At 36.9% G+C, this 288,358-nt stretch overlaps 1 protein-coding gene and 1 long non-coding RNA gene across 2 annotated transcripts; both read right to left on the bottom strand.

Moving 5' to 3' along the window:
* Positions 1 to 25,416: 25,416 nt before the first annotated feature.
* LOC122148210 lies at positions 25,417 to 26,811 on the bottom strand. The gene is made up of 3 exons (XR_006162191.1): positions 26,734 to 26,811; positions 25,794 to 25,886; positions 25,417 to 25,519 (listed from the first exon to the last, which is right to left on the bottom strand). It is a non-coding gene; the product is annotated as an uncharacterized LOC122148210 (long non-coding RNA).
* Positions 26,812 to 91,829: 65,018 nt separating this feature from the next.
* LOC122148208 (ALK tyrosine kinase receptor-like) lies at positions 91,830 to 275,216 on the bottom strand. Its single transcript, XM_042774434.1, has 3 exons — positions 273,398 to 275,216; positions 104,847 to 104,960; positions 91,830 to 92,114 (listed from the first exon to the last, which is right to left on the bottom strand). The coding sequence occupies exons 1-3, from the start codon at positions 274,116 to 274,118 to the stop codon at positions 91,915 to 91,917; spliced, it is 1,035 nt and encodes a 344-aa protein (XP_042630368.1). The 5' UTR covers positions 274,119 to 275,216; the 3' UTR covers positions 91,830 to 91,914.
* Positions 275,217 to 288,358: the final 13,142 nt, after the last annotated feature.

Raw genomic sequence — 288,358 nt, 5'->3', positions numbered from 1 at the left:
GATCTGGAAGTTCTGAAAGAGCTCCGATCCGCAACTGACCTCACGCTCCGACTGACAAAGGTCACTGCGAGTTCTCTGGGTTTAGCGATGTGGCTCCCTGGCTGTGTCTGTTCGACATGAGGGATGCTGACAAGTCCAGCGTTCCTAAAGGTCCAGTTTGCCGGTGTCTGGGTGCCTGGCTGTCCAACTTATCAGCTAGCTCCCTGGGCGGACTATCGCCTGCTCTGGCGATCCAGTTCACCCGCGCTCCCACAAGTTCAACAGCATCCGCCTCGCTATCGGTGAAGGTGGCCAACGCTTCGGTCTTGCACGTGGAGATCACACCTCAATGGGCAAAGGATGCGATGAGCTAGTCCCTCCACGCTGATATGAAGATGGCCAGCCCCTACTTCATTGCAACAACAACACCCAAGAAAGGCAGTGGGTTATGATCGCATCTTGGACCTGGCGCGGTTTGAACCTGGCTGACCCGGTTACCTGCTCAGGGCGTTGGACACGAGAAGCGCGATGTTTGGGTGTGCATCCATCCCCGAGACCGGTTTGCAGCGAATCACTTTGAAGGACACATACTTTCGTAGTAATGCGATCCTCCTGCACCACAGACCACCGCTGTAGTTTTGCGCTCAAAGGATGAGCAGATCAGGCACAAGGTCCTGCCCTCTGGGCCGCCCCTCGTCACCCGCGGCAGGTCTTCTTCCACGAAAGTTGTGGAGAGCAGCCCTTGTTCCCCTGGAAAAGGTGGGGCATTTACATTCTCAACTACCTGGAAGCTTGACCGGCTCCTTACCAGCTCAGTCTCAGGATTCCTCACAGCAAACACAAGGGACTTTGCGCTCTCGCACCTCAGCCAGGTGGGCCTTCGCTGAGACTGACTGACTGAAATGTATCTTGTTGATGATGTAACCCTCATTCCTGAAGGAGGAACACAGATGTCAAGTCCCAGCTACCGCTGTTGTGTCACCGAGACGTCGTCAAGCCAGCCCAGCTCCCTGTAGAGAGAAAAACCTGATGGGTGCACCTGCTGCCTTTTATGCTCACACTCGTGATCAGCTGCAGCTGGATGCAATCATTGTACGCCAATGTGCAGTGGCTCTGTCCAGTTAAGACTCAAAGTGATTGGTCTTTCTGCTTGGTGATCCCACTCATATCATTACTGATGACGCCTCTGTTACCTCCTCAAACAAGGGTTACATACGAACCGAGACATTTTGGATTCTTGCCATGAAAAGTTAAATCTCAGTGAATCCCTAAATTTATGAATGCGTTCGAAATGAGGAAATTAAGATTTAAATGTTAGTATTAGTAAATGCTCAGTGGATGATAATGCCTCTAATTTAAATAGTTAGAGGAGCATAATGCCAGTTTATTTATTTATTTTGTGTGACCATCTTATTTATTTCATATGTATTTTTTTTTTTTTTTTTTTTATGTCATAAAGCTATGCAGCTTCTGTAAGAATGATCGGTGGTGGAATTGGCTGCGATGCATGGGGCACCAGCTAAAATCTTGCCTAGGACACCAAATTGTTCAGAGCCAGCCCTGATGGTAATACCATGAAATTTGCATGGTACTTTAAGGAACAACAAAAAATGTTCTGCACACTCTTATGAAAAAAAAAAAAAAAAAAAAACATTACAAAATACGTCACTTGGGCAGTAAACTTTTAAAAGGTACAGTAGAGGAACCAATATGCACGCTTTAACAGCACACATGTACTTTTGAAAAGACACCACACAACTTCTTTTTCTTTTTATTTTTATTTGCTTCTTTCTCTCTCTGAGGAGTGTATTTTCATATGATATATATTAAATCCAAATTATTATTCATAATAAGAAGAATGCACAATACAATAATAATAACATAAAATGGTAATATATTTGTATACAGTGAGTAGTTATTATTTTCAGAACTAACAGTTACAGATTGTACAGCATATGTTTCCTATTAAGGATGAAGGATCACAACAAAAATCCATTTTAAAGACAGATAACAGAGTTTTGCCTTCATCTATTTACACCTGTAATCATCCTCTTACTTCCCAAGAGACTATATAAAATATTCAAACTGAATAAAACCATGTTTAATTTATTTATTTATTTACTTTTTGTCTAGCACATTCTGGGAATTTCTAGTATAAACATTTCAGTGCAGTGGAATAACAGATGTCATGGCTTCAGTGACTAAAGAACTGAATAAAGCTTTGGGTGGTTCTTCAAATTTTCAATTAAAGTGTAACTCTTAGCACTTTCCCCATTATTTATTAATAATAATGTAATCATCAGCAATAGACAGCATATAAATGAAAACTGCATAATGTTATGGAGTAAAATGATGATCCAGGAAGTGGTATATGGCTGTGCAAGCTTTGGAGGTGTTGATGGAAGCGATTTACTGGATTTATGCTTTGATGATCATACTGAACATCGTCCAGATGTAGTTTTTGTTAAAAATGTGATTTTCTCACCTTTTGTGCTCAAAATTATATATATTCATTTGTTTATGAAATCTACCTGTATTCAAGTATTGGCTTTGATCTTTATGTTGGTGTATTGCTTATTCAAATATTCATACAGCAAAATATACTGTAGGCCATCAAATTTTAGTGAAAATCATCAAAATCAACTTGCTGGCGGGGAAAGAGTTAAATATATTGTTGACAAATGTAATGGTCATTGGCTAAATATACATGTATAATAATAATAATAATAATAATAATAATAATAATAATAATAATAAAAATAAAAAAAAAACTTCTGGCTGAGGTTCTTTATTTCCTCAGGGACTTTCTTTAGGACTTGATGGCTTGGCTCGGCTCACACACCCGCAGCAGTGAATCAGTCTCAGTTCAGTGCACACATCTGGAGTATGGAGGGCATGTATGAGGAGCTGAATGCTTTTTATTTTTTATTTTTTTATTTTTTTTGAGCGTGCACTCATGGCACATTTTCATAATTGTTCATTTAGGCACACTCTAGGAAAAATGTATAATGCATCTCTGCATCAGAAATCATTTGCACCACTTGATCTAGTGTTTGACATAATAATAATAATAAGAAGAAGAAGAAGAAGAAGAAGAAGAAAAGAAGAAGAAGAACTGGAATTGGAATTAATTATAATTATAATTATAATATTATAATTATTATCATTATTAATTATTTAATAAAAACATATTTTAATACAAAAATATATGTTTATTAACCTTTAAGCCTTTTCTTTTTGTTTTTGTTTGTTTGTTTATTTTTTTATGTATTTTTCGCTCTCTATTTAACAGCATTAACTTACAATGAAATAAGTCTACCTTAAGGTAGACTGATTGTTTTCCTGCTTTGCTAAATGTTGGGCTCATGATAAATAAGTGGCATTCGCCCAAACTGGTTTTGTAAAATCAAAACTTGAGGACTTTGAACCTGGGTACAGTTAGCGAGATTCGCGCGTGCTGTGAAGTGGGAGCAGCTGGCAGAGGATTCCGCTTGGTCTTAAAGCCTTCCTCAAATGCCTATTTTCACAAATAACAATGATTTTTGCAAAAAGAATGATAAATTATCAACTGAGAATTTGTAGAAGGTGGTCTGGTGAAAATAATAATATGGGCTGTGAGAAAATAATAAAAAGTGCAGGTCTGCTGTGAGTATATATATATATATATATATATATATATATATATATAGAGAGAGAGAGAGAGAGAGAGAGAGAGAGAGAGAGAGAGAGAGAGAGTGTGCTGGAATTCTATGCAGACCATGGAAAATACATTTTAATCCTCCTCTCCCTGCCATCTTGTTAGCCAACATACAGTCTCTGGATAACAAACTTGATGAACTTAATGTGAGAATCACATACCAGCGGGACATTCGAAACTGCTGCGTTCAGCCTTTCTGTGAGACGTGGTTACACAGAGAAATACTGGATACGGCCATTACACCGCCTGGATTCTCAGTTTTTCGTCATGACGGATCACTAAACTTCGGTAAGAGCAGAGGTGGAGGCATGTGCTTTATGATTAACACTCGCTGGGGCACGGATGTTACAGTTTTATCTACACGCTGCTCCCCTGAGATCGAATTGCTCTCCATTAAAGTGTGTCCCTTCTACCTCCCGCGGGAGTTTAATTCAATCATTCTCACAGTTGTTTACATCCCGTCACGTGGACAAAACAAAAGCATTGGACGAACTCTACAGCACCATAAATGGATTAGAAATTGCTCATCCTGAGGCTGCTTTCATTGTTGTTGGGGATTTTAACAGGGTGAATATGAGGAAAGTTCTTTCCAAATTCCACCAGCACATAAATTTCCCCACACATGGTGATCAGACAATAGATCACTCCTATTCAACACTAAAGGACAGTTACAAACCCCTCCCCCGACCAGCATTTGGCAAAGGTGACCATATTAGCATACTGCTGTTACCAGCCTACAGACAATGCCCCAAACAGGAAAAACCGGTTTCTAAAACAGTTCACAAATGGAGTGAAGATGCCATCTCCACACTGCAGTGCTGCTTTGAATCCACAGACTGGCAGATGTTTAAAGATGCAGCAGGAGACAACATACATGAATACACAGATTCTGTGATATGCTACAATAACAAATGCAAAGAGGATGTTGTCCCATCCATTAATGTTAAGTCATTTCCAAACCAGAAACCATGGGTCAACGGTGAGGTGCATGCCAGATTAAGAGCACAAATTGCTGCCTTCAGTTCTGAGGAATCGGGATCTAACTGCTTACAAGAAGTCCAGGTATGACCTTGAAAGAACCATCAAATCAGCCAAAAGAGAATTTAGGAACAGAGTGGAGTGATAATATCATTGCTCTGACCCCCAATGCATGTGGAGCAGTTTGCGCTATATCACTGACTACAAAGGAAGGAAAAGCAGTGTTGGGTCTTTGTCTGCCTCCTTACCGGATGAGCTCAATACGTTCTATGCTCGCTTTGAGACAGGTGTTGGGGCAAACTTAAATCAACTCTCATCAGCATAAGAGACATGCTCACTCTCAAATTTATAATTAAAAAGAAAGCTTTTATTCTTTGCAAAGAAGGTCAGACAGTCATACAGAAACACAGGTCGCTGCAGAGTGTGACAAGGAAGTGAGGGCAGTCCTCCGCTTTATATCTCTTTTGCCCAGTCAAGGTTATAAACTCTTAACAGCTGTACTTTTCCATAGATAACCAAAACGTCAGAAACACACTACTATATCATTCTTCTAAAGGTTGGTTCCCCCCATGTTTAGGGCTTAGCTAACCTCCTAGGTCATCCTCAGGCATCTGTTTCCCCCATTTCTATGGCCCAGTTGACCTCTCAGGTCATCCTCAGACATCTGTTTCCCCCAGGTGTCTCCTTTCTGCACCCAACATGGCTCCGTGGACCACCTGTTGCCCATACATTTTACTCTTAGGCCCTAAACCCATCTCTCACTGTGTCCACACAGTAGTTCTAAGAAAACACAGGCGTATATGTTCATGCAGAAGCAATCTAAATGATTTTTTCCACTACACAGGCAACACATACCCTGCTGTGAAAATACCTGCTGACCTTGACACCTGCCCTCTGGTTCTAACCACACTCGAAATGAGTAAGGCCTTCAAGAGAGTCAATGGCAGGAAAGCTCCAGGTCCAGATGGCATACACGGACATGTCCTGAGGGCCTGCACTGTCCAGTTAGCAGATGACTTTACCAACATCTTCAACCTCTCCTTGAGACTAACAGTGATCCCCACATGCTTCAAGCAAACCACCATCATCCCTGTTCCCAAAAAAACAACTGTCTCTGCCTGAATGACTACCACCCTGTAGCACTGACATCAGTCATCATGAAGTGCTTCGAACGTCTAGTCAAATCCCACATCTGCTCCTCTCTACCTGACACCTTGGACCCATTCCAATTTGCTTACCACTCAAATAGATCCACTGATGACGCCATTGCAATGGCCATACACTCTGCCCTGGAACACTTGGAGGGAAGAGACACCTATGTGCAGATTGTGTTCGTTGATTACAGCTCTGCATTTAACACCATCATACCTACCAAACTGAAAGATCTGGGTCTTAACAGACACTTATGTAACTGGGTCCTGGACTTCCTGACCAGCAGACCCCAGGTGGTTAGAACTGGCAATCACAGATCCTCCTCACTCACACTCAGCACTGGTTTGGCATCTCCAATAACATTGTGTCAAATTTCTACCGCTGCACTATAAAGAGCATTCTGACTGGCTGCATCACTGTATGGTATGGCAACTGCTTTTCTTCTGACCGCAAAGCTCTTCAGCGAGTGGTGAGAACAGCAGAGCTCATCATTGGACATAAACTCTAAGCCTTACAGGACATCTATCAGACTCGCTGCTTGAGGAAGGCTCACAGCATCATCAAGGACTGCACTCAACCTGCTCATCACCTGCTTGCCACACTGCCAACTGGCAGACGCTTACGATCCAGCCGATCATGGACAACCAGACTGAAGAACAGCTTCTATCTTCAAGCCATCAGACTGCTTAACAACCAGCTATCCTCCATCTATCATCTATAACAAAAAAACAGCTTCTATCCTCAAGCCATCAGACTGCTTAACAATCCAGCTATACTTCATCTAAAACCAAAATACTGTGGTTTCTGAGAGACACCCTACAATGAAATTTAATACAACTCCCTAAACAACTGCTTTTAAGTTTACTTTTATTGTACTTGCACTGCCACATTTTTAATATTCCTTCATGTAGCTCTGTGACACCCTACAATGACATTTTAGACACTGCTCTACCCCAATAATCTATATTAGTACCTCAGGACTACTTATAACTCTTAACACATTCTACCCTTATTGTATCAGTTACTGCCACTTATTTGTATATAATGCTCTGTCTGTGTCTGTTCTGCCTATGGTCACTGAAGTCACTCAAAATCTTAGTGCCCTCCACGTACGTCTATGTCTGTTTATGTCCTGTAATTGTCACTGTATGTCTGAGCCTTGTCACAAGCATTTCAATGTCCAGTTTCCCCCAGTGTAAACTATGCAAATGATAAATAAATGCCTCTTGACTCTTGATATATATATATATATATATAACTATATATATATATATATATATATATATATATATATATATATGTGACACGTGTCCCGAGCTCTCGTCAGCGTCGCCCTGGAAAAAGAGCAGGCACACCTGCACCTGCTCATCACGGGCTGAGTGGCCACACCTGCGCCCCATCAGATGCTGCTCTATTAAACCCACAGCAACGCCTATCACCACCCTTCCTTTTAATAAAATCCACCCTTCGGTGAACTTACCCTCATCCTCGAGTCGTGTCCTCCTTCACCCCGCCACAATATATATATAAAGTTCAGCATTTAAACACTATAATAAACTGGTATTATCATGATTATTTTTATTATTGCAAAGTGAGATGAATGAAGAGCGTGTCTGGAGAAGGGAAGTTTTGTTTATCAAGTTAGTGATTTTAGCAACACAGGTTCAAATCCCGGGTTGTGGTGTTTTTTTTTTTTTTTAATTTTCAATTTATATATAATAAAATAATATATAAACTGATTCATACAAATGTGTTCTGCAGTTCGCTGGTTTATGTTACACCTTTTTTTTTTTTTTTTTTTAGATAGAGCGTGTCCAATTTACACTTAGCAACCAATAGCGACTGAATTCAGTCCAGCTGGAGGGGGTTGGGGTAGTTCTGAATAGCTTGTGGGGGTTGAAAAATAAAGGTGAGAATCTCTTGCTCTTTCATATGGACAGTGCCTGATGAGGGTTTCAAACTTGCAGAGCAGGTTTAGATAAAGTGATGAGGCGCTTCTGAGAGAGAGACAAAGAAACTGAGACAAAACTTTTGTTCTTAATGTAGGCCTATGGCCTATGCTGCTTTGTACTATTTGCAGTTTTAATAGCCAAATGGTCAAGTAGTCAATCATTTAAGTCATTAATCAACTAATCGAACGTTTATATTATATTAACACAGTCTAATCAATAATAAGCCTAAATATATTCCACACTCAAGCACACACATTAAGTTTGCCACAAAGCACAGGCAGAAGTAGCCTAATAATTGTGAAAAAGGAGACATTTTAATTATTTATTAATAAACGTATGTGTTCTTTTCGGCTGCAAGATAAAATTCACATTGCTGACTCTCATCTCCACAGAATGCGCATAATCAGGGAGTATTTGCTTTCGTTTTGAATTGGTTCATTTAAAAGTAGACATTTCAAGATTTCTGTAGATATATTTCTCATGTATGTAAGGCCCCCCAGTTTTAAGTTATTTAATTATCAGGAAAAAAAGGGGGGGGGGGAAGAAGAAAAAAAAAGATCTCGAGGGCGCCTCGCTGTCATGCATGCACATGAATAATTTTCCACAGTAACACTTGAATATGAATAGTAAAAGGGCACATTTCTTTTAGGTTACAGTATGGGATCCCCATTAAAAATAAATCTCCACAAGTCTACAGCCGAGACAGATGCAGTTATAACCTGTAAAATAAAGGCTATTCGACATTTTTAAATGATCTAACGGCTGATGCCGCTCCAGTTCGTTGATTTTGATTGTTTTAATAAATCTTTTTTACAATAATTAATAAAGATAAAAAAGCAGGTTAAGTTAGATATTATTGTACAAATAATTATACAATGCTGTAGACTGCAAATAAGATTGCAGTTTCACATTTTGCATATGCATTACAAAGTTAATTATTTTTACATGCAATGATACAAAATAAAACCAAAAAAGATTTGTAATGAAGAAAAAATATGTAGACAAATAAGAATAAATGTTGTGCGTCGCACTCAGCTTCATGCTCGTCGCGCATATCTTGCACTCTGAAATTTTAAGGAATAGAATACACTCCTGCATTTAAATGCGACTAATTTTTTTTTTATTATTAAATTGTATGAAAGCAAATAAAGAAGGCTCCCTTTAAAATCACTGAAGTGGTCAATTAATGAAGCTCTTTTTTTACATCATGTGCAATTTGTTGATTATAATGAGAGAACTTGAGTTTAAACGTGAGGACATTTTATTAATCCGTCCATTCTTTTCAGTTTCAATGATTTAGCTAAATTGTGGCCAGGTTAAATTTATTTGTTTCTTGTTTTAGTTTGGCCTAAATAATGGGAGCGAAATTATTCAGTGCCTCATGTTTTACTAAAATAATGGAAGTAATTTATAAAACAGGCAACAATTTTTTAATCAGTGTACAGACAGATATCTTTTCCCCAAGTAGTTATCTGTCAAAATAAATTATAGGTAACGAATAACAAAGTACTTGAGTGTTTTATTCTGTTTTATTCGTTCTAAGAAACGAACATAGCTTATTAAGTAGGCTACTAAAGTTTCATCTGTGAATATTAAATATTTTAACTACAGTGTTTTTCTTTCATTTTCCTCTGACTGCAGCCGTCAAATGTAACACATCAGTGAGGCACAGCTGATGGCTATTCGTGAAAATGTGCTTTGATGCCTTTGTTTGATAACTTGTGGTTAAAGCGCCACTCAGCTGTCAAAAGCTGCAAATGCACTTTGCAGACGTGGCGGCGGTGCTCGTGGCGGTAGAAAGCACACACTGGTTGGCCACCTACTGTACACCCCACAAATTTATTTTAATGAAAACAACCAAAACAAATGACACACAGTACTTCACTCTGAAACATGCAGCGCATTTATTTATTTGCTGGCAAACCACCAAAATAAAAGCAGTTAATATTTAAATTTGAGCAGAGATGCACCGATCAACCATCGGCCATATATCGGAACCAGTGTTTTTTTGTTTTATTTCAGAGTCCACAAACAGCATTAACAGAGGTCAGAGATGCAAAGAGGAGAAAATACATTAACAGGCAGAGCAAGCTCACCTATTCACAATGTGCAAAGTACGAATGTATATCTGAAGGGAACTGTCTTAAGAAAAAGTTTAGATGGCATTTTCCTTTCAACTTGCCTTTGTATAATGCATTTATTTAGTGTTTACAGTGTTAATCAAGTAAACAGTGTATCACTGCAGTTCCTTAAGCACCACCTGCTGACAGAGAGGGAATTTGCATTTTCATTCAGCCCTTGTGTTGTTTGGTATGTTTTATGTAGCCTAATTTCACAAAGCTAAAGTCAGACCATTCTGATTTTGCTTCCGGTTTTGAAATTATACAGTCAAAATATAGGCTAATAAAGCAGCTAACCATCTTCATGCACTATAGTTTTCATTCTTTCTTGTCTTTTGCTTATATAAAATACATTAAAAATTAGTTCCCTTTCAGTTGGTCACTCATGACGTCACATCAGTTGACCATCTCTAAGTTGCGGGCCAAGCTTTGTTGTGTCAAAAGGGGCGGAGGTCCGTTGCCTCTACCTCGATCTAATTCTCATCATGGCGGCAGTCAGGCGGGGGCAACTTCAGGCAGTAGCACAGGTGGTCTAGGGGGTTATGGGAAGCAGTGATGGGAAAACCCTCCAGGGAACCAACCCTCGGGGGAACATTGCTCTTCTTGCACTCCGCAACCAGTTGAGCTGCCAAAAGGAACTTGTTGGGCCCTCTACAAGGAGCGTACCATCAGTATCCTTCAGCATTCCTCCCGACAATCTGATGTCAATCGCTGCATTGGAGGGAGAGCCAGAGCTTTCTGGAGAGGAAGATTTGGCTGCGCTGCTGCCCTCCAAGACTGTAGCAATGCCTGAATCGGATGCAGAAATGAAGGATATGCTTCCTGGGCCACCGTGAGGGTAGGGCTCGAGTGGAGATCTCCACTGTGTATCAAGCCCTCAAGGTTGGTCTTCCCGGGGGTGCATGAGGAGCTTACGGAAGGCACCTTTTTCTGCCGGAAACCAACCTGCTAACTCCTCTTCCCTTACCACTCTTGATGGTGGTGCAGCAAGGGAGTATACGGGGGTCCCCCTGGTGGAGCGGTCAGTTGCGATGCAGTTGTGTCCTATAACCCCTCCACCTGGCAGGGCAAACCGTGCCTCCCCTCACGGGTTTTTAGGTACTCGCCTGGTCTGTCAGACAATGCTTATATGGCCTGTGGAGAATCTGCCACTGCCATACACCCTACTGCGTTACTACAGGTTCTTTAGGCTAAAGCACTAAGGGACCTGCACAAGGGTGGTCATGATCTGGAAGTTCTGAAAGAGCTCCGATCCGCAACTGACCTCACGCTCCGACTGACAAAGGTCACTGCGAGTTCTCTGGGTTTAGCGATGTGGCTCCCTGGCTGTGTCTGTTCGACATGAGGGATGCTGACAAGTCCAGTTCCTAAAGGTCCAGCTTGTACGGTGTCTGGGTGCCTGGCTACCCAAATTTACTGCTAGCTCCTGCGGACCATCAGCCTTGGCTCTGCGATTCAGTTCACCCGGCGCTCCCACAAGTTCAACAGCATCCGCTTCATATCAGTGAAGGTGGCCAATGCTTCAGTCTTGCATGTGGAGATCACACTCCTACTGGCAAAGGATGCGATAGAGCTAGTCCCTCCCGCTGATATGAAGATGGGGTTTTACAGCCCCTACTTCATTGTACCCAAGAAAGGCAGTGGGTTATGATCGATCTTGGACCTGCGTGTCTTGAACCTACACCGGTTACCGTTCAAGATGTTGACGCAGAAACGCATGTTTGGGTGCATCCATCCCCGAGACTGGTTTGCAGCGACCGACTTGAAGGACACATACTTTCATGTGTCGATCCTCCTGCACCACAGACCATCGCTGTAGTTTGCGTTCAAAGGATGAGCATATCAGTACAAGGTCCTGCCCTCTGGGCCGTCCCTGTCACCCCGTGTCTTCACGAAAGTTGTGGAGGCAGCCCTTGTTCCCCTGAAAAGGTGGGGCATTTGCATTCTCAACTACCTCGACGACTGGCTCATACTAGCTCAGTCTCAGGATCAGTTGTGCAAACACAGGGACTTGGTGCTCTCACACCTCAGCCAGTTGGGCCTTCGAGACTGACTGACTGAAATGTATCATCTTGGTTACGTATGTAACCCTCATTCCCTGAAGGAGGGAACACAGATGTCAAGTCCTGTTACCGCCGCTGCTGTGCCACCGCTGAGCGGCCGGGTTACCAGCTCAGCTCCTCAGAGAAAACCTGATGTGTGTTGCACCTGCTGCCTTTTTATGCTCACACTGTGATCAGCGGCAGCTGGATGCAATCATTGCATGCCAATGTGCAGTGGCTCATTCAGTTACACTCAAAGTGGATTGGTCTTTCTAAGCGAGATCCCAATTCGTTGGTCATTACTGATGTGACGTCTCTGTTACCTCCTTCAAACAAGGGTTACATACGTAACCGAGACATTTTGGATTCTGCCATGAAAAGTTAAATTCAGTGAATCCCTAAATTTATGAATGTCTGAAATGAGGAAATTAAGATTTAAATGTTAGTATTGTAGCTGCCTGTGGATGATAATACTCTCTAATTTAAATAGTTAGAGGAGTTAATGTCAGTTTATTTATTTATTTTGTGTGACCATCTTATTTATTTCATATGTATTTTTTTTTTTTTTTATGTCATAAAGCTATGCAAATTATTTAAGAATGAACTGTCTTCGAAAAGGCAAACAAGCATGGGGCACCAGCTAAAATCTTTCCTAGGACACCAAATTGTTCAGAGCCAGCCCTGATGGTAATACCATGAAATTTGCATGGTACTTTAAGGAACAACAAAAAATGTTCTGGCACACTCTTATGAAAAAGAAAAAAAAAAAAAAAAAAAAAAAAAACATTACAAAATATGTCACTTGGGCAGTAAACTTTTAAAAGGTACAGTAGAGGAACTAACATGCACGCTTTGGGTAAATAAAGTACTAACATGTACTTTTTGAAAAGACACTCCCACACACAACTTTTCTTTATTTTTATTTGCTTCTTCTCTGAGAGTGTATTTTCATATTATGATACAGTATTAAATCCAAATTATTATTCAATAATAATAATAATAACAATAATAATAATAATAACAATGATAAAAATTGCATATATTTGTATACAGTTATAGTTACATTGTGAACTAACAGTTACAGATTGTACAGCATATGTTTCCCATTAAGGATGAAGGATCATTACAAACAAAATCCATTTTAAAGACAGATAACAGAGTTTTGCCTTCATCTATTTACACCTGTAATCATCCTCTTACTTCCCAAGAGACTATATAAAATATTCAAACTGAATAAAACCCATGTTTAATTTTATTTATTTATTTACTTTTTTGTCTAGCACATTCTGGGAATTTCTAGTATAAACATTTCAGTGCAGTGGAATAACAGATGTCATGGCTTCAGTGACTAAAGAACTGAATAAAGCTTTGGGTGGTTTCTTCAAATTTTCAATTAAAGTGTAACTCTTAGCACTTTCCCCATTATTTATTAATAATAATGTAATCATCAGCAATAGACAGCATATAAATGAAAACTGCATAATGTTATGGAGTAAAATGATGATCCAGGAAGTGGTATATGGCTGTGCAAGGAGGTGTTGATGGAAGCGATTTACTGGATTTATGCTTTGATGATCATACTGAACATCGTCCAGATGTAGTTTTTGTTAAAAATGTGATTTTCTCACCTTTTGTGCTCAAAATTATATATATTCATTTGTTTATGAAATCTACCTGTATTCAAGTATTGGCTTCATACAGCAAAATATACTGTAGGCCATCAAATTTTAGTGAAAATCATCAAAATCAACTTGCTGGCGGGGAAAGAGTTAAATATATTGTTGACAAATGTAATGGTCATTGGAAGAAATATATTATTAGTTAAGACAAATGTAAAGTGGATATGTCATTGGCTAAATATTTTTGACAAATGTATAATAATAATAATATATAATAATAATAATAATAATATAATAATAAAAATAAAAAAAAAAAAAAAACTTCTGGCTGAGGTTCTTTATTTCCTCAGGGACTTTCTTTAGGACTTGATGGCTTGGCTCGGCTCACACACCCCGCAGCAGTGAATCAGTCTCAGTTCAGTGCACACATCTGGAGTATGGAGGGCATGTATGAGGAGCTGAATGCTTTTTATTTTTTATTTTTTATTTTTTTTTTGAGCGTGCACTCATGGCACATTTTCATAATTGTTCATTTAGGCACACTCTAGGAAAAATGTATAATGCATCTCTGCATCAGAAATCATTTGCACCACTTGATCTAGTGTTTGACATAATAATAATAATAATAAGAAGAAGAAGAAGAAGAAGAAGAAGAAGAAGAAGAACTGGAATTGGAATAATTATAATTATAATTATAATTATAATTATTATCATTATTAATTATTTAATAAAAACATATTTTAATACAAAATATATGTTTATTAACCTTTAAGCCTTTTCTTGGAGTTAAGTGCAAATGTTATTATGCTCTAAATATAATCTTGTTTTAATGATTAAATGTATTCATATTATTGTAACAAAAACAGTTCATTAATTCATTCAAAGCTGTTGAGTCACCTAGGAGAATGATCCTGAATGTGTTAAACATTTTATGTGATAATTAAAACGTTTTTTTTTTTTTTTTTCAGACAAGATGAAAAAAATACATCATGATATTATGTTGTATATAGCTTCCTATATTTCCAATATTCCAATGTTTAAAATATAGGAAGTATTTATGTAGCATATCATATAGTTTACATTTTTCAACTGCACATCTGTTTGAATAAATGTCAAAAGAGACTTTTAAAAGATACAGAAATACACAATATCAACAATGCAGTGATTTTTGACAAATGTACAAAGATATTTCTAGTAAAACACTGAGTGGAATTAGACTAAGCATTAGTTATGCATAGCTTATCAAATTGCATTACTACAATTTGCATGCATTTCTTTAAAATGTAAACTTGCACATAATGAACTCACAAGGCTCTGAGACGTGTATAATTTGCAAATGCTTTGTACTACTTGCGTAATAATGCTTTTGGGAAACATACCATTGAGATACCTACACCTTTTGCATTATAAAATATTCTACTTAGTTCTTTGGGAAACCCTGCCCACATCTTTTAACCAATAACTAGGTTAAACCCACAAAAGTGGTACTTTTATGGTTTTGGAACACAGTTTGTGCCTAGACCTACATTTACTTTTCACTGGCTTTTGGGAGGTTAACCAAATTAAGTGCTAGAACTGAGAAACATATGAAATCCAAAGACAGGGATGAATTGAAACACTGTCACTGATGTTAAAGCCGCTGTATAAAAACAGCTTGGTCAAGCCCATGACCCAGTCCTATTTGCATGATTCAAAAATACTGTTGAGACGGTCCACCACCCAGAACAGCCGTAATTCTAGCACATTCCTGCAGCACACACACACACTTTCAGGCACTCTGGGTTAAACATGAAATATATCTCTAAAACTGAGAAGAACAGACCATTAATGTATTTGAGGTAAATCAGTCACTGAGGACTGAGCACTTTAAAGTTCATAAAAAAAATAAAAAAAAAACATTCTGCACTATTAGAGAAATTCTAACATTGGAAGCATTTACTGCACTGAATAACAACCCAGTCACTTTCTTCAATCCTAGTGAACAGCAGGTAAAGCAGTAACATTTTTTCTTCTTCATGATTCCAACACAGAAACCTATGTCAGGAATATTAGAACTGGAACAGTCATGAAAATTAACTGAAATGGTGGTCACACTTTATTTTGTTAGTCCACTTCATACATTCTAGTAACTTTAAGTAACTACATATTACTAACTCTCATTAATTTTCAGCTACGTCAGCTAACAATATTAGACTGTGTTCATGTACAGAATGTAAAGTTTCAGGAATGACAACAGCATTTAAATAAACCACCATGGACAGAGCCATCGTGTTTTGTTTATTAGAAGGTTACTTTGCAACGTATGCTCTTTAATTGTTGCCAAGTCTTTGGGTGTGTTGCTTGGTCTTGGCTTGGCTCATAACTCTTTATGGAATTAATAAAGTAGGCAGGTGCAGGTCAAGATGTTTTGGTATTTGGCTTGTTATTCGGTACTAAAAGGTGAACTGCCATCTGAATTTAGCTGCAGTGTGTAAGTTGCCTGTTGGATTAAGTTTAGAGTTAGTATAATATGGGACATGTATTTGTTTCCGCAGAGGCTAACAACCCATGCTAACCAGCCAAGACATTTAACTAAACTACCCATACTAACCAGCTAAGACAATTTTTGTACACAAACAGACGTACACAAACAAACGGCAATGGCTAAATTATTGAAGAAAGCTGGCAAGTCCCCCTACACCAGTTGGGGCGGATGATAGGTCAGGGCTTAGGCAGAGGAATCCGCCACTACAGTTCCACAAGGTGGGATATTTGATAACACTGGGAAAGCATACCCTAGTAGGGGAACCCTACATAAGCCACATCCTGTGTATAGGAGGTATCATGTGGAAGTTACACATATGGACTGGCCATGAGGGCTGCCTCCACAACTTTGGTGAAGACATGAGGCAAAAGGGATAGCCCAAAGGGGAGGACCTTGTACTGAATTTTTTTTTTAGCCTATCCTTGATAAATATTGCTGCCTGAAGCATTTCAGCCTTTGCTACATCAAGGACAAGGTCTCAAATTCAATAAGCTGTTCTGTCATTAGATGGTTGTGGAAACCCTACACCAAAAAAGAAAAAAAAAGAAAAATAAATAACATATTATAATATATGTATAATAAATAACATATTATAATAAATAACATTTTATATATTATATATATATATATATATATATATATATATATATATATATATATATATATATATACAGTATATATCATAATTAAGTCTGATGCCAATCTGTTTATATTGTTTACAGCAGAAATTAATACAATTGTTTACAGGGGAATTGTTAATTAAGCATCTGTTTCAAGTCCATAGCATCATTTCGGCTACATAGCATTAATCAATAGAATATTTGAAGCCCATATGAATCCAGATCACATTGACAGCAACCAGAACTGTTGTCAATGATTTGATGTTTCACAGCAGGACTACCCAGAATGCACTGCAAAACTAGTGCTGATCAATAAAAACTGTTCTCGGTGCAATTCTCCCTCTCACTCAAAACAAAAACACACACATAAGCGCATATAAACAAAATTATCAGGCACCTGAAAAGTAAATATAGCAAAGTAATATCCTGAACAATAGAGCTTCAAAGATTCATCACTGCACTGTCTACAGAAATACAGCTCTCTGAAGTCAATTACTGTGAGTTCATTTGAAACCAGACCACATGTTCAACAAATATATATATGTATAAGACAAATCATACAAAGGTCACAAAGAATGTCAAAGTTGTAAATGAGTGAAAAGTAAAGGGTCAAGAAAACAAACTGCAGCAGGACAGAAAAAATAAATAAAATAAAAACAGTTTGATGACTTCATTGATATCTCATGAAAAAAATAATAATAATAATAATAATAAAATCAAAACACGTCCTCCATACAGTATGCCTGTGTAAAGCAGCTGTGTAGGTAATGTGACACGCAAGCTCAGCATTTAAAGTGAACACATAGCCATGGGAAAATTTTTAAAGGCAGATTAAAAGAAAGCAGGGGCAAATTAAAGCAATCAGTGAGACAGCATTGCTTTTGGTTTTCAGGAAGTAAAAGATTTAGCCTACCTTGGTGATCATGATGAGCCACCTTTCCACCAATATTTGGAAAATAAAATACCACCATAGAGTCACCCATTAACTTTAGTTTATGTGGTTTCTTGTAGAAATTGTAGATATAGAAAGGAAAAAAAAAACAGTGTGTCTTTCCACCTTTCTTGGATGAGAAATAAAATCAATAGGTAATATGCCTTCTTTGTTAGATTTCTGTGATATTATACAATGATGCGGATTTAAGAGAGGGGCCAAAGTTCTGCTCCACATTGATCGGCAGTGAGAAATTGAGAATAAAGACCTTTCTTCAACTGAATGACTGTGGATGGAAAATTTGCTTTAATAAAATATTGTGTTTAATGTTCCGCTCCTTTGCCCAGACGTCTTTTGTCTTTTCAGTTGCCGGACAATTTTATTAATACAATTACAAACAAAAACAAACATCAAACATATACATACAAAAGAAAAATAAAAATACCCAATCTCCAAAATCAAAATCAAATCCAAAAAAAAAAAAAAAAAACAAATAAATAAATAAAATCTGTAAATTGACTGAATGAGCGTAAACTTTTGTGTTTTTGGCAGGTTGTCAAATATGAGTGTAAATGGTCACAGCGGGCAGAATAAAGAACATGAAAGTGGTGGTGGCAGGTAGTTCTGACCTGAAACCGCTTTGATAAACAGGCAGAAAGAGACCTGTTGGCTGTAAAATTATATAAACAATTCACTGGCTGTCTCTGTAGAGGAGAAGAAAAGGAATTAATCCATAAATTAGTGAGACCCCCCTCCGGCACAAACACCTTTGGCATCCGCTAGTTTCCCGGCGGTGACAGATCTGTAACCAGCTAAAAGTCCTGTTTAGCCCATTTATCCAGCTACAGAACCACAGAGCTGCAAAATAAATATGACTGGAGACCTGTACCCTGGCTGAGTGGTGTTATTACCTGATTAGGTTACATTAAAAGCATGTAATAACTCCATTTGTGTCAAAAGACCCAACTTTTCTGTTCTGCTTTGAGATTATTTTACAAATGCTCCATCCAGGGAGTTGAGAAGCGAATGAATATTAATAAAATGCTAGAGCTAGAGCTTACAAAACAGAATGAATTAACAAATTCACTAGTTTGAAGTCAAAAGCTCTAGCCTTTACTAATTTGACACTGGCTAATGTTGTTTACACACAGAACACAATATGTCCGCTGCTGTGATTCCGCTGTGGGCGAAAATGACAATATGAGTGATTTATTGGAATATACTGTATTTATATTAAAGCATGGATCATAAATAGTCATGCAAATAATGACATTTGCAAGTCAAAGTGATGGGTGGGAGGATATACCTTGATGAGATTACGTTTTAGAAAGCTTGAAAGACTGACAGAAATATGGTATAAGGTTAGACAGAAGTTCGCCATGAGGAATATACTAAGAGAGGACAAATGAAATAAGTCAAATGTGATGGGGTAATGACATGATATTTTTTTGTTTTTTTAAAGCATTACTTATGATGAAGAGAAATTAAAATAATAATGATGATAATAATAATCTTGAAAAGAAGGAAATACGCCCGAAGCGCAATGGAATTGCAGCTGACCGGAGCTTTAATTTTAAAGTGCCTGCTGTATACTAATTTCTAGGGGTGTGACGAGACACTTATCCCATGAGACGAGACGAGACACGACTCGAGACATGACTGGGCTCACGAGAACGAGACGAGACGAGATTTTTTAACTTTTTAAAAGAAGTCCTCATTGATGAAATATATAGGCAAAAAAATTATTTTATTCAACTGAAAAACACAAAATACAGGTCCTTCTCAAAAAATTAGCATATTGTGATAAAAGTTCATTATTTTCCATAATGTAATGATAAAAATTAAACTTTAATATATTTTAGATTCATTGCACACCAATTGAAATATTTCAGGTCTTTTATTGTTTTAATACTGATGAGTTTGGCATACAGCTCATGAAAACCCAAAATTCCTATCTCAAAAAAATTAGCATATTTCATCCCGACCAATAAAAGAAAAGGATATACAAAAAAAGTAAACCTTCAAATAATTATGTTCAGTTATGCACTCAATACTTGGTCGGGAATCCTTTTGCAGAAATGACTGCTTCAATGCGGCGTGGCATGGAGGCAATCAGCCTGTGGCACTGCTGAGGTGTTATGGAGGCCCAGGATGCTTCGATAGCGGCCTTATGCTCATCCAGAAGTGTTGGGTCTTGCGTCTCTCAACTTGCTCTTCACAATATCCCACAGATTCTTATGGGGTTCAGGTCAGGAGAGTTGGCAGGCCAATTGAGCCATAGTAATACCATGGTCAGTAAACCATTTACCAGTGTTTTGGCACTGTGAGCAGGTTATCCAGGTCGTGCTGAAAAATGAAATCTTCATCTCCAAAAAGCTTTTCAGCAGATGAAGCATGAAGTGCTCCCAAAATCTCCTGATAGCTAGCTGCATTGACCCTGCCCTTGATAAAACACAGTGGACCAAAACCACCAGCAGCTGACATGGCACCCCAGACCATCACTGACTGTGGGTACTTGACACTGGAATTTCAGGCATTTTGGCATTTCTTCTCCCCAGTCTTCCTCCAGACTCTGGCAAACCTTTGATTTCCGAATGACATGCAAAAAGAGCTTTCATCCGAAAAAAAAAAAGTACTTTGGACCACTGAGCAAACAGTCCAGTGCTGCTTTCTCTGTAGCCCAGGTCAGGCGCTTCTGCCGCTTAGTTTCTGGTTCAAAAAGCACACACCTGTGCACGGCTAGTGGCTCTGGATGTTTCTACTCCAGACTCAGTGCACTGCTTTCCGCAGGTAAAAAAGGTCTGGAATCGGTCCTCCAGCTCCACAATCTTCCTCAGGGTCCGGTCACCTCTTCTCGTTGTGCAGCCTTTTTTGCCACACTTTTTCCTTCCCACAGACTTCCCACTGAGGTGCCTTGATACAGCACTCTGGGAACAGCCTATTCGTTAAGAAATTTCTTTCTGTGTCTTACCCTCTCGTTTGAGGGTGTCAATGATGGCCTTCTGGACAGCAGTCAGGTCGGCAGTCTTACCCATGATTGTGGTTTTGAGTAATAAACGATGGGAGTTTTTAAAAGCCTCAGGAATCTTTTGCAGGTGTTTAGAGTTAATTAGTTGTAGGTTAATAGCTCGTTTAGAGAATCTTTTCATGATATGCTAATTTTTTGAGATAGGAATTTTGGGTTTTCATGAGCTGTATGCCAAAATCATCAGTATTAAAACAATAAAAGACCTGAAATATTTCCAGTTGATGTGCAATGAATCTAAAATATATGAAAGTTTAATTTTTATCATTACATTATGGAAAATAATGAACTTTTATCACAATATGCTAATTTTTTGAAAAGGACCTGTATATATAGGTGCATTTTGAAATCAAATTGTACTTTATGTACTTTAAACAATCAAATTGAATTAAATCAAATTAAATATCTATTTTAATAAATTTTATGCAGCTATAAACAATGTAAACACTGAAAAATGTTTTGCCACAAACTCAACCGACCTGCAAGTAATTGCACAAAATTACAGTATATAGTATACATAAAAATAAATAATAAACAACACAAATAATATCCCTTTAAAGTAGCTGTCAGTCAAGTTTATTATTTAGTAAACTGATTTCCACTTTAATAAAAAAGTTTTTTTTTTTTTTTTTTTTTTTTTTTAATTTTTCTCAACTCCTTTTTAATAGCATATACGTTTTCACATCAATTTATTCAAAGTTTAACAAAAAATACATTTAGGGCCCTATGAAATGTTTTATTTTTTCTCACCATATTATTTATATTTTTATTGTTACCAAATTCTATGTTTTAGCATGGCTAACTATTTGAATGCATAACACAACTTAATTTATTCATTTTATTTTTTCTTAAAGTAGCCTTAATTATTTTATTCCCTCAGAAATTCTGTGTTGTGTATTTACATTTTTCTGGTTATCAAATCAAGGCATAAAACATTAATTTCATCATTTATCATTTAATTATTGAAAATTAAGCAAACTTATTTTTTTGACAAACAAAGGGGATTTACTATCAAAATTAAAACATGGAAGAAATGTTGTGTGATTATTCCTTTAAAATAATGTTTGTTTCATTTTAGTAGTAGTAATAGTAGGCTGTATAAATTCTATTGTCGTGATTTCAAACCGGACTTTTATTACTACAATTAAACATTAAAACCTTCACAAATCTACTCACATAACATTACTCTAGTTTCACTCAAATCAAATGGTAAAATGCTCATAAAGTGACTCTCAGAGCAGTTCTGGAGATGTTGTTCATGTGTTTACGTCCTCATTTAGTGAGACGGCAGACACTGAAATCACCGCGAGTGTCACACGTGCTTCAGTGTGTGTGTGTAAACCACGCGTCTGCGCAATTCATTAAAAGAGACATGCAGGATTCATATTTGAATTGACTTTTGCAGCTTTATATTTACAGATACTAGTCAATATCATGATTTGATTTAAGTGTAATAACCTTAAGTGTAATTCCGTGACATTCCGCGTTAAACTGTGAAGTTTTTATGACTGGAAAAAGACTTCACTGCTTAATTTTCTAGCTTATTATGTGGCCACTTGCCTTATGTGGACATAATATCTTACATACCTTACATTACATACCACTGGTGAAAGGGCCAGTGTAATGCAAATATATCTGAAAGGTCTGCATGAGGATATCGTCACCTTCTCAAGAGACCAGTCAGATCTCGCGAGACCAGTCAGATCTCGAAAACACCCTTACTAATTTCAGATTCTATCATATCTTTAGAGACACTTCAAATGCAGTTTGTGCATGCATGTTGTATCATGGTGGCCAACATTGGTCCTGGGGAGCCAACGTCCTGCAGAGTTTTGCTCCAACCTTTATAAAAACTTATCTGCCTGTAGCTTTCTAGTAACCCTTAGACCTTGATTAGCTTGTTCAGGTGTGATTGATTAGTGTTGAAGTTGAACTCTGCAGGACTGTGGCTCTACAGGACTGACGTTGGCCACCCCTGTTCTGTATGATGATTGAGTTTAGCAGTGCACAAATAAAGTCTATTAGTATTAGTAAATCCAGACCTCAGCATGCAGGTATGACACTAAATTGAGTAGTTATGTTTTTGTTTAAATGTCAGATTAGAATAACTAAATAGCAGTTCTGTTGAAGTGCATTTCAGGAATGTTCAACTCAGCAGGGTACTAAGGAAATCTTGAAGCATGGTTTTCCACTGATTGGAAATCATTATCGCCACATTCAGTCATGCTCAACAAGTTTCCCTCTTGATTTCAGATGCCAGTTTCTTGTAGGCACAGCTACATACACACAAACACACTTAAATGCAGACTATTGTGATTATGCAGACACGGTTAGCGACAGCTTAAGTCCATGCCGTCCAGATGTGCAATATTCAAATAAGTGAACAGATTAATTAGGGTGGTGTTTATTATTCACCATCCCTACTTCATAGCTCCAGCTCCCTCCTCCGAGGCTGCAACAGACACCTCGTCTCATCCCATACACAACGGTGGATTTAATTAGCCAGCTGACTGAGCCAGAAGTTTAATTATTCACCAGTGTAGCAAGAGGCTATGAGGAGACAGATGAACCACTCTTAAGTGGAGCCAGTTGCCCAACTGTAGAAATACATTGGTAATGGTGCAGATCAGGGGTTAGCTACACATGCAGATGCTCCAAAGCCACATAACAGTGGCCAATTGAGGTTTGCAGGAGGCGAAACTGGGACCTTTCAGCCTCTTTCTGCAGTGTTATATTTCTTCTCTTTCTAGCAAACGTTCTAAAAAGCCCAGTTACAGGCATGCCACTTTAAGCCTTATTTAGTTTAAACACAAAACAGGGTAAATATTGTGAAATTGGTCAAGAATAAAATATGCCCCAATCTTATTTCACCTCATAATCAAAGGGTAGTAAAATAAATTTTGAAATGACCATGCCATTAATTTAAAGTACACTTTTATACTGGTACAATTGTAAAAATCATAGTTTCCGATTCAGTGAAAATTCTACGTCAACATTTGCCTTTTTGTTTATGGTGAAATTAAGTAGTAAAAACCTATATAGGTTAAAAATAGAAAGAAAGAAAGAAAGAAAGAAAGAAAGAAAGAAAGAAAAAAAAAAAAAAAAAGAAAGAAAGAAAGAAAGAAAGAAAGAAAGAAAATATTTGACAGGTATTCAATATCAGTGTCATGAAATAATTCATAAGTCTATAAAGGATTTAAGTGACGCCATTTTCGTAACACAAACAATCTGTTCCTGCACTATTTATGGGCTTCAGCACTACTCTAAAGATTTGTCCTTGATTCAGCACTGGACAGCTCCTCTGCTGCTCTTTTCTAATGAACACTCTCTGCTGCTTCGGGAAAACAGCTCTATAATGAACAAGTTATGATGATCCTGAGTGCATTAATAGCAGTATTATCCAGCTCCAGAGCCCATTATCTCCACGTTATAGATCCTGGAGCCATAGACTTATTGAATGACAGATCATTAATACAATACTTCTTGTTGTAGTGAATGCATTAATATACGTGTATACTGTACACTGTGTAAAAAGTTAATTTTTTTAACAAAATACATTTACAGTATGAATGACTATTAGCTCACAGAGCTGCTGTCTTATGTTCAACATGCTCATTACTTTTATTTTCTAAATAATAATAATAATAAAACAAACAGTAATACTGTGTATTTTTTAAAATTTTGTAATATATATAATATTTTCACCTATTTTAATATATTTTAAGAAAAAAAAATAACCTTTACAATAAGGTTCCATTAGTTAATGTATTAACTAATATGAACAAACAATGAACAATACATTTATTAAAGTTTTTATTAATCTGTGTTAATGTTAGTTAATGAAAATGCAGTTGTTCATTCATGTTAATTCACAGTGCATTAACTAATGTAAACATGCACAACTTTTGATTTTAATAATGCATTATTAAATGCTGGAATTAAAATTAACTACACTGGTAAAAATGATGTGTTGGATTTACTTAAAATATATATGCACCATTTTTGCAACACACTTTTTAAGTAAACCCAACTTGGAACAATTTTACTTAAAATAAACAAGATAATCTTTGTTATATGAACTTAAATATTTGAGCTCACTCAACCCTTCTTTTCTTAAAATATTCAACATTATATAATCTACAAAGTAATTTCAAGTTGTGTTAACCTTAACATTTAAGCTCCTTTATATTTTAAAAATTCAGTTGAAAACCAACTTAACATTTTTAACTGATTTTAGATCTTCAGTATTGGTCTGCTTACAGTACATTTAATATCTTAAATAAATTAAACAAGAAAAATTACACAAAATAAAGCATTTCTGTTTATTTTTTTTTTGACAGGCTGCAAAGCAACGGTGAAGCCTAAAACAACACATCATGAATGTACAACACAATGTGACAAATATACAAATGGAAGTTCACTTCTAACAAGTTAATTCCTTGATTTTTAACCCTTTGCAACACTTCTCAAAGGATTTACATTATTCCAGCATTTAATTTTGTACAGAAAAGCATTTTCTTTTTGTTTTGTTTTTAAGACACAATAGGTCACTTTTTTTTCCCCCCTTTGCAACAATTTTTCTAACATTTACTTTTGGAACACCCAAAAAACATCCTAAGAATAAAACAAGAATGTAATCAAACAGTTGCAGACAAACATTGATTGTTCATTGAGCTACTTTTTGGGTAACTCAGATTAATTGCTTAAATGTAGGTGCCAAGCAGAAAAACACAAGCCTTCGCAAAACACTAAGTGTGAGCAGTTCCAACCTCTATGCCTTCCAGCACTATCCCAGTCTGTAATGGATCATCTGTTGAGCCACCTTTCTTGATGATTTTAAGTGTGAGCAGTTCCAGTTCCTCCTTCATCCCATGAGTATCCTATAAAAAAATAAAACAAAAAAACAAAAGCAATACGCATTTACTTATAACAAACACTTGATATTTTTTTCAGATTGTTTCTTAGTGCAAAAAAAATACATTGCAATTAAATAACACAAAAAAATAAGATTTTGAAATAGACATTTATATTTTAAAATAAAATAAGTGACTTACAGCTATTCATTTTATTTCTAAGTTGGTTGAATTTAACTGTCTTTATAAAAGTTGTTTATTTAGGTTTGGAGAGTAACTTGGATCAATTTCAGATGCTCACCTGATGGTGCTTGATGAGATTCTCAGGATTTTCAGAGAGGCAGACAATTAAGCATAGAATTACAACTTCTCTATGTTGTTCCACAGGGCTGGTCTGAAAAGTAAAAACAAAATGCAGCTTGTTATGATGCATACACACAAAATCACAACTATACAGTGACTCCATAGAGTTTGTGAATGAAGGCATTATTTGACCAACTCATCTATAATGACAGTGAAAACTGCTGATGGAAAATGAAGTTGAAAAAAAAAAAAAAAAATTTTGAAAGAGAAAATAAAAAAATCTATACACCACAACAATGATCTGAAATTTATACGGTGACAAGAGTGTTTTAAAGCTAATTGGAGAACGTCAGTCAGAAGTCAATCAGCTGATCCACCCAAAATGTTTTCATCATTTACTCACCCTCACACTGTACCTGATTAATGACTTTCTTTAGATAAACAGAAAGTGATTTTCAATCCTGGTCCTGAACAGCCACCGCTATGCACATTTTCTATCTACCTTATCCGTTAATGGTGCTCTCTTCGGATCAGCGGCAGAGGGAACGCAGGTTTAAATTTACAGTTGTGATCATAATTTTGAAGGTTTACTAGACAGAGGAATCATTGTCATTTAGAAAAAAATTTGCGTGTGTCTGAATCGAGTCACCATTACTTAATTATCATGCATACATATTGACATGTAGCATATATTTTTAGAATATAAATATAAACCAAAACCTCAAAATTAACCTGCGCCCTGACCTGGACTGCCACTTATAGAGAACCGAACTTTCTTATTATTATTATCCTGGAATGGGTTTACACGTACAAACTCAAATGTTTTTCATACTGAAGCATTATTCCTAAGCGGCATTCAGAAATTCAGTTTAAAAAGTTCGATCACGCAATAAAACGGGTAAACGTTATACGTTAAGAGACAAATTAAGTAAGCTTACCTCTTTTCAGCATCTACATCACGTTGCGTTTCAGAAATGCGTTTCTTCACCCCCTAAGACACACACACACACACACACACACAAACACACCACACACACACCACACACACACACACACACCACAACAGGGGTTCACTGATGGTTAAAATCGCCAAAATCTGATATCATACTTGGTTTTTAAAAAAAGTTAGCTTACCCCTTCCCTCATTCGTCTTCACATGTGCTTCACAAAATGGCTCTTTGCAGGAAACAGCACATCACATGGGCTCACAGTCAAATACTTAAAATTTTTGCTAGATTTACTTAATTTAACATAATTGTACTAGTAGTTGTCCCATGACTCTACTTTCTTTCATTTTATTTATGCATACATTTAAGTTCACTTTGTAAGTTATATTTTTGCGTTACATGAACTATATATGTTAAGTAGACATTGAAATGTTATAAATACTCAGTTTTTTGTGTTTAATATATTTACTTTTATAAGTAATGGTTGTTCAGACAACGAATCGTTTTTTTCAGTGTAAGATTAATGAATGCTGTAGAAGTATTGTTCATTCTTAGTTCATGTTAACTAAAGTAGTTAACTAATGTTAACTATTGAATCTTATTGTAAAGTGTTACCATGATAATACTAATACTAATACTAATATTAATACTAATACTAATAATAATAATAGTGTTCGTACTTGTGAATTATATATATATATATATATATACTTTGAACTACAAATGCTATGATCTATAATTTCACTCCATTAAACCTAAATAATCTAAAACTAAAATCTTCATTCATTTCAAGGAGAAGAGAAGTGAGACAAATGCAGCTGGTGAACCACACCACACCAAAGGGACACGCTACTATTCACGCCTCAAATTTTTCAAGTGGAAGTAAACAGGAGCTCTGAGGAATGATTCTTGGATGCCAGACCCAATTCTCTTTCCGGAGTCTTCCGTATTTTACACAATCATAAAACAGAAGCAAATACTAACAACACATGCATCATGTGCCCTTTGAGTCGAGCACACAGATCATGCAATAGGTTAGCTGAAGGAAGACAAATGATATCTTATATAGAGCGATTCCCTAACCTAGTAAATAAAATGGAAATACCTGCAGGGTTTGATCAGTGGGCTTTCTTAACAACCCAGCAAAACCTTAGGGACAAATGTCCCAGCCCAGTCATTTCTCAACAAAAGGAAAAGGATGTTCATTTATTTGAATAATTACAGCACAAGGAGCTTAACCATAAGGAAAGCAAAAGTGTAATGCAAACGGGACAGTGTCATCCTGTGTAGATGAGGAAAGACAAAGAAAAAGGGGGTGAGAGAGAATTTATCACAGGAGGCTTAAAGGAGACACACTGCCCCATAAATCAGGGCATACACTAACATTTAAAAGTTTGGAGTTTGGTGAGATCTTTTAAGGTTTTTGCCTCTTGTGTGTGTGTGTGTGTGTGTGTGTGTGTGTGTGTGTTTATATATATATATATATATATATATCTATATATATATATATATATATATATATATATATTTCTTAGTATTGGTCTTAATTTATATTCTTATTTTCTGAGATACTGAATTTGGTATTTTCCTTAGTTGTCAGTTATAATCATGAAACTTAAAAGAAATAAACATTTGAAATATATCAGTCTGTGTGTAATGAATGAATATAATATACAAGTTTCACTTTTTGAGTGGAATTAGTGAAATAGGTCAACTTTTTGATGATATTCTAATTATATGACCAGCACCTGTATGTATGTATATATATATATATATATATATATATATATATATATATATATATACATATACATATATATATATATATATACACACACACACACGCCACGCGCGCGCACACACACACACACACACACACACACACACACACACACACACACACACACACTGTCTTTTGAAAGAGTTCATTTTGAGTGCATTGTTTTATTTGTAATAACATTAACAACATTGGATGAGCCACATTCAAAGTTGATGTTAAATCTGTTGACTTAAGCACACAGCAGTTAAATGCAAGTTGCCATTTTGCTTGTCTTAATTAAACAACATTTAAGTAAATATTAGCATCTTCATTTGTATTACACTCTTGAAAATAAAAGTGCTTCACGATACCATTGAAGATCCTCTTTGTCTAAATGGTTCCATAAAGAACCTTTAACATCTGAAGAACCTTTCTGTTTCACAAAATGCTCTTTGTGGCGAAAGAAGGTTCTTCAGATTACAAAAAGGTAAGAAAGCGATGATTCTTTAAAGAACTTTTGACTGAATAGTTCTTTGTGGAACCAAAAATGGTTCTTCTATGGCATTGCTTGAAGAACCTTTTGAAGCACCTTTATTAGAGTGTATGCAGTGATTATACTGTAAAAGCAATAAGGTAAACAAAGCTGTGTTAAATATATTGTGAAAATGTCGTGGTTGAAGGGGTTGCAGACACTTGTTTTGTCCCTAGCAACACCCTATTGCTGAAACTACCGTACCTTATTTCTAAAATATGGAGCACTTGACCAACAAAACACTGTGGGCAAGTGCAGAACATTGTATTCAGGAAAAATAAATAAATAAATAAATAAATAAATAAATAAAATAAACCAAAAAGCTAGATCTGACTAGCAGGGTGAGATATCAACTGGGATCATGACACCCTTTTTGGCAGCTGGATGCTGTACAGCCCAAATTGTAGAGCTGAAACTCAGAGAAACAAAACAGCACAAAGGAGCTGGGAGAAAATTTCTGGTCTTATTCTTAAAGTAAAATACTGTGGGCTCTATGAAAAGTTGATTTTCCATCATTCTCTAGTACATCTGAGGCAATAATGGTGCTCTCCAAATCGATCGTAATTATACTCACTGAACAGAGTCTGCAATATCCTGCTCCTCCTCCATGGAAATTGAAAATATGGAAAAATCACAACCTGGTCTCATAAAAATACGTACCTTTGTGCACTTTTTGTGCAACACTTTTTTTGCGTATATTCCTGCACGTTTCGCCGCAGGTTCAAAGAGACATGTCCACTGAGTGGTGTTAAAACACTGGTTCAATTCGTAACCCTGGCATTATTTTATTATGTTGTTATAGGAATGTATTGCTGTGTTTTTATTATATTGCTTCTGGTACGTATTACAGCGGTTCAGAATTCAAATATCCGGGTACTGTCGCTAAAAGTTAATGCTCTATTGTGTTGGAAATATGCCCTATACCAAACCCAACCCTAAACCATACCCGAAAGTGTTAACAAATGCAAAACTGATATAAAAACTCATTTGTTGATGAAACCGTGCCATTTGAACTTACTTATATGCAGGTTTGAACCACAGTTTTACAGGATTTGAACCCGAGGTCCTCACCTTTCAAGTACATCTCTATACTCCGTGAGCTACCAAACAAACCTACCATCAATGAAAACCCATAGATATGAAGCAATGCTAACGTTCAAAAGCATCAGTTTTCAAATCTCCCAGCATATTAATATTGTTTTTAAGTCATAACATGATATTCTTCAAGTAATTGTGCGAATTAATTACGCTTTATTAATCGAAACTCTGTAAATTTGTGTGAAAAGGAATAAAAGGTGTCTGAGTTTTTCTGCCTCTAGTGTTCATTTATTTTGGATACTTCAGTGATATGTAATTATTGGTACGTATTTCGTCTCTCCCTAAAAAGTGCACCCAGGTACGTTTATGCCATGAGACCAGTTAGAAAAATCAGCATCTCATCCAAAGACCTCGATCATGTTTGGAATAATGGCATAACAGTCAGTCAGTCCCTGCAACAATTACCAGATCTATGAAAAGCTATAAAAGTAGACCAGAAACAACAATGAGGAAAATAGTGTGGTTTTGTATCTTCTGAATGAAAACCCAATAGATTTTTTCCAAGACCTAGTAAGCTGGCACCACAAACATCATTTTAAGGCAACCTATGCAACCCTAATCTTCCTAAGATACCTTCTTTTGGCCAAAACCTAAGGCAGAATCACAAGCATCAATTCCAAAGTATGCATGCAATACGTTACAAGTACAGTGAAAACAAAGCAAATCCAAGATGACGACAGATGCAAGAGAAATGTTGATTATACATATATAAATGATCTGCTGCCTGGACATAACCAATGAAAAATTCACACACACACACACACACACACACACACACACACACACACACACACACGCACGCACGCACGCACGCACACACACACACACACACAAAACGGCAGAGCACAATTTCAGCTGCTATAAATAAATTCAGCTGAACTGATTTGAACTAATTATTTTTTTTTTTTTAATCAACTCAATTGCAGAACAACTCAATCTTCATGACATATTCATTCATATATACACATATATAATTAACAGTAAATATGCATCCCTCCGGTGTATTTATAGCTAATTAACTGATCAACCAACTGTAAACAATGGATAACTTTCCTGAGGTGATTGCAACATTAAGTGAAATAGTGACAAGCTATTGACGTCTTTCAGCGGTTGATAAAGTAGTTGAGTGAGACATTCTTTTCATTAAGCTTTCAGCTTCTGATGTTCATGCATGTTCATTTCACGCTATAACTTGTATTAAAGTGGAAGTGATTACTCAACAACCTCCGTGCTGCTCAGGCACATGCATACATAGACATCAAAGGGGGCTTAAACACCTGCCCTTTTTCTTCCTCGAGAGAAAGTCTCCTTTTCTGGGGAGTGATTTTTTTTTTTTAATAAACGAATATATGTATATATGTGCATGTGTGTGTGTGTGTTTCTGTTTGCGCACAGCTTTCCCTGTCAAACTAATAAAAAAAATCGAAATATCAGTTCGAGTTGGGAAATGTTCCGATGCCTTTCTCCCTCCGCGTCTCTGCAGCACAGCAGTGTAGCACACATTGATTGGCACAAGCACATCACAGAGCAAAGAGCCACAAAAGTAAACCCCTCCCTCCCTTTCCAGTGTGTGTTTTTTTGGTGTGGAGGTGAGTGATGATGAACCAAAGACTAAGGTAAATGTGCCTCGAATTTACAGCTAATGATCCAAAAGACAAATATCGAAGGCAATTATAAGTTAATTTGTCTCGCTAACATCCATGGCTCATGAGAGCTACGATGTAAGTTAGGCAATAGGAAAGTCTAGTAGGTTAGGCACCAGTGCACATTCTTTTACTGCATGATTCAGTTTATTAAAATGCATTTAGAATAATCACAAAAATTCAAGATATTGGGCCAGAAGTGTGTGTGTGTGTGTGTATATATATATATATATCTATATATATATATATATATATATATATTATATATATATATATATATGCGCATATAATTTTATCAGTATCACGCGAAGACAGACGTTTTTTCTAAAAAGCAGCATGGTTACAAATGTGCTATTGATTTTATAAAGCAGTTCAATAAACAAGAATTTAATATTAACATACTTACATTTTAGACACAATATTGACTGTTTTTTGCTCTATTTTGCCAACAAATATAATCCCGATTTGCATCTCTGAGCAACATGACAGTGTTTCGTTCCTGAATGAATCAGCTGTTTAAATGATTTGGTTCAATCGCAAGGACTCATTTATTAACTACTGATTTAGTTTACTTGCTGCCACCTACTGACAGTTTTAATTTCACTTTTAAAGTATATTTTCATTTAAAAAAATAAATAAATAAACCATTTCAAATATGAGTATTCAAAGTTTTATGTTTAAAATATCAAAACATTTTTTTTAAGTATTAATGCATTTGTAACTACTGGTTAAATGCATTCATGTCCTGCTTAATCATTGTAAATGCATCTACTGTAAATGCCCCTTCTAATGCAGCTTCTGTGTTTTCTCTGCATTATTATTCTAACTGACTAATTCAATTTAAGAATTTGACTGAAAAGATGGTTCACACTTTAGAAATGGCTTTAGAAATGTAAAAATGGCATAAAATGTAAAAATCAATTTAAACTTATTGGAAAAGATTACTTTCTATCAATGCTGTGAATATGAAGAATATCAAAAACTTTAGAAGTCAGCTGTCCATGGTAGTCCATAACATATCAGCATAATGCATTGAGCAAAATATAAATCTAATTATCGATAAAATCCCAGAAAATATTGAGGTATATTTTTTGGCAATATCGCACACCCCTAATATATTTAACGTTTTGAATTAGAACAAAATTAAAATAAATATGAGAAGTGCCCTATTTTTTTGCACTTGAGACCCTGCCCCTACATCTAAGAGTGTCATAATGGTTGCTGCCGCTTAAACTGAGGCAGATACAGCAATCTGTCAGACCACATCTAAGAGTGTCATAATGGTATTCATTATTATTTGTGATTAAATGGGCAGAATTTGACAGCCAATGCTTATACAAATGCATCTCAATAAATTAGAATGTCATGGAAAAGTGAATTGTTGGCCTTCTGGAAAGTATGTTTGTTTACTGTACATGTACTCAATACTTGGTAGGGGCTCCTTTTGCTTTAATTACTGCTTCAATTCGGCGTGGCATAGAGGTGATCAGTTTGTGGCACTGCTGAGGTGGTATGGAGGCCCAGGTTTCTTTGACAGTGGCCTTCAGCTCATCTGCATTTTTTGGTCTCGTTTCTCATTTTCCTCTTGACAATACCCCATAGATTCTCTATGGCAGGGGTCTCCAACACATCACTCGCGAGCTACCAGTAGCCCGCAGCCTGATTGGAGGTAGCTTGCCAAGACATATTGACATATCGGCCATGAGATTATTTTAATGATCCCATTATGTATTTAGTTATCATTAAACCCATATCTCAACAAATTATCGCAATTTGAAAAACTCACAGTAAATACAGTTCAGCTTTAATCAAAGTTATTAAGAGTCTCACGCAGGCGCAACACGTAGAGTAGTTACGTTTTGTGTGAAAAATGTACTGAAGGCAGACTGCTGAGGGAAATTATATGAAAGAATTTATGATATATGAGGAAACCGAATGTCTTCAGAAAAGTTTTGATTGCATTTGCTTTCCATCTTCCCTCTGTGTAATGCATAATAAAGCAATGTTTAGCAGCAGCTTTGTTTACAGAGGTTACCATGGAAACAGCTCTGTTCTGCAGTTCATAAGCACCCTCTGCTGTTAAACTGTGGATTTACAAATTCATTCAATCTGCCATATTTTTGTTCAGACCAATGCAAAATCAGACCAGATTTTTGTTGCAAATCTTAACCAGTCGATGGAAAATAGGCTACCTTGTTATCAGAAGTGTTGAGATTTTTAAAATGCACATTAGCTTATGTAGAACTGTTTATGGAGCAGATACAATTTAATTTATCATTCTGACTCATCCTTTTTTTTTAATAAATAAATAAAGGCTGACATGTTATAATTTTATTTTTAAAAATGGTCAAACTTTATTTGAACATGTAGTAAATGTCAGTAGATAACATGTTGTGAATATTTTGTTGTTGTTGTTGTTAGTTTAAAATCTGGCCATGATTTTTTAAATGTTTTATTTCACTGTTTAGGCAAATAAAAAGTGCTGCTAATTTATATTGTTGGCTTTTGTCATGAAACTTGGTCAAATTATTTCAGTAATTATATCAGTACTTTTTTTATATTTCCAGCACATTTTAACAACGCTGTGTATAACAGTTTGAATTGATACAATATTTAAGAAATTTAAGTACTGTATAACATTGGTAGCCCTCAGCCATTTAATTTTTAAAAAGTAGCTCCTGAATGAAATAAGGTTGGAGACCCCTGCTCTATAGGGTTCAGGTCTGGTGAGTTTGCTGGCCAATCAAGCACACAAACACCATGGTCATTTAACCAACTTTTAGTGCTTTTGGCAGTGTGGGCAGGTGCCAAATCCTGCTGGAAAATGAAATCAGCATCTTCAAAAAGCTGGTCAGCAGAAGGAAGCATGAAGTGCTCCAAAATTTCTTGGTAAACGAGTGCAGTGACTTTTCAAAAAACACAATGGACCAACACCAGCAGATGACATTGCACCCCAAATCTTTTCAGACTGTGGAAACTTAACACTGGACTTCAAGCAACTTGGGCTATGAGCTTCTCCACCCTTCCTTCAGACTCTGGGACCTTGGTTTCCAAATGAAATACAAAACTTGCTCTCATCTGAAAAGAGGACTTTGGACCACTGGGCAACAGTCCAGTTTCTTCTTCTCCTTAGAAATTCCTTGACACGTCTGTGTGTGGTGGCTCTTGATGCCTTGAAAATACGACAACTGTAGCCAAATTCCTTGACACGTCTGTGTGTGGTGGCTCTTTATTCCTTGACCCCAGCTTCAGTCCATTCTTTTGAAGTTCACACGAGTCGGTTGGGTGTTGAATCGATTTTGCTTGGCAATCCTCATAAGGCTGCGGTTCTCTCGGTTGGGTGTGCATCTTTTTCTTCCACACTTTTTCCTTCCACTCAACTTTCTGTTAACATGCTTGGATACAGCACTTTGTGAACAGCCAGCTTCTCTGGCAATGAATGTTTGTGGCTTACCCTCCTTGTGAAGGGTGTTAATGATTGTCTTCTGGACAACTGTCAGATCAGCAGTCTTCCCCATGATTGTGTAGCCTAGTGAACCAAACTGAGAGACGATTCTGAAGGCTCAGGAAACCTTTTCAGGTGTTTTGAGTTGATTAGCTGACTCGCATTTCCCCATATTCTAATTTTTTGAGATTGGTGTGTGAATTGGTTGTTTTTTGTTAAATGTTAGCCAAAATCATCACAATTAAGAGAGCCTAAGACTTAAACTACTTCAGTCTGTATGCATTGAATTTATTTAATACACGAGTTTCACAATTTGAGTTGAATTACTGAAATAAATGAACTTTTCCACAACACTTTAATTTATTGAGATGCACCTATATAATGTTATTTTGTCATGATGTGTCCAACATGGCATACTTTTTTTTTTTTTGGTGAATCATCTGGGTCTTTAAAGTTCACCTTTTCTTTTTTTTTTTTTTGGGGGGGGGGGGGGGGGGGTTCAGTGTGAACACACTACTCACACTATTTATACTACAAACCATCACAGAATAGTGCATAAGTACGCAATTTGGGACGCACCCAATGTTAGCTGGAGGGAAACACTGCATACTTGGCAACCCTGGCTTGGACTACGGGTGATTCTTAAGGACAAATTGAACCTATGTTAATTCCTTCCTTCCTCCCTTACTTTTTTTTAACCTACAGTATATAGCTTTTAGCACTTAATTTCACCATTTCTTTTTTCTTTGAGATTGCGTTTATTTGATAGGTTATCATATATATTTAGGTTTGGGTTAAACTTTAACCCAAATGTATTGGTACAAAAAAACAAAAAACCTATACATTACTCAAATATTGTATTACGTTGCTTCTTGGACTTTCAAGTCGCAAAGTGAAATATCAAGGAAACTGCACTAAAAGCATGTTCAGTAATGTTATTTGAAACAGATGAATGTGAACTCTGGTTTGTTATTATGTTGATTTTCATACGTATTGTAGCAGTTTAGAAATGAAATATTTGTCCCACTTTATATTAGGTGTCTTTTAATGCTATGTACTAAATAATAAAATAATTAATTGTTAGGTACAACGTACTTATTGTGTTCATGTTGACGACACTGCTGTTATTGAGGTGGGATACAGGTAAGGTTAGTGGCAGATTCGGTGGTATCATAGGCGCCAATCCCGTGGCTCCAGGGGTTGAGCACTCACGGAAAAATTCAAGATACACACTATTAATTTGAACCCAGCTAATTATTATTATGTGTGCATAATATTTCTTATAACAGCTGTTGATATACTTTATGTTAACTTCTTATGTTTAAGCTCTGTTTTTGTAACTGAAGATCATGAGAAATGTGAATTATTTGTTGAATTTTTACTAATCGTTAAGTAAGAATGTCAAAAAGTTTTAAGTTATTATTTATGTAGAGCTATTTTTTTAAGTGTGCTCTCTATAGCCAATCATAATTTAAAACTTTTTCTTAGAAGCTGTCAATATGTTTTATAATTATTTTTTTTATTTTTTTTTTTTTTGTCAATCTTGTGTTCATCTTTGTAACTTGTGTCCTTTTATCCGTTTTCGTAACTGAGAATCTGGAGCAATATAATTATTTGTTCTATTTTAGCTAATTGTTAATTGAGAATATTATTTTTAAGTCATTATTTATTTATGTAGAGATTCATTAAAAAAAAATAAAAGGTGCATGTGTTTCTAACCAAACCGTAGGTGAACAAGCTGAGCATTCATAATATTTTTATTAGGTCGCCTATTGAAGATGTCAGTATGTTTCTTGTGAATTTATTGTGTCTAGCTCTGTTTCTGTAACTGAAGAACTGAAAACACACAAAACCCATAAGATTGTTACATCAATCTTAAGTACGGAGCCTACATGGCATGCAGGAAAAAATAGTAGGTTAAATTGTGTGCACGATTTACTAATTTATTCCCTCGATTTATAAATTGTGCGCACGATTTACTAATTCATTCTTTCGATTTCACACGATTTATAAATCGAGAGAAAGAATTAGTAAATTGTGCACACGGTTTAGTAAAATCGAGGGAAAACGAAATAGTAATCGTGTGCACGATTTTTTTTTTTTTCTTGCATGTCATGTGCGGGGCTCCGTACTTAAGATTAATTTAAATGCGAGTATATTAATACATTTAATATAAAGTGGCTCCGGAATGTTTTATTTGAAACAGATGAAAGTGAATTTGGCAACATTTTATTGTGCTGGTTGAGACAATTCAGAAATGAAAAGTCAAGTGAGAGATGATGACTTTGTATTTTAGCTTGCTTCAAATAGTAATCTTTTAACGTGAGTCTTATTAAATGGAATGCTGTACAAATGAATCATCAAGCAAGCTGTATATGTCAGAAAAAAGCCAGACATATGAAGCTATGTGGTGCAAATGTCAAATTGTATTAGTTTGTAATAATCTGCCTCTATAATCAGAATTTGTGTGAAAATCAATTAAAGTCAGGGCTCGAATTGAGGGGGGATGCGGGGGGATGGCATCCCCTGGTTGAAAAAAAAAAAAGGAAGCCAAGGACAAAAAGCATCCCCTGGGTAAAACCACCATCCCCCCCTTACCAGTCCCTTTAGATTAATAATGTGTATTATGTAAAAAACGTATCATGCAAATTAAATGTTAAAATTCTCTACTTATGATAATTCACAAACTAGATAGCAGCAATTGGCCAATCAGAACCCGGTACTGTAAGAAGCTGCTCACAAGCGGAAGCAAGTTTTCATCATTTTTCATGCAAAATGGTTCTATAAAAGTAAAGAAGTAAAAAAAAGCAATTGTTTTTTTTTTAAAAAAAGAAGACAACAGAAAAGGTATTCCTTGATTATAATTTAAAGACATTCCCCAACATTATGTTATTGTGCTGTATGTGTGACTGTGAGGGATTGAGAGACAATAGTAGAGCTGGCATTATTGAGTCACCGACTTTGCAAAAATCAAACAAAAACTCGGCTTGAGGGTCCAAAAGCATTCACTGTGCAATGAAGCCTGTTAGAATACAGTTAGAATGCCCTTATAATTCAAGCAATGGAAGAAAAAAATACCCATGTATGAGTTTTTAAGTTTTTATATTCATTGCACAAGCAATGTACTTTTCTGAATATCAGCACATGTCCGTGAGCACAAATGTGCTATTAATTTTATACTACACAACACAGCAAACACTGTGTTTCTTTCCTTGAATTAATAAGATTTTGAATGAATCGAGTGAGCCAATGATTCAACAGTCCATTTAGAGGGACTCATTTTGTTTTGTGTTTCTAGTTGAATCAGCCGTTTTGAACGAATCGTTTGATTTGAATGATTCAATAATCATTTATTAAAACATGGACTTGCTGCCACGTACTGGTGGTTTTATTGTCATCATTATTTATCCATGACAGCCGTAAACCAGTCAAGGTGCCAGCACTACCAGCACAAAAACACATTTAGCAAAATATTGACCAAAATTCCTCCATTTCAGGCACCAGAAGGAAAAAACTTATAAATAATAGTTCATTTAATAAGGCTAAAAAAAAAAATGAAATAAAAACTTAAAAAAAAAAAAAAAAAAAAATACATAAATTTTGTAATCATTATGTAAAAATTATAATTGTATTTTTTATATATATTTATATATATATATATATATATATATATATAGATATATATATATATATATATATATATATATATATATATATATTTTTTTTTTTTTTTTTTTACAATTCGGCCACTGATTAAAGTTGTTGGTGTTCTACAGTCAGTGATCATTTCAGCTGGAGACCGCAGTCAATACTATGCATAGTTGCTCCAACGGGAAAAAGAAAAAAACTAAAGTACTCACATTCCTGCAACTTTCCAAAAAGTTTCCAATTGCAGAGAGATGGATTATGGCAGTTAGAAGAGAGAAAGATTTTAAATTGTCAGCCACTCCCTCAGAAACTATCATTTTATACATATAAAGTATAGCCTTTGAAAAAAAAAAAAAAAAAAAAAAAACTGAAATGTAAAGTAAAAACTTACATTACAAAGCTAATTATTGCAGAAAGCTGTCATTACATTTTGTGAAAAAGATTCAAATCAACTGTGTGTCAAGGCTTTTGTGCACTTCCTGGCACTCAGATGCATATGTAGGCAGTAGACAGCTCATTAGGCTTTGTAACAGTTTATGTGTCCCATCACTGTCAAGAGGATAGAAGTTAAACTGTTGGTAACATCATCACTTTGATGGATAGAGTTATTAGTTTCGGTATATTCATGTTTTCATGTTACATCTGTATGCATATCTGCATGGGTACCCAGTGAACGGACAACACGATTGCATCATGCAGTTGTTGAGTCACAGTATGTATATTCAACTTTTGAACTTCTTAACTTCAGGGTCTTGTGGCTCAAAGTGGATCAAATGCAGATCAGTTCTGTCAAGGAATTTTTTTTTTTTTTTTGTATGTGGTGTTCTTTTTCTCTCTGTCCTTATCCAATACATGATTCTTCAAACTGTATTTTTGTCAGTGTCAGTCCATTCTTATTGTCTCTTTCTCTCTCTGTGTCTCATTCAATATTTCTGCCATTAATATCTCATATTGCTATTCCTTGGTATTCTCCCTTGGTCTCAGCTCTTAAATATGTCTGTCATAGCCTCTGCTACGACTGTGTCTTTGAAGGGGCTTAAAGAAAAAGCCCTCACTGATATCTGCCAGATTTCTTTCTTCTCATGTCAAGAGCTACTCTCTGTGCTGCTGGCACTCACTATATTATTTCAAAAGTCTGAGGCAGCCCAATAATAAACCACAGATAAAAGTACAGTGGTGTGACACTCAAACAACATGCAAGCATCCATAGTTGCAAACACGGAGATGTAAAACCTGAGAGTTGGTTTTCTGTGCTTTCATTTATGGCTAGAAAGATCAGAAAGTACTGAGATAAACCTGTGACCTTAGTGATGATGAACAAGGCACTAATTCTTGAGTGCTGAAGTTCAAAACTTCAAGTTATATTAGTTAAGAAACATTTGAGTCAGAGCCGTGATCTTGCAGTTAATATATTCAAAAACATGGAGCTGAAGTGCTTTTGTGATCAGTGATTTTTGTCATTTATTTTCATCTGAAAATCATGAACATCATCTCATTTGCACTGTATTTCAAATTTGTTTGCTTGTTTTTTTTTATTTATTTATTTATTTATTTTTTTTGTTTTTTTTTATTTATTTATTTATTTATTTTTTTGTAATTGGACAACCCTTTTATGTTGTTAAAGCTAATTTTCATAGTAATTTTCATAGTATTTTATGCAACCAAAATGCACACTCATAACATTTTTCCAATTTGAATAATTTGACAAAATTACAGGTTTATTGGAAATGATCGCATGTGATGAGGTGCACCTGGAAGAAAGGGACAGTTAATCCAAAAATCACAAATCTGCCATTATTTTCTCACCTTAATGTCATTACAAACCTGTATACTGTTTTTGTTCTGCTGTGCAACACAAAATATTTTTTTTTCAGCTTCTTTCCATACAAAACTAATTCATAACAATCAGTTTAAGCAAAAAAAAAAAAAATCCACATGACTTTTGAATTCTATGTATTTTTATCAGTTTTTTTCTATTTAAAATCTTTCTTTTTTTCCCCCTTGAAAACCAAGTAAATTGCAGAACCCCTGAAGGGACCTTAGCGAAAATCAAAAATACACTTTCGCATGTGCACAAGAAACATTTTGCGTGCTCACAAGAAACTATCAATTTCAAGTGTAGGTATAACACATTAGCATTATTTTACTGACAAATGTGACAAACAGTGCACTGTTAAGCCATATTAATATGATGCGCGATCACAAATCTCTTAATTAATTGTTAGGTACAACGTACTTATTGTGTTCATGTTGACGACACTGCTGTTATTGAGGTGGGATACAGGTAAGGTTAGTGGCAGATTCGGTGGTATCATAGGCCCCAATCCCGTGGCTCCAGGGGTTGAGCACTCACGGAAAAATTCAAGATACACACTATTAATTTGAACCCAGCTAATTATTATTATGTGTGCATAAATATTTCTTATAACAGCTGTTGATAGTACTTTATGTTAACTTCTTGAATGTTTAAGCTCTGTTTTTGTAACTGAAGATCATGAGAAATGTGAATTATTTGTTGAATTTTTACTAATCGTTAAGTAAGAATGTCAAAAAGTTTTAAGTTATTATTATTTATGTAGAGCTATTTTTTTAAGTGTGCTCTCTATAGCCAATCATAATTTAAAACTTTTTCTTAGAAGCTGTCAATATGTTTTATATGATGATTTTTTTTTTTTTTTTTGTCAATCTTGTGTTCGTCTTTGTTACTTGTGTCCTTTATCCATTTTCGGAACTGAGAATCTGGAGCAATATAATTATTTGTTCTATTTTAGCTAATTGTTAATTGAGAATATTATTTTTAAGTCATTATTTATTTATGTAGAGATTCATTAAAAAAAAATAAAAGGTGCATGTGTTTCTAACCAACCGTAGGTGAACAAGCTGAGCATTCATAATATTTTTTATTTAGGTCGCCTATTGAAGATGTCAGTATGTTTCTTGTGAATTTATTGTGTCTAGCTCTGTTTCTGTAACTGAAGAACTGAAAACACACAAAACCCATACGATTGTTACATCAGTCTTAAGTAAGGAGCCCCGCACATGGCATGCAGGAAAAAATAGTAGACTAAATCGTGCGCACGATTTACTAATTCATTTCCTCGATTTCCTAAATCGTGCACACAATTTATAAATCGAGAGAAAGAATTAATAAATTGTGCACACGATTTAGCAAATCGAGGGAACAAAATAGTAATTGTGTGCACGATTTATTTATTTTTTTCTTGCATGTCATGTGCGGGGCTCCGTACTTAAGATTAATTTAAATGCGAGTATATTAATACATTTAATATAAAGTGGCTCCGGAATGTTTTATTTGAAACAGATGAAAGTGAATTTGGCAACATTTTATTGTGCTGGTTGAGACAATTCAGAAATGAAAAGTCAAGTGAGAGATGATGACTTTGTATTTTAGCTTGCTTCAAATAGTTTGAACTCTTTTAACGTGAGTCTTATTATATGGGATGCTGTACCAAATGAATCATCAAGCAAGCTGTATATGTCAGAAAAGCCAGACATATGGAGCTATGTGGTGCAAATGTCAAAATGTATTAGTTTGTAATAATCTGCCTCTATAATCAGAATTTGTGTGAAAATCAATTAAAGTCAGGGCTTGAATTGAGGGGGGATACGGGGGGATGGCATCCCCCTGGTTGAAAAAAAAAAAAGACAAAAAGCATCCCCTTGGTAAAACCACAATCGCCCCTTACCATCCCCTTAGGATTAATAATGTGTATTATGTAAAATGTATCATGCAAATTAAATGTTAAAATTCTCTACTTATGATAATTCACAAACTAAATAGCGGCAATTGGCCAATCAGAACTCAGTACTGTAACAAGCTGCTCACAAGCGGAAGCAAGTTTTCGTCATTTTTCATGCAAAATGGTTCTTTAAAAGTAAAGATGTAAAAAAAGCTAAATGTTTTTTTTTTTTTAAAAAAAGAAGACAACAGAAAAGGTATTCCTTGATTATAATTTAATGACATTCCCCGACATTATGTTATTGTGCTGTATGTTTGACTGTGAGGGATTGAGAGACAATAGGAGAGCTGACATTATTGGGTCACCGACTTTGCAAAAACCAAACAAAAACACGTCTTGAGAGTCCAAAAGCATTAACTGTGCGATGAAGGCTGTTAGAATACAGTTAGAATGCCCTTATAATTCAAGCAATGAATGACAAAAATACCCATTTATGAGTTTTTACATTTTTATATTCATTGCACTAGCAATGTACTTTTCTGAATATCAGCACATGTGCACGAGCACAAATGTGCTATTAATTTTATATTACAGTGAATAACAACACAGTGTTTCTTTCCTTGAATGAATAAGATTTTGAATGAATCGAGTGAGCCAATGATTCAACAGTCCATTTAGATGGACTCATTTGTTTTGTTTCTAGTTGAATCAGCCGTTTTGAACGAATCGTTTGATTTGAATGATTCAGTAAATCATTTATTAAAACATGTACTTGCTGCCACTTACTGGCGGTTTTATTGTCATCATTATTTATCCATGACAGACCTAAACCAGACAACTACCAACAAAAAAAAACACAAAAAAAAATATTGACCAAAATTCCTCCATTTCAGGCACCAGAAGGAAAAAACTTATAAATAATAGTTCATTTAATAAGGCTAATTTTTGATTAAATAAAAACTTTTTTAAAAATTTTTTTTTTTTTTTTTTTAATTACACAAATTTTGTAATCATTATGTAAAATTATATAATTGTATTTTTTTTTTTTTTTTTTTTTTTTTTACAATTCGGCCACTGATTAAAGTTGTTGGTGTTCTACAGTCAGTGATCATTTCAGCTGGAGACCGCAGTCAATACTATGCATAGTTGCTCCAACGGGAAAAAGAAAAAAACTAAAGTACTCACATTCCTGCAACTTTCCAAAAAGTTTCCAATTGCAGAGAGATGGATTATGGCAGTTAGAAGAGAGAAAGATTTTAAATTGTCAGCCACTCCCTCAGCAAAACTATCATTTTATACATATAAAGTATAGCCTTTGAAAAAAAAAAAAAAAAAAAAAAAAAAAAAAAAAAAAACTGAAATGTAAAGTAAAAACTTACATTACAAAGCTAAGCTAATTATTGCAGAAAGCTGTCATTACATTTTGTGAAAAAGATTCAAATCAACTGTGTGTCAAGGCTTTTGTGCACTTCCTGGCACTCAGATGCATATGTAGGCAGTAGACAGCTCATTAGGCTTTGTAACAGTTTATGTGTCCCATCACTGTCAAGAGGATAGAAGTTTAAACTGTTGGTAAACATCATCACTTTGATGGATAGAGTTATTAGTTTCGGTATATTCATGTTTTTCATGTTACATCTGTATGCATATCTGCATGGGTACCCCAGTGAACGGACAACACGATTGCATCATGCAGTTTTGTTGAGCTCACAGTATGTATATTCAACTTTTGAACTTCTTAACTTCAGGGTCTTGTGGCTCAAAGTGGATCAAATGCAGATCAGTTCTGTCAAGGAATTTTTTTTTTTTTTTTGTATGTGGTGTTCTTTTTCTCTCTGTCCTTATCCAATACATGATTCTTCAAACTGTATTTTTGCCAGTGTCAATCCATTCCTTATTGTCTCTTTCTCTCTGTGTCTCATTCAATATTTCTGCCATTAATATCTCATATTGCTATTCCTTGGTATTCTCCCTTGGTCTCAGCTCTTAAATATGTCTGTCATAGCCTCTGCTACGACTGTGTCTTTGAAGGGGCTTAAAGAAAAAGCCCTCACTGATATCTGCCAGATTTCTTTCTTCTCATGTCAAGAGCTACTCTCTGTGCTGCTGGCACTCAATATATTATTTCAAAGTCTGAGGCAACCCAATAATAAACCACAGATAAAAGTACAGTGGTGTGACACTCAAACACATGCAAGCATCCATAGTTGCAAACACGGAGATGTAAAACCTGAGAGTTGGTTTTCTGTGCTTTCAGTTATGGCTAGAAAGATCAGAAGTACTGAGATAACCCTGTGACCTTAGTGATGATGAACAAGGCACTAATTCTTGAGTGCTGAAGTTCAAACTTCAAGTTATATTAGTTAAGAAACATTTGAGTCAGAGCCGTGATCTTGCAGCTAATATATTCAAAAACAGTGAGCTGAAATCAGTGATTTTTGTCATTTATTTTCATCTGAAAATCATGAACATCATCTCATTTGCACTGTATTTCAAATTACTGTGCTGCATTTAATAGTGGGGCTATATGTGGTGAAATTACTGGTTTTTTAAATTTTTTTTTAATTTTTTTTTATAATTGGACAACCCTTTATGTTGTTAAAGCTAATTTTCATAGTAAATTTCATAGTATTTTATGCAACCAAAATGCACACTCATAACATTTTTCCAATTTGAATAATTTGACAAAATTACAGGTTTATTGGAAATGATCGCATGTGATGAGGTGCACCTGGAAGAAAGGGACAGTTAATCCAAAAATCACAAATCTTGCCATTATTTTTCTCACCTTAATGTCATTACAAACCTGTATACTGTTTTTGTTCTGCTGTGCAACACAAAATATAAAATCTTTTTTTCAGCTTCTTTCCATACAAAACTAATTCATAACAATCAGTTTAAGCAAAAAAAAAAAAATCCACATGACTTTTGAATTCTATGTATTTTTATCAGTTTTTTTCTATTTAAAATCTTTCTTTTTTTCCCCCTTGAAAACCAAGTAAATTGCAGAACCCCTGAAGGGACGCATGTGCACAAGAAACATTTTGCGTGCTCACAAGAAACTATCAATTTCAAGTGTAGGTATTTTACATTAGCATTATTTTACTGACAAATGTGACAAACAGTGCACTGTTAAGCCATATTAATATGATGCGCGATCACAAATCTCTCTGCTCGCACAAGGATTCCTTTTTGAAAGGGAACTCCACGCTGTGTCCTCTAGAGGGCGTTAAGGCAAGCACCCCATTCTTAGCCATTTCTAATATACTTTCGATTAATATGGCTAAATACTATTAAATTGTAAAGAAATTGCAGATCCATCTATAATTGTCAAAAGAATTCCAGGTGCATTTCCCTCTCAGCCAATTAGATTTCACATAGGATTTTCATTGGACATTCGTGGAAGTCTGATTGGTTGATAACCTTTGACAACATTTAGTCCAGGTGCGAAAATAATTAATTTCTAGCAGAAAGGAGAGATTTGCGAGTGCACAGATTGCAGTTTAAGCATGCACACATGCACACTTTAAATGTGAGAGGAGAGTTTCCCGTGCGCACGCAAAAGTTATCTCATGAGCATGCGATAGTTTCTCGTACGCACATAAAAGTTTTTCGTGAGCATGCAAAAGTCTGTGTATTTTTTGTTTTTGCATAGGTCCCTTTAGGGGTTCCGTAGTAAATACATTTAAATGTACTATTTACTGAATCAGAAAGATTCATTCACAAGTTCATCTCAGTGATTCAGTAACAGCAGTTCTTCTGTTAACAGTTGGAATGGAAGATTATCAGTGAATAATGACATAATTTCAGTCTACTCATTACATAAAGCTATCAGCTAGCCTTGGAAGGTTTAAAAAAAAAATAATAATATTAATAAAAAATAAATAAATAAATAAATAAATAACAACTGTATCATGTATTTAAATTGGATTTTAATATTGGCCTAATCGAAAATCATTGTTTTCACAGATGGAAGAAATTACATGAGGGTGTGTTAATCTTGACAGAATTGTCATTGTTGGGCGAACTACTCTTTTAAAAATCACTACTAGCATAAAGAGGCCACCCAGGGCATCCATTTTCCACAAGTCAATGGTTGATTCGCTCCAATTTGTGTGAGAGATGGACATGTTTTCAAGAGGAGTTAGGAGGATTTTTATTCTCATTGCTTTATTGATTGCTATGAAAACACCAACTTAAAACTAGGCCAGAAATTACAATCCATCCTCCAAGCCTTCACTTCACCATACCCATGATTCTTCAAACCAGGTGATTTAGTTCACCCGTTATGTCCTGCAGTCATTCTTCATTATCTCAACTGACCTCATCAGACCCCAGTGAAGCCTCATCCTTCTAAAGAGTCTTGAACACTTCACCCTTTTCCTCTATTGAGCCAGATGATGCTCTGATGGATCCAGAAAAAAAAATGTTCTTTTTCATGTCTTTTCACAGACATCATTTAGCGGAAAAGCAAATAATGCAGAGAGATTTTATTATGAGGATAAATTCAACCTCAGCCTTTATTGGTCTCAATGGAAATACAAACATAAGCAAGACTTGCTACCTTCAGCTCCTCCTCAGCAGCATTGGAAGCTTGTGCATAAACAGAAAGAGATGTTGGTAGAGTAATTACTGTCTGAGTTGAATTCCTCCATTCTCCCTCACACCATCTAAGCCCTTGACTCAATTAACCAGCGTAAGTGGATCTCCTGAAGAGGGAAATTTGCCCAGGCGCCATCTTTTGAAGTGCAAAAATCGAGCATAGCAAGCAGCGCTCAGCATTGCCAGATTTGTCGGCTTTAGCAACAAGGATGCAACAGTGAGCTGTGCTATTGCTCTGCAAATAGCAGGAACTGAAAGCAAAGGTACTAAATTATCTATCCAGAACCTTCAGAAAGGACAAGTAAGCACAGTTGCCGAGAAGAGAGTGTTTTTGGTTATCATAATTAACACGTGCAAACATCTACTTCTGAGAACTTTAGCCCAGAACTCTCACTTCATAGCACCTGAGGTAAGGAAGGTTTATACTGTACATGATCCTCAAGTGCTGCCAGGAATGGGGAAATAAATGCAATGTTTTGGCTTCAGCTCAATGTGGAGGCTGCATATCAAGATAAGCCATGATAATTATGGCAGAAATCACCCAGGGACAATTCATGGATGTGTGCAGTTCGATAATGTTGTCTTTACGGCAATCAAATGAGAGTTTTGGGGGAGCATTATCTGTGAGACGCAGGCTTTTTGTCCCTTTCCCCAAGTATGTGCCAGTTGTCTGATTACAAAATAAAGCTAGTTAGACCCTTCTGGTTCCAACAGTTCTTCTACACTTGGAGGCAAGCATATTGCAGTTATGGCTCCAAGTACCTGGAAATCTAACAGATGTCCCAAAGCATGAAACACAATAATCTCTGAACAATCTCTGTGATGTGAAAGTATTTGCATGGCTTTCTTTTGGATGGATTATGACTGAAAGATGAATTGAAAACAGAAATAAATAAATAAATAAATAAATAAATAAATAATAATCTTGTTTTTAGCTTCATGGCGTCAATCACAATGAAAGGATTCATGCTATGAAACTAATTGAGTCTGTGGAGGTTTTATATATACATATATATTATTTTATTTATTATTATTATTTTATTTTATTTTTTTCCTGAGCAGGCATGCCAAAATAACAGCTTTTGTTGGATGATACATTGTCCCAGAAATAACTGTGATAAACAATATAATTATTTTCAAGACAATTTTATCCCTCTGATATAATCGCAATATAATAGCATAATAATGCAAGTGCAAGATCCTTTACAAAAACAAGAAACAAACATGTTTATACAGTAGTGGATTATTCCTTAAAGAGCAGGTCATATGGGTTTTCGAAAAATATCTCTTTTGCAGTTTGTAAGGTAGCTATCCTTCAGTGTGAACAGCCTGCAAAGTTGTTAATCAAAAAAGTGCATGATAAATAAAGATATTGTCTCTCTAAAGAAAGAGTCGACTCAGAATTGCCTTAACGAGTCCTTATATTTAAGAATCTTCTACCTGTTACCGGTATACGTCACTGGGTAACACATTAGCATAATCCTCGCCTGCCCACGAAATACGAACAGTCTTCGTGTCGTGAAGATGCTGTGTTCCACGATACCATAGCAATACAATTCAAACCTTTTGTTGTGCTTGTAATTTTACTGAGGACTGCTTCTCTAATCTTGCCTTTTTATCTTTGTATGCTTTTTTATTTGGACCAACAAGCATCTCGGAACCACAACCTGTAAAACTGATTTATACGTTATGTGTACATTTTCAATTGAGTGCTCAAAATATGTAGTTTTTTTTATTATTTTTTTTTGTGCTAACATGATGTATACCTAGTGCAGCTTTAGGTTTCCAGGTAAAGCACGATATTACTGTTTTACTGAAATAGTTCTGATAATTCGCTGTGAACCCACTATTTACTAAGAATGTGTCGATTAATGTAGACTGTCGTTGTTCTAATAACTTTATTTGATAATAAAGAATCTAGTGTAGCGCACAGACTTTATAATCATGGTGTTTGTTACACTGGTGCGCATGTGATACAGGTGTCCTGCATTATAATTAAAGGTTAAGACACAGAGTGTTTCATCAGTTAGTAACGTTAGCACTCTGCTAACGTATCCACCATTATTGTTTTGTTAAGTGTTTACAGTTTAAACTTTAGCTGTGGGCAAAATTCACTTGCATATGTGTTAAACAAAACGTTTTTATGTCATAATTTTAAGAAGTGACTGGAGCACTATATTATTGTTTTATAAAAAGGTGCATGCTAGGGTTGCCAGGTTGTCACAACAAAGCCCGCTTAATTGCTATTCAAAATAGCCCAATCGTGATTCAAGGAGCCTGCACTTCAACAAAAAATGACCATATAGGTCATTTGTGCAAGCACCTTATTACAACCTATATTTACGTTTTAAAGTTAAGCGCCCTCTAGCGGCCGTAAAAATAATAACAGTATCGTGTTGCGTCTGTCGTTATGAAATGATGTATAACATCAAAATGTTCGTTTATTTAAATGCAATGTGTGGACTTTTTACACCGATCTCACAGTAATTCATAATTTACTAGGTGGCTTATTCGTTCGAATGACAACACCTAACCCTGGGGTGTAAAATACATGCTTTCAGTAGGTGTTCTGCTGGTAAATTCACATTCCAGTGCTTAAATATGACGTTGTTGGGGTCACTACAACCCGCAGCATCAAAAACAACCGTGGACTTGGCAACACAGATGTTCGCGTTTGCTAACTTGCTCAAGCGCTCCTCTTTGTGCCAACCACAACAGGCTTGGCCAGCTGACCAGTCAGAGCAGAGTAGGCTTATGGATGGGAGGGGTTTACAGACATTTCGCTCAGAACTGAATTGAACGAACTGTATTGAAATCATGGACAAATAACTCTATGTATAAATGTATCTTCTGGGAAAATTACAGTGTTTTCTGACCTTAGATGCATTTAAACCTGTTGTAGGGGACTCCAACACAATATTAGGAAATTTATATTATAAAAAAAAAAAAAAACACACATATGGCCTGCACTTTAAAACATGTTTAAATAAATTGTATTATTATTATTATTATTGCTTACAACTTACTATACAATAGTAATATTTTTCTACCAAAAATTTGGTAACACTTTAGAGACCAATTCCCACTATTAACTAGATGCTTATTAGCATGCATATTACTAGCACATTGGCTGTATACTAGTACGTAATATTAATATTAATGCCTTATTCTGCATGACCATAATTTAAATCCTTTAATCCACCCTATACCTAAACTTAAAAACTACCTTACTAACTATCAATAAGAAGAAAATTAGTTTATTAAGGGACAAGTGGTAGTTTATATTTAATATTGAGAATCAGTCCCCAAAGGAACTCTTGAGCACTTAAGCCAGACATTAGTTTTAGAATAGTTGTATTGTATTTAAGGCTACCTGGTCTCATGGCAAAAACATACCTGGGGCCGAAATAATACCAATAAGTATATATCACTGCAGTTTCAAAAAAATAAATGAACACTGGAGGCAGTACAACTCTGACGCCTTTTATTCCTTTTCATACAAATTTACAGAGATTTGATTAATAAAGCATAATTTCGCACAATTACTTGAAGAATATTATGTTATGACTTAAAAACAATTTTACTTTGTGTGGAGATTTGATGCTTTTGAATGTTAGCATCTAGGGGTGTCACTATATACCATTATTGACGATAACCGTGATATTCAAAGAAACAGATATCGATATCATGTTAATTTAGTGTGTGACGATATACCAGTATTAGCGATAACCACAATATTTAAAATGAACAGTTCTCTTATGATAACACCACATGTACATACTCCATCGCCAGTACCTGGTTGAGCTCCCAGGTGGCAGTATTGTGCCTTAACACTGACACCTGCCACACAAGAGGAAGACGCAGCAATCGCAGCTACTCTGAGGAGAGCCATGTTTGTCAGAGTAAGTTGCCATTATTTTACTAGTCATAGAATTGGAAACGTTATATTAACCTGTTAACAGCGCTTTTCTGTGTTCATATATTTAAGTAAAGGGTGATTATATTAATAAGTACCGCATTTTCTTTACTCGTCTCATTTTTGTATTTGCAATCAATATGGCCTGTGCATAGTAAAACTTTATTTCTTTGTTCATATCTATTAACAGTTACATGATTAAAACTGGTCTTGAAAAACTGAGCGACCACATTGCAACATTAAACTCTGTAAAATGTCAAGTTGGTCACAGGGCCATGCACTTAATGCCTCATCTGCAGTCATTAGTTAATATTAGTTAACATATATAAATAACATAAATAATGATGAACAATATTTCCACAGCATTTATTATTTTTAGTTCATGTTAATTTCAGCATTTACTAATGCATTATTAAAATCACAAGTTGTGTTTGTAAACATTTATGCACTGCGAACTAACATGAACAACGAATGACTATTTTTATTAACATTAACAAAGATTAATAAATTGTGTAATAAATGTATTGTTCATTGTTCATTCATGTTGACATCTTGAATGACATCTTCAAATGACATCTTATTGTAAAGTGTTACCATTAATATTTATTCATCATACTGTTGAACTTGACAGTTTTTTCTCTCTTGTTATTTTTTATACATATATTTTTTATTTATTTATATAGCGCTTTAAACAAAAAAAGATTGCGTCAAAGCAACTGAACAACATTAATTAGGAAAACAGTGTGTCAATAATGCAAAAAGACAGTTAAAGGCAGTTCATCATTAAATTCAGTGATGTCATCATGCAGTTCAGTTCAGTTTAAATAGTATCTCTGCAATAATTTGCAATCAAGTCAACGATTTGACTCCTATTTCATAGGAGCTTCAAAGAAGACGGAGAAAGCCAGAGTCTTGTTCCCTGTGTTTATCAGTATTCTTATGTTCGTTGGGTGAAAAAGAAAAACTCAATAAACAAAGTAAAATATAATTCGACTGATATATATTTTTCCCCCAAGGTTTTTATAGATATCATGATATATCGATATCGGTAATTCTTATGGCCACAATAACCATGATATGAAAAATCTAATATCGTGATAGCCCTATTAGCATCAAACATATCCAGCTTCATATCTACGTCACAGACGTTAGGTTCGTTCGGTAGCTCACGGAGTACAGAGACATACAGTACTTAAGAGGTGAGGAGCTCCGGTTCAAAACTTGTGTAACTACAGTATGGTTTGACAAAACAGTTCAAATCTGCATGTAAGGAAGTTCAAATGGCACGGTTGCATCAACAAATGTGTTTTTATATCAGTTTTGCATTTGTTAACACTATAGGGTTGGGTTTGGTGTAGAGCATATTTCCAACACGATAGAGCATTAACTTAGAGTGACAGTCCCCAGATATGAATTCTGAACTGCCACAATGCGTACCTGAAGCAACGTAATAAACACACAGCAATACGTAGCTATATCAGTGTAATAAAAACATGCCGGGGTTCCTGAATTGAACCCGTGTTTTAGCGTCACTCGGTGGACATTTCTCTTTGAAACTGTGGTGAAACGTGCAGTAAGGTATATAAAAATGGTGTTGCCAAAAAGTACAGAGAGGTACGTATTTTGATGAGACAAGGTAGATTTTAGGTTAGTGTAGTTGTCACTGATTTTAAGCAAAGTCTACATACTTTATGTAAATAAACAGGCATGTAAACACAATAGGCAATATGAAGGTCCATTTATCATATGCTAATGTAATTATTGTGACAGGTCTACTTCTGCAAGAGCAAATTGGGTCTAAAATCTTAATCAGTTAATACCCATATTCCAAACTTTTGAAACCAATGACCCATAAACCAAAATCATCATATCACCTTCATGGCAACTACTGGTACTCTGCCGACTCATAATAAAACATAAGAACTGAAAAAAAAACAGACAAAGAGAATATTACAGAGCATTGAGGGCACAATATATGTAATACATGTCACATCTCAGGTTCTTTATGGAGAATGTGGATTGGGCGGGTGGGGGGGGGGTTGCTTAATGAATGCAACTCTTGGGCAGCTGGAGCTGTGTTTCATATCTTCCTTCAGTATAAAAATCTCTGAGATAAATCACAATGATCCATACATAAACAAACACACAGATATGTCTCTCAGACCCATGGGGGATAAAATCCTTCCTTAAGTGGTGGCAGCATGCTGTCCCTAAAGACCAGGAGAGGAGCTTAAACTGAACGTGAGGTGGAAATCTGACTCAGTTCTCCCTCTTATGTGATCCAGATTGACATTTTCGTGTTGTTGCTGCTGTCTTGGCACTGAAAAAGAAGCCAGTGTTCTCAGGAGCAGCTTTTCTCTGTGCAGTTAAATCTAGGTTCAGTTGTGGTGTCAGTTTCAAGTTTGTGCCTTGAACCTTGCACACAAGACATGTGTACCTAACAGGCTATTTAAATGAGGACATACAGTAGAATTATATTGGTCTTAGTAAATAATTATTCATAAAAAAATAATTTGGCTTGTTTGAATTAAGTCAGATTTAGCTAGCTTTTGGACACAACTTTGTCCCGAAGGGAAGTAGGCACACACATACAAACAAGGATTGGAAGGAAGATGGTGCTGAGGCCCACCTTCAAAAATCTCCGGTCCTCCTGCTCAGAAAAGACTGGCGGAAATGTAACCTGCTGTGAATGAAATCTGTCACAAGTTCTGATATAAATAAGTTAACTCCCCCACTCCCCCCCCCCCCCCCTTTTTCCTACTTACAGCACGTTAATTATTTTGCAAAATTATAATTTATATGTTATTATTATTATTAATATAATCATATTAATATGATTTGGATTATATTCTATATCTTTCCTAGTCTCTTCCATCCAAAACCTTGTTACATGACCAATTTCTGTCTGATTGATGGCTGTATGTAGGTGAAATAGTGTATGAGAGACAGAGAAAGGCGGTGGAAAAAAAGCTTTGTCAACTTATATAAGACATAAAGGTCACTGGTTGATGTGGGCATAAAAGATAACAACAGCTGAACAGAATTCTGAGTGGAATACACTGCTTGAGCTGCCTTGTTTTACTCAATATTATCCATTTCTGCACATTTGATATTCATCATACGTAATTTACATGTACCATAGACATGTTACATAGGACGTTGTGGGTGGTAGCCAGAGTGTTGTCAGTGCATATGGCATATGGGTAGCTATGGTAGAGCAATGTTTTAGGCCAGACAGGGAAAAATATTTTAATTTTAAAACAAAATTTGCTCTCTATGGCTCTATTCAAGACCTTAACTATGACATTTATTATTATTTTTTACACTTTTATTTAATTATTTAGTGGTTTGGGGTATTTTATTGGTATATTTAAAGATATTTTATTTAAAGTAATTAAATCATTTGAAGGGATTTAAGAGAAAATAGGAAGAAATAAAAGAAAACAAAAAAGTAGAATATATTATAATGCGTTTGAACTATCTGCAAATAATATTTTATTTTAAAATATAATAATAGCATAATAGTCACACAAAAAACACTTACACTTCAGGGAACATAATAAAATAAAATAAATGGAAAAAAAACCAAACAAAAAAAAAAATTGTCATGACCCCTTTAAAACTGAATTGATGCACTTTCCTGTTCAGCTTTTGAGAACAGTAAAGCTCGCTTTAACCTAATGGTTAGAGAGTCGGAATGGTAACCTAAAGGTCGCAGGTTCGAGTCTCAGTGATGGTGCTCTCTTTTACCCTCAATACTAATGGCTGAAGTGCCATCGAGCAAGGCACTGAACCCCCAATTGCTCCATGGGTGCTAGAGCAAAATAGCTGCCCACTGCTCCGGGCATGTGTGCGTGCGTGTGCGTGCGTGTTTTTGTGACATATCAGGACACAACTTTGTATAATGACATGGGTATGACACAGGTATTACAAGGAGAGGGTGACTTATGAGGACATAACCCATGTCCCCATTTTTCAAAACGCTTATAACCATAAAGAATGAGTTTTTTGAGAAAGTAAAAATGCACAAAGTTTCCTGTAAGGTGTAGGGTTGGTGTAGGGCAATAGCACATACAGTTTGTAACGTATAAAAACCATTATGCCTATGGAATGTCCCCACAATTCACAAAAACAAACGTGTGTGTGTGTGTTTGTGCACTTGGATGGGTTAAATGCAGAGCACCAATTCTGAGTATGGGTTATCATACTGGGCAAATGTCATGACTTTCACATCATTTTAGGCAGACTACCCTCAGCAAATACCATTTTATACTATTTGTCATACTAACAACACAGCAGAGAGCAGTGAATCATGGAGTGCAGCTGATCAGAATATCAATTATTGAAGGAAACAATTAGGCCATATCTAAATATTGGTTACGACCCTGGCTATATTGGCTCAACCATCGGTATGGAGTTTCTGGTTTCCAAGCACTAGCAAATGAGGGGAATGTTCTAGAAACCTGTTTGTAAGGTGATAGTAGTGACACAGAACTTACTCACTTAACCTTCAACAGTCACCACTAATCATGTAAACATTTGTCTAGTGTGTTAAATTGGCCTGAAAACAGAAGATTACACAATCTTTGGTTTTGTTAGGGTTATGCATGTCCCATATGGTCTCACTCTATTCCTGTCTATTTCACTGGCACTCTCTCTCTTTCACATGCACTCGCTTGATCAGTGGGAACCGAAGCAGAGGATGAGTAATAGTTGTTGATAATCAACAGAGAGTCTGGTTCTATCAGCTCATTTGAGGCTAATACCATTTGCTGAGATGCATAGCAATGCAATAGCCTTTCTGCTGTGAGCTAAAGCAGCAAGCCCTTAAACAAGCCCAACTGGATTACCGTGAACAGTGCTGACAACCCCATCAGTACACGTCAGGACCCACTGGCCAGAGCCTGGAGAGGAAGATTACACTGCTCTGGGTTTTCCTGCATGTTTATGAGTTGCTACAGCATGCAAACATGGCTGGCCAAACTGGGTGTTAAATGGTCAGCCAAATGATCTTCCTTCCTGGTCCAGGTGGAAAGTACCCAAAACCCCACTAAAACCAGCAAACTATAGAATTTATGTAGCCCCACCCCTTTTTAGCACTTCCGGATTGCATTTCTACAGCATGAAGGTAAGATCTTGCAGATTTATGAATGAAACACTCATTTTAAAATGTTCCCAGTCTACTGACATTTGTTATAACATACGCTTCAAACATTACAATGCTCATAATACATTTTGTTAATTCTACAACAAGTAAATCCACTTCACCAGCTACTATTCAACAGCAACACAATATAAATATACCAACCTGTCCTCCAACTAATACGCTCGTATAGGTCGTTTGTCCAAATCCCTGAAATACGACCCATCAGAGCGTATACTACAATTGCGCCTATTAATGTTAATGTTTTGTACTCTTTTATTTGCACCGTGATTTGCGTTTCGTGTAGCTCAGTTGGTAGATTATTGCGTTACTAATCATGCTATCATGGGTTCGATCCCCGAGAATGGACGTGCAAAAATTATATGCTCAAAAAATCATAATTTAGCATGATAGGGTTAGGTTTAGGGGGGGGGTTAGGTGTGGTCATTCGATAAGCCTCCTAGTAAAATATGTACGAATTACTGTGAGATCGTGTCCACACATTGCATTTAAATAAACGTGCGTTTTGATGGTAATGACGTTACGTCATTTCATGACGACAGACGCAACGCGATACTGTCATTATTTTTACGCCCGCTAGAGGCCGCTTTAACGTTAAAACGTAAAAATAGGTCGTAATAAGGTGCTTGCACAAACGACCTATATGGTCGTTTTTTGTTGGAGGACAGGCTCAAATATACAGAGCTACTGCATAAATAAATAAATAAATAAAGTGGCCTAACTACTATGTACTTAAATTTTAATTGATAATTTGGTACAATGCACTTATTGTGTACATACATGTTTTTACATTGTACTTACATTTTAAAAATACTTGCATGTAATTACATCTGTAACTACACACTTTTCCCTTACACCTTAACCCACCCTAACCTACCCGTCCCACCAAACTTCCCCCTAACCTTATCCGTATCTCACCTCAATAGCAGCAAAACTGTTGTCCATTGCATATAAGTCTGTGTATATATCCCTATGTCAGTAAATTCACATCAGCATTTCACTGTTTAAGTGAATATGTATAGACAACATGCTATTTATTTATTTTTTTTATGGAAAGTAATAAAGAACAAAAAAAAAAAAAAAAAAAAGGCAGACACAACAAATTCATAGTCCAGATGTTCAGTATAAAGTAGTGCCAATGTCACTGGGTGCCCAGCCAAAACAAACATACACAGAAACACACACACACCAATCTGTGTTAATGGGCATACAAATGGCAGACAAATTAGCATTGACAAGCATGAGCAACAAATTGGTAGTAAACAATTACAATTATAGAAAAGTGGCTAAAGGCTAGATGCTGTGTTTTGCTTGGTTCCTGAATGGTTTATCTGTCAGTAATAGCATGCAGATAAATGCATCATGGGACACCAGTCATTTATTGATGTTAAAATAAGGGTTCCTGTGGTGCAGAGTTGATGCTACCTTTTAACCCTCAAGCATCCTTCATGTAGCAGCTCTTAATTGGTTCTTCATGGACATATTTGGGCATGAAAGTAGCAAGTAGCATGTAGCATGTTTCAAACTTGTTTTGTTTGGAATCATCAACAAATATTGCAGTAGGACTTTGATCTGACTTGGGAGTTTGTGTGTGTGTGTGTGTGTGTATGTGTGTGCAGTGGCTGAATGGCACAATAATAATAATAATAATAATAATAATAATAATAAACAAAATGGCTCATTCATTTGCTCATTCAATTCATTGGCTCTTTCAATTCTTTGTTTTTGTATGTGTGAGTGGCTGTTTTTATTCAGCAAAATTCAAAAGAAACAAACAACAAAAATGCTTTGCAATAGGCTCATTCATTGCTTTGTTTGCGGGTGTGTGTCTGTGTGTGTCCCAAAGGATGGTTGAGGGTTAAGTAAAAGGACATGGAGGATACTGTGAAATTGAATAGTAGAGGATAGTATGTTCAGCTGTGATGATATAAACACATACACATCCCTGACATTACAGCTCAACAGGAAGACAAGACAAAAAGATAAAAGTCTCCTCCTTCATTTGCACATTAAGAACCTCAGTAGATGTATTTGGTTTAACATCATACGCCACAAAACTATACTGGTTTTCTTGATTAGGCAGTACTCAGATTCATACGTCCTAGATGAAAGATCACTAACCAGTCTCCACAAAGAAAACCTTTCACACATTATTCCCCTAAAGAAGAAGACACTTAGCCATTCATTTTCAGTGGAAGTCTTCCTAAAAAAAGAAAAGAAGTGTGAAAAGACCCCCCAAAGCATTTCTTAAACCTCAGAAAAGGACTGCCATCCATTTATTTAATTATCTGTCAATGGAAGACTTATCTGTTGCATTAGGGCCTGTATTAAGTTGTAATTATTTGATGTAACACATTGATAGTAGTCTACAGGAAGGCATCTGCAAGGCATCTGGAGGGCCTATAGTTTAAAAAAAAAACAAATTCAGATAAAGGAAGCAAAAGGAACTAGCAGCTCACAGACATTTCACTCCAAATGCTTATTATAACCATAAAAAAAAAAACCACACTCATCAATGGGATTATCACGAAGTGAAAAAAACAACAACAAAACAAAACAAAACAAAAAAACAACAATACGAGAGTAATAAATCAACAATCACAGATAAGAACAATGCCATTAATGTGTATCCAGTTGATAGGGGAGCAAAATAATCAAAAAGCCACAATAACACTGACCAATTAAATAAATATAGCAAACAATAGGATAACAATTACAAATGATTTTCATGTTTTTGCCACACAATTATGTTTTATTATGTATGGAAAGCACATACCCTCTTTTTCTCACTTTCTGCCATACAAATGCATACACATACAGTATAGACACACACGGAAACATATGTACAGAACCATGTTGTCAGTATAGCAAGTTAATAGCTACCTGACATTTCGTAGTAGCGAGGTAAAGACGGTGCTATTCTTGAAGCAGATGAACTTCATGACATGTTTCACTATTAGTAGAGATGTTGCTGCCAAACACTTGAGAAACGAACAGACTCAATTGTCATGATCTCCCCATTCTAGGGTTGGGAATGCCAGTAACAAATAAGAATAATTTAACGACTATGCCCCCTCTCCTGCCCCAGCTCACACACAACATCACGGAGCAACACCAACAACAACAAAAAATCATAATATATATATATATATATATATATATATATATATATATATATATATATATATATATATAAAACACCAACAACAACAAAAAATCATAATAATTTGTATTTGCTAATAACTGCATAACAGGAAGTGTGAATCTTCAGGAAGGGTTATAACCAAAATAATAAACAAAAGATGAATCTAACTAAAAAGGGAATTAAATATTAACTTACATAACAAACCGAAAAAAAGCCCAAATAAAATACAAGAGCCTCCCCTTACTTCCTAGCTGACCAAAACCAGGAGAACACGAGGAGTCATAAAGTAAAGGGCAACCTCCTCCCTATGGCTTCCAAAATTAACATTAATTACATAAATCAGTAACATAGGAAAAACTCACTCAAACGGGAGCACCCTAACAGCTACTGTAATAACAACATAAAAATGATTGTCTGGGGCAGAAGACAGAGGACAGAATGGCAGCGACCAACACCGCAGAGATCTACGATGCGTACACAAAGAGCTCCCTCCACCACCGCCGTCTTTCTCAGCATTTAAGTGCTCCCGCTCCTCTCCTGCAGCTGAGCCGAATTAACATTGCACAGAGGGAAAGGGAAAAATAGAGCAAGAGAGAGAAAACTGCAGACAATAAACAGAACACCTCACCATGCTAAGAAATCAAATAAATGATAATAATAATAATAATAATAATAATAATAATAATAATAATAATAATAATAATAATAATAATAAACAGTTTACGTCCAGGGATGTAACACCGCCACCATTAGCTACAAAACCTGATTTGTAGCACATTAACTGGGTACATCAACATGATCCATACTATTTTCAACAGACAATTTAAGCACTTGACAACGCATCTACCTTTCTTATAGCGAGTGTCTTAGTTAAACTCTTGTAAGATGAGTGCCCATCTCATTAAACACTGGTTAGAGTTAGACATACGAGTTAGAAATATAAGAGGGTTGTGATCTGTATACACCACAATGCGGTCACCGGAGATTAGGTACACCTCAAAGTGTTGAATGGCCACTAACAGTAAGCCAGAGCTTCTTTCTCTATAGTGTTATAGTTCTTTTGACACCTGCTATTTTTTTTTTTTTTTTTTTTTGAGAGAAATAGCTCACTGTATGTTCAATACCAGCGTCATCAGCTTGCATCAGCACCAAAGGTAAAGCAAAATTCGGGGTAGAGAGGACTGGAGCATTACACAATAAATCTTTAGCGGAACAAAAGGCAGATTCATATACTTCGTTCTACACAATTTTTTGTTCAGTACTTAAAAGGCCAGGGAGGGGTGCAACCACTGTGGCAAAATTCCTACAGAATCCTCTGTAGTACCCGGCCAAGAAATGCCGCAACTCACGTTTGTTAGTGGGTGAAGGAAATTTTGCAATGGCTTCAACTTAAGCCCTTACTGGCTTAACCTGACCCTTCCCGACTAGTTTACCAAGGTAAGTCACTACTGCCTTGGCAAGCTCACACTTGCTGAGGTTGAGTGTCATGTTCAATGACTGAACTGAGGTTTCATAAGAGATCTTCCCATGTCATAGAATATTTCACCACATTATCTAGATAGACCTCGCAGTTTTGTACTTCTGATAACACAATCTGCATTAATCGTTGGAATGTAGCAGGTCCGTTGTGCATCCCGAAAACCATTACCGTATATTGCATAAATGCATCAGGTGAGACAAAAGCAGATATTTCAGAAGCAAGCGGTGTCAATGGCACCTGCCAGTATCCTTTTAAGAGATCGAGTTTACTCACATAATGTGATGAACCTACACAATCTACAAGTAATTCACACAAGTTTAATGCACTCCACATAGGGTGTACATAAAATAATTTATTTATTTCTAGTAATTCAGCGGCCTGTTGTCAATTATTTCCTACTTTTACTTTGGAACTGTTGAATGCTTGAATCTGATTGGCTGGATAATGTTCTAATGTGCACAATGTGTGTTTTAATGTGTTATTTTCAGGGAACCACACAGCTAAAGTAGTTACAGGTAAGTCTATTCAAAGTCTTTTTGAAATATTCAAAAATTTGAAATATTCCAAGTGCTGCAAAGCCAAAATATTGCTAATCCTTCTCTGTCCATTCTTGAACACCAAACACTTTCAAAAATTACTTCTAAGAAGCATCAGCTTTGATAAATATTCAATATGCTAAAGTATCCTGGAAAAGATTTTCAGCAAACCTTAAGTTTTACCTTTCTCCTTCCATAACCATATGGCTTCAGAAGACTTGTAATGCACCACAAACCATTTTGTAATGCCTATACTGTTTTTGGTCAGTTATTTAAATCAATGATTATGACTGTACTTTTATACCTGTTACATGTTTTACATAATTGTTAGGTTTGGAGTAGAGTGAGGTAGACAATATATGAAAAAAATAATTCTACTTTTACATGTGAATGCAAATAATTTATTACATAATCAGTTTTACTTTAAAAAATGTATAAAAGTATGGTTTGGACACATTTTAGTAAAAAATATTATAATAATAAGAGATGCAAAAGGCAAGAAAAGCAGTGAAGTTCTTAGTTCATTTATATAGGATCATAATAGTGATGCTAAGGAAACTCTCCCTTTCCCTTTCAAGGGAACTCACACTGCATCCTCTAACGCTCACTATGGGAAATGCCTTTCGTGTGAAGCACGTCTAAACATGACAATAACATTGGCCGGTGACAGCCTATGATGTTAGGAGGGCCGATTGTGGGTACATCTCTGGTACAGATTCCTGGTTCCCTTGATAGCAGGTTGCTAGTCCTGTCTTACTGGGCTTCCCTGGAGAACCTTGACACTGAGTCGTTGTTCATCAAGATTCCAGAATAGCACTGCAACCTCAGGTTGTTAGGCCCTCCAGGTCGCCTTGAAGTGGTAGCTCCCTCACTCCTGAGTGATATTGCACACCCTGCCCATTGATGACCACGCTGGGTGTTTTGTCTTCGAGAAGCCACCCTGGGCAGGCTGCTCATGAGGTGAGCAAATTCATATATTGACCTGAAGTGCTCCTTGAGATTTTAGCTCCCTGTGACCATTCTGCACATGTACTGAGCTTGAGTTCTCCTCTCGTTGAGTTGTAGAGTAACTCTGCTCTTGGAATACCACTCTGCAGTCATGATAGGTTGTCAGGCCCACTATGGACCTCCCTGTTATACTGCCCTTATGGTTGAACAGGTGAATCTCTCCTCTCTTGGTAAATGGCTTGAGTACACTGTTTCCCCAGAGGTATGAGTGTGATGGTACTTCCTTTATTCTAAAGGCCTATTATTGAGTACTGGCTCTGAGGATCCCTAGTGCATGAATGGCTTTAGGTCCTGTCCTGTTTTCGTGATTGAACTGGCATCGCTCCCGTTGGTTATAAGGGTGGTGCCAGAGCTTGCCGCTACCACTTTCCTTCCTTTTAAGCCTAGCTGTAAAGGAGCCCCTTAATCTTCCTTTATACTGAGGCATGATATTGAGAGCGTAATGGAGCCCTGTGTTCAGTTGTATTAGGTTGAGAGGCCTCCTTTTTTCTAACCTGTTAGACTGCCCTTGCTGGTTGAATTTGGCAGCGCTCCCCTCACTTTGGGAGGGTTGCCTATGAGCCTGCTGCTCCCAGACTGAGCAAGTTTGAAACCGAGTACTCCACTCTCAAGGCTCTTATACAGCCACTGCTTATGGTTGATTTTGGCAGTGCTATACAGGGTGAGCGTCTGAGTTCCCCTCTCATTTCTGTGAGTTAAGTCCTCCTCTCCCTGGAGCTCTGTGAGGCAGCCATACCAGGTTGTTAAGGCATCTTTGCCACCGTGTTAGGCTGCTCTTATGGCTGATCATGGCAGTGCTTCCCTCATACTTTGATGGTTGTCCATGAGCATGCTGCTCCACACTTGATCGTCTGAGTTCCCCTCTCTTTTCTGAGGGCAGAGTCCTCCACTCCCTGGAGCTCCGTGAGGCAACCATTCCAGGTGGATTAAGGCCTCCTGTGTGGCCTCCCTGATGACCACCTCAGTATTTGAGCCTGGGACTGCTCCCCTTATTAAAGGGTCACTTTAAACATGCAGCTCCCTGGAGCTCCTATCATGTGATTCCCTTTATGGTTGAGTTGGCGGTACTCTCCTCAATTGGGGGTTACCCAATGAGTATGCCACTCCTGAGGCCCCATCATGCAACCTTCTAAGCATGTGAGTTCTCCTCTCACTCCGAGAGTTGAGTGCTCTGCTCTTTTAGGCCTGTGAAGCAGTCATATCAGGTTATTAGGTCATCCTGTCAGTCCTGATGGACTGTGAGCAATAGTGCCCTTTCACAGCTTGCTGGGTCACTTTGAGCATGCTACTCTCAGGAGTTGTGTTATGTGCAAGGTCGAGTATAAGTCATCCTCTTGCTCAAAGAGTCGAGTACTCCGCTCCCAATAGCCCCATGATGCAGTAATAGCAGGTCATTAGGGCTCTTCATGGCCTCTATAATGGCACTGAAAGCTTTCTAAAATCCATGTTTATGGTAAGCAGACATGCTGAGCATCCTGTGTGCTGTCTAAAATCCATTTCTGGTAAGGGTCACATGCTGCCAGCATCGTACCCATTCTCCAAGTTGGTTCAGGCCCCAGTTCTCACCTTAGGTCCCACTCTACATGTGTATCGTTAGTGATACCTTAACAATGTCTTCCATCTGACTGGGCTACAGGGGTATATGCCTACCATCTGGAGAGAGAGATCCTACGGGAAATATCTGTCTCAGATACAGTGAAGGTGTATATTGCCAGTCCTTGCAATTCCCTCTTCACTTTTTGTTGTATCTCAAGTCAAAGACTCTGCCTCAGGCCCCCTGGAATATTTGGGGTAGAAATATGAAGTGACCCTAGGTGACAGGCCAGGGTCTGGTATTACAGTGAAACCTAGACCCCCAGCCATATCCCCTTGAAAGGAATCACATTTTTATCTGATTCCAAGCCTATGAGTTCTGCCGTGGGACCGGGCTTCCTTGTCAGCCCTTAACGGGTAAGTTATTTTGGGTATGTAGCTCAGGCCTTTGGCCAAAGGGGATAAAGTCACTGACAGTCGCTGATGCATCCGTGGGGGGACTCTGATGGTTTCACTGTCGAGTTGTTGCTTAGTGCTCATCTCTGAAAATATGGCACACACTACCCTCAGCATGGCAGCGCGGGTATTCTGTTCCTCATAGCGACCACTAGAGGACACAGTTTGAATTCCCTCGAAAGAGAATGTCTCGGGTTATGTATGTAGCCATGGTTCTTTGAGAAGGGAACAAGACACTGTGTCATTGTTTCTTGCCATGCTTTGGGATGCATTCTTTGTTACTGCAGATGAAGAAGTGGATGACTTATTCTCCAGACACCTTTTTATACTATGGTTGCACCAGTAGTAACATCATAGGCTGTTGCCTACCAATGTTATTGTCAAGTTTAGACGTGCTTCAGACTAGTGTTGTCAAAAGTACTGACTGCAATACCAGTCGGTACTGAAATTTAAAAGAGCAGGACATATGGTATTTTAGAGGGTCTTAATATTGTGTTGGAGTCCTCTACAGCAGGTTTAAAAGGTCAGAAAAGATTCTAATTTTCTAAGAATATACATTTAATGTAAGAGACATTTGCCAATGATTTCAAAACGATTCGTTCCAAGCAAGTTTGGAGCAAACCCCTCCCTGCCATAAGCCTACTCTGCTCTGATTAGTCAGCTAGCAAAACCTGTTGTGATTGGCACAGAGAGGAGTCCCTGAGCAAGTTGGCAAGCACTACCATTGACAAAGGACCTTTACATAAAACAATAATATAGTGCTCCAATCAGTTCTTAAAATAATGACATAAAATACAAAAAAAAAAAAAAAAAAAAAAAAAAAAAAAAAAACTTATACAAGCAAATCGTGCCCACAGCTAAAGTTTATCTGCTAAACTGTAAACACTTAAAACAATAATGGTGGATACATTAGCTAAGTGCTAATGTGACTATCTGATGAAACGGTACAGTGTGTAAACCAAAATATGTCTACTGTAATGTTTGAAGAATGACAGATAAAAGATGCTCTGTGTCTTATCTTTTAATTAGAACAGCTGTATTTTTCACAGGTGCACCAGCCTAACTCACTTGTCTTGCCCACATTAACCCTATAACTGCTGGTGAAGCAAAATAAACAGCAATTTCACAATGATTATAAAGTCTGTGCGCTACATTACATTCTTTATTATTAAACAAAGTAATTATTTGAACAACACCAGTCTAAATTAATTGACATTCTTTGGAAATTGTGGGTTCACAGTAAATTATCAGAACTATTTCAGTAAGACAATAATATTGTGCTTTACCAGGAAACCTAAAGCTGCACTACGTATACATCATAAGCAAAAAAATAAAAAATAAAAAAAACCTTTTTGATATTTTGAACACTCAATTGCAAATTTACACATAACGTATGAATTGTACTTACAGGTTGTGGTTTGGAGACCTTGTTAATCCAAGTAAAGAAGATTAGAAGCTGACGAAGATAAAAGCCAAGATTAGAGAAGCAGTCCTCAGTAAAATGATGAGCACACAACAAAAGTTTCAAATTGTAATTCTTTGGTATCATTGAATGCAGCGTCTTCTCGTCATGAGAGGAGAGCATGGGAGCTTTTGAAAGCCACATCTATCAGCAGGTCCCTAATATATCTGCACATAGACTGATCAGCTGATAGACGCAGGTTTCAAACGCTCCCGTGTGCTTGTGTGTGAGTGCTCTGTGAAGACCGTGAAGCGATGATCATTGTAGCCAATCACAGTCATATCTGTTGAGCGCGTGAACAAAATGGCCAATCAGCGGTCCACAACAGCGGTCCAACTGTTAGCGGGAAATTGAAGTTTTTAAGATTTCAGTACCGACTGCTATCGCAGTCTGTATTTTTGACAACACTATTTCAGACACCAGTCATGCTGAAGGCATTCCTCATAGCAACCGCTAGAGCACATAGTGTCTCATTTACTTTTCAAGGAACCGTGGTTACATGTGTAACCTGATACATTTTGTTGCTAGAAATATTCATGTCTGCACTAGAGGTTTCTTTGCATATTTTAAAATAATTAGTAAATATGATTACTAATAAAGTGTTTTGTCCATCAGTGTCTGTTTATCATTATAATTTGTTATATGTTAGCTTTTGGAAGAGTTAAAATCCCTTGATAATTATCTGATTATTATCAATTGATTATTATCAATATCTTATCAGTATTATTCATACTGATTATTATTAATATCTTCAATTTAGTGTAATTCATTATGAACCAGGGGGAAACATTTATTTGCTTACTGCCATGCATAATAACTGGCCATATATTGCAGATGTCCTGGCTCATAAAGATGTCTTCCAACATCCTCTTCCTACTCTTCTATAACATTCTCCTCTTCCTCTCTAACAACCAAGGGCACAGTCTTATGCACCACAATGTTGTGCAGAATTGCTGACATCGTATTACTTTTGGGAGCGTAGAACAGACCACATCTTAATGGTGAATGTTCCACCTCCCTAATATGGACACAAACAACATAAAAAATGACGATATTCTTTACCCTTCACAAAAAACAAAAAACAAAACAAAAACAAAAACAAAAAAAACTTAGTAATTGTTGTTTCCACTGACCCTGATGCTTGCACCTAAAGTAATACTGAAATTGAAACAACATGTTGACAAAAATGGCACTGAGAACTGTATCAGAATTTGTTATCAACACAATTGTAATAATAATAATAATAATGTTTTCTCAACCTTCAATCCCTGAATCCAGACAGTTTCCTCAGAAAGGGAAACACTGGTGCGTTAGTTATAACCAAGAAGAAACAATCTATCTTTTTTTTTTTCCTGTCTCATTCTCTCTGGCTCACACAAATTAGGTTACCTGCGTTTCCCCCCAAATGCCGTCTTTTATGGATCATCCCAGCATTGAAAAATGAGGCTTCTGCTTGCTACTGTCTCACTGCTGTGTTAATGACTTCCTGAAGAGGAACGATTGCTCCCCAATCAAACCTGCTTCACTAATGGATCATCCTGCAGGGCTGGAACAGCCCCATTATGAGTGATCTTTAGGGCAATCCTTTCTTAGCTTGTGGGGGGGGGGGTCTGATGACAAACAGAAGGGCATGTTTACATTTGCTAACAGGATAGAAGGTCAATAAACTCGGCATTGTAAGAGGAAAGAGAAATAAATGTTTTCAAAGACACGTCAAATCACATACTGTATCTGACAACTTCTTCTGTCTGTCTTTTTGTTGTTAATATTGTTGTTTTTAGTCATAGATTAAGCCATACTATGTTATTTTGATGTGTAAGGGAAACACTTGATAATAACGTTCAGTTGTAAGGCATTTATAAGTGATTAGTTAATGATGAACTAATCATTTACAAACCATAACTATGTGTTCATAAATGATAAATGAAGTGATTTGTTCATATTTTATCTATGTTTTGTAGATTGAGTTATAAATCATCTACACGTGACTAGATGACAATTAACTAATCGTTTACAAAACATGGCTATGTTCACAAATGATTAAGTAATAAGCTAATGATTTACCAATCTGTCACAAGTTATCTTAAAAATAGCATATCGTGAAATAATCAAACAGATCCTTAGTAGACTTTTTTTATGATAAGTTGATGCAATCAATTTATTTTAGCTACATTTAAATAAACAAATTTAGTTGACCAGCTTTCAGCATTTTTTTTTTTTTTATAATTTAAATGTAGCTAAAATAAATTGTTTGCAAACACTTTTTTTTCAGTGCATTAACCTTTTAATAAGGATCTGTTTGATTATTTCATGATGCTATTTTTTTAAGATAACTTAAAACATTAGCAAATCACTAAAACATTACTTAACAAATAGTCAACATATGTCAACGATTAGTTAATTATCATCTAGTCACTTGTAAATGATTTATAACTCAATCTACAAAACATAGATAAAATATGAACAAATCACTTCATTTATCATTTATGAACACATAGTTATGTTTTTTAAATGATTAGTTCTTGACTTGTAAATGAATTAATAAAACACACAGATTGTTAGCATATCACTTATTAATTGCTTATGAATGTTTTGTAAATGATTAGTTCATAATTTACTAATCAATTATAAATGACTTACAACTGAATGTTATTATAAAGTGTTACACAAAACTAGCACAACCATGTTCAGGGGGATAAATATCACGTCAGTGGGGTCGCGTCGACCCACGAAGTTGAAAAACATCATGTGGCAACAGTGGAAAAGTAGTCTAATTCCGTGGGGAAAGTGTAGATTTGGCAACACTTGCACAGCCTGCTGTCATACGGAAGTAAACACGGAGGACATAAAGTAAACTATTCTGCGTTTATTTATAGTGTAATCTGCTGCTGAATCCAGCAAAATTATTCACAGGCAATATGAAAAATAAAGACAAGGATGTGACAAAGACAGACACAGTTTCAAATCAAAAATGAAAATAACAAACAAATAAATATGATATAGAGTTGAGATTTTCATCTGACACATAAAATTATGGTAGTTAATAAATTTGAGTATGTAAAATCTTTGATCGAGCACTTTTATGACGAATGTCGATCTAGATATAAATCGCATAAATATGACTATTCATTGCGGGTCGCATATATGTTCGGATAAATACCACATATATACAAATCAGAATATATAGATTTCATGCGTTTTGTGGTGTTCACAAAAGGAATACAAAAGAAAAAAAAAAAAAAAAATTAGGATTTGAGCTTGTTTTGCACTGTGCAGTTACAGATCATTTTTAACGGACAAGATTTCTTAAACCTTCAATAAATGAATCAATAGAGGACTTTTATGAAAAGCTCCATATATACATATTATGGAGGAGATATGAAGGTTTAAGTTGATTATTGTAACTGCACACAAAACAAGCTAAGAATTTCTCCTTTTGTATTCCATGGAAGACAAAAACAAAACAAGCTAAGAATTTCTCCTTTTGTATTCCATGGAAGACAAATGAATGATGAATTGTACTTTTGTTGTGAACTATTAAAGAAGAAAAGTGTAAATTATGTGGCACCAAGTAGAATTCCAAAAAACAATGACAGGATTCCTGAACACTTCCCTAACTCCTATTGACTGAGGCAATATTGGGCTTTTCAGGATTCAAATCGAGCAATAATTTGATAGCGCCACAGAGACACAAATGGCTTACTGCACACTTCACCTGGGTCTGGACTAGCAAAATTGAACAATTCTATATTAAATGTAGTGAAAAAAATGAGAATTGAGAATCAAAATGTCATGACATTCTGCAGGGTCAGAAATGAAGGGTTAAAATGGCAGTCTAGCGGTATAGTGCAGTATTTCAGCACCTCTGTTGTGAGGGACATCCCAGCGTTTGATCCTGTGGGATTAGCTGTGAGCCAGTGTGATCTGGATTTAGCCTAAGTCACTGCAGAGAAGAAGCTGGTTCACCACGGGAATCTATAAAACCACAGAACATTCAGCTGCAGCATGAAACTGGCAAGCATGTATGTTTGCTTTACTGGATAGACATTAAAACAACTATAGAATCATTACACTGAATGTTAATTTGAGTATATTGCTGCAAAATGACCCCCAAAACACACCCAACTCTTTAACCTAGATGTTACTGTTTATAGGTTACCAGGCTTTAGGTTTTCAGCGTACAATTTAAAGATTAAAACAATATATATATATTTTTTTTACCGCTGTATATGCATTTTGAGGTATTAACATGATACACTGGGGTGTAAAAGGTTATTTATATTACATTGTAGTTTAGCATTGACCTGGTCTAGAATATTCAAACTAGCTTGGAGTTTTTTTCATAAGAGAATCAATGTGAATTTAAGTATGTTAAAATGCAAATGCATTAATAAAATCCATAAATGCATCCACTATGTTCTTCTCCACTATGGTTACTCCACATGCAAATATCTTAGGCCTACTTAATATTCAAGAAAACAAACTCATCTGAAAAGCACAAGGATGGAAGGCTTACATTGAGATTGTTCAACAAATGCATATTTATCAGTCCATTCAGTTATATTCATTCAGCATATTTTGAATGTCAAGTTTTCAGCTCTTGCTCTAATCACAAATATCTGTTTCTTGATTGAAATGTTTGCAAGTCACCAGTAAACTCTTAGGAATGATTGTTTGTGATTGCAATTGTTATATTTAGGCCTATTTTTTTTATAGTATAAGCTATGTATCACTAAAAAAGCTAAGACCATAGCCTATACTAATACGTTTATGATCATAAATCTGCCTTCACATTTGCTAGCTAATTCAATATTAGTACAGCAACAACAATAAACATGCAATCCACTTTACTTGTTTGGTGTTTCCATCCATAATTAATTGAATTAATTTTGTTTTCATGCCAATTTCTGAGCTTTAAGTATATCGTGTTGGTTCAGATATTAGGCATTTAATAATGATAGACAACATGGCTGCAACAGATTAGCATTTGTGCTGATCCACTGAATAAAGAAGAAAATAACAACAGCAAACGTGGTATAGATTACAAGATCCTGCAAATATTTGCATTGCAGAGCACTTGAGTGGAATACAATCCATTACTTCTAATGGACCAAACATTACAATAACACTGTTCTGAATTGTAATCAGAGGAAAATTTCTTTATCATGTTTGGAGACTATTACTGAGAAACTGAAATTGCTCTTGTTAATGCAGTGCCATATTTAATATTTTATTAATTATGAAAACAACAATATGATGTGTTATCAATTGTGTGGAAAAATGATCAAAGTATATAACGGGTTCGGGGAAAATGTGCTGCTAACTTTCATTAAAACCCACCAGAATGCTGTGTTTTCTTAATTATATTTATGAAATTTTAATACAGTACATGGGAATGTTTATTTATTTTTATTTTTATTTTTTTTTCCTGAAAAAAAATACATGGAAGAACATGAGTGTAATACAAATATATAAATAAATAAAGCAATAAATAAATAAATAAAAATAGTGTAAAATAATAATAATAATAATATATAACAACCTCTTGTACACATACTAAAGTTTCCTTGCATTGTTCATTTATGATTTGCATTGAAACTATTTCTCTCTCTCTCTCTTTCTCTCTCTCTCTCTCTCTCTCTCTCTCTATGCTGATAATTCAGTTTAATCAGTGGCGAGGCTATATAAGGGCCAGGGTGGCACTGGCCCACCCAGATTGATGGCTGGCCCGTCCAATCAAATGGAAAAAGATACATTCTTCATATATTACATACTCCTCTTTTTCCCAGACATGCCCTCTTTTTGGACCTAAAAAAAAATGTGTCCGGCATTTTTAAATCGATTCTAAATCACCCAAAATATTCCGGGATTTTACCTTTGCTTTCTACAGTCACCAATCATTGTTTGCATTTTTGTATTAGAGTCCTGTGAGGGACTGTTTTCTTAATCCCGCTCCCGCTGAATTTCTGAACGTTTCCACGCACTCCTGCACTGTGTATGTTCCACAGTGTTTGTGTCCAGTTCTGCCCACTCTCACAAACATTCTAACAATGCACAGAATTTTTGCGCATTAGGGAGCCACTATAAAAATGCAGAGTACATAATCTCTTTTCAATGAGCGCTCGGTGTTCACTTTCACACGTGCTCTATGTAAAGGAAGCACATCTTATGAGATAGGATATCTTTCAATGACCTCAGGATCTGTTGGAGCAGCAAATCCTCCAGTATGATCTTGTCAGTCATCTCTCCTCTCAACCCGTGATCAGTGAAATCTGTTAGATGTTCAAAGCAGCATGTAATGTCACTCTAAAGGCTGGAATACACTACACAACTTTTACCCCGAATTACGCGAAATAGTTGCCGAAAGTCAGAGACAGTCTGCAGATTTGAGTTGACAGATTTCATTGAAAATCGCATGTTGTATGATGGTTAAACTCTCGATTTTTTTAGCTTCAGACTTAGATTCCGTCCAGTCAGTGGATATCAAACAACCTTTCATATTTTTGGCCGATTTTGAACCACACAGTGTTTTAATTTGTCATGAATCTGCAACAAGATGCACACTTCTGCATGAGTTTGTTGTGATCGGAATGACTTTAAGTCTGGTAGTGTGTGATCCTCAGTCGTGTAATGTATGATGCCCAGTTTTTCCTTTGTGACTGCTTACGAAGTCAGTAAGTCTATAATGACTAGCGTTTAAAAATCTGTAACATGCTGGAATACACTCATTTTAAAATCTGACCAGATTTGAAAACACTAGGCATCATACACTCACCGACTTTTTAAATAGTCACAGAGAAACACTGGCCATCATACATTAACTCTGGATCCTCAGCCATTTAAAATCGTTCTGGTCACAACAATAGCACAAAATTTGCATGCCTATTTTTTTTTTTTTTTTATTTTATTCTCCCATTTTTATATGAAAAAAAAAAATAAAATAAATAAAAAAAATAAAAAAAACTGAGGTCCACCCTATGTTAACAAGGTCCACTCAATTTAAAATGGTTTAAATATATTATTATTCTCCCATTTTTATAGTTTGAATGTTGTATTAGAAACAATATATGAAGAAAGCAAGGGAAGTCAATGCAATCCGTGCGCCTCAAGCAGTATTCACAGTTCAAAAACCAACACTGTCTCCTGTTGAGTAGAATAAGCATTTTAAGAAGTAGGACTATTTTAATTGAACACAGTTCTAGTACAGTATAATTGCCAAGAGTGAATTTCTAATTCAGTTCAAAGTTGTTGACAAGGTTTTAAATGAGGGCATATACATGTTCTTTATTATTTTACTCCTATCAAGGGTAAAATTATAATTGCAGGAGATGCCAGTTAAGAGAAAGAAAATGCTTCAGGAACATGTAATTAAAGGGTAATATCAAACAGCATCGATACAGTTATTCTTTTAAAAGAAAAAATATAATCTTAATTTTATGAGAACAAACGTTCTGTTCCATATGTTTGCTTGCTTGGTCCTTGTGGGCAATAGTTACTCTATTTGATATCCAGCTGGCCTTTAACATGCATTGCTAATACAAAACAATGCTCCCAACAGAGCACAAGTTCAGCTTCAAAATATGTTCCAAATTATTTATAAAATCACACTAGAATGTTTGTTTCAACAGCGAGTCTCGTAACAAGGTGAGAAGAAAGTAAAGAAACCTAAAGATAATTTAGAATAGCTGCTTTGGAACGTGTTTTATGAAAAGCAATAATTTCTACACAAATAAGCAAAGTTTTTGGATGTCAAATGATGGTCAGAGTTTATAAGAAATGCTACTGCATCAAATATTTGCACAAAATAAAAGCATCGGTCTACAAGTACGCATACTACATTTAATCTCTCAACTTGCAGTTTGCTCATGAGAATGGTGCAAAGTGCATCTTAAACCCATTCTTACCATCAGAATGAAGAGTCTCATTAAATTTTATCGACCAAGACATCAGCAATTGGTTTTCATTTTCAATTTTGCAATAATAATTACTATCTGCAGCAATAGCCGTTGTAGCAATAGCCCCAGTGATGTTTAATTAATTGATTTATCAAGGGTCACTTCTCAACAATATCAATATATTCTTCTGTCTGGCTGAGCCAGTAGATATAATAATAGCGTGACATGGGGCAATCAATGGTTTCACTCGGCCCAGACTCTCTGCTTATCTGCTCATAATCACATCCTCCATCATTTGATTAGCATTTTATGCGATATTTATAGCATCCTCTGTTCACTCAGACCTGAGAGTCTGGTTTCTGGTTACCCTAAGTTTTAACACCACTGGATTACTGAAGGAATGGGTAACCCTTTCTTTCTTTCTTTCTTTCTTTCTTTCTTTCTTTCTTTCTTTCTTTCTTTCTTTCTTTCAACTTCGTAATTCGAACCATATATTATTTTTTCTTTATTCCATGTAAAACAAACAAACTTGCCTAGCTCATAAAAGGCAAAAGTATCATATATGTGGTCATAATTACCTTAAAGTCAATATATAATATTATATCATATAACTTAATGTTATATAACTTATTGACACTTTTATTATAGCTAACCCATTTCAAGGCTAAATTTATAATGATTTTATTCTATTTATTAATTTATTTGTATTTTGTCTTTCACAGAGGAAACAAAGAAAGAAAAACAAACAAAAAAAAAAAACAATTGAAACAATATAAGGGTAAAAATAAATAATATTATCTTCTTTAAATCAGTGGTGTTACAACTTGATTTTCACTTTCCTTGTATGGAAAACAGAAACTTGGATTTTCTTTGTAAGAACTCCTTTTATGTCTGATGGAAAGAAGAAAATGTGGGAATGCAAACAACATGAGGGTTGGAATTTTGGATGATTTATTGCTTTGAAGTACTACCAAGACAGGTCGGAAGATGATTGTTTTTTTTGTTTTTTTTTCTCAGTAGGTGCGAGTTTCTCATTCCAAAAATGTTCTCTCTTTAGATGTGACACCATCAAAACTGCAGAAAAAAAAAAAAAAAAAAAATCTCTCAAGCTCATAATCATTTCCCAGTGCATCTCATTTCCACTAATTCCAAACTCTTCATTTGCTCAGGGCTGATCTACAGGAAACATGACTCCACAGTAATTAAACCATTCTTCAAAGGCAGAGCTGCAAAATAGTTCACAATGACACACAGGCGTTGAACCATGCAGGAGGTGAGAGCAGGAAGGGGCTTAGAGAACAGAAAATCATCTAATTTTATCTCAGGAATGGCAACAAGTTGGACATGATCCATGCAAGCTGGTTTAAGAGCAATATACACTACTGGTATGACATCGACTTCTTTGATTTGCATCAACATGAAGGGGAAAAGGGAAGAAAAGTTATATAAAAGGTGAGAGCCCTGAATGAATGAATAAGAGAACAAATGGATTGCTTTGATGTAAGGAGGTTCAAAGCATCCTCTGGGCTCAAATAAAACTCAAAGAATGGAGACTTTAATTGCACCTCCCTTAATAAGGATGATGCGCATGAGCATATTTTTCTGCATTCCAGTGAAATATTGGTAGCATGCGGTCAAGGCAGTGTTATTTAGCGCTTAGCTGCACTCTAAAAAATCTTGGGTTATTTTTTTAACCCAAATGCTGGGTTGAGCCTTTTGGGCCATTTTTTTGGGTTATTTTTTCAGTGTTTGGGTAGTTTTTGTGTTACCCAGCTCCTGGGTCAAATGTAACAACCCAGTGTTTGTGTTGTTTTGCAGCTCCTGGGTCAAATATAACAACACAATGTTTGGGTAGTTTATGTATTACTCAGATCCTGGGTCAGATATTTATTGCGGGGATTTGCTTCTCTTCTGGATAGAGCAGTTCTTAGCGCCATCGAATTGATGCATTCGTCGGTAAAATACAGGTTTGTATACATTTTAGTTTATCTATAAAATCGTTACTGTGCTGTATATCGTTCAATTTTATGCAGAGCAACATGGTGCATGGTATGAATCACCTTTAACGAGTGTCACGGTCTTTTCGCGTGATGGAAAAGACTGATGCTTTGCATAAAATAAATGATTTTATTCGTAAAGATACAGAATACAAATACTTTTGATGTTAAAATATTTCCTCAGAGCTGTTTACTGTTTGTTTTTGGGCAGGTTATTAAGGCAGTCGCAGTATATTTAGGCTATGAGTGAAACGCGGGGGTCGGCCTCAGGCGTGAGCAGTTCCCCGCCGAACACGACTCCAGCTCGGGCACGAGAACCAGCGCAGCGCATCGCAGTTACGGTGGAAACAGAATAACATAGACTGGTTGATAACGTAAATTACTTCTGTTTAATGTTTAATTTTTTACTTTTAATGTTTGTTAAACAAGGTTAAATTTTGGCAATATGTATAGCCTATTAAATACGATATAAGCAATGCTGTAAATGATAAATAAAGGAGAATAAAGGAAGTTATCATGCAAACCTGTGGTTGTGTGGAGTATTTTAGAAAAGTTTAGAGGATTTAAGTTAATCTGTAAACATTTAGATGAACTAAAAATAAGCTAGTAATATAGTAAAATGAATAAAAACCATATCTGGGTTAAAATCAACCCATTATGCTGGGTTAAATAAAAAACCAATTTGCAAAATTAACCCAGATGGGTTCTGTCCAATATTTACCAGAGTGAGCCCCATGCTAAATAACAACCTAAATTTGGATGCTAAAAACCCAGTGAAATAAAAATATTTACACATAGAAAAACAAAAAAAACATAAATCAATGAAAATATCAATACATTATATACAATCCATTCTAATATTCAACCTATTAAAATTTACAATTAAACTTGGCATGTTGGTTCAAATGAATCTATTTACTTTGATTGAAGCTATTCTAATTTGCAGCTTATTAATAGTTAGTAAGGTAGTTGTTAAGTTTAGGTATGGGGAGGATTAAGGGATCTAAACTATGGTCATGCAGAATAAGGCATTAATATGTGCTTTATAAGTGTTAATAAACAACAAGTATGCTAGTAATATGCATGCTAATAAGCATTAATAGTGAGAACTTTTCCTTAAAAAACGTGTTACCGAAATTAGTTTTCTTAAATACTCATCTCAAATTTTCTGAACATAACTGAATTTGGTAACACTAAGGGTACATGAATAATATTGTACTAATTAACTTATGATTATTAAAGGCATTAACTAACCATGAACTAATGAAGAGCTAACCTTAACTGCGACTGGAGTCTTATGGATTCATGCACAAATAGCGGCAGCCTTAACTACACATTAGAACATGTTTGGTAGTTAATGCATTAATTAATATTTATGGGTAAACTAAATCAAACAGCCTCTTTAAGAAGGAATAAGAAGTACTCTGACTTAAAATAACATTTTTACATCTGCAGCTTTGTTATAAACTACCAGACTTTCAAGTTGCTCCGATCACAACAAACTCATGCAGAAATGTGTGCCTTGTTGCTAGGAGATGCATGACAAATGAAAACAAAATGTGTTCTAAAATTGGCTGAAACTATCAAACATGTTTGATATCCTCCAACTGGATGTAAACATAATCTGAAGATAAAAAATCGGAGTCTGTGACCATCATACACTACGCAGTTTTCTATGGAATCTGTAAAGTCGAATCTGCAGACTGACTCTGACTTTTGGCAACTGGCTTCAACATCTCCTGTAAATTGGCGGGAAATCAGAGCAAAAATATCATACTTTAAACAAACCTACAAAACAAAAAAAAAAAAAAAATCAAAACATAAATACACTCAAAATACATAAATAAATAAACAACAATAATAATAATAATATCTCAAACTAGAAACATACTGCAGGTAAGGTCAGAAAGATTTGTAGAAAAAATCCTAAAGAAATGCTCAAACTAGAAACATACTGCAGGTAAGGTCAGAAAGTTTGCTGGGTATCAGTACAGTTCACTCTCCATCCAGATGCAGACCATGATGATACTGTACCTCCACTCTCTGACTTCTTGAAAAGCCACACAGCATCCGTTAATTAGGCTCAATATTCGTTTTGACATCTTCAGCTTTGACTAGTGACTGTACTGACATAGTAATTGCTGTGGAAAAGTATAGCAATATACTGCACATATAATAATTACAGCCATTCTCAAACTAAGAAACATAATGCTAGCCTCCAAAATGCCAAAACACACAGACATGTTAAACACTGACAATTTTTCCCCATTTCTTTAAAAGGGGAAAAATCAATATAAAGTCATAAAATAATGTTTATTCTCAACATCTTTTCACTATATCCACTCCCATGCAATCATGTGGCTAGAAACTAGAAAACTGTGACCAGGTTTCACATACTGCTGACAAAAATGACCCACGCATTCTCAGCACAAATTGATCACATAAACTTCTGTTTTACAAAGTTAAGTGGATTGCACTCAGAGAAATTAAGTTTAATGTTTAAAAATGTTGCTCCATTCATTGTATTTAAATCAACTCTATAAGCACCAGATACTTCTTTTGAACCTTGACATTCTAGAGATGTTTAGAAAAGCTACTTTTGTACAGCATGTTGTGGTTGCCCAATTAAATTTGTGGTAGTTTATACATTCGATTTGTATATCAGAATGATGTTTAACAACTCTGTGTTGCTGTTCTGGGTAGCTTGACTATGCTTCTTGAAAATCTGGGTTCTCAAGTGAAATTATTTAAGAAACTCTTCACTGAATCATAGTTTGAGCATCAAGTCTGTTCCATAGACGCACACACAGACATACACAGGCGCAAGCTTTACATATTGAGGACATTAACCTCACTAAAAGCATATAATGATGCCATCTGGAAAGACAAATTAAACAGTAAACAAATTACAATGGTGAGCAGGTGGACATTACCTGTGAAATCTTCTGGAAAAGACAAGTGTCTGGCGAAAAAAGTCAGTAACAAGCATTGTTTGACCAATAATGGAGTTTGTACTTCACCCCAGTGGCTGTCCGCCAAAAATCAAAAGATAATCAGACAGATTTAATATTCCCACTACATGTGAACACTATTAACAATACACACCCTCACAAATACACACTGACTATGACAAATACAGTACCATATGCACACTAATTGGACAAAGTGCAGACAGTGTTTTAATCACATCACAGTGACCATTAGGGATAATGAGGGTCTTATTTTCTTCTTTGAAATGTACAGTTTAGCTGTAATTGGGGCTTATTGTCATATTTATATTCCGGTGTGGTGAGTAGCCATGGCAAGATATGCAGGCAGACATCTTTGTCAATTTATTTGAAAGAAGCTAATTTACTTTACCTACCATGGACAGCCATTGCCCTCTGGAGATAATCTGAATGACAGAGGTACAACTTAAACTGATAGTTTTATGTGTTACACAACTGAGGACAAGAATACTATTATGCAACCAATATAATTTAATCCAACACTTCATTTAAAATGTCTGCTTTGAGGCTACAAGTTCTCAACTTGTCAGGTGAAAAGTGGCATTGATTGGACAGTAAAAAAGTGGGTGTTACATGCAATGTAAAAAGTGGTAACCTGAAATTGTTACCTTGAAGGTCTACTTCTACCTGATTAAGTGGATTGCACAAAACCTCAAAATTCTAGAGATGTTTAGGAATAAAACATTTGTACAGCATAGAGCAGTTCATGATAGTTTCTGTATATCAACGTATAAAATGATGTCTCTGTACTGGGTAGCCTACTTGACTTTGCTTCTTTGTTCTGTCTTCCTCTTCTATTTCGAATAATGCCATGTTATGAGAATCTCAGTGGTAATACCACAGTATTTTTTTTTTTTTTTTTTTTTTTTTTTATATATTCATTAGTAATGATATATTTGACCCTGGACCACAAAACCAGTCACTGGGGTATATTTGTAGCAATAGCCAAAAATACATGGGTCAAAATTAACGATTTTTCTTTTATGCCAAAAATCATATTAAGTAAAGATATTGTTCTATGAAAATATTTTGTAAATTTCCTATAATATGCATTGCTAAGAACTTAATTTGAACTCATTTAAAGGCAATTTAACAAAATAATTTGAACTCATTTAAATTCAATTTTCATTTGATATTTTTTTTTTCACCATCAGATTACAGATTTTCAAATAGGTGTACATCTCGGCCAAATATTGTCCTATCCTAACCATACATCAATGGAAAGCTTATTTATTCAGCTTCCAGATGATGTATAAATCTCAATTTCGAAAAATTGACACTTGTGACTGGTTTTGTGGTCCAGGGTCACATATGTGTACTGCAAGCTGCTTCGAAAAGGAAGTGTCTGTTAAGAACATAATACAACATTAACAATAGGAATACTAATGCAATGTAAATGTGCATGAAATGTTTGCATGTACATGAGTTACAGACTAAATAAAATACAAAAAAAAAAAAAAATACATTTTAAATTTCTAAAAAAAAAAAAAAAAAGCCTATTGGAGGAAGATGGTTTCATTTGACCAATACTACAGATTTGGGCCTAAATGCTAAATACAAAAACACTAAGTTTTGCACATGTAGTTTCTGCTTTATATAGCAGGTATATCACACTATGAACACCATCCCTACATTGAAGAATGGTGGTGGTTGTATCATAGGACGTACTTCTGTGCTGCAGCAACTGGAAAACTCAAGATAAGAGGAAAATGAATGGAGTTAAGTACAGAAAAATCCTGCAGGAAAACGTGCTGCAATCTGCAAGTGCACTGGGATTTGGAAAATAATTAATCTTCCAAATAGACAGTTACAACATACAGAAATAGCCAGGCTGGAGAGGCTTATAATGTAAACTGTATTAAAAATAAATAATAAAAAAAAAAGTTGGAAAAATGTTTAATTTCCTAGAGTGGTGTAGTCAAAGGCCAGACTTCAGTTTGACAGAGCATCTGTGGAATGACTTTAAAATTGTTGCTTACTAATGGTCCATATCCAATTTGATGAAAAAAAAAAAGACTTGCAAGAACATTTTAAGTCCTAGTTTAAAGACTGAATTTTCTTATATTTTAATGTAAATCAAGTCACAAAGAATGTCAGAGGGGTAATTTTTTTTTATTTTTATTTTTAATGAATTACAGGATCTCTAAATTATCTTACTGATTCATTTTGATGATGCCCAAAAGATGCACAGCATTTAAGATCACAAGCTGCATTCAACACACAACTAACGGCAACATGGCCTTCTTCAACAGAGCACAGAATCAGGCTATGTTTCCATGGTTACAGGAGCAGGAGAGCACTGTTCAGAACATGTTCTTGTCTGCTCTACCTGGCTAGCCAATCCAGTAGAGAGAGAAAACGTACAGACACACCAATAGACTTGTGGTAGAATTATCAAATGCTTTTTGAAGCATTCCTTTGAAATCCAGAGATACACAGGTACATTGCAGGGCAACTTTTTGAACAAATGTGAGACTGCAAAGAAGTTCTCATGAGGCACACAAACATGGATTAGAAAAGCATGTTCAAAATGCCCCTTGAGTCCACCTTGGATCTTCAACGTTGTCCAAAAAATATTTTCGTTTACTATTTTAATATGAGAATATGACCAACTCCACAAAAGATGCAGTTTCAGTAAATCGTTATGCTATTATTGTGTTCACAATTTTTACTATTTATAAATCTGTTGATCTACTGATCTACTCAGGGTGAAACAAGAGTTAATATATTAAAGACCTTAATGAATATTAAATGACGCGTTCAACTAATTAAAAAGCAACTGAACTTGGTTTTCCATTCATCTAACATTTATTTACAAGCATTTTGGTCACTTTTGTCACATATTTCTTGAAGGTTCAAAATATTTATCAAAATCATTATTGTGCCTTTCATCACGTAATGGCTATGCAATTGCAGCTCTTTTTAAAAGCGTGCAATAGTTCACTTTTCTCTGTAACTATTATATGACAGTTATATCATACTTTTGTTTTGAAGGATTTGCAAGTAGGCCTACTCATGGGACTTTTCATGCCTTTCTTAGACATTTTTGATGTAGTCTATGGATGTCTAAAAGTTCCACTTTTTTTTTTTGTTTTTCCCTGTAAATTTAACTTTATTAACATTATTGTCATGTAATGATGTCATGATGTTTTAGATTCACATACAATACTTTTGTTGCAGCAAATCTTGTGATAGTTTTGTGATAGTCTTGTGAAGTACAATGAATCAAACGCTTCACATTTAACCATGACCAAATGCATTTGAAATAAATTAGTAGTAGTAGTTGTAGTAGTAGTAGTAGTAGTAGTAGTAAAAGTCTTGAACTATTTTGATTGTTTTGAAATTATTATTTTGTACTTTTTTTTTAGAATTTTCCATGGCCATCAGCTTGAACATATACAGTGAAGTTCAGACTCTGGGCCTCTTGTAAAAACAGTAATATTTTTTTTTTACTTTAAGTCAACTGTGAGTTAAATCAAGCTCTACATAAATTAATGTAGCTGAGTTTAGAAGCATTATACTTAAAAGAAAAAAAAAAAAAACAAAAAAAAAAAAAACAGATACCACTGTGACCAATAAACAAGCATAGTCCATTCTTACAACCTTCCATAAACTATGATTCAGCCATTTGAAAACATGTTTAGTGCTAAGTGTGATGTAGATTAAGATCCGTGATCCGTGGCCTAGCAGTTAGTAAACATGCTACAGACAGAAATAACACCATATAAATCAAGTCAAAAGGACACTTGGGGCACCATATTTCAAGTCAAACAAAGGCATATGAAATGTAGATAGATAGATAGATAGATAGATAGATAGATAGATAGATAGATAGATAGATAGATAGATAGATAGATAGATAGATAGATAGATAGATAGATAGATAGATAGATAGATAGATAGATAAACATCTCACTGTCTGTCTGACTGTCAAATCACATTTAGTGACACATCAGTGTTAGGATGGACGTCAGTGACATTAAACATGCACTACTTGACTTCAAACCTGCCATATTAAAGCCACTATATGTGATTCAATAACTTTTCAGAGAGGATGATTCTCATAACAATAAACAATTGAATAGCAATGTTGTTTATCACAGATTATTCTTTATTGTGTTTTTGGAACCTTGTTATAGTATATGGAGAAGCACTATGGAGAAGTACTGATATTCTTCGAAACTTGTCCATTGGGGTTCCAAAATGAAATCTGAATTTGGAAGAAAATCTATTTCTTATATAACAAAACTTCCTCATTGTTTTATATCTGGTCTGTCAGACTCTTACTGTGGTAGTAGACTGTAAAGATCATGTTTTCCAGTTGTCAACAGCAGTCGTAGGGCTCCACAAGTGAAGAGGTTGATTAGGTTCAGCAGAGGGAGCCAGATCTCTGGGCACTGCACACCCCTGACTGGTGGATTCTAATCCCCACATAAGTAAATGACTGAATAAACAGATGAATAAATAAAGTGTTTAGTGGAAACTTCAATTAGCTGCTTGTTTGACATGCGCCGCTGCCACTGAAAGTTCTCTGGAATGCAATATAAGATGCTAGCAGCAGAAACCTATTGGAAGTGCACTGGTGCACTGTGCACTGGTATTCAGTGCATAAAATATCACTGTGCACTGGTATTCAGTGCATAAAATATTCAGATTTGACTGGAAATGATGATTTGTATTTTTGTTGTGGGTGAAGGTCATAGGAAGGGTACATTTCGATTTGTTCTCCAAAAAGTAAATTGCTGAGCCAGCTCTCCTATTCACTCTCTTTTATTTTTTTTTTAATTTTTCATAAAATATGTCCTCTCTACTTGCAAATATGTGACAATGTGTACAAAAAACTGAACTTTTTATCTATTATTTAATATGTACACAGTATAATGTAAATAAGTATATTGTGCCAGATTATTACTACGGTCAGACACATGGAAACAGACAAAATTTGTAAAAATAAAAAAAAATAAAAAATTCCATAACCTACCTTTACAATGACCTTGGGATACAAAATAAATATTTATATTAGGAACTACATAGTGTGGAATTACACATTGTAAAAATGTCTTGGTAATGTATGGTAACCCTCATTCACTGATGGGGAGAACAGGGACATTATGTCAAAGTTTCAGACACTAGGGGTTGCTCTTGTGAGCCCAGACACCTCTGACATAATTGAAATAAGGACAATGAAATTGGTGGACAAAATCTGCATAATTGGCCACACCCCAGACATCTAGGTATAAATAGGCCAACATAGCATTTCCTCACTCTTTCTGTTCTGAGGAGTTGAGAAGCATCTCAGCCCACTCAGTGGCAGTTCAGAGTTGTGGCATAAGGGAAATCAGGAAATGAGAGTTACCATACATAACCAAGACGTTCCCTTTCAGTCAGTCACTTCGATGTTGATTCAAAGTTTCCGACACTTGGGGTCCCTAAATAAAACACCACAGCTGCTGAACTGTGTTAAGAGACCACGATCAAATGCACCTTTCCTCCTTGTAACCTTCCAATGCCCAAGACTTATGACCTCACTCTCCAACATCTGGGAGAGCCACCAAGAGGGTGGAGGTTACCTCACCCTAAGCCTTTTCTCATTTTTAAGAAAACAGAATAATTTAAGGCTGAAAGTCCTGGTAGTTAACGCTGAAAGCATCCGTTCCCCCTGTGGGGGAAATAACACTATGGAAGTCACATCATACCCTAAGGGGAGGAAACATGTGAAGATCAACTAATGGACCTACGGAAGGATCACATACGGGAGATTCTTTGGTGGTTTCACATAAGGGGAGAACTACCAAGCACAGAACCTCGCGACAGATCAAATGTATGTCAATGGAAGACAGTGAATCCTAAGGGAAAAGTCAGTGGAATAACACACATATGGGGCCTCCAAGGGAAGCCACTACATATGGAGCACTAACCCATAATGAGAGTTCACTCAAGGGATACTACCTCGAAATGGATTCCAATAGCGAGTTCCTCTGCCAAACTTAGCCATGTAAAAAGTGCTTAAATGATGGAAGGTAGCCCACAGTTCATAAGAAGGAACTGAACTGTGCTCAGTGGGAGCATATGCCATCTGAGACAGGAGGAGGCGCTGTGTGCAAGCTCTACACCGTACTAGTCACCTGAGTCTAAGAACTAGCATTCAAGACTCTGGGTGAGACTGGTTCCATCTCCAGATTGTAGAATATGGCAAATGTATTAGGTGTAGCCCAACCTGCAGTTCTATAAATGTCTGCTAGATAGGCCCCATTCGCTAAAGCTGACAAAGCAGCAAACACCCCTGGTCAATTGAGCCCTCACTCCCAGTGAGCATGGTAAGCCTCTGGCCTGATAAGTTGTCAGGATCGCATCCACAGTCCAGTGGGAGATCCTCTGTTTGGAGACAGCATTGAGCATTGCTTTGGCGAACTTCAGCATACAAAGACCATCTGAACTTCTGACACATGTTAGATTTCTCCCTGTACTGATATGCCCACCCTTCGAAGGCAAACTGAAGAAATGGCCTGTGCCTTTGAAGGATCTAGACATGAAAGTACATGTCTTTCAGGTATATTGCCACAAACATCTTGGTGTCTGACACATTAGCATGTGTTTGAGGGTCAACATTCTGAATGGGTGCTTGTGAAGGACCTGGTTCAATACCTTCTGGACCACTAGCATGGATATTGCCCTGCCCAGAGCCTGCGCCTTGACCTTCGTAGCCCAGAGGGCATAGTCGGTTGCTGAGCACTGAGCGCAGCAAAACCTCTGGGTTGGGACCACCCTCATGCAGGATGGCCATGGCATGTAGGGTTGACGACGCTTGTCCAGAGACAGTATAAGCCTTCACCACCAGGGATGAAGAAAACTTACAAGCCCTGGATGGAATTCTCGGATGGCCCCGCAAAGTGGCAGCGTTTTGCAGGCAAAGATGCACCGCAACCACTCTCTCCACCTGGGGGACCTCCGTATACTCCCTCGCTGGACCTCCATCGAGGGTGGTGAGGACGGAGGAAGCAGTGTATCGTGTCCTGGTCAAGAAGGATGCCTTCCATGATTTTGTCAGTTCCATGTGCACCTCTGGAAAGTAAGGAACTGGGGCTGGGTGCTCAGTGCCCAGAACCCTTGGGTGATAGCTCCTATGGACAGGTCCTCGCAAGCGGCACATGAGCCATTCACGAGTGTTGCCGGTCATAAGGAAAGAGGTGGTAACCGCAACCAGATGAACATGGGCAAATACTACGCTGGCCTATTTATACCTGGATGTCCAGGGTGTGGCCAGCTATGCAAATTTTACTCGCTAATTTCATTGGCCTCTTCTCAATTATGTCAGAGGCTTCTGGGCTCCCAAGAGTGACCCCTAGTGTCAGAAACTTCAACACAATGTCGAAATTACAAACTGAAAGGGAACCAGTTAATTGGTTAATGGTAAGTTCCCTTAAAACTGCTATAGATTTAAAGCATCATTCTTTGCCTCTTTTCACAAGTTTGCACTTACATATAATTGGATTGAGCAAATACTAAGCATATGTGTGCTGTCCTATATACATACACACACACATATATGTATGTATGTATATATATATATATATATATATATATATATATATATATATATATATATATATATATACATATATATATCATATTGTGCTAGTTAAGTTGATTAACTGAACAAGTTCCACCTGTGCTGAATTGGTTGATTATCTAATCATGATCCTCCCAAACCTTGTCAATAAAACATCATAAAAAAATATATAAAAATCACAGTGCATGCTTAGAGACCAACACGCTTCAACCCTACAGTGTTGCTGGGCATTTCTGGAATCACAAAAGGTGACAAATGCCTCAAAGCATTTCAGCTTGTGCAAACAAATCAATTGAACCACAGTGGCAGTAGTGGATTCAACTCCTTCCTCGTCCACATGATATTGTCTGAACTGCATGTACAACTGAAAAATCAATGCTCAATTATATTCGCTATAATTTCTATGTGAGCATTTCTAGGCTGACAATATGCATGTGCAACAATGATTTCAGAACAGAAGACATGCCAATAAGTAATGAAGCCAAAAGCCTTATTTTCCAAAATATTTTAGCACTCAGATTAATTTGAAAAAAAAACAAAATTAAACAAACTCAATAAACAAAATAGGCCTTTATCTTAAAGAAACAATAAAATACTATCAGCCTGTCTCTTGAAGCAAGTTTAACAAACTCAAGAAACCAAATTGGTTTTGAGTTGACAGAACCAAACAAATCCGTTCATGCTTAGTTTGGGTTCAGTGGTTTCACAATACTTGCATTAATATCCTATGTCAGCACAGGGTGTACTCCTGAGTTTATGATCAGTTCACTTTTTTTGCTGAAATGCAACAGATCATTATGTAAGAATCAATGCAGCAGAATATATATATATATATATATATATATATATATATATATATATATATATATATATATATATATATATATATATATATATATATATTATATATATATATCCAAGCTTAAAAGAAAAAGACACACTTTGTCTTTAATGTTTCGTCCACAGGCTGGAATTTAACCAAGATTTGAGGTAATGGTTTGTTTTCATCTGCTGTAGCTGAATGCAAATTTTCCCATCTCAGCAGTGATATGTACCAGTTCCGCTCTCCACCACCTGTTCTCTGGGCACACTGCATGAAAACTCCCCTGAGTACTTAGAATCCTAAAGCTGCTGAGGAATTAATGTCCTGTGATCATCCCAGGCTTTGACCGCTCCAGTTTGCTATTCAAATAATGAAATAATGAGCTCTATATTGCTATCATTAATGGTGTTAAGTATGCTAATGGGGTAAACATCAACTCCATATGAATCTGTGCCAGAAACACCCACAGAATCCTATGCCCCAGGACCCCAAGATATAGTTCTTTATAAAGCCTGTTCAAAAATATATCACATATCCTAACATTCCCCTGTAGATAATCAAAACTGTCTTACCAATTAAGCAAGTGGTAGTGAGGTCATCTGCATATATGCTAGGCTAGCAAGCTAACTATAGTGTAATGTTGAGATAGTACACCTTCTGATAAGAATTTAGATTAGGATTTCTAACAGAACCAATTACAGTGTATTTAGCTATACTTCAAGGTTCAAACATGATTCAGACCAGAGATACATTGCTCCCCCGACCTGCTCGATTCTCTTCACACATGTATTTTTTTGGGTCAGAACCTCAATACGTTTTCATTGTCAAAGTAGCAACTGTTTTCCCCAGTTGCTAGTTAACAATGACAGAAGAGAATCTGGGAAAATGGATAGCGCTCCTCACTTTTGTACTTTGGTTTTTGAACCTTCTGTTTTCATCCAGACAGACTCTGATTTCAAACAAACCCTAAAAGTGCCAGGGTTAAAGCTTAATGAAGTGAAAAGCAATTAAGGGACAAGCAATACAACCTCTTCAATGCAAATCTATTTTTTTGGCCTTAATCAGCTGTGATGGGTGACATTAGTATGGGATGATATTAGACTCAAAATGATTAATAGATGCACGCACAATTATTTACTGCATACATTTTATACACGTATCTTACTAACCACAAACAAGTACCTTTCAATTTGAGTCTGTGGAATTCAGGATTAAATGATTGTACAGCGATTTTTACAAATACAAACATGTTTGCGAATAAAAATGTTTTGTTCTGCATTAATATATCATAAATCGCTAATGCAAAAAGGAATCCATGCATATGTGGATCAGGTGACACGTGTGGATTTTTTGAGACTTCATTTTCACAGTTTACATCATTTCACATCCCCAACACACACAACCACCAATGAACAAGGCCCAGTGCAATTCATTAACGTGTTCATGATTTGAAAAATTTGTAAATATGTGTCAATACATAAAAACAAATCCTTTAAACTGGTCTCTGCAGAGTTAAGAATTACATTAAAGTGTAGCATTTTGTTCAAATAGAGACATATTTGTGCATACAAATGTTATAGTTTGTGTTAAAGTATCATAATTTGAGCATGTAGCGATTAGTGTGCATTTGTGGATCAAGTGACACGGGAGCATTCATTCACATCTCTTCTGAGTTCTCTTTCAGAATTGTATTTGATTAATTTGAATTTTGAGACTTTCGTTCAGCCCTTTTAGCGTTGGCCATTCCACACACACACAGATCGCGATCCTAAGAAAATCATCACCACTAGATGGCACTAGCCCCAGTCACATGTGCACATTCCATTGAGTACAGTTTCATGAACGTTACATTGTGTTTTCTTTGTTTCTTTTTGGTTTGGCTATTCGTCTCTACCGCAAAAATAGAATAAAGTTGTTTTATTGAACTTGTTGTAATTTAACTTGTCTTAAGACACAGAATATCTTAAATAAATTTTGGTAAACAAGAACTTTGTAATATTACCTTTTTTTTTTTTTTTTTTCAATGGCAAAATATTGTAAACTGTGGAAATTAAGTCTCAAAATCCAAATAAACCGAACAAGATCGACTCAAACTAGACGTCAATTAATGCACGCATGCCACCAAATCCACTTATGCATGGATTCCTTTTTGCATGAGCAATTTATGATATATTAATGCAGAACAGAACATTTTTTTTTGCAAATATGTCTGTATTTGTACAAATCACTGCACAATCATTTAATTCTGAATTCCACAGACTCAAATTGAAAGGCATTTGTTTGTGGTTAGTAAGATACATGCATAAAATGTATATAGCACATGGATAAGTGTGCATGCATCTATTAATCATTTTGCATCTAATTTCATCCCATAGATTAGCCACAGTGAAATCTCATTGGTGATCTCAAAATGGATGGTTATCTTTTATATCCTTGATATATATTTATGGCCACAAACACAGCAGGAAAAAATAAAAATAAAACATAAAGACAAAAATATATTACTAATTCTAAAAACAGTAAAGATATTCCCATTTCAGGCTCTTCTCTACAAGCACAGAAATTTAAATGGCATGATTTATGATAACAGGTCTTCCTTTTGGAACAGCTAATACAGAAAAGGGAACATCCAGTAAAGGAAAAATATATAAAACCATCCTCTAAAATGGATTTAGCAAAAATTGTGTATCTCACTCTTAATATAAATGGAACCATATTATATAAATGATTAAGCTATAACAAAATCAGACAAATAAATTCAGTGCTCTACCTCCAAATATACTTTACTTCTTCCCAGCTACAGCGACCTTACCTTAGTTCGCCTCATTACTCTGACCTACCAAAAACTCACCCCTTCCCATGGTGCTCAGCCTTCTCTGGTGACAGCCATGCACTACAACAAGTCTCCAAAGAATGTAAGTGCACCAGCCAATAGAAAGGTAAATAGCCCTGGCATTTAATTTTCTCTGCATTCATCAAACTGTTCATCCCCTATTTCCCATCACATATAAACCCATGTGCCTGAGGACATATGGGGAGGAGGTGAGCACAATCATTCACTAGTAGTCCATTGCCCGGTAAGCGGTGAAAGAGGGCAGGAGTGATTTTGCCTGCATGTTTTCATTTCATTTCCAACCAAGTGATTCAGAGCTTTTCCTGCTGGAATTGGAAGGTTGTATATCTCAGAATATCTTTATGGCCCTTCATCTTTTTGAAGAACATAGTAGCATAAATAATCTACCTCTTGTCAGGTAAAGTGATTACTCATGGTGATAAAAATGTTTCTTCAACTAAGGAAACACTTTTCAAACACACTAGCTTTCCAACAGACAACACAAACAAAAAAAATTTACACCTCAAATCATAATCTAAATTTTGATTTCCCTGAAAAATCAATAACAAATATTTTGTGATGGTGGTGAAAATGGCATCTTGGAAGTTTGGAATAAACTATGAAGTACCTTTAGCAAAAAGCTAATTTTCAAAACCAACATTTGTTTTGCATTCTAAATACACACAATACAAAAATATATGTTCACTTTTTGTATAATTTGACAAAACAAATATTACTACACAAAGTGTAATAATAATAATAATAATTAATTTAGATTTGATTTTGGATAAGGAAAATAACTAAAAGTAGAAGAAACATCTGTACACAAATAAGCAGGTCTATCACCATTGATTTTGGATAAGGAAAAGTAGGAAATATCTAGACAATAAAATATCTTAAAGTAGAAGAAACATCTGTACACAAATAAGCAGGTCTATCACCAGCCTGCAGAACAAATGTTATGAATATGCAATATCTGTATCGTATACATACACTGTTTTGTCTCATCTCACAAGAAATTGTCTGGCAGTTTGGTTTATTCCATTCTTTTTGAAGCCTGTAAATTGCAGAATAATTTTAAAGTGTTTTATTTACAATGAGAGACTTCCCTTTGGTCACTCTATACTGTGGATTATGTTTTGCTTTGCAAAGCATGATTTTGATCATTTTATAATATGTTGGAATCCTGCCACGCTGCTGTAGGTGTGAAAAGAACAAGAGAACACATGGAGCCTAGCAGTGAGTGATTGAACAGCATGTGGAAATGCTGCATTTGTCTCATTTGCATGAGGTGTGCCTGAAGAGTTCGTAATTTCCCAACCTTCTCTGCAACCTAACTATCAATTGAGGCTCTCTAAACTTGCCCCCCGGCCCACTTCTCTCCCCTTCAATTTCTCTTTTGTCCTGTTTGTCACATATCATTTCCATTCTGCATCATTCCAACTCTAGCTATTCTTCCCTGAGAAAAGATGAAATGATTATTCACAAGGTAAAGTTTTTTTGTTCTGTTCGGTATTTTCCACAACCACATCCACATCATACCTCTATGCCAAGTGAAATTTAAATGGTTCAAAGCTTGTGAAGTATATGGCTACAAAAGTTGTGATGGTAAACATTTTTACTTTCCTTTTTGTGGAGATAAGGCTTAATGAATGCCTCAAAGAACCTTTTTTTTCATAACCAATCATAATTAGAAAATTTGTCAAACATATATAAAATTCATAAACTACACCACAAAAAAAAATATTTATAAAGTCAATACCACATATTTAAATATTTCTTACAACAACTAACAAAAATAAATAAGTCAAAACTAAATTCAAAAAACACCAAATATAGTCAGGTTAATTCATTCTTTTGTAATGTTTTAATGTTTTTGACTTGAAAACCAATTCATTTTCATTTTACCATGTAAAGCTCATAGCTGCATTGAGAAAACATCTTTTACAGTGTAAAACGGAAGCTCTTTACCTTCCTCCCACCCTTGGGAACTTGCTTTTGTCTTTGCCATTGTTTGGTCTTTCGCCCAGGAGTCCTCTGCAGATGTTAAACTCCAAGCGAACTCAGGATAATATCCAGCAGGCCCACGGTCACATGACTTTCCCTTTGAAGAGCAATCTGAAAGAGAACGGTGATTTTACTAACATCTGCATATACAAAGAAACCACATTGTTCATTCTTTAACAGAACAGCATTTATTATATGTTTTGGGACAATTTTATGGACATTTTGAGTCCTGAATAATAAATTACCTCACGAAAGCACACTTTTCAAACTCACTTCCCTGCTGGTAATATTGTACCCCAAACCTGGTCAGGCTGGTCTGTTGGCTGATTTTAAAAGTGTTTTGGACACTAAACACTAAACATCATCTAGACCAGGCTAAGGGACCATCTTAAATCAGGTAAGACAAGCAAACCAGATTAAGTTGGTTAAGAAGGGACTTTTCACACACACACACACACACACACACACACACACACACACACACACACACACACACACACACACACACACACACACACACACAAAGTGACATACAAATCACATGCATACGTACAATTCACTGCAGTTTCCAGCTGAAATGAATGTTGGTTGTAGTAACATACCAACCATTTTTATAACTTTTCATGCAAATTATGATTACAGACTATCAATTTATAATTTTGGTTCATTGCACAATACAATGTTGTGACCATAAAACATAATCTCAAATCAAAAGAAGAAAATAAGCTCTAACAGCGAACAGGCAGCGTTCAGGCTGCGTGTTCCTCCCTGCCCGTGCTATATTTCAGGTGGGGACACACACAATTTATGTGTTGTCTGTTTGGGAGTGAAGCACGCAGAGTCAGCTCTCGAGGTCCTTCCCCCCCGGGGAGAGGGCGAGACGCTCCACCTGTCTTTCTCTGAGAAGATTGATATGGAAGGAGTCGATGAGCTCGCCAGTTGCACAAGCATCAGTAACACTCTCTTGAGGGAGGAGGCCATCGAGGTGGTCCCTCCTCATGAAAGAGAATCCGGGTTCTACAGCCGGTACTTCATTATTCTGAAGAAGGATGGAGGGTTGCCTCCCATTTTAGATCTGCATTGGTTGAACCGCTCAGTCATTTTTATCCAAAGCAACAGGAACAAACCTATTGCTAGTTCAAGCTACAGGAATGCTATTTATTTATTTATTTATTTATTTATTTATTCATTCATTCATTCATTCATTCATTCATTCATTCTAAAACTTTATCTGTCTACTAACAACAACAAAAAAATCCACATTTTTCAGAATTAATTACTGAAAACATTGAGCGCTTTGGTTGCAACTACAGTATGTCAAGTATACAGTTGTACTGTAACACTTATTTTAAACACTAAATTAGAAATTAAGCATACATTTAATTGAGAAATATTGACACATTTTAACACTTAACCTACCCTATCCCAGCATCACGAAAGGGTCCTTTGTTCAGCACATTTCAGAGTGGATTGTTTTGTGAATCTGTTTCATGAATTTAATGCAGGCTTTGCAGTAGCTCTTATTAAAGGAAGTGCACACTATATTGAATCTGACAGCAAAACCACAACTCATATGTGAATATAGCAATGTACTCTTTTCAATTCATTTTACATGTGAAGACATTGTTTACATTTTTAAAGGCACATCAGCAAAAACAACTTGTTTCATAAGGGTCAGAAAGAGGATAGATTGCAGTTATGAAAAACCTTCTTGGTTGGCAGTGAGTGAACCGAGATAGATCCTTGTAAGTGACTGATCTGGAAATAGGTATCAATGGTCTGCATATCCTTCTGAAATGGGTCAGACTGAATACAGGGTTTTTTGTTAAGTTTTTTCTCCACCATGCTTGTTCCAAATGAGGCTCAGAGAAATGATTCAACAAAGACTCCGATAAGTTCTGGATGTATCACACGGCTCCTGCACCACTATAGTGGCAATCTAAGGGAGAATTGATGGCTTAACAGACAGCCAAGGACACAGATTTTATTGACCATTTATCCTCATTTAGACCCCTCACTTATCTAATGTCTTAATTCCCTGAATGTGTGATCATATCCCCTTTGACACTCGTTGAAGCAAATTATTAGAGTCGATCAGTAACAATGACCCTGAAAATGGCTGCAAATGAACTCTGAAAATCTGTGAATTCAAGTAATGGTTTCCTTGAGCTTTGTCTCCATCCGCCTTTTCACATAAAAACAACATTACGAACTTCCTTAATCGGAACTAGTGGAAAACAGTCATTTAGTTTTAAATGACTGCCACTAATTTTTTTTTTTTTTTTTTTTTCTGCCAGAAAATAACGTATTTATATATAACTGGATTGTTTGTAAAGTGGTAGAGTTTTGGAATGCAGTTTCTGTAATTGCAGCAGACAAAATTTTTAGCACTGTTTAAAAAGCTAAAGTATAATGAAATTGCCCAACTTTGTGCCACACATTCATATTTTCATTTCTCTCATGACCTCTCAAGTTACTGAGCATGCCATTTAGACAATTGCACCATAAAAACTGCAAATGGCTTGTTTTGGAATTACTCAAGAACTTTTGCCACAGCTGAGCTGTCTGGTCTCCACACAACAGATAGTCAGGCGGGTCTGCCTATAAATTCTTTCAACCATGAGCATTTACAGCCTATAAATTTGTTCATTCAAAATGGTCAATTATTCCCCTAGCTCTGTATATCCCACTCAGATGGGGCTCAATATCATAAAGGACTTGGATGGTGGGAGGTCTGTGGAATGACCAAGTTTCTTGAGAGAGAATATGCGTGGCAAGAGAGCATCCTCTGCATCTGCTGACCAGTGTCTCTGCCCCCACACTAAAGCAGAAATAACTCCCTGCAGATGTCTCGGATGGCACACCCATAGACATTAAACATTCACTAACATTTGATCCATATTGCACAGAAAATGGCAAGCAATGTACATAATCACCAGTTCCAAACCGACTGGCTAGCTTAATGGTGGCATTCTTGTGGTCCAATATTTTTCAGTAATGACTGCTTTATGTGCTAAATAATGACTGCTGAAAACTATATGACCAACTAGAAATAGTATATATATATATATATATATATAATATACCTATATATGATATATATATAACTAGAAATATATATATATATATCATATATATATACTATAATATACAACTTTGTCATACTATCCTTTCATCTGTTAAGAGTGATTGCCGATGACAGTTCATGTGTTGGCTGTTTTACAGGCCGTTGTTGAAAGTAAAAAATAACTTGTTTATGATTCTGTTTCAGTCTCTTTCAATATAAAAGTTTTTACTGGTGACTCACTTATAAAAACTCTCTTGTCGCCTTATAATGGCAGAATAATGTCAGTTAAATCACCATCACTAACACACACACAATTTCTCAATGCTAAATACTATTATTAAATGCTACTATTATTTATAGAAAATATTATTTAATGAATAATAATATTTAATAAACAACAGCAACAGCCATCATAAAAGTTGCTAGGCAATTCAGTCAAAAGTACAAAGGCAGTGCTCTGATATAAAGCATTAAAGTTATATGACATATAACATTTGGGTTAGGGAAGGGCCCAATGATTTCCGCGATGCGGAAAACGTGGACGGAATCGCGGAATCCAGTCATAAAAACAGAATTTACAGTTTAATGTGGAATGTCATGGAATTTGTCAAATTTTGAATGAATTTATCAAAAGTAGGTCATTACACTTAAATCAAATCGCGATATGAACTAGTATCTGTAAATATTAATCCAGAAAAGTCCATTTAAATATGAATCCTGCATTTTCTGCGTGTCTCTGTTAATGAATGGAGCAGAAGTCCGGTTTCGTTTATTACACACATATGGAAGCGCGCGTGATGCAGGCTGTGTTTTCAGCATCTGCCGTCTCACTAAATGAGGACGTAAACACATGAACAACATCTCCAGAACTGCTCTAAGAGTGATTTCATGAGCATTTAGCTGTTTGATTTGAGTAAAACTAGCGTCATATCACATAGGCCTACACAGAACTGTAAAGGTAATCACGGCAACCAATCAAAATAATAGTGAGACTTAATTTAAAGACAAGTATTTGCCAGAAATGTAATACTATTGCTCAGCAGAATGTACATAGCCCACTACTACTTACTACTAAAAAGAAACAAACATTATTTTTTTAAGGAATAATCACACAGCATTTCTTCCATGTTTTAATTTTAATAGTAAATTAAATTGTTTACCAAAAAATAAAGTTTGCTTAATTTTCATTAATTGAAAGATAAATTAAATTAATGTTTTATGTCTTCATTTGATAACCAGACAAATGTAAATACACAACAGAATTTCTGAAAAAAAAAAAAAATAAATAAAAAAAAAAAACATTTCATAAGGCTATTTTAAGAAAAAAAAAAATTAAGTTGTTTTTATGCATTTAAATAATTAGACATGCTAAAACACAGAATGAGGTAACAATAAAACATATGGTGAAGAAAAAAATAAAAGATTCCATAGGGCCCTAAACATGTATTTTTTGTTAAACTTTTAATAAATTGATGTGAAAATGTATAAGTTTCATGATTTGAATTCAACATGCTTTTTGATTAATTAAATTTAATTTAACCATTAAAAAGGAGTTGTGAAAAAAAAATGGAATTTGCAAAAAAATTAAACGGAATTTGGGAAACATTAAAACAGATTTCATAGGGCCCTAGGGTTAGGGTTAGTCAAACTATTTGCTCTGGAACAAATAATAGATTAATGAGACGAGAGACTGCCCTGTTAGATTTACCCAAAACAGATTATATCTCATGTTTAAAGTAAAAGGGAAAGTGGTGATATTTGCCATACTCGGAATGGGTGCTCTGCATTTAACCCATCCAAGTGCACACACAGCAGTGAGAAGTGAACACACACCCGGAGCAGTGGGCAGCTATAGCTAGCTATATATATAATATATATATATATATATATATATATATATATATATATATATATATATATATATATATATATATATATATATATATATATATATATATATCCTGCCAGCACCAAGACTTGAACCTGCAACCTTCAGGTTACAAGTCCAAAGCTCTAACCATTAGGCCACAGCTGTCCCTATAACCACTATAGAGACATCAGAGCCACTCCCTGGAGCTCACATCTCTGATAACATTTTAGAGAAAATTTTAAAATAGATGTTATCTTTATTAACTAACTGCATATCTGAAGTCTAAATAACTACATTCTCACCTAAAAAAAAAAAAAAAAAAAAAAAAAAACCTCTTAAAAGTACATTCCTTGACACACACACAAAAAAGTATTATTCAGAAAATTATAGTGGATTTGGGTGTCCACCATGACACATGCTGTGAGAAATACAAAGCAGAGTGATACAAACAGTAAAACCGTTGTCTGGAGTTCTGTTGTCACTACTAGAATTGTGCACGCCTGGAAAGGCTCTCAGCCAGTCAGATTTCAAACCACAAGAACTGTTGTATAAATATAATTAATGTACACAACCTTTTGTGTGTGTGTGTGGGGGGGGCTTTCAGTTTGTCAACAGATATTTATATTGTCACAAAAGATTTATATTTTAAATAAACGATGCCCTTTTGAACATTTTCATCAAGGAATTCTGAAAATTATAAACAACCAAACAAATAAATAAATAAACAGTTTCCACAAAAATATTAGGCAATATTATTACGTTTTCTACATTTCTAATAATCATATATGTTTCTTTAATATCAAATTTGAGATTTTATACTTTATATTTAAGTCTTTTACTCAAAGCATTTTACTATACTTTTGAGCATTTTGGGCACAGCTGTTCAGTTGCCATTTATTCGATTTTCCACACTTAGATTAGATCTTTCTCAGATGAACCCACCTATAAATGGCACATCAAAACAAAATAAATTGTGGTTTGTCATGTTGGTTAGACAGGCTCTCCATCTACTTGAACAGGTCTTAGCCAGATAAAGCGGACCTGAAAGTATGCCTTAATCAAGGTCAACAATTAAATAAGCTGCAGAGAGGTCTTGTAAATTCACAGATAAAATAACTTGAGAAATTTGTGATTGCTATCTCATTGAAAAATTATTGAACACATTTGCATGCATAGAAAGAACACACAGAAAGGAATTTGCTGGCTGATGACATTGGGAAAAGAAAAGGCACAATACAACTATAGCTGGCAAGGCTAAATTGCTTCAGCAGGGGATAAATTACGTGACTTATTCATTCTAGGTGTTGCAGTTAGTTCATTGTAGATGCACCATTTGATTTGCTTTTGGTGGCGGGAAGACCTATAAAGAGAGTGTGCATTCAGTTAATGAGGCTGTAATGTCAGAGTGACCCCGGCCTCCTGTATCACACGAACTGAGATTGAGAGCTAGGTTCTACATTGAGGTTAGCTAAAACACTGCCAGGGGACCGCTCGAATACAAATGACCGCTCACAGCGAGCCAACAAAAAACTGGACAGCTCAACTTTGTTGTTTTGTAACATTTTAAACTATTTGTATTCTATTTGATTCTAACAAGTAAGAATGGGCAGTAATTACCTTACAGGAATATTTTAAATCTCAAAAAAAGACAATTTGGTCATAATTTGCTTGCCATTATATTTCCCCATTATAAAAGTTGTAAATTACTATTCTCCACTGTGCTGTTTTTTTTTTTTTTTTTTTTTTTAGGATTGTTTGATGAATAAAAGATAATCAGTCATAAAAACAGAAAATAATTAATTCAAAATAGAAGTCTATTGTAGCAATATTTGAAGAAAAAAAAATATTCAGCAACTATGTTAAATGTGTTTAAATAAATAAATATACAAGCAAGCATTCAAACACCAGAACTGTTTTCAACATTGAAAATTCAGCCTTGCATCACAGAAATATAAATTATATTTTAAAGTATATTAAAATCAAATAAATGCAGCCTTAATGAGCATAAGACACTTATATCAGCTACTAAATGAGGTTACATTTTTAAACAAAAATATTTGCATTCTATTCTATTCTATTCTATTCTATTCTATTCTATTCTATTCTATTCTATTCTATTCTGCATTTACACTATATATATATATATATATATATATATATATATAGATTATATATATATAGATATAATATATATAGCTATATACATAATATATATATATTGTCCAATCTTTGCCAGCATGGCATGAACCATGACACATAAACATCCACTAAGTCCATTAGCAGAATGACAAATCTGTTTATTTTTTGGCATTATTTTGATATATTAACATATTTATGCATCCGTTTGACCACTTTATGGACTGTGTCCACCCCATGTTTCCTTTTGCCCCATTAGATACCCTGAGGAGGACCGAGCAGGTGAATGCATGAGTCATGAGTCAGTGTTGACAGATGGAGAAGACACAGAATGATATGGAAAGGATTAATAGAATAAAACATATCACACACACACATACATATATATATATATATATATACTGTCATATATATATATATATATATGACCTCTGATGGAAATCAATCTAACTGTCATTTCATTTCAGATGAGTTCTGTTTCTAAATGTGGCATGTAGTCTTTTCTACGTCAGTTGGCAGCAGGATACAGCATGATGTTCAGCAATTTGAAAGGGTATCTGAAAGGTGTGGAGAGGATCCTAGAAGTCATATCTTGCACCATCAATTTTTACTATCTCACATTCCAGCATATTATGACAGTGGGCCCAGAGGATCTATTAACAAAATGTACAGATGAGTGCCAGCTGCACTGGGTCCAGATTCAGTATATGAGTCTGTAAACATTAAGAGAGTTACTTAAAACAGCATTATACAAGACGGTGTCTATATTATATGACATAATTTGTTGAAACTTGGACTGGCTGATTTTATAAGAATATGTGACTACCATAAAACTTTGTTATTATAGATGCTATGTTTAACAGCTTTATTATGTTGCATAATTGTGTAAATATTATTCATGTGAACTAATAAAGAGAAAATATGTATGCACATCAATGGCATTGGTAGCTCCACTACCAGTTACTACAGGAACACAATATTGTAATCTTATATAATCTGAAGAAATCATTAACCATCAGTGTCATTAACTCATCCTGCGCTGTTTGTGTTATGGAAAAAGAATGCAACTGTTCCTCAAAGGCTTGAAGAGGAGAGGTGTGCTATTTGTTTTCTAAGTGGTCAGGCTCGTTATAAAATGGGTGAACAAAATCTCCTAGATTGAAATTGAAGGAGGCACCCAAGACACTTCAAGGAACCAGAATATCCAGAGTAATTATCATGCTAGCCAGCACCTAGAACACCTTAACAACCACCTAACTTTGTCCCTGCAGCCACCCAGAACACCTGGCCAAATGCACAATTTCTGCATTAATTACCACATTTTTAGGAAAATAAGTCACACCAAGACTTAAAATTTCAAAATTAAAAAATTAAAAAGAAAGGGGAGAAAATTCAAAAAACACTAACACACAGACAGACATAAGTAATATTGGTGTATGTCACATTTTATGATAACATTTAGAAATTATCAGTAATTCAAACAAAACCCTTGCCAACATTATAACTACTATAAAATGCATTTTAGTTTCCTTCACACCCAACAAATCATTAAAATTTAATGATATTTAAAACAGTAATGTAAAATGCAAGTATAAAAAAAATAAATAAAGTGAAATCTAGTCATTATAAACAGCATTTATTAAAAGCCAAGCCTAAACTATTTTATTTAAATGTTCTATACAAATACATTTGGCATGAATCCATCTGTGCACTTTTACTTGCTTGACATTAATTGCATTAATGTTGCAGCATGTTTAAATCAATCAATCAATCAATCTGATTTGGTCTGATCTTCAACTAAAGCAAAGAACCCAAGAATAACAATAAATACCTCAAGAAAACTTGGGAGAAATTCTCATAAAAACACTGAACAGAAATGGTGTGAAAGGACATCACATACAATACCACTGCTGCAAAAATAATAATAATAATAATAATAATAATAATAATAATAATAATAATAATAATAATAATAATAATAATATTGAGACATGTCTCATATTTTCTCAAGACCACTTAGATGTTCCATAAAAATTCTAAGAAAAAAAAAAACGCTGGACAATAGTTTGTTTATAGGGGAAGAAAAAGATGCACTGCACACCAACATACAAACTTATTCCCAAATGAGAAGTGTGGTAACAGGAGAATCTTTTTGTGGTTTGGTGCTGCTTTGCTGACTCATGGTCTTTAAACGATATGATCATTGAAAGAATAATTAATTCAAGAGTGTATTTTACAGGAGAATGTCAGGACAGTGTTTCATGACTTGAAGCTTTGGAGAGGTTGACTGATGCAACAAGACAATGACCCAAGAGTCCTTAAGCCAAAACATATGGCATAACCTAAAAAGGGCTCTGCTATTTACATAGCCCCAAAATATTGATAAACTGAAAAAGATTTGTGTTGAAGGATTGTCCAAAATTTGTCACATCTCTTATAAGCTGCTAAAGAAAATGTTCAGTAAAGGTGTATAAAGTCTAGATCCAATTCTGAAAACACTGAATCAGGATCAAGCTTGATCCAGTACAAATCTTTGTGCTATTATTTTGCTGTACAGCTGGCTTAGGATTAATTCATAAATTAATGTTTTGATGATTATCCCTCTCAATCTCAACCAATTGCAAAACAAACACATCAGCCAATCCATGCAACATCTGGTTATATGTGACTGTAACTACTGACCACAGGTGAGCTAAAATGACTTTTGTTTTATTTTATTCTATTCACAGCCTTCTCTCCACCGGCCGAACGCCACCAGTCTCCTGGCACACATACATGCCAGTTGTGCCAGGGGCTTGTTTTGGCAGAAAACCATGGGAAAACAAAAGAGAGTATTAGTCCTGGTGTCATGGCCGTGGAGTGGGGGATCAATCTTGATTTGGAGTGCTGGGTGTTTTGGGTGATGGCAGCGTTCAGCCAAGCCCCACTCTGCCACACTTTCACTGGGTGCAATACACACCAGCATGTAACAGATGCTGTGGAAACTTTGCAATCTATAATTTTTCCAGTGGTGGCGCACGTCATTCGCCTCTGTTGAGGGCAACTTCTCCTTGTTTGTCTGCTTGAAAACATAGGGCTCAGCTGAGCCAACGTGTCTGATTCTCCCAACGGCCCTATTTGAATTAATTTGCAAATTTCTGCAGCCGGGAGAAGATTGGAGCTTTGCGTGCCCCATTACAGTTCGGGCCATGTTGTGTTCAGCTATCTGTGTCGAATCAAAATGATTTCGGTGTAGAGATTGAGGTGATTTTTTTGAACAGCGGGGAGACTGGAAGCAGTGACATCGCTGTGACATCAGAGCGGCACAATGTTCATTTGTGAACTCAAGACCGAGCGGCTGCTTTGCTTCACAGATTAGATCAAAGCTGGCAATGTCAGGCTCCATAAACCGATAAGCATGACTTGTATACCCTCGGGAGGCTTTCTTTTTTGTAAATATCGGAGGCGTGACGTTAGTAAAACATGTTTTTTGCAATTGTGAATGTGATGGAATAAAGAAGGACAGTCCAGTGCAAACTGAAAGTTTTTTTTTTTTTTTTTTTTTTTTTTCTGGAATCCTAAGGCTGTGTCCACCAAAACATTTATTTTTTTTATTTCCCCAGAGAATAGCGAATTTTTCCAGTTGTTTTCAGTGGGAACGCCACGTTTTTTTAAAATGCCAGCAGTGTGGCAAAATGTCTTTTTCATGTTTTTTTTTTCTTGGTGCAGAGGGTTGAAGAATGTTCAACTTTGAGTAAAACTTTTGGGTAAAAGCACTCATCAATGTCACTTTTTATTAATCCGTCCAATCACAGTGGAGGAGGGGTGGGGCAAATACCACACTGATCAACCATCCTACTTGTACTACGACTGAAGATCAAAGGAGGAGAAGTTAATATTGCTTGTGTCCATGTGTTCATGTCTGTGCCAGACGGGATTCCTTGGCTACTATAAATATTGATATGAAAAATGCTTGCAACACTTCATTGCGATGTGTCCAGCACATTACATCCAAAGTGTCTCAGAATGAAAAAAAATAAAAAAAAAAAAAAAAAAAAAAAAATATATATATATATTATATATATATATATATATATATATATATTTTGGTGTACACACAGCCAAAAGGATTTATGTTGAGTCTTTGATTGCCTAGTATGACATGATCATAGATGTCTTGGCATCTGACAAAGTTCTGGCAGTGTCCGAAAATTTGGCTCACGCTCCTATAGTGTGACAGCTCTATACGGCTTGCGTCCACAGAGGAACCAATAGAAAGGTGTTTCACACTGAACTAAAAGTGCCGTACCATGCTAAGCCTGACTGTTCAAAATCCTCCCACACTCACAGTGCCACTTTTTACAAACACGTACTGTAATTTCAAATTCATTGATGCCACTTTGTTCATTTTATTTTTAAATGAACTAATGCTTGTATGGTGATCAAATTCATTCGATTTTGGTCTGTTGCCTTGAACTTGTCCCATCCAGTCTATGAGTGGCTGTCAACGAATTGTGGCTAAATGTTTTAGCTACAGTTTATCGTACAGCCACGTCACATATATATGTTACGTGTCTCCTTGAGATCACATTGTACAATCTGCCAGGGTATTATTTTAAAGCAATCCAAAAAATCGTAGAGTGCATAGCGGGCTTTACTCAGACTCTAAAAATCCAGACCACCCCACTGTCTGAATCATGTCGATGGATGGCAGACATCATCAGCTTTCCGGCGCCAAACATAAATCAAGGAGAGCATGGCCAGTGGAGGGACACTAATTACCCAGTCTGAAAGGGCTCAAGCTACAGCCACTCCAGCTTCAATCTCCACATGTCAGTCATCCTGAATTGGACACAAGCGGGAATGAGATTTGAGGGTTATGGCGGAAGGGAAGAAGTGTTGCATAAACTGCCATTTGTGACAGCTCTTGGCAATGGCACAGCTAAATTATAGCAGACAGTTTGACCTCTGACATAAACTGTGGTTCTTGGGAGACTTTCACTGTTGTCTGAGCCCTATGGGATAACTGACAAGCCATTCACTGCTTATCCCTGATATGAACAAGGCTCCAAAGAGTTTTATTAAAGCTCTCACAGGTGATATGCGGATTTAGATTCATTCCCCTATGGAACCAAATGTGCAAACTAACTTTTAACAATTCCCCAGCCTTTTCTTATCATATTTTATTAATTAAATTCTTTTAGAAAATTTTAAATTTAGAAAACCAGTGACATATTTCAAAAAGAAAGCTAATCTATCTTTCAAATAGCATGTTATGTGTACTATATTATGTTCTTGCACATTTATATGCAGTAATTATATTCCCATGACTTGTAATATCACTATACTGCTTCCCTTCAAGGCTGACATCTAAACTGCTTTAAAAAAATATATATGATCTTATAATACACCACAAGGTAGTCGCTTATTGTAGATTACACTTTGGAACATTCTCAACAGCAATGCACTTAACCAAGATATAAAGGCATCGAATGCATCTTAACGGAAGATTCTGAATGCATTGAGTGCACAAGGATGATAGAGTTTCTGGGCTATCTTCTTTAAAACATCCATTTAGATGTGGCTTGTTACATCATTTGTAATCCTTAAAGCTTGATGCTTACTGCAAGTTCAAGACCAGGCAGTCAAAAGCTATGAGAGCATGTAGGGAATGAGAAATGGACGTTTATTCACACTGACAACCAACTGCCTACACGCATCACATCCTGAAACGGGCTGCCTTTGTCTCTGAGGTCAAGAAGCTTTATGTTACTGATACAGGGCGATTTACCTGAAGATGATACAGGATCCTCAGGGAACGTTAGCTCGTCCTCTGCTATCCAAGAAAAGTTCCAGTATTTGGGGGCGGCGGTGGGGTTTCCTGAGTTTGGGGATGAGGGTCGTTCTGAAAAACAAAAGTAGAGTTTGCCATCAAGGGCCTTTGCAAATATACTGCAGTGTCAGAAAATGACTGAAGAAGTTAAACTTTATGTGGTAGAGGCATTATCTAATCTGTGGAGCATTTCAAACTCTCTCTGGGGTTAACTTTTCTCCAAGGGCAGCTTTCTCTAAAACCTCCCACACAGAAAATTGAGAGCGTAAAAGAACAATTTTGCCTACTAGAAAATACAGTACCAAACTCTAAAGTGAAAATAAACACACACACACACACACACACACACACACACACACACACACACACACACACACACACACACACACACACACACACACACACAAAATAAAGTGACAGTTAACCAGTTAACAAAAAAGTTAAACACACAGACACAGATGCATTGCAAATAAAGCTTTAAAATGTACTTTTAAAATTGAATTGCAGTATTTTATGCACACAATGTTCTCTTTCACATAACAGTCTGTATTTCACAAATAATAATAATAATAATAATAATAATAATAATACTAATAATAATAATCAGCCTTAATTAGTTTTACTTTAGTTGTTTGCTTGTTTTAATCATCCTTAATTACATACCTGCAAAGATATTGCTGACACAGATCACTTGTTTATGGAGCACTGCTTGTCTAAGCTAATATGTGGATCAAGAACCACTGCGGGTTCCCTTAGGTTATGCAGTATTTATATCAACACAAATAAACATTATATCTTCTGTATTTAGTTTTTATAACTTGTGTATTATTTTCTGCATTATACCGTAGCTCTGCCCACCAACTTTAACACACTAATTGAAACAAAGAGTTAGTTGTTAGGCATACAGTACATGTTCTGAATTGTTGGAAATAATTCTCATTCCATAAGTTTTTTTTTTTTTTTTTTTTTTTTAATAATAAATATGCATTAGCACTTTTGGAGCAACTATCAACTTCAAAATTGGAAACTGATTTAAGACTGAAGAGTGTCACATGCACCATTAAGTATTATATTCAGGTGAATAGATGAAAGGTGAAAGCTTGGCATAAAATTCACCATACGAATCAGCAGTGGCTTAGATTACTTGAATAATTTGACTTTATTACTATGCTTAAGTATCAGGGAATTTGATTTGAGTGTCAATAAAATGAATACTGTTACCAGAATACATTTCAAAGGTAAGGAAAACATTTTTAGTCCTTAGACCTTTAGAGTACAAAGTACAAAATTATCAGTTACTATATTACAGCTATATTCAAGTGTCAGACAACAATCATCTGCAGCCAAATGTAATGTTTAGCCATTTTATAGGGAACAGGTTTCTTTGAGTGTGCTATACCCTGATTTTTCTTCCTACCTTCCAAACCAGGCCAATTAATAAGAAGCTAAATTGGGGAGGGAGCAAAGGGAGTCTATAAAACTGCTGACGAGTTAAGCTCTGTCAGGGGTCATTCTAGTCTTTGCTGAAAGTAATGAAAAGAAAAGAAATTATTCAACCAATACTTAATAGTGCCTCAGAGGAGCACATGCACACATATACTCTTTAATCATTCCAAATGACCATTAGGAGATAATCAATAGTAAACAGAAAACAACTTTCAAGAGTAGTTATTAAAGTGCAGCAGAGACCAGTGCTAGCATATTCAACTGACCATCGTTGAGAAACATGGGCTACAGACAGGGCCCAGGGGCCTGACTGGTAGTGATTGTTTCAAAACAAGCTCCCCAAACACTCCTGACATTCTCAGGGTGATATTGTTCACAACAACCAGTCATCTGGCTCTTCACTAAGTAAATTTTACCTTATACTCACTACAGTATTGTAAACTCTTTAGTTGCTACCCCCTCTACTATTTTCTTAGACTTTTGCTCTACCCTCTTTCAACTCTATTCAACTTTCAAACAATCTAATAATGACTATTCATGTATTTCTCTGGAAGGTTGTTTCACTTAAAATGATTTGACCATTAAATTCAGAATTGCGAGATATAAACTCATAATTGTGAGAAAAAAAGTCAGAATTCCGAGATATAAACTTGAAATTGTGAGGGGAAAAGTCTGAATTGCAAGTTTACATCATGCAATTCTGAAAAAGAAAGAGAAAAAAAAATAAGTCATACAGTAACAAAAAGACAAAAACTCAAACACTTAAACATAATAACATAAAAACAATTACAGAAAATGATTAAAAGATTTTCACCTTAAAACAAAAAAATAAATAAAAATTGAAAAATTAAATTAAAAAAAAAAAAAAAAAAAAAAAAAAAACTTTATATTTGAGAAAAATGTAATCACATAAGCATTAAGTTAAGAAAAAAATGGCTAGAACAATATTGGTCAGTGTCGTTTTAATAACAATGGGCTTAACAAAAGATAAATTCCTTACTTAAGTTTATTATGTCACGTCATCGGTTGAGTCAGAAGTTGGTCATTGGTTGCAGCATGATTGCATGGTATATCCCAATTGGCATCGGGTAGTTTTGTATGAAACCTTGCCTGATGTAGCCAGTATGGCATGTTTTCTGTGTTTCTGACATTTGCACTAATGGCCATTCAAGAACTCAAATGTTGAACAACTTTTTTTATGCATATTTGCAATTGTTACTTTTGTTGACAATTCACATATGGCTTACCAGCTGAAAATGATCAACGCTGATAGTGAATGTAGAATGGATTAACTAATGAATAAGATGTTTAGTAATAAAATCTAATATATGTATGCATTTAAGTAGTCTGCTATAATGCTACAAATATATCATAATCTCATTTTATTTCATTTTACTTTGTGGTCATATAAATATCATCAACTGCACCAAATTGTATAATTAGCTTCTTGGGACATCTCCTTTACTATACATATTATACAAAAAAATAAATACCATATGGTTGATATACTATACTATACATATTATGCTATATGAGCCATTGAAAAAGGTTGATGTATATGAAATATGAAACATAAATAAATAAATATCTTATAATTATTCCATATGGCAGGCTTTACAGGGGTAATTCACAAAGCTTTCACCATGTTTGCATGAGCATATCGGATCTGTGGCATATTCTTTAAACACCGTCCTTAAAATGCATCCTGCCTGTGGTCAAAAGATGCTTTCCATTTGTTATGTGACTACTTGAGGCTGGTTACTCCTCTTTCTTTGAGAACTCATGAGCTCTCCATTATTTGATCAATGAGGCTCAGCTCTGCACCCACTCACCCCTCATCTCTCGTCATCCACCAGTGCTCCAATCTCAGGCCTGCTCAGCCACAACACTCTTTCTAAATAAATAAATAAATAAACACATGCTTGATAAGAAGCACAACCAGGTGAAGTAAAACCATGTTTGATAGCACACGATGTAGTGCTGTTCTCATGGGTTTTGTTTGGTGGCAGTGTGGTGATCCTGAAATAAATTCAATTACCCATAGAGGGCCATTGTGGGAGTTTCACCTTCTCTCCTATCACATCCTCTTAAATATCAGACCACAGGCCAAGGTGATATGACTGGACATATGACTGGACAGTTAAGAGGTCTTTAAAAAAAGCATCAGATAAATTCAGTCTGTAAACACTGTAATAACTGAAAGGACCAAAAGTGAAAATCCTGTTGCCGTTACTCACCGTCATTATTCTGACAAACAATAATTTTAATTCAACAATTAAACAACAAAAAAGAGAAATACGTAAAGCGGTAAAAGTGAGTGGTGCTTTAAACTTAAATCATTATACTAAAAGAATCATAAAGGTATAATATAAGGAATGCATTAAACTTGTCAGGTTATATCGACAGTCATCTAAATAATAATGTTGTGTGAGAAACAGACCAAAAGTCATCACAGACTAACATTCCACTTAAAGGTAGGTGATTTCAGAAAGGCTTGCAATAGAAAGCTAGCTTTGAAAGCAGAAGATCCCATCCTCCCTGCAAATCACTCTCCAAAGCACATGAACGTGCGCAGGCAGACCACAGGCTAACCAGCAACACGATGAGAGAGGGCACTGGTGTGTCGGGATTATGAACCTGTGTGTGTTTTGCTCTCTGTGACCCAGTTTCTCCCCTCATGTTGGTTGTTAATTTGATTCCAGGTGTGTCTCCTTAGTCCCTCATTATCCTGTGTTTAACAGCCCCAGTCCATTCAGTTAGTGTTTGTCGGGTCTACTTGCGGGATTGTGTGTAATTCCCCTGTTATTCCTTGGATTAAAGTCTATTGTTTGTACTCCACGTTTCTCTCTCGTTCCTCGCACCGAGCTCCTCACCATCACAGATCACCCGACCGAAACAGTCACCTCCATGTCTAACCTCTGTTTTTGTTTTTCGTTTTTCTCTCAGTGTTTTTGTTTCTGTAGTGTTTACCTAATGGATCCCCTCCTTTGCGCTGAATTCATCATACTCCTGCTGGAGCAGGGGGAAAAATCACTCAAGGGTCATACCAGACTGTTTCTGGCTATTGCCCATATCACCACCTATCCGGACGATGCACTCTGTGCATTCTATGACGCCAGCCTCAACACTGCGTGTAGAGCGCCATCGACTGCAGATGACCCTCGAGTGGAATTCGCTGTCTTTGTGGAGTGGACACTGGTGAGAAATGAATCTCTGTTCCCCACCGGTTCCCAGGAGTATATCGCCAGTGCCACTCCCAACCCAGAGCTCAGCCCACCATCTCCCCGATGCATGGATCGCATGCCCGAGCCCATCGCTGACAGAGAGCCAGAGCCCGCCACGACCGACAAGCCATCGCCGCATGGAGCGACAGTCCTGAGGATCGCCACAGAGCCAGAGCCACTGATGACGTCAGGCAAGGTGTGTGTGCTGGCAACAACACCTGCCATGATGGAGAAAGCCACGTACGGTGTGAGCGCAGAGAGGAGCTCTGCCCCCTGCACCACGGGTGAGGGTGAGCTAAGTATGGCATTGCGGAAGTGCCAAAATGAAGACTAGATGGCTCCAGCCCCGAATCCAGTCTAGAGCGCCCTCCAGTGCCCGCTCCTAGAAAGTGCCCTCCAGTGCCCACTCCTAGAAAGTGCCCTCAAGTGTCCGCTCCTCCAGAGCGAAATCCTGTTCCCGTGTTCAGCCTAGAGAAAACTCTTGATTCAGAGTTTAGCCCTGAATGCCTGGAGGCTCACAAATCCCCTTACAACCCATCCACTCCTGCCTCCTCCTCCCGTCGTCTGGCAGCCCCTCTGCTCACCCTCAGCCCACCATCTATGCGGTGCGAGCATAGGGTCTGCCATCCTCCAGTGTCGACGTGGACCAGCCTTCCCCCAACTACCCCTCAACCACACGAGGCCTGGACTCCACCTCAGCCTGTTGACTCATCGGCTCCACCATTTCTTCTAGCTCCCTCCTCTCTGCCGTGGCCCAGCAGTCCACCAGGCTCTTCCTTGGTCTGGTGTCGACCATCCTGCGCCTCGGGACTCCACTCCTCTGGCTTGTCACTTTGTCCTTCTGGCTCCGTCAGGCTCCTTCATTCCCTCAGCTCCGAGGCTCCACTCCTCTGGCTTGTCACTTTGTCCTTCTGGCTCCGTCAGGCTCCTTCATTCCCTCAGCTCCACCTCAGTCCAGCAGCCATTCCTCATCCATGGCTCCTCCCTCGGCTCCACCGTGGGCCGTCATTATGGCTGTGGCCTGGTCCAGCTGGACTCCTCCTGCTCCAAGTCTCTCCTGTCTCCTCCCTCCTTCGTCTCCTCCCTGAAATCTGTCTGACGGCCCCCTCCCAGGTGTATCTACGGTGCGAGGACGCACCTTCCAGAAGGGGGGCGATATGTCAGGATTATGGACCTGTGTCTGTTTTGCTCCCTGTGACCCAGTTTCTCCCTTCATATTGATTGTTAATTGATTCCAAGTGTGTCTCCTTAGTCCCTCATTATCCTGTGTTTAAAAGCCCCAGTCCAATCAGTTAGTGTTTGTCGGGTCTACTTGTTGGATTGTGTGTAATTCCCCTGTTATTTCTTGGATTAAAGATTATTGTTTGTACTCCACGTTTCTCTCTCATTCCTCGCTCTGGGCTCCTCGCCATCACAGATCGTGACATGGTGGAGGGCTGAATGATAAAAATATGTAATTTATAAATCGCCTTAAATTTGTAAGCCATATGCAGATGGCACAAAGTACCATTGTGTGAGGGACATACAAAATATAAGAACATACAGGTAAGTCATGGATGATATGTATCATAGGCTGTTTTTGGCAAAGGGATCACAAGGCAATGCACTGTTCCACTTTCATTAATTCTTGTATCATTTTATCTGATAAATAGTTGTGTTCTCATTGCTCCACAAAGGAGCACTGCAGATAGATAATTTTGCATCAGGCATTAGACAAAACTGAAAAGGGCTAACTTCAACAACTTGATGAGTTCCATCGTAAGTTTACTATTTATATTTACACACTTTGTACATGTATGATAGCTATAGTAGTAAAGTAAAAGCTTAACATCTTAAAAACCGAAACATAATTGAAAAACTTGATATCTTCAGATATATTTCACCATTAAAAGAAACGTTTAAAGTGAGCAAATGCATAAATAAATGATTTGATGGGTCTAAACGCCATCATTTTGAACAAAACATGTTTTTTTGAACAAAAGCATCGGTGAAATAACGTCTCAGTTACGTATTTAACCCACGTTCCCTGAAGGAGGGAACAGAGATGCCACGTCGGTGAATGACGGATTGGGATCTCGCTTAGAGAGACCAATCTACTTCAAGTGTAAACTAAACAAGCCAATGGACACTGGCATGCGATGATTGCATCCAGCTACCGCTGATCACAACGTGAGCATAAAAATGCAGTAGGTGCAACGTATACCAGGTTTTCGCTGAGGAGCTGAGCCCGGAACCCGACCACTCAGCGGTGCTACAACAGCTGTGGTGATGGGACATCTCCTTTCCCTCCTTTAGGGAACGAGGGTTACATAAGTAACCGGGCTCGCAACAAGAAGAACAGTCACTGTTGTCATAGCACTACCCACTCAGTGAGATTGGATAACACTGGGAAAACATACACGTTCCACTTGGAACAGGAACGTTGCGGAAGTCCCATACTTCCCGATGGAGGTTTCGGAAGCACTTACACATATGAACATCCTTTTAGGTGCATAGGGAAGATGAGAGGTGATTGTAACCCTCTTGGAAATGCCAGAAGACTCCCGGGGAAACACGGGCTCTGAGGCTATACCGTGGACTTTACACATAAGGGATCCACTTAGGTCTCTACATATGGAACCCAGACCTCTGCTGGTTCTCATGGATTCATCGAGTGAGACCCTGGCACCAGACGTTCCACCACATCTGGTTGCCGAGCGGATGGAGGAGCTCAACAGGGTCTACAGTACAGACTCTGTGGAGTGGTTTTAGCAAGCCGACCCTAACCGAGGCCTCTCAATACTTCTATCCGTTTGAAAAGTGAAAGTGAAAGTCGTGACATTTGCCAAGTATGGTAACCCATACTCAGAATTGGTGATCTGCATTTAACCCATCCAAGTGCACACACACAGCAGTGAGAAGTGCACACACCATGAACACACACCCAGAGCAGTGGGCAGCTATATATCCAGCGCCCGGGGAGCAACTGTGGGTTCAGTGCCTTGCTCAAGGGCACTTCAGCCATGGGTATTGAGGGTGGAAGAGAGCGCTGTTCATTCACTCCCCCCACCTACAACACCCGCCAGCACCGAGACTCGAACCTGCGACCTTTGGGTTACAAGTCCAACCCTGTAACCAAGAGGCCACAGCTGCCCCAGCTGTGCTTGAGGTGAGAACACAGGAGAACACCGGCTCCACACGAAGGCTATGGAATCTATCGAATGTGTTGGGGGTCGGCCAACCCACAGCTCTACAAATATCTGTCAGCAAGGTACCATGAGCCAGCGCCCAGGAGAATGCAACACTCCTAGTAGAGTGAGCTCGTAACCTGAGTGGGCAGGGCACACCCTGTGCCTGATAAGCCAGGGTGATGGCATCCACAATCCAGTGGGTCATTCTCTGCTTAGATATGGTCTTCCCCTTCTGCCGGCCTCAGTAACAGACAAAGAGCTGGTCTGAGGTCCTAAAGCTTTGTGTCCAGTCTACGTAGCATCTCAAGGCTCGGAAGGGACAAAGCAAAGCTAGGGCAGGGTCTGCCTTCTCCAGGGGCAGCACTTGCAGTCTCACCACCTGAGTAAGTAGTGATTAGTGGGAACTTTGGGCACATAGCCGTGCCTGGCCAGGCCGGGCCTCAGGATTATCTTGGAGTCAGTCGGCCCAAACTCTAGGTACGAATCGTAGACCGCAAATGCGTGCATGTTCACTAACATCTTGATGGAGGCCAGTGCAAGCAGGAGCAGAGTTTTCATTCATATAAACTTTAGCTTAACTGACCGCAAAAGTGCAAATGGGCCCTGCTGTAGTGTTTTGAGCACCAGAGATACCAGAGAAGAACACCACTCGACGATCAAGTTCCACTTCAAGGCGTAAGCATGTCTTGTTGATGGCGCTTTTGCCGAAGGGATGGCATCAACTATCTCTTGGGGGTAGGTCACCTAGAACTTCCGCGTCCCGTTCAGGGACCAGACATGAAGTTTCCAGAGGTCTGGACATGGGTGCCCCAGGGTGCCCTGTCTCTGAGTCAGTAGATCATTCCTCAGAGGAATCTGCCAGGGAGGGGCTGTCGTGAGGAGCATTAGTTCGGGGAACCAGGTACAAGTGGGCCAATACGACCACAAGCAGGACCTGCTCCTCGTCCTCCCTGACCTTGCACAGCATCTGTGCGAGAAGGCTCACTGGGGGAAATGCATACTTGTGCAGGCCCCACGGCCAGCAATGTGACAGTGCGTCCGTGCCAAGTGTTCCCTCGGTCAGGGAGTAGAACAACTGGCAGTGAGAGGTTTCTAGAGAGGCAAAAAGGTCTACCTTAGCGGCTCTGAACGTCTCCAAATCAGCTGGACCATCTGGGGATGGAGTCTCCATTCTCCTGGGAGTGTAGTTCGTAGAAGCTCATCGGCCATACAGTTGAGCAGACCTGGAATGTGAATGGCATGAAGTGACCTAAGGACCTTCCGACTCCAAAGGAGGTGGTGGCAGGGGAGTTGCGACATATGACGGGAGTGCAGACCACCTTGTCGGTTGATATACATAAAGGTCGTCATGTTGTCCGTTTGGACAAGCACGTGCATGCCTCGTGAGTGCCCTTTGAGACGGTTCAAGGCAAGGTGCACCGCTAACAACTCTGGGCAATTGATATGCCAGTGCAGTTGGGGGCCCGTCCACACAATCCCGACACGCATGCCTGTTGTATGTGGCCCCCCAGCCGGCGGTGGAAGCATCCGTGTAAACCACAGCATGCATGGAGATCTATTCTAGTGGCACTCCTGCCCGGAGGAATGAAAGGTCTGACCGCGGGGTGAAAGTTTGGTGACAGGCCAGTGTAACTTGGAACCGGTGAGTGCCGCACTGCCACGCCCACCTCGGGACTCTGCCATAAAGCCAGTGCTGAAGCGGTCTTATATGAAAAAGCATAACTGCCGCTGCAGCTCCCATATGCCCCAGGAGCCTCTGAAATAGTTTCAGTGGGATCACTGTCCTGCCCTTCAAACAAATTCAAGCAGTTCAGCACCGACCGTGCACGTTCCTCTGTAAGGCGTGCTGTTTGTTCGACCGAATCCAACTCCTTACCAATAAAAGAGATCCTCTGCATCGGGGAGAGTTTGCTCTTTTCCCAGTTGTCCAGAAGACCCAACTGGCTGAAGTGCCGGAGCACCAGGTCCCTGTGCTCACTGGTAGAAGTAATCCTCGCCTGGCTGCAGCCAGGAAAAACACTAGATCCATCACCCAGCGCCAGGTAATGACCACATCCAGAAATGCACGGGTGAAACAGCATCTTTAAAAAGACAATCTGTCGTCTTTACAAAGACGCACCCGTGTAAGCTCTTTTAGAGAAAGTGATCTTTCAGGGAAATGATCTGTTACGTGCTGAGACACACAGGGGAAAGGGCCGCTTGCAGCAAGACAGGGGGTAGTGGAGCCTGAAGTGTGCAACCCACTTGATACAGGAACGACCACCACTGAAGCCCCGTCCGCCAACACAAGAAGCTTCCAAGAGCGCGTTGAACTCGCTGTTCACACAGGAATACTGGTAGGAGCAGAACGATGTTGTCACTTGGCTCCGATGCGAAAAGCTGGTATGCATAGCACCTGCTGCCTTTTTATGCTCACGCTGTGATCAGCAGCAGCTGGATGCAATCATTGCATGGCAATGTCCATTGGCTCGTTTGGTTTACACTCGAAGTAGACTGGTCTCTTGAAGCGAGATCCCAATTCATCAGTCACCGACGTGACGTTGAGAGTGACCGACTGAAGAGGAACTACAGTCACATTATAATTCTAGCAGCAAAATATAACAGACAAAGGCTGAGAGCCTGTCCTTTAATTTCAGTTTGGCCAAGCACTTGAGCGAAGCTGTAGTATTTCACACATAATATCAGATTCTGAACTGCAATGTTAATCGCACCTATGTGTCCTTCAGACATGACTGTCACAGAAAATGAGGAAGGCGAAAAATAGGAGAAAATAGAGGGAAATTAGACTAGAGCCTTTTATGACAAGCCCTGAATTCTGAATGGGTTTACGCAAACCCCCATGACCCATTTTTTCTGCCCATCATTCCTATAGCAACACAGCATAGATATTACAGCAGCTGTCTCCATTTGTTTTAATTAAGATTGGATGTGGATACATACATTAAGACTCTTATAAATTGATTACCCATCCACTCCTGGCGGGTCATTAAATTCCTGTCAAAGCCTAAGACTAAAGAAAGGGAGCGAAAGAAAAAGAGAAAGAAAAAATGTCAGGGGCTGAATTAAACACTGATGCTGCCACAGAGGAGCATTGATTTCTTTCAGGAGCTTGACTGGACTTCCTCTGCATTCTGCACACGTGGATTCAGAGTCACCTGACCTCCACGTTTGCACCTGATTACAGACATACACTCCTTCATTCCAGTCAGACCTATCAGTGGGGTTATGGATCACTGGAGTCTGAGAACTGAGTCGGCCCTTATCAGTTCATATCCAATGATCAATGCATTGCTTCAAGCGTTCCCATATGAACAGGCTAAGCTACAGGAAATCCAATTAAACAAGCATGATTAATTACCAAGCTAATCTCAAAGGTAATAACATGATAGGAAATGCACAGTGGCTTTGTCCAAAAGGTTACAAAATCATTTGGAAGAGGTGACCTAAAACTAAGCTTGTCACATTTTATGTTTTAAGTCTCTGAAAAAAAAAAAAAAAAAAAAAAAAAAAAAAAAAATATATATATATATATATATATATATATATATATATATATATATATATATATTAAAATTGTATAGTTATAATAAAGATGGAAAATTCAAAATTAAACAATAATAAATTATAATATAATTAAATACTACTACTACTGCTACTACTACTAATAATAATAATGAATCAACATCATCATCATTATTTTTTTTCATAAATTAAATTTACTTATGATTAAAAATTTAGCAGTTATTTGTCAAATATGTGGGTAGTCAAACATAATTGTTTGCTGTTCACATTGAGAAATTGTTTACATTGAGCAAGGTATGGGACGGTGCTGTTTGACAACAGTCTTTCCTGTTGACTGTAACATTTGGAATAGATCATAACCAAGATTTATTTTCAGGTTTGTTTATTCAGAATACCATGTCCAAAATTAACAGTCGTCTTTTCGCCAAATGCAAGCAGAATTGGCTTTGGAGAGCAAATAAAAGGCCAGTTGGATTACAGTCTCAAACGGAAGACCACTCATCTTGCTGATGCATATTGCACACAAAACTGGAACACTTTCTTAGTTTAGGAAATTTTTATCTGATTGGCTTGCTTCACACAGCTTCTGGGAGTAAGGCCATATGGGTGACACAAAAATCTTTGAAAGAATTTTGTGGCAAATAATTTATATTTGTTATTTTCCATGGTATTGTAAGCAATGATCCTTACTATGAGTGCCACAATATGTCATAGTGTACAGGATGTTGAATTTTTAGCTGAATAATTCCTCCCCCAAACCCCTACCCCCCTTGGGTTCAGTCTGATCCTATTAAAAACACACTATGTACAAATACAGTAAAACAGATTAAAGTAGACAGCTGGCAGCAATGTATCTGCACTGCGTGTACACCAGTCAGAAAATAAGAAGAACAAGAACAAAAAAAAAAAAAATCATTGCCCTCATTCATACTTAATATCCAGGGTCACGGAGGCTCCAAACCGGTTATGCAACATTTTTCATGAAGGGCAGAAGAAATGACTAAACAGAACATGAGGGTTGTGAATTGTGTTTAAGCTTTTAGGAATTAAACTGTGTTGGTGAACTGACTCATGAAGTCAGTATTTAATTATTTGTTCCTAAGTGTTTTTTTTTTTTTTTTTGTAGATGTTCTGCTCTGCATCAAGTTGGTCACAAATGTCACCTTACTTAATGTAAAATAGTAAGGTTGGCTTTATCCATCATAAAAAGAGTTCTGGTTTATGATCACTGTCACAGAAACGCAAAGTACTGGTTCACCAAAAACCGGTAACTTTCACAGTTTAAGTTCTATCGTGAAGGGAAAGGTACAGTACAATCTCTGTTTTCCCCTTTCCATCCATTCAACCATCCATCCGTCTTTCCAGTCCTGTCTTAGCGGAGGAGCCCTAGCCAGGGAAATCTACACTAAACTGGTTGAGGTGTGGGAACAATTTATGTGTGACAGCAATGTTATTGCTTTCTGTCATAGTAATAGTGCTTGAAGACATTTTGACAACAGCAACAAATTCAAAGGCTGGCCTTGAACCTCTGAACTTATGAGTATTTTATACTGTAAATCCCAGAAGGTTCTTCCATAATCAACCCACACTCAACATAAAAACACAAAAAAAAAAAAAAAAAAAAAAAAAATGCTTGCCTCTACATTTTGTGACACTTTCAACATAAAATGTCCAGTCAGTGGTGCTAGAAGTATGTTTGGTTCTATATAGAACAGATGAACTTGAATCTGGCAACGATTTATCACGTTGGTTGTTGTACGTATTGCAGCAGATTGGAAATTAAAGTCCGGTGATTGGCGCTAAATGTTTATTGTTTGAAAATAACCACCTACAGTACAATATACCTAACTCATAATGGTAACTGAAGCAACTACTGTATGACATTTTAGCTTGCTTCTACATTTTTTTTTAACTCTTTTATCCGGACTCATGTTTCATGAGACCCAAGTGCTCCACATCACAAATTAAATGTTGTACCGTGGTGGAAGATCTAGTGTTCGCTGCAGTTAATTGTAGGATCTTTCAGAAATCCTTCTAATATTCTGGGTTAAATTGTAATTTTATTTCACAATATTTATATTTTTTACTGTATTTTTAATTAAGAAAAAATTTGAATTAAATTTATTAAAATGGTGGAAAATATTTCAAAAGCATTTTTTTTTTCCCAAAGAGCCTAATTCAAATATTATCAGCAATTATGTGGTATACAATAATTATAAACTGTTTACAAAAAAAATAATAATAATAATAATAATAATGGGGCTTATTTGATTATATCGATTTCATGCCACTAACCATGACTCCAACTTAATGGGAAATAATAATAATAATAATAATGGGGCTTATTTGATTATATCGATTTCATGTTTCTCTGATCATTATGATGTTTAAGACAATGTGCCACGAACCATGACTCCAACTTAATGGGACTAATACGGTGGCCTTGGGGGACACAAAACAAGAATGTTTGTGGATCAAAAAAAGTTGACAACACAACCAATGAACCTACAAAATCTGTTTTCACCTTTTGTGTGCTCCACAAATGCTGTTGTGTTGCACCCCTATTGTAATCTAATTAGTGTCAGCAAAGGATGAATGTAAAATGAAGCAATGAGATTCAACCAGATTTAAGAACGTGACATTTAACGCATTGTTTAGATTTTTCTGGAAAGCTTATTATCGCAAATAATCAAGTAAATAGTCCAAAATGTTTGTTCTCCAAGCAGCCGTTCATCTCCATTGCCTTTGATGTTGAGGAAGTCATTGAAGGCATGGATACACCATTGATCTGCAAAGCTAATGAGGCGATCTATTCCTTAAATCATTGCTTGTGAAGTGAAGTCGTTTATATTTTGTGAAAATAAGCTAACCAATGGCCATTAATTCATTTCGAGAACATCTGTCCTAGTGTTCCACTCCAGTAGTCTACCCAACAGCCATTAGAGCGGTGAAAATCAAAAACATCTACCTCATCATTCAGATACTCAAAAGGTTTGACAGCTTAATGACTCCACAGTGGAGCTAATCTGTGACCATAATGATGTAGCTGGCAACGAGGTGCGAATAACTCTAAGGAGGATGATGACAGTGTTGATGTTGAATATGTACATAGATGATGATGATGATGATGATGATGATGATGATGATGATGTTGAAAGTGGTGCACGACAATGGTGATGAGATGGTGATGATAGGGTTTGGGCATCTATGTTGCATGACCACCCTGAAAAAGAAGAGAATTAGTTGACAATTAGGCGATGTAAATTAGGACAAACCCTAAACTTAATCTCTCATGGTCATGCAGTGGTGAAATCCAACACAAAATAGTGTGCAGAGGAGGGGGTTGGTGTTCAGACAGGTGTCCCTAGTGGCCGACATCGGTTCCATATGCTACAAATATTTATCATGCTTTGCCCATGTGGCACACCTTCAGTATCCAGAAAAACATCACCCAGAGAAATTAAATGATTATGAAGAACGATATGTAAAAGTGGAAAATTGAGTGAGAATTGTGCCTGTGTGAAAGATGTGCCACCATCTAGTCATTCATTTAAGACAGTGGCCGGCTAGTAGCACATTTATTATATTAAATTTATTTGCCATCATATTTACCACTCTTCGCATTCAGAGCGCTGTAGGACACAAGCAGGACAGGAATGAGTCTAATATCTTCATGTCTTTTCCCGATGTTCCAAAGCAACTGATACTTGTTGTAAAAGGTCAAAAGAGCAAATTTCAACTGCCATATGTGCAAGACATTAAGGCTACGGTTGATATTGTGCTGCCAGAGAAAGCAAAGCTAAATTGCTGGCGCATGTGAAATGCACTATACAAATTAACTTAATCTGCCTTGCCAAAGTCTAACAAGCAGTGTGTTACTTGGCCATTTTCACACATCTTCATTTCAGTCAGGTCCACTTCATTAAAGTACTGTATATTTATTACAATTATATAGCATACAGTTAGTGTTGGCAGTATAGTTCTGTTCTGGGCAAAACTCCCCACGCCTGTCCATGCAGCCATGCTTGGACAGAGCAGGGAGAGCAACAAGTCAGTACAGATCCAGTATATGCATACATAATTACATTTCACAATTTCACGAGTTGTAGAAAATACAAAATACATGCCAGAGAATGCTCGCTATATAGTGAACTGTATACAAAGAAGAGAGGGAGAAAAAAAAATCAGATTATTATAGGTTCAGTTAGGTGCAGTTGGAGTTGGAGGAGCAATGTGATAGAAGAGATGCTGGAGAATGGAATTTAAATGCACCGCTGTGATAAGTGTCAAAACTGGATTGGTACACGTCAGGAACAGCTGACTATCAGCTGATGTGAGCTTGACTGACGTTGCCTGCCTGAACTAATACAATGCTTGATTTTTGTAGTTTACACAAAGATAATAATGTTAAACTTACACTTTGAAATATATATTTCAAAAGTTTGCCTTTTCAGGCCCCCAAAATGCCACTGCCACATACAGTAAATGAACAGCCAAAATGGCCAAAAAAAGTTTTTTTGTTTTTTTTTAATGGCTGAAACATCCCCTAAGCCTCTTCCTCTTCCCTTTGCACAATTATGCAAATGAACACCAGATGTTTGCAGCCAACCTCTCAATATGCGTAAGAGGTAAAATTAATGTAGTTCTTTATATAGTTCTTAGAGTTTTATTAGTGGGTCAAAGAACTACAAAGCCCACCCACTCTTGTTACTTAACGCTGCACACCATACTTCTGCCGATTCCTAATGAAAGCACAGTGAAGTCTGTATAACATGTTTATTTATAGCACTCAAACTGTGCCTAGGACTAATTGTTGCACATTCATAGCTCTGAATTCAGTCTCTATACTGCCTATTACAAAGAAACGACCAATGAAACCAGTCATCTGGAAGTCTGGGAGTGGTTTATTTACCTCTGAATGGTTAAAAGACAGCAGCAATAATGCAGCCCTTTACTACTGTAAAATACGTTTATATGAATGGGAGAACTAACATACTGAGGGGAACGTTGTATACACTCCCTGCACTCCTGCAGATGTTTCTGCTTGTACTGAAAAGCACAAACTGTATTTCTAATGAGCGGCATCTAAAATGAATTAATGAAAATATGAGGACCTGGTATTTAATGCATTTTATGACTGAGCGCATTTGGCTATGGCAAAGTAATTTCTTATGTAAATGCAAATTAGTAACACTGGGAATTCATGTCTTGTAAATATTTCAGTTTTCACAACATTTCAATTAGACCAATGTTTTGTTTTATCCCCTTCCCTTTAGAGTTATTTAAAAGACCGTACAAGAAATCACTATAAATTATGAAGCACATGAGCTCAAAAGTTAAATGTCAGAGTATTTTAAACTTATTTTGATGCATTTAATGTGCATCATTAATGCACCTTCCCATGGGATGACGTGACATCTGTGCATTTGGGAAGAAAACAGCAGAGAAACCAGAGCTTTAAAGAGCCTTATTGTGTCTCACCAAGTCTTACATTATGACTTATGGTTTAAATTTAACTTTAATGTTTTCATTTAACAGCGAGAAAAATCTATTTCATTTTAGAGCATTGGTCCTGCTTCAGAACCCAGATTTTACATCAGAAATGACCACCAAACACAGTGCCAAAGTGTTTATTGTGCAAAAGTGAACAAAATCAATCTTGTCTCACTACAAAATAAATAAATAAATAAATAAAAATCATTTGGATGTTGTAGGATCTGTGACATAAAATGGGCAAATATATCTGCACATGACAGCCTCTAGAGCATGATATCAATGAATACTTTTACCTCTTTGTACCACTGGAGTTAAGTCACTGACACCTTATCACACTGGACATAAGCGACCCAATGTGACAAAAGCAAAAACACATCATTGTTTGCAATTATGCAGTTTACAAACAGTCAATATACCGATGCCCAAATAATTTCTGACATACTTCATGTACTTGAGCTACTGGAAGAGAAAAAGAATGCTTGCTTTGGTACGTCTGTTTTGAACAGCATGTTTGCACCGCTGTACAGCCTTCAGAAGGATCTTGTCATCAGGAAGAAATTAAGGGTTTATTTATAACACTGTCCAAGATCACATTGGAGGATTATATGTTTGTTCAGAACATTTGACTGCAGATAGTTTACTGAAGAGTTCACAACTTCTGTTAAAAGATGAAGCAACTGTATTAGATCTGACTGCAGCGACATTGCAAGTAAACGGTTTCATAATGCTTTATCTATGGCGGTTTTAAATTGATAAAATACACAAAATCAAGGTGGTGCTGATTATTTTATCATGCAATCACATTGGCCAATCATAATACTGGTCATTTACTGGCAAGCCTTAGGGAGGCTTGTTCTCAAGGAACCTTATAAATATATATATATTTATGAGGTTCATTGAGAACAAGCTTCCATATATATATATATATATATATATATATATATATATATATATATATATATATATATATATATATATATATATAAATCAGTCACACTTTATTTTAAGGTCCAGGTCTCACTATTAACTAAATATTAAGTATGACTTCTGCCTCAATAAACTCTTAATTTGCTGTTTATTGATATGTATTAATAATTGCCTTACTAAGTCTTTAAGTTAAGGTATGGGATAGAATTAAAGGATCTAAAATATGGTCATGCAGAAAGAGGCATTGATATGTGCTTTATAAGTAAAATAAACAGCCAATATGCTAGTAATATGCATGCTATTTAAGCGTAAGAATTGGTCCTTAAAATAGCATTACCCAAAATTCATGTCATGACCATTTTAAAAACAAACATTGTCAAATTTATCCTATTTAAACAAACCTGTGTCGTATTATTTGTTAGAGGCTCACCAGTTGAAATCCACTCTTTTAGAATACCTAACTGAACCAGATAAAACATTCAAGATGTTGACTATATTAAAAGGGTATCAAACCTGCCATTTTCCAGCCTTAGTATCAGTGAGATGGGGTAGTGTATTTGGCATTTAGAATACTATGACACAAACATGATCCATCAATAAAATACCCTCACTATATGAAAGTGGATGTGATGTAGCGCTACGCCTCCCTGCACCCGCCCTAATCATGGAGTTAATGCAATACAGGCCCAGCTTTTAAAAGTGAAACGACCCACTATAAATCTGAGCTGCAGCTTTGACCTCTTCCTCTCCATTTCTCTGTCTGTCGCTTTCTGTCTCATTGTACAGCAGTGAATATTAAATTATGCCTATCAACTTTCAGTAACCTTTCTTCCTCTATACCTGCTGTCATTTTCATCAAAAAATGTTTTTAACAAAAATAATTCACAAAATTACGGTTGAACCCTGGAACATTTTGTCATTCACTATGCCGACTGTTCAAAGCCCCAGGGGAACTACTTTGTTTCAGGCTTTGACTTGAATAGGGGATATCTGGGGTTAAATACAACTTCAATGTGAACTGCACTCTGCAACCCCTTTCACTTCAGTATTATGTTATTTCCCAACCAAAATTCAATGAGTGAAAATGTAGGGAGGGAATCATTTGAATTGTAAAACAGGGGGTGTTTCAAACCAGAATGAAGCCAGACGTGTGAGTTTGCTAAAAACAATGCTTAAATAGATAGTTGTCTATTGGTTAACATCCTCCAGTAGCCTGTGGGGCCTAAGTGATGTCAGCACACAAAATAAGTCATTTCAGAGCAAAAGGCAAATTACATTTTCATGAATAATTACAAATACCCACTCCCCCTACTTTTAAACGCCCCAATTTGTATTTTAGTTGGAATATTCTTTAAATGAGTTGCTGAAGTGGCACCAGAGTTCAGTTCAGCCAGTCATGCAATGAATCATTTACAAGGTTAACAACATGGCATTCCCAGACTACTGAAAACATGTCATGTGAAACCATTAAGTGCATGATATACTCTCCAGATCAAACACTAATTGTCTGGTCCATTCACCAGATGCATCAGATACAAAGTGTCTGAGAAGAAATGACATTTGTGCAGATTTTCTGTTAGAGGTCTAAATCTCACATTCACACCTTTGAGCAGTCTGGCAGTCAGACAGTATTTAGCACTCAAGTGGCCATTAGCAGCACTATAGAAAGCATGGCCATTATACATCCCATAAATACATCTGTTTGTCAGAGACATGTATGCCTCACAATGCTCAAGCATTAGCATGACTTATATCATATGCAATCTTAAAATTCTTTCCCATGAGATCAGTGTGGCCTGATTGACTACTATATTAGTGGATGCTTGAACTTTCTGTTTGAACGAGAATAAGATGAAGCATAGATGGAGAACATGATAGAGATGAGTGGCTTAAATGAATAGGCTAAGTTTATCATGATGAAAGACATCCAGAGGACAATTTTACTGCTTATAAGATGCTTGATAATAGCGAACAGCTCTCAGATGTTTCATAAAGTTTTCAACCTTATCTCAGATGAAGTTTTCTGTTCATTTAGGCACCAACTTTGTCCCCTAAAATCCTTTAGAAAATATTAAATAAGAAACGACAGACCATTGTTGAGCATTTCAGGTTGTAGTCCAAAAATATATCTCCATTTGATGTCACTTAATGACTGGAGAACAAAAAATGACATATATAATATTCCTACTTGTGATTGTTCTTTGCTATGGGTCCAGCATAGCTGTAATTGGGTCAAATTCACACTAGCACATGACAAATCACAGGTCAAAAGTCACAAGTCATTTGCTGTTTGTGACAGAGCATGTGCGACAGACATGGTGATAGTGAAAGCATTTCAATTTATCATGTTCACATCACTTCCATTGAGGATATCATGCAATTTCAGGCTGAGAATCTGATGTTAAACTGCATTTAATCTACATTAAAGTCTAAAATGCATGATCTTCAACAGCATGCCACAGTGGTGTGTATAACAGTCCTGGTTCACTCTTTCATTCCCTAAACACATCTGCCCACATTATCAGCTGATGTCTGCATCCTGAAAAACTATCCTGCTCATCTAGCTGCCAAATCTGCAGGGATGCAATGGACAGATATTAATTGAAACCCTGCCAAGGCAATCTTGCCCTATCTTCTCACCGGAGACGCCTTCATCACGCAAGCTGACACAAATCACCTAGACAAGGCTCGGGGAGTACAAGACGGCCTCTTCAGTCAAAGCAGACGGCCTTGTTTATGATCTCATATGTGTTGAGGTCAAAGATCAACCAATGTGCCAGTCAAACTTCTTGGAGATATAATAGCATGTTCACCACTTGAGAAAAGTGTGTTTTTATCTTGCCAGAGCAAAGACAGACAGAGGTGGAGGAATACTGTATGGTATTCATGGAAGAGTGGAAGGGAATGAGGAAGTGAGTTGAATACTAGCACTTTTAATGGTGCAGTTACTGTCAAACATTATAAAGGGGGCTACGATGACTCTTCTGGGGCCACATCACAGAGAATAGAAGCTCTACAATACCCTTTTCCAAGGGTAATGCCTGAGGCGATCAATACTGAAGGCGTTGGCAGTTAGAGGAAAGAGCAGGATACTGGCTAACATTCAACCAGCAAGTCGAACTGCGATCTACCGCAATGCCTTATCATCAATCTGAAGAAAGATTGATGACTGTGTTCGGACAAGCATGGCAGTCATTAGAGAATCACACTGTTTCTTGTTCATGCAAGGACAGATGTGTTCGACTGATCCATTTGTGATCCTGTCATTACTTTTTTTTTTTTTTTCATTCTCATATCAAACTTACAATAGGCTCATTGGAAAAATGTCTACCTACATTTTTGGAAGATGTACCTATTAAAACCATTCACTGCAGGTTCTAGTTGATATGAATACTAGTGGCAAGAAACAAAACCAAAAACTGTTATTATATTTCACACAAAGTATGATTATGGGGGCAAATTAATGATTGATAAAGACTTATTTTCGGGCAGTTCATTGCACAATACAATGTTATGACCCCAAATCACTTTTACCATAGCGGATGATTTATAAACATATACATTTGAGGTTTCCATCACATAACCAGCTCTATATGTTTTGCTTTTCTGATGTAAATTTACTTAGTAGCTCACCTGACACGACTTTAAACTTGTGATGCAAAGCACTTGGTATGAGTCCTGTGAAACACAAATCACGATATATCAAGCTAAAATGGCACAGTTGCTTCAGCAAATGTTACCCGTGCTGTCAAAATAAGTCAGAATGCACACAGGCTAATTTTGGGCTACAGACTAAAAAGTGAAAAAATGTTGATTTCGGTCGAATTTCAGGTTTTCACAAAAATGTGTTGATTAAGCCCTCATCTAGCAATCCCAGTGCTCCAAATAGTAACTGAATATCTAAAATGATCTTTATTCATAAGTTTTCTGAGAGGAGTAGCTTTTCTCCACTCGCCTCTCGCACTGGCGCTGGCTGATACATGATCCCAATCCATACACATACTGTATACACAGAATTACAGCATTTAAGTAGGCTGTTCACGCAAACATAATCTGTTATGTCTTAGGGGAACGTTTAGGGAACTGTTAGGGAAAAACATCTGATGTGTAACATTATATTAGATCCGTGCAGTACAGTAGGTCTTAATATATAGGCCGTCTGTCTTATTAATGTTAATCTAACAATAAAAGAAAAGATCACTCACTGCTCAATTGAACTGCATTTATAGTTTTAATAATCAATTTATTTGTAATGAGAACACTGAAGTGATTTTTACATTTGATTATTTGTTTTTTTCTTACTTGAATGCTTTTGTTTAAATGTAAAATGACAAAAGTAATGCACTATGTGTTTATTTCTTATATTTGTTCTACTGTTGTTGTTGTTGTTAGTTTTGCATCTGTTTTTATTTTTAATAACAAAAGAAAAAATTAAATATAATAAATGGCTATATTGTGATTATTAATACTGATTATTAAATATAATAAATGGTTATATTGTGATTATTAATATAGTAATTATTATTATTAGAAGTGGAGGAACCTTTAGAAAACCAGACTCGATATTTCTCTGAACTGACTTTGCTGATTCTATCGACTTCAAACGGGTGTAGCTCAGTTACTTTTTGTTTGATTCCAACAATACATACATAATTTTGAAGGTCTTTTAGTGGAGAATGTGAAAATTAAAACATAACTCATTTTTGAAAATATGCTCATTGTGACTCATTTTGCCAGCATAGGTTACAAATGTTTTCTTTTTCTCCTCCTTTTTTATTTTCACATTTGCTTTTGTTAATGCATAGGTTAGGTTTAGGGTAGGGCTTAAGTGTAGGTGGTGTGCTATTTTTAGTTTTGATAGTACATTAACCTTTTAGCGCGACTCACCAGACATTTCACTTTAAAAGTGTCGCGAAACATGGAAGAATTAACATAATTTCAATTTGCAGAAATGCCACCACAGGCCTGGCTTGTGAACTCCATGTGTTCAGCAGGATGATTCAAATAGAAGAAGGGAATGCTGCAAAGTGAGCGTGGGAGTTGTTTTATCTCAGTGATTGAGTGGCAGAAGCGTGGGACATTAGGTCCTCAAATGATTCTATTTTCATGACAGGCTGGACCATTCATGGGCAAATCTAGCAAACAGACTGACTGGTAACCAAGGTAACAGCTAGAAACCCTGTATACAAGTAAGGATCATAGGGTTATGATACCTGTACACGTCAAAAGGTAATTTTACAAAGGCTAAAGACTCAATGACAGGGTCTTTCACATCCTGTTATGTACTGTATAAGGACTGATGGTGTAATCAGGTTCCATGCAATGGGAACCAAAGTGAAGTAATCCTGAATGCTGGTATAGCAATTTATCCAAGGGCTCTGACTGCTAAATCAAATGAATCAACACGGGTGACAATCCTCTGTCACAATCAGCCTGTAAGTTCAATGTGTGTGCAGTGTCCCAGACTAGGACACCAGGACTGAATAATAATCATAATGTAACTGGACTATAATGTGTAGCAAACACATGCATGTTTTTACATAATTAGGTGTAATTGTGATAAATAAATAAATAAATAAATAAATAAATAAATAAAATACTAAACATAATTGTGTAGTCAATACTTTTTCATAGTTGTAATAAAATTAATTATATTCCACTCCTATCATATATCATGTCATGTCATGTCATGTCATGTCATGTCATGTCATGTCATGTCATGTCATGTCATGTCATGTCATGTCATGTCATATCATATCATATATGAAGTGTAGTTTCTTCTTATGTGTGGATTGTTTGGTTTTTGCCGGGTCCCACATACAATAAAATGTAAGTGCATCATTCAAGAGAGTGAAGCAATTTTGTAGTTGCACCATTATGACCTCTAAGTCATGTCGGCAGAACAAATGGTCATAAAATGCAACCATTTAGCTGCAGTCTGGAGTCCTAGTATGCCTACATGTGTATTGTTTTTAAACGCAATCTTCCCAGTCTAAACGACCATGAAGCTATTGCCATCTGCCACTAAGGACAAGTATGTGGTAACTGCTGTTGTCAAAATTGAACTGCCAAATTTACATTTGTTTCACCTGCACCTCTGCTTGCTCTTTCACTCTTTCACTTTCTGCTCAATCTTTGTACAAACCTTTTATCATCTCTCCACAGTTAGCCCACTATTTTTATTTTATTATAATTATAATTATTATTATTTATTTTTATTTTTTTCCAGTGAGCTTGGCCTGCGACATACAGTTGTTTTTATAGCTGTCTCCATCCTTGCATCTTTTGCTCTCTAAAGTCTCGTTTTATGTCTCTCTCTCTCTCTCTCTGTCTACATTCAGCTCTTTCTCGGTCACAGTAAAACCTTTCAGTCCTCACTTCGCTTTGCCCTTCACTTTTGCCTTCATGAATTTCCTACATCAAGACGTTTTCCTCAAAAGAACCCCACTAAAAAGCGTTCTCATGTTTACTTTGTGACAAATTTGGAAACCATCCAAGCCCTTCAGCAAGACAGAAGTAACAGACGTCAAAGACATCAACAATACTACCTACTAAGTATTTGGCTTCTAACCTGTGGATATGCAGCGGGAAAAAATGCTGTTTTTGTTTTGACAGTGATCTCTCCTTTCGATGCTTATACTTGCACATTGACTTATCTCTGTAAACACAAGATTTGTTATAAATAAATCAAACTACAAGAAAAGTGTAGATTTTCATTATGCAAATATCTGCTAGCTGCTCAAGTTATTCTCTTTTTTTTCACTTCATTGTTTTCTTTCTGTCATTCTCAGGTAGGAAAGTGTGGGTATCCAGAAGGAAACGAGCAGGGCCTAAGCTCATTTATAATTTTGCCGCGATGGAAGCGAAAATGCCACCTAAGCACCAGCACTCCAGTGATTAAGGTGATATTGATAGCTGAATTAATTCCTGATTGCCCAGCTCGAGGCTGTCTCTGGGTCCAGGGCTTTTAAATGCAAGCAATTTATTTTAAAGATTTTATTCTCCGTCCTTTCCATCCATTTCAAGTTTCAATTCAAATTTCCCCTTTTCATCACTCTTCCATGAACAGGTAATTGTCTTTAGCATGTAGGAAGACAACTGATTATAAGAATTTACATTTTATTGATTTCAAGGACACCTGTCAGAATGGATGACACCTGCCATTATGGTCTGGCATAGACAGAAGCGGAGGCAATGTAAAAGTCCTTTTGGGTAGTGGAGATCAAAGTTTGCCATTGCTGTATAATGGTAATTTAAAAACAGGACACATTGTAGCTGTAAGCCTGCTGTTAATACCGGAGAGCAAGAGTGTCAGTTGGCATCAGTCAAAGACTGTCAGGCGGCTGATGCAAACGCGAGGTATCACATCGTTTGCTGCTATGACTGACAGCTCACAAAGCAATGTCAAGGCCCCTAAGGACTGCAGCTCTGCATGATGCAACGCTTCCTGGTGGCCTACAGTGTAAGAGCAAGATGGCCAGAGAATGGTATAGACCAGGAGTGTCAAACTTAATTGCTGGAGGGCCAGAGCCCTTTAGATTCAATTCTAATGAAACACACCTGATCCTTCAGGCATATTATAAATCTACAGCTGGAGCAGTGTTGGAACAAAACTCTGCAAGGCTCTGGCCCTCCAGGAATCTTGGTATAGACCTATACATAGTCTGGCTTTGCCACACTTTTGACTTGTGGCAGAAACATTGGTGTTCATTGCAACTATGGATGACTTAGAGTTCAATAAATAGATTGTAACTTGGTTTACTTATAAGTGCAACTTTATATTGTACAGTTTCACTGTATCTTGAAATTGTGACTTTATATCTCACAATGTGATTTTAACCTTGCAATTGCGACTTCATTTCTAGTAATCCTGGTTTTATATCTCCCAGTTGCAACTTTACATCTCACAGTCAGACTTTTTGTCTCCCAACAGGCTTTGCTTCTTGCAATTGCAAGTTGATAACCTAACGTGTCAATATCTCACAGCTGTGACATTGTTTCTTGTAATTGCTTCATTACATCTCACAAAGTGACTTTGTTTCTTGTAATTACAAATGTATATCTCTCTATATGACATTTTATCTGAGAAGTGCAACTTTGTTTCTAGTAATTGTGACTTTTTATCTTCCAATTGTGACTTTGTATATCTCACCATTTAAATTTACATCTTGCAATTACAACTTTAAATCTCCCAGTTGTGACTTTATTTCTTGTAACTCATTTCTTTGTAACTCATAATGTGACAGTTGCAACTGTTCTGCAACTTTATATCTCACTATATGATTGTATATATCCTAGTTGTGACTTTATTTCTCATAATTGTGACTATCACATATTTAGACTATATCTGGCAATTGTGGCTAAATTTTTCGTAATTGCGATTATATATTTGCGCTGTGGAAATGTGACGTCATAGTGATTTTTTTCTTATTTTAAAAATGTTGTTTACACTTACGCCATAACTTGCCATATAGTGATTTGTTGTTCTTCAGAACTGTTCATTGTATCAGCATAGTACCTTTTTAACAACATTTAGTTGTCAGGAAGTTGCAGGAAGATTGAAACTTCTGATTTAGCCAGTTCTTGCTATTTCTGTGTGCAGTATATATCAGATAGTCAGTGAAGGGACTGTGAGTCATCCAAAGCTTACAATAACTCATACAGGTGCACAGCCCAGGGTGCACGCTAGATTGAGGGCAATCATCAGATAAATAAAAGCAGACGGTACTTTTGAGGCTCTTTGATGCCTGTCATAACAGAGTAAGAATTGTCCCTCTGCTGGGCCATTCAACAGGTGTGTAAATTGCCTTGTGTCCCGAGATAGCATACTGGATCTGATTGCTCTATCAGTGTACATATTTGAAGCCTTTTGCTACCATTTGTTAGGTGCCACATAACAAGGATTTGAGGCAATGTTGGGTAATGAATGCACTTCAAGTGGCCACAAAGACAGCTTGCTTCTCTCTCTCTCTCATCACCGAGCTTGTTGAGCTCTATGATGCGCCTGATTCCAATTTATCTGATTTTTCTGACCACAGGACGCAAACCAAAACTGATGACAGCATTTGTAATAAGACTTTCATTTCAGTTGTTGCAAGTATGGGACTAGATGTTCACTGCTGTAAAGACCAGTTTAGACAAGCATGAATATATATATATATATATATATATATATATATATATATATATATATATATATATATATATATATATATATATATATATAATAGCAGAGGTGTTTTGATTAATGTTTGATTAATCCACTGGATGAAATACTTTAAAAATGAAAGGTACTTCCCTTTTTATTTTGAACTTGAGCTCTCTCATCGCATCTGCTGTACAAACAAAAAGTACAGCTTGCTAATCTTAACGTGTTTTGAATTTATCTTGCTTTATGTATTATTTAATGTTTCTTTGTCCAATCCACATATAAATAACATAATACAGTTATTTCAACAGACAGCCACACTGATATTATGCAGCATAAATGTCACAGCACAGCAAATTCTTGACTGGTTGTCATATTTCTACCATTTTACAATATGTTCAGCCATACTGCCCAGCCCTGGTAAATGCCGGTCTAGCCGATGGATTAGAACAGCTACACTAGATAGAAATTTATAATAAAACTGCACACTGGTATTTTCAGCAGAAAGCTTATACAAAAAATAAATAAATAAATAAATAAAAAATAATAAATAATAAAAATAAACAATGATCTCCAATCAAGGGCTAGGGTTAGGGCAAACAACCAATCAGACTAACTTGTATTTCTATTTTTCCTGATGAAAAATTTTCTTAGGGGCAAAATGTTGCTACATGTGCTACATTAAATTAATGCATCTTTAGTACAAAAGCATTCTCAGATCTTTCACATCTACTGTTCCTAGCTGGTGCTTCTGAACTGCACACATGCTGTGATGCATCCTCACAATTCCTTCCTTGCATGACAGACCTTGAACTTAGATTTGCAAGACACAAATCTTGCCAAGCTGTGCTGTGGATCAATGTCTCACTAAACCCTTTTCCTTTTTGCTTCTGCCTTTTTGGACCCCAAGGAGAGCCAAAGCATCTTGTAAATATATAGAAAGAGAGTCGTGTAAATATACAGCTTACATGGAAAAAAAGAAAGTGGATACAGTAGGTGAACTGAACCCACAACCTTGAAGCTTCAATTTGAGCTTTGAGAATGATTGCAAGCCACATTGTAAGTAATTTATTTTGAACAGAGAAAAGAAAACCTGTTTTGAGTTTTATCTGTTACTGTGGCTTTGTAAAGAAGCCCCTTTCTTGCCAATCTTTAATTCCGAAACCTCTTGAAAAGGCCTTGAAAATATTTAAAGATCAGTGTTTGTGGTCATGATTAGAATACCACACACCGAAAAGCATCTCACCAGTCAGTTGGACTGAGAAAAGAAACCCAGAGGGAGAGAAAATAGCCTTTTTGTTCTTCTAAGACAACTTTGAAGAGCTCATTGATGTCTGGAATCCTCATGATGACCTTAAAGAGGTCAAATTGTGAGACAGGATTTTCCTTGATCTGTTAAAAATGCCCACACTATGGCCTGAAGCCTTGTCTGATGTGGTCCACAACAGACCTTAGAAATTATATTGGACCACTATTGAGAAAGTGTATGAAATACATGATATAATACTATCATTACATATCACTTAAAAAACTAATTTCATACTGTATCGCCTCCACTTGTGCACCAATTCTTTAATCTATTCTCTATTCTCTAGTGTCTTATCCACAAGGTTCTATATGAATTCAAAAACCTCCAGATTCCCACTTGTGTTCTAGGAGTGGTGTTATATGATGACACTGTACTGAACTTCCTCTCCAGTCTACCCATGCCATTTTGTAAACAAGCCGATAACAGCAATAACAGCTTGTTTAGAAATCTATGAAAACATTGACCACTTTGACCCACCACTTTTATTTATCAGCATTTGTGTTCAGCAACTTGGCGCATATAGTCACGACAAAATAATAAAAAGAGGACATAAGATATATACTGTTATTCTAAAGCAGCAAATGCATGAGACTTATAACTCCAGTTAATATCATAAGATATTGAGAAGGTCTATTAAAAGTTTTGCTGCTCCTAACGGAGAGGTAAAGACCTGCAGCTCTGGATAACTCTCCAAAATGTAAGAAATTAAAGGCTGATGTGTATTTTTTGACCATCCATGATCACTTCATTTTTATGCAACAATTTATGTGGCACATATCAGTGTGGAGTGTTTTGAAAGCCATTCTCAACGTACTGTAATGAAAAGTAATTGAAGGATGGGGAAGCATCACTTATATTAGAACCGTCAACAAAACTGGCAATAACTCATTTCAAATATGATAAGCTTAGACAGTTATAGCAGGGGTCATTACATAATCTTGACTAGCATTGTCAATGGACTGACCCCCTTCAATAATGGCACATAGTAGCACAAAGTATGCATGTCACTGCCATTATTTTAGCAGGAAGTAATAACATTTCTAAACACATGCTGAATTTCAATGGCATTCTCCAAAAATGAATTGAACTGGTATTGCAAGTCTAACAGTACAAGGTGATGCAACATTTTACTTGCTTTTGATCTTAATTCAATATGTCACCCAGGGAAATGTTTAAGCTGTGTACTCAACTAGATCTCTGTAAACTACAATTAATTTTTAATGTCCAATAAATGCTCAGGAAACCACATGGCTGCCTCTTATTCTTTAAATTTTGCACCATCTGTTCAGGATGATGAAATGTTCTGTTTATTCAGAACATGTTCTTTTAAAGTGATTCTGATTCTGATTTTAAATGAAAACTAAAACTCATTTTAATAGAAACATGGACATCAGAATGGTCTCCAGATGTTACAATAACACAAAAATGCATAACGTTTAAACTAAAGAAGATTTTGAAACTGATGTAAAATTATATAATTTGTCTGGATTGACAATTATCAAAGATAACCTCCAGTTAAAAATGGAAATCACTAGAAAACTCATTAAAAATGTTTAAAGTTCATTAAAGTTTTAAATATTTAATGTTTATAAAAGTTTCAACGCTTCTAAATATGTTATATACAGAGAGTGCACTCTCTGACATGGCCTACTGAGCACATGAATATGAAAAGAAATAGATGCTAATTAGTTGTTATCAACACAAATTTCCTGGCAGTAGAGCTGAGGAGGTTTACAGCTAGTTCCATATATATTAATATCTGCCAAAAGTAAAGAAACTCATCAGTGTGCTTGTTCTTCTGTGTTTAATATGGCAGTAGCTATTGCTGAATTGCTGTGCAGGGGATGAGCAAAAATAATGCTTGCAAAGTTTGAACTTTATTTTTGGCTTGCATCACAAAGAAAATTGTTTTTATTTTCAGTATAGCCTGTTTTCAATATTGATATAAACTGGGTTCATATTACAATGCTTTATAACATACTGTTGCATTTGCAGTGTTCTACTCTATTGTCTATTCTCTGATGGAGATTAATAAGAATTCAAAAGCCTCCCGATTTGTTTTTCTGAAGCAACACATGATAAGAAATGTTTTGTTCTAGAAGTGCTGTTGTATGATGATACTTGCTCATGTACTTACATTTGCAAAAATGCCTGAACCATTTACATTTATTTGTTTGGAAGATGTATTTTTATTTTATTTTTTTTGCTTTGTCAATGCCAAACAAAGTGACAGCAGAACTATTGCAACATATTCCAGTTTTTGAGCAGATCGGTTAAGTAAATGTTTCGATGACTCATTCATAAAGACAATCATTTGTTTAGTTTCCCAATAAATCTGCATTTTTTATTGAATTGATCACGTAATTAATTCAACGACTCTACCATAGAAACAATCACTGGTTTCTTTCCTGAATTATTCAGTGTTTTTGAACAAATCGGTTGAGTTAACCATTCAATGACTCATTCATAAATAGTCATATATTTCTCTCCTGAATGAAACATGGTTTTGAATGGATAATATGAGTCAATTTTGATTCAATGGCTCATTCATGAAAACTGTCAATTGTCCCATCTACTTGTCTAGTGATGTAACCTGCAGAGACAGTCACTGTACAACCTTTACCATAATGCACAGACTGATAGTTTGTATGAAACATGATAAGAAAAGTGATGCAAAGAGTGAAAAGTGCCTAGTGCTTGGATTTTTGCATCAGCACTCTCAGAATGCTGATCAGATTCAAGGAACGGAATTACCTGTTGTTCATATACATTGCATATATTTTATATAGTGGTCAAAGGTGAAAAAAATACATTTTTTCAAAATTTATGCCCGCAAACTATCTAATTTTTTTTTCAGAACACACAGCTACTTTTGAATGGTTGTCTGAAGGGAAAGTTTTTCCTGTATAGTGATGTAGTTACATAATCTACAAGGAAAGACTATCTGCCAACGTTAACCAGACCCCTTGGGCTACATTTGGAGATGTACAGTTCCTCCAGCCAATCCTAGCTCAGTTTTAAAGGCACAGTCACCCCAGTTCCCCAAACTGCTGTCTCATGATCCACATACCATATGGATGACTGTATGATGATCGGACGTTTAAACTCCCTCAGAGCCTCACTCACCAGTGGTGAGTCATCATTATGCATATCTTGCATTCCATTAGTTTATCCACAGATGCACACTTTCTATGCCTCATGTTGGTTGCAGTTTGGTCACAACCAGCCAATTAGATGCTGGCACTGAGGTGGGATGTGCGACCGTTTACCTCTCTAAGGAGGTAAAATAGCTGTAATTATACAAACACATACAGTAATAAAAATAATAATAGTGCCACTGGAAAGCAGATGGATACCTTGCTGGTTGCCAGGAGGCCATGTGAGTGAATTAGGAATTCAGGTGCTTTCAAAGAATATTGAGGAAAGATCCGTAAATGCTACACTGAAGAATACAAAAATTATTTTCATGTAACTATTAGAGAACATTTACTAAAACAAATGATTATGCAATTATGGTCAATCATTCATTAAGGAGTGTTTTTTTATACTCAAAGGCCAGTCACCACTGCATTAAAAAAAAAAAAAAAAAAAAAAAAAATCATCATTCACTCATCATTGTTTACCCTGGGTTGAAACCCAACTTTCTTTGTTCCATGGAACACAAAAGGTGGATTTTTGAAGAAAATTCTGGCCACCTTTGCCAGTACAGTAAGAGCAAAATGGGAAATAGGACTGACATGCTCCAAAATGGCAAGTATGAGACCATATCCCCAAAAAAAAAAAAAAAATCTAGAATCATATAATAGCCTAATAGTTTGTGATTTTAATCACATGCCAATCAAAGGCTTTTATTTTTCCTTAAAAAAAAAAAAAAACTACAGCAGGGATTCTCAACTCTGGCATTCAAGGTCCATGTAATTTTTGGTAATCCTGAAGACCTTGATTAGCTTTTTCAGGTGAGTTTGATTATAGGGTCAGGACTGAACGCTGCAGAAAAGTGGACCTTGATGGCCTGAACCCCTGAACTACAGTATGATGCAAATTATTGTTTATAAGTTAGTATTAATTAATATTTTTTCTATAGAATTTATTAAATCAAATTAGTAAGAAGATCCTAAAAACAGCTCGGAATGGCAGCTATAACAGCATCAGGTAAAATTTAATGATTTCAAATCATTAGATTTTTTTTTCTTTTCTTTTTTATATTATTATTACTGACTAAAGGTACTTTAGTACAGTCAGTGGAATATCTGTTGGTGGGAACATTAAAATAAAGTGTTAGCACAATCTAAAAAAAATGCTGAGTTGAGCATGTTGGGTTATATGTTGGTTATTTTATGTGTTACCCAGCCATTGGATTAGTGGCTGGGTTAGTGTCACAGCTTAAACTATGCACCCCTACCCCTCCTTCCTATAAAACAACCCAGCACAGTGTTACTTCAACCTAGCTGCTGAGTAAGAGTCAGATTGCTGGCTTTTTGCATCCTCTTCAGGAGAGAGCGGTTCTCAGTGCCGCCTAATTGATCCACTTCTTCAGCGTAAGAAAGGTTTGTATATACTGTATGTAATATTGTAAACTATGCTGTATTCATTCAAATAAATTCAAGATGTCTTATATTTTTTGTCCAAAGGTGTTCTTGCTTATTAAAAAAAAATGTTCTCCCTTTCATTATTACTGTTGCCTCTAGTAATTGTGTGGTTTCTAATTTCCATCTCATTTTAAACCAGCAATGTTGCCATTTTTAAACAATAGTTGAGTTAAATAAAACAACCCAGTGTGTTGGGTCAAACATTTAACCCAAGTAGCTGGGTCAAAATAACCCAGCATGTGTTCTGTCCGATATTTAACCAGTGCTGGGTTGCCAAATAACCCGGCATTTTTTAACCCAGCATACTTTTTTTAGAGTGCTGATATTAAGCAAACAGTCTACTAATATTCTAATGATTGGTAGTTGACATATGATTGCAAAGTAACCTATAGTTAGTAGAATGTTTATGGAAATAAAGTGATACCTAAACAATGATTTAAAATGTATTTTAAAAATATTAATTTGACTTGAGAGATATGAGATATGAAGTACACGCCAAGTGCAAATTCAATACAATTAACCGCAGTTCCTTTTCACAATGGATATTCCTGAGGTATTGCAACTGTTTTGCATATCCATGTGTATTTCAGGCCATAAATCCAAAGGAACTATGCATTTAACAAACTAAGCTGATGGCTTATATGATGCATATGCCATATTGACTGCTTTTTATGGTTTTCATAGTGCTTTTGAATTATTTTTGAAGCTTAAAAAAGTCATAGTCCCCACCCATTAGAACTGCATCATATTTGAGACCCATGCAAAAAATAGATGGACAATGGCAATTTTTGTATCAACTTTTAAAAATTTAAACATGAAGAAACAATTTGCCATAAATCAATGTTTCACCAAGTGTCTCCCTTGGTGTTCAAATCTCATCAAAGGTCCTTGCTGTCAAGAATGGGCATGTAACAACAATCGTCACCACACCAAACACTTTTAGTCTTCCCCTCTGGTCTAAACATCAAACCTCTACTGCTTCAATTTTCCACCCAATGGCAACATGTCTTCCCATGTTTCTCTTTTTTGTGCTTACTGTCTTCAAAGGTGGACAAAGGGGTTCCTGAAAAGCTAAGTCATGGTTTCCATAATTGCTTCCAGTTTTTGGTGGACTGTTGCCCAGGGAACAGGTGCTTAACGCTTAGAAGCATTTTGGACAGTGTAGACAGGAGCAAGGAGATTCCCTGGACTCTAATAGCCTGCTGTTGTGTCAAACAGCCTTGCTGGGTGAGTGATGATGCGCTAAAGATTTCCTGGCAAGGTGATGGAACTGGCATCCTGCTTATTTGTCAACAGGAAACAGAAAGAAGATGTTAGAAGTGACGTTGTCCCCTCATCTCAGCCGTATGGTAACCTGCTGTTTTGAAGCAATTTTAAGCCATTTGTTTTGGCTGAGAGATTGTACCTTAGAGGCAATGATTACGCTTTGTAAATAGTCATTTATAAGTCAAACTTTCAAGGAGAATTAGGTTAATTGGCTTTTTCAGAAGCTCAAAAACATGACAGGAAAATGGAATTGGAACCTTTAGTCATCTGGCCTCATCTTCACTTACCACTTGCCCAAAATGGTATCCACACTCAGTATGCCTCTTTTCAGAAGCAAATCTGTTTTCTTTGTATTGGCAAAATCCTTTCTTGCTTCAACATTATTAGTAACTGTCTGCCCCAATTTTCCAAGGGAAAATAGCTTTTGATGTTTGCATAGGCACAAATGTAATATTACATTCAAAGTGACAAGATTCTGTATTGGAAGTAAAAAAAAAAAAAAAAAAATAAATAAATAAAAACATATTTACAGCCATACAAAACCAGCACAATTATAATGAATTACTTCTGGGTTAAACAGGCTTGAAACTCTCAAGCCTGACTTTATCCAGAAAGTTGGATATATTTGAGTGCATATTATTGTGGGAATGGTGCCACCTTTTTATGTTCTCCACAAATGTGTCTTTGCAATTACAATATTTGCATTGAAAAACAGATTTGCGTGTTAAACCGCAAATGGTTCTGTGTATGTGAAATTGTGTTTGGGATTCTGAAGTTTTGATTATCTCACAGCTTATTTATTCACGAACTGTAGTAACTATTGGGGAGTAAATACTTAAAATACTTTCAAAACAGTGTCATCAATAACAAGACCTTTTCTAACAAGTAGCAGAGCAGTGTGACCAAATGCCTCATTACTGTTTTAATGTCACATTGTTTGCACATTAACGTGATTTCAAAGGGTCATGAACTGAGAAATCAAAATTCCCTTGATCTTTTGACATATAAGAGGTCATTGTACTATAAATAAATAAATTAATAAAAATCCTGTAAGTTTCAGAACTCAAAACTTTCTCATTAAACTAAAATCAGCCTATACTTAAGCCAATCTAACAAAACAACAGGTGGTGGAATGTGCCATTTTATGACATAATAGTGTGGCTAAACCCTGCCTCTGCAGAAGAAGATCAATGCCTGCTTCTATATCACTGCCTGTTTAGCCCCGCCCACAGATTCGCACATGTAGTGTAAATAATGAAACTAACGTCTACACAGAAACAAGCACCAATGACAATATGATGCTGTGTAGTGCCAAGCTGTGAAAAAACACAGTCTTTGCACCACCTTCCTTCTGATCCTAACATTAGGAAAGAGTGCATGAATTTTATTTTTAATGAAGACCCAGACCGTGTCAGTAAGAACTTGGTCCTTTGTTCACTTCATTTACAAACAAAGCACAATTCGATACAAGATTTTCAGAAATACTGAAACTAAAAGACGATGCTATGCGATTATATTGGATCTGACAGTAATGCCGCACCACACAACTGTGAGTAACTATTTTTATTACATGGTCACTATTGCTTTGTCTGTTATTACAGATTGTTTTGATATAATAACCTAAATCACAGCAGCGCTCATCTAAGGATGCAGGCTGTCAAACATACACAACTGTTAGCCAATCATAGCAGTGGGCGTTTACTTCTGAGTCTACAATTTGCCAAACCTATTCAGAGCATTCTGATGAGTGGAATAAAACAGGACAGAAAATAGCCTGTTACTTCTAAATTATGATGTTTTTTGCTGTAAAAAAAAAAAAAAAATGATAACATTGTAAGGGGACCTCAGAGAACAGTACAGATAATAAAAAAAGGAAGTCCATGACCCCTTTAACAGTAAACAACTGTAAAAATGCTAAAGTTATTAGTAGTTTCCATATTATAAACAGTGATGGAAACTACTAATAACTTCACCAAATCTACTATAATTTAATAAATAATACTGTTTCTATGTCACAGAATGTAATTTTACGAGTTTTTTAGGCAAGAACATACTTGTTTATACTTCAAATATGTGGTTTGTTAATAAAGATAATAAAGATAATAAAGATGAAAATTTGCTCCAGGGCGTCAGCAGCCGTTCAAGGCTCATGAACCCGCAGAGAGACCTCAGCCAGATCTTCTGGAATTTGCCGCTGGCTCTGATGTCTCTATAGTGGTTAAACATGAGATATCATTTGTTTTGGGTAAATCTAATGGGCAGTCTTTGGTCTCGTCAATCTATTATTTGTTCAAGAGCAAACAGTTTTGGCTGAGGGCAAAATCTTCTCATTATTATATTTTCTATAACTTTAAAGCTTTATATCAGAGTGCTGCTTTGTAGTTTTGACTGAATTGCCCAGCAACTTGTATGATGTCTGCTATTGTTGTTTATTACATATAATTATTCAATAAATAATATTTTATATAAATAATAGTAGTATTTAATAATAGTATTTATTATTGAAGAATAGATGAAAGGACAGTACGACAAAGATATCGCTTTCCTCAGCAGACATTAAGGTTTTAAGGTTCAGACATTTCCTCATGCAGGTAATCACACTCGCTCAGTCCATCTCTCACTCTCATATCACTCTACATAAAACAGTGAGCTTTTAATACAGTAATACAATACGCTTTTAATGAAGCAATCAATGATCCTACGTTACTAGTTCTAAAGTGAAGAAGTAAATGCTACTGCTACTTATGTGACACACACACACTATATATAGTGTCACTATATATATATATATATATATATTGTCACTATATATATATATATATATATATATATATATATATATATATATATATATATATATATATATAGTATTCATGTCATTTATTTATTTAACATTTATATTACTATATTAAATGCTATCCATTATTTTCTGTAAATGACTAAGTGGTTGTAATTCAAATTCACAAACAGTCACTCAAACTGTTTTGAAGCACATTATATGTTAATTAATTTTAATTAATTTTAATTTTAATTAATTAATGTCACAGGAGACATAACAGAGATGTCATTTATGTTTCATTAAGTAAAAGTAAATAAATAAATAATAGACATAAATTACATAATTATTTAAAGTAGGAGCACAGAGCTATACAATCTTTTGTCCAGATACTTTGGTCTCAAAATAATCTGATATAAAATTGGATAAAAATGTTTGAGTTCATACAGAGATCTTGTGTATTTCTTTTCAGAATTCAGACCTTGTCAAACACAGTTTGTCACATCACTAGACATTCCACATTATTAGTTTATTTAACTTATCTCAAAATGAATTATGTTTCTTTCCTGTGGGCCCTTACTGAACTCACGTGTTCTTTGCAAAGTTTGTTCTTTATTACTAGATTAGTTTCAAGAATGCAGATATATGGCAATTTCTAACTTAACAGTAATAATAACTGAGTTACATCTAGAGCCACAGCAGCAGTATGACATCTTTCTGCCTCTCTACTGAACTTGTTTTCGGAAATACTTTAACATTTTGCTGTGGTAGCTCACCGTTTTCTCAAATCTAGTCAAGGTGGTGTTGAGTGAATGGTTGTGTCCTGTGAAACCTACAGGAAATACTTAATTAGAAATATTTTTAGTATATAATTTTAATCTGTTTTGTCAAACATGATTCTGAGAGAAACCCAGTGTGCAGATGTTAGTGTGAATAGCTCATTCAGTTCTCAGCATGGACATTATAAACAGAAACCTCAAACACCACTCAGTGGCATGTTATGCAGGAAAGTTCAATAGGGCAAAGCAGGTTAATTGCAAAACAAATGACTGCAAGCTAGTTCCTGTCTTCAGTGCAATTTACTAGTTATTTCCTCTTGTATAATTACTAACCCTGTGTGGTTGAAATGTTAGAGGTTTCTTCAATCCACTGATGTATCACTCAAACAGGCAGTCTTATAAATATGTTTGTGCTATTGATTTCTGCTTTTGTTACTTATGCACAGTACTTTGTTTAATGTAAGGATCCTGGTGTGCTCTTCATAAATTATCAACCATCCAGCATGGAATAGTTCACCCAGAATTCACCCAAGACATTCCAAATTTGTGTTTGTTTCTTCTGTGAAACACACACACACACACACACACACACACACACACACACACAATATATACATATATATATATATATATATATATATATATATATATATATATATATATATATATATATATACACACACACACACACAAAGTTATTTTTCATATTGAAACTGTTGAAAATACACAACATAGTAAGTTGATCCACATATGGCAGCCTCTGAACTTGGTCAATACTAATCTTATGTACAGGCACTGGGCTAAAAATACATTCATCAGTCATCGCTTCCAAAATAAATTCAACGGGTCATCTTGTTTGCTATTAATTAATTACAACAATAAAAGAAAATTTCATCATGAACAAGAACATTAAAAGAACAACATCACATTAGACACCAGAAATTCCAAAATGATATTTCCCTTACATTCAACTTCCAAAAGTGCATTCATCTTTGCCATGTTACATTCATTTAGTTGACTACTGCTATATGCTGTATTAACAAAAACATAAATGGCATTAATGAAAACACTTTTAATGTGATTCATCTAATAAACACGATATTGCATAGCTTGTCGGTGATCTACGGCTCTGTGTATTAAATGCCGCTCCATCTGAAAGGATGTGATGGAGATTTACCGGTACTATTAATCACAGAATCGGCTTTACTGACGATATGCGCATAACAATCACATGTGATTTATCGTGCAGCCCTTGTTTGCTAATAATTAAGTACAAAGTAGATGACGAAAACTAAGATGTCGGGTGTATTCAAAGTGCCGCCATTACTGTCTAGAGTGAGTGGAATGGTGCACTGTGATTGATTGAGAGGATATATCGCATTCTGCAGAGAAGGGAGACTGGCGTTTGTCGTGGTTTGGAAAAAAAGGGAGAAAACACAACCAAATAACTTAGCGAATATCGCATTTTGCATAAAATTAAAAATTGACAATTCAGTACCGACAAGATTCAATACTGATTTTGGCGGTAACTACTTTTATTTATTTATTTATTTATTTTTTAATGGCGTTTATCGCATTTTGGTACCAAACACTTTGTATATATATATATATATATATATATATATATATATATATATATATACATTTCCAGCAATATTAGGGTGAGTAAATAATGTTAAAATATATAAACTTACATTAGTCCTAAAAAAAAAAAAAAAAAAAAAAAAAAATCTTAGATCTGCATTGCCACTAAGGCTGGGTTATATAGCTAAAAAAAAAAAAAAAAAATCACGATATGTTTCATATCATTCGGTACTGATAATTATTGAAATTGTTTTGTAACCTTTCTTAAACAAATAGAAATTGTATAATAATAATAATAATAATAATTATTATTATAAGAATCTTGTGCGCCGCTGAATAAGACTCCCTGATGCAAATTCAAATTCAAATCCACCATTTTCGCTTTCAAATGAAATTTTTATTTTAAATTCAACTAATATTCCTTTTTTGATTCACAGTCTCCTCATCGCAGGCAGGCATGACAGCATGTGTTTGTGTGTTCTTTTGGCTATCTGGTGGTCACTCATAATGAGCCTTTAAATGAAAAAAGTGTGTAACTATTGTGCGCAATCAAAAGAAATTATATCGTTATCGATGATGTTGTATCGTTGATAAATCAATATGTTGTTGATACAGTTTTATCAACCAGGCCTTATTACCACACTGTATGCATGCCAATCACAGAATCACAACAAAAGAGGAAAATACGAAAAGGTCTATTTGCTGTATTTATAATCTATAGATACCAATTCTCACTAATCTTTTTAACCACTAAACTCCCTGAGTTCCATTTCAGACAAGGTATAGCGATTACAAGACACAGAAATAGTGAAGCAATAACAGATTTACCATGAATAGTCACTGCTTAAGACTTCAGAAGCAACCCATCTAAAGATACGTTAAGGCCTCGTTTACACTGCCAGTCTTGATGCACAATACAGATTTGTTGCCTATATCCGATTTTTTTGGCTGTCTGTTTACACGTTCTTTCAACTGTGACCCATATCCGATTCATGTGTCACACTTGCCATACCATCTGAAACATTGTGCATGCGTTGCTGTCATTTACAACCTCTACATGTGCTTTCTCCTGAGAATAGTGTGACTTGTGCTGACAAAACAAGTCACAATGAATAATTAAAAAATAATAATAATAAATTGGGGGGAAATTAAATTTTCCATTAAAAGACCTTCAAAATGATTTATGATTTCTTGGAATCGGACAAAAAATGACTGAGTCACAACCATTTTAAGTCAATAGTGAAGTCCTCCATCTTTTCTTATTGTTACTTACTATATTAATAATCACAATACAGCATTTTTTTTTCTTTGCTATTATAAATAACAGATGCAAAAAAAAAAAAAAAAAAAAACAGTAGAACAAATAGCCTAGAAAGAAACAAATAATGCATTACCTTTATCATTTTATATCTAAACTAAAGCACTCATGTACAAAAAACAATCAAATGTAAAAATAACTTAAGTATGTTCATTACAAATAAATTGATTATTAAAACAACAAAAGCAGTTCAATGAAGTGCAGTGAGTGAGTCCCTCTTTTCTTCTATTGTTAGATTAACATTATGATAATGATACAGACGTCCTATACTATAATGCATGGATCTAATACAATGTTACACATCAGATGTTTTCCCCCAACAGTTCCCTAAGTGTTCACTTAAAACAGAACATATTATGTTTGTGTGAATTCTGAAATACTGTAATTCTGTATATGTGTGTATTTATCGGGATCACGCACCATTATATGCACGCACTTGGGATGACAGTCAGTGAGCGGAGCAAATGTAACCCTCTCAGAAAATTAAAAAAATAAAGATAAGCACTATTTTTTTTTTTTTTTTTTTTTTGCCTGTAGCTCAAAATAGCCCATGCAAATTTACAGTAATTTTGCCAGCACGGGTCACATATGACGTCGTTAAACCGCAGAGAAGTACCAAATTTTCGCAGTTTTAATGACATACAGAACGCAATGCCTCTGAAAATCTGATCTGCCTGTTTACATGACAGTCGCATTGGCACGTATCTGATTTATATCAGATTTATTTCCACATATGAATGAGGCCTGAAACCGATCTTGAAATATCCGAATGCATGCATTTTTTTCTCGTTTACACTGTCATAGAACAGATCCGATCTGTGCCACATATGAGCAAAAAATTGGAATTGGGTCACATTTAACTGGCAGTGTAAACGAGGCCTTAGAGAAACGAGTGCAAGGACCCAAAAAAATTGGTGTCACTTTTTACTCGAAAATAGGCGACCGTCTAACTGTTATTCAAGCATGTGCGATAAAACACAGTGACACCAGCTGTGATAAACCGAACCAGCACAACTCACCATCTCTCTTACCTACCCCCCCCCATCCCGCCCCCACACACCTAAAAGAGAAACCTGCAGACCTTCCTACATCTGCTGGAGGTTTTTTGTCATGAAGGATTTAGCCTCTGTTCTCCGTGCTAACACAAGTTTTCACCCATTTGTCACCCTGTGCCTTATCTCTGCCTATTTCAATGTTCAGTGGGATCTTTCTATAGCACAGATAATTCCAGGAAATGGCAGCCATCCCATGCCATGACTGGGATTGGGGGTGATATATTTCACATCGGTGAAGGACACAGGCAGTCTGCTTTTTCACCCCTTTTATGGGTTTTGTAATTTAGAGAGCCACACTGTTACCGATCACACTCTGACTTAGCTTCTTCAAGGGCAAAGGGATGCATTGCATCAAAGTTTGCCACTATAGACTGAAACAGAATAGTCTGTTGTTAGCTATTGGTGTTAAATATGCAATTCTACTGTTGAAGAACACTAAATGACAATAACAAATAAACCAAAAACACATGAACTGTCATACAAGAACCACCAACAAGTCAGCAGGTATACAAGTATGGAAAAGGAAGGTCATTGCAGACAAAGAATTGGCTAGTTGATTTACAAAATGTTAATAATAATAATTAATTATTATTCACTGATAAAGCAACAAGTCAATGCCATCTCATGCACTGTATGATAATGGGAATACAGACCATTTAAACATTTAAGATAAACAGAACACTTTTCTATGATTTTGTGCAGATACGCACAGTAATTTCCTTGGATTTTACCAACATAGAACTAAATTGATTGTATCATTACAACACCTGGCTAAATTAAGAATTCAAATGGGCAGAAAACATTCTTCAAAAGCAGAACATTTAAACAAACAGGCAGGTGTTCACTCTTGTTTATCCGCTTCTTTCGACATCACAGCGGAACTCGGAGACAAACTCAACATTTTTTCCCAGATCTTTTTTCTCATTTCCAATCTGTTTATCTCACAGTTGCGAACATTCCCCCCCCCCATCCTCCACCCTCCACCCTCCACCACTCATCTCAGTGATTGTGACTATATTGTGTAATTTGATGCCAAATTAAAGTCTCCTCACAAACTTAAGATGGAAGTCTCCACGGCAACCGTGTAGAAAAACATTTAATCTAAGAAACCTTCTTCCAGGTGTATACATCTGTACTCGGTAGCATATAATGTATAAGAAAAGGACCAACATCATTTCTTAACATAAAATAGCATTATTGACTGTTGCATTTATGAATATGGCTGTCGAGTTATTGCAATGAAGTATGCTAATTATTAGATTAGATAATGCACATTTAACAGATGCGTTTACATTATAACGGTCATTCTGTTCTGTATGTTTTATATATATATATATATATATATATTTATATATATATATATATATATATATATATATATATATATATATATATATACAAATTTTTTTATTTTATTTTTTATCAGAACCAACTAGTTTGATGACAATAAGTAACTACGCAATTTTGTTTGGAATAATTAGTAGTGCAGAAATTATAAACTAAATGATTAAAATGCTTTTTTTTTAGCAAATTCATTAAGTCAACTATCCATCATATAAATCACCATTACTGTCCTGTATAGCCATAGCACATAACAGATAAAATAATTTAATGATACCTTTCATCAAATTTAATTACTGAAACTCCCTCATCCTGATTACAGCTGAAACGCATAATTGATTAAACATTACTGAAAGAAACACTATTCATAATTGTATCTACAGATCTCTAGAACAGATGAACAGATGTCCAATTCTGAGTACCACATGCTAATAAAGCATGTCACATGTTTTTTTTTTTTGTTTTTTTTTTAATGAGCAAGTAAATGCATAAATGCAAATATTCCTACCTCACAATTAATTGATTCTTTGCTCGATTCCTGTCTGATGCTGCAGTGTTATGGCCCTGATGAGAACTTTATTAACATGTGAGAGAGTGATGGTGGCACATCTTTTGGCTACTGAATGAAATGAGATGAAAATTGCTCTAGCCTGGGGGGAGCTGCAGGAGGGTCGGCTCCGTGCTGGGTGGGCAATGGAAGAGCAAATCTGGCATGCCAGTCTCGCCACATCCATCTCTCACTCTCTTGTGGGACCCCTAACCCCAGGCATTGTTTTAATCACCACAGAAGTATCTCCTTATCCTCCTTCCTTTGGATTTTCCCACCTGTCTCACGTCCCTGTCCCCTGTCACACATTATTCAGCATCTTGTTTAAATGTTTGTATATTTTTGCATTTATCCCTCGCTGCCTGTGTTGTCTCTGCCTTGCTCCCTCTGCCTCAACTTGAGACACGAGGCATCCCAGCAGAATGCCAGTTTAAATGCCATCTGAGAGCAATGGCGTGCCTTCTGTCGGAGGGCATGTATTATTCAGAGAGAGCAAAAAGACAGACCTGGCTTGCTAGAGTGTGAGTAATTGAGGAAATGAATATATTTGTAGGCTACATCTATTTTAAAGTACAATTTTATTAGCAATTCTAACAAAAAAGTACTACAGTAGAAAACTTAAATGTAAAAAATATACATCCATGTCATTTTACTGTAAAAATGGTTAGTAATCCTAACAAAAAGCGCAACAGTAATGAATGAATAAATGAATAAATATTGTATATATTCTAAGTTAATAATATGCAGTCATGTCATTTTACTGTATTAATGTTTAGCAATCCTAATAAAATTACTAAAGTAATATATATATATATATATATATATATATATATATATATATATATATATATATATATATATATATGTATATTACTGTAAAAATGGTTAGAAATCCTAACAAAAAAATCTTAAAGTAAAGAATATAGACACACACACAAACACACACACACGTACATATTTCATTTTAAATCTTGACATTGATTTATTTGACTTAGAATAGAATTTAACATAGAATTTATTTAACAACAAAACATTTTTCAATGTAAATTATTGTTAAAAATTATTTTTCTAGATAAGTGAAATTAGATATAAAGTCAACAAAATGTCATTTGTTGTTTGTTTTCTTACTTGTTTATTTAATACATACAATATATGATTTGTAAGTGTTTAGGATGATGATAATGATGATGATTATAATTATAATGGGGGGCAGGGGTGCAATCAATTCATGTGCAATTTAGCGATTTAGTGCCGCTCTGTAGTATAAAAAAAAAAAAATTATATCTTGTCTCTGAATAAATTGCCTTTGGAGTGCAACATGTTCCCCTTCAGGAACTCGAGCTGCGTCGATACATGCAAAAACAACAAACCTACCAGCAAGAAATCAGGACTACATGTAAAAACATCCAACACCAGACAACCAGGCCCGTTAGACTGACATCGAGTCTGGTTGGGAAAGCTTATATGACAGCAGGTCAGGCTGGCACATGTTTGCACACCATGGCGGTGTTACAAGCATACCAGGCTTACCTGCTCAGGGACCTGGATGACGGGGGTGGAGGAATCCGACGTAGTAGCCGAACTGCGTCGGGCCACAGATTTGTCCCTCCGGGCCACCAAAGAAATGGCCAGAGCTATCAGCCGTTCTATGGTAGCTATGGTGGCCACAGAATGGCACCTGTGGTTGAATCTGTCCGAAATGCAAGATAAGGACAGATTCTTCCTCCTAGACACCCCGCTCTCGCCCTCTGGCCTTTTCGGTGACACAGTCAACACTGTCGTCGATAGGTTTCAGGAGGCGAAGAAGCAATTGGCGGCGTTCCAACGTTTTCTCCCTCGTCGCTTCCAGGCCCATGGGGCTGCTGAGCGGGAGCAGCCCCAGCCATCAAGCTCCTCATACCGCCAGTCTCAAAAGCAGAGTGTTGCAACCCGCACCCCTCCACAGAAAGATTAGGGGTCGGGGCGACGCTCTCAGTTGGGGTCTTCTAGTCGGAAAACGGATCTGCGGATCGTTAGGTTGTCTAAGAGGACCTCGGCTAAATGGTCCTGATGCCACCATCAGCAGTTCCCTGAGGGCAGCCAAACCTGGGGAGGAAAGGATAACACCTCAGTATACGGTGCCTAATCCTCCTCAGTGTCCTCACGGAGGCTAGTTGATACCTCTGCCACCCTTGGTGCTTCAGGGCTTAGTGAGCTCCGACGAGCGAAATTCCCAGCTGCCGCCCAGCGACGGTACGGCACGGGAGAGCTCGTCCCCTCGAGTGAGGGTGCCACAGCAGTCAGGTCCATCATTCCCTACCGGTCATCCACTTCAGGGCACCGAACTGGCTCCTCTAATAACACCAGAGGCCAGCCTCGAGAGGCTGGTTCCCTTAGTAGATTTTTTGGCAGCATGGAAACTTCTACCAAATGTCTCAAATGGGTCCTGCAGATTGTAGAGAAAGGTTACAGAATCCAGTTCCATTCTCGTCCGCCTCATTTCAATGGGGTCATTCCCACACTAGTGGGCCCTGAGCAGGCTCTGGTAATGGAAAAAGAAGTAGATACTCTCTTGAGGAAGGGGGCCATAGAACGTGTTCCGCCTCTCGAGAGAGCATAAGGGTTATACAGCCATTACTCCATCATTCCGAAGAAGGATGGAGGGTTGCGTCCGATCTTAGATCTCCGTCTTCTGAACCGCGCTATCAAACAACTTCAGTTCAAGATGCTCACTATCAGGCGGATAGTATCTCAAATCCAATCCGAGGACTGGTTTGTTACGATGGATCTCAAGGATGCTTATTTCCATGTTTCCATCCTTCCTCAACACTGGAAGTTTCTGAGGTTTGCCTTCAGGTGCGAAGCATACCAATTTAGAGTTCTTCCCTTTGGCCTATCACTCTCACCCCGCACTTTCACAAAGTGTGTGGATGCTGTTCTGGCTCCTCTGCAACTCCAGGGCATCCGCATACTCAATTACATTGATGATTGGTTAATACTAGCTAAATCGGAGCAGGTGGCGGCTCGGCATCGAGATGTCATCCTCGCCCATATGAGAGAGCTAGGGTTAAGAGTCAAGAGAGTAAGAGAAGGCCAGTCACTCACTGTCAAACAGTTTCAAAGGCTGTTGGGTCTGATGGCAGTGGTGTGCAACATGATACCTTTTGGCCCGCTGTACCTGACACCCTTGCAGTGGTGGCTCAGAGGGAGAATCCGCTTTGCATGATCAAGGTCACGCGGCGATGCTTACATGCCTTGGGGGCACCATTCTTCACCCCCGCCTGGAGTTGTGGAAGCTGTGGGCATGGCCCCTAAGAGGGCACAGCTCCTAGCATCTGGTCTATCAACTGAGGATGTCCAGACCATTCTCCAATCCAGAGCTCCATCTACAAGGAAACTGTACGCCTTGAAGTGGAAACTTGGTACAGTTCTGGGGTTTTTGCAGGAGCAATTCTCTGCAGGGTTATCTACCTCCACTCTGAAGGTATACGTTGCGGCCTTGGCTGCTTACCATGCCCTGCTGGGTGGTCAATCATTGGGAAGACATCCACTTTTCACTCGTTTCCTCCATGGCTCCCTGAGGCTGAGCCCAGTACAGCACACTAAGGTGCCCTCATGGGACCTGGCAGTGGTTCTGGAGAGCTTGTGCATTGCCCCCTTTGAACCCATAGAAGAAGTTCCAGTCAAGTTTCTCACACTCAAGACTGTTTTCCTCCTCGCTATTTCCTCACTTAAAAGGATTGGGATCTCCAGGCACTTTCTGTTTTGTGCCTGGAATTTGCTCCAGGCATTCCTTTACCCGAGGGTTGGGTATGTCCCTAAGGTGCCCATTTCTTTGCCAGGACCCATAGTACTTCAGGCATTCTGTCCTCCTCCGTTCCAGGAAGTAGGCCAAGAAAGGCTTAATCTGCTCTGTCCAGTTAGAGCACTGGATGCTTACGCACACAGAACTGCCCCGTGGCGTAAGGCAGATCAGCTGTTTGTTTGTTTTGGTCTGCCAAAGAAAGGATCTCCGGCGACCAAGCAGACTATGAGTAGGTGGGTGGTCCAGGCCATCTCACTAGCATATGAGTCCTCTGGCCTCCCATCCCCTATGAGGGTCTGAGCGCAATAGACCAGGTGTATGGAGGCCTCCAAGACTTTCAACTTGGGTGTGGCCTTGCAGGATATTTGTGCTGCGGCAGGCTGGACCTCTCCGCACACTTTTGTCTGCTTCTGTAACCTAGACCTGGCATCTACCCCAGGATCTCAAGTTCTCTATTAGTGATGTTCTCAAGAAATACACACACAGGCAGGGACTTGCTCGTATGGCACAGTGGGTATTCTCGTTCCCAAAGCGTTTCTCCACGCAGTTAGAGTTCCTGAAGGGGAACGTCTCCAGGTTACGTATGTAACCATGGTTCCCCGAGGGAACGAGATGCTGAGTCTCTTTGCCATACTCTCTGCATCCCTGCAGGCGCTACTTCATCAAAGCTAACTTGTGCGACTGCTGGATGCGCAGTTCCTGGTTGCTCACGTCACCCCACTCATGACGTCTCGCTGCTCCATTTGGCTGTTTTTACATGTACTTCAGAACCCGGTCAAGCAGGGGCATTCCCAAAGCGTTTCTCGACGCAGCATCTCGTTCCCTCTGGGAACCATGGTTACATGCGTAACCTGGAGGCGTATTCTTGCAATGCTTTTACAGAAAATGCTGTTCTGTGGGATATGTTATGGTGGTCAATTTAATGACATTAATCAATAACTCAGTACAAGTCGTAACCTAGCAGGAGTAAATGGTTACCATTAGTACTCACTGTGGTACTCACATTGATGAGACAAGGATAGAGATGTTCAGACTCAAGGTGAAAAGACCCAGTGAAATGGAGCTCAGATTTGGACATGTAAAACAAGGTAAAAACATCTTAAATGAGATTAGTATCAAAAAACACTGTTTTTTTTTACATATGATGTAATATAATGCCAAAAGCATTGAAATATTTTTGGTGATTCAAGTCAAAAATCATGATTCAGTGTTTTGCATTTAAATTGTTCTTCTATGCCACTATGAAAAAAGCTATTTGGATGCTTCACTATAACCTAATATCGTGGTACAGGTACAGAAATACAGAAGATCAGAACACTAATGAGAAACAATTGAATCTTGAAGGAAAAGGCAAGATGGATTTAGTAGCATCTCGAAACGAAAACTTTTTTTCTTGCTCATCTTATATATAATGGCTGCTTCTTCAGGGAGTTGATGCGAGGTTGTCTGAAGACTAAATGGAATGGATTCGGGTTCTTACAGACCACATTCCTTATTGATCTGCTCTAAATGTTAGAAAGAAATAGAAGAATGTAAGTCTAAGACAACTAGAAAAAGTTGAAGAAAGATCAAAGCAAAGACGAGAAATTATTATTATAAGTGAGTTAATTACTGGAATGGCCAATATCTGGTTGAACTTTTTATTTTGTTAGCAGCACTGAACCTTTTCATCTCTAATGTGCTACTAACAGAACTGGGCAAACCACATTCTTACAATTATTCCACAGACCACAGAGCATGGCCATTGCAGCACCAAGGTCATAGGTTTGATTTCCAGGGAACACATATTGATTTAAATGAATGGCTTGAATTCACTGTAAGTTGCTTTGGATAAAACCATTTGCGTAATGCACAAATGTAATTTACATTATTTACCCATGGAATAATATCCATTTCCCAGACTAGCATGCAGATATGAAGTGGAAAAAACACCCATTATAAAGTTTAACTTAAATACGTTATTACAGAAACTGGCAAGTCAAAAGTTTTTGAAATAAAGCCAAAACTTTGTATCAACATCGCCAAAAGATTGTCTAATTAACATAAAAAGTATGTAAAAAATACTACCAGATATGGAAACAGAATCTTTCTAAATTGTGAAAGCATTTAATTAATGATACTGAATTATAATTAAGCAACTAAAGCATTATTAAAGCTATATGTCAGTTGTAATTAGATGTGTTAATAAAAGACACTATGTTTATCAGAGTAATAATTTAAAGTTTGCCATGTAAAAGCATTATTCTAAGTATTAGTGTTCATTAATTAAAATGTATTGACATCTGTTAATTTATTTGTTTTGCAAAACTGGGCAAAAAGGTGAAAGGAGGTCTATTGTGGTAGTGTGCATAAATTCACGCTTGGTTTGAGGCTGAGAAAAAAATCCAGAGAAGGTCATTAAAAACTGAATGCAGCAAAAGTATATCTTAAATCTCAGGTCAAATTTATAGTATTTTAACAAAATCTGCAGCCAGATGCAAAGGATATGTCTTTCTATTTGGAGAAATGAACAAAGGGGAAGATGGGGAATAATGGAAGATCAGACAAACAAGTTGAAGGTCAAGCCAGCAAAATGAGCAGAAGAGCAGAAATGGGCTTCTTGGCACAAATATCTAAAATCCTGTCACTGCTTTCACTAGTCACACCGCTTTATTGATTTGCTAGTGCCATTGTATGGTTTTAGAGTGAAGACTGCAGGATTCGCTTAGTAAGAATAAAAGAAACAGGTGAAAAAGAAATGAAAACAGCGCTTCCCTGGTTTCAAGTGAATTGAGAGAGGCTTACAAAGAACAGCATGTGTCTCAAAAATATGTGATTGTTATAAGGCCATCACAGGGCTTTAGGAATAATAAAACATATTAGAAATAATAAAACACATACCATCATCCATAGAGATTTCCATTGAAATATTCAATAATAATTAGCAGCCATCTCTGGCATGATCACATATACATTTTATTTAATTCAATAACTCTCAGTTGTGTGTAATCTTATGCAGACAACATGTGCAGTACTTCAGATATGCATGATTTCTTCATGGTATAAATAATAAATTGTTTTAATAATACTTTAAAGTTCTAATTTAAAATGCATGTGCAAGTTTTTAGAAAAGCACTTTGTTTTTTGAAAAACCATTTACAATAAATGTGTGTGTGTGTGTGTGTGTGTGTGTGTGTGTGTGTGTGTGTGTGTGTGCGAGTGAGTGCGTGTGTGGATAAATTCAACCAAGCTATGCTTACTTCTCATAAAATCTGTTAAGCTTGGAAATATGTCACATTTAAAAAAAAAATGACATTTTTGTAATGACGTGAATCAGAATTGCAATCCATTTGTAAATGCCAGAGGAGTCTGTTTTTCTTTGAAAGCAAAGTGATTTTGAATGAAAACTACTTCCAGTGGGAGACTAAATCACCCCTGTCCAGTCTGAAAGGTCCACACCTCTGGGCAAACATCCCATTGGCACATTACACATGCCGGAGGATGTGGAATGAAAAAGGATGCGGGAGGCAGTGAAGAGCTGTGGATGCTTAAACAAAGAAGCTCTTTCTTGAGTTGGGAAGTTCCTGCCATTTACACGCCACAGTTTCATTGAATATCACACAGTGAAAACACCTGGAGATATGAGGCAGTTTTCCTGTACAAAGACCATTCTGTGTCCTTAAACATGGCCATTACTGCTCAGTATTTTGAGTTTAATCATAAAAGGCATGTTGGAGCAATACAATTGGTGTGAAATTAACAATAAGCCAAGAAGTCAAATCTTGATAGAGGCCTCTTTCCATTTGGCAAATGCACTTCCTGTTCACACCACCCAAGGCAACCTTAAATTCCATTAATTAATTATTTGAATTTTGGCACAGTCGTAAAGTTCAGGCACATACTGGATTGATTTAATCTTCTTTTCCGTGCTCATGCCAACATGATTAAGATGGAAACGATAAAACAGCCATCTCTCTCAGAAATTAACTAATTAGGAAAAACAGCAATGGCACAGGCATGCCTATTATAGGGGATAAGCAAGGGATAAGGGGAATATCCAACCCTTGTATTCCAGCCCAGAGTCCACTGGGTTACGAGAAAATTACAACTTCCAGAGTTCTTCCAGGTCTCCACAGATAGGGAGTGTACATCACCTCTTACATCCCTGAAATTCAGCTCTGACCTGCAGTCTCTGAGCCTCGCTGGGGAGCTGTGACGGCCCCATGCGGCCCGCTCCTGCTACAATGAAGAACAGATAACATCTGCACTCGACTGCCAGGACCAGACAGATGGTGAACAAGGGAACAGTGGGCGGGAGGAAACAATACCACAAGATTCGGTTTACAGGGCCAACTGCCTTTCCAAGCAAAACAGTTTTACCTGACACAAGAGAGACCCATCAAACTTATCAGTAGTGCTTTTCGTGTCATCAGCCAACAGCAGGAGTGAGGGTTATATTGATTTCGGAAAGAAAAAAAAAAATGATTGGAGCCAATAGCTACTTCTCTAGATTGTGTGATTTATAATTAGATTCCACAAGAGCTGAAAGCAAAGCATTCTGTGAGGTGAGGTAGAAACCATTTAAAAACTACAGAACTGTTTCTAGCCATGATTTCCAGAACAGTCAATACAGATCAAATGTGATATTAAGTAGGAATGAGAAATCTATCTATCTATCTATCTATCTATCATCTATCTATCTATCTATCTATCTATCTATCTATCTATCTATCTATCTATCTATCTATCTATCTATCTATCTATCTATCTATCTATCTATCTATCCAGGGCTTGACATTAACACCCGCCAACCTGCCAAATGCGGGTGGATTTTGCTCGTGGCGGGTAACACAGTGACTCCAACTAGCCACTTTGGCGGGTTGAATAATTGTAGTGTTTTTAAAAGGCATCTGAAAGTACAACTCCCATGAGTATTACATGCACACTAGTGATGCGCGGGTCGGGTTTTTTCCAGCCCGTGGGTCCCGCTTTTATGAAATTATTTGGCCCGCCCCGCAAATAAAGTAAAATTTCCTTACCGGCCCCAACCCGACCCGCTGGTTATGAGGCGGCCTATTACAATTCAGCTATCATATTTAACGTGTTCGTTTAGATGCAGATGCGGCAGATTTGTCACAGGACGCGCAATATGACAGTTGCGTCGGACTATATACGAACTAGCTGTTTTAAATACAGTATTTTATATTTAACGTTAGTTTATCATTATGTTTGAAAGTATATTTTTTTTGATGATTACGTAGGATCTCTCTCGGGCACCTGCGCGGTTTAAAACACCAAATAGTTATGCTATATCAAGAACAAAGAGTCTCTCTCTTGCTCCACCCATGCACGATAATGTCATGTATCGTTGATCTGATCTGATTTGAAAAAATGGCCATATCGCCCAACACTACAACATATATGGATTTTTTGTTTTGTTTCTAATGACCCGCCCCAACCCGACCCGCGGGTCCGCGGGTTATGAGACGACCCACGCATCACTAATGCACACAGTGTTGCCTTGCGCTTGTACTAGTGACAGAAACGAAGAGACAGCTAGCTGCCCTGCTGGAGTTACGTCGTTGGACGCCGGTGGAGCTATGTGGTGACACATAAAAGGTGTAACAAAACCCGGTGAGCAGACAACACACAAGAGAAAACCTGATGATGAAACCAAAAAGAAAGAAGAAACAAAGAAAAACAAAAGAATTTTCAACGAAAAGTGGAAGTCAGGTCGAGAATGGCTGGTATATGATATGAGAGTATATTCACAATAACAAAAATGTGGCTAGTAAAATTGCTGTTTGGCTAGTAACTTTGGAAAACCACTAGCCACATTGGCTAGTGAGCAAAAAAGTTAATGTCAAGCCCTTTATCTATCTATCCTTATATCATTATATATATATATATATATATATATATATATATATATATATATATATATATATATATATATATATATATATATATTATATTATACACACACACACATATGTATGTTTTTTTTTTTTTTTTTACATGTATTTTGTTTAATTTTATTGTTATGATTACCTCCTCTGAGACTTTGTTTATAACTACAAACTGAGCCTCAGACAAGAACAACCACGAGGGAGTCTTCTATGTCATTCATGAAGGACTGCAACTTGCGGGTGGGTGAGTACTTCATGGTTTAGGCTAGATTTGACTAACCTTATCCTACCTGAATAATTATAGGGTGTGTGTATTTATATATATACACACACACACATAATATATATACACAACAGTTCATTGTGGTTCTCGAATCTGATTGGCTGGAAGCCTTTTCCAGCGGTGCAATATTGTAATGATAACAGCACTCCAATCATTTAACCGTTTTTATCACTCTGCTTGCAGTATTTCTCACAGAGACTGTCATGGCGGACACCCAAATCCACTACAATTTTATAAATAATACTGTTTCTATGTCACGGAATGTAGGAGAGCATTATGCTTTGTTATACAGCAATCTGTTTAATGTGCATAAACATGTGCCTAATTGTTTGGCATAATTTTCCCACATATTCTTAATCGCTCAACCTGTTAGCATGTTCTGTTTGTGTGTAGGATGCATGCTTTTTTATTTCCCTGAAGAGTTTAAATACTGTGGCTCTGTGGTACTGACAATATTGTTCTCATTGATTGAACCAAGAATTTGTAATAAGTACATTATCCGGGAATTTGAAGTGTACATCTTCTTGAAATTTCCAATGTAAATGCACTATTTGCACTTTTTCAGCTATAAAATGACATAAAATAGTGCATACGTACATAAATTGGAATGCACCATCATTCTAAACAATGGCAAACGAGGGGAGTATTTGGAAACCTGTTTGGTAACAATCATTGTTTTTTAGCAGTTGCCTCCAGTGGTGCATATATTACAGACTGCATCCTTAAAATTTGGATCACTGCATTTCTATCTATTATACTTGTTGCTGTCAAGAGCTTCTCTGCTCCGTGTTTGGGCAGTGTCAGTGGGGTTGGGTGAGCACTGGAGTATTTCCAAACCTTCACTTTCCCTGCAGCAATAGATGTAAGACTATTTTAACTGGATATGTTTCAAGGAAAACTTCTGCAGCTGTATTATGGAATTCAAACTGAGAAATTCAATAAGCAAATCAATAAAATGACCAATAAACTGTTTAGAGACCCCAGTTGTGTATCCTGGGCTCTTCTACTGTCTTAACCTCAGCAATAAAAACTTCACAATCCAATATGAGTGGTATTAGAGCTGTGTTTCTAGCCAACAGCTTCACCAGACTACCAGATTATTTGAAATAAATGAATACTTATTTTAAAAAAATAAAAATAAAAAGGAGGGAAGTTGTGGCCTAGTGGTTAGATAGTTTGACTCCTAACCCTAAGGTTGTGGGTTTGAGTCTCGGGCCGGCAATACCACGACTGAGGTGCCTTTGAGCAAGGCACCGAACCCCCAACTGCTCCCCGGGCACCACAGCATAAATGGCTGCCCACTGCTCTGGGTGTATGTTCACGGTGTGTGTGTGTTCACTGCTGTGTGTGTGCACTATGGATGGGTTAAATGCAGAGCACAAATTCTGAGTATGGGTCACCATACTTGGCTGTATGTCATGTCACTTACTTTTATCTAACAAGGATGCATTAAATTAATCAAAAGAACAGTAAAGACTAGTCTATTCTAATGTTCTATTCATCAACAAATCCTGAAAAAAGATAATAGTAATAAATGTTCCCTTTCAGTCAGTCACTCTCGAATTGGGAATCTCGCTTTGAGAGACCAATCTACTCTTGGAAGCCTTTGGTGTTGATGGATGGTGCTTCAGTGGTGGTCGTTCCTGTGTCGAGTGGGTTGTGCACTTCAGGCAATCTCCCCTGTGCACCTCAGCATATAAAAGAGCATTTCCCTGGAAGGCTAATTTCTCTAAAAGAGTTTACACGGGTGCATCTTTGTAAAGACGATGGATCGTCTTTTTGAAGATGCCGTTTCACCCGTGCGTTTCTGGATGCGGTCATTACCTGGCGCTGGGTGATGGTAACGATTGCTGCCTCCCGTGTCTGGGCATTAAACACGCTGTGGTGGCGTTCGCGATGAGTCATGTTCCCATTATGGGAAGATGACCATCTCGGAGCTGCGGGCCAGGCTCTGTTTCCTCCAGTGGGGTGGAGCTCCATTGCCTCTGCCGCAATCTAGTGCTCATCCTGGCGGCTGCCAGGCGAGGACCATTTCCAGCAGTAGCACAGGTGGTTTGAGGGCAGTGGTGGTAAACCCCTCAGGGAACCAAACCCTCGGGGGACCATCACTCCTCTACTGATTTGCAACCAGTTGAGCCGCCGAAGGAATGTGCTGGGCCCTCTTCAAAGAGCATACCAGCAGTATCCTCTTCCCGACGACCGGATGTCGATCACTGCATTGGAGAGCGAGCTCTCTGGAGAGGAAGATTCGGCTGTGCTGCTGACCTCCGGGGTGGTGGCAAGGCCTGAATCGGATACAGAGATGTTGGCTATGCTTTTCCGAGTGGGTAGGGCTTGAGTGGAAATCTCCAACACATCCCGGGCCCTTGAGGTTCTGAAAGAGCTACTGACCTTGCGCTCCAAGCGATGAAGGTCATCACGAGTTCTCTGGGTCATGCGATGTCCACACTTGTGGTCCTGGAACACCATCTCTGGCTGTGTCTGGTCGATATGAGGGACGCTAACAAGGTCGGTTCCTTAATGCCCCTGTGTCCCAGACCAGCCTCTTCGGTGACGCGGTCGAGAGCCTGACCCAGCAGCTCTCGGCTGCACAGAAGCAGACTGAGGCGCACACCCTGCCCCGGCGGACAGCTGCTGCCCCCACCCCGGAGGAGGGCCAGGTGGAAAATCTGGAAAATCTCGATGAGAGAGCGGTTTTCTCTATCTCCCAGGAGGGCACGGAGAGTCGCGGATGGCCCAACACCGGACCTCATTCATCCTCCTCCTTCACTAGACAGCAGCAGTAGCAGGCAGTTCGAGAGCGTCAACAAAGGCCCTACTCATGCAACCTCTGCCAACCTGTGGAACCAGGTAAGCGTTGCACCACACACTCAGACACCTCTCCAGTCTGCTCACAAGCCGCCCGAGTTGGGTCCTTATGTTCCACCTGGTTCCATTGGTCCCGCATGTACGGTATCTGGGTGCCTGGCTAGCACTACACAGCCCATCTTGCTGGCTTCTGTTGACCATCAGCCTCAGCTATGCGATTCAGTTCAGTAATGACTTTATTCAACAATTCCTCTCCTCTGTGTCTCTCCAAATCTGCGTAGCACCATTTTGACAATTCTGAGCAGTACGCAGATGGTGTATGCTCTTCTGTGTCAGCCGCGCTGAGCCGATGTGTTGTTTGCTTTCAAACCAAAGCGTAAATACACATAAAAAAAAATTATCCTTGTGGTGCAGTCGATACAGAAGAGCGTATGCCATCTGCGTACTGCTCAGGATTGCCAAAATGGTGCTACGCTGATTTGGAGAGACACAGAGGAGAGGAATTGTTGAATAAAGGTTGCAAGCTCACTCTACTAGAAGTGTTGGATCTTCCTGGGCGTTGGCTCGTGGTGCCTCGCAGACAGATATTTGTAGAGCTGCAGGCTGGGTGACCCCCAACATGTTTGCTAGATTCTATAGCCTTCGTGTGGAGCCGGTATCCTCCTGTGTTCTCACCTCAAACTGGTAGTGGCACTGAGAGGCCCGGTTAGTGTCGGCTTGCTAAAACTACTCCAGAGTGTCCGTATTGTAGACCTTGTTGAGCTCCTCCATCCCCTCTGCAGCCAGACGTGGTGGAGCAGCCAGTGCTAGGCCTTCACTCAATGAATCTTTGAGAACCGGTAGAAGGCTGGGTTCCCTATGTAAAACCTAAATGGATCCCATATGTGTAAAGTCCATGGTATAGCCTCAGAGCCTGTGTTTCTCCGGCAGACTACTGCCATTTCCAAGAGGGTTACAATCACCTCCAATTTTCCATATGCACCTAAACAGATGTTCACATGTGTATTTGCTTCCGAAACCTCCTTCGGGAAGGATGGGGCTTCCACAGCGTCCCTGTTCAAAGTGTAACGGGTACATTTTCCCAGTGTTATCCAGTCTCACTGAGTGGGTAGTGCTACGACAACGGTGAATGGTCTTCTTGTTGCAAGCCCCGGCCTACACCAAAAAGGGGTGCAGGTGGCCCGCACAGGGCACTGGAAGGGGCAGCTTCCATGGCGCTTTGGTAGGGAATCCCAATTTGTCAATCACCGACATTACATTGAGAGTGACTGACTGAAAGGGAATGCCTCGGTTATGTATGTAACCCTTATTCCCTGAAGGAGGAACGATGTCATGTCCTGTCACCACCACTGCTGTACCACCGCTGAGCGGCCGTTTCACTGGCTCGGCTCCTCAGTGATCAGCGGCAGCTGGATGCAATAATTGCGTGCCAATGTGCCTTGGCTCGTTTAGTTACACTCGATGTAGATTGGTGTCTCGAAGCGAGATCGCAATTCGTCGGTCACTGACATGATGTCTCCGTTCTCTCCTTCAGGGAACAAGGGTTACATACGTAACCGAGATGTTACTTGAGCACAAATTCAGCATATTAGAATGATGAAGGAAGGACCATTATTATTTTTTCATCCAACTTTAACTAAATAGGACTTTTACCACCGATCTCTACTAGCAATGCATGTACTTAGTTGCTCACATACGAGTGGGTATGGAAATTCATAACTCTCATAACAGGATTGAACAAATTTTATGTCAGTCAATGCTCAACCAGCCCAAATGGGTGGGAAAATGTTCCATCTGGCAACACTGCTGACAGATGAATTCAGCATGTTGTTGAAATTCTGTATTTGACTTATGAATTTGTTTTGAGAGAGTCACTGTGCTATGATATCATTATCCAAGACATTGGCTGATCTATGAGGCACAGGTCTAGCATAGATGACGATGGTCTATTAAATGCCGGTTAACTAACATGGTCTAGCTTCCACGTAATGATTCAAAGTCACAATTTGTTTTACTCAGGATAATTCTCAGTTTTTGTCGATCATAATTTGTTTAACAGTAATGCATTCCATTTGAACGTTTACTTTGAATATCCACAATAAAACTGATTACAGATGTTTTCAAAGGTGCTTTCTGGGTGGGCACAGATTGTGTTGAGTGCCTTCTGTCATATAATGCATTGATGTTTCAGCTCAGGGAAATTTAAAACGCTTTCTCTTGAAATGTGGCTGGCACTACAATGCCTTCATATAAGTTTTTGTCAGATTTGTTAACGTCAATACACTACGATGTCAATTATGACCACACAGATTAAGTAATAAAGTCAGAACAGAGGAAATTACACCAATTCATATAAATGTGATTGAAAGAGTGTGAAAACAAACCTATGAAAAACAGCAGGCGTAAGATGTGGAACCACATTACTGGTGTGTTCCTTTTATCCACTTAACTGATATAAATCATATTACTTGCTGCTTTCTTCGCAAGTACAGTAGTCTGAGCTGTGTTTGGTTAGAGCAGAGTGTTCTTCTGCTTGATTCTTTTTTTTCTGTCTTGATGAACGCAATTAACTAATGATAATATGCACTTAGAGCTAAGAATGACACTTTAAGTTGGTTTCCTGTGCCGTGTGGTGACATCTCCACCTCTTTTTATTAATTCTGCCACTGTATAGCACATTGCCATTAGAAAAATGTGACACTTTACCCTTGAAAAAGCGTGTAATGCATCACTAGCCTTGAAAAATTGTTACATTCTGTTTTAGTGATCTGACTCAAGCCCTGTTAGACTTGAAATTAACATTAATATCCATAACTTATCGGGGTCATCTAATAATACAGTAAATGGTCAGCAAAGAACCTACCACTCACATGCATTTCCAGCAGCCACCATACATGATATGGCCATATGCATTCTAAAATTCAAGGTATTGCCATAAAAACTCATTACCATCCAGTCCAGTAAGTGATAATGCTGTAGGTGCTGAGAGAGGTGGCATTTTTTGGGGTGCCATGCCATCATACCTGCATACAGTGGCGCAAAAACGGGGTATGGAGTATATGCAGTGCATAGGGGCACTGAACATAGGGGGTGCCATTTTGCCAAAATCATTCTGTGAAATTATTCTTTAATAAAATGTTATAAATAAGCTTATCAAAAGCTTATTTGTTAAAAAGAATGTAATGAGCATTTTTTTTAGCTTTTTTTTTTTAACTTTTACTAGTTTACTACATTTTACACTGCAGCCTTTTCTTTTCTTTTCTTTTCTTTTTTCTTTTTTATTGCAAAAGCAGCAGCAGTTTATTTCTGCTATGCAAAATAAATGAAATTGCGATCTACAGGACACCGAAGGTACTATATCTTGTGATTTTAACCTTACTCACCCAAACTTGTCAATAAGGCTACGACTATAACACATGCAACAACAAATAGGCTGACAAAAATTGAATAAAGGGAACATTTAAAATGGTAACCATATGTTACCATTCTATGTTTTCTAAACACTTTAAATTAACTATAATTGTGTCCATATTTTAAAGCTTTATATTCTGCAACTACATTTTGCTCCTCTCATCCTTTCTTTACTTCACAGATTGAACTTAATGCCTTGCCTTCCTTTCTATTGTCTCTCTGTTTTTTCTTCCATCTCTGATTTGAATTTCCGGGCTGCACACTAATTTCTGTTTTCTAAAAAATAGATTATACATGTCAACTATACACTAACCAGTGAATGTTAATTTATTTAATTAATTTGAGCATAATAACTAAAAGTTAAAGGTCGCCTACTGGCCCACTTTATCAAATACATATAGACAAAATTATATTTGTTTACTTTTATTAATCAACCTTTTAAGTTAGAAACAAAACAAAAAAAAAACAAAAAAAAAAACACTAATTTCAATGAGGCAGTGCTCCTTTAAGTTGCTGCACAACCCACCAGTGTCATATTTAATAAAAAATACAATTTTTATGCTCTGACAGTGTAAACCCATTTAGCACAGTGCAATCAAGCCTAAAGGCCCACTTTACCCACTTTATTGCAATTTTGAGGTGTTCAGTTTTGTTTTGATTTTAAAAAATAAAATAAAATAAAATAAACATATGATTGCTGTCCTCACAATTCAACTTTTTCTTGTTTTTCCCTGGCATGTCTCCTAGGTGTTGATGACTAGTATGTTTTATGAGTAGAATATTGCTGTTAAAATCAGATAATCTAAGACTTTTACTCAATTCATATTTAAATTTGTGACTTGTAACCTGTAATGGAGTCATTTTCACTGTAAGGTATCTGTACTTTTACTCAAGTATGGTTTGCGGGTTCTCTGTACGCCTTTGTTCATTTCTGAATATCTCTATTGCTCAAAAAAATAAAAAAATATATGTTTGTGAATGGGTGTTTGATTTACTTTGAAGAGGAGCTGAGAAGATTATTAATGATACAAACAAGCCACCTTTAGCAATGCTTATTTCATTTTTTTTTCTTTTTTTCTTTTTTATTCAAATTAGGGAATATTTTGTGTAGATCCAATTTTGTTTTCATACTTTGTACAAAACAATGCTGAATTTTGACTAAGAAGTGAATTTTAAATGTTATAATAGTGATTTTATAATGTTTAAATATAAACCCAAAAGCAAAACATGTGAAAAGAGCTATATAACAGAAATGGTAAATGATAAAATGAATGCTCCTCTGCTGCCATCTAGTGGTCATAGTGGGAATATCATGACATTGATTTTAACAGTATTTGTATTTCTACCAGGTGACAGAACATTCCTTTTAGGCATAGCAAATTGTACATGAATTATCTCTATAAGTAAAAATGAAATAAATAAATAAATAAATAAATAAATAAATAATTTATAGAGGGGGTGCCAACACTGATCTTGCATACCCCTCAGCAAATATGCAGTTGCTCCCCTGCCTGCATGTTATAAAATGCCCATTACACTCCTCTCACTCAAGTAGTCTACCCGTCACTCTGATTGAAAATGAACTGTGACCTAGTGGCTAACTCTAAGCAGCTCCCCATTCTATACTTGGCTGGCCCCTCTCACTTCAGCTGCTATCAGTCTGCACCACAGAAACAGGATAAGCTGCCTACCTCTTTATCTGCTAGAAGCCAGTACAGGTCAATATAGCCAAATCACAAAATAAAATTGTCCCCAACTGCTTAAATGCATCCACTGATAGCAAAGTTGTGATTTTAATTAGTTTATTAAAATTTATATGTATAGGTTTACAACTTTGTTGCCATGAGAACACATCATAAACTCTAAAATCCTAAAACAATTGCAAAAATGATTTAAACAATCTTACAGCTCAAATAATACATAACTTTAAACAGAGAAAAGTAATGTTTTTTGTTTGTTTTTTTGTTTGTTTGTTTGTTTAGAAATCATAAGTTTCACATTTTGCTTTTAAACCTCACCATAACCTTGATATGTGTTATTTATTTATTTATTTATTTATTTATTTACTTAATCAAGGTTATGGTGTATTATATTCATGCATACACACTACGGTTGTTACGATACCATAAATATATCTCACAGTACTAGACCAGCTGAAGTTTCATGATACCAAGTATTATCAGGATACCATGTGTTAATTTGTAATTCAAATCTACAAAATCAACCTTGAATTTTCATGAATAGATAGATGTTAATGAAAACAGACTAGGATTTCCTAAAACCACCAGTAGGTTGCAGCAAATCTTAATGACTGAGTCACTGAATCAGCGACTCAACATTTATTTAACCAATTCCTTCAAGAGGCCGCTCACTGCAGAGCCACTGGGTGGAGCTTAATATCCAGCTCCTCCTCTCTGGATGTAATGGGTAGAGCTAGACACTCCAACCACACCCTAAACTTACCCATAAACCTATCGCTAAATATAACTCCACCGTTTAGGTCCACAGAGGTGGAGTTAGACTAGGTCTAGTCTCGCATAACCAGACCTTCAGTCTGACGGCAGAAAGTCAGGAAACCTTGGCCGCTTTGAATGGCAAGACTATGTAAAAGAGCATAATAGGACCCCTTTAAGTATAATACAGCCCCTTTCATCTCACTATAGTAAGACAATCTCTGATAACAGACTGTATGTAAAAATCTTGGATGTATTTTAAAGATTTTATGCCACAAACTTTAAATATTTCATATACTTTTGAAAATCCAGCATTTAGTTGACCCTGATAAGCACTCATTGTCACTTTTGTAAATATCATGGCTTTCTTCTAACATGAGGGGGTTTGGCGTCACGGCATATTTGTTTCCAGGCGGAATGTTAAAGAATGCGAATCCTTTATAATTCAACCAATTCGATGACGACTTCGAAACTCCCAAAGTGTTTGCAATTTTGTGTGCCATATGCATCAGACGTTCAGCCAACGGTCTGTGGGCATGACATCTGAGGCTGAGACTAGACTAGGTCAAGTTCAACTCATTACATCCAGAGAGGGGGAGATGTATTTCATTTGGCTCTGCAGTGAGCACTGCTTGGTTGGCTCAAAACAGATGATTCATTCAGGAGCAAAGCAAGTCACTGTTTTTATGAAAGGTTCAGTAAAATCATTGATTCGCCAAATTTATTCAAACAGAGATTTATTCAGAAACTAAACAAACAGCACTCTTGCTCATGTCATATAGCTAAACTATCATGTTAGGGGGAAAAAGATGAACTGAGAGAATACTTATTCTTATGTAAAGTTGTTTGTGACTTACTACATTACTTATTATCACATTGACAATACTACTGTTTACAGTATTTTGACAGAATTTTTCAACTTTATAGTACTGGTATACTGTGCAACCCTCATATACACATGTATTTGTGGTAATCATCACCATTTTGCATCAAATGCTATTAATTAAACTTAGCTTGCATTGAACTCAAAAAAAAAAAAAATCTTTCTTAGGTGATACAGTCTCAATTATTCTTTAAAAAATACTGCAATAAAAAGTAAAAATTGTCACTCAAACCACATTTTGTGGAAAAATGAAACCAATGACCAGTGTTTTCTTGTGCATCCCAGAGAACAAAGAAGGACATTAGAGAGAGAGAGAGAGAGAGAGAGAGAGAAGAACTGAGTATTCAAATGAGTGAAACATTGAGCAGGTGTAAGTGGTAATCTGTCTCAGCTAACTACTTGTGATTGGACCACCCAAAGCGGATGTTAATATCAGGTGTGAACAAGGCTTAAGAGCTTCCTTTATGTCTTGTATGATGGTCTGTTTAGATCAGTAGCAGGGGAAAAAATGCTTTTTCTGAGAGCACTATGCTGTCAAAGGAGTGTTTGGGGGTGTAGGGTGCTTCTCAGAGATAGGTCTCAATCGCCGCCTCCAAACACTGATTAAAGATAGAGATCACAGCAGGATGGGGAAGTAGAAAGAGCTACATCAAACAACCTTAGTGGTGTGAAACAGGTATGTACCACTTTATCTCGCTTCTTGTCTCAAAAACACACTCTCTCAAGTTTATATCAGCAAGATGAACACAGATGTGGGCTTTGGGAAAGGCATTTTAATTCCTTATTCCTGGTTTAATGAGTTGGAAGGAATTATGCTTGCAAATCGTCCCCATTTCCGTAATGTGAACTGGGGCTAAGCAACCCCTCCATTTTCCCCTCCCTTGCATTTCCTGCAATTGAATCCACATAAGCCCCATGGCTTGATCAAAGTGAAACTCTACGAAAAGAGGGTTATGGATCAGAAAGGGTACGTTTAGTAGAACTCAACATTTGTGGACTGTCAAAACAGTAGTTCTCTGACAGTCGCCTGACACTATGACATCAGACCTCTAAGAGAGCCCAGACAAGAAGCGATTTAAAAGAAGGCTATTTTATGCATGTCTGTATATTTTAAGTACTTCAAACATGCTTGTGTAAATGTGTGGGCTGATGAAACCGGAGGGCTGATGAAAGGCACACAATGTTACCTTGCTTCTTGATCCTTTACCTTCAGTACACCAATAGCCAATATGAAATAATGGGAACTAAAGTATCCAAATAACCAAACTACGTATTTTGTAGAAATCTAAAGATCTGCTCTGTTCTGTTACACCAATTTTATCTGTTTCAGGGACAATGACAAGTTTGCAAATATACGATACTGTTCAAAAGCTTTGGGTCAATAAGATTTTTAAATACTTTTATTCAACAAGCACTAAATTGGTTAAAAGTGACAGTACAGGCATTTACAGTGTACAAGATTTAAATGATTTTCTTTTGAAATTTCTATTCATCAATCAATCACAAACAAACAAACAAACACAAAAACAAAAACAAACTGTTTCCACACACACACACACACACACACACACACACACACACACACACACACATGCACACAAATTCATAAATATCATGAATTTTTTGTTTATGGATATTTTTATTACAAAACTGCATTGATTTGGCCTTTATCAACCCCACAGCGCCATGTGGAGCACTTTTTGTGATGGATGGATGCAGATTATTGGACTTCTATTGGACTACTGGGCTTCTATTGAACTACTGCCATTATAAAGCATGGAAGAGCCAGGAGATATTTTAATATAACTCTGTCTGAAAGAAGAAAGTCATATACACCTAGGATGGCTTAAGGGTGAGTAAACCATGAGGTAATTTTCATTTTTGAGTAAACTATCCATTTAAAACCATCATGTCAATTAAAAAGTGAAGCTTTTCTCTTTTTAGCTTTCTGTGTTTGGCTCAAATCAGTATTTGTCTAATTACTGTCTAACTACAGTCTAATTTCACAATTTCTGTAAAGTGAAAATGGCTACTAAAATGCTTGGCAAAATCACAATCATTCCAGCCCACATAAGAGTAATATCCAATTTTTTTATATATTCATAAAAAAAAATTTCTTATGAGCATGTTGTTTATTAAACTCATGTTGTTCATGAAATACTCTAATCATTTCTATGGGATATTCTATAAACCTTGCCTCAGCTTGCAACAGTAACCAAGGGTCAACTGAATTTAGCCATTCAATTGCAACTTCTATTTTTGTCCATGATTTCCACCGAGCTGTGCCTTTCTGCATAAATTTTCTTCCGACCCAAACATAATTTCCCAAATGAAACCATGTTAGCTTGGTCTAAATGACCAATTTGCCCAGTGCACTGTCTGATGTGCCGCATAACATTAAGATATGTTTTTTAGCTTGGAAAATAGAGTTGGCTGCTGACTGCGAACGGAGTGATTACACTAATGCGATGCAATGAACTGTAGAGTCCATGATTCCAGTGTGTGGATAATAATATGGTTTTGACTGACAGTGCAGTGCTTAATGATAAGATTTGTACAGGACAGCGGAGTCCTTAAATAATTTATTGCGGAGGGCAATGAGGCAGGAGGATGTGGCACAGAGCTTTGAGCTGTAAGGGTTTTACCAAGGCAAGGTCAGCATATACAAACGACAGTGCAACCGATGCACACAAGAAATCCGAATGAAGGCATCATATATGGAATGTTTAGAAGAATCTTTCAAAAGGCACTTTGATTGATTTTGATCTGTTCTTCGCACAAATCTATTATATGGCTTCAAGATTTGGAATATAGTCATAAAGTCATAATGTCCATATTTATGATACATTTATTGTTATTTGTATGATCATTTTACTGTCTTTATTTATTTTATTTTTTTTAGCTTGACAATGTCCGTGGAATGGTATGAAGGTGAGTAAATTATGACTTTTTTTTTCTTCTTTTTTAAAGATGAAAGCCCATTGGCCAAGTAGGCCCACTGACAACAATCAAAACAAGTTATAAACATGTTCTGATTTCACAAATAAGTTAATTTTGCTACTTTGGATGGAAACATAGCTTCAGTCTCCACAGTTTATTTAATATGCCACTGCACAAATTAACAATTTCTGTGAAGAAACTAAAATGCTGCCTGTCTGTCTGTCGGAGTGCCAGTCAGTCTATCTATCTTGTCTACCTTGTCTCAGCTTGCAGTAACCAAGGGTCAACTTCATTTAGCCATTCATCTGCAACTTCCTTACGAACAGCCTAGTAGTTAAATAACTGTGCTGGGAACCAGAAAATTGTAGATTTAAACACCTCAAGGGTCATTCATGGACTGTTATCATTGTACCATAAAGCTCAGTGTCTGTCTAGGCTATAAGTGTCTTGGATAAGTGTCAGCCAAATGATTTAGTAACATAGTTATCATTTTCTTCCTAAAACATGAGCATATTATACAGATAATGTCATATGCGTCAACATATCGACAATGGTGTTCCCTGCACATGTATGTATTTTATCTCTGCAAAGATAAGAGGCAGCCTGTCTATATTCGTTATGTTATCCCGCAAACAGCAGTTGGAGAGCTGCTTAGGAAATCCTCTGAGTATACAGAAGTAGCAAAAGAATCAATAACCTTTTCATTGAGACAATAAAAAAAATCACTGTGTGTTTGCTCAACTGTCAACATTTTGCTTGAACACAAATTGTACAAAGCACCCTACTGTGTTCATTTTATTCCCTGAAGAACTTTCAAAATGTCACTTACAGCCCCTTAGCCCCTACTCTTAAAATAAATAAATACAATTGTTTGTGAAAAAAAAAAAAAATCAAATTTTTTTTTTTTTTTTTTGCTCTTTCTTTAAAGTTGAATTGTGCCTGAGCCACTACCATTGCCAAACTGAATTGCAGAAGTAATTTTAAATCAACCTGGTCTCATAAAAATATGTACATCTGTGCACTTTTTGTGCAACACCATTTTTGCGTACCTTCCTGCATGTTTTGCCACAGTTTCAAAGAGAAATGTCCACTGAGTGGCGCTTAAACTCTGGTTCAATTTGTGAACTCTGGCACATTTTTATTACGTTGAAATGGGTATACATTGCTGTTTTTTATTATGTTGCTTCAGGTACGTATTACGGCGATTCAGAATTCAAATATCCAGGTACTGTCTCTAAAAGTTAATGCTCTCTCGTGTTGGAAATATGCCCTACACCAAACCCAACCCTAAACCTACCCGATAGTGTTAACAAATGCAAAACTGATATAAAAATACATTTGTTGATGAAACCGTGCCATTTGAACTTCCTTATTTGCAGATTTGGACTGCTTTGTCGAACCGTGGATACACGGGATTCAAACCGGAGCTCTTCACCTCTCAAGTACATTTCCTTGCTCCGTGAGCTACCAAACAAACCTACTGCCTATGAAAACCCATATGTAACATCAACCATCCATTCATCCAGCCGCCAGAGGGCGCCATCTCCTCATTACTGACTGTGCTCTTCTTCTTCCTCCACTTCCTGTAGCTTCCTGTTTAAATCCAGCTCAGTAGTACAACAGGTTGCGAAGTATTGCCAGCTAACCCCTGTCTCTACCAAGCGTTTTCTCATTGCCACATTGATTGCCTCGTGTATGTTCTTTGCCTGTTCTTGACCTTGTTTGTTGGATTACGATTTGGATTTGTTTGCTGTACGGACTGCTTGCTATGATATTGACCTTGCTTGTTATTGGACCACGATTATCTGCCTTATCCTTGTGTGTGGTTTTCTCCACAATAAACATCTCTGCAAATGGATTCAAATACTCAACCGAGTCAGTCATCCTTACAGAATACTTCGCCTGACCAGAATCCAGCGGAGATTTCACATCTTCAGGCCGCCTTTGCTTATCAAAATGAGAGGATTACGGAGTTCCAAGCTCAACTTTCATCTCTGCGAGCCGCTAATGAACATCTCACCCGCTACATACAATCTCTCCCAGCGACTCGACCTGAGGCGGTAAGATTTTCTTTACCAGATAAATTTGATGGCACAGCGGAAAGGTGCAAGGGGTTTTTTTCTTCGTCAATGTTCCATTTATTTTGAGAACCAGCCTGAGGCCTTTCTACGTGATACCACTAAATGTTCATTTATGATGTCACTGTTTACTGGCAAAGCTCTCGAATGGGCATCTGCTGTGTGGGATCAAGATGATATGATACGGACCTCATTCGATTATTTTTCGAAGCAGATTACTGAGGTTTTCAGTACCCAGCTGGAGGGAGAGATGTATCTATGCAGTTGTTGGATTTGTGTCAAGGAAATCGTACTGCTGCAGAATACGCAGTAGATTTTCGCACCATAGCAGCGCAAAGTGGCTGGAATGAGGCCACGCTTAAACCAATCTTTAAGCGAGGTCTTCACCACAAATTACAATCAGAGATTGCTTGTAAGGACATGGATATGGACTTACAGCAACTTATAACCACCACGATCCGTATTGATAATCTGATACGTAACCATCCCACCTGTCCCTAACAACTTCAATGTCTGCCACAACTGCTAGTGGCCTGGAACCTGTTGAACCCATGCAAATCGGCCTTACCAAAATCTCACTGGAGGAACGTGAACGACGGCGTGTACAGAGACTGTTTTTACTGTGGGCAACCAGGTCATCAATGCCGTCACTGCCCCAACAAGCCCACACCATCTAAAGTGAGTATACCTTCAGGTAATCTATTCACCAAGTGCTTGACTCTCGTTATGACCATCACTTATGCAAGTTACGTACAATGTGTTTCAGCATTAATTGACTCAGGATCGGCACTGAACCTAATTCACCATGAATTGGTGGCTAAACTCAACATCCCTGTGATCCCTTGCATACCACCGATTCACATCACCGCCATCAACACTCAACCAATTGGCAAAGGTATCACTCATCAAACCCATCCCTATTACAGTCAAGATTGGTGTGTTCCACTCTGAAACCCTCTCATTTTATGTTACAACTACACCCCAGCATCCAATAATACTAGGAAATCCCTGGCTCACCATTCACGACCCACAGATTTCTTGGGGTTCCAGAGAACTTACCAAATGGTCACCGCATTGCCACAGTCATTGTCTACAAGGTCATATACCACTTCCATGTCTAACCACAAGGGGTTGAAAGTCCAATAACTAACGAAGCAGTTAAGATTCCCCCAGAGTACATTGAATTCCAGGAAGTCTTCAGCAAAGCCAAAGCTGCTACGTTACCTCCACACCGCCATTGGGGACTGTGCCATAGACCTATTACCTAACACAGCACCTCCTAAAAGCAAGGTATATCCATTAACTATACCAGAAACGCAGGCCATGGAACAATACATTGAAGAAGCTCTGGAGTCAGGCTTTATCCGCCCATCCACATCACCCGCAGCATCTGTATTTTTTTTTGTGGAAAAAAAAGGATGGTGGCCTACGCCCCTGTATCGATTATCGTGGTCTAAACTCCATCACTATCAAGAACAGGTACCCACTCCCATTAGTTCCCTCAGCCTTAGAACAATTACGGGAAGCCAAGATTTTTACTAAGCTTGATCTACGAAGTGCCTATAATTTAATCAGGATCAGAGAAGGTGATGAATGGAAGACAGCATTTATCACCACCAGGGGGCACTATGAATACTTGGTAATGCCGTACGGCCTATCCAATTCACCATCTGTGTTTCAATCATTTAATCAATGAGATCTTTCGGGACATTCTAAATGACCACATTATCGCCTACATTGATGACATTCTAATATATTCGAAGACACATGAGCAACATATCCAACATGTGAAAGATGTTCTGTCTCGATTACTGGCAAACCACTTATATGTTAAGACTGAGAAATGTGAATTTCATGTCTCACATACCACTTATTTTAGGCTACAAGATCAGTCATCATGGAGTGGAGATGGACGCAAGGAAGGTTTGAGGCAGTTACAGAGTGGCCACGTCCCACTACGGTAAAGGAAATACAGAGATTCTTAGGATTTGCTAACTTTTACAGGAGATTCATCAGAGACTACAGTACCATTGCAGCACCACTCACTGCTTTGCTTAAGGGGAAACCAAGGAAACTATCATGGACAACGCTTGCCCAGACCGCATTTGATACCCTGAAGACAAGCTTTACCACTGCTCCAATTCTGAAACACCCAAACACTGACCTACCATTCATAGTGGGAAGTAGATGCGTCTGACGTCAGCATCGGAGCAGTTCTATCCCAGAGACAAGGAAACCCTGGTAAAGTTTTTCCATGTGCTTTCTTTTCCAGAAAACTAACCACAGCAGAGAAAAACTATGATGTAGGAAACAAGGAACTACTTTCCATCAAGGAAGCACTGTCTGAGTGGAGACACTGGTTGGAGGGAGCACGTTATCCATTTCAGGTGATTACAGATCACAAAAATTTGGAGTATATCAAGAGTGCTAAACGTCTGAACCCGAGGCAGGCTCGGTGGTCATTATTCTTCACAAGATTTCATTTCACAGTAACATATAGCCCAGGAAGCAAGAATGGTAAAGCCGACGCGTTGTCACGAATATATGAGTCAGAAGAAGCGAAAGAGTCTGGGACAGCGCTCATGTGAGGCTACAGAGGGCAATCAGAGCCCAGAAAACCCAAGCAGATCGTAGGAGAAGTCCCCACCCAAACTATCAGCCGGGTCAGAGGGTATGGTATGGTTATCGACTCGAGATCTACGGTTACGGCTACCCTGCAAGAAGCTCAGTCCACGGTATGTAGGCCCATTTCGGATAATAAAGCAAAATTAATCCAGTAACATACAGGTTAGAGCTCCCAGCTCATTATAGCATTTCTCCTTCATTTCATGTATCTCTGTTAAAACCCGCTCATCCTGCTTCCGGTCCTGCCTCCGAGGAGAGGGAGCCCCCCCCACCACTGGATGTTGATGGAGCTCCGGCTTACCTGGTCAAGGATATCATAGATTCCAGACGTCGGGGGGGCAGGCTACAATACCTAGTGGACTGGGAGGGCTACGGCCCAGAAGAAAGATCTTGGGTGGCCGCCAAGGACATATTAGACCCATCATTGAACCGGGATTTCCATCATGCACATCCGGATCGTCCAGCACCTCGACCAAGGGGACGTCCATGAAGAACACCTGGAGGTGTTCCTAGGGGGGAGGAATCTGTAACATCAACCATCCATTCATCCAGCCGCCAGATGGCGCCATCTCCTCATTACTGACTGTGCTCTTCTTCTTCCTCCACTTCCTGTAGCTTCCTGTTTAAATCCAGCTCAGTAGTACAACAGATTGCGAAGTATTGCCAGCTAACCCCTGTCTCTACCAAGCGTTTTCTCATTGCCACATTGATTGCCTCGTGTATGTTCTTTGCCTGTTCTTGACCTTGTTTGTTGGATTACGATTTGGATTTGTTTGCTGTACGGACTGCTTACTGTGATATTGACCTTGCTTGTTATTTGACCCCGATTATCTGCCTTATCCTTGTGTGTGGTTTTTCTCCACAATAAACATCTCCGCAAATGGATTTGTTACAGTTACATTTATTTTTTACATTAAAACATAGATATGAAGCTGGATATTTGCGATGCTAACATTCAAAACCATCAGTTTCAAATTTCCCAGCACATTAATATTGTTAAGTCATAACATGATATTCTTCAAGCAATTGTGTGAAAATGATGCTTTATTAATCGAAACTCTGTCAATTTGGAGGAATAAAAGGTGTCTGAGTTTTACTGCCTCTAGTGTTCATTTATTTTGGAAACTGCAGTGATGTACTTATTGGTACGTATTTCGCTTCTTGGTAAAAAGTGCACCCAGGTATATTTATGCCATGAGAACAAGTAGTTTTAAATCTATATTTAAACTGGTTTACTAAACTCTTTTGGTAAATTGGTCCCACCTCAGATATAGAGAAATTAATAGAGCCAATATGGTTTAGTTGTGCTGCTCAAAAAAGAACCATAGTATTTATTTTTCTTCTTTATTTATCAGAGAAAAAAAGCCCTATTTGTAATTGTCTCTGCACAATAAGATGGAAGACAGGAAATCATTTGAATGTCAAAGAAATTACACACTTCACCTTTAAATTTTAGAGTAGATAATGCCACAGCCACTGCCTTCTTTTTGGTATTGTATTCCATCTGGTTTGAAAGGACACTGTCCACCAAGCTTTGTAAACATAATTAGACTGAGATCAAATATAACAGTGAAAATCTGTTTCCAAGGAGATCTTAATTAGGAATAATGGCAGATAGACTCACATCTCCAATTATATTTGCATTGAGGTAGCTTTCTCTGTCTTAAGTGTTCTGCGCTTAATGGCATGTAATTAGTCAGCTCCTAACTAGCCCTTGGAAAACATTACAGTAATTAGCACCTTGCTGTCCTTTTGTCTACAAATGATCTGCAAGAAAACATTACAGTAATTAGCACCTCACTGTCCTTTTGTCTACAAATGATCTGCAAATTTCACATCTTGCCCCATTCTTTGAAATAGACGTTCACTTTTACTTACCAGTTAAATGGATGGTTCACCCAAAAATGTCTGTCCAAACCTGTATGCTGTCATTGTATTCATGGAACACGAAAGGAGAAATTTGTAAGAAAATAAATAAAATTAAATTAAATAATATCACTACTAATAATAGCAATAATAATGTTCCAGCATAAGGATTATTCAAAGTTTCTCTTTCTGTATTCCACAATGAATGTTTGGAATGATATGCTGAGTAAATAATCATGGACTTTTCATTTCCAGCTGAAATTTACCTTTATCATAGCCAACTTTGCAGCCGGCACACTCCATAAACGTCTTATCTCCTCAAGAAAATACCAGTGTGCTCTTCTCTAACAATGATGTTGCCCTGAGGGCCCAGATATAGACTGCATTAGAAATCAGGGGATGGATTGACAAACTGTCTTTAAATCCACTACTGTTGTGGCCAATTACGAATTTTGGTATGCAATTTAGACAACATAAAAACCACGCAGTCCAGTCACAGGAAGCCTAGTAATGCTTAAATCATTCAGCTATTTACTCCAACTGGGAGAGAGAAAGAGGGAAAGACTGAATGGGAAAAGAAGAGAAAGCAAGAGAGAAGGGATCTGCTAATCTCTATCAGCACTAGGGCACATGTCAGGGCGGTCGGCAGCAGGCTGAAACTATCTAGGGAGATCATTTAGTCAGAAACTTGAAGGCCAAAGCTGTAGCATCTGCTGGCAGTTGATAAAGGGTCATTTTGGGGATTGGATCCCTATCCATATCTGCCACATCCTGGTCTGTAACCCAATAACTAACCATGCGATTATCCAAAAATAGAGACAAGAACAAGCCAAGAAATATCTATAACCAAACGATTCTGATTTAACACTGGCATAGAATGGTTGAAAGGAGATGATGTAATTGGATAGATCTATCTCATTTTTATTGACACTCTTTTAGACCAACTCAATTTTGCAGGATAACACAACTATTTTACAAGGTGGTCATGTTTATAATTTCATATTAATTGAAAGACAGCTTAATATAAATGTTACTGCACCTAAAATGCACACGTTCTCTAATACCAGTACATTATACAATTGTACATAAAATACTGATAAAACATAACTTAGTATTTGTCCTTTATTATAAATGACTACTTATTGTCATTGTCATTCCCAAAAAGCTCCCTTTACGAAGAGAGAACATGTCTCTAAATTTGCAGTTTGCTCTGTTAATTGTGATAACTTGAACAGTCAAACATATTAAGGGTTGAAGGAAAAATTAAGCCATTTTATTGTGTCAGAGATATGCACAGTAAGGTGTTCTATGCAAGGAAATGGGGAGGAAAACACTACCTAAATAAAATCATGAAAGTAGGCCAGACACTTCTTGTTAATCTCTCATTTAATTAGAGATTAGAGAGTGTTTAATGTCCGTCAGACAAAATGTGCAAGGAATCTCAACTGAATTTCACGCTTGCCAACAAAAGACATGCTGTCTTTAGACTGGACTCTGGCGGACGGATAGATAGATAGATAGATAGATAGATAGATAGATAGATAGATAGATAGATAGATAGATAGATAGATAGATAGATAGATAGATAGATAGATGATAGATAGATAGATAGATAGATAGATAGATAGATAGATAGATAGATAGATAGAAACAAATCCTTACCCTAACCATATAGTAAGTACATGTAGTTAATTCATATTACTCAGTACTTATATGTATAATTACACTGTAACAAGGACACCTTAAAATAAAGTGTAACTATATATTTATATAACACTATTATAACATAATAATAACAATATAACTACTATGTAATTACTATCACAACATCACTGTCACTCTGCTTGAGCTTGTGATTCTGTGTGTGCATTTTGGTTGGCCTGTTGGAGGGGTTAAATGAAATACTGTTCTGAATTTGTTACATCTGTGACACTTATAAGCATTGCTTTCAAGTGTCAGTGAAAGTCATTGCGAGTGCAAGAACAGCTCCAGGCTTCTGGTCGCCTTTGAAGTCAAGCATTCTGGCATTTGAATAAATGCAGAAAATTGTACCTTTATTTGCTAAAATATTCAGAGGTTTATAGTGAGTGGTTAAACATTTTCAAAGCTTTGCCACAAAAGGAATTCACAATTTTCAAATATTTTTGCATTAGGTGATTTCTAAGTGTATTCATCTTTTATACAAATACAAATATTTAATATTGTCCTTTGCAGCATTTAATCTTAAAGACCATTTGTTCTTTCATGAATCAAATTAAACATCCTTCATTAATCAAGGTTGAATTCCTTTAAAAGCACAATGAATATATTGTGCGATAAGGTCTTGTCTCTTTGGCACAACCAGGTAGCTCATGTTAATAACTCAAACCATTTTTAAAATAAATGCCACTGACTGAACAGAGTGCACACACTGTTAATTAAACTCGCTCCTGTGAGATTCAGTCATTTACATCCATTTACTTCCTCATAAGTGACTGTCGTGCCGCTGTTTGTACATATCGTTTAATATGTTTCTTCCTGCCTTAAACTAGTCAATTCATCTACCAAGTGGAGGTGCAGATAATCTAGAGATCACAGAACAGTCTTTTCTGAAACTCCATTCATCTTGAACAGCAGTGAACAATCTCCATTTTTTTTTTCTTTCATATAGCAATAAGTGCAGTGCTGGCAGTTGGAAGATTACGTACCTACTGAAAACCTAATTACAAGCCTGTCAATCATATCACCTGTGTGATTATACTAGCATTTGTGTTTATCGTGCAGGGTGCATCTAGGAATAATTTACTACTCTAAAATAGATATACTAAATGTTGATTGACTTAAACATACAGTGATGCCGAAGGCACTTGTCTGGTGTTGAACAGTTTAAAGCTGTCCTGATATTCAGACTTCATTCCTTCTTTTCTTTCTGACATTAGTCTAGTGATTGGGACTGTTGTTAGCCTTCAGACTGAGATGTTTTTTTCACTGGATCACTGCATAGCTATAATGGCACAATACACTCTTTTTTTTGCCCATTAGCTTTTAAAGACATTTTAAACCTTTCTAGTAAAAGAAAGATATGGAACAGTCTGTGTTCTCAGACAGTTCTAAGGACTGAAACCACAGGAGAAGGTAATACATGATTTTGTAAAGAAAGATTTTCATTTTGTGGGTCATTCCTGTTATGGGGTTCATTACTTCTAAAACTTCAAAAACTTCTGGTCAGATTAATAAATTATTGATTTAATTGTAATGTTGTGATAACAGATCACTAACTAATATGATTTCTGTCATTAAGAATTGTGAGTTTAAAATGTTATCTCTTACGTTAATACATGGGGAACATCTATAATAGGAAATGTCCTTATAATACAGGAAGATGCTAAATTGCTTTCCTGAGTAAGCATTGTAATGTGGTACATCAATCTGGATGAATACTGCATGTAGACTTACATTGACAAGTATAAGCATGTCTTGCCATCTTAGATTAAGGCAAAAACAACAAGGCCCCAAATGAGAAAAAAAAAAAAAAAAAACCTGCATCCACTCACAACCTTAACATTAGTTTTGCACAGGCAAGAATCACTCACATATTCATCAGAAAGTGTAACGGTTTAGTTATTATTGTTTTCTATAATTAACTTTACAATAATCAATTGCGAGCTCTACGATTTTTATGGTGTGATCTCAAAATTACTAAATTAAAGTTTATAAAATATTGGTAAATAGTATTTGAAATATTTAATAACATCAAATAAAATGCTGAATATTACATCGGTGCTATTTTTACAAGTGGTACATTTTCAAAACTGTAATCTAAATAAATTGAAACAAATAATCATAAATGCAATTTTTTCATCAGTTTTTTTATACTGTTCACTGTTCATTTACAGTAACCAGCTTTTAACATTGCATTTCAGTCAACATTTTAATATGCATCTCTTCATCTCTACATCCATGTTAATCAATGAATCATTTGGTACATCTGTAGATTTTCATAGATGTAGATTCTACTGAAGTGTTTTGCAATTTCCAAACCAATTACAATTCTTGTTACAGTACAGTATATGTATGTCACACAAAGACCACAATGTACTGGAGAGATATTATTACAAACATTATGGATTTTATATCAATTACATTAGTTACAGTACAGGTCTTTACCCTGCTTCTTTGAGTGTCTTTTATTCACTTGATCAACCCACACAGCCAAAAAAGACACACAAAAAAAAAAAAAAAAAAAAAAAAAATCATAATAACATAAATGCCTTTCATTCTCAAGAAAACTCAGTCAGATCTGCAAAGACCTCAGAGGCACTGAGACACAAGGTATGGTTATTACCCAGCATTCCAGTGGAACGATGAGTTCATTCTGGGCTTTGCTTGGCAGCCCAAGCGTGACGTTGCAATGCATTTGATTACCTCAGTGGGGCTGTTGCTCACATTCAGTTCAATGTTGAACACATGCTATGTACACAATGAGCCAACTGACATATTAAGACCAGCGAAACCGCATCACAGCAGATGATACAAAAAGATAAACCTCACTGTATGTTAACAAACAACAACCCATGTGGCCCAAACAACCACAATTCTGTGCCTCAGGCAGAAACTCACTTGAGTCTTTTGGGATGTCAATGGTGCCATTTATCGATTGTTTGATGCTGCAACAGTGCTGACAGAATTCACTCAACACACACACACACACACACACACACACACACACACACACACACACACACACACACACACACAAACACACTATGCACTATAATAGTAAGCAGAGGTCACCTGATGTCTCTGCCTATGGGTGATATTTCCTGAGGATGGAACCATGAAAGTTATATCCCACATGCCCAGCAGTTTGTTTAATTACTGTCTGACATTATAAGAAGGTAGTTCAGGTGAAAGATTTATAGGTATGCTTTGCTGTTTTTAGGCCAGACGAACCCTGTGGTTAGGAGACAGGAGTAGCTGTCAAGACTCATGTTCTCACAGAAATAGTGTCATGTTCTCACACTCAGTCTTACTTCCATAAAATTATGCAATTCATAATTAAATTAATTAAACTGATTAGATCATGATAATTGGGCAAATAAGTTATTTCAGATGAATGACAAATTATTACATCTTGATTAAAGACTAAGACAAACAATGTGGTAATACTTTATATTTTAAGGACCAATATCCACTATTAACTATTACTAGCATATTGCCTGTTTATTAGTACTTATAAAGCACATATCAATGCCTTATTCTGCATGAACCCATCTTCACAACTACCTTACTAACTATTAATAAGCAGCAAACTGGATGTTTATTAAGGGAAAAAAAATAAAATAAAAAAAAAACAACACCTTAATAATTAGATAATACTGCGATTTGGACCTTAAAATAAATTGTGACCAACAATAATTTTCTTTGGAATTACATGATCAGTTCCCAATATGACCAGGAACATGCACTAACACTGAATATAAGGCCAGTTTTGATTTTATGTTTTCTAGGAAAGCTTAGATGAAATGCTCAGTTACTGACCTTGTACTACAGCTATTCATTTTCAGCATTCAGAAGTTGGAAAACATGGCAAAAATGTTTTAAACGGTTTTGAATCAATCCAAGATTTATTAGGTATAAATCTATTTTCATTAAGACCTATGCTCACCAAGGCTGCATTTATGTGCTCAAAAATGCAATAAAACACTAATATTGTGAAATATTATAACAATTTAAAATAATTATTTTCTATTGTAATATATATATATATATATATATATATATATATATATATATATATATATATATATATATATATATATATATATATATAAAGTAATTTATTACTGTGATGCAAATCTGAATTTTAGTATCATTACTCCAGTGTTACATGTTTTTATGTAGAAAGACTGAACAAATATTGTCCTGTAAATCATTATCTACTAATCTTTGTTTTATTTACTTTATGTATAACTTGACTAACTTGACTGAACATAAAATGCTTTGGAAAATGACAAGTTTAGAAATCAACACTTAGTATGTGCAAATCTACAATAGTAACATATATATATATATATATATATATAGAGAGAGAGAGAGAGAGAGAGAGAGAGAGAGAGAGAGAGAGAGAGAGTTGTTTTAAGTACAGGAACAAATTCATTTTGACATCACAAGACAAGCTACTAAACATGAGAATAAAATCAACAAAAAGCATGAAATCATGTCAATTATTCATTCCCCAGTGCATGCTGGGAAAGGGGGCAAATGAGACAGAAACACAAAACTAGTATTAGGAAAAAATGCATCTGTTTAATTTTGTATTCAAGTCTATATTCAATTATCAGGAGGTTTTTATTGTCACTTTGGAGGTAAAACATATTAATGGCTTCCCCTCAGAGAATTAGAGGGAGATAAACATCTCTGATAATTTGGAGACTTTAACGTACACTGCCATCACGTTGCTTCCCCATCTGATGACATCTTAATTAAACGCCAAGCGACATGTGAGACAACAAGAGATAATCAAGATGAAGCCAATTTTAACCACGTCAACAGTAGTTACAGTACATGTCCTGTGATAATGAAACCTTTCTTGATAAAAGCTCAGAGAAACATCCCCAAGCATGTTATCTTTCACTGTCAGTTTTGCATGTGGTAAAGTCACCAATTAAGGGAGTCAAATGCAGGGTTGTTTCCTGTATCAATTACCAGGCCAAAAAAAAAAATAAGAAAAAAAGATATGGTGGTTGAGTGTGTTGATTGAACATATGCACAGAGACATCATAATGAGCTGGTGAGAATAAACAAGAGAGGCGTATGGAGTAAATGCACTTTATAGCAATATTCCGGGAACTCCAAATCCATTCTGACAGGTTTTCAGCCAAATTCATCCAGACACGAATTTGTATTTCTGCTTCTGTGTCTGCTTGGCATATCTATCCAGGAGGACTGTTCCTGCACTTTAACACCCCAGTGATTCCGTTAATGGGAACTTTAGCTCTCAGATGTAAGCTAAGATGTGAAGAGCCACTGACCATGCTAATGTAAAGCTGTCTGTATGTATATATAATCTAATAATCCTCTTCAGTTCCAAGGTTATGATCACAAAAATCTGTGGATTTGAACTGAGCCGATAATCTTTTTGTTACTATACAGATAATTCTACAAAAAAACACATGTGTTTTGCACTGATACGTCATGCGGTCTTTCTTGAGATTCCTGAAAATACATTGTCACACAGTCTCATAGCCCAAGGGCTATTTTTTGACAAGTGCCATTTTTAATTTAGGACTGTTTCTTCAACTTCAAGTATTTTTATGTCAGAGAGGTTGATTTTTATTAATCAGATTTCATAACGTGAAAGTCACTTGAAAACTTTTCCACTTGCAGCAATCAGTTTAGTTTTGGTTCTTTTCAAAACCCAGAATTTCAGTCTTAAACTGTGAAAATCCATTACAAAAATCTAAATTATTAGTTGTTTAAAACTGTGATAATCAAAAAAAAAAAAAAAAAAAAAAGTATTATTCACAAGGTCTGTTTAAAACTTCCTTCCTTCATTTATTCAGTCATTCTTTCTTTCTTTCTAAAATTATTACACTATGATACAGTAGTTCCTAGGTGGCTCAGTGGTAGAGCATTGCGTTAACAGCACAAAAGGTTGTGGGTTCGATTCCCAGGGAACACATGTTTGTATAATCTATAGTTTGTATAGTTTATAGTCTGAATGCACTATAAGTCACTTTGGATAAAAGTGTATCGTAAATGTAAATGATACGATATTATCTAAAATACATATAATATACTTGGTTATAAAAATGCAAGTCATGGCAGATCTTTTCTTTAGTAGGCGGATTAAACATTTTGAATTATCAATGACACTTCACACACCAGTGAGTGTCAGATGTATACATCTATTACAATTCAACTGTAATGTTATGTTTATTAACCTATTTTCTTACATTTGGCACCTGGGTAGTGTTAATGCTATTCATTTGAATTTGAATTTGAATTTGAATTTGAATTTGAATTTGAATTTGAATTTGAATTTTTGAATGAATGAATGAATTATGCATTTATATAGTGCATTATGTATTTTCTAAAATAAACAACCACTTAAAACTTCAATCATTTAATATTCCATTCTAAATGAATAGATTTCATTTCACTACTAAAGTCCTTAAACTACATGCTCAGCGAACGACACGCCTCTGCCGGGATTCCACAAAGTGATTTCAGCTGCGCCCACATACTGTACAACTTCCAACTCATCTCTCAGTCCTGGTCATGCAATGATCGTTACAAAGATGGCCAGGCTGGCAGGAAGTTGAAAGGAGAGTCTGAGAGCAAGATGGAGAGAACGGTAGAGCCAGATGAGAGACTTCACACAGGCTCTTCTAATCCCTTGTGGTCAAGGATCCATTCAGCCTCAGCTCCTCAGCTCAAATGAGATCTCCAGGGAGGAGAGCAGCCGGATCAGAAAAGCCCCTCTGTGCCCTCTGGCACTCATTTCCTCCATCCTTACCTTCATCTCATGGAACTGGCTGGATGGAGTGCATCTGTTCTGCTTGTTTTTGGGGCATGGAAGGTGGCAGAGTGGACGGAGGGTTTGGAACCGAGTCTTAAAAACATAGGATAAAGCAAGCAATCCATCTTCCATTTGCCAAGGTAAAGATGGCAGTAAGATGATTGCATGGAAGAGTGAGTAAGAGGGATGGCAAACTAATCCAGCACCATCTATTAAATCTGACACTTCTCTTAACAAGATTTGACAAGCTTTCAGGAGAGAAAGATAACCTCGCCTCATCAGTGAAGGAGAAAATGGGCAGAAGTATTCAGAAACGTCCTTTGCTAGACCTCAGAGCGCGGCTATGTTCAAGCATTATCTCTCGAGATACATGTGTTTGCAGTCCCGAATCTCTGTGTAACCGTACCGCGCTCCTTGCCGCTCTAATGCCCAGAGGCCCTTTAGCACATCCTGCGAAACGAGATCACAAATGAGACAGCTAATGAGCACAAGAGGCACTGCAGCATCTTGTTAGCAAAGATGCTCCTTACTCAGACATCTACTCGCCTAGGTCTGAAAAATACAAACATAACAACACACATACACGTCCTACCCTGTTGAGAAAAAAATAACAGTATATGCTGGTTAGGTATGTTTTGAAGCATGGCACCTGGTTTGAGCTGGTTTAAGCTGGTCCTGAGCATGATTTAGTTGCTTAGGATCAGCTTTGGACCAGCACATGACCATCTTAAACCAGCTCATGACCAACTAAGGACCAGCTTAAACCAGTTGCTTCAAAACATACCTAACCAGCACAGGCTGTTTTGTTGTTGTTGTTGTTTTCTTCATTAGGTTAGTTAGACTCAACACTCCAGCTGTTCTGACTCACTCCGCTGTTGCGATATCACAGCCACATGTGAAGTGAGCTTCCTGTCCTTGATTTGACTCATCACGCCTTGTCTGGGGAGCTCGAGAATAATTTTGCCTGGCTTACAGTCTATGATCTGCCACTTGGAAAAGATCCTTATCTAATCTGAAGTGAATGGCAGCTGCCCCCAGTGTTGGTCTGACCACACAATAAAGTCATTAGTAGCTCTGCTAAAGCACACAATTTCTTGACAAAGAGCAAATAAAAGTATTGACAAACATGAGGGATTGAGACAACTGATTGACTTGGACACTAGTGTTGGGGGTCTCATTCTGAATTCCAGACTTTATTTACCTCCATCAGTTGTCAAACACAACCTAATTTTAGAGACACGGTACATAGAGGGATTTCTTAAGCTTGAAAGGTATTTGAAGCACACTGTTTGGTACACAAACCTGAAAGAATCAATTCTTTTCAAGAGTGAAAACAGATTGGGTATCTGAAAAGAATTGGAAAGTTGTGGTAAAACTAACAGAGCTGGAGCAACAGTAGGTAGGTTTACATGGACACATTTTGCTTCCATCGGAATGAATTCATTCTGATTGATGAATCAGAACGTAGTGGTTAAATGAACGCTAAATAAAGTGATCCGGTTTATATGTCACAAGCTTCTGATCGGCTTTAATCTTTTGACATGTGCACACTGCATGAATATACAGAGTTTCCCGCTGTGTTGTTCACTGCTGCTTAGGCTACTTAAAAAAAAATGAATAAATAAATAAAAAGGTAAAGGTGCCCCTTCCCGCACCAAAAACCTCTGTTGATGAGAACCTTAAACAAGGACTGGTGGGACATCGTCCTGCTCCACTTTTTTATTCTGATTGTGCTTCTAGTCCTATTACAATCAGATTAGTAGGGTCCATGTAAACGCAGCTAGTGTAATAATTGATGTAAAAAATAAATAAATAATAATACAAATAAAAATAAAAAATCTGTAAAAATTCAGAAATGCTATATGTAGCATCACTGTTCAGGGGAGACGTCAAAATGTACCTAAAGATTGTCAATAAAGAAAAGGAGGGGGAAAAAATATTTTAAAAAGTATCTAAATGTAAAAAAAAAAAAAAAAAAAAAAAAAAAGTAAAAAATTTTTATTTATTTATTTAAAAGTAAAAATTATTATTTTTATTATTATTAATAATAATAATAATTATTATTATTATTAACAAATATCAATAACAACTTTGAGTTTTGGGGAAGTAGGACCCCATGACATTTTGTAAAATTTTCTGATATTTCAAAAGATTTAATGACCTTGACACTCAGTCATGATTTCATTTATTCATTTGTTTTTATTTAGCAAGTTGACCATATCATCTGTTGCTCATAAAAAGTTTTGTTAAAACATTTAATTTTTGCAAAATATAATAATTTAGGACTGATGGAAATCCATCCTCATTTTTTTTTTCCCCAATCAGTTTTATCATGCTGACATTTGCGACTCATGCTACTTTATGCACTCCAAAAATGAATAAATGGGGGGGAGGGTCATGTCATTGACCACCATATCAACCAGTTAAAGGTTTGGCCTTGCAAAATATATATATATATATATATTACACTAATATTATAATATATGTACTTGTCCAACCTTCGAAGAACCACCTTCGAAAAATTCACCCAGCCCATCCTATTTCTATTACCATCAATTCAATGGTTGTGAAAAGATGTGTGCCAGCCATAGAGTAATGCTGATGCAGATGGTGTTCTTAAGAATGCCATTATAATCTCTGCAGTACAATATATTTCGATTTTTCTGCACACTCTGCAGCATTTTGTCTGGCTTTTTATGCCAGTGAGTGTGTGTTATTCATTAGAGGCATAAATCTCAGATATTTAATTACAATGTTTGTTTAAGCTTTAGCCAGGTCTCCAGCCTTCTCACAACAGAAACATAATTATTCTCTGCTTCCTACTTAACAAAAACAAACAATAATTAACTATCTGCCATGCTGAATCCACTGATGCCTAAAACAATCACATTCTCAATGACACAATGATCCCACATACAAAATCATTACAAACAATAATTAACTATCTGCCATGCTGGAATAGGTCATTGGAATAGGAATAGGTCACCTGATTTGACAATAGATCATTTATCTGTACTTCTCAAAGGCATTTAATAGTAGAGGTGCTGGGATAAAAAAAATAAATAAAAAATAACAAAACCATGAGGGATTCTTGACATGAAGATTGGTCACAATGGTGGTCTAGTCATCCAATAACTCAATTAGTGAGTCCGCTCAAATTTCTTTTTAGATTTTATGCTATGATATTTTTAGAGGTGGTGTTTCAATTATCTAACAGCATACAGTACTTTAATTGTTAGACATTTACAATTTACGGTAGCATCACCGGAATAAATGGGACTTTACCTACATTTTACCTTTACATTTTAGCAAAACATATCTATACAAACAATTCACTGCAGTTTCCAGCTAAAATTAAAAACTATGGGCAGTAAAATGGCAACGGTTTTAATTCCTTTTCACACAAATTGCGATCAGGTTATCAGATAATAAAGACTGTGATTCTAAGCTCAATTCTATGTTAAACATTTACCATTAGCATTATTTGTGAACAGATATATTTTTGATGTTTTCTTCACGTAATCAGCCCCTAATTTATGACCTTTGTGATGTAGTAAACATGCTCAGCAGCTCACCTGGTACAGCATTACACTTATTATACAGAGCATTTGTGTCTGAGTTATGATACAAGGGCTCAAAAAGCTTGAAGAAGCAAGCCAAATCCACGTCTCCCTTTTCTTTTTTCTTCTTGTTAACACTGCTGGTTAGTTTTAGGGTAGGGTTTAGTGTTGTGAAACATGCAATACATAATGCAATATCATTTTACTGAAATGTCTCCACAGGCACATATTTCCAGTGAGCTTGGGTTGGATTTGCAAGGTAAAAAGCTGTCAAGTTACAAAATAGTCCAAGTTTAAAAAAAAAAAAATACTCTGCATTCTATTCTGTTTTTGATGATATCTTATGTAAAAAGTCCATCACAAATGCATCCCAAATGAGTCTGGTAAACCTAAAAACATGCCAAATATTCAGGGCTTTCTTAAGACCTATTAGCCAAAACGGACCAGTGTTTCCCAGCCAAGTGTTTCGAAACACATTTTCAAACTCTTCACAGTGAAACACCTGATTCAAGAATCAAAGAGAATCCAAGACCTAAAATACATTGGTTAGATATGGGAGATGTCCCAGATCTGTACTGCTGGTGTGCCTGCAGGAAAAGTGGTTAAGAAGCACTGGTTTAGGCAACCCAACAACTAGATGTAGACTGTACATTTGCACATCCCTAGCTTGATGTGCTACTAGTGAGCTGAAGCTGAGCAAGTTAACAACTTCCAGGGTATTTTTATTTTTATTTATTTATTTATTTATTGAATGATGGAAATAATATTTTAAAAGTTTACATACAAAATTAGTTTCACACTTGTGTATTGTGTATAGAAAGTTCTGTAAAAGTGGTAAACTTATGTGACCATTAACCTAAACAATATCAGGCCCTCAACCATCACAACATTAAAGCGGTGATCTTCAGTGATGTGGCTTAATATCACTGACAACACAACACCAACAGCGTTCTGTACCATTAAGCTGGAGAATCACACAGAACGGCCGGTACTCCAGGCCTGGGCCGGCCCACCATCACTCATCACATCTTTTTCCTCCACTAATCTGTTTCACACTCCAGTGTAGGTGGCAGCAATGCACCTCTTCCAGTGATGGGCTTAAGTAAGGAGAAGAAGTCAAGAGTGACAACACAACAGCCAAAGACGTTAGATTAGAAGAAGCATAGAAACAAACAAAACATATAAAAAACGGAAAGAAAAGGGGTGGGGGGGCTCTGATTTTTGAGAAAAAAAATTGCGGAATTTAGACTGAAGCTGCTAAATGTCGCAAACTAACTGAAATATTTAGCACAGCGAGCACAGCACCTCGCTTTTTTGCATTCAGCAGTGAAGAAGTAAGCAGACATATGCAGCAACATGCCACCAGTGATATGGTGAGGGACAGAAAGATGAGCTGTTCCTTTGATCCTGGGCAAGTAAGTATGGAAATAGAGGAAAAGAGACTTGCTAGGGATGATGTTAGGAAGTGATACTCAGGTTGCTACATTTTTAATGATTAGTTAAAACAGCTAAACTTCAACATTTTAGCTGTTAAATGTCACATGCAGTAGCTAATATTAAGAAATATGTTAGCTTTTACTGGTCTTTTACAGTTAAGGCTTACAAAAAAGATTTTGAATACAGAAGTTACATTTGAAATGAATTTAGAGGTACCCAGTAAGATTAAGTACTGCAAAATTAGATTATTAAGTACACAATTCAGAACCATAGATTGTATAATATGCTGTTATAACAGCATATTAATAATCTATTCCACACTTGGAATGAGGTTTTTTTTTTTTTTTAAATCCATTCCATAGTTTATTCAGGTTGAGCTTAGACCAAAGCAAGAAACACAGCACCGCTCAACTTTAAATTACATTAAGCGCCCAGTCATATGGGTAAGTATGGAAATTAAAGTCTTGTGACACTCATGCCAGGCGTTGTTGTTGTTGTCAAAGTCCAGGGCCGTTTTTTAGTCCCAGTCCGTCCCAATCCAACACTGATCAAATCAGAATAAAAAACAACTAAAACACCTCACTAAACTATAACAAAAAGAAAACAACCTAATCACCTATCTCACCAACCATTCTAAATATCAAAACAACACAAAACTTATTGTCCTTTGAAAAGTCAAATAAAAAGAAAAAGTTAAAAAGTAATTTATGAGTTTGGCAAAAAGAACTGAAGATAAAGGTACCCAAAGTCAGAAGCTAAGCAAACAGCCTAGGGCTGAGTGCTGGCAGGGTTTCATGTGTTGTGAGGAAACAGCAATGTGTGAAAATAAATAAAATAACTTCGGTTTTTAATTGGCTTTTTGTTTTTCATGTAATTTATGAGTTTGTTACATATTGATGGGGATTTGGTGTGTGTATATAAATAAAGATATTATATTATATTACATTATTGGGGATATTGTATTGTATTATTATATTATATATATTGTATTATATTATATATTGTATTATATTATATTATATTATATTATATTATATTATATTATATTATATTATATTATATTAGTGCTGTCAGTCGATTAAAAAATACTAATTAATCACTCTTTTTTTCTGAAATTAATCAGCATTAATCCCACTTAACATTAAAGTTTTTAAATATACTTTTTTTATGTTGCATTAATATCACATCAAATCTTTAAATTAATGTACAAACAACATCAATAAAGCATATTTTTGATATTTGTTTAATGACATCTTTTTTTATGACTGAATGCCAGTATCACTAATACCAATTAATACTGATGTCTCTATAAATTTGTTCCCCCCCACTAATATTTAACCATTGACTATAGACCCTTTTACAGCCCACGTGATCAAATAGTTGCGCGTGCATTTTGGCAACGGAAGTGGTGTTGTTCCCCAGTGGTTCTAACGTGTTAGCAACTCAAAAAGTTTATCAAAACGGTTTCCCAGCATCAAAATGTCTGGTTGTTGCATTTACGGTTGCACTAATCGATATTATATTCCACCAATGGGCTTAAGTTTTTAGGATTCTGACAGGATCATAACTGTTTTAGAAGAACCGGCGGCGCCTGTGGCTGCAGGCGATTAAATAACTTTCTCTGTCTGTGTTGCTTAATCCACTCGCGTAGCTTGACATGCTGCTGATTCTCGCCATACTTCCGTTGCCAAAATGCGCGTGCATACGTTGCTATGTCATCATTGTGTACAAACAGTAAAAGTGTCTATAGCCATTCAACATTACAGTATAATTGAGAGCTATCAATTTTAACATTTATTAGACTTAAAAAAAAAAAAAACTTGTAATTTAAGTGAACTTTAAACAAACTTCACATAAACTCATTATAATAAATGTCATATTTACCTTAGAAATATACAGAAATTGAAATCGAAGTTATCAAACACTAAATTCTAAATTAAATATACTGTAAATGAATCCTTAAAGTTAGAAATTATCTTTATTTCCTCTTATTTCTTTTTTCTTTGATTAACAGACATCACAGTAGCTGGTTATTAGGTTGTTTTGGCTGCTATTTCTTTAAGAGCTGCCGCTGCTGAACATGACGCAGATCTGACATGCATCATATTTTCTTTCAACTCTCTTTACCTTTTTTAACCCACTTCAGGTCTTAAAGTCTCTACTAATGAACTGACGAGTTGAATTGGGTGTGTTAGATAACGGAGCCTGGGCTGCTCCAGGACAGTTTTGAAAACCATTTCAGAGACATGTTCTTTAAATGTAATCCGTATACAATATATTACATGCATGCACAGTTATAAGGCAGCTTTAATCACCTTTTTGGTAACTTCATGACTCAACTGACCATGACATTGCATGCACATAGTTTATTTCGTGCTTTGATAAGAAAAGATACAGGCTACAGCGCGCCGCCAGCGCCTTTGTGCCTGCAATTGAAGAGCACATGCTAGGAGCACTGTTCAGTTTTTTTCACAGTCAATAAAAAAGTGACAGAAACAACAGCTGTGTTTGAAGCAGCGTCTTACACTGTTTGAATTCTGCATCTGTAGCTGCGGGGAATCGCTCTTAGACTACTGTAATAAGACAGGTAATGATGAAGAAATGTAACTTTAATAAGTTCATTGGTGATACTAACTGAAGATGTTAATTACATCCAATCCCAAGTGCACACGCATAATGATGGTAAAAAGCAGATACAGGCTGCAAGGGATGGTGTTAATTAGGTTCAACATTTCTTTTTCCAAATACTGAGGAATTGTAATTCTTGCAACATGGCTCAGCAGTGACTAGACTAATTGCAAAAGTGAAGCAGTTTTCCTGCTATAAATGAGAGAGTTGGGTAATGGTGCCACAGAGGCAGTGTAAACAGTCTGTGAGGCGAAAAATGTTGCTGAGATCTCGGTTGTAGCAGTCCTAGCACATTTGAAGATTACGGCAATGAGCACATGATGGGGAATGACAGGAATGAGACAGACAAGAGTGCAAAACATGCTGAACCACAACAAATGGTGGCAAATATGTTTAAAATATGCATGAAGCAAGCTAGCACTACAGAACGCCTAGAAAGCTTAAACGGGTATGTGTACATTAAATATATTTTGCTTTTTTCACACGTTCGAATAACTTGGCCATGGCGTGGTGAGAATTTAGGAGGTGAGATGCAGTGTAGCCTTTTTTGCTACGAGCACATACACTCAATCCCACAATGCCCCAGCTTAGCCTTTGTTCCTGTCTCTCCATAAAGCTCAGTACTCATTATCATGTGCATTTTGCACACTGCATAACATTTAAAATGCTTTTTAAATCTGTTACCACTCCATGGAGGCATAAATCCAACTGTAGAGTAAGATTCTCTCTACACTGCTTACACAGAGAGTCCCCAGCTGGGGCTTGATCTATGATTAGACACAGGCAAGGCAAAGAACAAGAGTACATTTCAAAAATGAAGGCTCATGTCATGACAAAGGTTTTGCAAATTCACCGGAAGGTATTGGGAATGATTTAATAAGATAGTAGTCTAGTGAAGACCTGGATGATTTTGCACTCACCTGCTATCACAAGAGTACCATTAGCGCATATTCTTTCTATTTGTGCAATGTGGCTTATTTAAATTTGTGCATAATAAATACAACCATAAAGTGACAATATTATCTAACCCTTTCATATGCTTTTTGGGAACACTTTATTTTAATGTGCTGTTGTTCCATGTTACTATAGTAATAAAATAATATACATGTAAGAAACCTTAACCCTGTAGTAAGTTATGTTTTTAATATTTATCGGTAATTATTGTGTAATTACACTGTAACAACTGCATATTAAGATAAAATGTGACCCGCATTTTATATTTATATGTGAAATATGTTTGTTTTATATACTAATGAATGGCGTATATATCTTGTTCATCTTAAGACTGCTGAATGCATTCTGCTGATTACTCATTATATCTGACATTTATCTCATGAGTAATTTACTTGAAGCAAAATGCTTCTTTTTTTATTATGCAGCACTAACAAAGGTGAAGTCAGAACCTGAAAAATGATATCCGCTGATCATTGCACCTCTCTGAGAGTTTGACTACGTTTCGATTTAGTGTCTCCCTTTGGAAGCATCATGGAACAACCTTGATAGAGGCATGGTTCAGCAAGGTCTCTCAAATTGCAGATCTGTCACTGAAGAAGGGGGCCAGACTATGAGTCCAGTTGAAAAAGGCAGCTTACTGCTCACTCTAGCATAAACAAAATAACAGCAAGAATGTTCAGATTGTTCTCATTAACCAAAGAGCCATTTCTCATAAATCAATATCATTAAAATGATTTTCCAGTTTTCCAGCATATTGCACTGCATTATATGATTTAACATCATGAGTTAAATTAGGTGTACGTAGGAGTTATGAGTTATGAGGTTTTGGAGTTAAAAGTCATAGTTAACAGTTAGTTAATAGTGAGAACTGGTCCCCAAACTAAAGTGTGACCCGATAAAAAAATAAAAAATAAAAATAAAATAAAAAATAACTTAAAATGGCCATTACTTTTAGTATAAACTATAATAATTGTGACTAGCAAGGTTTTGTGTGTGTGGTCCTGGCATTCCTGGCATTTGTAATCCTTTATCTTGGGTTAAACTGCATTCAACTTTCCTAATCTGTTCAGCTCGCCTTTTATCACTCATTGTACTTTTTTCACTCCCTTTTCCTGAAACCGTATCAGATCCTTCTCCTCTCCAAAGGGGAGACTAAATCATCGGTTGTATATTTTGCTGTTCTCTCACCCCATGAAATCTCTGGGGATTCTTGGTTGAACAGACAAATGATACAGAATGGGTGTAGAACAAGATGACTTCATTGAGTGATTTTATCGACAGTCTTAGGCTCTCAAGCCCTAATAGAAAAGTAAACAACAGTAAAGAACAACGTTGCGAAGGGCAGTTCAATAAAGTGGGGTGAAGCTTCATAAAACCCTTCCATCCTGTGTTATCTCCAGTGAAGAGATGGTTAAAGCTCTTTTCATGGTGCCATTTTTCTGTGATAGACAATTTCTTGAAGGAAAAAAGGAAATAGTTGCATTAGCTGGTGATGTAGGTTTCATTTGATTACACTGAAAATAAACCTTTTAAAAATGAAATAAATGTAAAAAAAAATAATAATAATAATAGTAAATAAATCTGCTGAGAGCCAACATGTCCTCCAACCCATATGAGTAGGTTTGTCACTTTCCTGAAATTCAACCCACAGGAGTGTTTGCCTAATTTGTGTTCCTACTGACAGCAGGACATGTCACAGAAGATTTCATTTTACTGCACTTTTCCCTTCTATCTGTATTATAATTTGAGATTTGTGTAGCTGGATTTGTAGAGAATTGCATCAAGACATCCTCCCCATTATAAACGAAGCATTTATTTAATCAAGCTCCAAATATGGCTCGTTGTGGATCCTATGGGGCAAGATGATGTTACCTAGCACTAGTCGTTTGCATATGACCGCCTCCAGTGCAAGACAACTATGCCTAATTTTGCATCATCGCATCATTGTCACACCCACATGTGATCAATCGATGTGCAGCGAGTAGGTCTGAAGAAGTAGCTGTTTACAATAAGATTGTGATGCCATGCAGATGTGCCGTTTCTGGCTGTGGAAAAACAACATGTTTGAGTACTCTGCCGAAGGATCCAGACGTCAGGGAAAAATGGATTCAGTTTATTTTTTGCGAACGTCCCAGTCACATCAGTGTTAATTCATGCATGTGTTCACTACATTTCATGGATGACTGTTTTGAGAACAAATTGCAGTATGATGCTGGTATTGCAGTATGAACACTTTTGCTCAAAGATCAGGCCATGCCGGCTATTCTGGACCCAACAACGACGCCACAAACTGTAAGTAATGTATTTCATGTAAAAACAACTTTTTAAAATGTTAATTGCAAAACTCCCCAAAACCAACTGTTTGTGTCAGAGGATGAGAAACAGGGTGGAAAAAGGTCATGATTTTTTTTTTAAGTTTTTAAGTTTTTCGTCCAAAAGAAACTGTAGTAATATTATAATTGCACCTAAGGGAACATAATAAAACAAACCAAAAAAAAAAAAAAAAAAAAAAACCTCATGACTACTTTACAATCAAGTTATAAGGATCAGTATCAGGAAAATAAGCATCAGGAAGAACTTCACATTTTTATTGAATTATGGTAGAATTGCGTTTAATTATAGTTTTACTTTAAATTAAGATATAAATTTGGATGACCATTCATAGTTGACTATTCATGCTTGAAAAAACTTGTTACTGTTCTCAAATATTTTGCTATGCAAAGTCACCTAAGTGCACCCAACTGGGCAAGCACCTGGCCAACAGCTGGCAAACACCCCAGATGCAGCTCAGTGAATCAAATTTAAATGATCTGAAAAATAATTTGATCTTTCAGCAGAAGTCTGAATCAGATTGAACCCAGAGTGATGCAATCTGGCGAATCAATAAATGCTTGTGGAGCATTTATGATACCAAAATTGAGCACTGAAGTAAACAGTAACGTAAACCCAGAAAACCTTGCCTGTCTCTTAAGAAATTAGAAAATGCCATGGAAAATTTTTAATACTAAGGTAGAATTTAAATTTGTACTTCTTTACTTTCACTCAAGTATGTTTTTGGCAAGATACTTGTAATTTTAATTTGTTTAAAATTTCACTCAGTATATGTAACCTCACACTATATTTAGATATCTAAGATTTCTCTCTGAATGTAAGTCTATGGAATTTTTTTTATTATTGTAAATAGCAGTGTTCAGAAAATTAATAGCACACTGCTCCTCAACAAATCGCATGTGTTGCTTTTCCCTGCCTGGTGCAGGATGACTTAACGCATTTATTTAATACATAGTTTCTTCAAATACCTAACCCTACATATTAGCAACCCAAATATGAAGCTTACTTTAGATGCCCCTAACAGCACAAACTTCACTTTCTTTAACAATACTTTGCAACTGTGTTTCCGTTCAGTCAAGGTTCCAACATCAACTTATGTTTTTCATTTCTAACTATGTGGATTATGGAAAATCCGGTAATGACACACAGCAAGCTTCATGACAACTGTGCTTTCCTCTCAAGGTAATGAAGGAGAATCTATCTTGTTTATTAGACTTTTCTGCCTACAGGGCTGGAATGCCCTTCCTAGGGTTTGAATGGGTTGAATAAAGACACATAATGAGCAAGCGTCGCGGATAGCAGGCAATGCGCCTGAGGTTCAGAGTTCTGTCTAAGCATACAAGAGCTTATCTCTGAATATTTCAGAGAGCTTTAATGCTGTTTGGGACAGTTCAGCAGATTCAAATCACACAGATCTCTTTATGTCCTTATTTTTTTAAAGCATACAATGTCTTTGCACAATCAATGTAGCTCAGTTGCTTAGGAACAAGACATGATTAAACATTAATTATTACAATTAAGAATTTGTTCAGATAATACACAAATTATATAATTTTTGTAATAACAAGTAAAAATAAAATACAATCTCACATGAAGATGTGACATATCGAAACATTTCATGCTCAATTATTAGACAATTCAGGAAATTCTGTATTCATTAGGTAACTGAATTTCAAATATAAACAATATCATAGTTTTTAATTAAATTTGAACTACTTGGCACAGGTTTATATATATATATATATATATATATATATATATATATATATATATATATATATATATTAGATTTGCTTGATAAACATTTTGGTAAAAGTGTTGCATTTAGTGTGACCTCCTGGGCTTGATGTTTTCTGAAAATTTTCTGAAAGTTAAGTATCTTCTTTAACTTACCATTCATTGAAAAGGGTAAATGTAAAAGACTTCCATTTTGAAGGTCATTCATGGAAAGTGCCTTCTGTATACCTTTAAGCTTTAGTATTGTTGTGTAGCAGGGCCAGTCGGTGATTTTTGAGAAAGCACAGATGTCACTTATTATGGGAAATTACAGTAAGTACTAAAATCTATTCTCTCTCTCTCCCTCTCTGTCTATCCCTCCCTCTCCCTCTCTGTGTGTCTCTCTCTCTCTCTCTCTCTCTGTCTCTGTCACTCTGTGTGTGTGTGTCTTTAATGTAACCTCTTAAAAGCTGCTTCTCAAACTACCACTGAACAATGAAATTACTAAACAAAAATAATTGCTTAAACTCAGAACTGCACTTTACAATGTTTATAAAAGGAAATACACACGAGACAGCATTATTAACGTCAAACTTAGTGCTTTGGATGACATGATTAACTTTCAAAAACTCAAAAATTTCTGAGTACTCAAAACACTATAATTTCGCAATTATAAATTTTTAGGGAAAGCTCAGATTTCAATTCTTTAAAAAATGCCACTAATATGTGCAGTATCATACATCATAAATCACATTGCCACTAATATGTACAAATGGAAGCTAGGTTGGTTTGCACCACAACAGTATACATACTAATGACTAATTACTAACATTCATGATGAAAAAAGGTCAATTACATGTTTTTAGTCCGCCCACATACCTGCACAGACAATTACCAAAGATAAAGGTTAAACAATTTTATTTTTTTATTTTTATTTAAATGTATTTTTATTAATTTTTTTCAGCGTATTAACAAGATGTTCAACACAATAGGGATGGTGAACAGCTAAATATATGATACTTATGAATGAGGCTGAATAATCAAAACACAAACTCTTGTCTTCTGGGGTACGCCGTTGTGCATTGTGTTTAACCATACAGTTTGTCACATTATAAACTCAACAACCTGTTTGGAGCAAACATTTACAAAGTCAAAAGAGCTCACCCCGAGTTTTATATAATATTCTGGACCTTAGATATGGCTGTTTGTTGTAAACCTAGGTTATTTTTATTTATTTATTTTTTTTTTACTTTTTTTTCAGTCAGTATATAATCTTCAGTATAACTACAGAAATGCCACTAATATCACAAACACAAAAAATAATAAATAACATAAAATAGACTTATCAAAAAATCAAATAAATTGCAGTATCATACATCATAAATCACATACAGTGGGTTTACTATAAAGAGTCGTATCTAGTGTTCAAAATATTATATAAACTTGAGAATGGACCTCTGGGAGAAAGTATAGCAACACCCTGGCAACCACCCTACCATGTTTCCAGAGACTTTTCTACCGGCAAGCACCACTCACCATTACAAATTTAATTGTGGTTAATATTACCCTCACCCACAGCATGTTCTCTAACTATTTTCATACCAGTGTCAATATGGGAAAAAAACATTATTAATATATTATGCCTCATGGCCTCTCTCTTTATTGAGAAGACTACTTTTTGTAGGTCATGGTATGAAAAACAAAAAAGTTTGTTGACAAAGTTTGCAGAGTAATTTGAATAAAAATTCTGAGTCAGATCTAAAGATACCCAAGATGCATTTAACCAAGGGCAGTTTGATTTAGTAATCATCTTCCCATCAACATATATATTTAATATCTCAGAGTTCCATAATAGAAGCATTGTGATGAACAGGGTACGTTTGACACCCTTGCCCACTATAAGCAAATCATTCTGTCTATCTTCAAAACATCTGACTGCAATTGGAATGATCTGCTGATCTTTCCACTTAATGCAATTGACAGTAGAGATCAAAGAGCAGAGAAAACACATGAGCTGATCTGAGCTCGCAGTGCTCCTTTAACTGGTTGTCAAAGACATAAGAGCTGTGGTTCTAATCAAGGCTTAGGCTATTTTAATTTTGAATTCATAAAAATCTGCATGAAAGGGAGGTGTTGAGGCACCTGGAAAGATATGCTTCAGCAACGGGAATGTATTTGAACCATTTCTCATCACTATGTCAAGATAGTGCCAATCAAGCCAGGTGTCTGTTCTGATGGTCTGGAACAATAATAATCAAGAGTGTCTAATCAGAGAGCTCTGTTGCTGACCTCCAGAGATAATTTCTGCTGCTTCAGTGATGGGAGAAGAAAATTATAAAAATCATCTATCAGACTTTTAACTAAAAAACTGTCTAGTTCATACACAAGCACACATTTTTTTTTTTTTTTTTTTTTTTTTTTTCTCAATGTAAGTACAACTTTTATTTATTTATTTATTTATTTATTTATTTATTTTCTGGTGCCATCATTGGTTTCTAAGGCATTGATATGTGGTTTCTACATTTTTAGTGTGTTTCTAGGTTTCTGTGGTTTCTAGGTTGTTCAGGGGAGTTTGTACGGCTATTCTAGGGAATTCTAGATCATTGCAAGTTCCCACACCAAAGTCTTCATGACATGCAGGTAAAGTAAAGCCTTGGGACCCTCCTTAAATGAGATTTTTTACTCATGTTATTGTCCACCTGGATATAAAGTCACATATTTTATAAAAGTAATACACACAGCTCCTCAACAAGTCCTCAACAAAGTATCCTCCATAGCACAAAGTGTATGGGATGAGTAGCATGGTATCTATTACTTTAGGTTACAATTTTTACATAATCCGAACAATAGAAATAGTGATGACTGCCTTAGTGAGTATTGTTAACTACTCATCAGTGTACTGTTCACAAAAGGAGAGAGGAGAGAAGAGAAATTGGATTTAACTGCTCTAATATAGGATTATTGCCAAAAAAATAATAAGAAGAAGATTCTGCATTAGCTTATGCGTCTAATAAATTCCACTAATCTTTTCTGACAGTATGTGTTCAGTGATAAACAGTGGAATCAGGAGCTGAGATTGGACTTGCTAGAAGCTGAATAACTGTGTCAAAGGTTTAGAAAAGTCTTTTTTTTTTTCAATCTGTCTCTATCAGAATGTGATCCCAATAACAAGTCGGAAACTTCGAGTGAAAAGAAAGCATGCCATATGCTCTTGCTGTTTGTTAGATGTTATTCTTGTGTTTCCAACAGAAGGTCAGATGGTTTGTTTGCCACTAAGTAACAGAGGGACTATAATAAGTTGGAATTCCAGAAAATAACGAAATATTTTTTTGTAATACTATTCATATAGCATCTAAGATTGTGTGTACTAATTACAACTACATATCTCTTGTGATCTGAAATTTCTTGAGAACTTGAATTTTCTTTTCATATCCTTGGTTGGGATGCGGGCACATGATGAGAGATACTGACCTGTATTTTGACACTGAAGAAAGATTGGTTTGGTATTGTTGTGTTTTGGAAGCTTTTGGGTATGTCTTGTTCTGAGATACATTAAAATCAATTTCAAACTGATGTGCTTCTTAAGACTACAAGAGAGTCAAAGTCAAAGTCAAAGTCAAAAAAAAATAAATAAAATGAATTGTGGTTTTGCAGCTGCCGAAGATATGCCATATCTGTTACCGGTGAATCACTGTAAAGGTGATAATTGCATTTCCAGGTCTTCCTAACAAAAACAGATTTGCAGGGGATTAACAGACTTGTCCCAGCTCACATAGCCAACCTGTGATTAAAAGAGGATCGGATGTCGTGGCTCCGTTCCCATCGAGTAATCAAGTGAGTCCCTGGATGCGGCAGTTTGCCAGTCAGTCTCGCACCGTGGAATCCCTGAGAGAAGCATATTACCCAAGTGTCATTCAATTAAAATTTTCTCTCTTGATTTTGATTGATTCTGAGATCGATTCTTGATTCTTTTTTTTTTTTTAAGTGTTCGACTGTTTGAGAAAAACCTTTAGTGAAGTGGTTGATTTCCCTGCAGCATTTGTTTAGTTCTGCCATGCTAGAGTAGACCTGCTGTTGGTAATATGAACTCTGCAGAACTAATTGGAAAGTTTTCAGCAGCAGTTAGGGATTTAGAGATGCAACAAAAGTGCTGAGCTAGTTAATTTTCCTCTTGTGTTGGAGAAAAATAGGAAATATGAACTGTATGACAGGACAAGACTCATTTCACACTGATTTTCAGGTCTTTGGAAGAAAAGAACCTGTAGACACAACACGGATGAGGTTTTCCAGTTTGATTGTAAAAAATTATATATCAACTGCATGCTTATCTAAACAAAAAAAAAAAAAAAAAAAAAACTGTTATTCCTTCACTTTAGTTTAATCCTTTTGCATCTCACGGCTAGCCCAAATCTGATCCAACAGTTAGATTCCAGGAAAGCCCACAGTCACTCCCCAGCTGGCCAGTTCCAGGAGGAACAAGAGTCCAAACCATGGCTCCTCTTCAAAGCTTACATTTGTCACTTTAAATGACAGAGAAAGAGAGTGGGAGATTAGAGAGCAGGAGATTTATAAGAGATAGCTGGCAGGAGTCTGTCTATAAGAAGATGTGTAGTCCATCTCTGGAGGACAGTGCTAAACACTGCAGGCTCTTCCAGCACACAATCCGTATCCCCGCCTAAAATATTCCTGCCTGCTCATGAGCTCAGCATGTTGGCCCTGCATTCACTGGCTTTGGGCTTTGTCCCCTACCTTACGCAATAGTCTCTCTCATGCCACCGACAGCAGAGGGACTTTGACCTTAAAGATTAACAAATCTGAAATTTGGCAGCAGGTGGCAAGCAAAAAGTTCAGTCATATTATATGAATGAATTGAATGAATGAATGAATGAATGAATTAATACAAATGGGGCCTGTTTCTGCAACCCTGAAAAACTGAGCCAGGTGGACGGAGTTGGATTGTTACTTTGCAGGTTTGATCTTGATTATTGAGAACACAATCATATCTGTTGGCAAGGAACTTGGGCAATGTTTTTCATGGGGTGACTGACAGTGCAAATAAATATCCAATACTTTTTGGTCAAAGTAACAGTAGACAGGCAGTATCTTAAATATTACACAGGTTGACTATCCACAAGAAACCTACATTTTCCACATGAGCACTGCGGCTCAGTCTGTAGCTCTAGATTACTACACAATATTAATATACCATGTTGATCCAATCTGGGTGTACAGGATGCTGTCTCAAGTAATAGACCAAGCTCACCTGGCTCAAATCAGGCATCTCTCATCATTTATGACAAACTGCTTCCTCACAGTCAGACTGACAGTGGAATTTTCTTTCCTATTACTGTTTATCATAGACTTCTAGGGAGATGAATTGCAAAGCATGGTGCCTTATTTGCCACATCAGTTTCCATAAGTGAGGCAGAGACTATTTGGCAGGTGCTAGATTTGATTTACCAGGTGATAGCAGCTGGAAACACCGCAAATTTAACATGGCCTCCATCTGTCTTGTTGGCAACTAAGAAAATTCACCTCGCAATGGGAAGGTGTGCTAATTAAACGGCAGAAGATAAGGACACACTGACACTGCCTCTATATTCAGAGCACTGTTTCTATCTACGCATCTCCAGACAGCAATATCTCAACAGAAGCCTCGCCAGTCATATCAGCTGCCTGAACTGAGCTGAAGTTCATACCTGAAATGAAGGATATGTGGCTTTGATGGTGAGAGGCCATAGACAATTAGAACAGACTATGAAAGGGAAAAGAAATAAGAAATGCAAGGAGGCCGACAGCTTCAAGAGATTATTTCTAGTGGACTCACAGAAGGGAAAACATTATCTCCTCTGGAGTATTAGAAGGTCAAAAGCAGAGGTGTCCAATCTTGCCCCTGGAGGGCCACTGTCCTGCAGAGTTTAAATCCAACTGTAATAAAACACAAGTGAACCAGTCAATCAATGTCTTCAGGATGACTGGAAACAGATGTGTCTCTAGGACATTGGCCTCGCGGAGCAGAATTGGACACCCGTGGTCAAAGCCATAGCCAACGTTTATGGTAGACCATGTTTTTACAATGGCTGCTTTTGGTTATGAAATATCTCACAGCATGGATGTATCTGTAACAGAGGATGCTTCTCTTAGATGTTAAGTAGAGTTTTCATCATTTTGTTTTTGTTATAATAAGTCCTGTTTCATGTAGCTTTTATATATGCATTCAAATATATTAATACAATAATAGTTACTGTATATTAGTGCAGATTAGAAACCAACATCCATCATATTTGAAGTGAAAAGTGATAGATCAAACTTGAAATAGTCAGCAAGAATGACTTCTCCCTGAAAGTGTTGTTACAATGAGAACTGCTTTGTCATGAAAATGCAATTGAGTGTGCTATTGAAATTATTGTTGATTCTTTTAAATTTCTAATTGTAATTATATTGTTTACAATTCAGTTCACTTGAAAATGAGCAAATAATCTATAAAAGGCCTCATCTCTGAATCGCCACATCATTCAGACTATTTACCAGACCAGCAAAATATTGTTAAATCATTAGTGCATAAACTGAGCAAACTCATTGCAATTTTGAGACCTCACAACCAGCATGCAAACTCCACTGTGCCCATCACTGATCCAAAGTTACGCCCACGGTCAAAGGTGAAAGTTATTATAATATTTATTGATGCTGAACATCTCCAAAGGATATGAGAGAACAGACACGGAGACTCATTCATGCTTGGCACTCATTTGTTTGCCAGATTGGAGTCGACTTTCACTGTCTGGCAAACGGTGAGGGTTTAAGACTTTGGGCATGCTGCCGATCTCAGCCCGAAATGCCTGCTGAGCCTTCTGATTCAAATCTACATGAAGTCTAAGATCTTTACCCTTTTTGTGTTACTTATTTGAACACACACACAAACATACAGTACATATGATAACAGACGTGTGCCCCCACAATATGCATATTTTTAATTGTGATGATTTTGGCTCACATTTAACTAAAACTCACCAATTCACCATCTCAACAAATTAGAATACTTCATAAGACCAATAAAAGAAAAAAAAAAACATTTAAGTGAATTGTTGGCCTTCTGGAAAGTATGTTCATTTACTGTACATGTTCTCAATACTTGGTAGGGGCTCCTTTTGCTTTAATTATTGCCTCAATTCGGCGTGGCATGGAGGTGATCAGTTTGTGGCACTGCTGAGGCGGTATGGAAGCCCAGGTTTCTTTGACATGGCCTTCAGCTCATCTGCATTTTTTGGTCTCTTGTTTCTCATTTTCCTTTTGACAATACTCCATATATTCTCTATGGGGTTCGAGTCTGGTGAGTTTGCTGGCCAGTCAAGCACACCAACACCATGGTCATTTAACCAACTTTTGGTGCTTTTGGCAGTGTGGGCAGGTGCCAAATCCTGCTGGAAAATTATAGCAGCATCTTCAAAAAGCTGGTCAGCAGAAGGAAGCATGAAGTGCTCCAAAATTTCTTGCTAAACAGGTGCAGTGACTTTGATTTTCAAAAAACACAATGGACCAACACCAGCAGATGGCATTGCACTCCAAATCATCACAGACTGTGGAACCTTAACACTGGACTTCAAGCAACTTGGGCTATGAGCTTCTCCACCCTTCCTCCAGACTCTTGATGGCTTGACCCCAGCTTCAGTCCTTTCCTTGTGAAGTTCACTCAAATTCTTGAATCGATTTTGCTTGACAATCCTCATAAGGCTGCAGTTCTCTCGGATGGTTGTGCATCTTTTTCTTCAACGCTTTTTTCTTCCACTCAACTTTCTGTTAACATGCTTGGATACAGCACTCTGTGAACAGCCAGCTTCTTTGGCAATGAATGTTTGTGGCTTACCCTCCTTGTGAAGGGTGTCAATGATTGTCTTCTGGATAACTGTCAGATCAGCAGTCTTCCCCATGATTGTGTAGAATAGTAAACCAAACTGAGAGACCATTTTGAAGGCTCAGAAAACCTTTGCAGGTGTTTAGAGTTGATTAGCTGATTGGCATGTCACCATATTCTAATTTGTTAAGATAGTGAATTGGTGGGTTTTTGTTAAATGTGAGCCAAAATCATCACAATTAAAAGAACCAAAGACTCAAACTGCTTCAGTCTGTGTTCATAGAATTTATTTAATACACGAGTTTCACAATTTGAGTTGAATTACTAAAATTAACTTTTCCATGACATTCTAAATTATTGAGATTCACCTGTAAATTATTTCACATACCCCCTCCTTTACATCTGCTTATACAGGAAGTCAGTGCTGGAGAATTCACTGTCCTAATCCAAATACAACTGCTCACTCAATAATGTACTCTGGGACTGTAAGAACGTAGGTGCACATTGCCATCCGTGTTTGTGCACTCAAGGCCGCATAAGGTTCATATTCGCACTGTTCCACCCAGATTGACGGCCTGTCCTCCCAGTCAAAGTTTCTAAAATATATAAATTATTTCAAAATAATTCTGCATTTTGCCACACACAAAATAATTATAGTTTAGATGTATACATTATCATCATATTCATTTTCAAAGCATGGTTTTGTATCACTTAAATATTTCTCTCACAAAATAAAACCTAGGATACAATAAATGGATATCACAGTGGGAAAGTTGTTTGGTTATCAGTGGCGCATTCTGTTTTTAAATTTAATGATGATATACAGTAGATACAGGGGCTGGACAAAATAATATGAACACCTAGGAAATTGGCAGTATTACTTTATTAGGGTGTTTTACCACTATTTGCCTTTAATACAGCTCCCAACCTTCTTAGAATAGATTGATACAACTTTTGAATAGTCTCCAGTGGAATGTTGTCTATCAGAACATCTGTTAGTTGGTTTGAATAAGGGATTCCTCCTCTCAATCTTCTCTTCAAAACTGTCCACAGTGGATTGATAATATACAAGTCAGGTGATTTGTCTGCCTAGGGCAGATGTTGAAGGTTATCTTGCTGCTCCATCTATCCTGGTTTTATGATCAAAACAACTTGTATTAATTTATGTGTGTGTGTGTGTGTGTGTGTGTGTGTGTGTGTGTGTGTGTGTGTGTGTGTGTGTGTGTGTGTGTGTGTGTGTGTGTACTATATGTATGCAACACAGTTAATGATATTAACCTCTATAATAATAAGTGTTCACATTATTCTGTTGGGTATCCTCAATAACCTAAACAACCACAAAATTAAGGACTGAGATAATAGTTAACACATTACACATAACCTGAATAGGCAACAACAGGGGGTAAATAACACTGTAAAATAAGTAGAACAGAATCCCAGTTGTTTTTACGATTTCTTCATACCATGGTGCATGCTGGGAAGCATAGCCTTGCCTCTGATACCACAGACAAACTAACTTAGAGTAATAATATGTACCATTAAGATACTACTATGAACTGTTTGGGGTTAAATGGTGTACAAGAATGTCCCTATGAGGATACTGCCTCAGTGACAAGCTCCTTGTACCCATAGAGGTAAAAGCCGGTTGAGCAAGGGAAGTCAAGCTATAGTTAGCTGCAAACATAGCATATACTAGTAACCAGCAATGCTACTATTTTCAGCTGGGTAGGCAGCACATTATGGTTTGAAACTGAGACAAACAGACAGAACAGTACAGATAAGCTCATGTTGGTTTTTGATCATAGACCTTTAAGACTCTTGAGATAATTTAATTTCATTAGTCAATTGCATGATTACCGTAGCATGAAATCAGCCGTATTAGACTTATTAAAACAATCCTGTCAAGGAATTTTTTTGTTCTCGCCAAGTGCCAAATCTGTTAAATGCATTGCATGCACACAGTCCATGCATAACAAATGCACAGGAAATTATTTTCCATGCACAGGTGACTCATTCAAGCATTTAAGTGAGACACACACTCTCACATTAGCGGATGTTAGCACACAGACCCAGAGAGCCACGGACAGCACCACATGTGCATTCCCACCTCAACGATTCTCCTCATTTCATCTGTCTCAAGCCCTATTTACAGTAATGGATGGTCCTGCATCTAGATGGCTTCCAGTGGGGAAAAAAAAAAGAAAAGGATATGTGTGTGTGTGAATGAATGTTTTGAAACAATCAGAGTTAGAGACAACCCAGTATTCTCTCTGTCTCCCCCTGCCTTTACCCCTTATATTTGCATTCACTACTTGTGAAACACACACACACACACCTCACCTGGGTGTTACAAAGTGTAAATGTGAGAGCACATCTGCTGCTGGAGTACACATTAGCTTCTTGGAGAGATACACGGCATAAGGAGCTTTCCTACCTGGCAGTATCTTCTTCGTTAGCAGGTGGCAAACAGGTGGACCAGCCAAAAAGCACATCACCAAACAGGTGCGTTCGTGCAAGCGCATCATATATCATACCATAGCCAAGTATATGTCCAAAACCAAATTCTGACAAGTAAAACAACAACTAAAGGCAAGAATAGCAACTTTCAATTTTAGCAAATTAGGATTATTTTAGCTGTAAATTTGTTGAAATCATCCTTTGGTTTTATGATCCTTTTACAGCAACATGAAGAGACACAAGAGCCTCAAACTAGGACTTGAACTCAGGTCACCCAAAAACACCACAGAGCCACATGACAGAGTGCTGCCCACTAGGCTCTTCATAGTTTTCAGTCACGTGATTGGCGGGAGACCTGGAGGGCAAAACATCCATAGATCTGCAGCACAGCCCTGTCAATTGTCCATATCTCACATTTCAAAAAAATAAATAACACACAATTCAAAATATGATAAATGATATTTGATTTTCACTTTCTATCCATATATATCACCAGTTTTCAATCAACATATAGCACCAGTTTTTATTTATCATTTTTTATTTATTTTTTATCGCTAAATACAACATGGCATTCTAAAACACTTAAAGTAAAAAAAAAAAAAAAAAAAAAAAAAAAACGCTGTAATGTACAGAGAGTGGCATTAAAAGATGAAATTCAATGTAATAAATGTACATTAGGTAGTCAATCAGAATGCCTGTTAATCAGTCAAATGTGAAACTCATTCACAAAATCACCACCAAAGGGTCGGTTGACACCATTTGTTCTATAAAGTGAAATGAGACATTTGTACTTATGAATGAAGATAAAAATAATGAAAAAAAAAAAATGACTTTATGACAAATCTATTCTAAATTTTTATGACTTTTTATGAAATCATTACTTCATATTAGTTAAAATGTAAGAGCATAGTATTTATTCGTTCCAGCGATTTATCGATTAAAAAAAAAAAAAAAAATCAATAGCCCATTTAATTTTGTTTGATTTGTTCAATTATGCCATTCAGAAATTATTAGCCACATTTCCACTGCACACGCAAGGGCTAAATGGGCCAGCCCCAGTTAACAGTTTACAAATATGACCTTAAACCATAATCAAACAGCATAAATTGATATTTCTGATTATTTCACATAGAAGAAGGATATTTTTATAAGTATAATTTGTCATCACATGACTACTTTAAACATCTCCATTAAGCCTTTAGCACAAAAGGGCGCACATTTAGAAAGATAATGATAAATTCCCATATGTTCACGGCTCATTTCTTTACAGAGGATGATTCTATATTATATTAATGTTCCACTAAATTATGTGATCTGAGTTTTGAACACTTCTGTCTCACTGCCATCACACATAGTGGGTCAAAATGTCATCATGATGAAAAAAAAATAATAATAATAATTTACCAAGTTTCTGTTTTTATAACAAATGCCTATTGTTTTTCTGCGTATCTGTTTTTCCAAATATCTGCATTATTGCAAATGTACAGTGACAAGGGTTCAAATCCAAAACAAACTTGCTTTTTTTCTAAAATAATGCAGAGATTTGTGTGTGTGCATCCTTCATGTTGTGCACAATAATTGTTATGCTTACATATAGGTAGAACCTCAAAATTTTTATTCATATTGTTTTTGTTGTGAAGTGAAATTAAAATTTGTGTGGACACTAAGTTTTCTTAGCATTTCGTTAAAACCAATATAAATATACACTTATAAACTTAAAAATTAATTAATTTATGCAGTTCAATATATTATATATATATATATATATATATATATATTAATGGTTATATATATATATATATTTTTTTTTTTATTAATTAATTAATTTATGCAGTTCAAAAACACAGTGATTCATGTTTAACCATAGTTAAACCATATATATATATATATTTGCTTTTGGGGGGCAGACGTGGCCTAATGGTTATAGAGTTGGACTTGTAAACCGAAGGTTGTGGGTTTGAGTCTCAAGTCTGGTGGGAATTGTCGGTGGGGGAATGAATAACCTGCCTTCTCTTTCACCCTCAATACGACGACTGAGGTGAGAACCCTGAGCAAGGCATAAATTTGTAGTATGGGTCACCACTTCACTTTGTTATTTTTTTATTTATTTTTTATTTTTTTTTATTTTTTTACAATACAAAGGTCTCTTTCATGCAGAGAGTGCCTGATGAGGGTTTCAAACTGAGAGCAGGTTTAGGCAAAGTATTTTTATTTTTATTATAGTTTAACATTACATTTTGATGGATTAAAGTGTTCTAATCAAGCAGTCACTTGGTTTTATAGGGCTTTATTAGCAGTGTTGTCAACAGATTGTCAGAAATTGACAACCTCTGTTTTTGTTTGCTGTTTTGGTACACTAAAAAAAAAAAAAAAAACCCTCTCCAACTCAATATTTTCTAGTGACTGGTCACATCTAAATTTTTCAGTTGGCCTAATTAAATTTATGAAATTAAATTCACACAAATGCAATTTGGCCAACTGAAACATTTAGATGTGATCAGTAATTCACACAGTCAATAGAAATCCTATTAAAAAATTTAGATGTGATCAGTCGCTAGAAAATATTGAGCTGGAGAGGTCGGATTTTTTATTTTTTTTAAGTGCAACACTTTAAAGTAAGGTGAATTTTTTTTTTTTCATTTTTTTTTAACATTAGTTAATGCATTATCTAACATGAACTGACAATGAGCAATAATTTTGTTACAGTATTTATTAATCTTTGTTAATGTTATTTAATGAAAATACAATTAGTCATTTCTTGTTCATGTTAGTTCACAAAGCATTAACTAATGTCAACTTTTTTTAATTTTAGTAATGGTATTGGTTGAAATAACATTAAACTATTTGTTTTGGGGTTTTTTAACTCAAACCAAACACATACAGTTACTACTGTTAACTAATGAGTTACAGTTGTTTTTTGTTTTGTTTTGGGGTTTTTTAACTCAAGGCATTCAGTTACTGTTAGAAGACAAAAGCTAAATCATTTGTTATATTGTTGGTTTTTACAGTTGGTGTGGATGACAGGCAGTGTTATATAATAATATGCAGTGTTGCTTGGATTTGTTACATGAGAGACAGCGACAGCAAGAGAAAAAGACACTGGCTGAAAGAGACCCAGCACAACTGCGAGAAAGAGAAATATACTTTTGTTCTTAATTTATGTTATGCTGCTTTGTTCTATTTTTATTTTGCAATGTTTTAATTTTAAACAGCAACACAGTTATTTTGGTAATACAAATGTAAAAAAAAAAATTGCAATAATAAAAAGACTGTATTGTTAATTTTACATTAAATTGCAGAGTGGATACAAACGCTGTCTCGAGACTTAAGTCGTAAACTTAAGCAGTGTCATAATAGTGTCACACCCCTGGACTCATTATGTGCGTTTTTGCCCCTGTGACCCAGTTTCTGTCTCCCGTGGTTGGTTGATTTGATTCCAGGTGTTTCCCCAATTATCTTATGTATAAAGGTCCTAGTCTGTTCAGTCTGTGTCTGTTGGGTCTACAAGTCAGTACGTGTGTCTTCCTCCTGTCTTCCATGTTGGATTTACCCCTGAGTTGGATTAATAAAGACTCTCTCGATTATTCTCGACTCCGTGTTCCTTCCGGCAGTTTAGTGTGACAAATAGTGTGTAAATATTTATATTTGTGTTTTTTTTTTTGCATTGAATAATGAGAAAAAATATATTTTAAACATGATGACGTTTTATTCATCTGTCCCGTCTTTACGATGAGCATGTCCCGTCTTTTTTTTTTTTTTTTAGTTTCATCAACGATTTCTAAATACGTAGGCATGTCATTAACAGGAGTAGCCTACTTTCTCAGTTCTGTTAAATAAGAACAGATAACAAAGTACGTCTGTGACATGTAGAAATGATTACATTTAGTGTAGGAATTATTAAATCTAAATTTCAAACATTTGTATTTGTGACAAACATTTAATGTGATAACAATGAAATTTAGCATATCAGTATTGAACGTGCTTCCACTTTCAATGCACCAATGCAAAGTAAACCACTTTTTCTTTATTTTATGGTAATGCAACATATGATTCAATAACATAAATAATAATGCACACCTTTTAAATGTGTACATCTAACATACAGTGTAGTACTGTGTAACAGAGTAAAATGTAAGCACACTAATTCAATATCTTGACAAATGCACTAAATTTGCTTGTGAATATTAATTATTTTAACTAGTTTATCTTAAATTAAAAACCAACTTCAACCACCTGATCTACTACCTTGGCCCTCAATGAGCCAATCGGCAGAGAGCAATATGTGAGGGAATGAGCTCCAACAAGTTCTGTCCTAACTTTTCAAAGTCTGTGGTTAAAGCGCCATTTAGCAGTAAAAGGCAGCAAATACACATTTCTAATGTTGAGTACCATCTGTATTGCTGATACATGCTATACACAGACAAGCAGATGAGTCCAGAAAATTAATGCAACATGTTACATTTCATGTTAAGTGTTTTCTTTACAATGATTTTCTATTAGAAAATGCCTAAGGTGGAACTGAATTTAGTCTTTTAATATCACAGATTTGGGTCATTAATACTTACAGTCCTTGTCAGATTCATTGGCACTGTTGATAAATGAGCAAATAAGGCTGTGAAAATAAATCTGCATTGTTTATCCTTTTGATATTTCATTCAATAAATAAATAAAATATCCATTGGCCACAGTCATTGTCCCCTTTTATTCTATATTTCTAGTGACCTCCATTTGCCAGGATAACAGCTCTGAGTATTCTCCTGTGATGCTTATTCTTCCAAACAGTCCAAAAATCCATGTTGGTGCACTCTCCTTTTCAGTTTACCCCACTAATTTACTACAGGGTTCAGGTCAGGGAACTGGGATGGCCATGGAAGAACCTTCATTTTGTGCTCAGTGATCCATTTTTGTGCTGATTTTGATGTTTGTTTTAGATCATTGTCCTGATGGAAGATCCAACCACAGGCCATTATAAAATTTCTAGCAGTTTTTTTTTTTTTTTTTTTTTTTTTTTTTTTTTTTGGTATTTGACAGAATACATGATGCCTATATCTGAACAAGTTGTCCAGATGGCTCTATAAAAGTATCTATGTAAAATAAATGCCACAAAAACATTCTCGAAAAATATCTCTTCTTTCACAGAGGACAGAAAGTCACACAGGTTTGGAACAAGAGGTTGAGTAATTTAATAAATTAAATTGTCATCAAGCTTTACATATGACCCATAAGACTCATAAAAATAAACACAGTGTCACTAGTAACTATCCAGACATGGTCACACTAACCACAAGAGTTAACAGTATGTTCATCCTCCATTTGTATTCAGCGTTCACTTACACACACGAGCTGTCTGGCTTGTGATTAAGATGACAGACTCCAACAGTTATTTTTTTCTCTTCCTCTCTCTCTCTCTCTCTCTCTCTCTCTCTCTCTCTCTCTCTCCATCGGTCCTCTTGACTACAGACAGAAAGACAGAAAAGGCTGCAGAGAGATAGAAGCTGCCACTTGACACATCTCAGATTCTGAGGCCATCTCACTGATGAAAATTCATTTCAACTGTCTCAGTGTGTTTGCCTAAGAGACCAAAAGTATTTTCAGTCTTAATCTCTGTAAAATAGTATAGAAAGCGACTAAAAGGACATGAGGGCAACTGAAAGAGAAAAACGAGTATTGTTATGTATAATAAACTGCATGGGCAAATGAATGCAGACACCTGGATGCTGCACTTATATGGGTCCTGTCCTGCTACAACAGCTTCCACTCTTCTGGAATCTTTGTAAAATGTTACAAGGTGCATTTTAAATTGAATGTCTAATCAAAAGAGAACACTTTAATGTATGTGCCTTAAATGTTTAATGTACATTACTAAACGTGTAGCCTAAAAATAATACCGTTCTTTATCATGTAGTGAGACTGAACTGTTGTTAACTTTTTATCTTGACCTGAATTTCACAGGATTTATACTCAAGTGCTCTGCAACACAAGTGCAACTCTGTACCAGGTGAACTACAAAGCAAGTTTACTCCATCAGAGAAGCCATACATATTGATCAGAGTTTCCCCGATAACGATTGATCTTAGCGCATAAGAGCATTTTCTATGAGTAATTTTACGAACGTTCGTTATTGTTTCATGTGTGTTTCCCAAAAATGCACTTAACACAGTCGCATGTAGCCATGTTTTAAGTGCTACTTAGGAGTCACTATCTGTTTGTCAAGTGCTGAAATGTCACCTTATAGAATGGCTAGTAATTGTAGTAGGCTACATGCTCATTTATTGAAATGTTAACCTAATGATGCGTTCCAGAAAGCTTGAATAGAATAGAATAGAATAGAATAGAATAGAATAGAATAGAATAGAATAGAATAGAATAGTTATAAGTATATTTGTAGAGGCTTTATTTCCAGGTCCAATCATAGACAGTTTTTTTTTTTTTTTTTTTTTTTTTTAGTTTATCCCTATTTTTCCCGGTATTAGAAGCATGTTTCCTACATTACTTCTTTTATTATTTTTTTTGTTCAGTCATTTAATTTAGATGTGTATTTGTTTTTTTTTTTTATTATTATTTTATTATTTCATTTATAAATTCAAATTTAACTATAATCACATGAATAAAGCACATGAATAAAGTTACAGGTGTAATTTGCTGAATGTCCTGCAGGTGACCGCATAAATCTGTCTACTTACAATGCACTTATGGCTTTACGATTACTCCAGAGCACGCCGCCAGTGTTCATTTCAGCTGGAAACTGCAGAGAAATGTAAAGGTTTGAGAGTTTTGAGGTAAGGTGAAAACAGGCTTCCCTAGAGTTCTAAAACAGTCCACAGTAAAAATCCCATGCTTTCCTACAATACATACATTTTTCCTTTTTTGATCAAAAAAATGCTATAGTAGATCTATAATATGTACATTTTCTAATTTGGTTCCATTTTAGTGATTTAACTGCCTTAACTTTTGACCTCAAAGTAGTGGTGAACTTGGTCCTTCGTGTTGCAGTTTTGCTTAAACCTAATTATGTACAAACTGCTTACTGTTAACTATAAAAATAAATGTTGTTATGAATGTGACTGTCAGCAGAAAGGTAAACACTAATTATAGAAGTTTAAGTATAGGAAAAACTGTTAAATTCAAGACAGTCTGTAACTTTACTCTTGTCAAGTGAGGAAGGGAATCTGTGAAGGAGAAAAAAAAGCTTTACAAAATTGTGCGGGTGTACTTTCTGATGCCCAGACACTTTTCGAACTTTCAGGCAGAAAATCAATTTTGGTTCACTGATTAAAGGTTGGATAAAAGACAAACAGCTCATTGAAAGTTAATGAGCTATTTGGCCACATTTTACTGAAAATGTTTGTTTAGCTATATGACTGATGTTATTCACCTGTTAATAATGGGTGCAGCTGAAATACACAAATTTGTTAGTTAAGGGTGTCTGCATTCATTCTGTAGAGTATAATTATATCCAATGTACTGTTTTAACAAAGATAAAGTTTCCCTTGAATTCTTGTGGTGCAATTAATTCTGTATGTCCTTGACTTTACTAATTAAAAGTTGATAGTCCAACTTGACAAAGTGAGCAGAGATATAAATACGTTTACAGCCAATCAATAGTAAAAGACAAAAGTGGCATTAACATTATCTTTAATAATGCATTAAAGGGATACTCCACCCCAAAATGAAAATGTTGTCATTAATCACTTACCCCCATGTCGTTCCAAACCCATAAAAGCTTTGTTTGTCTTCAGAACACAATTTAAGATATTTTGGATGAAAACCGGGAGGCTTGCGACTGTCCCATAGACTCCCAAGTAAGTTATGCTGTCAAGGTCCAGAAAAGTAAGAACACAAGGACACAGTGTTTCTATGTGTATTTAGCTTTGATTTGAAAGAAAACAGCGCATCCTTGTGGCGCAGATGATACAGAAGAGCATACGCAGCATACGGTGATATGAAGAGACACAGAGGAGACTGTTGACAAAGGAATTGTTCGCTTACAAAAAGTATTCTCGTTGCTTCATAACATTACGGTTGAACCACTGATGGCAGATGGGCAATTCTGATGATGTCTTTCATACTTTTCTGGACCTTGACAGTGTAACTTACTTGGCAGTCTACGGCACAGTCACAGGCCTCCCGGTCTTCATCTAAAATGTCTCAAATTGTGTTCCGAAGACGAAATGTCATTTTGGGGTGAAGCTTTTAACGGGTTTTTGACACGACTTGAGGGTAAGTGATTAATGACAAAATGTTCATTTTGGGTTGGAGTATCTCTTTAACATCATTAGCCATTTGACTAGAACTCGGTCCCGTGTACAAAAGCAGCACATTTCAAATCATATACTTCAGAGGGGTCCTGCACCAGCCAAGCAACTGCCATTGAGATGAAAAGGAATGCTAATATGCTCATAAACCAGGTTGTCTTTCAAAACAGCTCTCTTTCCTTCTTTGTGTCTTTATCTGTTTCTTTCTCTCTTTTTTCTTCTTCTCAAGCATTGGGCCAGTTTTTGATACGGCTGTTATCTGGCATCATGGGTAACGCTGATAAGAACTGGACCTCTATCAGAGAACAATTACCACTATCTCAGTGCCAGGAGGGCTTGAAAATATGGCGGCCATGTTAATGACTTCTACATATAAAAGGCATCAGCTCAATCCATGTCAGCACAGGGTTTTATTTTTCACCTACTGCTTCTCATGAATTATTCACACTGGGGTGTGTTTGATTCATTTCTTTATCTGTGAGGGCAGTAATGAGGCTTTATTGTGTGTTTGCAGTGGACAGTGGTCGAACTTGGTATTGATCTTTTTCTTCTGAGACTCTGCATTTGTCTTTCACAAACTCTCAACTCACAAGGCCATTCCAAGGATAGGAGAACTACAAAAACTGTGGTAACTGTGGGTATTTGCTGTAACGTTGCTATATGGTTGCTACAATGTTTTCAGCTTTATTTATGTATGTATTTATTTAGTTATCTATTTATTTACTTACTTACTAGCCCACATCGGAAGACCTTTCGTTAATTTGTCTACTAAGTATACCCCAACAGTAGATTCATGAAAACATTACAACCACAGTGACATTTCCACAATAGTTTACATAGTTTATCTTTGATAGCATTCTGTAGTAGACACGATGGCAGTGGAAATTACATTTGGAACATTTCTGGTACAAAATTCTAAATTAAAACTAAACAATCAATAAAATGTATACATAAAACATGCGAAGAGCAGGAAATGATAAATGATGAGGGAACTGAAAAAGATTTCCAATATGGTTTTAACATGACCTTTACATAAAACATTGATTGTATAAATCTGGATATTTAGCTTGTGTGTGTACAGTATGCCATTCTGGGATGTCAATTTAATTAAATTGTTTTGAAACCTAAAAGGACAACTCTCCACAACAAGCCACATAAATCATTTATGCCCATAGCATAAACATTACAGAATGAGGCCAAACTTTAATACTTATGTTAAGTAGTTGCTCCCTAAACCTACAGGTACATATGAGAATGAGCAACAGTAACATTGACACTCAAGGGCGTCGATAGGAGGAGGAAAGATGGAACTGATTCCCAGGTTTCCTACCAATTTTCACTGCACTCCTAGAAATAAAATCAAATGTGTATAAATCCGTTTTTATGTAACTTCATTTTCAGCCTGCTTGCTTGGTGAATTTGTTAAGGGATATACTGTAGGTGTGTGTGTATTAGGATGGCTTCATAAATCAGTAGTCAAACAAGAATGTAATCACTACTCGCACAGCTTTTTTTTTTTTTTTTTTATGATCTAATCAGAAATGAGGGCTGCTGTCATATGATATTTCCCATCTGGAAAAGAGCTCAGAATCATATTGACAGCTTAAACTGTAAAACACTACATGGTTCTGCTGTAATGCATTTATATAAAGTGTCAATCACAAAACAATACTATTTTCTTTACTAAGAACAAGGTGGGATTTTTTTTTTTTTCTTTTTTCTAGGGCTATAATTGATGAGCCATATGAGACCACTCAGTTTCCTTTGCCAGGGTTTCTGCCATCCTGACCGATCACGTCACATAACGGTGACACATTCACCTGAAAATATGGCATTGGCAGTGATTAGCAGTTGCCGCCAGCGGCCTCTGGGGCAATATATCCAGAACCTCATTGGAATATTCATTGGGCTACAAAATCGATGGATGACTTGTGAAATATGTGGTGATTTAGCTGCATCCCAAATGTATTTCCAGTATGCACTTTTTGCCTAATTAGAGGCACAGATATGTTTTCTCCTTTAACCCACTGCTTGCCATTTCCAGTGCATGGAGACTACAGTTAAGGCAACAAAGCTAATTGCATTAGCATCAATTTACTGCTTTGGCAAAGGACAGCTGTGTACCACTGCGCATTAGTGCTACATGAGAAAAAAGATGCCTTGACTGTGTGAGTAGTATGTGTTTTATTTTGTATGTGGGGGTGTGTAGTTTCACATCTTCCTGGTTTTGTCACATGTCTCTTTTTTTTTTTTTCTTCCTGGTAATGTGCTGTCATGTTGTGTGTACACCTGAAGAAAGAGGAGACAAATGCGTGGTTATGTAAGCCCTGGGATATAAATAGTGCACGCACACAGAATTCTAGTATGAACTCAAAGGTTCTTTTACACATTGCATTCAAATACAAATGCATACACACATCCTGACCCAAGTGGGTCAAATGAGCAGCTCAAGATAAATTGTGCAGACTTAAGACTGACTGTGCTGTCTTATCATCAAGGGAACTGCTGGTGGGAATTCAAATATCAAGTCAGCCTCTTACAATGTCTTCTCTACACTGTAGGTATATCTTTCCATTCTCTTTTCTCTTTGGTAAACCCCTCACTGGGAAAATGCCAGAAGTTGAAAATAGATCAAATCAACAGCCTCATGCTGAGTTGCAACTGGAGGCTGTCACAATTTCCCATGATGCTCCTCTGTATCTCCCTCGGAGGGTGGTACGAGAATGGTGCTATGCTGCTGTCAGAGGCAAGACCCCTTGACCTCGTTGAAGATCTGACCATCATTTGGATGCCAGATGCATTCCGTTTACCCATAGAATGTGGACACAATGAGTCACATGGGTAATCCTGCACTCGCTGTGCATCTGTGCCCACCACATAAGAACGAGACGTCCTCGGGTTGATCCGATAGTGAGCTAACACAATTTTTTTAAAATCATTTATCTAGTGTTGAAGTACCTAGACTAATCTGAGAGTTACAAAAATGACATTCCAAATTTATATGCTTTTTATTTTCCCCTTACCTGGCTTAACAGATTGTTCACGTTGCTCTTTTCTATACAAATAAAGCACACAGGCTGTCAATATCACTAAAACTCATCTGCTACGCAAGATTATGCACTTTTCACTTTTTCAAAAATCCATGTGAAGAACATGTGAAGAACAGACCTTATGCACTTTTCATGTATGTTGTGAATAATTCACTATAAAACTCATCTGGTCTACGCAAAAGATTATGCACTTTTCACTTTTCTTTGTAACTGCACTTTTTTAAAGCTCACTAACTGTATTTTAATATCATTTTGCAACACTGAAAGTCTGTATATTTACATAAATGTAATACTATTATTTTAAATGCACTACTTATCATTATAAATGTGTTTACAAATATATTAAAAGAGATGACATATCAGTATATATATATATATATTAGTTTATATATGCTTGCCAGTACATCTGATCCAGGACAGTAAGATATGGTTCAAAAATATATTATTCATATATATATATATATATATATACTTATTTAGGTTTTTCATATATATATACAAGGGTTGAAACATTTATGTCTGAAGGCTTCTGTCTGTTCCTCACCTTCTACTGGAGAAGACTTTATGTGGCCACTGAGGGCCCTGCTCTGAGCTCCAAAATGTTTTTAATAGGACAGACGCTCCTTCAAAAGGTCATAGCTCATAAAAATGCCAGCAGGATTGTGTCTGTCTATTCCAGCTGAAATGTCAGGGAAACCTCTGATCAAGGCACCTTTCCCTCTGTTGTGTCTGTTATTTTCAAAGGAAACTTGAAATCAAGGCAGGGACGAATTCGAGGTTGATTCACAAACGCTCTTATATTAAATGTAAACTAGTTTTGTACATTTACAGAACAAACTATGACTGTACAAAGGATGTGATTGTGATTGTGAACGAATCAAAATATGAATTTGTACAAAACTTCACAATCACAATGCTAGGGTGTTCTGAGTGGGTTTTCAGCAAGTTGCTAGGCTTTTCTGAGTGGATGCTAGGACCCAAGTCTCTATGATATTCTGATCCCTAGATATGAGTTATCTTCTTCTATAGAAGCGTCAGTCTAGGAGATTTTTTGCACTTTTTTATCGTCCACCTTACATAAGTCTGATTTCTTAAAAGAGCAAAAGCAAATCTCTTCTCAACAAGCGGCGTGTGATACAACTACAGCACAAACACATTGAAGTTTATTGCTTAAGATAAGGGTCGTTCAAATCCTTAAGAGAGATCAATTGAACTAATGATAGGTAATTTAGCTTGGGCTTTTAAAGGGTACTCTATGGTAAAAATTCAGCTCTGTAGTACAACTGCAGACTTGTACAGTTACCAAAGTGATATGCACAACAACAATTAGCTCTTTTTAATCAATGAACAATGCTGCTTTTTAAAATTTATTGCTATAAAGTTAGAAGGTTTGCATTTCACTAATAGTTACAGTTTGGGAAACCGATTCTAGACCAACAGTTAAAGACAGTCTTTATCCCATAGCAGATCTATAACAGTAGTGGATTGAGTGAGATTATTCTGCTGTGACTTGAGGTCAGTGTCAATGCTATCATATGTTGGAGGCATAGGGGTGAATAACCCTAATATGCGACTATAAATTAAAAGACTGGTTTGCAAGATCAAATGTGATTACTAATGCAGGGATTTTGTGTGCATTTTGGTTGGAATACAGTCAGTGAAATCTGCTTTCCCAATATACTTGACACCCTCAAGCCCTCCTGCCAATGTCCAAGCTAAAAAAAAAAAATAAAAACAACAAAAAAAAATAAAAAAACACACCAAATAATACAAAAAAAAAATAATAAAAATAAAAACAATAATAAAAAAAAAAAAAAAAAAAAATTTTAAAAGCTTTATGTGTCTATTTAAGAGAGCTGATAGTTACCAATTAACTCGTGTTTACCCCTGCAAATCATCATTTGCAGTTGTAAATTAACAGCTCTGATGAAAATAAACAACATATGCGCTGATGTTATTTTTTTTTAATTATCCAATAACTAAACATAACAAATGAACTAAGAAATATTGTATGACAACATGCAACTGTCAGCACAGGGCTTCAGGCTAACAAAGCACGGACAAATATATAAAATAAATAAAACTTTTAGCAAAATACTTATGTCATGAATATATTAAATTAAATGTATTTTATTTTATTTTATTTTATTTTATTTTATTTTATTTTATTTTATTTTATTTTATTTTATTTTATTTTATTTTATGTTTAGCTCAGGCGGTAAAATATTAAGAATCCCTAATCATGTATCATATTTTATATATCAATAAATTTACCATACAACATAAAAAATAAAAATAAAATAAAAAATGCAAAATAAAAATTGATAATACAAATTGAATAAGATGTGTGCATTGTCATACCTCATTGACCCACTTGCACTTACTTATGCTTCCTACCAAAACAGCCAGCTCCGATGCAGGCAAAAGTGAGCATGTAGCGGAAGCCTATGGTGTTTTAAAATGTGCTACTTTTGAAAATAACGCTGGCACATGTTGACAACATAGTATCTGTGAGTAAGTGGTCTCGCTGTGAGTCCTATCAAAGTGTACGCGCCTTCCATCTCAATGTATGCATCATCAGCCCACCACCAGGTGTTAGCTTCCCACGAGAAGCGGCTGTCAATAAACATCCCCCTTTGTAAACTGGTACATCTCATCCAAGAGGCATTGCGTGAAAATGCTGCAAGGGCATTTTGCTAGCTCTGTGTATTTGCATATCTCTTTGGCAGCTGCGTATTGTTTTTGGCGGAGGAATCAATACCGGTGCAAGTCGCCAGTTTAACTCAATTCTGTATTCGAATAAACATGTAGCCTTGGAATGTGACGATATGCGAAAGAAAGGAGGGGCTGGCACTTCCACATACAGGCAATTGCTGTAGAGACCGATTCTGTTCATGTTCATGAAGCATGACTTTGTTTTTGTTTATGCTTTTTTGTATTCTTGTGATTCTGAGAGTCTCTGGTGTCTGAAAGCTAAAGTCTGGTTGACCTTTGAAATATTGTTATGTCTGCCTGTTTCCTGCCGGGCATTCAACAAAACGTTCAACAAGGCTGCATGCACTCTAACACAAGAGGGCTGAATCAATAGTTGTACTCCATCTATTTGCATGGCTCAGATGTCCTTCTGCATTCTTCCAGAGGAGAAAATGCTTCTGTGTGCTTGACTAAAAAGCAGCAAATGCACACTCGTACTCAGTCATATTCCAGACATTGACTCATCGGTCTGTAAGATGTTACTTAAGGTGTTTTGAAATAAGGCAGACATTGGCATGGGGGTGGAAGTATCATAGATATACAGCTGGGAACAGCAAGGTTGTCTACAGGGTCTGCACTGACATTTGGGAGGCGTAAATGAAGGAGCTCTTTTTAGTGCCAAACAATCAATGTGGGTGCAACAGAGTAAAATAAAATGGGATAATCCTTCCTTCTAAATCCAAACTATAGGCCAGTAATGGATAAATAATGATAACAATAAAACCACCAGTAGGTGGCAGCAAGCCCCTGTTTTGATAAATGATTTATTGAATCATTCAAATTAAATTTGTTCAAAACAGCTAATTCAATTTGAAATTAAACAAGCATGTGTCCCAATGTGCATACTATGCATTCTAAATTCTATGTGATATTAGTTATTTCCAATACTATTTTGGGCAGATAGGCTGGGTAGTATGCACATTGGGATGAAGGGAAAGAGTCCATCTGAATGAGCTGTTGAATCACTGGCTCACTTGATTCTTTCAAAAAATTATTAATTCTAGGAAAGAAACACTGTGTTACTATGCACTGTTGTATAAAATTAATAGCACATTTGTGCTCGCGCATGTAGGCCTACTGATATTCAGAAAAGTACATTGCTTGTTCCAATGAATATAAAAACATAAAAACTCATACATGGGTATTTTTTTTCTTTAATTTCTTGAATTATAAGGTTATTTTACCTGTATTCTAATATGCTTCATCGTGCAGTGAATGCTTTTGGACTCGCAAGACATGTTTTTGTTTGGTTTTTGCAAAGTCGATGACTTGATAATAACAACTCTCCTATCATCTCTCAATTCCTCACAGTTCCCTTTCGAAAGCTTCAGTCGATGCTGTGTTGAGCAGCGCAGCATCTCGTTCCGCTTTCTCAGGGAACAAGGTTACAGCTAAGTAATCGGGAACGTTACACATACAGCACAATAACATTTATGTCAAGGGAATGTTTTTTAAGTTCTAATGAAAAAAAAAAATATTACTTTTCTATTTCTGTTCTTCTTTTTAAAGAAATGTAAAAGTTGTGCTTATGAAAACTTGCTTCCGCTTGTGCGCAGCTTGTTACAGAACCGAGTTCTGATTGGCCAATGGCCGTTATCCATTAATTATCTTAAGTAGATAATTAAAAAATTTCATTTGCAAGATAATTTTTACATATAACACATTATTAATCCAAAGGGGATGTTAAGGGGGCATGGTGGTTTTACTGAGGGGATGCTTTTTGTATTTTTTTTTTCAACCAAGGGGATGCCATCCCCCCGCATCCCCCCTTCGAGCCCTGTCTGTGTGTGTGTGTGTGTGTGTGTGTGTGTGTGTGTTGTGTGTGTGTGTGTGTGTGTGTGTGTGTGTGTGTGTGTGTGTGTGTGTGTGTGTGTGTGTGTGTGTGCGTGTGTTTGGGCGATGATAACATTTTTTAATTGCGATTAATCGCATTGTTATGCACAAAATTCCATAATGAATTCAAAAGTAGTGTATTGTGCACTTTTTTTTATTTAACAGTACTGCTACATGAACAAAAGTGCAATAACATTTGGTTTGCAAACACTTTAAACAAATAAGGGGATTTTTATTACAGCAGGATTCCTTTTACATAGTAGCAGTTAAAATATTTCTTGTAAATCTCAACTTAAACATCAATGCGCGCAACTTATGCCGGGTTCCAGGCAACCCATAACCCCTGTTTTTCCAACCTTGTACCCATGAAAGTGCACCGGAACGGGAGTCAAACCCGTGACTTCCCACCTGTGAACTCGTACTAGATCGATGTACTCCCAGTTCTGAGCTCTGACGTCACATAGCCCACGAAACAACAATGGCAGCCCCTACGGATAATATGCAAGTGGTACACGGTGAGATATAGACTTTAGGACAATATAACATTGCAATAAATGTAATAATCTAGCTACAATTCCTTGCACTCAGGCAGTTTGGCATGACTTGCCTGGAACGCTACAAAGTCGTGAGTCGTGGTTTGAAGTCGTGATTTACGGGCTCAAAAACCTGCCTGGAACGCAGCATTGATCTGATACCTGAAGCACGATTGCGTATTTATATTGTGAGAGGGCCATATGTCACCACGTCCCAAACAACTCAAAATAATAAACCACAAAGTAAACAAAATGATGCACAGTGCTGAGCGAGAGCGCTTCTCTGCTGTCTTCACGTGCTATCAGAAACTCACAAACTCCCTCTTACCAACTCATGAATACAAGAATATTCAGAACCATCAAACAAAGTGACCAAAATACTTTCATAATAATAATAATTATAAACTGCATTAAGCTAGATTGACTGTCATGTGAAATGTGTAAAGTGAAATGAAAAGTGTAGATTATGGCATTTCATTTATAGTAGATTTGCTTTATTACATTGCATCAGATTTATTTTTTAACGCGGTCTGCAGGGTTGAGCATTATAACCAATCACACACGTTTCTGTTGAGCTTATGAATGCAATATCCAATCAGATGCGTTTTGGTTCGTCACCGCGGAGAACTCCATTCATTGACTGAATTCTAATGAATATCGTAGTATACAAGGTTGTAGTACTTTGATTCATAAATGTGATCTAACAATGGTAAAGGGCAAATTTTGACCATATATGCAGTTTATATTGCTTGTAATTGGGATGAAGTAAACATCTGTTGAGTATTTTAACATATATTTTTGTTAAAAACAGCCCTAATATATAATGTGTAGAGTGTTAGCATGTGCTCTACTGACACTGTACAGTATGCCTTTTTTATGTTTTTATTTTATGTAAACACACGATTTACAGACATGTTTGAGCATTGCTCAAAAAATGCAGAGCTCAAGTTAAAAGAAGTTCAAGACCTTATGTTTTTTCCTCCATTCCACTGCCCATGTCTCTGGCCCTAATAGTTTAGATTTTTATGATGTTTTCAGAATCTTTGACTGAAAGAGTAAGAGTAAAACAATACATTCTTTAAATTAAAATATGTGAAAATTATAAAAAATACATTATGTTGACATTGAAGAGGTTTCCAAGTCAGCTTTAGGCCCAATCCCAATTATATTTTATACCCCCTCCCTGTCCCCTTTGAAACATAGTATCAAGGGGTAGGAGTGAAAATATCCCCCTTAGAATTGGGACACCACTTCTATACCGTTACACGTCATCAGATGTCATATAGCTCCTAAAATACACACACCTATACCGGTGTGCTGGTGTGCATTAGAGCCTTAACATTCTATATTACTGCGCTGCTTACTCTCTCTCTCTCACACACACACACACATATTGGAGATCACACAGCTCACACATCCTGGAGCAAAGAAACTTGTCAAAGCTGCCCCATGACTTTTATTAATAACAGTTTAAATACTGAATCATTACATTCTATTTTCCAGCAGCGAGAGGATAAAATCGCTGTTTTTGAAGTAAACTCACTCATTGTAAAGAGAGACGCACAGAAGCACATACATGCAACTCCCATCTCTCTCTCTCTCTCTCTCTCTCTCTCTCTCTCTTTCGATTTGGCAATATTTGAGAAAAGGGTTTAGCGATTTCTAATTATTGGGGGGACTAGCCCCCCTCAGTGTTTATGGTGGTTATCGCCCTGATCAAACATATTTTGTGGCACTATCGTTCAGTCTGTAATGATATGAGGTTAGCAAACTTTAGCGATTTTTGGCAAACATTTTTTTGAATATCATGACCGTAAATATAAACTCACGATTGAATAACATAAAAAAAAAATTATTACTTTTTATTAAAATCTTTATAAATTTCAAAAATGCTTACATTACTTTTTGTTCACTCAGGCAGCCATGTTGCCCCTGTAGCCGGTTCACCCTGAGATAATTCATACCCCTTCATTTGAAGTGTGATCCCGAAAATCTTTGTTTGAAGGGCTATCTGGCCCTTCCCCTTCCCCCTACCCCTCCAACCAAAAGAGAATCAAGACACCCCTACCCCTTCACGTGAACGCGCCAAACGGAGGGGTAGGGGAAAGGGCTAAGGGGTAGAAATGGGAAATGTGACCTTCGTATATTCAAATTATATATATATATATAATATATATATATATATATATAAATAATATAAAAAAAGTGAATACAACCTAACCAAATCGAGTTTAGATACTGTGTGCTAATTTTATTAAAAATCAACCCCTGGAACTTAAAAGTGCTTGTAGTTCAACAAAAGGATAAGCCAGCTCATAAGGGCCAAAGTGAATACAACCTAACCAAATCGAATATAACATTGGCTCAGGTTTTCATTATGCACTTTTTAATGAATGAGCCATTTACCAAGGCAACATGTTTATGGGCACTTGGGAGTTTCAGAAGTACTGGATGTGTGTGATTACATTGCACTCTCTATATGCCATGATTTAATATGCACTAGTATGCAGATTAAATCATAACTAGCTTCTTTTCCAGTCTCTCTGAATACCTCCAGCACAGCTTCAGTGCATCCCTCACCTACATCTGTTGACTTGGGCGCTATATTTTCAGCTCATTAAACCTGCTTACTTAATGACTAGAATCCTTGTGGAGGAACAACAACAACAGTATGTTACTCACCGTATTTTTTTTTTTTTTTTATGAAAGCATTTGCTAGCCTTGTTGCTTATTATGAACTGTCGCTGATTCTTTATGGCGTGAGTGTATAAACTCACTCGCAAAATAAACTGTTATTACAAAACACTGCCAGCAGCCATACAATGCATGTTTGCTAGCAACAAAGTACCATAGTTTATGCACTTACAATGGCAAATACTTGCTAAATGAAATAAATGTATAGTTTACTAAAACTATAAAATAATTTCATTTGCATAATAATAATAATAATAATAATAAACAAAAATACAATCAACTAGTTGGCAAAGCATAATTACTCATTTTTATTTAGTTTAATTGGATGAACTAAAACTAAAGCTGAAATAAAATTATAAGAAAAATAGCTATCGTGGGCTTCTCAAAGGCTTTCACAGATTCTCAAGTTTGTATTGTTCATTTAAATTCACAGTCAATTTTTACTGATTAGTTAAAATATTAAATCTTTAGTGCTAATAACCAGCTGTAGACTTGCTGTAGCCTAGATTTTTTAAATTGCATAAATCATTTTAAAAATGAACAATGTTTTTCAGAACAGAAAAATTATATATCTTATTTAATAATATTTTATCTCCAGTATGACATCACCACTGGTGGGCAGGGCTCGTCTCATTGTAAACCCAGTATGACATCACCACTGGTGGGCAGGGCTCGTCTCATTGTAAACTGAGATTTGAGTTATGCCATGGGTCACTTCAAAATGAAGAGGCTGTTCTAGGCTGAAAAAAAAAAAAAAATTCTATTGATTTGAGGTTTGGTGCAATGGAGATGGTGCCGTGTCACTGAAGTGGTCTGCTCATGTATAATTATACTAATCGAATGCAAAACACTCTACGAATATGCAAATGTTCCCAGTGATTACTGAGGTCATGACAAAGTATTTGACCTCCTAAAAGACTGTCAAAATAAATGTGCCGCTTCCCTTGAAGGCAAGAAATAAGTAAATAGAAAGATGGCCTGAGGTCTTTCTCAATGTCCTAGCTCATTTCTTTCTGGTTTTCCTTCTGTTCTTTTCTTTTCCTTCTGTTCTGTTATTTCACATATTTTATACTTGAAGCAGCAGTATTTCTTACATGCTCACAGCAGCATGTCTGTGGATGTCTCATTACGTGCTCTGCCACAACAGCAGCAGCGCAGCAGAGCTATTTTGCCAAGACCAAACACATTAACACTGTCATATATATTACCATGCTAAAACTCTCAGAGAGTTGTCAAGACAGAACTGTGTAAATGGCTATAGGTACAAACAGGTTGTATACAGTACATTCATAAGGAATAGTTCACCCAAAAAATGAAATTCAGTCATATATTACTCAGCATCATATATAAACCCGTTAAACCTTTTTTCACCTTCAAAATACAAATGAAGATATTTTTAATGAAACCTAAGATATTTCTGTCCATCCAGTGAAAGTCAATTAACCTAACGTTAAAGCTTCAAGCTTTCAAGACATCATTAAAGTAGTCAATATAAATTGACAGGTTTAAGTCATTTCAAAAGTCACTATAGTTTTTCTTAAGAGACATTTTATTTATTTCTCTAAACAAAAGTGTACAGAGTAATATCAAGTTAGTAAATTGCTATAAAACATTTTGGACCTTTTTTGTGTAATTCTGAAATGTTTAATTCAATGTGTTATAACTCATGGAATGTTTGGTAAATGTATGATGGAATTAATAACTGAAAACAAAATACTTCACAATAAGTTTATTATTTGGATTTCCTATGATTACGTCAAAATAAAGCTTCAGTTATTTCACTTATCAGTTATTTAATAATAACATTTACAATAATGAAAGTATTTTCACTTATTATACTTTTTTTTCTGAAATCCAAAAAAGAGAAATATAATAAATAAATAAATAACAAGCACATTATTACCTTAAGGCATAAAAACCTGAAATCGATTAGCACACATTTCTCTCAGCACACAGTTTCCACACACCAGTCAGATTCCTGAATCCAGAAAATAGTCAGATCCATTTTTCCCCCACCTGGCAGCCTGTAATCATCACACCAGCAGCCTGTCATTCTAGGCACTACGTCCCCTGCTCATTGGTTGAAGAACTAGAATAAGTTGTCAAGTAGATGCAACTACAGTATATGTGGCCACATGGCAGGTTAAGGGCCTGCAGATCCCCAAGTCTCTTTAGTGAAGATATCGCCAAAAGAAAGGTAGTCTTTATAGTGAGGTGGCGATCAGAGATCTCCTCAATTGCCTCAAGCAGAGGCTTACAGAGAGCTTCTAGTACCACAGCCAAGCATGGTAATATACATGGCAGTATTAAAGTGTTTGGTCTTAGCAAAATAACTCTGCTATGCTGCGTCTGTACATGTCTGTACCATAGCATCCAGCCCCAGTGGAGCTGGATGAGTCAGAGAGAACAAGAGGGGACAGTGCCATGTCTCTCAAATCGCAAACAGATCCACATGAGCCTGGCCAAAAACTCTCCATATCTGCTTAACCACCTCGGGGTGAAGCATCCATTGCCTGGGCCTCGGCCCCTGCCTCGACAGGATGTCTGCTCCCATATTGAGATGCCCAGAAAGGTGCACTGCTCTCAGCGAGAGGAGTTTGCCCTGCAACCACACAAGGATCTGGTGTGCCAGCTTGTATAATGGGCATGAATGCAAGCCTCCTTGGTGGTTGATATAAGAGACTCTCTAACCATTAGGGAAGTCGTGGCCTAATGGTTAGAGAGTCGGACTCCCAATCGAAGGGTTGTGAGTTCGAGTCTCAGGCCGGCAGGAATTGTGGGTGGGGGGAAGTGCATGTACAGTTCTCTCTCCACCTTCAATACCACGACTTAGGTGCCCTTGAGCAAGGCATTGAACCCCCAACTGCTCCCCGGGCGCCGCAGCATAAAAGTGGCTGCCCACTGCTCCGGGTGTGTGTTCACAGTGTGTGTATGTGTTCACTGCTCTGTGTGTGCACTTCGGATGGGTTAAATGCAGAGCACGAATTCTGAGTATGGGTCACCATACTTGGCTGAATGTCACGTCACTTTTTTCAATGTGTTGTCAGTGCGCACCAACACATGGCGATCCCTTAGGTCTAGGAGAAAGTGTTTCAAGTGTTTTGAGCATGTGAAGTGGGTTTCCCCTCAAGGAGAACCCCTTGGTCTTGAGCCACCACTGTAGGGGTCTCATGTACAGCAGGCCAAGAGGTATCACGCTGGACACAGCTGCCATCAGACCCAGGAAACTCTGAAACTGCTTGACAATGAGTGACTTGCCTTCTTTCACTCTCTTGACTGCGGTGAGGATTGACTCGATCCGAGCAGTGGACAATCGTGCCTGCATCGTGGTCAAATCCCACACCATGCCTAGATATGTGGTCCTTTGTAATGGAGGAAGCACACTTTTCTTGGTGTTTAGTCTTAACCCCAGATCTTTCATGATAGCATCTTGATGCCAAATCGCTGCCTACTCTGAATGAGCTAATATCAACCAATCGTCCACGGAGGTTGCGAGCCTCTTAGCACCACTACATTTCCGGGCGGTAACTGAGAGAAGAGCTCACCGGAGACCGCTGCGCCCTGGAACACTGGGGCATTGTGGGGGAGACGGGCACTGTGTAATGCGGTGTGAACCTCTCGTCCCCAGAAGGGCCTGCCCTTACCAGTCCTGAGCCCCAATTGTGAGGACTTTTTGGCTGAGGTCTTTTTAGCCTAAAGGATGGTCCGCAGATCCAGTTTAGGCTTAGAAGACCCTGACCCATAGCATCCCTGTCTGAGGAGCTGGCACGCGGAGGGAACTGCTCCCGCCCAGCAGTCCCCAGAGCTGAAGTACAGCGAGGGAGGAACCGCTGAAACGCCGCCAAACAGGCCTGAAGGCACAACCGGGTGTCAAGGAGGAAGATGGAATGTCCACTCTCCTTTGCGGAGACCAAAACCAGATCATCTCCTCTACTCTGTAATCTTCTAAGATCTAATATCCAATCTCCCATCCATCATTCAGAATCAAAGCATGTCTGCCTGGTACGCCTGTAACACAGCCATCGTGTGCAAACATGCACCGGCCTGACCTGCTGCCGCGTACCCTTTGCCCATCAGTGCTGATGCTGTGCACAGCAGCTTGAAGGGCAATGACAAAGCCTTTAAGTATGATGGCGCACTGGCGAACCCCACGAGTGCCGACTCTGTGTGCTCCACTCCCAAACACACCATGCACAAGCTGTGTGTATCCCCACCCGTATTGTAGCAAGGGCAGGGAGGAACACAGCCTATAACGCGGCTTACTCTCACCCATAGAGTGCTTGGTCTTAGCGTGAGCTTTAGATATAGTGGAGCTTATCATTTTGGACAAACAACACCAAATAAGACTCACAAACACAGAGTGGACTGACACACACAGAGCACTTGCTGAATGACAGAAAGCTGACACCGGTTCCACCGCACATTAAGCTTTCTGGTTGATTACGTCACCCCGCCTGTCACGTCTCACCCTTCTATTGGACTGATTACACATGTGATTCAGAGAGCGTGGTCACGCCGAAATCGTTCCTGAAGCATTTAGACGCAGCTCGAGTTCATGAAGTGGAAACATAGTTCACCTAAAATTCTGCCATTATTTTCTCACCTTGATGTTGTTCCAAAACCTGCTTAGCTTCCTCCTGTGGAACATTTTCTGAAGAATGTTGGTCACAGTTTTATTGACCTTGACTTTCAGTGTATGGACAAAATTAAATAAAAATACAAAGGAACATTTCTTTTATATTATGCCCCAAAGAAGTCAGAAAGTCTTATCATATATTTAATATTTTATAGAAAGTCTTATCATATAGATAGATAGATAGATAGATGAAAAGCAAACAACATCCCACTGACCATGCTTCTGAAACTTAAATAAATATTCTTCTTTTTGTCTTTCCTTCTCCCAGCTCGTCTGAGCTTTTTCTAGTATGGGATCTATATACAGTTATGGAGTTTGACCTGCAGTTGTTTGACATCTGATTAACAATTCAAACACTGCAGTGTAACAAAATGACAGCTGACAGTGGGATGAGCCTCAACAGCATTCACGTCTCACTGGAGACACTGAATCAAGACTGGCTTATCTGAAGGGAAAGCAATGAAAAGTGCTTCAATGACTGAAACTTCAATTCATTGCTTTATTCAATCATTTTCATAGTACAGATTCTGGCTCAGTGGAGCAATAATACTGTATTTGATACAGACATATTTAAACTTGAATATGAGATTAAATAAAACTAAAATATTTACCTGCCAAAAAACTGGGATAACAGATTTATGGAAGCTAAATAAATACATAAATAAGATAATATAAAATAAAAAATAGTGGTTGAGCTTATTGCATGGATAATATGATTCATTTTGCAATTCATTTGTATAAACAATTGCCTGATATACAGTTTCAGTATATTATTCAGCTCTAAAGACTGTGTGGGCAAACCGTGCAAATTATTCAGACTGAATCACTAACCAATTCAGTAACCTGTGTGACCATTTCTTTGAAAAAATAAATAAAAATACTGACTCAAAGAACTGTAAAAAAAAATAAAATTAAAAATAAAACCCCGGAAATACACCCTATTTAATACATTATAAAGCTTAATATTGCAAATCTACATGATTTTAAAACAAGCGATGCTACTGAAAAATTTAGTTAAACTACTAGTTCCACTGTTTGTAGCACTGCCCAACACTATCTATAACTAATAAAAACACTGTTGATTATTGAAGAAAAACTTCACCCAAACACGAAATTCAGTATTATTTACACACCCTTATGTTATTCCAAATCTATGTGTTGTTGTTTTTGGTTTTTTCAGCAGAACACACAGAGACATGACAATTCACATAGATTTATTTTTTTCAAAGTTACTATGGCCTGTTTGTATTTTATATGTTAATATAATACAAGATATAATCAAAATGATGCCAGAATTTTTATTTTTGGGTGAACCAAAAAAACCCAAATGAAGTGTTAACAACATTTACACCCAGCCATCATTTTGTATCTCAAACCAGATTAAGCAAAACATATTGTTAGATTAGAATCCCTGAACTGTGGCATCATTCTAACTGTGCTAATGTGCTCTTTAATTCAGACCTCCTTTAACAAATTGACTTGTTAAGATAAGATGTCTGTCTGGTTTTAGCTGAAGAACTCTCATTATTATGTTGAGAGAGGTTTTTTGGAGCCATGCTCAAGGTAACGTTATGAAAAGGAGAGAAAGCGGGAGAGACTGTGACAAATGAAGAGAATCAATGGAAGGTGTCTAATCCAGTACTGCTGAAAATCACATACTTGGAACTTCCTATTTGAATAAGTACATTAGGTAATGGCTGCTTAGTTTTCCAGAGGGCAGATTTATAAATTATAGTGCTTTATACATGTCCAAGTTAGTTCTGACTCAGTCGATTCAATGAGATGGAGGTGGGAGGGTAATTTCTTCCTCAATGAGGTAAATCTGGACATAAAATAGCCCCATAAATCAGAGTACATAATACTGATGCACACAAAATGCCCAATTGGGTGTAGATATTTATGAATGGGACAATATGACCAAAACAGACTGGCAGATTATTATTATTGTTATTATTATTATTATTATTATTATTATTATTATTAAGTCAAAATTGCAATTGTAATTGGCTTGTTTAAAGTCGACATGAAATTAACTTTCAATATGTGGGATATTGAAATAAAACAGGAAACAAAATGAAAAGCAAAAGTTGGACGTTAACATACCACAGCCAAATAGGAAAAGGAAAGTTATTTCAGTCATGGAGCATGTCAACATTTTTTAATGAAACTTGTTTAGCATTTTCAAGAAGCATTTAAATAGAATGACCCTAAAAGTGTATGACTCTAAAATGTAACTGTAATGTTACTGTATATATATAATTTTTCTGTCAACAGTAAGCTTACTTTATACAGACTTGTCTTTTCTTTGTCATAAAAAGGTTAAATGATCTAATATTTTAATCTATTTATTTCTACATGTTGGCTACATTACATGAAAAAGTAAAATTTATTTCCTAAGAAATAGAATTTAATTATTTTCTATGATTTTTTTTCTTCATCGTAGAAACCAAGACAGTTACATTAATAATAATAATAATAATAATATATATATATATATATATATATATATATATATATATATATATATATAATCATATAAGAGGCATATTCAAGTCACTGCATGCATAAAAATGCATGTTTTTGTTTGTGTGTTTGTTTGTTTGTTTGTTTATTTAAATTAATAGAACAGAACCAAACAATCAAGAATAATGTCATTGACCCACCAGGAACATGAATTAAGAAAATAGGGTCCATTTGGATTTCATTTGGACTGTAATTACTGTGCGCTGAACATAATGAATGGCTATCAAGTCTCAATAGAATGAATGAGTCACACATTCCCTTACCCGGGAAAAGAAGCTGGAAAAGGTCATGGATGGAGCAGAACACACCAGCTGACATCCCTGAACTTATTTACAGAGGATGCAGCATATTATTCATGATAAAAAGAAGGTCATTCTAATGATCGATGGACAAGATGAAGTAAATCTAATGCAGGTGGGGTTTCTCTGTTTTATAACAGTCATTTTTGTCATTAAATGTTTTCAATATGTGTTCATCAATCTGGGATAGTAAAAAAATGTCAAGGATGTGGTTTTATGCTTTTCAGCTTTGCAAGAGACAACTGAGAATAATTGTAAGCATGCTGATAAGAAAAAGATTTTGGCGTAAGCTAGCACATCAGACAAAGAACAGTTGCCAAACTAAACTCAGAGGAATACAAAAAAGCTTTATAATTAGCGTACAAAACCAAGTATTGATTCTGCCACACTTAGTTTACAGCAGCTCCGTATACTTCTCAAAGATGGCACAGAATCCAACTAATTTCTCAAGGTTCAAGGGGGTTCAGAAAGGACAAGAGGACTATTTATTGCATTGCAGCTCCTCAACTTTCTCTTCAAGCATGAACGTGCTATAAGCACATGCTGTGAGTAATGCATAACAAAAAGCAACTGAGAGGTGATCAGAGAGACGCTATGGTCAGCTTAGCTTTAAACCCCGTCAGCAGACACTTTCTAGCTAACAAACAGGTGCACTAATGACTTTCATAATGACCAAACAGACTCAGTCTATTTTAAAGCTAGGAAACAGAGGCCCTGGCACCCCATAGCTATTAAAATATTAACATCACACTACGCACTCAACATCATACTGGAATATTAGCGGCACACAGCCAGCGTCCTTGCCTGCCAGCAAAAGCAGATATTTATGCAATGAACACAAGAATAGACAAGGGGCAACCACAATAATTCTTCTACTTTTCCTCTGCCTGAGGTTGCGATGGATTTTGGAAGAGTGGGATTTATAAATTTGTTGTATGTATGACATCTATCTTTGTATTTATTTTTTTCGGATGGTTTAATACATATTCCTTTGGTACACGGGACCAATTAATTAGGACTCTGGGGAATAATTGTTCAATTTATTTAATTAGAATTCAGAGGTAAACCTTTTCCATTTTCAATCGAAGACTTCTGAAAAACTCGGACTGTTTTTGATTCTTAAGCATGAGAATGTGTTGCAACTTTTATGATTTGTTTTGTTATTCATTTTGGAGCAAAGCATTAAAAAGAACTGCTCAGACATTATACTTAACCTCTCCTTTTTTTTGGTTTTGTTTTTCATGGAAGACAGAATGTAATATGAAATTGGAATTGCGTTAGAAAATGTCATAAAAAGGATGAACTATTCTATTATACATTGGAGCAATACAAGCTTAAAGTACCATTTTCATAAACTTCCTATAAGACAATACTTGGATAACACTGAGATAATTATCATATGCATTATTGTTCAGTTGTGAATAGGGGTTATGTAGGTGCTTTACAATATCACATTCACAATCCTCAGAAAAGCATCAATGATTACCTTTTGTGATATTGCTTTTATACAACATACAACAAGTGGGTAATACTGAGTAACATATCTGAGTTAGACTAATTTTAGCTAGATTATATATTTTTCTCTGCTGTAAAAATAGTTCAAAAAGAAGCCAAAATATCAAGTTGTGCATGTTGCCAAGCAACACACAGCCTGTAAAACAATTTTAAGATTATAACGCTAATAAAAAGAACACAAGTCACAAACATATTTTTATTTGCACAGTAAAGTTGTTAATAAACACTCATATCTCAGTAAAGACATTTGAGTGTTATTTAAAATGATTAAAAACATAAAAAATGGCTATGTAGAATGGAGTGTAGATCGATCTTAATGAGTTTCAGGGTCCTGCAACACTGTAAGGAGGTTGAGAGAAAGCAAAGGTCGTAACCTTACCTAATAAATACAGCTCTCACATCAGAGATAATGATTATATGTCAGGTCAAGAGAGAGGAGGTGCATATATATCTGAGCGTACGTGGCGCTCATGTCTGGATGCAGTGGCAACCGTACAAAAAAGTAATATTTATGCAAGACAGTGCTTCTGTATAAGTTACTTTGGAAGATGGAAGTTGGAGAAGTGGTATGGACAAGCATAATGTGCCTCTAGAGCCAGTTTATGACCTCTTAGCACTGATTGGCTTATTGCATATGGCAGGTAATTTATGTAACTCCTGAGAAAATGGGCAAGAATGTTTTCTAATGCCCCTGCAAGCAATAATTTATAGTAGACATAAGCCATAAGGGACCTTGGACAGTATTAGCCTCTTAATGGCAGACAGTTGGGATGTTACTGTCACATGAATGCACAGCACAGTAGTTGTTTTTTTGGCCAGATTGCCTGGACACATTTTATAAGTGCTTTACAAGCCCTGGTAAACTCCATGGCCACACATATATCTTATGCTCTTTGACATTTGGCCATATACTGTATATATGAAAGTGAAAGTCATGACATTTGCCAAGTATGGTAACCCATACTCGGAATTGGTGCTCTGCATTTAACCCATCCAAGTGCACACACACAGCAGTGAACACACACACACACCGTGAACACACACCCGTAGCAGTGGGCAGCTATATCCAGCACCCAGGGAGCAACTGGGGGTTCAGTGCCTTGCTCAAGGGCACTTCAGTCATGGGTATTGAGGGTGGAAGAGAGCACTGTTCATTCACTCCCTTCCACCTACAACTCCTGCTAGCACCAAGACTTGAACCTGCAACCTTTGGGTTACAAGTCCACCTCTCTAACCATTAGGCCACAGCTGCCCCCAGTTATAAATATTAATTTGTGTCTATTATCTGCACAGTTTATTGTGATATTGTTAGTCAATTATTTTTCATTTTTAATGCATTGAATTGACAATATCTTTGTCATCCCCTTTGTGATTGAATCTATTGTAATTAAGCTCCAGTAGAACAACAATGGAGCTTTGCTGGCATAACTGCTGATGAATCATATCTCCCAATCGAAATGCCTTAATATCTAAATATCCCCCTTCTGTTATTTGCCATCTCACTGCTTTCTCAGCTGGCAGATACTTGGGCTATTGTGCAGCATGTGGTGTCTCGTTTTCTCTTGAGCAAGAATGGATACGGATCTGTATCTCACCCTCGCTAGCCCGCATTTCTCCCTCTCATTCATCATGCAGGTCGTTCTTTCAAATACCTGGCTGTCAGGAGACCTGACAGCAGATCCACTCCCCGAGGAGCTATTGACCCACCTTGACGGGTGTCTTCAGATGAAACCTTTGCTGTTTATTCAAATCATTCTCCTCTTTGGAAGTCCTAGTTATTGATCAATATGCAGATCTCCTTATGCATGTGCTGGTTTTAAGTAACTGGAACCTGTAACCAACCATCTTTGCAGGGATAAGCTTGTTTGGGCTTGTCCACTGATCGTTGTCCAAAAAAAAAAAAAAAAAAATAATAATAATAATAATAACAACAACAACAACAACAACAACAACAACAACAACAACTTCTATGCAATAAAGAATGTAAATTCAAGAATTCCAACATACACATTGCATTACTTTAAAAAGTACCCAAAATTTCAGTAGGTACAATACCAATTTTCACACTTCAGTTCAATGACATGCTGCTATTCAGAACATTTCAGCAGTTCACACACACACACAAAAAAAGTTATTCAATTCTCCTTTTGAATTGGACTTTGAGCTTTGTAACTTTGCAGATATTTTTTTATGCTCAAACAGCAACATTACAGACTAACTTAAGTTGAAAAAGTGAAAAGGCATAATAGGACCCCTTTAATTAAGTATTAATATATTGGTATTCTGTCATATTTAAAGAATTTGAAATTGGGAAATATGCTGAGACGAGATCCTTGTGACGATCCTTGTTAATATGTGCCATACATTTCACATGCAAATTTGTCACAAAAAAGCTATTTCACTTTGAACTTAGCATCTGTTTGCCATGAGTTGAGTATCTAAAACAAACTGTATATTATGCACAATTCAGATGACTTGGTAATTTTCAGTCAGGACTAATATTCTCCTGTGATAGTGCTACACCACAGCTGGCCATGCAAAGGTGACTAGCATGCAACATTATACAACCCAGGCTCAATGGAAAAACATGCCCGTGTTGACATTCTGCCAAATAGTACATTACGTTGTTTCTTGCTCTTTTCATGACACTTTGAAAACTGAATTTTTTAGTGAATGGAGCTCAGTTTTACAGATGAATCTGGCAATGTTCTATGATGTTGGTTGTTGTACATATAGCGTCAGTTCAGTAATGAAATGGTGAGTGGCAATAAAAAGTTAATGTTTGAGCATTTGAACATAATGTACCATCTACCCTAAACCTAATTACTATGGTTAATAAAGGCAAGCATGACATAACACACTGAATTGTATAAACAAGTATGCTTGATTCCACTATGTGCATATACTGTACCTGGACCTGTAAGTGGAACCTATGCAGCGGAGAAAACTAAGGCTAATACGTGCCTACAAATTCTGTGTAACAAAGTACTGCCACATCATGTCAAGCCCTGTTTATCTGCCATATTCATGGATGATGTTGAAGGCCTATCACAAGATAAAATGGTTAGACGGTGGTGGCAGTGGAACACAGTCTCTGTGGGCAAAGAGAAGCCTGTCCATCTCAAACCAATATCACGAAGCAAATGTCACTGAAGCATTTGAAAGTGTCCCAGTTGCTGAGTTATGTATGCATTGCTTTGGGCCACTGTGAGATGAAAAATATCACTTGCTTAGATTCAAAGCATAAAAAAGCTCAATAAAGCAGTCTGGCTTATTATTATGCGATGAGGCCAGCATGATTGTCTTATTGCAAAACTGCAGTGCAGAGTGCAAAGTTTTTGTTCTTATTTTAATATAGGAAAGATAGTGATGGAAAAATGTTATTTATGTTTCGATGTGCAAGCAAATACTTGCAGAGCCATTTTCTCTCTCTATCAGGAGTGATTCACATAGGAATGGTAAATGCCAGCAGTTTTGAAGCATTTTGTATTGCACAGACAAGCAGTTACAACGTGGCAATCACTCACTCTGTGGTCACTGCCTGACTTGCTTCTGTATTGTACAGAATTTTTTATCAATATTTGTGTTCAGTCACAATATTTGATGCAACACATTCCCATATATGCAACACATGATGCAACACACACACACACACACACACACACACACACACACACACACACACACACACACACACACACAAATATATTTGGTACTTCAGGCAGATACTGAATCTGTACATAATAAAGCATATTTTCTATCTGTATATACTTCATCTGTATATAATTGTTACATACAATTCATCCGTGCAAGTCAATCCACACACACACGCAAAAATAATAATAATATGAATTGTTTGCCTTTGTAATATTTAATCCAAATCTGAAAATACACCTCCCCTCTGAAATGATGGACCTTCTTCTGATGACGTCAGTTTGACAGCTTGGGCTTGAGCATAACATCCTTAAACATCCCCCCCAACTGAATGAAACAACTGCTTTACTACATCCAATCAGTTTGCAATAGAAAAAAAAACAAACAAACAAAAAAAAGCCACGCCCTCGTTTTTCTCATTCAATATTCCGTTGCTCTCGGAAGTACGTCACAATACAGAAGTAAAGTTCAATTCTGGTTCATGCGGACTTTAAAATCCTCATTGCTTCATGTAGTTAACTGCATGAAGGTGAAGTGTGTGATTTTCATCAAATCAAACAAGCTCTTCAAGACTCTGTCTGCATAGCGAAATGACTGAAGAACTTACTTACATCATACCTTATGTAAGTATTTAGTATAAACACATTCCTCTGACCTGTGACGTACTAACAGCAACCAAAACTTCCTTTCACATACTATAATGAACTAAGCATATTCTGTAATATTATAAGGCAGCGGTTCTCAAATACAGACCCCCCCCCCCAGCTCTGCATATTTTGCAAGTCTCTCTTTGTTAACACACCTGATTCAGATAAACAGCTCGTTAGAAATGAGCTCTGTGCATGAACTGTGTTCTCATTGACATGGTCCCTACACAGTGTTCATTGCTCCCTACTCCCTTAGCAGGGGAAATCTGTTGAAGTTTACCTCACTTCGGAAAATTCATTCATGGATTTGCGCTGCGCAACGTCTTCACACATGGACAAATGTGACATCATATACATCTGTAAATAAATTAAATTCATGTCTTGCACACTTCAAATGCACTTTCAATGGGACATATACATTTGCTTCGAACTGGAATCATGGAGGAATATCCTGTGATGTCCACTTCACAGGGCACTTATGTTCAAATAGAACAAACGTCTGAAGCCATAAAAGAAACATATAAAATGTGTAGAGCAGGGGGGTGTGAGGACTGGAATTAAGAACCTCTGTTTAAAGGTAATTATACATTATAAAAAGTCATTCAGTACTACACTGAGCAATAATTGAGTTGGATTATCAAATTTCAGTATTCTTCTCTAGCTTTTGGAACACTCATGCTGCTAACCAGAAATTATCGCCTTTCTTTTAACCTCTATTGTCCTGGGAGATTTTGTTTGCTCCTTAGCACCACAAAGGCCTTCTCAAAGCATTCTATGAAAGCATTTCACTTTGAAAGCTTTTTCACAAACTGACCTGGCAACCCGTCCTTGTCAACACAGCGGCTGGAAATTCTATGGGGCTTCGCTCATTCTTTCTGTCAGAATTGCCTGGCAAATGGAGAAGTGTCTCCCCGCAGTCCAGGGCACACACATAAAAAGTGTGATTGGGGGAAAATGGTTGCCACCACGTCTTTTTCCAGCAAAGGCAATAAAGTCAATACAATCAATCTCTAATGGCCCCTTCCCCTGTGATGGTCTCTGTTTAATCAGAGTAAGAGCGCAAGGTAGTCTCCCTGCTCTGCTGCCACCATTAATTTTGCCTCTCCCATCCGTTTGTTTGTTTTTTATTGCTTCTCCAGCAGGCGGCTGACATTCATCAGCCGTCTGATTGAGCCCTGCTCAATACTAAAGCAGTAAAACTGGGGGAGATGGATGACTAGGGGTCCGCTTCATCACCACTCAAGGCAAGCCAAGCACATCTCCAACGGGGGCCCTCGGTAGTCCACGTCCTGACCCATATTTATTGCAAGCTATAGCAGAGCTCCAATGAGCCGAACACGTGAAGACCTCTTGATCTCCCCTCCTAATCCTGTCCTGAAGTGCTTACTCATGAGTGATGGTGCAGACACTTGAACTTGAAGCCTGTGATAGACCCTTGGGTACCTGGCTTTGGCTCAGGGGGCAGGAGAGAGCCATCAAGCCACAAGTGAGTGCAAATGGTTTGATCAAAGAAGCTGTCAGGCTGCCAGCTCTTGAAGAGCTGTTCCCTTCACTCATTAGCATCGGGCCTCCTCTTCGCAGCCTGCCAAAGACTGGACTCGGCTCTGTCCATTGGGTCTATCAACCAGTCCAAAGCTGTTTAATCCTATCTGAATGAGCAATCCTGACTATTAAATACTCTTTTTATACTATGTCAAAATCCAAAATGAAATGTATCATAGAAGTGGTCTGAATGACTCAATAGGATATGCATATGTCGTCTGAAGTTAACTTTATGCAAGGAGATGAGTGAAATATTAGTCATTGATTATAATTATACTCATTAACTGGATTATTGAAACAGTGAGTTTCAGACCAGTTTTGTGATCTGAATCAACTGATTCTTTGAAATTATTGGACTTGAATGATTCATTCAAGAGTCAGACATCATTACTTCTCTACTCTCATGAAGGTGCCAAAGAGAGCTATGGTAGATGCGATAAAGCTTGTGAGTCATATGGACTACATCATGACACTTTATGATACTTTATGTATCAGTTTTCTTCCCCGCAGGCTTTATTCAACCTGAACAATTAATCTTCATAATTATACAACATTGAACCACTTTTAAACCCTACTGGTTCATCTTATTATTCTGGGATTTGAGTGTAATACCTAGAATTGCATTTCTACTATTTACACACACACACACACACACACACACACACACACACACACACACACATATATATATATATATGTATGTGTGTGTGTGTGTGTGTGTGTGTGTGTGTAAGGGATAATTGACTACGGGCCGTTGAATTATTAGAAAAATAATGCACACCCGAGGTGGTGATGCGGCCTGTAATTTCCATTATTATAGCTTTACTATATGTGAAGTGATATGGAACTGTAATGCGGTCAGGAGAGCTGCCTGGAACTACGTTCGCCGTGCGTTTCCCTGAAAAAAATTGCACACCTCAGAACTTTCGTCAGCCAATCAGATTCAAGCATTTAACGGCCCCGTAGTATTAATATATATATATATATATATATATTCTGCCCCAAACTGTGATGATAATCCACACCTAGATTTATTATCTCTGTTTCCTTTGAGGTAGAAACAAAATGCTGTTTGCAGGTCTATATGAAATGCACAAAAGTATTTGCTGCTCCTAAACCTTGACAACTTAATACAACATTTTAAATGCAAACAGATCCTGTCTCAGAGCCTGAGGATCTGGCATGTCATTTATTCGTGCTACAGAGCCAAGCACAAAATAGAGCTAATTTAGCTACTTGGATTTAAGTTTAAGTTAGAGAAAAGCTTTTTCTTTTTGGTTGGTTGTTACTTATTCCATGATTCATGACACTAAATCCCTGTGACAGCAAAAAAAAAAAAAAAAGAAAAAAAAAAGACTAAATCAAGGAAGGAAAACAGATGTTCTAATTATTGTTAGAATCCTGTCAAATCTGTCATGTATGTCAGAAAGGGCATTTTGTCAAAGAGTATTCTGCTTTAGTCTGATTTCAAGTATAATGACTAAAAGAGATTTATTCATCGCTTCAAATTAATGTTAAAAATAGGCAAAACTTTGAACCAATATCAAGACTGTTGCCAACCGAAACTCCACTGTTCTGTCCTGTCTCCTTGCCATTGCCCTGTGCACTTCCACACTTACTAAATGACCAGCGGCAAACGTTTGAAAAAGAAAAATGAGCAAAAGCTCTGGGGTGAAAGCCAAGTCTGTGGTCTTTCAAGGAAGGTCAGCTTAATGTCATTGAGCTGGGAGTTATCCAGTGTGATTGGTTGCACTCGCTTGCCTCAGCACTTGATGTGTCAGCTCAAAGTGATCCGGATCACCTACAACCAATGAACTGGGTTGATGTAAATGGTTGTGAATCCTAGCCAAAATTTTGTGGTGTTAGCAGGCCCTTACAAAGCTCTTACATAACCCTTACGAAAAAGAAGTTTATTCAAGTGTGCTATTAGTATAGTTCTTTTAAACTAAAAATAGGAATGCACGTGAAAGCAAGATCAGTGTCCTGTAATGGGAAAAGTTTTAACTCTTTAAAACTTTCAGGGGCTTTAGGATTACTCAGAAATATTTAAAATGACAGTAAGTATACTTTCAAACTTACAAAAATAAAATATACTGAGACAAATATGTTTAATAAAAACTTGTGCTACACTTTTTGTAAAAGGGTCTGCTGATCAAAGATCAGCTCCTGAATGGGAAAAGTCTCAAATCTCTAAAACTAATACATTACAACTATATTTCTCAAAACTGAACACTCCACTGCCCCCCACATTTTGCCATTTTTTTTTTATCTTCAAACTAAACTGAACACTCCACTGCCCCACACATTTTGCCATTTTTTTTTTATTTCTCTTGTAAATTAACTTTTTGAGACTTGTCTCCCTTGATCAACCCAAGCTGTTTAACTCTCTTTAACTTGTAACTTGATGAACAATGTTTTATGAGGTCTTTTCGTTATGGTAAAATGTCTTTTTAAATTCCAGTTAATTTTAATTCTGCTTTCTTATACTCAATTTTGAATTACAATTCTACATCAAGTTTGTTACTCCAATTCAAATTCGGGAATTTAATTGGAATTTAAAAAGCATGCTCAGTTCAATTCTGAATGGCGCACAATCATAGGCAATTGGCTCTGTAAAGTAAAACTACAGTAGCAACATTAAGAGATTGAGTGGTCCATCGCCTTCACTTGTAATGTCTCTGGTTATAGTTAAGCATAAATATAGGAAGCAAAGAGACTTTTAAATTAAAGAAAAAAGAAAGCAATTTATCTTGGAACTCTTCACCAAATTCCAAACCAAAATGAGATTCTAGAGGACAAGAGAGTTGGCAAATAAACAGATTCCTGTTTTGATTGATGTTGACTGTCACATGCAAGTATTTAGTCCTCCTCGGCAGTCCCCAATTTTGGGCCTCCATAGGGCCTTTCGCACCGCTTTAGTTCCAGAACTAATGTACGATACTAAAGTACTGGGAGGATTTTGGGCAAACTATTTCCCAGTACCATTCAAAGGGTTGCATTCGCACCGACAGTGTGTACTAGGAAGTAACGTAATCCGCAACGTCATTTGTGCACGGTGTTCAACAATGAAAAAAAAAAAAGAAGAAGAACCTTAACAACAGGAGGATGGAGGACGCTGTAATCGGAGATGTGCTTTGTTGTGTTTCACAATAATGGCGAAATTGCGAAATAAACTGACACAATTTTTACAGTATGTTTACACAGTGTTTTAAATCATGGTGGGTGAGGGAATTTTTGTACGCGTTTGGCCAATTTATGTATACTTACGTCACAGGTAGTACCAGTTTTGCTGGTTAGACCCTGCTCCGGAGTAGGAGTTAATTTGGTTCTCAAAAAAAGCAGTCCAGTACTAAAATTGCACCCAGTTCCAGCAGTGCGAAAACGCCAAAAAGTGGGTAGTGCCACAATTAGTTTCAGGTACTTTGAAAAGGTTCCCGCGGTGTGAAAGGCCCTCATATTTCAGCTGGAATAATCTGTGCTCTCAAGTGTACAGCACAAGCCTACTGAATTTTAACTGCCAAACCAAGAAGTTCTGACTTTGTCAAACTTTGATACCAGGCTTTCTTTCTCCTTCAAACTTTCTATTTTTTTCCATTCACTCTACTTTTCATCCACTGCTCTGAAGCTCTGAAGATAAGCTCTCCTTAAGAAGAGGTCTCAGAGCACAGGATGGTTTGGAGTGGCACTCTGCATTCAATTCTGGTGACCTGACTTGACAGAAGCTCACTGGCTCTCACCAAGCGGCTCCATACTGCTGAGCACCTACAGTAGATGTGTGGTGTGCCATGGTGTGAGCAGAGATGATAAGCCTCAGACTTCATCTCGCTAAGGCAGAACCTCTTTTCAGTAAGTGGTACTGGTTTCTACGTGGTTACAGTAGATGATGTGAAAATTGTCTCCTGCTGTTTTTGGCACCAACAGGCATTATTTGATGTGGCATTACTTCACATCCTATTAAAGGATTAGTTCACAGAAAAAATAAATATTTACTCATGCTCATGTCATCAAAGAAAAGGATTATTTATTATAAAGACTGAAAAAAAGTATGTTGGGTGTACATACAGTACATTGTTTTCACATGTGTCTCCTCAAAATATTGGATGAGAAAAAAAAAAAAAAAGTAGTACAAAAATAAAACAATGCCTACACCCTTGTTAATCAGCTATCATTTTTACACCCTTGTCATTAAAAGGGGTATCAATCCCACTTTTTTTTTAAATAAAGACTGTCCAACAGTAACAAAAGTGATCTTTGAGGTTTTTAGGGGCGTAAGGGCTTGGTAGAATTTAAAGTAAATCTCTTTTTGGACCAATAATGTTGATCCAGCTATGACAATCAAATGATGTTGATCCAAAAATAAATAAAAAACTTGGCAAAACTCACAATTAAAAAGAACTCTGAATCTAAGTTCACCCTAAACATATTGTTTAAATTGTTAGTGACCCGAGTTACGTCGTTCAGTACTCTCCCCCTCTTAATTATAACAGAATGATGAGATAAATAACTGATGATTCAATAAAAATTGGGTCACTAGCGACCCAAGGTATGTAACAGTGTAAGTATATTTTTTTTCCTGTGACACAATAATTAAATAACTGATGATTCAATAAAAGCAGTTCACCTTTATTCCTCAAGGTGGCAATGTTTGAAACACAATGATGACGTGATTTTTCACTCATAATAACTGCAGTTAAAGGTTTAAAAAGTTAACAAAAAGATCAGAAAAATATATAAGTTGTGATGTGATTCTAACTTACATGCCTCTGATTGGCTATTGCATTCAAGATATCAACAGACATATGTTTGTGATTGGCTACATTGCTCAATGCTACAAAAAAACATGATGTTAATAGAAACCTTTTGATCATGCTCTCCAGAGCGCAAACACAGATATGCACTGAATAGATTTCCAGATCGGTTTTGCCAATAAAATAGTAAATAGAGAATATCTTGAGGTTTTCCAATGGGTGCTCAAGACAAAGATTAATTTATGAATTGCTATTTCTTTCATTATTAATGAAGGTGGAACAGGAAGCTAGAGCATATCGTCGCTGTCCGATGAAAACCACGTAAAGAAGTTGGGAACATGTCTTACTAGAGCAAATCGTCGCCTCCGATGAAAAACCCGTATGTCCATTTTGACCGGGATTTTTCAGATTTTTCGATGGATTGAATGTCCAGGTTCATTTCCGTATACAGTATGCTTCACATATCTAAAGGTAATGAAAAGTGTGTGAAATCATGTCATCTGATTTTCAATAATTATCCACTGATGGTGTCAAAAAAGTCAATCACGCCACGTCATCTCCCGCCCTGTTTGGAAGCATCAATGCCGTCTCGTAAACTTCTCATCGAAGCTGCAGCACTGGATAGCCGAATAACACTGTGAGGTAAAGTATCAGCAAAACGTTTGTTTCCATATTCCAAATCTTCTTACACCATTGATTATATATTTAATAAACTAAGACGGCTATTGCATATTTTATAAACTGACGTATTCATCTGTCATATGAAACGCGACTTGGCCATTCTAAAAAATGATGTTAAAGAAACCGTTTGATCGCTCCGCTAGAGCTGTAAAACAGATATGCACGTATGTCCATTTCCACTCAATTTTGGTCAATGTGGATTATAGTATTACACTGGCAGAATATATGACATTTTCCAATGCCGTACCAAGTATGACAACGCACATTCAACTGGACGGATTGGAAATACGGTTGAGTTTTCACTTCCTGCAAGATTTTTACCAAATAACCAACATTTAGGTTCGTTCCAATGTTCTTAAATGGTTTCATATGTCAAGATTTTTACCAAATAACCAACATTTAGGTTCGTTCCAATGTTCTTAAATGGTTTCAGAAGACTTGAAATCTAGTCCATGAGTAGCATGGAATACTTTTATGGTGCTTTTTGTCATTTCAGAACTTGACAGCTTGAAAGCCTTTTGTGATGAAAGAAATAACAGTTCAGAATGACTTGAGAATGAGTAAATAATCTCTATTTATGTATTTATTTATTTATTTAGGCAGGTGAACTATTTCTTTAAGTGTGTCTGCTTAGGCTGTATCCTGGAGTTGTGACATGAGCTAAGAACAGTATGAATGAGAGGGAAGGATTATGGCCTCTTCTGGTTAAATAGGGGTTTTATTATACAAATGAACAGCACGAGCTCTAATCAACATGATGTTAAATGTGGTGACACGGAGAGGGGCCAGCAGTTTGTAAGGGTTAACAGCTGTGTTTCAAATCAATGGCATTCAGCAGCATACCTCATTCTCTCGACAGTTAATTAGAAGGCAGGTTCTTGGTCTTAATGCCACACGCTGATCCAACCCATATTTTTTTTTTTTTTTGCATTTCTCTGAGCTCCAACCTAGAGCTGTTCTCTAATGACGTACTCATTCACTGCCAGCATTGTGAAAGGAGACTTACTTTAGCACTCTCCTTGACTGTTAGCCGTTTTAAAGGGATAGTAGACCCCGAAATTGAAATTCATCTACTCCACCTCTGGTCACTATATACCTTCACTGTACGGAAAAGAGCAGATATTTATTTACTTTGTTGTTCACGGTAGAAATCAAGGTCATTAACATGATGCTATTTTTTATCAGAATCTATTACTTTATTTAATATATATATATATATATATATATATATATATATATATATATATATATATATATATATATATATATATATATATATATATCACTGTACTGATATCATAATGAAGAAAAAAGCTTCACTGAGCAAAATAAATTATAGCAAAGAAAACATAATAATGGCATAATCTTTTATAATTATTTCTTAGAAGAAAAGTATTTCAAAAAACAACTTATTTATTTATTTATTTATTTATTTATTTATTTGTGTTTTATTTCCAACAACATGTGGTTCAACCAATGTACAGAAATAAATAAAAGGAGCAGGGTGTAAAATGTGATGTGTGGACTAAATGGCAATTTTTTTTTTCTTCGTATTCTGTTTACCTATATTATATTATTTAATGTTAATTTGGTGAATCATTTGGTACAATGTACTTAATGTGTGCATGTCTCTATATTGTACTTGAATTGAATTATTTTTATTGGATGGTTATACCACACAACATTTTTAAAGTAAATAAACTGAAGATTTTGGAATGACATAAGGGTGAGTATATTATGAAAGAATTTTCTTTTTTTGGGTGGACTAATTTTGCAACATAAAATTATGAGCTGAAATTTTACATTCATGCATACAAACATGCAAACTCACAAATAAATATAAGACATAAATATAAGACCCTGCCAAAAGGACCTTAGAAGCTGCTGTTTTCTTACGCCTGTCAAGACAATAAGAAAATTCCAACTGTAAATCCAGCAAAAAAAAAAAAAAAAAAAAAAAAAAACGGATAAGAAGCAAGGCAAATCAGTGCATAATCCTTTGGCATCATGTGCACTACATCCTGAACTTAGCTGTAATGCTGTATGCTAAAAAAAAGCCACTTGGCCTACTCCAAGCATAACAAATCAATTACTTACACATGCATCTCAGCAATAAACGAAGCCAAACAGATATGAAATAACAGCTTGTTCCATTCCCATTCAGAGTATGACTCGTATCTCTTCTGGATTAGAATTGCACTGGCAGTTGATATCTGTGGTGGATGTCATTTTCCTGCAGATTCGCCTTAAGTCAGCACTAATTCTTTATCTTTCTGTCTCTTCTCTTCACATCTCACTCCCGTGCTCTTTCTGTCTTTGGGGGGTTAGCTGACTCAGAAGTTGTCAAGAAAGATATGCAATCAACATGCCCGTCACATAGAAATGAGTTTAAGCATGTTTCTAAGATCTAGAGGTCTTCTACCAAGCCTGTGCCTGACGGACCCAACAAGTTATCTGGTTTCAGGCTAGATTGGAGTTTGCATCAGTTGTGATGTTTTAACATATTTTACCTTTACTTTTTGGCACATACATTGTAAAAAGTGTTAACTTGCAAACTATAAACTTAAAATAGCTTCTGTACTTCTATGTGATTTAATGCACAAATATTATTTTAAAATTTGAATAATTCAATGTATTTAACTGGATTCAGTAAGGTTCAATAATTAACATCATATTATTATTATTATTATTATTATTATTATTATTATTATTTGAATAAAACCATTTAATTGAGATGTTACCATTTTTTAGGTTGCTGTTTATTTATTTATTTATTTATTTTTGTGTGTGTGTACACAGTCTTTTATATTTTAGTCAGAGCTATGAGTTTAGGTTGAGTTCAATCCTAAATTTGACACTCAGATCAGGTTTTGTTTTGAGCATGGTCTAGGTTTAAATTTTATACAGACTTATCTAACATAATACATCCATAAATTATTAATATATAGATATAATGGATCAATTAATAATCAATTTAATCTTGTGTAAAGAGTCCTGAAGTAGTCATTTTGCTTCTTTGCTTTAGAAAACAGCACACATCAAAGTGCTGGTCTCGTCTCGTCTTTCTCTTAAAGTCTTGAAGGCTAAACTTCAATAACTGAGAATGTTGCATCATCTTCCAAGTTACTTTGGTGTTTGGAATTGTAGTTCCTCTTCAGGAACGAGACGCTACGTCGAAGGACACTTTGGGAACGCCCTTCAGTGTGACTGGCCCTGAATTATGTGTGTAATCAGTCCAATGGATGGGCGAGACGTGTGTCAGTCGCTATCTGTTTGTGAGTCTTATTTAGTGTTGTTTGTCCACTGATAAGCTCCATTACGTCAAAGCTTCAGTCAAGAGAAGTTTTGGGCGAGAGCAGGCAGCATTCAGGCTGTGTGTTTTCCCTGCCCGCAAATAAAAAGATATTGGGGTAGGGATACACGCAGTTTGTGTGTTGTCTGCTTGAGAGTGAAGCGTGCAGAATCAGCTCTCCAGGGAGTTGACGGCTGCGATGCAAGCATTTGATACTGCTTTGCTTCACTCTCAGAAGGCTCTCTTTGAGGAGGGAGCCTTCACTGGTGTTTCTCGCGGTGCCAGCCCCGTTTTACCAAGGCGGCGCGATGGTTTTGCTCACGAGTTTCGCTTTCTGATCCAGTGGAAGGAATGTAGATGGGCAATTCCCTATCTTCTTCCTTAACCACCAGATCTGGCACCCACTCTCGGGGTTTCGGAAGCCTGCGTTGCGGTACTTTCCCCCCTGTCTATGCGTGTGATCTTGCGATTGCGGTCCTGCTGCTGCTGAGCCACGGCAGCGACCAAGATTGCGGGGATCACACATGATCTTGCGGATGGATTGGAGACGGCTCTTCCTATCTCCAACCATGTTCCCTAAATCTAGAGCTCGTTCTTAAGGCTTGGAAGCGGTTTCTTCCCCTGAATGAGAGCTCGCTGCAGCGGTCATCTTTCTCTGAGGAGATTGATCTTGTTTGTCTGACTGAGTGGTTCATGCGCTGCCGAGGCAACGCATATATTACATCATTTTGGTTTTTGATGTGAATCTTTCTACTGATGTTTGACTACATTTATTCTGAGGAATAAAATGAAATATTTATCTGACAATGAGAAGTTAGATATACAGGGGCTCTTTGGATAAAATTTCTCAAGTGAGAACACGTTTACCTCTCTTCCTCTGAGGAGGTTGAGGTGGTCAGCAAGGGCTGCTGGGCGGGACCAACCACAACCCTACCGTGTTCCATCCCCTCGTGCTGGAGGTGTCACTTCTTGTAGTCTGGAGAGTCTAGAGTCAGAGTGGCGCTCCCAGGATGAAGGCTTCTAGTGGAAGGTGGTTCTGTAGACCGTAATTCTCGCTGGATAGTCTTCGCCGTAAATGTCCTGACACCTAAGGCCTAGGACTTTTTTACCGCCCAGAAACGTAGCGGTGCTAAGAGGCTCACGACCTCCACGGAGGTTTCCAGAGCAGCTAGTTCGGCCATCTCCTGCCGGTGCGCCGCTTCAGGGCACCGAGCTAACTGCTCTGATGACACTAAAGATCAGTCTCAAGAGGCTGATTCCCTTAGTAGACTATTTGTCAGTGTGAAAACTAATGCTAAACACGTCTTATTGGGTCCTGCACACTGTAGTGAGAGGCCACAGAATCCAATTCGGTTCTCCTCCGCCTCAATACAATGGGGCCTTTCCCACCCTGGTGGGCCCCGATCAGGCTCTGGTAATGGAACAGAAGTACACATTCTCTGAGAACAGAGGCCATCGAGGTGGTCCTTCCTTGCATTGTAGAGTGGGGTGCTACAGCTGGTACTTCACCATTCCTCATCATAGGAAGTTTCTGAGGTTTGCTTTTGGGGGCAAAAGCCTACCAATACCATTTCTTCCTCTGGCCTTGCACTCTCACCCCACACTTTCACGACTCAACCACATTGACAATTGGTTGATATTAGCTCAATCAGACCGGGTGGCGGTTCAGCATCGTGGTGTCGTTCTCGCTCACACGAAAGAGCTGGGGTTAAGACTTAACACCAAGAAAAGTGTGCTTTCTCCAGTACAGAGAACCACTTATCTGGGCGTGGTGTGGGATTTGACCACGATGCAGGCACATATGTCTCCTGCTTGGATCGAGTCGATCCTTACCTCAGTCACGAGGTGAAACCCACTTCACATGCTAAAGGTCACGCGGAGGTCCTACATGCCTTAGACATATGGAGGAGACCTTGGTTCTTGTCTCAGGGCCCGGTGCTGGGAGCTCCTTGTCACCGAGTAACACTAGCGATGGATGCGTCCCTCACCAGTGGGGGTGTGGTCATGAGTGACCACCCTGCCCGCAGTCTGTGGAGTGGCTCCCAGACCTAAGAGGTCACCATGTGTTGGTGCGCACCGACAACACAGTGGTGGTCTCTTATATCAGTGGTTCCCAACCCTGGGGTCGCGACCCCCACTAGGGGTCGCTAATAATTTTCGAGGGGTCGCCAGTCGCCAATCATTTTTTTTTTTTTAAACAGCACGATAAATTAATTCTGATTAAAATAATTCTGAAAAAAAAAATGTAAAAAAATTAAATATGACAAAAAAAAAATCCTTAACGCCGAGAATTTTGCAACATATCGCGAGAGTGGGAAGATACAGACGTAACTTCGAAAAAAAAACGAGGCAAAGAGAAAATATGGCAAAGCGGCGAGGAGAAGATAAAAATGAATGCGCTAAAAAGAAAACAAGGCCTTATTTAGACAGTTATCTTGAATTTGGTTTCATTGAAGCGATGGACAAGGTGAGAATTGAGTGTGTAATCTGTGGTGAGAGACTAGCGAATGAAAGCATGAAGCCCTGCAAACTAATGAGACATCAGAGCACCAAACAACCACAGACGGTGGGTAAACCTACAGAATTTTTCCTGAGGAAAAAAGAACTTGTTATGTCAAATAGACCCCAGAACATAATAGATGTTTTTACAAGAGCTGGAAATGAAAATAGACAGGCAACGGTTGCATCCTTCGAGTGCGCTCTCTTAATTGCCCAATCAAAAAAAGCCACACACCATCGGGGAAACTCTGCTCAAACCCGCATGTGTAAAAATGGCAGAAATAATGTGCGGGGCACAGGCAGCGTTCAAAACTAAAAACTGTACCTCTGTCTAATAATACAATAAAGCACAGAATCGACAGAATGGCAAATGATGTTGAGAACACACTGATTGAAAAGTTAAAGATGCACCCATTTTCCATCCAACTTGACGAAACGTCTACCTGTGGCGGATGAAGCAGTCCTCATTGCATATGTGCAGTACGTTGATGACTCCGAACTAAAGCAGGACATACTTTTGTCGACTAATTTGTCTACAACAACACGAAGGAGAAGATATTTTCCACGCGATTGACACGTACTTCACAAAGAATCAGATTCCCTATAATAATTTAGTCGCATGCTGCACTGATGGAGCTGCTTCAATGATGGGAAAAAACAAGGGCTTCAATGCACGTTTGAAAGAAAAAAGCACCCTACTGTCTTGTGTTTTCACTGTATGATACACCGTCAAGCCTTGGCCAGCAAACACCTCTCTGATGAACTTAATGAAACAATGAAGACAGTTGTAAAGATCGTTAACTTTATAAAAGCCCGCCCGGTAAACAAGCGAATCTTTGCGGAGCTGTGTGAAGATGAGGTGCATCAGACACTCCTCCTTCATACCGAAGTGCGCTGGCTATCAAGAGGCCAAGTGTTGGTTCGTTTTATTGAACTAAAAGAAAAAATAAAAGAGTTCCTGAAAATGAACAATCAGAAGCTGTTTGACGAAATGACAGATGCATTTCTCATCAGAACGTCATACTTGGCGGATATTTTCAGCCTCTATAATGAAACAAACAAGCGCATGCAGAGCGCGGATGCAAATGTGCTGGAATGCAAGGAAATTATTGACGCATTTGTGCATAAAGTGGACTTTAGGAGGAATAAGCTGATGAAACGAGACCTACACCATTTTCCATCACTTCTTAAACAGACCGGGGGAAATTTGCCTGAATCCTTGAGCAAGGAGTTCATACTTCACATGGAACGGCTACAGAAAGAGATGACGTCACGGTTTTCGGATGTTGATGAACATGTCGCTAAATGCGCATGGGTAATGGATCCATTCACTGCGCAGGAGGAGGACGTGGAGTATTTACAAGCGGAGGACGAGCTCTTGGATATCAAGTCTAATTCTCTTCTGAGGAGATTCTTCAATGAACACGGGTACAAACGGTTCTGGCTGGTGAAAGGACCTAACGTCGCACCCAAGCTTGCGCACCATGCTACAACCAGACTCATCCTGCCATTCGCCACAACATACCTGTCCGAGACTGCTTTTAGTTCTCTGGTAACCATCAAAACGAAGGCACGCAACAAGCTGGATGTGCACCATGACTTTCGTATGGCTGTCACGAAAATCATGCCTAATATACAATCTCTAGCCCTGGATATGCAGGCCCAGACTTCACATTAAATAGTCACATTAAAACAATTAAATAAGGGCTTTAATTCAACCAGGAACAAGAGAAAAGGCATGAAAAAACATAACTTACAATATGTAAATATTTATTATGCAGTGGTTATTGTTGTGTTTTAATTGGTGAATGTTTTTAGTTTTTAGAATGCAAAACAAAAAATACATTAATTCTCTGAATAAGTGATATTCATGTTAGTAAATTTTAATTTGCTTCTGTTTGTTCATCAGTTAAAAAGCACAGGCTGAAAACAAAAAGTCGGTCATTGTGAACCCTTGCATGTTGTTACACGTTTAAGGTAATAAGTGAAATGGATAGATTTGATATTTACGCTAACAGATTAAAATGTGCTGTTATTTGCTCAACGGGTTTAGGAAAAATAAATGGAATCTGTTGTTGGAAAAACTCAGTAGTTGCAAGTTGCAGTTAATTGTTTGCATTCTGGTGTTATTAAAAACTTAAACAACTGACAGTCACATTAAGCTGATGTCTATACTGGTGTATTTGAATGGGGGGGGGGTCATGGGGGTCGTTAAGATTTTTCAGTGTTAAAATAGGGGTCTCTTGAAAAAAAGGTTGGGAACCACTGTCTTATATCAACCACCAAGGGGGTCTGCGCTCACGCCGGTTGTCAAACTAGTGTACCAGATCCTTGTGTGGTCCCAGGTCCTCGCTGAGAGCAGTTCACATTCCTGGGCATCAGAATATGGGAGTAGGCATCCTGTTGAGGCAGGGGCCGAGCCCCGGGGAATGGATGCTTCACCCCGAGGTGGTGAAGCAGATATGGAGAATGTTTGGCCAGGCTCAGGTGGACCTGTTTGTGACTCAAGAGACATTGCACTGTCCCCTCTGGTTCTCTCTCTGAGTCATCCAGCTCCATTGGGGCTGGATGCCATGGTACAGACATGGCTTTGTATGCCTTTCCCCTTATTGCTCTACTCCCGGGAGTTCTGGAGAGAGTGCGCTGGGACGGGGTTCTTCTGCTGTTAGTAGCTCCGTTCTGGCCGGGCCGAGTATGGTTCTTGGACCTGATTTCCCTTCTTGACGGCGCTCCATGGGAGATTCCCATCAGAAGGGATCTCCTCTCACAGGCGGAGGGCACTATAGTGCATCCCCGCTTGGAGCTATGGAAGTTATGGGTGTGGCCTCTGAGGGGGCACAACTCGTAGCTTCCGGTCTCTCAAACGAGGTTGTTGAGACCATCCTTCAATCCATGGCTCCCTCTACAAGGAAACTGTATGCCTTGAGGTGGAAACTTTTCACTTCTTGGTGCGGAGACCACCAACTGCCTGGTTGGTACACTGCTGGAGTTCCTGCAGGCCCATTTCTCTGCAGGGTTGACCCACTCCACCCTGAAGGTCTACGTGGCAGCCATTGCGGCCTACAGCACCCCTCTCGGGTGGTCAGTCAATGGGCAGACACCCTCTGGTTACATGTTTCCTCTGCGGTGTGCTGAGGCTCAGGCCTCTGGCCAGAAGAAGCTTATGCTAAGTGGTGGATCAAGATGCTATCCTATCCGGTGATTGGCCTCATCAGTGACAACGATGAGACTGCCTACAGGGAAGAGGTACAGCACCTGGCCACATGGTGCGCTGACAATAACCTGCTCCTTAACACCAGTAAGACAAAGGAGCTCATTGTGGACTTCAGGAAGAAGAAAGGAAGCATGCATGACCCCATCCACATTAAATGGATGGTTGTTGAACGTGTCTCCAGCTTCAAGTTCCTGGGAACCACCATCACGGATGACCTGTCCTGGACCACAAACACCTCCAGCCTGGTCAAGAAGGCTCACCAACGCCTCTTCTTCCTCAGAACACTGAAGAAGAACCAGCTGTCTTCAGCCATAGTGGTGAACTTTTACCGGTGTGCGATCAAGAGCATCCTGACCAGCTGCATCACAGTCTGGTATGGGAACTGACTGAAAGCATAAACTGAGACGCTTTCTCGGTTCTCATTATAGTGAGCCAACATACAGTATATCCCATGAAATGCAGTTTTCTTTCCAGTGTTGACATATTTCTTATTGAAAAAAAATAAGTTTGGATGAGACATATTGAATCAGTGTGATCATCAAAAAATAAATAAATAGCCAACCAACAAACAAATAGGATTTAGTTATGAAACAGCCATGAACTTGCTATTTTGCTACCTGCGTGTGTATGTCTACTAAAACTAAATTTAGTCAACATAATAGTGTAAATTATCATTTAGACACTAACAAGAACTAAAAGATGCAATTTTATAACTGTGAATTCAAGGTGTCTATAAAAGACAATATTTTAGAGTAAAAAAAGAACTAAAAGGGAGTTGCATTGAGTTTGGTCATGTTTTCAAAACTTAAAAAATGAAGTAAGACTCTAAATTTCCCAGTTTTTCAATCACAGAGATTTAGAACTTTTAATCAATTTAGGACATGTTATGAAGTTTTACATTCATATTTATTCAAAGATGGAGTTTCAGAACCAGGTCTTTTGAGGTTATTTAGGTCTTAGTGCAACACTTGCCTTGCCAAGACTTCATCCATGGCTTGCAAACCTCACACAACTCTTTAATGGTTCAAAGTCTAACTTTTTCACAAAATTTTGCTTTAACAAGTTTTCATCTGAGGTTTGTCAGTTGTAATAACAACTTTCAGTATGATTGCAAGCTACATCACTATGACCAACCAATCAGAATTAACCTCAAGGCTAAGTTCCTCTGAAATTGAAGTGGACATATGAACACGAGTGCAGAACATTCAGGGAATAGTTGGAACTTTTTTCATTTAATGGTATGGGTATGTCTGCCTGCTGGTGGTATAATCTCATTAAAAACACCACATTAAAAAATAAATAAATAAATAAATAAATAAAAAAATATAATTAAAATAAAATAAAATACCATCTTACCAGAGGGCATTTTTTTTTTTACAAAATGGAATTGAGTTTTTCTTACAAAATTGGACTGCCTAAGGTTAAGTACCATTACCATAAACATTCCATCATATGTCCTAATGTTGATATATTGTATTAACAATAATAATAATATTAATAATAATAAACAGCAACATGTATTAGGACTGGGCAGTACATATCGTGCAGCAGTACAAATGTGTCAGCTGGAAGAGATTTTTTTTTTTCTGCAGCTATCAGCGGGAAGCATCATTTTACATTATTTGCATGGTAGAGCGATGAATAACCATGAGAATATGTAATACATAATGTGTCCCAAAAAAGTTAAGATGAGAAAGAACTTATTAAGAGGTTTTGTTAAACAAAATATAAAGCAGTTTAGTTGTTGCCAAGCAACATTACGATGTTTTGCATTAAAATAGGAAGTAATACGTTATCATGCAACTCTTGTGAATCATAGAATCACAAGTGTGAGCATGTGTGTGCATATCAGGAGTTTTATCACAGCTACACATTCTGGTTTATCCAATTAAAATAAATAAATAAATGTTTTAAGACTTTTTTTAAAACTCAAATGTAAAAATGTCAAGATGTTTTTACACTACTTTTCCATACTTATTCCTAAATCATCATTTATTTGCACTGCTACAAATAATCTCTAAGTTTCCACCCAGTCAATTTCTGAATATAACAATAAATTATTCAGTTGAGATGAGTACCTCATTCTTCTGGATTATTAATATATATATATATATATATATATATATATATATATATATATATATATATATAGGTCACAGTTATGTTCAGTAGGTTTGCTTTCATGGTCTTTCGGTTTGTTTTCATTAGTCACATGTTTCTTTGTCTTAGTTTCCCGCCAGTCATCAGTCGTCATGGACACTTATCTAGTCATCACACCTTTTCATTATCATCTCGTTATCACTGTGTATTTAAGTTGTTCCTTCACAGTCACTCATTATCCAGTCACTGTTAAGTTTAGTGTGTTTTTTTCTGCCTGTCTGCCTATTTGGATTATTCTCATTAAACTTCACATTGGAATGTTACTCTTCGTCTTCTTCTGTCTTCCTCGCCACAGCTGCTGACTATATATATATATATATATATATATATATATATATATATATATATATATATATATATATATATACATACATATATATATATATATATATATATATATATATATATATATATATATATATATGTATGTGTGTGTGTGTGTGTGTGTGTGTGTGTGTGTGTAATATTGTTGTGATATAAATTTTGTGAGATTTTGGTTCGATTTACTTTGAGTTAAACATATCTATGTTGTCTACATCTCAAGAACTTTCAGTTGTAGTGACTTAATTATACATTTTTGTCCATTCTCTTGCCACTTGTCAAGTTTTCCATTAATGAGGAAGATATTCTTAAATTAGGCATTGTTAAAATCTCTTACCAGTGGTTACTGTTACTAGGAGAATTGAGAATGTTATTATTATCCACCCTCCACTGCTTTTTGCTAATTATAATTCTAGTTCATGAAATGGTGTCCTTTAATGCATAATTTGTTTGCTTAAAAACTGGCTATGCCTAATGGATGTATATAAGACATATAACACATGCACATAATCCCCTTATCCTTATGTAAGAGCACTGTATAAGTCAGTGAAGTCATTTTATGTTGAGTGATACTTGATTGCATTTTGAATTCCAATGAGAAGTGTGCTGATACCTACTTATAATGCAGCAACATTGCACTAGAGGCTCTAAAATCATCTTGCCGCATCAAATGGTATGTTCTTCTGCAAAAACGTACACATGCTCTCTCCAGTAGTTGATAAGTAAAAAATAAATAAATAAATAAATAAATAAAATACAGAGCGAGCACAAGAAGATTCAACTCAATATGCCTTTTCTTATTTGGTTTCAAGCTGAACAAAGATGCCCATGCAACTCATCCACAAAGCAATTAATCAAAAACTCATGGGTTTGGGGGAATATATGCATCATTTATAACTAGAGGATTAGGGAATGTGAGAATGCATCAGCCATTGAGAATGAGAACAATGCCAAATCCAGCTTTCTGAAATCTCTGAACCCCAGAGAAATGCTAAAACCATTTGAAGTCATCAAAGACGCCTTGTAAAATTCTTAAAATAACTAATCATGAATTATATCATCTTCTATTAACTGCAATAATTAAATGTTTCAATCTTTATTCAAGCATCTATTACTTGCAATTATCTTGTATTTGGTCAAGAGTAGCAATGTCCTCTAATTGAATATTGTAGAAATTATGTATTTTTGTACGCCAACTTGGAAGTTAGCATCACCCATGTTCTTTCGACCAAAACTCAATAGGATACTCCCATTGACGTTGAATTATTGTGGTTTGTGGTTTATGTTTTAAAAGTTGAAAAAGTTTAAGATTCTTACACGCTTCATTCATAATGATAATGTCAACACTTTAATTTAAAAAGCAATTCTCACCCTGTTAACTAGTTGCTCATTAGTATGCATATAACTAATATACTGGCTGTTTATTAGTACTTATAAAGCACATATTAATGCCTTATTCTCCATGACCATTTTCAGACCCCTTAATCCTACACCGTACCTAAACTTAACATCTACCTCACTAACTATTAATAAGAAACAAATTAATTGATTGTTGAGGCAAAAGTCATGGTTAATTGTTAGCAAATAGTGTTTAAAGGTGCCATGTGTAGATTTTAGCAGCATCTAGGGGTGATGTTGTGAATTGCAATAAATGGATTAGCCCCTCCCTCCACAACCACAAAAATTGCCAACACAGGACAAAGATGTCATCATCTGAGACAGCAGAGAGTAGCCAGTCAAGCATTTTTTACTCTACTTACTTCTATGAACGACCTCTGCTTCTAATAAACCCCACAACGACAAAACATGGAGGGAGACCGATAGAAAGGTATGTAGATAGAAATGGCTTATTCTAAGGTAATTAAAACATAACGGTGAATGTTGTAAGGTATTTATACACCACTGAAAACATAGTTTTTTATGTTACATTGCATTTCTGTAAACAGATTCTCAAAAATGTTACACATTGCACCTTTAATGTCACATTTAGCCACTTGTTAGCCTTTAAAAAAAAAAAAGTGCAAGCTTCCAAGTATTCCACATCACAGAATTAAACGTGAAAATATCTTGAGATTTTGTTAACCACAAACCTTATTTTAGGTATTTAACAAAAAACCATTAACAAAAATAAATAAATAAAAACATAGATTTTGGGACAATGGGAGTGCCTGAAGTGCTTAAATGCTAACTTGTTTCCATGTTTGGCTTACATAATCCCTCCAGCATGGTGAAGTTAAAACCCTAAAAGTTCCATTGCCCATTCTGAAGCTATATAGATTTTGCCATAAGTGGAGGCCATTTGCAGATGGCCCTTCAAAGTAAACCAGTGCACATTAGCATTGGAGATAGATGGTGGCAGGTTAGAAGGGCTGCTCATTAAGATGCATTGATTTCTATCTATCTGCATGGCTAATTGAGCCAAACATTAAAGTCTTTCAAAGATGGATCTATTTAAATTGAAAGGAACCATAACTGGGACACAGGCTCAAAGTTCCTCTTGGAAACTGAGTGAGAATTTGGTCAGTAAAAAGAACATTAAAAAAATCTGAAGAAAAAAATGAAAATGTTTGTTTACTGGAAAGTGCAGTCATGAAAAATGTTGTGTTTCTTCAAACCCTATTCACACTTCTGTTAAGTGTTCAGAAAAACTGTGTGTGAAAACATATGAGTGAAAATGGTAGCTGGGGGCATTGGTGACCATCTTGCACTGTTTGGGTCAAATAGCAACTTGGTTCCATTAAAACAACTGCAGGTGTTGGTGTTCACCGTTCTTTGACAGTCTTGGAAAGGGCCTGAGATCCTGGTCAATAATTCAGCCATATACACTTTTGTTGAGGACAAACATATGTGTAATTAAAATTAGGTATGAAAAAAGGTGTAGAATGCATCCACAGTGCCCTCGAAACTCTTTAACTGTTCTTATACATTCTTTGGACTTTGGATCAATTTCATGTCAGTGTCAGCACTTGACATTGTTTTTAAGATAAGCCCAGGCATTTGTTGGCAGATATCTGAATATATTTACAGATTATTCATCAGTTCCCTTGACATCAAATCAATTCCTAAACACTTCTAAATGAAACCCTATATCATATTAAGTCGAGTAACATTTCTTGCCGATTTCACTTGTTCAGAGTGTCTTCAAGCCTGTCTCGTTAAACCTTCACTCAAAAAAAAAAAAGATAAAATCATAAACCATATGTGATGCATATTTGTCATTCATGCATAAACAAAACAAGTAAGAAACAGATTATTTTATTTAAATAATTATATTTTTAAATGTATTTATTAAATTGCTTAGAATCAGCATACATTTATTAACTGTCATATATAAGGTGGTATAATAGAGACTCTCACGATGAGGAATAATTATAGGAGACAGACTTTAATCACAAAATACTCTAGAAACAGGTACAATGCAGGAGAAAACCAGAGTACTTCAAACAAGAACGGATAAAGACTAAGGGAGAACTGAAGACTTAAGTAGAGCACACAAAGGAACTAATGAGTTATTTAGCAAGACACTAAGAGAAAACTATGATAAGCGATGGGAAAAAATGACAGAACCAAAAACGCAAGGAAATAGAGAACACACATTACATTAACTTGCAAGCAAATAAATTAAGTATGAACAAAATATGGCTAGTTGTGCAAAAAAGCAATACTTAGTTAAAAGGTATTAGATTGAAACAAGTTGGATTTTTAATGATAAATATATAAACCCGATTATTATGTTTCTTAAACACACTCAGTTTATTAGCATTATTACGGAAATAATTACTGTTTCATTTACATTCGACTGTTTCATCACGTGAGGTTTATTAGCTTGTAATCGAAATGAGTAGGAATTTTATATGAAACTGAGATACAAAAATCTTAATTTTAGGCCTATATATATAAATATATATATATATATATATTGGGTAACACTTTATAATAACTGCACGCTATTAATCATTAGTTAAGCATTAGGAAACAGTTAATTCATCATTTATAAAGCATTAATAGACATTAATAAGCAGTTTATAAATACAGACATAAATGCTTTATACTTGATTTAAAAGCATATCTATTATGTATTTAAGAATTGTTTTTTCATACTTTATTAATGATCAATTTATCATTTCTAAATGAAGTATAGCATTATTTACACACCAGTTATTAAGGATTTGTCAGTGGTTCATAAGATCAGTTAGAAATTGTAAGTAAATGATTAATAAACTATTTAAATGTGCATTCATACATCTTATTTTTCAGAGATATAGTAATAGTTACTTAGAGTGTGAATAATGGTTTATTAACATGTATTTCTACTGTAATTCAGGGTTAATTCAGGTAGTTATAAAACATATGTAGTTGTTAGTTAACTATTATTGTGAGCTCATCTAAAGTGAGGACTATTTATGCCTTGTAAAGCTTTTACAAATGAGATTTAAAGGCTGTTAATATTTCTATTTTCTGTATCACTGTGTTGTGTTTGTTTCATTTTCCTGTTTAGAAGATAACTGAGCCTTTCATATCCTTTATAAATGCTTTACAAGGCATAACTAGTCCTCACTTTAGATGAGCTCACATACATAGTTAACTGACCACTACTAAATGCTTTATAACTACCTGAATTTACTACATTTACTTACAATTTCTTGTGATCTTATGAATCACTGGCAACTCCTAAATAACTGGTTTGTAAATAATGCTATACTTCATTGAGAAATGATAACTTTATCATGAATAAAGTATGACAATAAAATTATTAAACACATTATAGATATGCTTTTAAATCAATAATAAAGCATTTATATCTGTATTTATAAACTGCTTATTAATGTCTATTAATGCTTTATAAATTATGAATTATCTGTTTACTAATGCTTAATTAATGATTAATAGTGTGCAGTTATTATAAAGTGTTACCATATATATATTTTTTTTTTGAGTGTTCAATCACTACATTTTTGAATATGCTGTCATATGCAAAGTCAAATTTTCTGCATGGATAAAGAGTAAACTGTGTGGATTTATAATATTGAAACATTGATGTATTGACTGGAGGGGAAAGCAATCAATGTCCTTTTTTTTTTTTTTTTTTTTTTTGTAAACAGATGCACCACGAGTACATTGATTATAAAAATACATTCATGAACCCATGTGTCATTTGACTCCATTGATTTTCCCATGAGTGTCTGATTGATACAAGCTTGAAAAGTCAAGAGCCAATTGATTCCCCATTTTTTCCCCATGCACTATCCTCTCATTAGAGGATGCCTGGATGCTCCATGCACCTTGAGATCTTACATCAAGGCTTTCAACCTGGTGAGAAGGCATTCTCGACACACATATGCTTCCAAAAGTAAAGCCTTTGATTGCAATAGATTTCAGCGACTTTCTTTAAACCACAAACCAAAGGCTTCCTGCATGCAACATCAGGTTGCAAGCAACCTTGTGAAAGAACTTCAACAAAATCCGAAAACAACATATCACATAATGTGAGTAAGGCTCCTGTGAGAACACTAACCATGCTTCAAAGCAAAATTTGCATTAAATCTGTGTGGGTGAGCAGGTGTGCATGAAGATGCGCCAAAAAGACTGAGACATTAAAATCTGTGACTTTCAAGTAGATTAGATGAATATAAATCTAATTTTAGAGCAGGTCTGAGTGACAAAATGTTGGCTAAAGGTTAGTGAAAAATTCTGCAATCTCAAAAGTCTCAAATATATAACTTTACAGCTACAGACTTCTATACAAAGTAAATATGCAAATCTCCCCAAATTGCTGTTTTGCTGTAATCTGCATAATTAGCACTGTTAGCGCGATTGATGTTGACATTGAGGGAAATAAAAACACACTGACAAAAATTGCATGCTTTTGATTGTTTTCATCAAGGCACCATTTCTTCTGTAAATCTTTCATACACAGAAATAATAGGCTTATGTTTCTCAAACAAATCCTGGAATGCATGTCCTAAGATCAATGCAGAAAAGTCAAGACAGCCTCTAAAATACTGGGCCAAAAAAAAAAAAGGCTAAAGCCAAAATGTGGTGTTTAACATTTAAATGCCTCTAGCTAATGCACTCTAGACCTGTGACATTTTTAAAACCACCATAAAGTCTCCGATGTCTACTCATAAACATGAAAAACAGGCATCTTTTTTTTTTTTTTTTCATGAGCATTTTCAGATTCTGTACACCGAAAAGCATCAGTGACGTCTAAATGTGGGTGGACATGGTCATTCTGACATTAGAGTTTTGCAGAAATTCAGAATGAGAGATTTTTGTAGCTTAGTGTAATAATTTGCGCTTTTGGATTGGGAAAGAAGTTTCAAAGTGAGACATATTTGCATCTCTAGCATAAAAAAAAGAAAGAAAGTCTCCATTGCTCAGACAGACAAGTTGTCCCACCCTCAAATGCACACCAATTGATCATGGACTATAATACTATGTCTGGCTGCACAGACAAACAGAGCAATGTTGAAAGTGCCACAGAAACACATTGTTTACACTCTCTAGGGAAATCAATCTATGAGAATGGCTTACTTATAGTTGTCTCTGCACATTAAACTGGAAATGGAGAAATTGTTCTACCCTCCAAAAAAAATTAAAGACATAAACATTGTTGAAAAAGATTAGAGAATACTTTCCTGACTGTGTACTTTCCAGTTTTAGAGATAAACTGTTCCAAGCAGGTGAATTATTGATCTTCTCAACTCAAAGAAGGAAAGCACACTGTTTAAAGAGGTTTACCAACGGGGGGCCAAAAATGATCCAGAACACCCAGTAAGAGAATTTTTTACTGTAAGAAAAGAATAAGTGAAGAAGTGATCATCATTTACTCATCTTCATTTTCATTCTGAACATTTAGTATATGTTTTTTTTTTTTTTTTTTTCTCTCCATAAAACAAAAATATTAGACAGGATGTAAGAACGTCTCTTTTCCATTCAAGGGTGATAGATGGCGATTTATACTGCTAAGCTAAAAACTAGACAAGAAAAGGTATTTGTAAAAACACTGCATAAAGGATTTTAGTGTTCCACAGAAAAACAATGAAACAGCATATAGGTTTGGAATGACGTTAAGATGAATAAAATATTGATATAATGACAAAAGCTTCAATTTTGGATGAGCAGTAACACTGTATAACTTTCATTAACAAATCATTAACAAACATTATATAAGGATTGCTAGTTAATATAAATTCACATTGCTAGAAATATGAGATAATGTGCTTGTTTACTAATGTACTTATTAAAAATTACCTTATGATTAACAGATCATTATTTAATATGAATTAAAATGCTTACAAATGAACTTAGAAATAAACTTTCTGTTTATAAGATCATGCACTTTTTAAAAATCTTCAAATGATGTTGTCAGATGGTTTACAATGATTAAAAGCGTCATTAATAAATCATTAACAAATATTATATAATACTTAACTGATCTTTAGTTAATGCTTAAAAAATGTCATTAAACTTTCAGTTCATATGATCATGCACTTTTTAAAAATTTAAAAATAATTTTAACAGAAATTCTACAATGATGACTATCTTATTTGTTAATGTACTTTTGAATGCTAACAAATGTCATTAAACTTCAGTCCACATATTACCTAAAGCTATTTTTTTTTTTTACATTTACAAATGTTGTGATAAAAAAAGAAAAGGAAAAAAAGAGCTTAATCAGTCATTTTAAGCTTTTTACTATTCACTGAACTATTCATGTTAACATATTATTCATTAACTCATAACCTCAGGTCATATATTTGGTCTTTGTTTGTTGTGTAGACTTCTATTGTTTTCACATCTTAACAAATCATTTATTAATCATTTGTTAATGTTTTTACAGTACACAATCTAAAGGGGGAAAAAAATACAGTTTTGACCCCTTACCCAACCCTAACCCTAACCCTAACCTTACCAACATCACACCTTGATAGCAGCAAAAGTGTTATAAAACATCTGTTAAAATCATTTGTAGATTTTTAGGATGTGCATAATCAAATGAATTAAGTTTAATGACATTTGTAAGCATTGCAATTTGCATTAGTTATCTGCTGATCATTAGGTAATGTTTAATAAGTTTAGTAAACATTAACAAGCACGTTATTTCATGTTTATATCTATATGAATATATACATTTACTTATGCTCCGTTAAGAATTATACTGTATAATGTTTGTTAATGATTTATTAATGAACATTATTATAAAGTGTTACCAATAAAATTGGCTATTGTGCAGTATGTATATTATGTCTATTACTACTTTTCTAAAATATTACAACCTAGGCTCACGTGCCTCTTCCTACATTTTTGCAAAACTCAAAAAAAGTACCTGTTATTGAATTATAAATGAAAGCTAGTGATAGTAAAACAACAACAACAACTTCTTCATCACCTCAGAACATAGTGCACAATTTGTAAATGAATACATTTTGACTTTTACATTACCAGCATCATATATATATGGCTAATTTGATATAGTAAATGTGCTTGGTAACTCACCTCACTTTAGGGTTTAGTGTAGGTGGAATGCCATTTTCAAATGGAGATAAAGAATTTAGCACCGCATTTAATTCCCAAACACCTATGATACATACAACAACCATTGTAATAAAACATTGTCACATCTCTCTGGAATAATACCAAACACACTTGTAGTGCTATTCACTTTGAAATTGTCACAAACTGCAAAAGGAGCAACAAAATATAATTTTGCAGAAACTTCGCCACAGGCACATTTTTCCAATGAACTTGGGTTGAAGTATTTGTTGATTGTTGTTGACTGAAATTTGTTCTATGCTTATTAAATGCCATATAAGAAAGCTGAGTGAAGAAAATAGAATAGAATGCTTGTTAAGGGGAAATTTTGATTGTAATGAAGAATGCTGAGAGCAGCAGAGGACAGCCAATGTCACAAAGCACCAGGCCTGGGGAGAGAGAGAAATCTTAATGACTTTTCTGACCCTCAGATGAGAAAGTCTCAGCGGCCTCAGGGAGTCTTGAAGGGTTAGACTGCCCACTCCGCAAAAGACAACAAGCCTTTGATAGACCTGTAACAGATTTTTTGATGTTCGCAGATCACACTTCCTTCTGTTCAAGACCTTTTACTCTGAAACAGGAAATGTGAAGGGTGATCTCATTCATATTCAGATGGTGTACACATACATTTCTGTATGTTTGGACACTGAAAGACACTGAAATGCACAATATCAATGTACTGACAAAATGTAAAATTTAAAGCCTTTTTTATTTTTACGAATCCTCTAAGAAAGGGTTGGAACTGAAATAACTATATATATAACTTGTACTGATGTATATATACATATAAGATGTACATATTTTTACGAATCCTCTAAGAAAGGGTTGGAACTGAAATTACTGGAATTTCTAAGAGGGCATCGCCGCAGGTGACAAAGTTCAATACTCAGACTCTCATTTACAAGTAAATGACCTTTTTAATGGCAAATTTATTTATAAATGAAATCTAGATGGAGCTAATGAAAGTAATTTGCACCCTTTGTATCGATGAATTTAATTATCATCAGAGCTCAACAAGTAAGTGAAACGCTGCCAATGTGTTGACAAATCACACCAAATAAAATGGAATGTGTTAACTATGCTAAATTAATGATGACATCAGACATATGTTTTTGTTATCGTAATTATTAATACCTATGAATTTCATTAAAGGGTACAATCGATGTAAAATTGTGTTTTTACATTGTGTTTGCATATATTGTGTCTTAGCAGTGTGGACACAACCACCTTACAATAATAAAAATCCATTCAATACTTTTTTTAAAATCCCCAGAATACCTAAACAGTCTCAATAATCAAGCCGTTTAGATTTTCTGAGCAATATGACGTCATATTACTCAGGCCCCACCCACGACCATTGATGGACTGTCCTGTATTAGCATATCTCAGCCCCTCAGCCAGTTGTACGCTGTCCTCCATTCTCCATGCTCAAGTAGCTGTAGTGACAACAATGGCTGTGTCCGAAAGCTGAAAAATGCTGCCTTTGGAGGATGCATTCCAAGGCATCAAGGTACATCCAAATCCAATGTCAGCTTCACTTCCTGTCTCCTGAGATGACTTAATCTGATTGATTTTTGAAGGAAGCATAGATGTATCCTGCACTGCCTTTGATATCCCATAATCCTCTGCGTTCCATTCCGTGATGTAATTTCTAGAAAGAAATCAGTATTATAGTAATTAAATATTTAATTACTATAATACTGATTTCTGTCTAGAAATAAAATCATGAATGGAACACAGAGGATTATGGGATATCAAAGGCAGTGAAGGATATTGCTTTATTATCACCAAAGCTCGTTCTGTTTTGTTGTTGATCGTTAAAACGTTAAGCTTTTTTCCACATACTGTACATTATTGTTTCTCCTCTATGCTCCGCCTTTCTGTAAAGTGTCGATTTTTACAAAGCTCATTGTTCTGAAAAGCGAGGTGTATGCTGATTGGCCAGTTATTCAGTGCATTGTGACTGGTCGAATACCTCAAGCGTGTGACGGAAATGTTACACCCCTTAACACTGTGATGCTGTGTCCCAGCGCAATGAGACAAAACCAATAAAACCCATTACAAACGAGGCATTTTTAGCATCCTGTGGGGACATAATTACTGATCATAATGACTTATAGTGTGTTTTACGCGTTGTGCCACATTGCGCCGTGTAAACAAAACTATGTCTGCATTTGTGATCAGAGAAACAACAAACAACAAGCTCTACTCTACACTGGTCAAAACTCGCGTTTGAATCATCAATGGCAAATCCTTTAAATATGAAAATGTACTTACAGGCTGTGAGTCAGCATTATTTGTCAGAAAACTGGCATTGTAGGCTACTCTCACAGGAAACAGTCCTCATCCACACATCTGAATATTTAGGTTGAACTGTTCTAGAACAGTGTTGTAAATACAACTTAGCCACTGATTTCTAGTTGTGTCTTCTTTTGGAAGGCCAAACACAGTAGTTTTGCTTTCACAACGAAACACACAGCATCTCCACGACATGGTGGCAGCGGCAGCAACAATATTACAGCAAGAATAAAAGTTACGCCTTTTTTCTTTGCATGAACATTTGGGTAGCATTATGCTAATCTTTCCACACATCGACATAGACATGTGGGGGCGTGTTTAAACGCTGCATTTTAGGAGGGCTGGACGAGTCTTAACTTTTATAAAAAATATCTCTTTGGGTTTGAGACTTTAGTGTTTGCAACTTTAGGGATCTTAACTATTCACAAACTATTCTCCAAAGAGAAAGGAAAACTTGAAATAGCAGCGTATGACCCCTTTAAGCAATGCAGGTGTTTTATAGTTGGATGTAAAAGTGAACATAAGAGTCTTCATTTTCTCCTGACATCACTGAGGACACAGTGAATTTTTTTTTTTTTTTTTGATGGTGATGCGCTACTGAATACACCTAAACTTGTTTATGTCTGCACAAATAATTTTCCTCCAGACTGCTTTCTGAATGAGGTACACTTCAAAGGCAGGTTTGCTAAAATGTTAAAACTCAAGGATGGATCAGTTCCCACTGTTCATGATCCAGCTGCACCTCCACAAGAAGTCTCACACTTAATATTTAGTTATTATTATTTGCAAATAGCCTTTTTCTCTTCAACAGAAGGGGGTGAGCAGAGCTCATTAGCATTTAAAGAGACATGCACCAAAACGGGTCGCTGTGAACAGAGCTGTTTTTGACAAGGTAAAAAGGTGTTGTTTTTACACAGCCACTGAGGAATTTTAACCAAAGTAAGTTGCAGACATTTTATGAAGACCATAAAGAATCATACCAATTTGTGGAAAATGGCCATCCAACGTCCCAGTTAATCAAAACCCCAAAGGACTCACAAAAACTCATACATCTGTATAGCTTTGCATACATAAAATTTTAGTCTTAAAAAAAGGAAAAAACATTATATTATGGCACAGTGTGGTTTTACATTAATTTGGGTGACAAATAGTATCTTATTTCGATGTTTTATTCACTTCATGTTTGTGTTTGTTTGTGTGTGTGTGTGTGTGTGTGTGTGTGTGTGTGTGTGTGTGTGTGTGTGTGTGTGTGAGATAACACAGAAAAAGGAAGTTTATATCGTTTTGGGGATGATTATAGTTCTTGCAATTTCATAAATAACTCAAGAGGCACTCAAGTCTCTGCAGCTATCCTTGCTGTAATCAAAGTATGATTGGTATAAAATTCTAGACTGACTATAATAATAATTTATCCGTGCACATAAGGTCACTGCACTTATGTGGAAAACTGCAGAGCACTAGAAAACATTACATGATTTCATTGATCTGCTCCTTAAAAAGGACGTCTTTAAAAGAGAGGATTGATGGTGGGTGGCTATAGAACATTTATTACATTTTTGAATGAGCAAAGAATCCACCATCCTTGAATAGCATCATTCACTGATGAAGGGTTTCAGAGACCTTTCAAATCACGATATGTAGGCTGCACCAAAAACTTCAATCCAGCTAGAAGTAACTAAAAAAAAAAAAAAAATCACAACAAACTGATGGTAGAAAGAACTATTTACAGTACGCTGTACAGTACAGTACAATCAAATATAATAAAGGCTGCAAAAGATGTGAGAACCACAAAAAAAAAAAAATCCTAAAAGTAACACAACCACAACAAAAACTGAGAGGATCAGCCACTGCTGGACAAAATAACCCATGATTTGGAACTAAAGCCTGTATTTTTAAACATAGAGTATACTACAAAAAAAAAGCCCACAATGCCTTTTCAGTGTTCGTAAAAACAGATCTCTCGAGGTGTAGGCACTTCACAATTTTAAGTGGAGTCTGAAAACATGTTTGGGGCAGACTCCTTTTCCAGATCATTCAAAGAAAGAGGATAAACTGATTTGTCAATAACAATAGTTCAAACATTACTGCAAAATAATCAGAAAAAGTTGCTAATACCAAGTAATGAATACAAGCTTCCCAGGTGGCCACTGCAGTGAGCTTAACACTGAGGATCTCGACATTAAATCAGAATGAGAAAATCTTCTCTTTTTTCTTTCTTTTTTTTTTTTTTTTTTTTTTTTTTTTTTGTTCCTCAACAGTTTTCAATTTTACAGGAAGAGTGCGGAAAGCCATCAAATGGTTTTTGCATCTGTCAGCTTATGCGGTTTTGCAAAACATGTCCCTCGTTGTGCATACTCTGATGTTGTTTAGTCTTTACTGGTGTTGCAGTGCCACCCTTTTGAACAGCCAATGAATTAACAAAACTGATACCATTGCAACAATACAAAAGGGGAGGTGACAAATTTCATAAACCAAAACACAGTGGAAAACTTTTTGTTGTAAACAAACTTTTCTCACCATAGTATCCATGTTGTATAATATTGTATGTATTGTATGTAAGAGATGATGCATAACCCCCAGCAGGATAATCAACATCAGTTGCGCTTCACCTTGAAGTGGTTTATTTGAAATAACAACCGGCTGACTATATTATCAGGCTTATTACACAGCTACTTGCCAAATAAATAAATGCATGAAGATGACGTTGCATAGCACTGCAGGGACAATGATCATTATTAAGTAATACTTGGACCGGTGAGCCCCAAAATAGCTCCAAACTTTAATCTAGCAACGGCTTTGCATGTAATTACAAAGTAATTGCGCTGCTAATCTAACACTATAAAGTGTAGTTATAGTAAAGTTGAATTCTTACCACTTGAGGCTATGTTTAGGAAGAGGCGAGCGTCCGAAGCTCTAATGGCAGCAGAGTACTTTTCCTCTTTCCCTGGGACCTGTGCTTTCCGCTCGGGCATGATTCGAACCCTGAGACGGCCTCCCTCAGCACCCAGCCACCACTCCAAAATCCGCGTTAGGTCCATTTCCAGGAACACAACCGGCGAGTCCTCGTACACATGCAGTCCTCCACATCCCGTTTTAACCATATCTTCGCCCACCTCCACCACAACTTGATTAGACTTTCGACTGGCGTTAGTCAAACCCAAATTCAAAACTTTCGGCACGGGCCGCTTCTGTCGAAACGGGAGCTGTCCAGTGCTGGATCTGTTGACGTTCATCGCTGCCAACTTTACATCAAGCAAACTGGCGATGGTTTTTTGCAACGGAACGCAGCGCATGAGCAAGTTCGCGCGTACCGTGTAACATCCGTTAAACGACAGACAGTCTCCGTTAAGCGGGCGCTTTATAAACAGAGCCAAGTAGTAACGCAACAGCGACGGGACGGCGAAATCCACCGAGAGCGTCTTCCTTTTGATCCGAGAGGTGGAGGTCTGGTTGGAATCCTTTCTGTCGGTGCCGTTGATGAAAGCGGACGTGGGAAAAGTAGCAAGTGCGTCCGCGGCTCTCTGAGAAGCGCACTGCAGCTCGGGTAGAAATGCCGCAGACCAAAGAAAAAAGTAAAGTATCCGTGCAATCATGATTTAGGCTGAAAAGATCCTGTTTTCTGTTGATTCTGCTTTCACTCCAGCACCCTCACTCTCTCCAAATGGGGTGTTGAATCAGGGAACGAATGGAGAGCTAGTCGAGTCTACATTTCTTGTGCATTAAGATGTAGTTGCTTTTTTCAAAGCTCTTGAGGTTGCTATTTAATTCCCGCATATTACTGTCGAATCATCCACAAAATAGTTCCTTGGTAGGCTAATTAAACAGCACGAAATAGATTCGCCTCTTGTGGAGCTTCTTGGTATGCCTAACAAGTTCTCCGGGGCTGCTCAAAGGCTCCTTGTATCTGCATCCAATACCTCGAGCAGAGGTGCAGTGTCCCTTTTTTGAAAAAAAAAAAAAAAACACTGTCGTATAACAACAGATCCTCACACGTTTAACATGTCCACTTTTCGACAAGCCAACATATTTGCACGACAAACTGCGTGCGCTGAAATCAAATATAATCCACAGCTCACCGCGTTTCTGCCCATCACAAGCAGAAGTTTATTTGTAATGTACGGTATCTAAGAATTCCTGGCGGTTTGGGGTTTTTTTTTTTTTTATTTTTTTTTTTGTCTTTCTAAATCGAGCGGGTCTTACCTGCGCAGCCAGTCAAAACGAGGGAGCCTTTTTTTGAGGCTGCAAATGCCGCGAGCGCGCGAGCCCACTGTGCGCGTGCCACCACGGCGCTCAGAATTATTTATTTATTTATTTATTTTCGGGTTGTGAAACTCACTTCTGCATCTCTTTATGACGTCACCAGCAGCAGACGCGAATATAAGGGACGCGTTTCGAGCCATTTAAACTACTGTGATGACTGAGAAATGATAGAGATGACACCTCTGTACGGCGGCATTGCGCCGTAATTAGTTTTTAATGAACATCTGTGTATGACGAGCATCGTCTCCCAATAATTTCGCTAGGTTACTCAAAGAATCATTCACAGCCTCTGTAATTAGGCTATGTCATTCACGTCATAGAGGGATTAGATCGAGCGCTTATGCGTCAAAACGCAGGCACACTTTTTATTTTGCTTTCCAAAAAAGGGATTTACACATAATCACTTGAAGTACTATTGATGTAGCTACTAATTAAACTATTAGAAGAAATGCACTATTGGTTTATTTTAACAGTTGTACCGCAATCCTAAATACCACACGAGAAACTGGAATGTCATCAGAAACTGATAAGAAATGAATGACGAAATGAGGGAATATAAATATTCCATGTTTTTAAATGGAGAGCTTCAAGTTTTTCAAGCCACAAATTATTAAAGGATAACGTGGACCATCAAGCTTTGCAAATCCATCATGCCAGCTTAAGTGTATGCTTTCATTAACGCAAAAGAGGGACATACCAACTAGAAAATTAATATATATATATATATATATATATATATATATATATATATATATATATATATATATATATATATATATAATGTTATTACTCAAATAAAAATCTTTTTCTTTTTTTAGATAATATAATGTATAATAATGCATTGTATCAACAAAGAAAATACAAAATAGAAGCTTTCATACTTTTAAATCTATGATTAAATAATTTATTATAATTTAAAACTCATAAATTTAATTCCATTTCTAAATAGCGAATGTACATAAACCATTTATAATGTAATAATGTTATTAAAGAAAGTTCTGAAATTATAATTAAGTATCTACCGATTTTCTTTTCCTCCGCTAGATGGGAGTATGACGCACTTATTGGTCTGAACCCCGCCATCGTGACAAGCTCATTAATGCTGTCATAGCACAGGGATTTTAACAGCCTGCCATACGGGTGTTATCATTCCCGGAAATGGAGTGACTAATTGCGTGCTATATTCTAATTGTTATGGTATGAAAGAGACAATCCGTTTAATAGTAAGGTTGCTTAATTAAGACAAGGTTACTGTCAGCATTGCACTGCTGAAATCCGATTTGACGTCTAGAGTTGGGACTTCCTGCGACGTTATGTAAGCCAGTGCATCAAAATATTTGAAAGCGATAGTGCTATAGTGATTGAGGAAAATTGTAGTCTTGGTTTCAGTTTTATTTGGAATGTTTTTAACTTTGAAAATCATCACCATTTCAAAATTATAATAATGCATTAAAAGCTAAAGTATTTTTCATATAATCTCTAATTCAAATTTAGATCTTAATGCAACCTCATAAATCATCTAAAAAAGAACATTATTTTATAATTTACACGTGTTGTCTGATCTTGGGAATCATCTGATCCAATTCTTAAAACCGGTCAGTAATTATTGGGTAAATAATCTAATTAAATAATCTAATTTAAATGTAAAATTCAAATTTAAATAAGAGACTTTGCATGACTTCAGAAGAGTGTATGAGTCATATGGACTTCTTTTCTTTTTTTTTCTTTCTTTCTTTCTTGAAACTTTTATGGTGCTTCTGAATCTCCTTTGAAGCTTGCAAGCCATTATTCAGTGATCCACAGAAGAATGAAAGTCTTGCTGGTTGAGAAGGACACAAGGATTAGAGTGTATATGATGACAAAAAGTTTATTAATATATATATATATATTTTGTCTTGAACTATTTCTTAAATCAGATTTATTGCTTGCTTACATCTAGGCACTCATTAAACTGTTTATTGGAAATAATTAATTATTAAAACACTATCTTTAAGAAGTCTTTTTAAAGAAAACTGCATGCAAGGACATTTTCCAATCAATTATGTAACAACATACAAAAAAAGTTTAGGGATAAAATATAACACTTGCTTGCTCAAGTTTTCTTGTGGTGAGAATAAATGAATACATCAGTAATAATCTTACATTTCAATGCCGAATATCAAATGATATCTCATTTCACCATGTCCTGCCATATTTCAAAGTCCATCTCACTGGTTCATTGGCTCCCATTACTCATAATATGCTCATGCCTGGGATGTTTCTCCTAAAAGCTGACACTTGCTCCTTGATTTAACACATGTGTATGTGCGCATGTGAATATATGGACAGTTTTTCAATCTTTTGATACAGATTACAAAGTTGAGTTACATGAGCTTTCCATAAGCATACAGAATGCTTTATGACCCAGCCTCGGGCCTCTTCCATGTTTTAGTATCTATCTTACTGAAACAGAGGAGCTGTTGAGTTTCAGTTAAGCATCTGTGCTGTGCAGGGAAACTCTCTCTTTTTTGTATAGCCTCCCTGGACCTACATCCACGGAAAATAAAGTTGGGTTGTTTTATTCATATGTGGGGGCCAGTGATAACAGATAGTGGGGTGTAGAGGGGGATGAATCAGCTTCATTAATATTCAACACATCATTCACTGAAAATCTGAGCCTCTACACTGTATTCTGAATGAATGTACAAGCCTTTGAAATAGATGGTGAAGTTTCATTTCATGCAGTAATGAAAAGAACAGTGCACAGTGAATTCTTCACAATGTTCTTATTAATGGGCATAAGATGTGGAATAAAACGTGCAAATGGCTGAAAACTGCCTCGCAGATGAAATGGCCAAATCTTTTGAAAGAAGCTGTTCAAAGAATTTAAAAGATAATTTTTTTTTTTTTTTAACAAAATAGTTGTCGATTATGAACCATGTGCACAAAATCTCCAGAATGCTATAAATGAACATCTACAAGTCTGCATAGAATTTTAAAGACATCTCTGAATATCACAATTCCAGTTTTGTGGCTTATAACATTAAAGGGATGGTTCGTCCAAAAATGAAAATTCCTACACAATTGCACGGCAGTTTGTAACTATTTAAAATTTTGGAAAATTGGTGGCTAATTTGTATTAAACCTGTATGACTTTCTTTGGAAGTGTTTTTGTCCATTCAGGGAACATCGTTGGGAACTAATGTTGTTAAAATTAACTTGCAAAATTCCATTCAAACTGTTTCTTTGCCAGTACTGTAGTTCACAGTAAAAAAAATAAAATAAAGAAATAACCAGCTTTTGTGGTAACACTTTGAATGTAAAGTGCACTTGTGTTGTATTATGAATTATGGGAAAAAAAGCACATAAATTATATGGGCTACATTCATGCTACTTTTTTCTTGTGCTTTTTGAAGTTTGACACACCTTGGTTACTATATAGATTCATTTTAACAAAAAAAAAGCAATGCGAAAATTATTTAGTGCATCTCATTTTGTGTTCCACAGGAAAAAAAGATCATATGAAAAAAGAGTCATTTGGATGATATGATGGTGCATTTAAATGTTTGGTTAAACTATTCATTTAATTTATTTCCTTACAGTCACTGTTTTTATTCAAAATGTGCATTTGTAAATGCAAAATGTTCAAGTGGTATAACAGCAATTCACTATTATACTGGTGCTTAGATTTCTGTAACATCACATTAGTAATACTCCATCTGAATTAACTATGCAGGCTGGAGCGCCTCAGAATACAAAGTGCTTTCAGGTGTATCTGTTTTTGGGAGCCTGTTTGATCCTTGTAGTAAAAAGAGTTGTTGATCAATGGCTCCTCTTGCAGTCCCCCAAAACTCAAAACTACTAGGGTGAAGGTGTTTTGATAAATTGCAGCAAAATATGCACTTACAAAAGGCTCCCCTCTAGCGCTCTATCATATCTGGAGAAGCCATAAATCAGGCTAGTTGCCAGTATTCAACTTATAGTGCGATCCAGGTTCTTCCCGTTCTGGCCAACTCTCCACTGTAGCACCTGAGAATGTCTGATTACTACAAAGTAAAAAGTTTGCCCTTTGAACCACCCTGCTTTATTGGTCCACATTTGCTGGGGCGATTGAAAAGCAGTCGGGTACTTCACTGCTCATGTCATACATTTTGCATAGGCTGTGGGATGGCTCGATGCATCCCTATTCCCAATGCATGCCATTTTTCTCTTTGTTTGATGAATAAAATGCAAACTACAGTTGAAAAAAAAGATAGGCCTTTTAGTAAAACCACAGAGCCTGTATGAGTTGTCTTTGACTGACTTTGTGGAAACGGGGCAATAATCACTTCTGTAAGACATGCAGAGTGTCAAAATTAATTCTGACGTGGCAAGGATGCTGTTGGCTTGCGGGTGGTTGATTCATTTCTCCACCTTGGTTTCTAGAGCCTAAATATGGTCTGTTCCAAACAAATAGCAAGCTGTCTTGCTGCCCAATTTCTCCATAGGCCTTAGGCAGAATCCTAAATGTGCGGTCATATATACCATTACTCAACAAAATTTTGCAGCTGAATACATGCCGATCAGGAGTTTTGCCTAAGGGCAAAAAAATCTTCTCCAGGCAGATTTTGCTCATTTTCAAGACAGTCACATGAAATCGCCTTGGTTTGAAAGTCTGTGTAAGCCATACTTTATAATTTTTTTTTTTTTTTTTTTTTTGCCTGCAAAACTGACATTTCATATGACATATTTCTGGCATTTGGGCCATGTGTTTAAGTGTGCATGAAGACCATAAATGTGTATAGAGCTTTTGATTACCTGTTTGGAAACGCATTCCATTTTCAAAATTTAAACCCATTAAAATAAACTTTGGTAACACTTTAAACTGACTAAGAGTTTTCTCTCAAGAAACTCCTAATTACTTATTGATAGTAAGTATAGTAGTTGTTGTATGTTTAGGTATGAGGTGGGGTTAGGGGATCTATATGGTCATGCATTCCTGAACATGATGAATAATGGGATACACTTGGCCTCAAATACCACTCCACTGACCTGGGACAGTTTTGCATACTTACTTCCTGTCACAGGCATGCACTTTTAGTTGGCCAAGACAACAAGTGTGGGTACTGGGATAGGCTTGTTGTGTAAAAAAAAATCCAATTAAAAATTTTAGACTATGGATTCTTTATGAATAAATAAAGATATTTACACATTTATTAATTTAGCATAAACTTTCATCCAAAGCAACTTACAATTGAGGAATATTGCAAGAATAACCTCAATCTTGAAATACCTACTATCAACAAAACAACAAATAATTAAAATAATAAAGCACAAATAAAAGATAATGATTATGATGTTAACAGTCATAAAAAAGCTACAAACCAAAAAAAAAAAACTTCTATGAACAACATAAAATATACTACGTTTAATAAGACAAAACTTACGGTGTTTAAGGTGACAGATCTAGCAGAATGAGACCAGATTTGGAATCAATTTTTGCAATCCACAGATATACATAGCAAAAAGACCTTGGAATCAATTTTTGCAATCCACAGATCTTCAGTGACTGTCTCAGTTGAGTGGTCGTTCAACTGTGAGATAAAGAATAAAGTCATACAGTCAGATATAAAGTCAAAATTGTGAAATATGAAATGAGAAATATATTTGAGAATATATAAAGTTAAACAATAATTTTATACATAATGTTTAGGGCAGGGGTGATGTAAAGAATAAAAATGTATAGCAATATATTCTTAATATATAAATATAAATTATAAATGAGCTTCATGATCATTAAACTATTGATGCTCTTTTTGAAAGCAATGGGCTACTGGCCAAAATGGTAAATGCTTAAGGGCCTATTTTTGTTTTGGAAAATGTATAATTATATTTATAATAAATAAGTACATATCTAAGGAAGTATGCAACAAATCAAACCTCATATTTAAGTGGCTGTGTGTAGTGGCTGTGTGCGGTAAAATGGGTTGTTTTAAATGCTCTCTTCAAAGGCAGCTCACTTGTATTTGGTACACTCCCTTCATCAGTGAATCTTATGGAAGGACTTGCACAGCTTGTTAAAGAAGCAGATGAGTTTCTCACTGCTGTGGTTTTACAAGCCGCCTCTTCAGCACCAAAGATGGAATATGAGCCACCTTCATTGAAATCAATTATCATTTATATCTCTTCCCAAAGAGCTTGAGGTGACATGTCTGAAAAACATTGTCAGAGCTATGAATTGAGTTTGGTACATTGCCTTCCCTCCATATGTGTAAGTCACAGAACCCTACAACCACACTTCATCACTCAGATGAAAGAGCTAAGAACTGCATATTATCATTTTCAGTTTAATAATGTCAAGATTTGATGTGATATGCATCCCCCCAAAAGCATGTGAAGTTAGGCAAGTTATTACAAATTGAGTCAAGCACAAGAGACTTGGAGACAACTCTCAAAATGATTGGCTTAAATTTAAATGGATTTAAAATTATCTTCGTTTTGGCAAAAACTGTTTGAATAACAATTAAGTTATGACAGAACTGGTTGGGTTTCTCACATTATTAAGCTCACCAAACCCAAAAGATCTACATCATGAATATACTGGAACAAACATCCTCTGCCCTGAAGTTATAGAGCCGATGGAAGGAGGAGCCATGGAGGAGGAAGGGCCGACGACTCCAGGGGGCAGACCAACTGCGGCGGTGCAGGTGGCGGAGAAGCCCGAGGCATAGACAAATAGCCGATGAGCACGGTTGACGGGGAGGAACCGGAGGACCAAGGTGGAGCAGATGGCGCCGGCGACTGATGCGGAGGCGTGGATCCAAAAGGGACGAGGGAGCCCGGCGGACCTAATGGACCGCCGGGCCACGGCGTAGAGGAGGGAGCTAGAAGCCATGGTGGAGCCAATGGGTCAAAGGGACGAGGCGACGTCCGGGGTTTAGAGGCTGGAGGTGGAGTCAAGGGATACTCCAGCCACGGTGACGATGGAGGATGGCAGTCCCTCAGAGCTTGCTCCATGCTGATAGTGGGCTGAGGGCGAGCAGAGGGGCTGGCAGACAACAGCAGAGGAGGAGGCAGGAGCGGGTGGGAGGGCAGGCATTTGTGAGCCTCCGGGCTTTCAGGACTGAACTCAGGGAGCCCCCTCTGGGCTTAACTCAGGAATGGGAGCCCTTTCTAGGTTGGACATGGAAACAGGCGACCTCACTCATCATAGAACGCACAGAGCGCGTCGTCCAGATAGCTTGAGGGGTTGGCGAGAGCCAGGAACACAACGAAGGATAACATCCATGAAGGGAACACTACGGAAATGAAACACTGAGCAAAAATGGGAACAAAAACGGAGGGAACACACGGAGGTATCTGTGTTGGTCGGGTCATTAGTCAGGTCTTCTGTCACGATACGCTGCCAGAAGGAAAGATGGAGACATAAGTAAGCAAAACAGTCTTTAATAAATCCACAATATTGGGTAAATTCACACCAGGAAGGAAGAATGACACACAAACACAACTTGTAGACCCACCAGAGGAGGAATACATAGACAGGAACTTAAATACATGGCATAACAAGGTAATTGGGAGGAACACAGGTGCACTGAATGACTAATTAAACTAAACGAGGACAGGAACATGACCAAATAAAGGAAAATAGACAAACACAACAACAACAACAACAACAACAAAAAACATGACAAAACAGGTCCATGATCCTGACACTAATATAGATGCACTTATTATATTTTTTATCATACTATAATAAAAGCACAAAAAAAGATATATTTTCTAAAAATCATAACCATTATAATACCACTTCAAAATATTTTTAAGATGAACTTTAAGCTAGTTGCAATATATTTTAATATATTTAGTTGTGTTAAAATGGAACAATTTAAAGTATATTTAGTGTAATTTAATTGTACTTTTTCACATTATTTAGAAAACACGTTTACTTCTTGAAGTAGTCAGAATATATTTTAAACTTAACTTAAATGTACTTCTATTACATTTTCAATAGCATTTCAGTTCATTATAAATGCATTACCAACACACTATTGGTTTGTTATAAAGCTATTTGTCAGCATTCTAAAATTATATTAAAAGTACTAAATGTACATACACTTTAATATGCTCTACCTTGTGTACATTACAACAATAAAGTACATTTAAAAAGTACAGCAGCATTTACAAACTCTTGATCAAAATAATTGTAATATATTATAATAAATGAAAATAAATATCAGTGAAATGCTATAACAGAACTACTTCAATCAATTTGTAGAACATTACTGTTATACCTGTATTACTGGAAAGTACACTATGAATATTCCATCACTGAATAAAAATCAATCACAATGAAATTTTCTTTTATTTTCTTTTCTTTTCTTTTCTTTTCTTTTCTTTTCTTTTCTTTTCTTTTCTTTTCTTTTCCTCTGTCATCACAGGGTCACTGCAGTCACCCGGATCCAGTACGTATCCAGCCCAGATGGTGGATCAGCACCTAGAAAGGACCTCTACAGCCCTGAAAGACAGCAGAGACCAGGACAACTAGAGCCCCAGAGACAGATCCCCTGTAAAGACCTTGTCTCAGACGACCACCGGGACAAGACCACAGGAAACAGATGATTCTTCTGCACAATCTGACTTTGCTGCAGCCTGGAATTGAACTGCTGGTATAGTCTGGTCAGAGGAGAACTGGCACCCCGACTGAGCCTGGTTTCTCCCAAGGTTTTTTTTCTCCATTCTGTCACTGATGGAGTTTTGGTTCCTTGCCGCTGTCGCCTCTGGCTTGCTTAGTTGGGGACACTTCATTTACAGCGATATCGTACTGTGGTCTTTGAAAACTGCTTCATCACAGGGTCTTTGAAAGGAAAAAGACGTAATCAGTGGTTTTGAGTGATGTTTTTGAATATCATGTGTATTATAATTTGCATAAATCCTTTGGGCCTGTTTACACCTGGTCACTTCACGCATTTTCTCTGGTGTAAACAGGCCCTTTGACTGTTCTCAGTTTACCTTTCAAAGCTTGGACTAAATCCTCATCAAGCTTGACATAAGTATCTGTTTTATCTTCTCGTCTGTCGTCACCAAACAGTACTCTGTGTTACACTGAACATAACAAGCCCAACATCTCTACAACAGAAGTGCTGAATCCAAAGTTAGCCAGACACTCAACAGTCACTTTATTAGGAAATATGTCATCCAGAATAAAAGCTGTGAGATTCATTGAGATGAGATTAAAAGATAATCTAATTTCATTTTTTTCTTCTATTGCAACAGCAGCTGATCTCATTTACTCAGTTGATTCGTTCGAATGGCTGATTCATTCAGGGACAAAGCATGTGACTGTCTTTATAAAGGGTAATTGAATTGAACTGATTCATTTAAAAACGCAGATTCATTCATAAACGAAACAATGCTGTGTTTGAATGGAGATGTGCAGCGGCTCAGTTGTGAGTTTGTTTGAAACTATTTTAGTTGACAAAATAGACAAAATCAGGCAATACTGTTATAGTCAGACAATGTAAGACAACTAACTTAATATTAACTTTTTTTGTTTATTGAAATCACTCATTGTTCTTACATGCCAACATGCCCCTGCTGTTACAGTTACATTAATGATAACCTATATGCTACTTTGACGTACCAGGTAACGTTACGATAGCATCAGACTCGTTTTCTGTACTGTGTAGGATAATATCAGCCTTATCTGGCTCATTTTCTGTCGTTTCTATAGTGTTAACGTTCCTGCATCTGTTTGCAGTGTCAAGACTGATTTATACTTCTGCGTCGAAACTTTGCCATAGCTACGTCGTAATGAGGTTCCAAATCTACACCAAATGTGCTGAACAAGTCCTGAAAAGTGAAGGCAAAAGGTTTCGATCGCCCCCAGGTGGCTGGACCCAGTATAGGTCATAAACCCCACCCAGAGGTGTAAAGTGAACCTGAAAACCATACTTGAGTATACGTACAGAGACCTTACAGTAATAAAATTACTCCATTACAAGTTACAAGTCACGAACTTCAAAATGACTTGAGTAAAAGTCTTAGAGTATCTGATTATAAAAGTACTTGAGTATTTTACTCATACTGAATAAAGGCTCGAACATGCACTAGTCCTCAATACCTAGGAGACATGTCGGGAAAAAAAAAAAAAACAACAAGAAACAGTTGACTTTGCAATTTGCAATAAAGTGATCCGTTTAAACTTGATTGTACTGTGCTCAATGGGTTTACACTGTCAGAGCACAAAATTTTTATTTTTTATGCAATATGACACTTGTGGGTGTGGCCACACATCTTAATGGTGAGAGGAAGGAAACCCTTTGAAATAAGTGTTTTTATTTCTAACTTAAAAGATTGATCACTATATATATATATATATATATATATATATATGTGTATATATATATATATATATATATATATATATATATATATATATATATATATATATATATATATATATCCACAGCAACTAGTTATCTACAGAAGAAAGTTATAAGTTTGGAACAATATGATGGTGAGTAAATGACAGAATTTTTAGTGTGAATTGTCCCTTTGATTTCAGAAAATCTATCCAGGTTTAATAGCACAGAGGCAATGGGTCGCCACATAAACACCAGACTTTATAACATCTGAACCACTGGTGCCTTCATCATTCACTTCAATAAATCAAAGTGGACCTGTTCTGGTCCCATAATGCTCTGGTACAGCCCATTAGCTGTTTGCACGGGCATGGAGAATGGGGCAGAGTGAAGAGACCTCAGTTAGTTTCCTGTTGACCTATGATCGCTGTATGATGACTCTTCATATGAGCCAAACAGAATTATACCATGGCTGGATTTCAGAAGGAGGTGTTCTCAAGCATCACTGGCGAATTCAATTTTCTATATGGATTACCAAGACAAATGCTCTAATGTGTGGGATTTCTTACACTTGTGTTGTTGATGAATGCCATGACCAATATGCTGAAGGAAAATCGAGCATTGGCTGTGTTAGAGAGGGTAAGCATTAGATATCTGATGTGTGCATGTGTGTCTGAGTGTGATTATGTTCATGGTATTTGAGGAACGATGATCAAATCTTGTTAAGAGGAGCTATGAAACATGTCAACAAATGTTTTCTACATACAGCACATGTACATTAAAGGCACGCTCAGAATTTATTTTGACAAATCATTTTTAGGTTTTTAGAAAGGGGTCTAATTTGTTAGCTGTCACGGCGTGATAAAGGACAGGAGGCAACTGCGAGTAATAATGATGTTTATTGACACTATGAGATGATGACAGGCTCCTGGAGAATGACGCAGGGACTTTGATGGCAGCACAGACAGGTGAGTAGATTCCCTTGAGTGCGCTGATAGAACTGGTGAAGACCCGACGATTCCCTTGAGTGCGTTGGTGGAGATGGTGAGGAACAAACACTCCCCTTGAGTGCGTTGGTGGAGTGGGTGAAGGCGAGATATCCGTAAACAAGGTTGTAATCCAGTGACGACCGAACAGGAAACAGAGCAAGAGGCAGGAACCCCGAACAACGAGTAGACATACACCACGCGGACCTCACACAACGATCTGACAAACAAGAGACGAAAGACCAGGCATTATATAGGCTGATGTAACGAGCCGCACCTGCCGCTGATCAGCGGTAACACCCACATGAAAACAATTAACATGACGTCACAACAAACCAGCAGGAGACGGTGCATTCATGAACCGTGACAATACCCCACCTCCTAAGGACGCCTCCTGGCGTCCCAGGAACCCCTTACCTGTCGATTGTAATCATCGATAAGAGAGTGATCCAGGATGTCCCTAGCAGGTACCCAACTTCTCTCCTCCGGACCGTAACCTTCCCAGTCCACCAAGTACTGGAAAACCGCGTCCCCTCCGTCTAGAGTCCAGAATGCGATTGACCGAATAAGTGGTCTCCCCATCTACGAGTCGCGGCGGGGGGGGGACCGGGGTAGGCGGATTAATGGGGGAATGAAAAACGGGTTTGATCTTTGACACATGAAAGGCGGGATGAATTCTCCTGTACGCTGGAGGGAGTTTGAGGCGGACTGCCACCGGACTAATGATCTTGTGACAGTAAACGGGCCAATAAATTTGGGAGCCAATTTATTAGATACGGAGCGGAGAGGAATATTCTTAGTAGAAAGCCACACCTTTTGACCCACGACGTATACGGGAGGCCTAGACCGGTGGCGATCGGCTTTAGCCTTGGTGCGCGCCCCCACTTGGAGTAGAGTCTCGCGGGCTCTAGTCCAAGTGCGGTGACACCTCTGGACGAAGGCGTGAACGGAGGGGACCGCGACTTCGGATTCCAGAATGGGAAAAAAACAGGTGGCTGGTAACCTACACTACATTCAAATGGTGATAGGCCCGTAGCTGATATGGGTAAGGTATTGTGGGCGTACTCCACCATCGACAATTGTTGGCTCCAGGAGGAAGGATTCTTGGAAACCAAACATCGCAACACCCTTTCCAAATCTTGGTTGGCTCTCTCGGTTTGACCATTGCTCTGGGGATGAAACCCTGAGGACAGACTTACAGTCGCCCCCAGTAATCTACAGAACTCTCGCCAAAATTTGGACACAAATTGGGGTCCCCTGTCGGACACCACGTCTATCGGGAGGCCATGTAACCGAAAGACGTGATCTACAACGGCCACCGCTGTCTCCTTGGCTGAGGGTAATTTGGGCAAGGGAATAAAGTGGGCCGCCTTCGAGAACCGGTCCACCACGGTCAAAACTACCGTGTTGCCCTGGGAGGACGGGAGGGCGGTGATAAAATCTAGAGCGATGTGGGACCAGGGTCTCGAAGGCACCGGCAGCGGTTGAAGTAACCCATCAGGAGGTCGATTGGAAGTCTTACCAGTGGCACAAACCGAGCAAGCCAACACAAAACTGTGAATGTCGCGAGCCATCAATGGCCACCAGAATCGTTGCTTGACCAAAAACTTAGTACGGTTAACTCCTGGATGACAAGCCACATTAGAACAATGTCCCCACTGGATAACGTTGGACCGTAATCCCTCCGGCACAAATAAGCGATTCGGTGGGCACCCGGGCGGAGGCATTACCCCTTCTAAGGCAGTCTTAACCTTCGATTCGATCTCCCATGTGAGTGTGGAGACCACTAATGTCTCAGGAAAAATACACTCGGGAGTGGACGGGCGTTCGGAACTGTCAAAAATCCGTGATAAAGAATCGGGTTTAATGTTCTTGGAACCCGGGCGGTACGAGATAGTAAAATCAAAACGTCCGAAAAAAAAGTGCCCACCGAGCCTGCCTGGAGTTCAACCTTTTAGCCGTACTAATATATTCTACGTTCTTGTGGTCAGTCCATACAATAAAAGGAACCCCCGAACCCTCTAACCAGTGGCGCCACTCCTCCAATGCCATCTTGACTGCCAACAACTCTCGGTTACCAATATCGTAATTACGTTCGGCTGGAGATAAACGATAAGAAAAATACGCGCAAGGGTGGACCTTGTCGTCTGAGGAAGAACGCTGAGATAACACCGCTCCTACCCCCACCTCCGACGCATCGACCTCCACCACAAACTGACGTGATGGGTCAGGGGTTATTAAGATAGGGGCTGAAACAAAGCAGCTCTT

The sequence above is a fragment of the Cyprinus carpio genome, chromosome A17, assembly GCF_018340385.1.
Source record: "Cyprinus carpio isolate SPL01 chromosome A17, ASM1834038v1, whole genome shotgun sequence".
In the NCBI taxonomy this organism is placed as follows: domain Eukaryota; kingdom Metazoa; phylum Chordata; class Actinopteri; order Cypriniformes; family Cyprinidae; genus Cyprinus; species Cyprinus carpio.
Note: the sequence above shows the minus strand (reverse complement) of the source record. Positions and strands in the feature narration are given on the sequence as shown.

Excerpts from the sequence above, each read along its gene's own strand:
- LOC122148208 (XM_042774434.1), bottom strand. The coding sequence starts at position 274,118 with ATGATTGCACGGATACTTTACTTTTTTCTTTGGTCTGCGGCATTTCTA. Across the intron at positions 104,961-273,397 it reads CCTAAACATAGCCTCAAGTG|AACGACCCTCATCCCCAAAC; the intron begins GTAAGAATTCAA and ends TTTGTTTTTCAG. Across the intron at positions 92,115-104,846 it reads GGATCCTGTATCATCTTCAG|ATTGCTCTTCAAAGGGAAAG; the intron begins GTAAATCGCCCT and ends GTTCTCTTTCAG.